The 288,358-nt window shown below is 45.4% G+C and overlaps 1 long non-coding RNA gene and 2 pseudogenes across 2 annotated transcripts; 2 read left to right on the top strand and 1 right to left on the bottom strand.

Moving 5' to 3' along the window:
* Positions 1-40,847: 40,847 nt before the first annotated feature.
* On the bottom strand, positions 40,848-41,417 carry LOC143793057 (vacuolar protein sorting-associated protein 29 pseudogene; annotated as a pseudogene).
* Positions 41,418-41,455: 38 nt separating this feature from the next.
* LOC143799950 (vacuolar protein sorting-associated protein 29 pseudogene) lies at positions 41,456-67,921 on the top strand (annotated as a pseudogene).
* A 53,094-nt stretch (positions 67,922-121,015) lies between these two features.
* On the top strand, positions 121,016-233,173 carry LOC143784606 (uncharacterized). 2 transcript variants are annotated; one of them, XR_013217858.1, is made up of 3 exons: positions 121,016-121,121; positions 230,931-231,046; positions 232,025-233,066. It is a non-coding gene; the product is annotated as an uncharacterized LOC143784606 (long non-coding RNA). The 2 variants fall into 2 exon arrangements; XR_013217850.1 differs by lacking the exon at positions 121,016-121,121 and adding an exon at positions 122,764-122,910 and having other exon boundaries at positions 232,025-233,173.
* The last annotated feature ends 55,185 nt before the right edge of the window (positions 233,174-288,358 follow it).

Raw genomic sequence — 288,358 nt, 5'->3', positions numbered from 1 at the left:
AAAGTATTTGATGCTCTGCTAATTTGAAAGTTTTCTTACCTAAAAAGATTGGAGAGGTCTGTCATTTTTTTAATAGGTACACTTCAACTATGAGAGACAGAATCTTAGAACAGAAAAAAATCTAATTGTTTGATTTTTACATAACATTGAGTTTCAGCTGCCTCCAAAGACTTTTCATCGGGTTCAGGTCTGGTGACTGGCCAGGCCACTCCAGGACTTTCAAATGTTTTTCACGGAGCCACTCGTTTTAATCCATGATGGTGTAGTGTGTTACTAACAGTAATGCTTGAGACTATGGTCCCAGCTCTTTTCAGTCTCCTGACCTGAATATCATTGAGCCACTCTGGGGAGATCTCAAGCGCATAGTTAATGATAGACAGCCCAGGAATTTACAGGAACTGGAGGCATTTTGATAAAGAGAGTGGGCAGCTTTACCATCTGAGAAAATAAAGAACCTCGTCCACAACTAACACAAAAGACTTTAAGCTGTCATTGATGTTAAAGGGTGCAAGACAAGGTATTAAGAAATGAGGTATGTACAGGTCCTTCTCAAAAAATTAGCATATAGTGTTAAATTTCATTATTTACCATAATGTAATGATTACAATTAAACTTTCATATATTATAGATTCATTATCCACCAACTGAAATTTGTCAGGTCTTTTATTGTTTTAATACTGATGATTTTGGCATACAACTCCTGATAACCCAAAAAACCTGTCTCAATAAATTAGCATATTTCACCCGTCCAATCAAATAAAAGTGTTTTTTAATAACAAACAAAAAAACCATCAAATAATAATGTTCAGTTATGCACTCAATACTTGGTCGGGAATCCTTTGGCAGAAATGACTGCTTCAATGCGGCGTGGCATGGAGGCAATCAGCCTGTGACACTGCTGAGATGTTATGGAGGCCCAGGATGCTTCAATAGCGGCCTTAAGCTCATCCAGAGTGTTGGGTCTTGCGTCTCTCAACTTTCTCTTCACAATATCCCACAGATTCTCTATGGGGTTCAGGTCAGGAGAGTTGGCAGGCCAATTGAGCACAGTAATACCATGGTCAGTAAACCATTTACCAGTGGTTTTGGCACTGTGAGCAGGTGCCAGGTCGTGCTGAAAAATGAAATCTTCATCTCCATAAAGCATTTCAGCCGATGGAAGCATGAAGTGCTCCAAAATCTCCTGATAGCTAGCTGCATTGACCCTGCCCTTGATGAAACACAGTGGACCAACACCAGCAGCTGACATGGCACCCCACACCATCACTGACTGTGGGTACTTGACACTGGACTTCAGGCATTTTGGCATTTCCTTCTCCCCAGTCTTCCTCCAGACTCTGGCACCTTGATTTCCGAATGACATGCAAAATTTGCTTTCATCAGAAAAAAGTACTTGGGACCACTTAGCAACAGTCCAGTGCTGCTTCTCTGTAGCCCAGGTCAGGCGCTTCTGCCGCTGTTTATGGTTCAAAAGTGGCTTTACCTGGGGAATGCGGCACCTGTAGCCTATTTCCTGCACACGCCTGTGCACGGTGGCTCTGGATGTTTCCACACCAGACTCAGTCCACTGCTTCCTCAGGTTCCCCAAGGTCTGGAATCGGTCCTTCTCCACAATCTTCCTCAGGGTCCGGTCACCTCTTCTCGTTGTACAGCGTTTTCTGCCACATTTTTGCCTTCCAACAGACTTACCATTGAGGTGCCTTGATACAGCACTCTGGGAACAGCCTATTTGTTGAGAAATTTCTTTCTGGGTCTTACCCTCTTGCTTGAGGGTGTCAATGATGGCCTTCTTGACATCTGTCAGGTCGCTAGTCTTACCCATGATGGGGGTTTTGAGTAATGAACCAGGCAGGGAGTTTTTAAAAGCCTCAGGTATCTTTTGCATATGTTTAGAGTTAATTAGTTGATTCAGAAGATTAGGGTAATAGGTTGTTTAGAGAACCTTTTCTTGATATGCTAATTTATTGAGACAGGTTTTTTGGGTTATCAGGAGTTGTATGCCAAAATCATCAGTATTAAAACAATAAAAGACCTGACAAATTTCAGTTGGTGGATAATGAATCTATAATATATGAAAGTTTAATTGTAATCATTACATTATGGTAAATAATGAAATTTAACACTATATGCTAATTTTTTGAGAAGGACCTGTATACATTTGATCAGGGTCATTTGGATGTTTTGGGTTGTCATTATGATTTAAAAAGAGAAAACACAGTAGTTTGACAAGAAATGGCTTCACCCAATCACTAACTATGAGTGGAGAAAAAGTTTTAGTGTTCTCATTCATAGTCTCTGCAAAAAGGCCAAGAAAGCAAAACTTCTGCCGGGGTATGTAAACTTTTGAGCGACAACAACTGTATGACTTATTAATATGGGCATACAAATGATAGAAATGTTACACTAGTCTTGTATGCCTCATATTAGCGGTCTTGTTGTTGAGGAATTTTATTTGTTGCTTGGAAGAAATCCCTTCCCCCTGTCTTCATTATAATACCACCCCCCCCCTCCCATGCACATCAGTTGTGGCGCCGGAATCCTGTGCCTGCACCCTGCACTCCCTCAACAATCCATACTTCATCCTCCCTTCTATGGGTGGAGTGTTCAGAGATCTTCTGAGAAGGCGCAAGCAACTCACAGTGACCTCTGGCTTCCGCGATAATAAGGTGTTCTCCCCACTTCCTCCCTGCATAGTCATTGCTAGGAACCATGTGTAGATAGTGATCGAAGAAAAAATAGGCGATCCAGCTCAACGAGGTAGTGAAAAAAAACATTACTTTATTTACTTCAAATCATGTTCAGTGGAGGATAAAACATCAGCAGCAACAAAGATAAAAAGCGATATCAACGCGTTTCTGGTGACCAAGCACCCTTGATTAAGGGTAGGGTTGAGCGAAACGGATCGTTCATTTTCATAAGTCGCCGACTTTTGGCAAAGTCGGCGTCTCATGAAACCCGACCCGATCCCTGTGTGGGGTCGGCCATGCGGTACGCGATCTTGGCGCCAAAGTCGCGTTTCGTATGACGCGTTTAGCGCCATTTTTTCAGCCAATGAAGGAGTGTGGGCAGAGTGATGACATAGGGGTTAGGGGCGTGCACGCCTATGATCATTTTAGCGCTTGTGCGCAGCAGGGATTTGCAATGTGTAAAATGAAATTTTCGGGGCTGGGACGGAGGGGGAGAGAGAGAGAGAGAGAGAGAGAGAGCGAGAGAGCGAGAGAGAGAGAGAGAGAGAGAAAGAGAGAGAGAGAGAGAGAGAGAAAAAATAAAAATAAAAAAATCCCCATTGACGTGCATAGGGTTTCGTGTTCCGGCCGATCCTCGACTTTTCGCAGTAATCGGCCGATTTCGCCCGACTCGACTTTTCAAAAAGTCGGGTTTCGCAAAACATGACTCGACCCTAAAAAGGTCAAGGTCGCTCAACCCTAATTAAGGGTGCTTGGTCACCAGAAACGCGTTGATATCGCTTTTTATCTTTGTTGCTGCTGATGTTTTATCCTCCACTGAACATGATTTGAAGTGAATAAAGTAACGTTTTTTTTCACTACCTCGTTGAGCTGGATCTCCTATTTTTTCTTCGATTTCTCCGCGCCCTGACACACACAGCGGTTCCGTGCTCCGAGTTTCTAAGGATGTCGACTATGGTGAGCTGGACTTTGTTTTATTTTGTAGATAGTGATGACTATGCGGGGAGGAAGTGGAGAGAGCATCTTATGGTCGTGGACGCCAGAGTTCACTGGAGTGAAAGTCACCAGCATCTGCGCAAAGATCCCTGAATGCAGAGCCCATAGAAAGGAGGGAAAGGTAAGTATTGTGGAGGGAATACAGGGCGCAGGCACAGGATTCCATAACCACAACTCACGTACATGGCAGTGAGAGGTATAATAATGAAGACAGGAGGCAGGGATTTCTTCCAGGCACAGTACACTCTGAAGCCTGGAAGAAATCATTAGCATAAGGAAAGAATATAAGATTTCTCAACAACAAGACCACTAATATGAGGCATACAGGATTCCCTTTAACCCCCTCAAATGCCTTAGCCAATAGTGACAGCAGCATCTAGGTGGTTAGACAGAAGGTGAGCACTTTCCCTTCATCCAATGGCTCCTCATCAATTTGATTGAAGGTGCTGATGGATTGCTGCTCTTTGTTCTTCGTAGTTCAAGATGAACATGACTTCAGGGTTTAGAGGAAGCTCAGTAGCTGTGGGTCCGGAGGCCCCTTGACTACCATATTACTTTATAATAATAATAATAATAATCTTTATTTATTTATATTACTGCCTCTATTCGACCCTGCCAGAGACCTAATAGCATAACTATCACTGTTATTCTGACTGCTTTCCAGTTAATAGTCATACCGCTGCTGTCCATCAGCTCTGACACTGCAGCTATATCCAATGTCATGGAGTGTAGAACCTTACAGTGTGAGCCGGCCAACATCATACACACTGGCTGGCACGAGTCATTTTCACACCCAAGCTATAGACCTTTAATTTATAAGATTATTAACCAAAAGCGCAACAAAACTCAGCATGATATGAACAAATACTGTATATGTATCAATATACTAGAACCACTAATATAGATATCTCATGCTGAATACGAAAAAGGACTAAGTGAAAGGACTAGTCGCTAATGAATCCAAAACCAAAGCACGGGTCACAAGGACCCAAAGAGAACGACCACAAAGTCCATATAGAATAATGTATCAAAAAACTTTATTAACTATTAAAACAGTATTAAAGACAATACAAAACAGGTGAGGTAGAATAACACATGGTGTATACCAACACCGCACCGATACATAAAATACCACAGGCGCACGGAGCCGAAGAAAGAAAACACATGCATATATAAGCAGCTTTACAAAAAAAGACTGAGCTTACAAAAACCAAAAATCTAATTGGCAAATATTCCATACAGATAGCGACGCCATCCCTAGCAGATGTATAAGTGCATAGTGCTGAGTATCATAATAAACCATGGCCCTACATACCACATGGCGGTCATGCTAGATGACCAGTACATCAATCTGTTTGTCAAGATCCTCAATTGTAGCACAGGTGGATCTCCGTACAAATAGCACGGAAGAGAAAATTCAACTTTTTGAACTAAATTTGGAGAAAGTATTGGATCAGACTCTGAAGAGAATACAAGATAACCAAACACATAAGTTTAACAGAGACACTAAAGATTATCAGCTCAAAACAGTATACCGGTGGGCCAAAACTACCCCACAACCTTATCCCAGAAATCGGATTAGCTCTTTTTCATCAATGTCATCAGCTGGTGAAATTTCAGATGCGTCTGGATCTTCTATGGTGACTCGATCTGGAATAGCCTAGAAGAAATCTCGTAAACGCAACTACCATCCATACAGACGCCATGATATTCGCTCACCAGATGATGGACAGAGCGGCAATAAGGTAATAAATCTTAGTGAACATCAACTAACATCTGCTGATCTGTCCTTATTGAACAGAGGTTTTTCTTTTTCCCCATCAGGTGGCCTCGACACGTTTTCACTTGTCAAGGATCTTCATCTTTTTGCCCGGTCGTTATTATTTAAAAGGTATTTTTTTGACGATAATCTGCATGTCCTTTTTCCCACAGAAGAAGAGCAAGCAGCCCTGAGGGCACTAGAGGAGTTGTCGGACGAACACAAGTCTACTGAGGGAGGTAGGATACCCCCATCTATAAGACCATGCTCCAGGAGGTTTCCCCCTCTTTCCAATTGTGGCGCAATTGATCTATTTGTGCAGGTGGTTACCAATGATTTTTTTAATATTCCACAGCACATTCGGGGGGACAATCTAACTGGGGAGGAACGGCAGCGTCTCCACCATCTGCAGCAGCTTCCTGATGTGGTGCTTAAACCGGCGGACAAGGGGGGTAACGTTGTTATTTGGCCTATAACTATGTATGAACATGAGGCATTCCACCAGTTGAAGAACCCGGTGTGTTATAAGAAACTCACGTTTAACCCCTTGTCCGCCTATAATACGCACCTGTCTACTATTATATCTGCTGCTGTGGATGGTGGAGTTATTACGAAGGACTTGGCCACCGCTTTGGTGGTCAAAGAACCTACTATTCCAACGTTTTACCTCCTCCCCAAAATACACAAGAACATCAACGTCCCCCCAGGACGCCCAATTGTTTCAGGTCGGGGAAACTTCCTGGAGAACATCAATAAATGGATTGATTCCATCTTACAACCGTTGGTGATGGGTCTGCCTTCCTTTTTAAAGGATACGACTCAGCTGCTCCGGATGGTTGATGGGCTCTCACTCGACCCCGATACCCTCCTGGTAACAGCTAATGTCGAATCCTTGTACACTAGTATTCGTCATAGTGACGGATTACGGGCTGTCAAGTTTTTCTTGGATTCGTCTGACTACTCCTCTGGCTTCAGAGCCTTGGTGCTTGAGATGTTAGAGTTTACTCTGACGCATAATTTTTTCACGTTTACGGGGTCCCTCTACCTGCAGCTCCAGGGCACCGCTAAGGGGGCGGCCTTTGCCCCCTCGTATGCAAATTTGTTCCTGGGGCTGTGGGAGAGGGACCTCTTCTTGTCGGATGGGCGGCCGTCGTCGATGGACTGCGTCCTCACCTGGACGCGGTACATCGACGACGTCTTCCTTATCTGGCAGGGTACCTCTTTGGCTCTGGATCAGTTCTTCGGGGTAGTTAACAATAATAATTTGAACATACGGCTTACTACTAAACATCACCCGGATGAAATTGAATTTTTAGATGTTGTTCTTCGGAGAGATGTGGGTGGTAGTATCTGTAGTAATATCTACCGTAAACCAACGTCCACCAACATGTTACTACATGCCTCCTCCTCACACCCGGCCCATATGATTCGCTCTGTGCCCGTGGGGCAATTTTTGCGGCTTCGGCGCATTTGCTCCACACAAGCTTTGTTTGAGGTGGAGGCTGATCAACTCAAGCAACGATTTATTGAGAGGGGCTATAGTCGCCGAGCCATAAAAAGGGCTTATCACAGAGTGAAATGGTCTGATAGGAACACATTATTATATCGGAATACGACTGGTACCAAGGATTCTGGAGTGGTGAGATTTGTCACCAACTTCAACACCTGCTCTGAGTTAATACGGACTACACTTGTGAAGGCATGGCCAATCCTTATGACTGATTCAACTATTGCCAAAATTCTACCTTCAAGTCCGGCCAGGGCCGCCATCAGGGCTTTACAGCCGTTACTGCTGTATGGGGCCCGGTCAGCAGCAGTACACAGAGGGGCCCGCAGATCCGGGGCCCCACTGTTATGCTTCTACTGATCGGGCCCCATCGTGCACTAAAATACTGTGCACTGCGGCGCACATGTCGGCGCTGGGGCCCGGGAGCCGTTTTGGAGCTGTGCACGTCCGTCTTACCTAGTCGGCTGCACAGCTCCTGCTCGGCTGTAGCTAGAATGTATGGGCTCCCTGCAGGTCGTGACTACAGCCCATACATTCTAGCAATCTCAGTAGTGAATGTGCTAGAATGTAGGGGCTCCTGTCAGGTCCTCTCAGCAGCCCATACATTCTAGCTTCTGCTCCACTGCTGGAAAGACTAGACGCCCTGGGAACGACTGAGGTAAGTATAAAAAAACAGTTTTGTTTTTTTAAATAGGTTAGGTGGGGGGAGTGAGACTGCAGATGATGATGTTTTAGGGAGTACTGCACATGATGAAATAATAGGGGGCTGCAAATGATCAATTGTATTTGAGGGGGTACTGCACATGAAATGATAGGGGGCTGATGAAGTAAGGGGGACTGCAGATGAAGTGAAGGGGGGATAGGGGACTGGAAATGATGATGTGGGGGTGATGGGGAACTGCAAATGATGTGGGGGTGATGGGGACTGCAAATGATATGGGGGACTGCAAATGATGTGAGGGTGATGGGGACTGCAAATGATATGGGGGACTGCAAATGATGTGAGGGTGATGGGGACTGCAAATGATATGGGGGGACTGCAAATGATGTGGGGGTGATGGGGACTGCAAATGATATGGGAGGACTGCAAATGATGTGGGAGGACTGCAAATGATGTGGGGGGACTGCAAATGATATGGGGGGACTGAAAATGATGTGGGGGTGATGGGGACTGCAAATGATGTGGGGGTGATGGGGACTGCAAATGATGTGGGGGTGATGGGGACTGCAAATGATGTGGGGGTGATGGGGACTGCAAATGATGTGGGGGTGATGGGGACTGCAAATGATGTGGGGGTGATGGGGACTGCAAATGATGTGGGGTGATGGGGACTGCAAATGATGTGGGGGTGATGGGGACTGCAAATGATGTGGGGGTGATGGGGACTGCAAATGATGTGGGGGTGATGGGGGCTGCAAATGATGTAGGGGTGATGGGGACTGCAAATGATGTAGGGGTGATGGGGACTGCAAATGATGATTGTGGGGGTGATGGGGACTGCAAATGATGATGTGGGGGTGATGGGGACCTCAAATGATGTGGGGGTGATGGGGACCACAAATGATGTGGGGGTGATGGGGACTGCAAATGATGTGGGGGTGATGGGGATTGCAAATGATGTGGGGGTGATGGGGACTGCAAATGATGATGTGGGGGTGATGGGGACTGCAAATGATGATGTGGGGGTGATGGGGACTGCAAATGATGTGGGTGGACTGCAAATGATGATGTGCGGGTGATGGGGACTGCAAATTATGATGTGGGGGTGATGGGGACTGCAAATGATGATGTGGGGGTGATGGGGACTGCAAATGATGTGGGGGTGATGGGGACTGCAACTGATGATGTGGGGGTGATGGGGACTGCAACTGATGATGTGGGGGTGATGGGGACAGGAAATGATGTGGGAGTGATAGGGACTACAGATGATGAAGTGTGTTTGAGGGGGTTCTGCACATGATGAAATGATAGGGGGCTGCAAATGATTATGTAAGGGGGACTGCAGATGAAGTGACGGGGGGATAGGGGACTAAATGATAGGGGACTAAATGATGAAGTGGGGGTGATGGGGACTGCACATGAAGTGAGTGTGAGGCACGTGGACAGCAATTGAATTGAAGGTGGGGGTGGGAAGAGCAAATGGTGTATTGAAGGTGGGGAGAGCAAATAATGAATTTTGAGGGTGGGGGAAGAGCAATTGATAATGAATAGAGGGTGGGAGAGAGAGAAGACATGACAATGAATTGAGGCAGAAGGGGCATGTAACTATAATGAATTGGGGTAAGGGTTAGAGCGGGAAGTACATAGTGGGGGTCGTTGAGGATAAAGTGACTGGTAATAAATTGGGAGAAAGAATACAGGTGCTAATTAATTTATAAATTACATGGGGAAAGTGGCTATATACAGATAGTGGGGGCACAGTGGCGAATTATAATTTATATTTGGAATGGTGGGTTGCATAATAACCAATTATATATTAATGGTGGGTGAACTTCTGTAGTCAGATGTGTAGTGTAGAAGAAAGGGAAAAAATGGGGAATGTGCTCTGGAAGCGGTGCTCTAGATAACTGTGTTATTTTATGCAGAGACGAGTCCTGGCTGAAAGAAGTGATGGCGGTCTGCGCTGGATTAAAAAGAAACGCAAAGATGAAGGACTTTAGCTAGAGACGTCACTGGTGAGTATGTTACCTGTACACTGACACCATACACTGTATACTGTATACAGAGCTCCTGTGTATAATGTTACTGGTGATCACTATATTATCTGTACACTATACACTATATACAGAGCTCCTGTGTATAATGTCACAAGTGATCGCTGTATTACATGTACACTGTACCCTATATACAGAGCTCCTGTGTATAATGTCACTGGTGATCCCTGTATTACCTGTACACTGACACTATATAAAGAGCTCCTGTGTATAATGGCATCGGTGACCACTGTATTACCTGTATACACACTGCATACTAAGTACAGATCTCCTGTGTATAATGGCACTTATGGTGATAGTATTTTTTTAAATTAATGATCAGTTTTGTACTATTCAGTCACAATGTGGTGGTAATATGTTGTCCGGCCATGGTGTAGCGGTATTTGTTCCTTGTATGTGCTATTATTCGGTCACTGTGTGGTGGTAATATGTGGTCTGGTCATGTTGTGTTGGTATTTGTTCCTTGTATGTAGTTGGTCACCATGTGATGTTAATATGTGGTCTGGACATGCTGCGGTGGTATTTGTCCCTTGTATGTGATATTGTTCAGTCACTGTGGTGGTAATATGTGGTCTGCACATGGTGTGGCGGTATTTGTTCCTTGTAGATAGTATTATAGGTCACTATGTGGTGATAATATGGTGTCTGGTCATGGTGTTGTGGTATTTGTCCCTTGTATGTGGTATTATTGGTCATTTGAAAAATTGAAAAATAAATAAAAATACACCTAAATTGTATTGCATATTTTAACAAATGTTTAATAGGTTAGAGTAGAGTAGGGCCCGGCCAAAAGAGTCTACCTTGTTGTCATCTCAGATTAAAGAAAACCTTTTGGCCAAAACAAAAGCTGCTGGCTATGTGTTTGATCTGGTGATGGGAACTGTTAATGTGTGATTTGTGAGAAGTGGAGTTTTGCCAAGAGACAGCGGTGGGACTGTGGACAGTTCGAGGGGTGGAGGCGGGGCTGGGGTGGAGCCTGGGCGGAGTCTTAAGGGGGCCCTGAAAATTTTGCCAGTATGGGGCCCTGAAATTCCTAGTGGCAGCCCTCAGTCCGGCTATCACTTTTAGGCGGTCTAAGAATTTACGCGACTGCTTGGTATGCAGTCACTATAATGGAGGTTCTAATAGGACATTTCTTGGTGATATACCCGTTAGAGGGGGCTGTAGGCCCTGCGGCCGCTGTGTCGCCTGTGTCAATATTGATCGTACTGATTCATTCTCGGATTCTTCTGGTCGTAAGAATTATAAGATTGAGAAATCAATAACGTGTACGACTACGAATGTGATCTACTATGCCACTTGTCCGTGCTCCCTGATCTATGTTGGCTTAACCACACGCCAACTTAAGATTAGGGTCAGGGAGCACGTACGGGGCATTCAGGCGGCCAGTGGCGAGGTGGATGTAGACCTTTTAAAAACGATACCCAGACACTTTAGGCTCTATCATAAGTGTAACAGCAAAGAATTGCGTGTTAGAGGTATCGATGCCATTGATTTGGGTATTCGCGGAGGAAATATCTCCCAACGAATGGCTCAGTTAGAGTCTCGTTGGATTTGGACCTTGGACATGGTTCATCCACGTGGATTGAACGAGAATTTAAGCTTCTCACCCTTCTTATGATCACCACCCGTTTCATAGTTGGTATTTCATATTCTAACGCCGCACCAGGGATATTGTTTTTAACTTTTTATTTTTATTGATTTTTTATTAAATAAATTTATTTGTGTTTTAGGTTTTGTAATTGATGTCTGTGTTATACGTAGTTCTATTTTGTCCTGATGGATATATGGAAGAAGCTGCCTTCTGAAATGTGTATGTGCAATCAAGCTGGCTGGCTGATGAGACGTCGGACTTACATCTGATAGCTATTGCCATCGAACCCTTTTTTCATCTTGGAGGATGTACCATCTGAATATACCTCATAATTAGTGTTGAGCATTCCGATACCGCAAGTATCGGGTATCGGCCGATACTTAGCGGTATCGGAATTCCGATACCGAGATCCGATACTTGCCGCGTATCGGATACCGGAATCGGAAGTTCCCAGGATTCAAACTGCACAAATTTGCACGAAATCAGCCAATGAGAATGATTCCAAGTGTGGGCACATCCTGTTCAGCATGGAGGGCATGAAACTACTGGCAAGGCTGTGATTGGCTGCTGAAATGATGTCATGATGCAGTTTAAAAGTCGCTGGCGCCATTTTTCGCTCACTCTGCTGTGAATTCAGTTAGTGACAGGACGCTGTTTGCTGACTGAGGGCCAGTTTAGAGATCGCGATTTGCTTCTTTGTGCTTTTCCAAGGCTAATTTAGCAACCGCTGTGTTCACCTACTAATCACCTTGCTTTTGCCTTGCAGCGCTGTTTTCACAGCGATCTGCAAGGTCTGTGTGTGTGTGTGTGTGAGTGCAGCCCACTCTCTAGTCTGTGTGCAGCCATAGGCCATCCATAGCTGGTTGTATTCAGTTCAGGGAGGGTGGTTCATTGCCTCATACTGTTCTTTTTTTTTTTTTTTTTTTCAAGTAGTGTAGTCTGCTGCTCATTTTTTGTAATAATTCCTATTAGTGACTTTCCACCCGTATCCAGCTAACTTGTGGAAAAACACTACATAGGATAAAGTAGAGGAGGTTTTTTGGGCCTTGCAGCGCCGTTTACGGCTGTCTGCACGGTCTCCGTGTGACTTCAGCTCGCCCTGTAGTCTGTGAGCAGCCATAGCCTGGTTGTATCCAGCTCAGGGTTCTTCACTGTGTCATACCGTAAAATCAATTTTCCTTTTGTTTTAAGTAGTGCAGGCTGCTGCACATTTTTTCAAAAATTTCCTATTAGTGTCTTTCCACCCGTATCCAGCTAACTTGTGGAAAAACACTACATAGGATAAAGTAGAAGAGGTTTTTTGGGCCTTGCAGCACCGTTTACGGCTGTCTGCACGGTCTCCGTGTGACTGCAGCTCGCCCTGTAGTCTGTGAGCAGCCATAGCCTGGTTGTATCCAGCTCAGGGTTCTTCACTGCGCCATACCGTAAAATCAATTTTCCTTTTGTTTTAAGTAGTGCAGGCTGCTGCACATTTTTTCAAAAATTTCCTATTAGTGTCTTTCCACCCGTATCCAGCTAACTTGTGGAAAAACACTACATAGGATAAAGTAGAGGAGGTTTTTTGGGCCTTGCAGCGCCGTTTACGGCTGTCTGCACGGTCTCCGTGTGACTGCAGCTCGCCCTGTAGTCTGTGAGCAGCCATAGCCTGGTTGTATCCAGCTCAGGGTTCTTCACTGCGTCATACCGTAAAATCAATTTTCCTTTTGTTTTAAGTAGTGCAGGCTGCTGCACATTTTTTCAAAAAATTCCTATTAGTGTCTTTCCACCCGTATCCAGCTAACTTGTGGAAAAACACTACATAGGATAAAGTAGAGGAGGTTTTTTGGGCCTTGCAGCGCCGTTTACAGCTGTCTGCACGGTCTCCGTGTGACTGCAGCTCTCTCTGTTGTCAGTTCAGCCCCCCAAAAATAAATAAATAATAAAGTTCACCAAACACACCACTTTACATTTGTGTAGGCCACATTAGCTCATATTAAAGTCTAGTCCACACTTTAGAAAATTAGTGTTTCCTATACCTGTTAGGACTCGGAGCTGTTCAGGAATAAGCACACAAAGCCGTTAGTACTTTTCTGCTTATCTTTATCAGTCAACCAAGATGAAGAAGGCAGGGAGTAAGGCACGTGGGCGTGGGCGCGGAGCAGGGAGAGGACGTGGGGATTCTGTGCCTGCTGCGGGCACCGGTGACTCCTCAGCACCCAGTTTCACCAGGGAACAGTCCTTCATGCGCAGCTTTGTCGCAGAGCGCCGTACACCGCTGCTGCGTGAAGACCAAATTGAAGCCGTTGTCGGATGGATGGCAGCTAACGCATCGACTTCAAATAGTGCCACATCCTCTCAGACACAGAGCACTGGAGAGCAGCCATCTGTCTCTTCACCACCTGCCAAATTGGCCAGGCAGACAGAGAGCCCAGGACAGGAGCCGTCTCTACTTCTGTTCTCTGAATCTCTTGGCTTGGAAACAGGGGGCCAGCCAAGCAGCATTGGAGAAATGGAAGAAGAGGCAGGGTGCAGTGATGCCCAACAGCTTTTTCTCTCTGAGTCTGAAGAGGCGGGTGGGCCAGTGCCTCCGGTCACCACATCGCAGGCCGCATCCGCTGATGATGACACTCAGGTGCCACTTTCTGGTGCGTGCTCTGCTGCTGAGACTACCCAGGAGGAGCAGTTGGTGGCAGAGGGTAGTGTAGATGATGAGGTCCTTGACCCATCGTGGCGTGAGGGACAGGAAGGTGGTGGCAGCAGCTCCGAGGAAAAGATTCCTAGAACGGGTCAAAGAGGTAGAGGGAGGGGGAAGACTGCGCAGCCTGTAGCCTCCACTTTGGCACCCATTAGGAGCATGTCTGTTCCAAAAGCCAAAAAGGGCGCTCCCAAGACTTGCAGTGTCTGGCCCTTTTTTGACACAGTTGCAGATGACATTTGCTATGTCAAATGCAAGGTGTGTCATCACAAAGTCAAGAGAGGTCGAAATGTCAGCAATCTCAATACCTCCAACATGTGGAAACATGTGCGCAACAGACACGCGGCGGAGTTAGAAAAACACACTGAAGAGCTAGGCCAACCAACAGCGGCAGCTACCACCTCTTCAGCTCGTGTTGCCTCTTCCTCCAGCTCACACGCAGCTGGTTCGGCTTCCTCCCAGGATCGCCGTGGAAGAACCTCTGGCCCTGTTGTCCAGAGACCCACTGTAATTCCACCCGCAGCACCACTTTCCTAGTCATCCACACACTCCCAGCCCAGTCTACAGCCATCGGTAGTACAGGCATGGGAGAAAAGGCGGCCTTTCTCGTCAAACCACCCACGAGCACAGGCTCTGACTGCAGGCATTGCCAAATTTCTGTCACTGGAAATGCTGTCATTCAGGGTGGTGGAGACTGACAGCTTCCGTGACTTGATGTCATTGGCAGTCCCACAGTACAATGTGCCCAGCCGCTTTTACTTCAGCAGGCAAGCTGTCCCTGCCCTGCACAAGCATGTGGAGGGACACATAAAACACGCGCTACTGAACGCCGTCAGTAGCAAGGTCCACCTCACCACCGATGCGTGGACCAGTCAACATGGACAGGGGCGATACCTTTCCCTCACTGCCCATTGGGTTAATGTCATTGAGCCGGGTACAGATCGTGCGAGTGGCGCAGGACGTGTCCTGCCCACTCCAAGGATTGCAGGAATCCATTCTGTATGCATTGACTCCTCCTCTTACACCAGTTCCTCAGAATCATCGCTGCAGGAGCCGTCACAGTCCACCTCCACATGGACCCGTGATGAACGTTTACCTGTTACGACCGACATGAGCACAGCCGTGGCCAAACGTCAACAGGCCGTCTTGAAATTAATTTCTTTGGGGAATCGAAGCCACACAGTGCAGGAGCTCTGGAATGCCATCAAGCAGGAGAGCAATGTGTGGTTTGTGGCAGCGAATCTCCAGCCAGGCATGGTAGTGTGTGATAATGGCCGAAATCTGGTGGCAGCTCTGGGCCTCGGCAACCTCACTCACATCCCATGTCTGGCACATGTGCTCAATTTGGTCATGCAGAGTTTTTTGAGGGACTATCCGGATCTTGATGCACTGCTGCACAAGGTCCGCCTAGAGTGTGCTCACTTGCGGCGTTCCAGCACGGCAAAATCGCGCATTGCGGCTCTGCAGCGCCGACACCGCCTGACGGAACATCGCATCATATGTGACCTACCTACCAGGTGGAATTCCACGTTACATATGTTGGAGCGGTTGTGTGAGCAGCAGCAAGCTGTAATGGAGTACCAGCTGCATCAGGCGCAAAGAAGTCGCACTCCGCGCCGTTCAGACTTCACAACCACAGAGTGGGCCACTATGAAGGACGTCTGCCAGGTTTTGCGTCCCTTCGATTATTCCACGCGGATGGCGAGTGTAGATGATGCACTAGTCAGCATGACTGTCTGTTATGATCCTAGTGGTAGAGGATCTCAGGAGTTCCAGCTAAGTCCGCAAACACAAAAACCAGCTCATAGGGAAGTGGTAACTTGGCTGACCGCATATCTGATCCTGGCACCACAACTAGAAGTAGCCGGGGAACGTACCTACGTTGATTCTAGACGTCTCGCACCAGCCGGAGAACTAACTAACCCTTTCAGAGAAAATAAGACCTCACTTGCCTCCAGAGAAAAGACCCCAAAGTTATTATACAAGCCCCCAACAAATAATAACGGTGAGGTAAGAAGAAAAGACAAACGTAAGAATGAACTAGATTTAGCAAAGAGAGGCCCACTAATTAATAGCAGAAAATAGGAAGAGGACTTATGCGGTCAGCAAAAAACCCTATAAAAATATCCACGCTGAAGATCCGAAAACCCCCGCACCGACTAACGGTGTGGGGGGAGAATATCAGCCCCCTAGAGCTTCCAGCAAAATCAGAAATCACATTTTGAACAAGCTGGAACAAAATAAGAGCAAATGCAAAAGGACAAAAATAAGAAAGCAGAACTTAGCTTATCTTGCAAAACTCAGGGACCAGGAGTCAGGAGGAAAACAGACATAGACTGATTACATCGATTCCAGGCACTAGACTGAGTTTCCAGGAAGTCTAAATAGGAACACCCAAGGCCTAACGAACTAGGTGGGAACCAACCTGGGGAAGGATAATCCAAGTGCCATACCGCTAGTGACCACAAGAGGGAGCCAACAAATATAGTTCACAACAGTACCCCCCCTTTAAGGAGGGGTCACCGAACCCTCACCAAGACCACCAGGGCGATCAGGATGAGCAGCGTGAAAGGCACGAACCAAATCGGCCGCATGAACATCAGAGGCGGCCACCCAGGAATTATCCTCCTGACCATAGCCCTTCCATTTGACCAGATATTGAAGCCTCCGTCTAGAGAGACGAGAATCTAAGATCTTCTCCACCACGTACTCCAACTCGCCCTCAACCAACACCGGAGCAGGAGGCTCAACAGCAGGAACCATAGGCACAACGTACCGCCGCAACAAAGACCTATGTGTTGTGAATTTGGTTTTTGGGCTCCCCCGGTGGTCGCTGGTGGTACTGGACTTGTGTGCTTCACTTTCTCTGTTCACCTGTTTCCATCAGGATGTGGGAGTATCCTATTTAGCCTTGCTGCTCAGTTATTCTAGTGCCGGCCATCAATGTAACCAGAGCCTTTCTGTTGCATGTTCCTGCTTCTAGACTACTATCAGCTAAGTTGGACTCTTAGTCCTAAGTTTGTTGCATTTTTGTTCCAGTTCACAGTTATGTTATGTTTCTGTAGCTGGAAGCTCTTGTGGGCCGAAATTACCACTCCGGTGTCATGAGTTGACACATGAGTCTTAAAGTAATTTCTGGATGGTATTTTTATAGGGTTTTCAGCTGACCGTGAAGTTCCCTATTGTATCTTCTTACTATCTAGTAAGCGGACCTCGCTTTGCTGAACCTACCTTCATACTGCGTATGTCTTTTCCTCTGAACTCACCGTCAATATATGTGGGGGGCTTCTGTCTCCTTTTTGGGGGAATTTCCCTAGAGGTAAGCCAGGTCTGTTTTTTCCTCTATTAGGGTTAGTTAGTTCTCCGGCTGGCGCTGGGCGTCTAGGGATAAAACGTAGGTACGCCACCCGGCCACTGTTAGTTGTGTGGTAGGTTTAGCTCACGGTCAGCTCGAGATTCCATCACCCAAGAGCTAGTCTGTTATTTAAGTTCTCTGACGTTCCCTTGCCATTGGGAACCATGACAGTATGGCCGGCCAAGGGTTAAAACCGTTGGCAGAAGAAAGGAGAGAAAAGGAAGTCTGCAGATTTTTTTTTTTTTTTTTTTCTTCTGAGCTTGCTTTATAGTTGACTCAGTTGCATTTCTGCTCTAATTGCGGCCTTTGCCTCTCTCTCTCCTTCTAATCCTTGAATGGCTCTGATCTCACCTGATTAAAATGGATCCTCAGAGTTTGGCTACAGGTTTGAATAATCTTGCTACGAAGGTTCAAAATTTACAGGATTTTGTTATTCATGCTCCTATATCTGAACCTAGAATTCCTATACCAGAATTTTTCTCCGGGGATAGATCTCGTTTCCTGAATTTCAAATATAATTGTAAATTATTTCTTTCCCTGAGATCTCGCTCCGCTGGAGATCCCGCACAGCAGGTTAGGATAGCAATTTCCTTGCTGCGGGGTGACCCTCAAGACTGGGCATTTGCATTGGCACCCGGGGATCCTGCGTTGCTCAATGTGGATGCGTTTTTTCTGGCTTTGGGGTTGCTTTATGAGGAACCTAATTTAGAGATTCAGGCTGAAAAAACCTTGATGGCCCTATCTCAAGGGCAAGATGAAGCTGAAATATACTGCCAAAAATTTCGTAAATGGTCTGTGCTTACTCAGTGGAATGAGTGCGCCCTGGCGGCGAATTTCAGAGAGGGTCTCTCTGATGCCATTAAAGATGTTATGGTGGGTGTCATGATCTCTGCAGGCAGAGATCATAGCAAGCCTATAGAGGGACAAGCTCTCGGAAGATGTAACTATACTGACCATGAACTAAGCCTGCCGCGCAACTAGCAATAGCCAGGTAGCATTTCCTATTTATCGCTAGATGCCCAGCTCTGGCCTAAGACCTAAATAGCTAGCAGAGGGAAATATAAGACCTGGCTCACCTCTAGAGAAATATTCCAAAGAAGACAGTAGCCCCCCACATATAATGACGGTGAGTTCAGATGAAACAACAAACGCAGCAGGAAAATAGTCTTAGCAAATTTGAGGTCCGCTTACTAGATAGCAGAAGACAGATAGTATACTTTCATGGTCAGCAGAAAAACACTAACAAAACATCATCCAGAGATTACCTTAAACTCTGGCATTAACTCATAACGCCAGAGTAGCAATCCCTGATCAACGAGAGCTTTCCAGACACAGTAACAAAACTTCAGCTGTGAACTGGAACAAATAGGCAAAACAAAACATGGACAAAAGTCCAACTTATCTAGTAGTAGTCTAGAAGCAGGAACAAGCACTGAGAGGCATCAGATAACATTGTTGACCGGCAAGAAACCACCAGAGAAATGAGCTTAAATAGCGACACCCACTACTGATGGAACCAGGTGAAACAGGAAAGAGGATGACAAGTCCAATTCCACAAGCGGCCACCGGGGGAGCCCAGAATCCAAATTCACAACAGTACCCCCCCCTCAAGGAGGGGGCACCGAACCCTCACCAGATCCACCAGGGCGACCAGGATGAGCCCTATGGAAGGCACGAACAAGATCAGAAGCATGAACATCAGATGCATTGACCCAAGAATTATCCTCCTGGCCGTAACCCTTCCAGTTGACCAGATACTGGAGTCTCCGTCTGGAAACACGAGAGTCCAAAATTTTCTCCACAACGTACTCCAACTCACCCTCAACCAACACCGGAGCAGGAGGCTCAACTGAAGGTACCACAGGTACCTCATACCTGCGCAATAACGACCGATGAAAAACGTTATGAATGGAAAAGGACGCAGGGAGGTCCAAACGGAAAGAAACAGGATTAAGAATCTCCAATATTCTATAAGGGCCGATGAACCGAGGTTTAAACTTAGGAGAAGAGACCCTCATAGGGACAAAACGAGAAGACAACCACACCAAATCTCCAACACAAAGCCGAGAACCAACACGACGATGACGGTTGGCAAAACGCTGAGTCTTCTCCTGGGACAACTTCAAATTGTCCATAACCTGCCCCCAGATGTGATGCAATCTCTCCACCACCGCATCCACTCCAGGACAATCCGAGGATTCCACCTGACCGGAGGAAAATCGAGGGTGAAACCCCGAATTACAGAAAAACGGGGACACCAAGGTGGAAGAGCTGGCCCGATTATTGAGGGCGAACTCTGCCAATGGCAAAAAAGCAACCCAATCATCCTGGTCAGCAGAGACAAAACACCTCAGATATGTCTCCAGGGTCTGATTAGTCCGCTCGGTCTGGCCATTAGTCTGAGGGTGAAAAGCAGATGAAAAAGACAAATCTATGCCCATCCTAGCACAGAATGCCCGCCAAAATCTAGACACAAATTGGGTACCTCTGTCAGAAACAATATTCTCAGGAATACCGTGCAATCGGACAACATTCTGAAAAAACAGAGGAACCAACTCAGAAGAAGAAGGCAACTTGGGCAGAGGAACCAAATGGACCATTTTAGAGAAACGGTCACAGACCACCCAGATGACAGACATCTTCTGGGAAACAGGCAGATCTGAAATAAAATCCATCGAGATGTGTGTCCAAGGCCTCTTAGGAATAGGCAAGGGCAACAGCAGTCCGCTAGCCCGAGAACTACAAGACTTGGCCCGAGCACAAACGTCACATGACTGCACAAAGACTCGCACATCTCGTGACAGGGAAGGCCACCAGAAGGATCTTGCCACCAAATCCCTGGTACCAAAAATTCCGGGATGACCTGCCAATGCAGAAGAATGTACCTCAGAGATGACTCTGCTGGTCCAATCATCCGGAACAAACAGTCTATCAGGCGGACAACGATCCGGTCTATCCGCCTGAAACTCTTGCAAGGACCGCCGCAGATCAGGAGAAACGGCCGACAAAATTACTCCCTCCCTAAGGATACCTGTGGGTTCAGAATTACCAGGAGAGTCCGGGTCAAAACTCCTAGAAAGGGCATCTGCCTTAACATTCTTAGAACCCGGTAGGTATGACACCACAAAATTAAAGCGAGAAAAAAAAAAAGACCAGCGCGCCTGTCTAGGATTCAGGCGTCTGGCAGTCTCAAGATAAATCAAATTTTTGTGGTCAGTCAATACCACCACCTGATGCCTAGCCCCCTCGAGCCAATGGCGCCACTCCTCAAACGCCCACTTCATGGCCAAAAGCTCCCGATTCCCAACATCATAATTCCGCTCTGCGGGCGAAAATTTGCGAGAAAAGAAGGCACAAGGCCTAATGACGGAGCAGTCGGAACCTTTCTGCGACAACACTGCCCCAGCTCCGATCTCCGAAGCGTCAACCTCAACCTGAAAAGGCAGATTCACATCAGGCTGACGCAACACAGGGGCAGAGGCAAAACGGCGCTTAAGCTCCTGAAAGGCCTCTACAGCATGAGGGGACCAATTAGCAACATCAGCGCCTTGTCTGGTCAAATCAGTCAGTGGTTTAACGACATCCGAAAAACCAGCAATAAATCGGCGGTAAAAGTTGGCAAAGCCCAAAAATCTCTGAAGACCCTTAAGAGAGGAGGGCTGAGTCCAGTCACAAATAGCTTGCACCTTGACGGGATCCATCTCAATGGAAGAGGGAGAAAAAATATACCCCAAAAAGGAAATTTTCTGGACCCCAAAAACGCACTTAGACCCCTTCACACATAAAGAATTAGACCGCAGAACCTGAAAAACTCTCCTGACCTGCTGGACATGAGAGTCCCAGTCATCAGAAAAAATCAGAATATCATCCAGATATATTATCATAAATTTATCCAGAAAATCGCGGAAAATATCATGCATAAAAGACTGGAAAACTGAAGGGGCATTAGAAAGACCAAAAGGCATGACCAAATACTCAAAGTGGCCCTCGGGCGTATTAAATGCGGTCTTCCACTCATCCCCCTGCCTGATCCGCACCAAATTATATGCCCCACGAAGATCAATTTTAGAGAACCACTTAGCACCCTCTATACGAGCAAACAAATCAGTAAGCAATGGCAATGGGTATTGATACTTAACAGTGATCTTATTCAGAAGCCGATAATCAATACATGGTCTCAAAGAGCCGTCTTTTTTTGAGACAAAGAAAAACCCAGCTCCCAAGGGAGAAGAAGATGGACGAATATGTCCCTTTTCCAAAGACTCCTTTATATATTCCCGCATAGCAGCATGTTCCGGCACAGACAGATTAAACAAACGACCCTTGGGATATTTACAACCCGGTATCAAATCTATGGCACAATCGCACTCACGGTGCGGAGGTAACGACCCAAGCTTGGGTTCGTCAAAGACATCTTGATAATCAGAGAGGAACTCAGGGACTTCAGAGGGAATGGACGACGAAATAGAAACCAAAGGTAAGTCCCCATGAATACCCTTACATCCCCAGCTCAACACAGACATTGCTCTCCAGTCCAAGACTGGGTTGTGAGACTGCAACCATGGCAATCCCAGTACCAAATCGTCATGTAAATTATACAGCACCAGGAAACGAATAATCTCCTGGTGATCCGGATTGATACGCATGGTTACTTGTGTCCAGTATTGTGGTTTATTATTAGCCAATGGGGTGGAGTCAATCCCCTTCAGAGGAATAAGAGTCTCCAAAGGCTCTAAATCAAAACCACAACGATTGGCAAAGGACCAATCCATAAGACTCAGAGCGGCGCCAGAGTCAACATAGGCGTCCGTGGCAATGGATGACAAAGAGCAAATCAGGGTTACAGACAAAATAAACTTAGACTGAATGGTGCCAATGGAAACAGACTTATCAAGCTTCTTTGTACGCCTAGAGCATGCTGATATAACATGAGTAGAATCCCCACAATAGAAACACAATCCATTCTTCCGTCTAAAATTCTGTCGCTCGCTCCTGGACAGAATTCTATCACACTGTATACTTTCTGGCGTCTTTTCCATAGACACCGCCAGATGGTGCACCGGTTTGCGCTCCCGCAGACGCCTATCAATCTGAATAGCCATTGTCATGGACTCATTCAGACCTGCAGGCACAGGGAACCCCACCATAACATCCTTAACGGCATCAGAGAGACCTTCTCTGAAAGTTGCCGCCAAGGCGCACTCATTCCACTGAGTAAGCACAGACCATTTACGGAATTTTTGGCAGAAAACTTCAGCTTCGTCTTGCCCCTGAGATAGTGCCATCAAAGTTTTTTCTGCCTGAAGTTCCAAATGAGGTTCCTCATAAAGCAAGCCCAAGGCCAGAAAAAACGCATCCACATCGCGTAACGCAGGATCCCCTGCTGGCAATGAGAAGGCCCAATCTTGAGGGTCACCCCTGAGCAAGGAAATCACAATCCTAACCTGCTGAGCAGGGTCTCCAGCTGAACGAGACTTCAGGGACAAATAAAGCTTACAATTATTTCGGAAATTCTGGAAGCTAGCTCTATTCCCTGTGAAGAACTCCGGCAAAGGAATTCTCGGCTCAGATACCGGAGCATGTACCACAAAATCTTGTAAATTTTGTACTTTCGTGATGAGATTATTCAAACCCGCAGTTACACTCTGGAGATCCATTATTGTCAGGTGCACACAGAGCCATACAGAGATTAGGAGGAGAGAGAGAAAAAAGACTGCAGCAAGGCAGACTGGAGGAAAAAAAAAAAAAAAAAATTCCAGCAGACTTCTTATAACTCTCCTTTCTCAACCTGGGTCTTTAACACTTTATTGGCCGGTCAAACTGTCATGATCTCTGCAGGCAGAGATCATAGCAAGCCTATAGAGGGACAAGCTCTCGGAAGATGTAACTATACTGACCATGAACTAAGCCTGCCGCGCAACTAGCAATAGCCAGGTAGCATTTCCTATTTATCGCTAGATGCCCAGCTCTGGCCTAAGACCTAAATAGCTAGCAGAGGGAAATATAAGACCTGGCTCACCTCTAGAGAAATATTCCAAAGAAGACAGTAGCCCCCCACATATAATGACGGTGAGTTCAGATGAAACAACAAACGCAGCAGGAAAATAGTCTTAGCAAATTTGAGGTCCGCTTACTAGATAGCAGAAGACAGATAGTATACTTTCATGGTCAGCAGAAAAACACTAACAAAACATCATCCAGAGATTACCTTAAACTCTGGCATTAACTCATAACGCCAGAGTAGCAATCCCTGATCAACGAGAGCTTTCCAGACACAGTAACAAAACTTCAGCTGTGAACTGGAACAAATAGGCAAAACAAAACATGGACAAAAGTCCAACTTATCTAGTAGTAGTCTAGAAGCAGGAACAAGCACTGAGAGGCATCAGATAACATTGTTGACCGGCAAGAAACCACCAGAGAAATGAGCTTAAATAGCGACACCCACTACTGATGGAACCAGGTGAAACAGGAAAGAGGATGACAAGTCCAATTCCACAAGCGGCCACCGGGGGAGCCCAGAATCCAAATTCACAACAGGTGGGGTTCCCTGCACCTACAGGTCTGAATGAGTCCATGACAATGGCTATTCAGATTGATCGGCGTTTGCGGGAGCGCAAACCTGTGCACCATTTGGCGGTGTCTTCTGAGAAGGCTCCAGAAAATATGCAATGTGATAGAATTCTGTCCAGAAGCGAACGGCAGAATTTTAGGCGAAAAAATGGGTTGTGCTTCTATTGTGGTGATTCAACTCATGTTATATCAGCATGCTCTAAACGTACAAAAAAGGTTGATAAGTCTATTTCAATTGGCACTTTACAGTCTAAGTTTATTTTGTCTGTGACCTTGATTTGTTCATTATCGTCAATTACCGCGGATGCCTATGTCGACTCTGGCGCCGCTTTGAGTCTCATGGATTGGTCCTTTGCCAGGCGCTGTGGGTTTGATCTAGAGCCTCTGGAAGTTCCTATACCTCTGAAGGGTATTGACTCTACACCATTGGCTAGTAATAAACCACAATACTGGACACAAGTGACTATGCGTATGAATCCAGACCATCAGGAGACGATTCGCTTCCTTGTGTTGTACAATCTACATGATGTTTTGGTGCTCGGATTGCCATGGTTACAATCTCATAACCCAGTTCTTGACTGGAAAGCAATGTCTGTGTTAAGCTGGGGATGTCAGGGGGCTCATGGGGACGTACCTTTGGTTTCCATTTCGTCATCTATTCCCTCTGAGATTCCGGAATTTTTATCTGATTATCGTGATGTTTTTGAGGAGCCTAAGCTTGGTTCACTACCTCCTCACAGAGATTGTGATTGTACCATAGATCTGATTCCGGGCAGTAAATTTCCAAAGGGTCGTTTATTTAATCTATCTGTACCTGAACATGCTGCTATGCGAGAATATATTAAGGAGTCCCTGGAAAAGGGACATATTCGTCCTTCTTCATCTCCCTTAGGAGCCTGTTTTTTTTTTGTATCTAAAAAAGATGGCTCTTTGAGGCCGTGTATTGATTATCGACTCTTGAATAAAATTACAGTCAGATATCAGTATCCTCTGCCACTGCTGACTGATTTGTTTGCTCGAATAAAAGGGGCTAAGTGGTTCTCTAAGATTGATCTCCGTGGGGCGTATAATTTGGTGCGAATTAAGCAGGGGGATGAGTGGAAAACCGCATTTAATACGCCCGAGGGCCATTTTGAGTATTTAGTAATGCCTTTTGGTCTTTCAAATGCCCCTTCAGTCTTTCAGTCCTTTATGCATGACATTTTCCGGGAATATTTGGATAAATTCATGATCGTGTATCTGGATGATGTTTTGATTTTTTCGGATGACTGGGATTCTCATGTCCAACAGGTCAGGAGGGTTTTTCAGGTTTTGCGGGCTAATTCCTTGTGTGTGAAGGGTTCTAAGTGTATTTTTGGGGTTCAAAAGATTTCTTTTTTGGGGTACATTTTTTCCCCCTCTTCCATTGAGATGGATCCTGTCAAGGTTCGGGCTATTTGTGATTGGACGCAACCTTCTTCGCTTAAGAGCCTTCAGAAATTTTTGGGCTTTGCTAATTTTTATCGTCGATTTATAACTGGTTTTTCTGATGTTGCTAAACCTTTGACTGATTTGACCAAAAAGGGTGCTGATGTTGCTGATTGGTCCCCTGCTGCTGTGGAGGCCTTTCGGGAGCTTAAGCGCCGCTTTTCTTCCGCCCCTGTGTTGCGTCAGCCTGATGTTACTCTTCCTTTTCAGGCTGAGGTCGATGCTTCCGAGATCGGAGCTGGGGCGGTCTTGTCGCAGAAAAGTTCCGATTGCTCCGTGATGAGACCTTGTGCGTTCTTTTCTCGAAAATTTTCGCCCGCCGAGCGAAATTATGATATTGGTAATCGGGAGCTTTTGGCTATGAAGTGAGCTTTTGAGGAGTGGCGTCATTGGCTTGAGGGGGCTAGACATCAGGTGGTGGTATTGACCGATCACAAGAATTTGATTTATCTTGAGTCTGCCAGGCGCCTGAATCCTAGACAGGCGCGCTGGTCGTTGTTTTTCTCTCGGTTTAATTTTGTGGTCTCATACTTACCAGGTTCTAAAAATGTGAAGGCGGATGCCCTTTCTAGGAGTTTTGAGCCTGATTTCCCTGGTGATTCTGAACCTACAGGTATCCTTAAGGATGGGGTGATATTATCTGCTGTTTCCCCAGACCTGCGACGGGCTTTGCAGGAGTTTCAGGCGGATAGACCTGATCGTTGCCCGCCTGGTAGACTGTTTGTTCCTGATGATTGGACCAGTAGAGTCATCTCGGAGGTTCATTCTTCTGCGTTGGCAGGTCATCCCGGGATCTTTGGTACCAGGGATTTGGTGGCTAGGTCCTTCTGGTGGCCTTCTCTGTCTCGAGATGTACGAGTTTTTGTGCAGTCTTGTGATGTTTGTGCTCGGGCCAAACCTTGTTGTTCTCGGGCCAGCGGATTGTTGTTATCTTTGCCTATTCCAAAGAGGCCTTGGACTCACATCTCTATGGATTTTATTTCTGATCTCCCTGTTTCTCAGAAAATGTCTGTCATCTGGGTGGTGTGTGACCGTTTTTCAAAGATGGTTCATTTGGTGCCCTTGCCTAAGTTGCCGTCCTCTTCCGAGTTGGTTCCTCTGTTTTTTCAAAATGTGGTTCGCTTGCATGGTATTCCGGAGAATATCGTTTCTGACAGGGGGACCCAGTTCGTGTCTAGATTTTGGCGGGTGTTCTGTGCTAGGATGGGCATTGATTTGTCTTTTTCGTCTGCGTTCCATCCTCAGACTAATGGCCAGACTGAGCGAACTAATCAGACCTTGGAGACTTATTTGAGGTGTTTTGTGTCTGCGGATCAGGATGACTGGGTTGCCTTTTTGCCGTTGGCGGAGTTTGCCCTCAATAATCGGGCTAGTTCTGCCACTTTGGTTTCTCCTTTCTTTTGCAATTCGGGGTTTCATCCTCGCTTTTCTTCTGGTCAGGTGGAGTCTTCGGATTGTCCTGGAGTGGATACTGTGGTGGATAGGTTGCATCGGATTTGGGGACAGGTGGTGGACAATTTGGAGTTGTCCCAGGAGAAGACTCGGCATTTTGCTAACCGCCGTCGTCGTGTTGGTCCTCGTCTTCGTGTTGGGGACTTGGTGTGGTTGTCTTCTCGTTTTGTCCCTATGAGGGTTTCTTCTCCTAAGTTTAAGCCTCGGTTCATCGGCCCGTATAAGATTTTGGAGATTCTTAACCCTGTGTCCTTTCGATTGGACCTTCCGGCATCTTTTTCTATCCATAATGTCTTCCATCGGTCATTATTGCGCAGGTATGAGGTACCGGTTGTGCCTTCCGTTGAGCCTCCCGCTCCGGTGTTGGTTGAGGGTGAATTGGAGTACGTTGTGGAGAAGATCTTGGACTCCCGTGTTTCCAGACGGAAACTTCAGTATCTGGTCAAGTGGAAGGGCTACGGTCAGGAGGATAATTCTTGGGTGACAGCCTCTGATGTTCCTTTCATAGGGCTCATCCTGATTGCCCTGGTGGTTCTTGTGAGGGTTCGGTGCCCCCTCCTTGAGGGGGGGTACTGTTGTGAATTTGGTTTTTGGGCTCCCCCGGTGGTCGCTGGTGGTACTGGACTTGTGTGCTTCACTTTCTCTGTTCACCTGTTTCCATCAGGATGTGGGAGTATCCTATTTAGCCTTGCTGCTCAGTTATTCTAGTGCCGGCCATCAATGTAACCAGAGCCTTTCTGTTGCATGTTCCTGCTTCTAGACTACTATCAGCTAAGTTGGACTCTTAGTCCTAAGTTTGTTGCATTTTTGTTCCAGTTCACAGTTATGTTATGTTTCTGTAGCTGGAAGCTCTTGTGGGCCGAAATTACCACTCCGGTGTCATGAGTTGACACATGAGTCTTAAAGTAATTTCTGGATGGTATTTTTATAGGGTTTTCAGCTGACCGTGAAGTTCCCTATTGTATCTTCTTACTATCTAGTAAGCGGACCTCGCTTTGCTGAACCTACCTTCATACTGCGTATGTCTTTTCCTCTGAACTCACCGTCAATATATGTGGGGGGCTTCTGTCTCCTTTTTGGGGGAATTTCCCTAGAGGTAAGCCAGGTCTGTTTTTTCCTCTATTAGGGTTAGTTAGTTCTCCGGCTGGCGCTGGGCGTCTAGGGATAAAACGTAGGTACGCCACCCGGCCACTGTTAGTTGTGTGGTAGGTTTAGCTCACGGTCAGCTCGAGATTCCATCACCCAAGAGCTAGTCTGTTATTTAAGTTCTCTGACGTTCCCTTGCCATTGGGAACCATGACACCCATGGAACACATTGTGAATGGCAAACGACACAGGAAGATCCAAACGAAAAGACACCGGATTAAGGACTTCCAAAATTTTATAAGGACCAATAAAGCGAGGCTTAAACTTAGGAGAGGAAACCTTCAGAGGGACAAACCGAGAAGACAACCAAACCAAATCCCCAACACGAAGTCGGGGACCCACACCGCGGCGGCGGTTGGCAAAACGCTGAGCCTTCTCCTGTGACAACTTTAAGTTGTCCACCACATGATTCCAAATCCGCTGCAACCTATCCACCACGGAATCCACCCCAGGACAGTCAGAAGGTTCAACATGACCCGAGGAAAAACGCGGATGAAAACCAGAGTTGCAGAAAAATGGCGAAACCAAAGTAGCGGAACTAGCCCGATTATTGAGGGCAAACTCAGCCAATGGCAAGAAGGTCACCCAATCATCCTGATCCGCAGAAACAAAACATCTCAAATAAGCCTCCAGCGTCTGATTAGTTCGCTCCGTTTGGCCATTAGTCTGAGGATGAAAGGCAGATGAAAATGACAAATCAATGCCCATCTTAGCACAAAAAGATCGCCAGAATCTGGACACAAACTGGGATCCTCTGTCAGACATGATATTCTCAGGAATGCCGTGCAAACGAACCACATTCTGAAAGAACAAAGGAACCAGATCGGAAGAGGAAGGCAACTTAGGCAAGGGCACCAAATGGACCATCTTGGAAAAACGATCACACACCACCCAGATGACAGACATTCCTTGAGACACCAGAAGATCTGAAATGAAATCCATGGAAATGTGCGTCCAAGGCCTCTTCGGGACGGGCAAGGGCAAAAGCAACCCGCTGGCACGAGAACAGCAAGGCTTAGCCCGAGCACAAATCCCACAGTACTGCACAAAAGAACGCACATCCCGCGACAGGGAAGGCCACCAAAAGGACCTAGCCACCAAATCTCTGGTACCAAAAATCCCAGGATGCCCTGCCAGCACCGAGGAATGAACCTCAGAGATAACTCTGCTGGTCCATTTATTAGGAACAAACAATCTATCAGGTGGGCAAGGGTCAGGTCTACCAGCCTGAAATCTCTGCAACACACGTCGCAAATCAGGAGAAATGGCCGACAAGATTACTCCCTCTTTAAGAATACCAGCTGGCTCTGAGACGCCGGGAGAGTCAGGCACAAAGCTCCTAGAAAGAGCATCAGCCTTCACATTCTTTGAACCAGGCAGGTACGAGACCACAAAGTCAAAACGGGAGAAAAACAACGACCAACGAGCCTGTCTAGGATTCAGGCGCTTAGCAGACTCGAGATACATCAGATTTTTGTGATCAGTCAAGACCACCACACGATGCTTAGCTCCCTCGAGCCAATGACGCCACTCCTCAAATGCCCACTTCATGGCCAATAACTCCCGATTACCAACATCATAGTTCCGCTCAGCAGGCGAAAATTTCCTAGAGAAAAAAGCACATGGTCTCATCACAGAGCAACCAGGGCCTTTCTGCGACAAAACAGCTCCGGCACCGATCTCAGAAGCATCCACTTCAACCTGAAAGGGAAGTGAGACATCAGGCTGGCATAAAACAGGCGCCGAAGTAAACCGGCGCTTCAGCTCCCGAAAAGCCTCCACGGCTGCAGGAGCCCAATTAGCAACATCAGAACCTTTCTTGGTCATATCCGTCAAAGGTTTAACAACGCTAGAAAAATTAGCAATAAAACGACGGTAGAAATTAGCAAAACCCAAGAACTTCTGAAGACTCTTAACAGACGTGGGTTGAGTCCAATCATGAATAGCTCGGACCTTGACTGGGTCCATCTCCACAGTAGAAGGGGAGAAAATAAAACCCAAGAAGGAAACCTTCTGCACTCCAAAGAGACACTTTGAGCCCTTCACAAACAAAGCATTATCACGCAAAACCTGAAACACCATCCTGACCTGCTTTACATGAGAATCCCAATCATCAGAAAAAAACTGAATATCATCCAGATAAACAATCATAAATTTATCTAGATACTTCCGGAAGATGTCATGCATAAAGGACTGAAACACTGAAGGAGCATTAGAGAGCCCAAAAGGCATCACTAAGTACTCAAAATGACCTTCGGGCGTATTGAAAGCAGTTTTCCATTCATCTCCCTGCTTAATGCGCACAAGGTTGTACGCACCACGAAGATCTATCTTGGTGAACCAACTGGCACCCTTAATCCGAGCAAACAAGTCCGACAATAGTGGCAAAGGATACTGAAATTTGACAGTGATATTATTCAGAAGACGATAGTCAATACAAGGTCTCAAAGACCCGTCTTTCTTGGCCACAAAAAAGAATCCCGCACCAAGAGGGGAAGAAGATGGACGAATATGTCCCTTCTCCAAAGACTCCTTTATATAAGAACGCATTGCGGCATGCTCAGGTACAGATAGATTAAATAATCGTCCCTTAGGAAATTTACTACCAGGAATCAAATCTATAGCGCAGTCACAGTCCCTATGAGGAGGAAGGGCACTGGACCTGGACTCACTGAATACATCCTGATAGTCCAATAAATACTCCGGAACTTCAGAAGGAGTAGAAGAGGCAATAGAAACCGGCAGGGAATCGCAATGAATTCCCTGACAACCCCAACTTGACACAGACATAGCCTTCCAATCCAAAACTGGATTATGGGTCTGTAACCATGGCAGACCCAAAACGACCAAATCATGCATTTTATGCAGAACAAGAAAACGAATCACCTCCCGATGTTCAGGAGTCATGCACATGGTCACTTGTGTCCAATACTGCGGTTTATTCTCCGCCAATGGCGTAGCATCAATTCCTCTAAGAGGAATAGGATTTTCCAAAGGCTCCAGGACAAAACCACAGCGCTTGGCAAACGACAAGTCCATAAGACTCAGGGCAGCACCAGAATCCACAAATGCCATAACAGGGTAGGAAGACAATGAGCAAATTAAAGTCACAGACAAAATAAACTTAGGCTGCAAATTACCAATGGCGACAGGACTAACAACCTTTGTTAGGCGTTTAGAGCATGCTGAGATAACATGTGTAGAGTCACCGCAGTAAAAACACAACCCATTCTGACGTCTATGATTTTGTCGTTCAGTTTTAGTCTGAATTCTATCACATTGCATTGAGTCAGGTGTCCGTTCAGACAATACTGCCAGAGAATTAGCAGATTTGCGCTCCCGCAAACGCCGATCAATCTGAATGGCAAGAGTCATAGAATCATTCAGACTTGTAGGGATGGGAAACCCCACCATCACATTCTTAATGGTCTCAGAAAGGCCATCTCTGAAATTTGCGGCCAGAGCACACTCATTCCATTGAGTAAGCACGGACCATTTCCGAAATTTTTGGCAATACACTTCAGCTTCATCCTGGCCCTGAGAGATAGCCAGCAACGCTTTTTCTGCCTGAATTTCAAGATTAGGCTCCTCATAAAGCAATCCGAGCGCCAGAAAAAACGCATCAATATTTGCCAATGCAGGATCTCCTGGCGCCAATGAGAAGGCCCAATCCTGAGGGTCGCCACGCAAGAAGGAGATAACAATTTTAACTTGCTGAGCTGAGTCTCCAGACGAACGAGGTCTCAAAGATAGAAACAATTTACAATTATTCCTAAAATTGCTAAATTTAAATTGATCTCCAGAGAACAGCTCAGGAATAGGTATCTTAGGCTCTGACATAGGACTACAAGTAACAAAATCCTGAATGCCCTGCACTCGTGCAGCAAGCTGATCCACACTAGTAATCAGAGTCTGAACATTCATGTCTGCAGCAGGGCTTCAAGCCACTCAGAGAAAAAGGGGAAGGAGAAAAAAAAACTCAGAACTTTTTTTTTCTTTTAATCCCGCTTCAGCAATGCATTAAATATTCTCTTTTTCGGCCTGGAATACTGTTATGATCCTAGTGGTAGAGGATCTCAGGAGTTCCAGCTAAGTCCGCAAACACAAAAACCAGCTCATAGGGAAGTGGTAACTTGGCTGACCGCATATCTGATCCTGGCACAACAACTAGAAGTAGCCGGGGAACGTACCTACGTTGATTCTAGACGTCTCGCACCAGCCGGAGAACTAACTAACCCTTTCAGAGAAAATAAGACCTCACTTGCCTCCAGAGAAAAGACCCCAAAGTTATTATACAAGCTCCCAACAAATAATAACGGTGAGGTAAGAAGAAAAGACAAACGTAAGAATGAACTAGATTTAGCAAAGAGAGGCCCACTAATTAATAGCAGAAAATAGGAAGAGGACTTATGCGGTCAGCAAAAAACCCTATAAAAATATCCACGCTGAAGATCCGAAAACCCCCGCATCGACTAACGGTGTGGGGGGAGAATATCAGCCCCCTAGAGCTTCCAGCAAAAGCAGAAATCACATTTTGAACAAGCTGGAACAAAATAAGAGCAAATGCAAAAGGACAAAAATAAGAAAGCAGAACTTAGCTTATCTTGCAAAACTCAGGGACCAGGAGTCAGGAGGAAAACAGACATAGACTGATTACATCGATTCCAGGCACTAGACTGAGTTTCCAGGAAGTCTAAATAGGAACACCCAAGGCCTAACGAACCAGGTGGGTACCAACCTGGGGAAAGATAATCCAAGTGCCATACTGCTAGTGACCACAAGAGGGAGCCAACAAATATAGTTCACAACAACTGTCCCCCTTATCTGCCTGCTTGAAAAATCACTGCAAGCGCTAAGGGATGATGTTGTGGAAGAGGTGGAGGATGAGGATTCACCATTTCCATCATATTCTGGACAGTCAGCGCCACGTGGTTCCTCACAAACGCGTAGGCAGGGGACACTTTGTGAGGAGGATGAGGAGGAGTCAATGGAGGAGGAAGACATCCGTCCAGAGGAGGGAGTTACACAATTATCCAGTACTCAGTGTGTACAGCGAGGGTGGGGTGATGACGAGCGGGCAGAGATCACGCCTCCAGCAGGGGACAGCATTTCTTGGGCAGTTGGCAGTCTGCAGCACATGGTGGATTACATGCTGCAGTGCCTGAGAAACGACCGCCGCATCGCCCACATTCTCAACATGTCTGATTATTGGGTGTTCACCCTCCTCGATCCTCGCTACCGGGACAACGTAGAAAGCCTCATCACACAGTTGAACCGGGAGCGAAAAATGCGGGAGTACCAAGAGACACTGGTGAATTCCATCTTCTCCATTCCAACTGAGAGAAGTGCTGCTAGTGCATTACAAAGCAGCTCAGTGCGTCCAGGCAGTGGAGGAGGCTCTGCACAAAGAGGGAGCAGAAGCAGTGCCTCTGCCCAAGGCAAGACCAGTATGGCCCAACTGTGGCACAGTTTTGTGTGCCCGCCACAAAAGTCTACACCATCACAGACGGCTCCAGTCAGCAGGAGGCAACGGTTCTGTCAGATGGTGACAGACTACATGTCTTGCCCTCTTGCTGTACTCCCAGACGGCTCTTCCCCTTTCAAGTTTTGGGTCTCAAAGCTGGATACATGGCCAGAGCTAAGCCAGTATGCATTGGAGGTGCTGGCTTGCCCTGCGGCTAGTGTGTTATCGGAACGCGTCTTTAGTGCTGCAGGTGGTGTACTAACTGACCGTCGCATGCGACTATCCTCCGATAACGTTGACCGGCTTACTTTCCTGAAAATGAACAAGGCCTGGATCTCGCAGGAATTTGCCACTCCTCTTCCTGATTAAATAATTAGGTGACTGTCTACAGTATCCAGGTCTCCTGTTGTGTTCATCTTTCTACCACCTGAACTTTAATTCCTGGGCTCCAGCACCGCCAGTTGAGGCTCAGAAGTGCCGTCTGCACAGTCAAAACATACGACCCAGTGTTCTTGGGTTTCAGTAACGTCAGCTGATCCCCAGCTGTGTAGCCGGCAATGTGTCCTGCGACCGCCACGCTGACACAACAACTGAAATGTAAGGGAACCTGTCCCCCCCCCAAGGCGTTTGTTACTGAAAGAGCCATCTTGTGCAGCAGTAATGCTGCACAAGGAAAAGGTAGCTATTTTTGTTTAGCTCCTTGCACACGCAGAACTTAACACTTATAAAATGTGTCCACTGATACCGTAAAACCGTCCCGGAGGTGGGACTTTCCTTCGTAATATGACGCAGCACAGCTGTCATTCCTACCCCCTTGGCGCCGTGCCCCGGCTCCTCAGCGTTGTTTGATTTCGTCCCGGAGCCTGCGCTATTATGTTATCCCTTGGCCAGGCACACTTAGCGCTGCCCCTCTTCTGACATCATTTGGTGTCAGGCTGACTGCTCCTGTGCGGCCGCGCTGGCCGAGAGCCCGCCTCGCTAAATCTTCTGATTTAATCCCACTGAGGGCCTGAGATCCATGGACATGCGCAGTGCATATCTGAACCTCCGCCTCACACTCATCTCCCTACGCCTTCTTCAGACTGTGCGCCGTCAGCTGATCCCTAATAGCATGCCACGGCCGTGACGCCGCACAGTCTGAAGAAGCCGTAGGGAGGGGAGTGAGAGGCGAGGATATGCACTGCGCATGGCCACGGATCCCAGGCCCGCGGTGGGATTACATTAGACGACACTGCGAGGTGGGCTCTCGGCCAGCGCGGCCGCACAGGCGCAGCCAGCCTGACACCAAATGATGTCAGAAGATGGGCAGCGCTAAGTGTGCCTGGCCAAGGGATAACATAACAGCGCAGGCTCCGGGACGGAATCAAACAACGCTGAGGAGCCGGGGCACGGCGCCAAGCGGGTAGGAATGACAGCTGTGCTGCGTCATATTACGAAGGAAAGTCCCACCTCCGGGACGGTCTCACGGTATCAGGGGACACATTTTATAAGTGTTTAGTTCTGTGTTTGCAAGGAGCATAATGAAAAGAGCCACCTTTTCCTTTTGCATCCTTTGTGCTGCACAAGCTGGCTCTTTCAGCTACAAACGCCTTGGGGGGGGGGGTTAAAGGTTCCCTTTCGACTTTCTCCAATCAGGCTTCGGCCTACACTGTGTTCCTCTGCTCCTCCTGCTGTCCCTGGGCTCCAACACCGCTAGTTGTTGCCTGGTAGTGCTGTACGCACAGTCAACAGTCGCTCCTCTGTTATTGGGGTTCAGTAACGTCAGCTGTTCCCCAGCTGTGTGTGTGGCAATCCCTCCTCTCTCCTGCACCTCCTCCTCCTCCTTCTGTCCCTGGGCTCCAACACCGCTAGTTGTTGTCCGGAAGTGCTGTCCGCACAGTCCACAGTCGCTCCTCTGTTTTTGGGGTTCAGTAACGTCAGCTGTTCCCCAGCTGTGTGTGTGGCAATCCCTCCTCTCTCCTCCACCTCCTCCTCCTGCTGTCCCTGGGCTCCAACACCGCTAGTTGTTGCCTGGTAGTGCTGTCCGCACAGTCAACAGTCGCTCCTCTGTTTTTGGGGTTCAGTAACGTCAGCTGTTCCCCAGCTGTGTGTGTGGCAATCCCTCCTCTCTCCTCCACCTCCTCCTCCTGCTGTCCCTGGGCTCCAACACCGCTAGTTGTTGCCTGGTAGTGCTGTCCGCACAGTCAACGGTCGCTCCTCTGTTTTTGGGGTTCAGTAACGTCAGCTGTTCCCCAGCTGTGTGTGTGGCAATCCCTCCTCTCTCCTCCACCTCCTCCTCCTCCTTCTGTCCCTGGGCTCCAACACCGCTAGTTGTTGTCCGGAAGTGCTGTCTGCACAGTCCACAGTCGCTCCTCTGTTATTGGGGTTCAGTAACGTCAGCTGTTCCCCAGCTGTGTTTGTGGCAATCCCTACTCTCTCCTCCACCTCCTCCTCCTTCTGTCCCTGGGCTCCAACACCGCTAGTTGTTGCCTGGTAGTGCTGTACGCACAGTCAACAGTCGCTCCTCTGTTATTGGGGTTCAGTAACGTCAGCTGTTCCCCAGCTGTGTGTGTGGCAATCCCTCCTCTCTCCTCCACCTCCTCCTCCTCCTTCTGTCCCTGGGCTCCAACACCGCTAGTTGTTGTCCAGAAGTGCTGTCCGCACAGAGCCAAACACCTCGCCAATGTGTTAGTGGGGTTCAGTAATGCCTGCTGTTCCCCTGCTGTGTATACGGCAACGTGTCATGCGACCGCCACGCAGGCACAGCAACTTAAATTTAAGGGAACCTGTCCCCCCCCCCCAAGGCGTTTGTTACTGAAAGAGCCACCTTGTTCAGCAGTAATAATGATGCAAAAGGAAAAAGTGGCTCTTTTTGTGGTGCTCCTTGCACACGCTGAACTTGCCACTTATGAAATGTGTCTCCTCACACCGTTAAACCTTCCGGTCGGAGGGACTTTCCTTTGTCATGTGACGCAGCACAGCTGTCATTCTTACCCCCTTGGCGCCGTGCGCCGCCTCCTCAGCGTTGTTTGAATCTGTCCCGGAGCCTGCGCTGTTATGTTAGCCCTTGTCCATGCACACATTTTGCGCTGCCCATCTTCTGACATCATTTGGTGTCAGGCTGGCTGCGCCTGTGCGGCCGCGCTGGACGAGATCCCGCCTCGTAGTGTCTTCTGATTTAATCCCACTGCGGGCCTGTGATCCATGGACATGCGCAGTCTAACACCAGATGTGCCTCGCTGCACAGAGAAAAACACCAACCAATGTGTCAGTGGGGTTCAGCAACACCAGCTGTACCCCTGCTGTGTAGCTGGCAACGTGTCCTGCAACAGCCACGCAGACACAACAGACCTAAAGCTGCCGCCAGTGCAGGCTTCGGCCTACACTCCGCTCCCTCTACTCCTCCTGCTGACCCTGGGCTCTAACACCACCAGTTGGGGCCCAGAAGTGCTGGCTGCACAGAGCCAAACACCTCGCCAATGTGTCAGTGGGGTTCAGCACCGCCAGCTGTTCCCCTGCTGTGTAGCCGGCATCGTGTCCTGCAACAGCCACGCAGACACAAGAACTGAAATTGAAGGGAACCTGTCCCCCCTCCCCCAGGTGTTTGTATGTTTTACAGCCACCTTGTACAGCAGTAATGCTGCATGTGTGCAAGGTGGCTCATAAACTTATTCTCCTTGCACACGTGGAACAGAACACGTCTAAAATGTGTCCTCTGTGACCATTAAACCGTCCCTGAGGTGTGACTTTCCTTTGTAATGACACGCAACAACCCCCTTGGTAGCACAGCCCTTCTTCTGACATCATTGTTTGGCTGGCTGCGCCTCTGCGGCCGCCCTGCCCGACACAACGCCCCTCGGTGTCTTATTTATTTTGACTGCGAGGGTGTGATTGGCGGGCATGAGCAGTGCATATCTTCGCCAGGCTGTCACTCAGCTCCTTCCGCCTTCTTCAGACTGTGCGGCTTCATGGCCGTGGCATGCGATAAGGGATCAGCTGACGCCGCACAGTCTGTAGCAGGTGTAAGGACACGAGCGAGAGGCGAACATATGTACTGCGCCAGGCCATGAATCCAAGCCCCGCAGTGTGAAACACTGTAAAGACACTGCGGGGCTGGGATTCATGGGCATCGCGAACCGCACCAGCCGACATGAAATTATGTCAGAAGACGGGCAGCGCATGGCCAAGGGATAACGCAACAACGCAGACTCCTGTACAGCAAAATGCGATGCTCAGGAGGCCGCGCCCAGCACCAAGGTGGTATTTTTGCCAGCTGTGCTGCGTCTCATTACAAAGGGAACTCCCGCCTCCAAGACAGATTGACTGTATAAGGGCCAAAATGTTGTACGTGTTTCATTCAGCTTGTGCAAGGAACAAAATTAAAAGAGCAACCTGTGACTTGTGCGGCACTACTGCTGCATAAGGCGTGGCTCTTCTAGTTTGTAACACCTGAGGGGGGGTTAAAGGTTACCTTTAAAATTGGTTCAATTAGGCTTCGGCCTACACTCTGCTCCCTCTCCTCCTGCTGACCCTGGGCTCTAACAACGCCAGTTGGGGCCCGGTACTGCTAGCTGCACAGAGAAAAACACCAGCCAATGTGTCAGTGGGGTTCAGCACCGCCAGCTGTTCCCCTGCTGTGTAGCCGGCATCATGTCCTGCAACAGCCACGCAGAAACAAAGCTGCCGCCAGTGCAGGCTTCGGCCTACACTCTGCTCCCTCTCCTCCTGCTGACCCTGGGCTCTAACACCACCAGTTGGGGCCCGGTACTGCTAGCTGCACAGAGAAAAACACCAGCCAATGTGTCAGTGGGGTTCAGCACCGCCAGCTGTTCCCCTGCTGTGTAGCCGGCAACGTGTCCTGCAACAGCCACGCAGACACAAGAACTGAAATTGAAGGGAACCTGTCCCCCCTCCCCCAGGTGTTTGTATGTTTTACAGCCACCTTGTACAGCAGTAATGCTGCATGTGTGCAAGGTGGCTCATAAACTTATTCTCCTTGCACACGTGGAACAGAACACATCTACAATGTGTCCCCTGAGACCATTAAAACGTCCCTGAGGTGTGACTTTCCTTTGTAATGACACGCAACAACCCCCTTGGTAGCACAGCCCTTCTTCTGACATCATTGTTTGGCTGGCTGCGCCTCTGCGGCCGCCCTGCCCGACACAACGCCCCTCGGTGTCTTATTTATTTTGACTGCGAGGGTGTGATTGACGGGCATGAGCAGTGCATATCTTCGCCAGGCTGTCACTCAGCTCCTTCCGCCTTCTTCAGACTGTGCTGCTTCATGACCGTGGCATGCGATAAGGGATCAGCTGACGCCGCACAGTCTGTAGCAGGTGTAAGGACACGAGCAAGAGGCGAACATATGTACTGCGCCAGGCCATGAATCCAAGCCCCGCAGTGTGAAACACTGTAAAGACACTGCGGGGCTGGGATTCATGGGCATCGCGAACCGCACCAGCCGACATGAAATGATGTCAGAAGACGGGCAACGCATGGCCAAGGGATAACGCAACAACGCAGACTCCTGTACAGCAAAATGCGATGCTCAGGAGGCCGCGCCCAGCACCAAGGTGGTATTTTTGCCAGCTGTGCTGCGTCTCATTACAAAGGGAACTCCCGCCTCCAAGACAGATTGACTGTATAAGGGCCAAAATGTTGTACGTGTTTCATTCAGCTTGTGCAAGGAACAAAATTAAAAGAGCAACCTGTGACTTGTGCGGCACTACTGCTGCATAAGGCGTGGCTCTTCTAGTTTGTAACACCTGAGGGGGGGTTAAAGGTTACCTTTAAAATTGGTTCAATTAGGCTTCGGCCTACACTCTGCTCCCTCTCCTCCTGCTGACCCTGGGCTCTAACAACGCCAGTTGGGGCCCGGTACTGCTAGCTGCACAGAGAAAAACACCAGCCAATGTGTCAGTGGGGTTCAGCACCGCCAGCTGTTCCCCTGCTGTGTAGCCGGCATCGTGTCCTGCAACAGCCACGCAGACACAAAGCTGCCGCCAGTGCAGGCTTCGGCCTACACTCTGCTCCCTCTCCTCCTGGTGACCCTGGGCTCTAACACCGCCAGTTGGGGCCCGGTACTGCTAGCTGCACAGAGAAAAACACCAGCCAATGTGTCAGTGGGGTTCAGCACCGCCAGCTGTTCCCCTGCTGTGTAGCCGGCAACGTGTCCTGCAACAGCCACGCAGACTCAAGAACTGAAATTGAAGGGAACCTGTCCCCCCTCCCCCAGGTGTTTGTATGTTTTACAGCCACCTTGTACAGCAGTAATGCTGCATGTGTGCAAGGTGGCTCATAAACTTATTCTCCTTGCACACGTGGAACAGAACACGTCTACAATGTGTCCCCTGAGACCATTAAAACGTCCCTGAGGTGTGACTTTCCTTTGTAATGACACGCAACAACCCCCTTGGTAGCACAGCCCTTCTTCTGACATCATTGTTTGGCTGGCTGCGCCTCTGCGGCCGCCCTGCCCGACACAACGCCCCTCGGTGTCTTATTTATTTTGACTGCGAGGGTGTGATTGACGGGCATGAGCAGTGCATATCTTCGCCAGGCTGTCACTCAGCTCCTTCCGCCTTCTTCAGACTGTGCAGCTTCATGGCCGTGGCATGCGATAAGGGATCAGCTGACGCCGCACAGTCTGTAGCAGGTGTAAGGACACGAGCGAGAGGCGAACATATGTACTGCGCCAGGCCATGAATCCCAGCCCCGCAGTGTGAAACACTGTAAAGACACTGCGGGGCTGGGATTCATGGGCATCGCGAACCGCACCAGCCGACATGAAATGATGTCAGAAGACGGGCAGCGCATGGCCAAGGGATAACGCAACAACGCAGACTCCTGTATAGCAAAATGCGATGCTCAGGAGGCCGCGCCCAGCACAAAAGGTGATATTTTTGCCAGCTGTGCTGCGTCTCATTACAAAGGGAACTCCCGCCTCCAAGACAGATTGACTGTATAAGGGCCAAAGTGTTGTACGTGTTTCATTCAGCTTGTGCAAGGAACAAAATTAAAAGAGCAACCTGTGACTTGTGCGGCACTACTGCTGCATAAGGCGTGGCTCTTCTAGTTTGTAACACCTGAGGGGGGGTTAAAGGTTACCTTTAAAATTGGTTCAATTAGGCTTCGGCCTACACTCTGCTCCCTCTCCTCCTGCTGACCCTGGGCTCTAACAATGCCAGTTGGGGCCCGGTACTGCTAGCTGCACAGAGAAAAACACCAGCCAATGTGTCAGTGGGGTTCAGCACCGCCAGCTGTTCCCCTGCTGTGTAGCCGGCTACGTGTCCTGCAACAGCCACGCAGACACAAAGCTGCCGCCAGTGCAGGCTTCGGCCTACACTCTGCTCCCTCTCCTCCTGCTGACCCTGGGCTCTAACACCACCAGTTGGGGCCCGGTACTGCTAGCTGCACAGAGAAAAACACCAGCCAATGTGTCAGTGGGGTTCAGCACCGCCAGCTGTTCCCCTGCTGTTAGACATAGGTGACAACGGTTGAAGCTTGGATATCCATGAGAACAAAAGAAGGAATGATGTTGTTTTCTAAAGCATTGTAGGCTCCTGTAGCAGACCTAGGATTAATATAAAACTTGTTTTCATGCTCAAATGCTTCAAATTTTTGTGTATGTCCCGAAATCATAATATCTACATCCAGTTGCCTCTGCAACAGAGCCAGGCTGGCCATATCACCCCAGGGAATCACTTGGTGACCATGGATTAACCCGATCTTAAACTGGCCAACAGTCACAACCTTTTGTTCTGGATAGTTTAAATTCTCATCAAAGTCTCCTCTGACGATGTGGACGTCCCCAGCCAGTGTCTTGAGGTAGTCATAGCTCTCCTTGGTGCAGAGATTCCCAGTGCACAGAATATGTTGTATCTTACCAGGGACGAGCAGTTTCTTGAATTTTGCTGGCAAGCTGTTACAGCGATGTGGGATGTGCAGATCTCCTAACACCAAGACCAACATCCTGCGAACCGGGGCCGACAGCCAGAATAGAAGTAGCGAGAAAGCGTCTCAGCCAATAGGAGAGCAACAACCAGTGCCAATCACAAGATGGCGTCAACAGCCAATCAATTGGCTGTTGACGCCATCTTGTGATTGGCACTGGTTGTTGCTCTCCTATTGGCTGAGACGCTTTCTCGCTACTTCCATTCTGGCTGTCGGCCCCGGTTCGCAGGATGTTGGTCTTGGTGTTAGGAGATCTGCACATCCCACATCGCTGTAACAGCTTGCCAGCAAAATTCAAGAAACTGCTCGTCCCTGGCAAGATACAACATATTCTGTGCACTGGGAATCTCTGCACCAAGGAGAGCTATGACTACCTCAAGACACTGGCTGGGGATGTCCACATCGTCAGAGGAGACTTTGATGAGAATTTAAACTATCCAGAACAAAAGGTTGTGACTGTTGGCCAGTTTAAGATCGGGTTAATCCATGGTCACCAAGTGATTCCCTGGGGTGATATGGCCAGCCTGGCTCTGTTGCAGAGGCAACTGGATGTAGATATTATGATTTCGGGACATACACAAAAATTTGAAGCGTTTGAGCATGAAAACAAGTTTTATATTAGTCCCGGGTCTGCTACAGGAGCCTACAATGCTTTAGAAAACAACATCATTCCTTCTTTTGTTCTCATGGATGTTCCCCTGCTGTGTAGCCGGCAACGTGTCCTGCAACAGCCATGCAGACACAACAGACCTACAAATGCCTCCAGTGCAGGCTTCGGCCTACACTCTGCTCCCCCTGCTGACCCTTTGCTCCAACACCGCTAGTTGGGGCTCTAGGAAGACAAGCTTGAATAGGTCCCCATCCTGGTTCCAGCACCGTTAGCAGGTTCCGGGCAGAGCCTTTGGCTTAGGTGCCTCCCTCTGGGTATCCGAGTTCCACCAACGTCAGGTGGTCCTTGGTAGTGCTTTCAGGCACGGGTACCTCCTGCTTAGTAACCGGGTTCCAGTAACGTCAGCTGGTCCTCGGTAGTTCCATTGGCTCTTGGACCTTCGGCTACCCATCCGGGTTCCAGTACCGTCAGCTGGTTCTCGGCAGTGTCTTTTGCTCTTGTACCTTCTGCTCCCCATCCTGGTTCCAGTACCGTCAGCTGGTTCCGGGTAGAGCCTTTGGCTTAGGTGCCTCCCTCTGGGTATCTGAGTTCCACCAATGTCAGGTGGTCCTTGGTAGTGCTTTCAGCACGGGTACCTCCTGCTTAGTAACCGGGTTCCAGTAACGTCAGCTGGTCCTCGGTAGTTCCATTGGCTCTTGGACCTTCGGCTACCCTTCCGGGTTCCAGTACCGTCAGCTGGTTCTCGGCAGTGTCTTTTGCTCTTGTACCTTCTGCTCCCCATCCTGGTTCCAGTACCGTCAGCTGGTTCCGGGCAGAGCCTTTGGCTTAGGTGCCTCCCTCTGGGTATCCGAGTTCCACCAACGTCAGGTGGTCCTTGGTAGTGCTTTCAGGCACGGGTACCTCCTGCTTAGTAACCGGGTTCCAGTAACGTCAGCTGGTCCTCGGTAGTTCCATTGGCTCTTGGACCTTCGGGTAGCCATCCGAGTTCCAGTTCCATCAGCTGTTTCTCGGCATTTTCTCAGCCTTCTTGTACCTTCTGCTACATTTCCAAGTTCAAGACCCTAAAGTCGACGACCTGGAAGACCACCCCTAAGATGACGACGACACCAGAGACGACAACCACTGAGATGACGACGACCCTGGAGACGATGACCCTGAAGACCACCCTGATGACGACGACCCCGGAGATGACGACCCTGGAGACGACGACGACCTGGAAGACCGAGAAGCAGAAGAACAAGAGGCTGCAGAACAAAGAGCAGAAGAACATTAAGCATAAGACTAAATATCAGAGCAAAAGATATTATCTAAATTATAAGCAGAAGAAGACTAAGCAGTGTATGGGGGTGAGTCCGTTCCTCCTCGTGGTGCCCCTGGATAAAGCCTGATGCTGCAGGCCAAACTGAACGCGGACAAATGTAACTGTTTTGTGACAGGCAGAACGGAAGGTGTAATCTTCAAACTTTTATAGATAACAACTACGGGAATGCCTGTCACAAATAAGAATATGATGAAGAAGTTGAATATGAAGAAGATAATTGTAAAATAAAAAGAATATGAACAATGTAACAAAAAAAATAATAGGTAGAAGATGAAGAAGAAGATGAATAAGGTAAAGAAGTTGATGTCAAAGAAGCTGATGATGAGGATAATGAAGAAGAAAGTGTGGGAGAAGTAAAAAAGAAGGTGAAGGGCGTGGAAGTAGTGAAACATCAATATCTGACAAAATAAAAAAAAAATTAACATAGTCAAAATCTTTCTACCGCCGAACGTCATAAAAAACAAAACAAAATCCTGCTATTCTATTAGATTGGGCTAAACCTCTGTGCCTTTAATGTCTCCGCCACCTCCCCCAATACATCCTACATTATTCTTAGTTGTTTTCCTTCATGTAGAATGAACCTACAAGTTAAGAAAGGGTTTATTTTAATTCCGATATTTTCGTCCCATTGACTTGCATTGGGATCGGGTATCGATATCGGATTAGATCCGATACTTTGACGGTATCGGCCGATACTTTCCGATACCGATACTTTCCGATATCGGAAGGTATCGCTCAACACTACTCATAATACAATATGACGTGGTGACAACTCTTTATGTACAGATTGTTCAAAAATGTTATATATTGTTTAAATTAGCATACAGGATTGAGTTAGCATAATGAGTTGTGTCAGCCATATGTGGTCTTTGTCTCCATATGAGTTCGTAGTGACATTGTTTAGATAATTCGATTAGTCATCCACACATTTTTGTTTATTTACTATTGAGATTTAATAATATGCAGTATCCATATGTCTATTAACAGTATTTTGTCTTTGGGTATTTATTTGTTTTTTTCTTACTTACCACTATTCTTTCTGGCTGCTCGTTTCTACTTCCCTGCTCCAATATGGCGGTTTTGGCCTCTAGATCTATTTTGCACATGCGCGTTTTTTTCTGCCCTGCTAGGCGCCTTTTCTGGCTGCGCGTCCGATGCTCGACTTCACAGGGCCCTGTGATTGTCGTGCGGTTGGCGTGTGCAGCGCAGGTGCTCACGGGCAGGATTATTTAATCGTCTGTATACACATCTTTCTATTGGTACTGCCGCTATGCTGGAATGGGGATTATTTATTTGTTTCTATGGTTACGGTAGTACATTTCCGGGTTGCCAGACACCATTTCTGGGACGGAATAATATAAAACTACACCTTCGGCATCTTCTCACCAAGCCCCCTGAGGAAGGTGTGCGACCGAAACGCGCGTCGGGGTGGACGCACGGACCCGGGGGAAGTTAAACACATTGCTCTCTATTAAGGAGGTAACGTATATTCCATACTTGATTTTTGTACTGGTCATCTAGCATGACCGCCATGTGGTATGTAGGGCCATGGTTTATTATGATACTCAGCACTATGCACTTATACATCTGCTAGGGATGGCGTCGCTATCTGTATGGAATATTTGCCAATTAGATTTTTGGTTTTTGTAAGCTCAGTCTTTTTTTGTAAAGCTGCTTATATATGCATGTGTTTTCTTTCCTCGGCTCCGTGCGCCTGTGGTATTTTATGTATCGGTGCGGTGTTGGTATACACCATGTGTTATTCTACCTCACCTGTTTTGTATTGTCTTTAATACTGTTTTAATAGTTAATAAAGTTTTTTGATACATTATTCTATATGGACTTTGTGGTCGTTCTCTTTGGGTCCTTGTGACCCGTGCTTTGGTCTTTAATTTATAAGGCAGCACGGTGGCTCAGTGGTTAGCACTGTTGCTTTAGAGAGGTGGGGTCCTTGGCTCAAATCCCACCAAGGACAGGAGTTTGTATGTTCTCTCCGTGCTTGTGTGGGTTTCCTCCGGTGCTCTGGTTTCCTCCCACACTCCAAAGACATACTGATAGGTTATTTCGATTTTGAGCCCCCATGGGGACAGTGATGACCATTGCTGTAAAGCACTACAGAATATGATGGTGCCATATAATTAAGCATACTAAAATAACAGACCTTAAGCTGCTAAATCAACTTGATAAATTAAAATCATTGCACGGGCCGCCACCAACGTTCTGCTGTTAATTGACCCAAGTGGTATCTATTTTAACAAAATATTAAGTGAAGGTATTGCCTGGAAGACTTGGGTGGAACATTGGGGAAGTTAAAAATAATTAATTGATCCGAATGTGGAAGGAAAATAGGGGAGAGATACTGGCTAACTTTGTATAGAGATTAAATAAGGAAGTGACCCCGGAGAACATGGTCAGGGTCGTGTTTTACAGTCCCCTGTGCAGCGATCGCCGTTATTCACTGAATATTTGTGTTCACAAAAAGAAGTCTGATTTACAATTAATCTTTTACTCCTCGGATATGATCCAACATATCAGAGAAAAGAGAAATGGGGTCACCCGAGCCCCCCGATACCTGCACCATTCCTGGGCCCTTCTGATCTGTCCCTTGGCCCTCCGCAAATCCCCATTTGTCACTCCTTAGATACAAATTATAATATATATATATGCTTTTTTCATTCTTTGCAGTTAGAGTTAGGCCGGCGTCACACTAGAGAGAAATACGGATTCCTTAAAAAATACGCCAATGAAAGTCTATGGGGGTGAGAAAAATACGGATTACACACGGACCACACGTCTGCCTTGCGAGAAATACGCACCGGTGTCCTATAGAAAAGCCGGCAATTCAGTGCGGTGTACAGTAAAATCACACTGACAGGTTAAAATAGAATAGATAAAATAAATGTCTACACATAGTATATGCAAATTGCCTCTTCTGAGAAAAAGAGGACTTAACTCTATAGCACCACCTGTTGGAAGTAGCGATCCTACAAGTCACAATCAACCCTTTAACGAGTCGTGCAATATGACTTAGGATAAAAGCCAAATCAGTATCTCAATTCGCAGACACGGTGTTTCGGGCTGTTGGCCCTCGTCAGTGCGAAGCATGAGAACTGATTTGGCTAGGTGAGAGGCTCTGGACTGGACTATACTGGACTATACTATACACATAGTATAGGTATATATATATGTGTATATATATATATATATATATATATATATATATATATATATATATATATATATATATATATATATACAGTACTGATCAAAAGTTTTGGACACACCTTCTCATTGATAGATTTTTCTATATTTTCAACTGTGAAAATTGTAAATTCACACTGAAGGCATCAAAACTATGAGTTAACACACGTGGAATTATATACTTAACAAAAAAGAGTGAAACAGCTGAAAATATGTCTTATATTCTAGGTTCTTCAAAGTAGCCACCCTTTGTTTTGATGACTGCTTTGCACACTCTTTGCCTTCAATTTTGAATAAATCCCCAACAGTGTCACCAGCAAAGCACCCCCACACCATCACATCTCCTCCTCCATGCTTCACGGTGGGAACCAGGCATGTAGAGTCCATCCGTTCACCTTTTCTGCGTCGCACAAAGACACGGTGGTTGGAACCAAAGATCTCAAATTTGGACTCATCAGACCAAAGCACAGATTTCCACTGGTCTAATGTCCTGTTATGATCCTAGTGGCAAGGATCGCAAGTTTCACTAGCTAAGTAACTAAACCGACGACCAGCTCTGGGGAAGTGGTATCTGGATTGACCGCAACCTGATCCTATCCGCAAACAACTATAGGCAGCCGTGGAACGTTACCTGAAAATCCTAGACGTCTCTTCACGGCCTGAGAAACTACCTATTCCTAGAGGGAAAGTAAAGTCCTTACTTGCCTCAGAGAAATGACCCCAAAGATATAGAAAAGCCCCCCACAAATATTAACGGTGAGTTAAGGGGAAAGCACAAACGCAGAGATGAAATAGATTTAGCAAATGAGGCCCGCTAACACTAGATAGCAGAAAATAGGAAGGGAGCTGTGCGGTCAATAGAAAACCCTAAGCAAAATATCCACGCAGAGATTGCTCGAGCCCCTGCACCAACTAACGGTCCGGGGGAAGCAACTCCGTACCCCAGAGCTTACCAGCAGCAAGAACTCACATATTAGCAAGCTGGATTAAACTCATCATACACTGAAATCATATTGCAGACTGATGAGCAAAAAATAATCAAACAGAAACTTAGCTTCTCCAGAAGAGACTGAAAACGAAGATAATCAGGGGAGATCAGAATAGCACTGAATACATCGACAGACGGCAACAAGTGGAGGTGAAGCAGAGCTAAATAGGAAACTCCCTAGTGCATAACGAGGCAGCTGATTCAGCCACAGATCCACAGGATAACAAACAAAGCCACCAGGGGGAGCCCAAAAACAAAAGTCACACAATACCACCTGTGACCACAAGAGGGAGCCCGAAAACAGAGTTCACAACAGTACCCCCCCCTTGAGGAGGGGTCACCGAACCCTCATCAAAAACCCCCAGGGCGATCAGGGTGAGCCACATGGAAGGCACGAACCAAATCAGCCGCATGAACATCAGAGGCGACAACCCAGGAATTATCCTCCTGACCATAGCCCTTCCACTTAACTAAATACTGAAGCCTCCGTCTAGAAATACGAGAATCCAAGATCTTCTCCACCACGTATTCCAATTCTCCCTCAACCAGCACAGGGGCAGGAGGCTCAACCGAAGGAACCACAGGCACAACATACCTCCGCAACAACGACCGATGGAACACATTATGAATAGCAAACGATGCTGGGAGGTCCAAACGAAATGACAGGGTTAAGGACTTCCAAAATCTTATAAGGACCGATAAACCGAGGCTTGAACTTGGGAGAGGAGACCTTCATAGGAACAAAGCGAGAAGACAACCACACCAAGTCCCCAACGCAAAGTCGGGGACCCACACAGTGACGGCGGTTGGCAAAGCGCTGAGCCTTCTCTTGTGACAGCTTCAAATTGTCCACCACATGATCCCAAATCTGATGCAACCTATCCACCACAAGATCCACTCCAGGACAGTCTGAAGGCTCCACCTGACCCGAGGAAAAACAAGGATGAAACCCCGAATTACAAAAAAAAGGCGAAACCAAAGTAGCAGAACTAGCCCGATTATTAAGGGCAAATTCGGCCAATGGCAAAAAAGCCACCCAGTCGTCCTGATCAGCAGAAACAAAACATCTTAAATAGGTTTCCAAGGTCTGATTAGTTCGCTCGGTCTGGCCATTCGTCTGAGGATGGAAGGCCGACGAAAAAGACAAATCAATGCCCATCTTAGAACAAAAGGTCCGCCAAAATCTAGACACAAACTGGGATCCTCTGTCGGAAACAATATTCTCAGGGATCCCGTGCAAACGAACCACATTTTGAAAAAACAGCGGAACCAACTCGGAGGAGGAAGGCAACTTAGGCAAGGGCACCAAATGAACCATCTTAGAAAAACGATCACACACCACCCAGATGACAGACATTCTCTGAGAGACAGGGAGATCTGAAATAAAATCCATGGAAATGTGCGTCCAAGGCCTCTTCGGGACAGGCAAAGGTAACAGCAAACCACTGGCACGAGAACAGCAAGGCTTAGCCCGAGCACAAATTCCACAAGACTGCACATAGGAACGCACATCCCGCGACAAGGAAGGCCACCAAAAGGACCTGGCCACCAAATCTCTGGTACCAAATATTCCAGGATGGCCTGTCAACACCGAAGAATGAACCTCGGAAATAACTCTGTTGGTCCATCTATCTGGGACAAAACAGTCTCTCCGGTGGACAACGGTCAGGTCTATCCGCCTGAAATTCCTGCAGCACTCGTCGCAAATCTGGGGAGATGGCAGACAAAATCACCCCTTCTCTGAGGATACCAGCCGGCTCAGAATCTCCAGGAGAGTCAGGCACAAAACTCCTAGAAAGAGCATCAGCCTTCACATTCTTCGAACCAGGCAGGTACGAGACCACGAAATCAAAACGAGAGAAAAAAAACGACCAACGAGCCTGTCTAGGATTCAGCCGCTTGGCCGACTCGAGATAAATCAGATTTTTGTGATCAGTCAAGACCACCACACGATGCTTAGCTCCCTCGAGCCAATGTCGCCACTCCTCAAATGCCCACTTCATAGCCAACAACTCCCGATTACCGACATCATAATTCCGCTCGGCAGGCGAAAACTTTCTTGAAAAGAAAGCACATGGCTTCATCACAGAGCCATCAGAGCTTCTCTGCGACAAAACAGCCCCCGCTCCAATCTCAGAAGCATCAACCTCGACCTGGAAAGGAAGAGAGATATCTGGCTGACATAAGACCGGAGCCGAGGAAAACTGGCGCTTCAGCTCCCGAAAGGCCTCCACAGCCGCAGGAGACCAATTAGTAACATCAGAACCCTTCTTGGTCAAATCCGTCAAAGGCTTAACAACACCAGAAAAATTAGCGATGAAGCGACGGTAAAAATTAGCAAAACCCAAGAACTTCTGAAGACTCTTAACAGATATAGGCTGAGTCCAGTCATGAATAGCCTGAACCTTAACTGGGTCCATCTCAATAGTAGAAGGGGAAAAAATGAAAACCAAAAAAGAAACCTTCTGGACTCCAAAAAGACATTTTGAGCCCTTCACAAATAAAGCATTGGCACGCAGGACCTGAAACACCATCCTGACCTGCTTAACATGGGACTCCCAATCATCAGAAAAAACCAGAATATCATCCAGATACACAATCATAAATTTATCCAGATACTCGCGGAAGATGTCGTGCATGAAGGACTGAAAGACAGAAGGAGCATTAGAAAGTCCAAAAGGCATCACCAAGTACTCGAAATGGCCTTCGGGCGTATTAAATGCAGTTTTCCATTCATCACCCTGCTTAATACGCACAAGGTTATACGCACCACGAAGATCTATCTTGGTGAACCAACTAGACCCCCTAATGCGAGCAAACAGATCAGATAACAATGGCAAAGGATACTGAAATTTGACCGTGATTTTATTCAGAAGGCGATAATCAATACAAGGTCTCAGGGAACCATCCTTCTTAGCCACAAAAAAGAATCCCGCACCCAGAGGGGAGGAGGAGGGGCGAATAAGTCCTTTCTCCAAAGACTCCTTTATATAACTCCGCATAACAGCATGCTCCGTCACTGACAAATTGAAAAGTCGTCCCTTAGGAAACTTACTACCAGGAATCAAATTTATAGCACAATCACAATCCCTATGAGGAGGTAGAGAACTGAGTTTGGGCTCATCAAATACATCCTGGTAGTCCGACAAAAACGCAGGGACTTCAGAAGGAGTGGATGAAGCAATTGACACCACAGGAGCGTCACCATGAATTCCCTGGCAACCCCAACTTGACACAGACATTGCTTTCCAATCCAGGACTGGATTATGAGTCGTCTGCAACCATGGCAGACCCAACACGACAACATCATGCAAATTATGCAGAACAAGAAAGCGAATCACCTCCTGATGAACAGGAGTCATGCACATGGTCACTTGCGTCCAGTACTGAGGTTTATTCATAGCCAATGGTGTAGCATCAATACCCCTTAGTGGAATAGGGAATTTTAAAGGCTCCAAAACAAAACCACAGCGCCGGGCAAATGACAAATCCATCAGGCTCAGGGCAGCACCTGAATCTACAAAAGCCATAACCGGGTAAGATGACAGGGAACAAATCAGGGTAACAGACAAAATGAACTTAGGCTGTAAAGTACCGATGGTGACAGATTTATCAATCTTTTTTGTGCGCTTAGAGCATGCTGAGATAACATGAGCTGAGTCACCACAATAAAAGCACAACCCATTTTGCCGTCTATAATTTTGCCGTTCACTTCTGGTCAGAATTCTATCACATTGCATAGACTCAGGTGTCTGTTCAGAAGACACCGCCAAATGGTGCGCAGGTTTGCGCTCCCGCAAACGCCGATCACTCTGAATGGCCAGAGTCATTGACTCATTCAGACCTGCAGGCGTAGGGAACCCCACCATGACATTCTTAATGGCTTCAGAAAGACCCTTTCTGAAATTTGCAGCCAGGGCACACTCATTCCATTGAGTAAGCACCGACCATTTCCGAAATTTCTGGCAATACACCTCTGCTTCATCTTGCCCCTGAGAGAGGGCCAACAAAGCTTTTTCAGCCTGGTTCTCAAGATTAGGTTCCTCATAGAGCAATCCAAGGGCCAGAAAAAACGCATCCACACTGAGCAATGCAGGATCCCCTGGCGCCAATGCGAAGGCCCAATCTTGAGGGTCGCCGCGCAAGAAAGAAATAATAATCTTAACTTGCTGAACGGAATCACCAGAGGAACGAGGTTTTAAAGAAAGAAACAATTTACAATTGTTCTTAAAATTAAGGAACCTAGATCTATCTCCAGAAAACAACTCCGGAATAGGTATTCTAGGCTCTGACATAGGACTGTGAACAACAAAACCCTGAATACTTTGTACCCTTGCAGCAAGATGATCTACACTGGAGGCCAAACTCTGGATATCTATGTCAGCAGCTGAACTCAGAGCCACACCAAGATTAAGAGGAGGAGAGAAGCTAGACACACAGCAGCTAGACACACGGCAGCAAAAAAAAAAAAAAAATCCTCAAGGCTTCTCTTCTCCTGCTTCTGCCATGCAATTAACACTTTATGGGCCGGCTGTACTGTTATGATCCTAGTGGCAAGGATCGCAAGTTTGACTAGCTAAGTAACTAAACCGACGACCAGCTCTGGGGAAGTGGTATCTGGATTGACCGCAACCTGATCCTATCCGCAAACAACTATAGGCAGCCGTGGAACGTTACCTGAAAATCCTAGACGTCTCTTCACGGCCTGAGAAACTACCTATTCCTAGAGGGAAAGTAAAGTCCTTACTTGCCTCAGAGAAATGACCCCAAAGATATAGAAAAGCCCCCCATAAATATTAACGGTGAGTTAAGGGGAAAGCACAAACGCAGAGATGAAATAGATTTAGCAAATGAGGCCCGCTAACACTAGATAGCAGAAAATAGGAAGGGAGCTGTGCGGTCAATAGAAAACCCTAAGCAAAATATCCACGCAGAGATTGCTCGAGCCCCCGCACCAACTAACGGTGCGGGGGAAGCAACTCCGTACCCCAGAGCTTTCCAGCAGCAAGAACTCACATATTAGCAAGCTGGATTAAACTCATCATACACTGAAATCATATTGCAGACTGATGAGCAAAAAATAATCAAACAGAAACTTAGCTTCTCCAGAAGAGACTGAAAACGAAGATAATCAGGGGAGATCAGAATAGCACTGAATACATCGACAGACGGCAACAAGTGGAGGTGAAGCAGAGCTAAATAGGAAACTCCCTAGTGCATAACGAGGCAGCTGATTCAGCCACAGATCCACAGGATAACAAACAAAGCCACCAGGGGGAGCTCAAAAACAAAAGTCACACAATACCACCTGTGACCACAAGAGGGAGCCCGAAAACAGAGTTCACAACAATGTCCATTCCTTGTGTTCTTTAGCCCAAACAAGTCTCTTCTGCTTGTTGCCTGTCCTTGCAGTGGTTTCCTAGCAGTTATTTTACCATGAAGGCCTTCTGCACAAAGTCTCCTCTTAACAGTTGTTGTAGAGATGTGTCTGCTGCTAGAACTCTGTGTGGCATTGACCTGGTCTCTAATCTGAGCTATTGTTAACCTGAGATTTCTGAGGCTGGTGATTCAGATAAACTTATCCTCAGAAGCAGAGGTAACTCTTGGTCTTCCTTTCCTGGGGCTGTCCTCCTGTGAGCCAGTTTCTTTGTAGCACTTGATGGTTTTTGCAACTGCACTTGGGGACACTTTCAAACTTTTCCCAATTTTTCGGACTGACTGACCTTCATTTCTTAAAGTAATGATGGCCACTCGTTTTTCTTTACTTAGCTGCTTTTTTCTTGCCATAATACAAATTCTAACAGTCTATTAAGTAGGACTATCAGCTGTGTATCCACCAGACTTCTGCACAACACAACTGATCGTCCCAACACCATTTTTAAGGCAAGAAATCCCACTTTTTAAACTTGACAGGTCACACCTGTGAAGTGAAAACCATACCTGGTGACTACCTCTTGAAGCTCATCAAGAGAATGCCAAGAGTGTGCAAAGCAGTCATCAAAGCAAAAGGTGGCTACTTTGAAGAACCTAGAATATAGGACATATTTTCAGTTGTCTCACACTTTTTTGTTAAGTATATAATTCCACATGTGTTAATTCATAGTTTTGATGCCTTCAGTGTGAATTTACAATTTTCATAGTCATGAAAATACGGAAAAATCTTTAAATGAGAATGTGTGTCCAATAGAGTGTGTCTAATAGAGACACATAAAGACAATAGGGGAGATAAACAATAGGGCAAGGAAGATGGTTACAACATGATTCAAAGTTGAGGTCAAGTACCTGTTGTCCAGACAGTGCGTGTGGTGTCCACCCCGAAGTGCAATTCGGTTTGAACCTTCGTCAGACTTCAAACTGGGTGGGTGCATTATATTGTGTATAGGAGAGCATCATACTTTGTAGAGGGGAGCAGTCCAGGGGGAGACTGGTAATTGATTGCCTTCAAATAAGTATTTTTTTTTTAAACTTTGTTATATTTCATCTTATTTTTTGTTGTTTTACATATTAGAAAATAAACATAAAACTCAGAAAGAATACAAACTCCAACTCATCTTAGAATTTTTCGTTGGTAACATACAAGGCAGAAAACATCTGTACTCTGTATCCCCACAACCTCTCCAGGGTAGAGAACACGTTTACTCTCCTGGAACTCATCTTAGCCCTGTCCCCTAATTATAGTAACCCAAGTCGAATTCTAGTTAAAGGGGTCGTCCAATCCAAATCGATCAGTCTGCAGTCACTGTGTTTTACTGCAGACTTATGAATCACCCCAGCACTCGCACTGGGAGTTTTGCCAGTTTTGGGGATTTGCTGGTTTCTGACTGGAGACCGAAGGGTATGTGTGTGTTACTAATGCTCCATACAGTATATGATGGTCCCCATATATTGCTCCATATATATAATGGGTCCCATGTGATGTGCCATACAGAATGGGCTCCATATAATGCTCCAGTATATGATGTGTACCATATATTGCTCCAAATGTAATGGGCCCCATATATTATTCTCCATACAGTATATGATGGGTGCCATACAATGCTTCATACATAATGGGCCCCATATAATACTCTATATAGAATGGGCTCCATCTATGGGCCCCATATATCGTTCCATATATAATGGATCCCATGTAATGCTCCAGTATATGATTGGCCCCATATAATGCTTCATACAGAATGGGCCTCATACATTGCTCCAATTCAGATGTGCCTTTATGTTCTTATTTCTCAGCAGTGGTTTTCGTCTTGAAACTCTGTCATGCAGGATATTTTTACCCAGTCTCTTCCTTATTGTGAAGTCATGAACACTGACCTTAAATGAGATAAGTGGGGCCTGCAGTTCTTTGGATGTTGTTGTGGGGTCTTTTGTGACCTCTTGGATGAGTAGTTGCTGCTCTCTTGGGGTAATTTTGGTTGGCCAGCCACTCCTGGGAAGGTTCACCACTGTTCCATGTTTTCGCCATTTGCAGATAATGGCTCTCACTGTGATTCGCTGGAGTCCCAAAGCTTTAGAAATGGCTTTATAATCTTTTCCAGACTGATAGATCTCAATTATTTTGTTTCTCATTTGCTCCAGAATTTCTTTGTATTGCAGCATGATGTCTAGATTTTGAGGAACTTTTGGTCTACTTCACTTTGTCAGGCAGGTCCTATTTAAGTGATTTCTTGATCAACAACAGGTGTGACAGTAATCAGGCCTGGGTGTGGCTAGGGAATTTGAACCCACCTTCCCAAGGATGTGATAAACTACAGTTAATTTATGTTTTAGGGGTGGGGGGGATTATCTTTGTCTAATATTTACCTTTGTTTGGAGATCTGAAACATTTAAATGTGACAAACATGCAAAAGAATAGAAAATCGAAAAGGTGCAAATTTTTTTTCACACAACTGTATATAGATACATGTATATCTATAGCTATATCTATTTATATATGAATATGCAGTGTAGATAGATATCTATCTTCCTCCCTTTTTTCTTTTCTCTCTCTCTATATATCTGTTTTGAATTATTTCTTTTTGTTAAAAAGAAAACCTTCTTTTCACACCGTCTTGTATTCCTATAGGTGATATGAACTTGAGCTATTTGATACAATTCCACATTATTGCAGTTTATAGTGAAAATGATTGTCTCCTATGAAATGATATATATACAATATAATTGTTTGTTTCCAAAATGTAAAAAGCAAACAACCCCCCCCCAGATATTTGGTTGTAGTGTGGAGGTAAAGGAGGAGCCTATCAGAATTTTTAGTTAACTATCTTGCAAAAGAGTTAAAGATGTTTAACTAAAAATTTACAAAAAGTGCACATACGGCATAAACCAGGTGACGCTCATCTTGTGGGGCTGTGAGAGCCTCGGCACTTAGAAAACTTTAAAAACGCTGATCATGCTGCTGCTCCGTTGGTAGGAGAAATTCATCGTAGATATATTTTAGAGAAGGAATGCGGGTATGCTGCGTTGCTGGCAAAGAATTCACTGGAGTCAAAGGCAAAAGGATCAATTGCAACTTACTCTTTATGCATTTCTAGGTCAAACCGACCTCTTCCTCAGGAGACCCACAATCCAAATGATTTACTGGATTTTTATGGCTCTGAACGCAGTGAATTCTTTGCCAGCATGCCCAGCACAACACACCTGCACTCCTTCTTTGAAGGATGTATAACTTATGAGATACATAGAATGTAGTGCTCGAGATTTGCGAGAGGAAACCATTGGACCATGAACCAGTAAGGATAATATATTTGGCAATGAACCATCGGATGAGTCACAACTCCAATAAATAGGCAGAGGAGGAATCAATTTTGGAAGCAAGGCAGGGTGTGATACTTGTGCATTAGAATATTAAGGGCACACATGGAGGATTTGTCTGCCCTTGCCTAGATCATCTGCCATTGTTGCATGGGCATGCAGTGACATGAGCACACCAGCTATTGAACCCATTCTACGTTTGGGCGGCGAGCATTTTTATTGTATCCAAAAATACTTTGGCACAGAAAAATAGCAAGTCAAATAAGTATATGAGATTTATTCCAAAAGATTCATGTGTTCACAGAAAAGCAAACAAGCCAACGTTTCGGCCAGTTGGGCCTTTATCAAGGTAAATCTGTGAATCGGGAAGTTAAGGATCCATATGAAAGACTCCTGTAACAGAAGGCGAATTGGTACATTTATTGGTACATTTATACAGTGTCTTCAATAAAAGGACGCCAGAGATTGTGGTGTGGCCAAGTGCTGACTCTGGTGACAATTTATTGAAGTAATGTACTACAACATCAATATAGCAGTGCGCACACACCGGCCATTGGGATAATGATGATGACCAGCGCATGTGTACTCCTATGTTGATGTTGTAGTAGAATTCTTTAATAAAATGGTGCCGGAGTCAAAACGTACACATTCCGCGATATCCGGTGCCATTTTGTTAAGACAATGTGTCTGCGAATTCACATACACAGTGTCTTCAATAAAATGGTGCCATAGTGCGGTATACGCACATCCTGACTACGACACTATGCGCATGTGCTGACTCCGGCGCCACACTGCACTGGCGCCACCCATCCCAACTTCAGACAGAAGGACGCGTCCACTGTTATATACAAGGTAAAAATGTTTACAACATTTTTTTACCATTGTCATGGTTACTGAGGATTTTGTATATATTTTAATAATAGTAATAGATTGTTCAGGACGTAAAGGCGGTCATTGTTCTCGGCAGCACGTCCTATTTACACAGGACCTTGTGCTGTCAGGAACTATGATTTTTGAGTCTGATTAAAAATAATTTCACATGACGAATGAGCATTTTGCTCTCTCATCGGGTGCTTGATTGGCATTCGGTTTGCATAGTTGGTAAATGTGTGCTCCTAGGAAGTCTCTATCACAATAATCAGCCAATATAAACTTATCTTAAGTGTTTCCATAAACTTCAAAGTGAATTGCCTAGAGAAACAATGAAAAAAGGGAATGTTCTTCACCATGCATCATCAGACACACTAAACAATTCTAGCACTGACTTTTATGTCTTCTAAGGCCATGTGCACACGTTCAGTATTTTTCGCGTTTTTTTCGCGTTTTTTCGCTATAAAAACGTGATAAAAACGCGAAAAAAACGCTTACATATGCCTCCTATTATTTTAAGTGTATTCCGCATTTTTTGTGCAAATGTAGCCTTTTTTTCCGCGAAAAAATCGCATCGCGGAAAAAAAAGCAACATGTTCATTAAAATGCGGAATTGCAGGGGATTCCGCACACCTAGGGGTCCATTGATCTGCTTACTTCCCGCACGGGGCTGTGCACACCATGCGGGAAGTAAGCAGATTATGTGCGGTTGGTACCCAGGGTGGAGGAGAGGAGACTCTCCTCCACGCACTGGGCACCATATAAGTGGTCAAAAAATAAGAATTAAAATAAAAAACAGTCCTATACTCACCCTCGATGTCTTCCCGCCTCCACTGCACGCTGCCGTTCGGTTCCTGTAGCTGGTGTGCGGCGAAAGACCTAGCCGATGATGTCACTGTCCTGTGATTGGTCGTGAGCGGTCATGTGACCGTGACGTCACGGAAGGTCCTGCGCGCACACACCAGCTATAGGAAGACGAACGGACGCCGCTGATGAGATGTCTGGGTGAGTATAACCATTTTTTTTATTTTTTTTATTATTTTTAAACATTCTATCTTTTACTATAGATGCTGCATAAGCTGCATCTATAGTAAAAAGTTGGTCACACTTGTCAAACAGTATGTTTGACAAGTGTGACCAACTTGTCAGTCAGTTTTCCAAGCGATGCTACAGATCGCTTGGAAAACTTTAGCATTCTGCAAGCTAATTACGCTTGCAGAATGCTAAAAAAACGCGAAAAAAACGGAAAAAAAACCGCAAAAAAAAAAATGCAGATTTCTTGCAGAAAATTTCCGGTTTTCTTCAGGAAATTTCTGCAAGAAATCCGCAACGTGTGCACATACCCTAAAAGATGGAAATCACACTGGTGATACAGGTGCAAATCAGTGACTATCTATTTTAAGGGATTGTCTGGGACTTTAATTTAATCGATGGCCTAATCTTAGGGTAGGTCATCAATATCTGATTGGTGAGGGTGGGACACCTGACACCCCTGCCGATCAGCTGCTCCTGGTGTCGGTGGCGGCTGTATGTGTTGACTTGCAGAGCTGCACAGCACAGCTCCATAAACGGAATAATGACAGGGGCCGGGTACTACACATCCCCCCTATTCAAATCAATATGGGGTGGATGTGCAGTATCAGGCCACGGCCACTATTACATTGCTAGGGGTCTGCAGTACAGCTCTGCAAATGAGAACATCCAGCTGCTGGCAGCACTGGGAGAAAATTCTGAACTCTAAAAAAAAAAAAAAAGATTTGGTTTGTGTCGACATTTTTAGGGGCCCATATTTTTCATTGGAACTGTGTGACAACTTGCTTTTTTTTATGAAAATCTGACATTTTTAGAACCAATTGAAGACACAGTTCCTTAGGAAGGTTCATATATAAACAACATTTTGACCCGGATGGTCGTTTTCAAGCTTGATCTTGAAAGAGACCATACTAGTCAAAACATTGCTGCTGTCAATATATGGAGGAATAAAGAACTTATACATGAAACTTCCTAAAGAGCGCTGTCATCAATTGGCTCTGTGGAATTTACATCGAGTGGATCCCTCCGGTATATTTTGACTAAGACGCTCCCTTATGCCTAACGTGTGTTGCAGACATTTTTATTGGTAGTATTTTGGAATAGATGCTGCTCTGATTGGTTTTATTGCATGTTTATGGGATATCTGCCACTTACTGGACAGCTTAAACAATTTACATTTTTTGTGTTATTTTTTTATTTATAACTAGGGATTTTTCTTCAGTCTCTAAAGAACTTGAAGTTCCTTTATTTTACTGTATAGTAAAAATCACGGTTTTATATGAATTCAGTATGTGGTTGGACTTCACAGGAAAACAAGCATGGCAGTGATGGGGCCTGCTGCTGCCATGATAACTAATGGCACCACAAAATCATGTCATGGGGGCCGTTGAGCGCCTGAATGTATACCTGTGCCAGATCACAGCAATTAAATGTCGCTAATATAATGTAACACAGTCAATATCTACTCTGTGTGGAGCAGGCCCAGCTCCTAAATCCGCTCCACAAACCCTCAGTTGCTCCATGACAAACATATCCATCATGGAGCATTTAGGGATTAATTACAATGTAGGATACAGTGGCATATGGTAACAGAGTGGTGACTGGTGTCCTCACACAGGGATAAAGAAGAAATACAGATGTTCAAAGAAGACAGCTCAGGAAAATGTTACTCATGAAGAGGCAATAAGCTTGATGGTCATGAAGTCTCTTAAAAGGCAACATGCTTGGTGGTTACACGAGTCAAGAATCTTGAATAGAGGTAGATAGCTGGAAGAAACATCACCAGTGGGCTTTCCACAAGTTGCTACCAGTCTCCCCAGAAGCTCCTCTCGCAGACTTGTGGGCCATTAATAACTCAACACCTACAATATTTCAGTTATTGTGTGTCACGGTCTCCGTTCCTGCAGCCGTGCCTGCCGCCTCCTTCTCTGCTCTCCGACATACTTACCAGCTCCGGCGAGCTCTTCCTGCAGGCTCGCGTCCTCCTTTCTCTCCTCTTCTTGACTCACTGCTGCTTCCGGGATCTCAGAGGGTGCGTGTGCACCTCTCACTCCAGCTCCCTCTGCACACCTCCTCTTTCTGATTTGCAGGCGCTCCGTACATCCACTCGGTGATCCTGGAGGATCCTGAACCGGAAGTCCTCCTGCACGCCGTGGATTTAAGGTGATTCCTTCCTCTACTCCTTGCCTGTCTGTCATTTGTACTCTTTTGACCCAGGTCCTCCTTTGTCTCTGCTCAGTCAGCCCTGTGTCTCTTTCAGCCCAGCCAAACGAGCTTTCCCACTGTTCCTAGCTATTCTTGCCTCGCCGTCCTGCTCAGTCCGTCTTGTTACCTCTCCATCCCTTCTCTGTCTAGTTTCGCCTTCCTACCCCGTTACCACTTTCCTCCCTGCTTCTCCTGTTTTTCTCGTGTCTCTACCATACCAATCCACCCTGCGTCCTGTAACCCCCAGTCTGTCCTACCCGTCACTCCTTTCTCTGGGATCTCCTACTGCTTGTCCCCAGGTGCCAGCTTCCGTGGCGATAGTCTCCCTCGGGCCTGCCCCTAACGCTCCCTATATAGGGGGTGGTCTATCTGGCTAGCTCACCCGGGGGAGGTTCGTTGCCGTGGATCTGGGGGTTCATTCTCGGAGTTCTAAGTATGCCACACTGTGTCCTGCTTAGAATACTTGGCAGGGAAATATACAATGCATAACAATAATATAAATTTTGTATACAATAGGGATCTCAACTGCAACAACCATGATTGGCTATAGCAACAGAAAAAGATATACAGTATCTTGACAGTCCAAAACATGGCTTACCTCCATCTTGTGGCCCTTCTTCCATAGCAAAAGATGATGAGGGACTTGGATGGTCCTCTAGTCTGATGAGTATTTATATTTTTCCATTTAGGATCCTGTATGTGCGCTTGCATTTTTTCTACGTCTCATTTGTGTATGAACTATACTCCAGCTGTCAGTCATTCTTAATATTTTTCAGGGATGAACCCTGATGAATATAAATAGGGTTTATACTAATTTGTCTCAAATGGGGATGCTTCAAAGTGTGGGGTAACCTTCTAGTCAAAGGGCAATCCCATCTTTCGGAAGGGGCTGTGGAAATGATATGGAATGGATAGGAATCATCTAATCCTCCTCAGAATAACTAAGAATAATTAAAAGTTCTAATTTCTTGGGAAAGTAGATTTTAATATCTGCCTGCTTGTTGCTAACCATTTGAGCAATAATTGAACTGCCACCAAATAACAAAGCACTTGAACAGGATCTGTTTATCCCGTCCTGACAGCCAAGTTTCTGTACACTACTTGGGAACGTTGCCAAAGCCTCTTGTGCTTGCATGTATAATTGCCGATCACTACTTGATAGCAATACTGACTGCCAAAGTTCCCATTAAAAAAATCTATGAAATTCAGAGTAAGCAGCCAAATGTATACTAGGCTACTTGTGAACCCAATGTGCGCTGTACTGCTGACATTTATGGGACCCCAGTGATTTCTGGCTAGTGGATAAGCATCATTTTTATGTCAGAGGAATTTATGTTTCAATGGAGAACTTATCAGATCAGCAATTCTGATTATTTATTGGAAATTTACTTCAGAGAGTTTTATCCTCTAAGAACTAACCGGAAATAAGTTCCATTTTCTATACATTGATTCCCGAGTAAGGGCTCGATAAACGTCCGTATGCAAAACTGAGAGCACAGGGACTGGACACTGAACAATGCAATTTAAAGTCGCAGCTCACATGAACATTTTTACACATGGAAGATGGTCTGCACGTAAAAACTATCACAGCATGTATTACTTTGATCAGTACTCTGGATCAGACTATCCCATTATTAGTGAATGGGTATGCAAAAATGGATGACTTACAAGTTACCATCGTTATGTCATGTATTTTTCACAGATACATTACAATTATAAAGATTGGAGACTTTTATTATTTATTAAAGGGAGCCTGTCAGGAACACACATTTAATATGCGGATTGCATATGGATGACAATACAGATGAAAAATTGTTGTTTTTATACTGGATGAAAAAGGGACGATTTAGCATACACTTATAGTAGGTAAAAAGTCATTAATACACTGCCGATTTTGCAAGTTTTCCCACCGACAAAGAAGGAATAAGTCTGTAATTTGTATTATTTTTTAAATAAATTAGTTAAAAAATGGTTTTTGAATAATTAAAATGCATTTTATTGCTTTAAATAAGTATTTGATCACCTACCACCCAGCAAGAATTCTGGCCCTCACAGACCTGCTAGTTTTTTTTAAGAGTCCCTCCTACTCTGCACTCATTACCTGTATTAATTGCACCTGTTTGAACTCGTTACTTGTATAAAAGACACCCATCCACACACTCAATCACACTCCAACCTCTCCACCATGGCCAAGACCAAAGAGCTGTCTAAGGATACCAGGGACAAAATTGTAGCCCTGCACCAGGCTGCAACAGGACAATAGGCAAGCAGCTTGGTGCGAAGGTAGAAACAGTTGGCACAATTATTATAAATTAAAAGAAACACAAGGTGACTGTCAATCTTCGGTCTGGAGCTCCATGCATGATCTCACCTTGTGGGGTAAGGATGATTTTGAGAAAGGTTATGAATCAGCAAAGAATGGGAGGACATGGTCAATGACCTGAAGTGAGCAGGGACCACAGTCTCAGACATATTACTGTTAGTAACATACTACACCATCATTGATATACACTCACCGGCCACTTTATTAGGTACACCATGCTAGTAATGGGTTGGACCCCCTTTTGCCTTCAGAACTGCCTCAATTCTTCGTGGCATAGATTCAACAAGGTGCTGGAAGCATTCCTCAGAGATTTTGGTCCATATTGACATGATGGCATCACACAGTTGCCGCAGATTTGTCGGCTGCACATCCCAAAGATGCTCCATACAAGGCAGGATGGATCCATGCTTTCATGTTGTTTACGCCAAATTCTGACCCTACCATCCGAATGTCGCAGCAGAAATCGAGACTCATCAGACCAAGCAACGTTTTTCCAATCTTCTACTGTCCAATTTCGATGAGCTTGTACAAATTGTAGCCTCAGTTTCCTGTTCTTAGCTGAAAGGAGTGGTACCCGGTGTGGTCTTCTGCTGCTGTAGCCCATCTGCCTCAAAGTTCGACGCACTGTGCGTTCAGAGATGCTCTTAGGCCTACCTTGGTTGTAACGGGTGGCGATTTGAGTCACTGTTGCCTTTCTATCAGCTCGAACCAGTCTGCCCATTCTCCTCTGACCTCTGGCATCAACAAGGCTTTTTCGCCCACAGAACTGCCGCTCACTGGATTTTTTCTCTTTTTCTGACCATTCTCTGTAAACCCTAGAGATGGTTGTGCGTGAAAATCCCAGTAGATCAGCAGTTTCTGAAATACTCAGACCAGCCCTTCTGGCACCAACAACCATGCCACGTTCAAAGGCACTCAAATCACCTTTCTTCCCCATACTGATGCTCGGTTTGAACTGCAGGAGATTGTCTTGACCATGTCTACATGCCTAAATGCACTGAGTTGCCGCCATGTGATTGGCTGATTAGAAATTAAGTGTTAACAAGAAGTTGGACAGGTGTACCTAATAAAGTGGCCGGTGAGTGTATATGGCAGCCCTCTCATATAGTATAATGCAGCTCCCCATAGAATATAATACAGCACCCCATAGAATGTAATACAGCCCACCTCCTCACAGAATATAATACAACCCCCGATGGAATGGAATGTAGCCCCCATAGAATGTAATACAGCCCCCCATAGAATGTAATATAGCACAGCCCCCATAGAATGTAATACAGCCCAGCCCCCATAGAATGTAATATAGTCCAGCCCTCATAGAATGTAATACAGCCAGCCCCCATAGAATGTAATGCAGCACAGCCCCCATAGAATGTAATACAGCTCAGCCCCCATATTATGTAATACAGCCAGCCCCCATAGAATGTAATGCAGCACAGCCCCCATAGAATGTAATACAGCTCAGCCCCCATAGAATGTAATGCAGCACAGCCCCCATAGAATGTAATGCAGCACAGCCGCCATAGAATGTAATACAGCCCCCATAGAATGTAATACAGCACAGCCGCCATATAATATAATACAGCCCCCCCAATTGCCCCACAATCCAGTTGTCACTCATTGCTATATTAAAAAAAGACAAAAAAACACTCTCCTCACCTCTCCTTGTGCCCCGCGCTGCTCCCGGTTCCGGTCTCAGCAGCTGCAGTCTGCCCGACCACACAGCAGATGCACGATGATATGACATCATTGCGCACCTGCAGTGTCAGAGAGAGGCAGAGCGGGGAATGATGGAGAGGGAGCGACAGTGGACGCTCTCTCCTCCATCATTGCATTCAACTGTACCGGCGTCATAGACGCCGTTATAGTTCAATGCGGAGCGGGCGGGCGAACGGTGGGGGGGGTGAGTCGGCGCTGACAGTAGGAGTTGGCACTGGCACAGCTGATAGCGGCAGCGGCCCACTCCTGGCACCAGCCCTTCTGGCATTTGCCAGAAGTGCCCGATGGCCAGTCCGGCCCTGATCCACTGTGTTTCCCTGGTCAAATCTGGAACTTACTTCCTCCTAGAATCTTATCAGATTAGTTTGCAGGACAGATTCCTCATGGGAATATGCTGATATTGGGAAATGAAGTTATTCTTATTGAGATACTCCAGTATAGCATCTCTTAGAAAACCCTCAAAGATGTTGTCCACAGTACAGATTAAACTTATCAGCCTGCAAATTCCAGGCTCAGATATTGTCCGCTTCTTTTTTTCAACAATAGATTTTTATGAAAGAATTATTCAAATAACCATCAGGTACATTGTAGTAATAAAAAGGAAAACAAACATTTAGTTGGGAGGAGCACAAGGGGAGGGGCTAGCATAACGTTCGGAAAGGAGTGGAGGGTAAAGGAGGGGGAAAAGGAGCGTGGAGGGTTAGTTGACTGTAAAATATGTGGCTTTTTTTTTAAGAGATGCAAAATACTGTATAGAATTAGAGTATCAGGCAGCAAAAAAAGGGGTCCACCGGCCTACAATGCACAAACTTGGAGCACACAGATATATGAGGGCTGTCACGGAAATACAACACTGGCAAATATGTGGCATTTTTATATTTTTTATGCTAAATAGTGCTGTATAGAATTAGAGTATCAGACAGCAAAAAAAAAAGGTACACTGGCCTACAATGCACAAACTTGGAGCACACAGATATATGAGGGCTGTCACGGAAATGCCACACTGGCAAAAATGTGGCCTTTTTGTAATTTTGGAAGCTAAATAGTGCTGTATAGAATTAGAGTCTCAGACAGCAAAAAAAGGAATCCACCGGCCTGCAATGCCCAAAGTTGGAGCACGCAGATATAAGAGGCCTTTTTCGGTGAATTTAAAACACAAAGAAAAAAAAAAGGGGGCACAAAGCTAGCACACACAACTATGCTACGTATGCCTGACAAACTAGGATTTTTCAACAGGCCTCAGTCTGACAAAACAGACTGTATATTTTTGGGGGGTTTGTGAATTTTTGGAAGGAAAAAAACGAAAGGTATATAGCAACGAGGCTACAGCAGCAGCAGCAGACAGTTATGAAGCTTTGGGAGGGATGCAGTGGGAGCAATGGACGCACATACAGTGCCTGCAGGTCTTGCACTGATGTGGTATGCTGTGCCCTGCCTACCTACCACTGCAATATCGGGACCCACGAATTAGCCCTAAAAAGGACTGTTGGTTTCTGAGGAGTTGTGGATGTAAGAGTTGCAGACCTACACTAACTCTAAAAACCACGATTCTGACCTTATCTCGGCACCAGCTCTCCCTACTCTCGCTGAAACAGGAACAGAATGTGGCGAGCATGGAGGCGCCAGGTCTCTTATACTCGGGGCGATGCTGTGCGGCCCAGCCAATCACTGCACGACCACAACAAAGATGGCTGCGGCATTTCATGACCTGGCAGACAATCCCTGTACCGTGATTGGGTCTCTAAAGTCTGCCAAAAACACTGGGTGGAGACACCAGTTACCGCCAAATAATCCCGGAAATGCTGGCTGCTTGCCGAGTACACCGAGCATAGCGATACTCGGGTGAGTAACGAGTAGTGGCGAGCATATTCGCTCATCACTAACTATATCACGTCTATAAATGCCAGGAGCAAAACCCTCTAAATCCACAAGCCTAAAAGAAAAACCATTAAGCAAATATATAAAACTCTCCATTCCTTTACTGACTCTTAGGAATTCTCTCTAGAAAAATAAATTAGACCCAGACCAGATCAATCTAGGAACGATCTCGGAGAAAACAAAACTGAGGGAACTCTAGCTTTAGATGAGAAAGATCCTTCCTTATTAAGGAAAAAGATCCAACGTTTTAATTTTTCCCAGTTCGTTCCCACCTAAATTAAAAACAATAAGATCAGGATGAGGAATACGAATAGCTAACTTATTGAGTTCCATAACTAAATTTATCCACTTCATTCCCCTGAAACTGTGCCAGAAAACTTGTAGAAAGGAAGAATTAAAGGACAGGTTCTCGGTATAAGACCTCTGGCTAAGCTCTCTTCTGTGCCCAGAATATAAAAGAATGTCTACCATTCCATACTACCAGGGGACCTGAAAGTGAATGTGACAATTAATAGTCAGAATGGCAGAGGATCCCCAAATCCAGGTGTGGAAAACTTGTGACATCATTCCCAAGAAGACTCATGGCTGTACTAGCTCAAACGGGCGCTTCTACTCAATACTGAGCAAAGGGTCTGAATACTTATGACCATGTGATATTTCAGTTTTTCTTTTATAGTAAATGTGTAAAAATGTCTATATTTCACGTTTTTTTTCTGTCAAGATGGGGTGCAGAGTGTACATTAATGATAAAAAATGAACTTTTTTGAATTTACCAAATGGCTGCAATGAAACAAAGAGTGAAAAATGTAAAGGGGTCTGAATACTTTCCGTGCCCACTGTATCTATCTCTATACCATATCTATCTATCTATCTATCTATCTATCTATCTATCTATCTATCTATCTATCTATCTATCTATCTATCTATCTATCGCTTTACCTTGATCAGTATCTGGTATTATTATTGAATCTGATACTTATATGTAGCAAATAATGAATAACATCTCCCATATTTTTCCATTAATCATTACTTCGCTAAATGCTCGCATGTAAAATGCCTATTTGGGTAATGATTTATAATAAAGATGGCTGACTGTATTACACTTTATATTGAGTAATAACAACATAAGCCAAAAAGTTTCAGAGAATCTAATAGTATCTCGGTGTCTGAATTATTATCGCTCAAGTATAAACTTTCAATGACTTTTCCTTTTCCTTCAAACTGCAGTTATCATGGGATCATTTATTGTCCATTTTTTTATCCAGGATGTTCGATCATTTTTAATTCTTGACTAGAAGGAGAAGGGCTCATATTCTTCACTCGTTTTGTTGTTAGCTTGACAAAGCAATTTAGAAAACAAACATGAGAGTGTGGAGCTTTGTCTTGTCTTCTAGAATGCATTGACTTTAGACTCTTCTATTAAATCTCATACACCTCAATAGACAGGCCGCCCATTTACTATATGCATCACTTGTCAAAATATCTCCGTTTAAGTGACTAAAATGTCAGTCGGCTCTTAAATGTAGAAATGCATTATATATGTACAAAGCGGTGGCATCTATAAAACATGACCACCGCCGTGCAACAAATATCATAAGTCATTTGACCTTCTTTCTTCTTGTTTCTTATTAGCAGAGACAGGCGGCAGACTGACAGCGTCTGCCTAGTCCCTGGTGCAGAGCAGAGAATTTCTTCCCTGTAAGGAATCATTTATCACCTAGTACCCAATTTGTGTGACAGAAAATGTCCTTTCCTGGGATGTTTCAGGAACATCTTTACAAATGTTCTTTCTGCCCTCTTGATTAATCTCTATTTTCTAGATCTGGAGCAAAGTTGCACTTTAGAAAAAAAAACTCCCAAAGTAATCAATATATTGAATTTCGCATTTTCCCACTAGCAGATCACATAAAATCAATACTTGTAGGAGGTAATTTCATAGAAGTGGAATTCTGTAAATTATTACCCAGATGCTGTTCTCTGCAAACAAGATATGTGGTCCCCAGAGGATGCGGAGAAAGCCTAATGGTATTAACGGATTGACAAGTATTGATACCGGACAGTAATCGCCACTAAGAAATGCTGGAATATTCAGATCCAATCCTTTGACCTCATTGTTGCCCAATGCCGAGGCTTTTATATTGTGTTTTCAGCTGTGTGCTATAGGCAGGGGGGACATGCTTGGATTAAAAATGAGCTCTCTCGCTGTGTTTGAAGTATTTTGTTCTCCGGAGGCAGATTCTCCAAGCCCAGGACTGGAAGAATGCAGCAAACAACAGTGAATCCAAATTAAGACGACGGTATGGAATGAAATCAGGTCCCATAATTTGCTGCCCATTAATTTACAAGTTAGTACCTCTTCTTGCCACCTTAATTCTGGAAAGTAAAAATTACTGACTTTAATTAGATTGCACGTAGATAGTACTTACCACATTAATGCGCTAGCAATATTTTTCACCCTATATTTTTTTTTTAAATGTTTTTTTGCTTTTGGAGCTAGATTTACTGTACATATCATAGATGAGTGCAGTGTTTGTGTTTCTTCACAAACGGAGATCAGAATTTACTGGATGATTGGGGCTCATTCATTCTTATGAGAAATTAATGCTCTTGAAAATGGGGAGTAATGCCAGAGCTTGATCCTGAACACAGTATTAGGACAATTGCAGATGACCGTAGTTTTCTCATCCAAGATAATCAGGATGTTGAGTGTCAGCATGGTGTGATCTGACTTTTTTGGATGAGGAAAAGATGGAGAAAAAAATTGTCCATCTTCTCCATTCTCTAAGTTTGCGGAAATATTAAATATGCAAATACATATATGAAAAAAAAGCTTCATGAGACAAAAAACACCCCTGGTGGTATATTCCTATATGAGATTGGAATTTAATGAAAAACTGTCTGCGCTACAAAGTATGAACATATGCGGTATTTATCCCTTGAGATACCATCCACACTAATCCCAAATAGATGTACAAATGCCTACTTACTGCAAATTGTAATTAAAATATTGATCACACATAGTAAGATGCAATAAAAGGTGTAGAATCAAAATAGTGTGCACATATAGTTATACATCATACGCCATACGATGAAAATTCATATCCAATAACCTTCATTAATAAAATGAATACCACAGTGGGCAAGCACAGTTCGTTAGTTTTCTCAAAACTGATGGTTATTGAAATTGTACATGGTAGAATTTTTGTTAAGCCTTTTGGCCAAGGGCAATTCTTAAAAGGTTATTTACCACAGCTGGCAGACACAGTTCACAGATGAAATTTTCACGTTGCCTTTGCCAAAGGGCCAACGCTATAAAGTTGCGTATGATCATATATCAATTCTATTCCTCAAGGGTTATAGCAATCATGTGTCAGTGAATTGCATTAATGATTACTGATAATTAAGTCCCAGATGAAAGTACAAAAAGTTGAACTAGTATCACTGATAGGTATCCATATGGCAAATACCTTACATCCAGATTATCATTAATGTAGGGAAGATACTTTCGCCATTCGGTAGAAAGAAGTCTCAGAGTTACGTTGCAGCACACCTCGAAACAGGGAGTCCCGGCCGGTGACTCACCCAATATATTTTGTGATGCAGTTGGCATCTGATGTCACTCATTGCTGGTGTACTGAGTCCCGAAGGGTCGTACTTTCCCTTACTGACATACTGCTGTCTCCTTCATCAGAGGGTATTGCAAGACTTACTTTCCCACCACTTTATATCCTGGATGTCTAATTTGACTAGGAGGTGGATGGCTTATTGAATATTTGCAGACAATTGTCAATGTGATTCATACTTTTAAACATCCTTTATATAAGTACATATATACAGTATGCACAATTAGTTTATATGTACAAAATCTCAAATACAAATATAATAGCATTTATATTATGCCAGATCTAAAAAGTGATATTTAATAACCATTGAAAAAATAAAAATATAAAAAATATTAATTTAATATACATTAATTTACCAAGAGAAAAAATATATATATATACACACACAAATAAAAACACCACTTTTTAAAATGCATATATCCCAAATAATTAACAAAAGCCAATTCTATATAAAAATTTAACCCACTGGGTAATAAGGTATTGAGAGTAAAAATTCATTTGTATTCACTCCTAGACATTGACATCATATATTTACCCTCTCTCCAATTCCTATGAATTTGCCCCAGACCCCAAAAAACAGTATTTGCTGTAGACTCTTCAAGTCCCTCTCTGCGCGATGTACCACAGCCTGCAGTACTGTCTGCAAAAATCAGAGAGGCCTCCCTAAGGCTTCTTTCACACTTCCGTCAGTACGGGGCAGTCACAAAGCGTCGGCACAACGTACCGACGGACAGTGGTGATTTTCTGCACAACATGGGCAGCGGACGCAGTGTTTCAATGCATCCGCTACCCATAGTAAACTCCCAGGGAGGAGGGGGTGGAGTTACGGCCGGGCATGCACAGTTTAAAATGCAGGACACGACGTACCAAAAAACTTTCCCTTGAACGTTTTTTCGCTGCGACGGTCCGCCAAATATCGACGCATTCAGTGCACGACAGACGCGACGTGTGGCCATACGTTGCGATCCGTCGGCAATACAAGTCTATGGGAAAAAACGCATCCTGCGGGCACATTTGCAGGATGCGTTTTTTTCCCAAAACTGACGGATTGTGACGGATCTAAAAAGACGGAAGTGTGAAAGAGGCCTAAGACGCTAATTGGACAGTAGCTTAGAAAGGATGTAGCTGCAGCGCCCCAGAGTCCTGGTCGTTGCAGTACTGTGGCTCCGCCACTATGGGGAGCTATGGTGCGTCTGATGGCACTGAAGGAGTTCATCTAATCAGGTATCACAGACACCAATTCTTTTCACCGCCGGGCCTTCAGGGGGAGCTAAGGGTTCTATTCATTAGGCCACTCCTCACAGACTGGTAAAACTGGGGGTCAGGCAGGAAGTTAGAGAGAAAGCTGACTGGGTTGGAACCAGGCAACACCTTGTGGCAGAGGGTGTTGTAGGGGAAGAGACAGTAGGGTCTCTGTTAGGGGTGGGATCCTGACAGAGGCTTGGCAACGAGAACGAACGTAACGGGACCGTGCCTGCTCCGGGTAGCGGCGGTGCCCAAGAAGGGATTAGAAGAGAGATAGATTGTGCTGAGTGAGAAACGAGATCAAAGCGATAGGAGAATACCAGTAGGAGTCGTGCTGTAAGACCGAGGCAACATTCTACTGAGGCGCACAACCGGTGGCCGGAACGCCGAGAGAGTATCATAATATCCAGCTTCAAGCAATACTCTAAACAGCGGCAGGACAGTCAGTCTCAGGCGGGCTGTCTAACTCAAATCACCTGTGAAGTCTTGGGGGGCAACTTGTGGAGAGGGGTGTCTCTAGGGTCCCGGAAGAGCTCCGAGCCTACCCGTCAAACGGGTGCCGTTCCTACCCGAACCTCAGGGAGGGACGGAGGATTAGCAGAACATCATCTAGTCGAGTTGTGAGGGAACTTAAGAAACAGACACAACAGTTGTGGGGACTTTCGGTAAGCACAGCAGGGAAGGACCACAACACATAGCGCAAGCAGGAAGGCACAGATCTCCACCTGTGAAGAGAACTCTGGAGGTGCCATTGGACCGGCCGGACTTGCGCAGCCTGGTAAACCGTATTCTGGACTGAGGACTCAGAGATCTTCAGTAAAGAGGTAAAGAGACTGCAACCTGGTGTCCTCGTTATTTACCGCGACCTGCACCTCACAATTGAACCGTTACACCACCACTTATTGCACCGGACGTCCCCCACTGACAGACAGGGCCACGGACCGGGTCTAGCCACCGTGACAACCCCAGAACTGAACAGAGACTCTCAGAGGCCCGGCTCCGGGTATCCCTCGGCCCTGCGGCGGTGTGGGGGCGCTCCAAACTTGGCGTCACGAACAGGATCTACTTAAGCCTGAAGAATCAGGTCATGTGTGCCTTGGAACTGTGATTTACTGTGCTTGGACTGTACTTTATTGCAAAGACTGCGTGTTGCCACTTGCCGCCAAAAGTTCCCGCCAAAAACCGCCGCCATTGCTGCGCCAAAGAAGGAGGAGGGCGTGCCATGGGGGGAGCCTATCAAAGTGGCGTCCAAAACGGCGACCGCCCCCTGCGTCTCTTGCTGCAAAGCGATGACCTGCCTCGAAGCAGAGAACCGCCCTCTGATTTGCAACGGCGGGAAGCAGGAGATGGAGAAGCTCGGCCCAGGAGAAATGGCGGAGTCCGATGCATGCATTGCCACCGATCAGCAGATCATGATGAAGAACAGCGAGTGTCGGAACGGGGAAGGAGCAATCCCGGTTTACCCTCGTTTATCGGAGGCGGACCCGTGTCCCCTGCAGCCGGAGGATCCGAAGCCCCTGGAACAGATAGCGGAGCTGAGTCCACCAATCCCGACCTCGGAGCCAGCAGAGGAGGAACCACAGCGAGCGGAGCCGCGTTCGGGGACCGCATTGGAGGAGCCGCGGTCCGAGCAGCAGCCGACTCCAGCGTTCTTGTCAGCGGACCGGATCGGCATCGGTGGAATCACATCAGGTGCAGGTACGGAAGACACCCCTGCCTCCACGCTCGATCCCGCTCCCGCGACCAATCCTCCCCGTAACAGTAATCCTTCGTTCACGATCGAGCGAGTGGTCCTCGCCCCCAGTGCAATGGGGAAGTTATTACCGCCACTACCAACCAAGTGGGGGGAGCCCATAGATGTGGGCCCGGACGGAGTGATGTTCCGGTGGGACACTCCCTGGGTTGAGCAGGATGGGGTCCCGGTGGATGGTCTCACCATCGCGATACTTACCTTGGACCAGTACAATCAATGCGTGCTCCAGCACTGGAAATGGCGAGATGAAGTTGAACAACGGGAGACGCAACGCAAGAAGTTTGTACATGGTGGGAAGGACGTGGTAAAGCGGGGAACTGTGTCGGCCTTCCACCCAAGGAAAGGATGGGGCTCCATACAGGAACCGGGTCTATCGGCTGACGTCTTTGTTGCTAGTTACGACGTGAAAACTCCCTGCTGTGACTGGGATGGCGAACCACTACGAGAGGGGGATCAGGTGACGTACACCCGTCACTGGAACGCACAAGGATGGCGTGCCCGGAATGTTCAGCGATGTGAGCCTGAGGGAGTGTCACCTGTGGCCCCAATCATGGTTGACCCAGGTTTGCCAGATCTCATTACTGTCACCACGGTACGCTTTGTAGTAGCTCCCGAACTTGCAAGTAAGGTCAGCCTCCAAATCCAAACACCAGGTGATCTGACGACCCCTGCGGGACCTGCCACCGGCACAGACGCTGCAGCCGCCGGGGGGTCAGGGGCCAAGGCCACCTGAGCAGGAATAAACCTCGGAAACCTGAAACTGTACATAGTTCTTAACTGTTTGTTGTTTCCTCTTTTACTGCTAAACCCGTCCAGGGTTAATTCTTCAATGGATCCCTTTGTTGACCCGGGATCCCTGTTTGTTTATTTTTCTTCGAGTTTGCACAAAAGTTGAAAGAACTGTTGTAATCATGGACCGTGCGTGATACAAACTCTTTTTTTGTAAATAGTTTGCACCTTCTTAAAGGCGCTTCCTACTGGTTTTACTTAAAGACTCTTTGCGAAGATACCGCACCGGAGCCTTTGCTGAGTAAAGACTGGTAGCCAGAGAAGAAATGTTACCCCTTAAAGACTTGGTCCCCTCCCTTAATGGAGACCTCCATGTTTTACATTCACAGAACTGTATTGCTTTAAGATTGATGGATAGCAATAATGTCTTGATGGACGAAAGTGATGACAATCTGTACATGTAAAAGTTATATGTATCTGATTAGTTAAGTTGAAAAAGAAAAGCAGATGATGTTTTCAGAAGGAAAGATGCAGTGGACCCGTAGGGGCAGACATAGTGTCCTGCATAGTTGTTAGCACAGAAGTTAAAATAGAAGGCTTAATGTTCAGTAGAAAATGTTTTGATAATGTTGATAAGGGAATGGGGATAGAAGGTAAACCCTGAGTCCTCCATAGGAAGTTAGTCATTTTAGGAAAAGAGTTAATAATGTGTTACAAAGGACAGAAAGTGAGCCCGTAGGGGTTAGTTAGTGAGTCCTTTTAGGAGTCATGTAGAGATGGCTCAGTGCTCTCAAATTGAAAGAATGTTAGGATCTATACTGTGTATAGAAGTCAAAAAGGCAGTAGGCCCTGGCTGAACGGGGCGGTCCTGTAACAGAAAGGAGAGGCAGTAGGTCTGGTGCCGATAGGACAGGCGGTCCTGCAGATTTAAAGAAGGAGAATGAAAAAGTTAATTTACCTTATAATGTGATTATAGGAAGGCCTTTAGTGGATACAGAGTGTATGTCCTTAAAGGCAACGTTAAAGTACTGTTCAACAATTTTTGCACTTAGTAGAATACCCGGTTGGGTAAGAAGAATTATTTATAGCATGTTGCTATGTTATTTAACCATGTTTGTAACGTTTAAGTGTCCTTAACTCCCATAAAGGGAAGCCTGTTCAAGTATACTTATTGTTATTGCACTCAAACAAAACTGTATGTCTTTTTGCTAACTTGTATTGTTGTTTTTCTTCCCAGTCCCGGAGTACTGTGTTTAACCAGGGGGGAGTGCAGCGCCCCAGAGTCCTGGTCGTTGCAGTACTGTGGCTCCGCCACTATGGGGAGCTATGGTGCGTCTGATGGCACTGAAGGAGTTCATCTAATCAGGTATCACAGACACCAATTCTTTTCACCGCCGGTGTCATGGTTTTCAATGGCAAGAGACCGTAGTAAAGCATACAAAAGGACTAGCTCTTGGAAGATGGGAACTCGAGCTGACTGTGAGCTAAACCTACCGCACAACTAACAGTGGCCGGGTAGCGTGCCTACGTTTTATCCCTAGACGCCCAGCGCCAGCCGGAGGACTGCCTGACCCTAGCAGAGGAAAATACAGACCTGGCTTACCTCTAGAGAAATTTTCCCCAAAAGGCAGACAGTAGCCCCCACATATATTGTCGGTGATTTTAGAGGAAATTGACATACGAAGTATGAAGATAGGTTTAGCAAATTGAGGTCCGCTTACTAGATAGTAGGAAGACAGAAAAGGGAACTTCACAGTCAGCTGAAAACCCTTTTCAAAACACCATCCTGAAATTACTTTAAGACTCTAATATCAACTCATGATACTAGAGTGGCAATTTCAGCTCACAAGAGCTTCCAGCCTCAGAAATATTCAAACACAGAGAACTGGAACAAAAATGCAAAACAAACTTAGGACTACAAGTCCAACTTAGCTGATAGTAGTCTAGGAGCAGGAACATGCAACAGAAAGGCTTCTGGTAACATTGTTGGTCGGCATAGAAATGACTGAGGAGCAAGGTTAAATAGAAAACTCCCACATCCTGATGGAAACAGGTGAACAGAGGAGATGAAGCACACAAGTTCAGTACCACCAGTGACCACCGGGGGAGCCCAGAAACCCAATTCACAACAGTACCCCCCCCTCAAGGAGGGGGCACCGAACCCTCACCAGAACCACCAGGGCGATCAGGATGAGCCCTATGAAAGGCACGGACCAAATCGGAGGCATGAACATCAGAGGCTGTCACCCAAGAATTATCCTCCTGACCGTAGCCCTTCCACTTGACCAGATACTGAAGTCTCCGTCTGGAAACACGGGAGTCCAAGATCTTCTCGACAACGTACTCCAACTCACCCTCAACCAACACCGGAGCAGGAGGCTCAACGGAAGGCACAACCGGTACCTCATACCTGCGCAACAATGACCGATGGAAGACATTATGAATAGAAAAAGATGCAGGGAGGTCCAAACGAAAGGACACAGGGTTAAGAATCTCCAATATCTTGTACGGGCCGATGAACCGAGGCTTAAACTTAGGAGAAGAAACCTTCATAGGGACAAAACGAGAAGACAACCACACCAAGTCCCCAACACAAAGACGAGGACCAACACGACGACGGCGGTTGGCAAACTGCTGAGTCTTCTCCTGGGACAACTTCAAATTGTCCACCACATGCCCCCAAATCTGATGCAACCTCTCCACCACAGCATCCACTCCAGGACAATCCGAAGACTCCACCTGACCGGAAGAGAAACGAGGATGAAACCCCGAATTACAGAAGAAAGGAGAAACCAAGGTGGCAGAACTAGCCCGATTATTGAGGGCAAACTCCGCCAAGGGCAAAAAGGCAACTCAATCATCCTGATCCGCAGACACAAAACACCTCAAATAAGTCTCCAAGGTCTGATTAGTTCGCTCGGTCTGGCCATTAGTCTGAGGATGGAAAGCAGACGAAAAAGACAAATCAATGCCCATCCTAGCACAGAATGCTCGCCAAAATCTAGACACGAATTGAGTTCCCCTGTCAGAAACGATATTCTCCGGAATACCATGCAAGCGAACCACATTTTGAAAAAACAGAGGAACCAGCTCGGATGAGGAAGGCAATTTAGGCAAGGGGACCAAATGGACCATCTTAGAGAAACGGTCACACACCACCCAGATGACAGACATCTTCTGAGAAACAGGGAGATCAGAAATAAAATCCATGGAGATGTGAGTCCAAGGCCTCTTCGGAACAGGCAAAGATAACAACAATCCACTAGCCCGAGAACAACAAAGCTTGGCCCGAGCACAAACATCACAAGACTGCACAAAACCTCGCACATCTCGCGACAGGGAAGGCCACCAGAAGGACCTAGCCACCAAATCCCTGGTACCAAAGATTCCAGGATGACCAGCTAACGCAGAAGAATGGACCTCCGAGATGACTCTACTGGTCCAATCATCCGGAACAAACAGTCTACCAGGCGGGCAACGATCAGGTCTATCCGCCTGAAACTCCTGCAAGACCCGTCGCAAGTCTGGGGAAACAGCAGATAATATCACCCCATCCTTAAGGATACCTGTAGGTTCAGAATTACCAGGGGAATCAGGCTCAAAACTCCTAGAAAGGGCATCCGCCTTCACATTTTTAGAACCCGGTAGGTAAGAAACCACAAAATTAAACCGAGAGAAAAATAACGACCAGCGCGCCTGTCTAGGATTCAGGCGCCTGGCAGACTCAAGATAAATCAAATTCTTGTGGCCGGCCAAACTGTCATGGTTCTCAATGGCAAGAGACCGTAGTAAAGCATACAAAAGGACTAGCTCTTGGAAGATGGGAACTCGAGCTGACTGTGAGCTAAACCTACCGCACAACTAACAGTGGCCGGGTAGCGTGCCTACGTTTTATCCCTAGACGCCCAGCGCCAGCCGGAGGACTGCCTGACCCTAGCAGAGGAAAATACAGACCTGGCTTACCTCTAGAGAAATTTTCCCCAAAAGGCAGACAGTAGCCCCCACATATATTGTCGGTGATTTTAGAGGAAATTGACATACGAAGTATGAAGATAGGTTTAGCAAATTGAGGTCCGCTTACTAGATAGTAGGAAGACAGAAAAGGGAACTTCACAGTCAGCTGAAAACCCTTTTCAAAACACCATCCTGAAATTACTTTAAGACTCTAATATCAACTCATGATACTAGAGTGGCAATTTCAGCTCACAAGAGCTTCCAGCCTCAGAAATATTCAAACACAGAGAACTGGAACAAAAATGCAAAACAAACTTAGGACTACAAGTCCAACTTAGCTGATAGTAGTCTAGGAGCAGGAACATGCAACAGAAAGGCTTCTGGTAACATTGTTGGCCGGCATAGAAATGACTGAGGAGCAAGGTTAAATAGAAAACTCCCACATCCTGATGGAAACAGGTGAACAGAGGAGATGAAGCACACAAGTTCAGTACCACCAGTGACCACCGGGGGAGCCCAGAAACCCAATTCACAACACGCCGGGCCTTCAGGGGGAGCTAAGGGTTCTATTCATTAGGCCACTCCTCACAGACTGGTAAAACTGGGGGTCAGGCAGGAAGTTAGAGAGAAAGCTGACTGGGTTGGAACCAGGCAACACCTTGTGGCAGAGGGTGTTGTAGGGGAAGAGACAGTAGGGTCTCTGTTAGGGGTGGGATCCTGACAGAGGCTTGGCAACGAGAACGAACGTAACGGGACCGTGCCTGCTCCGGGTAGCGGCGGTGCCCAAGAAGGGATTAGAAGAGAGATAGATTGTGCTGAGTGAGAAACGAGATCAAAGCGATAGGAGAATACCAGTAGGAGTCGTGCTGTAAGACCGAGGCAACATTCTACTGAGGCGCACAACCGGTGGCCGGAACGCCGAGAGAGTATCATAATATCCAGCTTCAAGCAATACTCTAAACAGCGGCAGGACAGTCAGTCTCAGGCGGGCTGTCTAACTCAAATCACCTATGAAGTCTTGGGGGGCAACTTGTGGAGAGGGGCGTCTCTAGGGTCCCGGAAGAGCTCCGAGCCTACCCGTCAAACGGGTGCCGTTCCTACCCGAACCTCAGGGAGGGACGGAGGATTAGCAGAACATCATCTAGTCGAGTTGTGAGGGAACTTAAGAAACAGACACAACAGTTGTGGGGACTTTCCGTAAGCACAGCAGGGAAGGACCACAACACATAGCGCAAGCAGGAAGGCACAGATCTCCACCTGTGAAGAGAACTCTGGAGGTGCCATTGGACCGGCCGGACTTGCGCAGCCTGGTAAACCGTATTCTGGACTGAGGACTCAGAGATCTTCAGTAAAGAGGTAAAGAGACTGCAACCTGGTGTCCTCGTTATTTACCGCGACCTGCACCTCACAATTGCACCGTTACACCACCACTTATTGCACCGGACGTCCCCCACTGACAGACAGGGCCACGGACCGGGTCTAGCCACCGTGACAACCCCAGAACTGAAGAGAGACTCTCAGAGGCCCGGCTCCGGGTATCCCTCGGCCCTGCGGCGGTGTGGGGGCGCTCCATAGCCCAATATAGAGACTACATGCTGGTGATCAATCACAAGGACAGGAGGGATGTCTTTTTCTTGACCACCATACATGGGGATGCACAATGTCACCAAACCAGACTGTGTCCTGGGGGGGGTACAACTAGAACATGGGGGGAGTTGATCTCTCTGATCAAGTCCTCCAGCCATAGAGTGCCATGAGAAAAGCCAAGGTGTAGTATAAGAAGCTGGTCCTGCACATTGTATTGACAGCAAAGTATAACACTTAAGTGCTGGTAAGTACTGGTAGTGATAAAGACCCTAATCTTTGGAATTCATTAAGTAGCAGGTTCCAATATTTCCAGCACTGAAGGTGCTCATACCATACCAGGCCAACATTTCCTCTGTGAGGTCCCTCAAAGCATACAGAAAGGAAGGTCACAAAAGAGGTGCTGAGTGTGTTACAGAAGGTGAAGTTATTAATGCGATATTTGCCCCGATAAACCTTGCCTATGTATGAAAAAATGTTTCAAACTGTACCACCCATCCATGGACTACTAAATTCATTTCTGGCATATACAACCCCGTACGCCAACCTGACGTATTCTACACGACTCACGTATGCATACTTGACGTACACTACACAACTTAAGTATGCCAAACTGACACACACTACACAACTCACTTATGCCAACCCCATGCACTCTACCGTACTGACAAATGCCAACCTGATACACTCTAGACACAACACACATATGCCAATGGGATGCACTCTACACAACTCACGTATGCAAACCTGATACATTCTACACTACCCATGTAAGCTAACGGGTTCAAGGTATTCAAGACACATATAGATAAGTTCCTTGAGGGGTCTAGTTTCCAAAATAGTGTCACTTGTGGGGGGTTTCCACTGTTTAGGCACATCAGGGGGTCTCCAAATGCAACATGGCATCCGCTCTCGATTCCAGCCAATTTTGCATTGAAAATGTCATACAGTGCTCCATTCCTTTCAAGCCCTGCTGTGCACCCAAGCAGTATTTTTCCCCACATATGGGGTATCAGCATGTGCAGGAGAAATTGACAACAAATTTTCATGTACATTTTCTCCTGTTCCCTTGTGAAAATAAAAAACTGTTGGTCTAAAATGAAATTTTTGTGAAAAAAGTTAAATGATAATTTTTTCCTTCCACATTGCTTCAGTGCCTGTGAAGCACCTGAAGGGTTAATAAACTTCTTGAATGTGATTTTAAGCAGCTTGAGGGGTGCAGTTTTTAGAATGGTGTCACATTTGGGTATTTACTGTCATATAAACCCCTCAAAGTCACTTCAAATGTCATGTAGTCCCTAAAAAACTGGTTTTGTAAATTTTGTTGGAACAAAAGAAAAGTCGCTTGTAGTGTTGAGCATTCCGATACTGCAAGTATCGGGTATCGGCCGATATTTGCTGTATCGGAATTTCCGATACCGAGATCCGATACTTTTGTGGTATCGGGTATCGGGTATCGCAACAACATTAATGTAATAATGTGTAAAAGAGAGAATTAAAATAAAAAATATTGCTATACTCACCTCTCCGACGCAGCCTGGACCTCAGCGAGGGAACCGGCAGCGTTGTTTGTTTAAATTTCGCGCTTTTACTTGGTTACGTGAAGTCCCGGCTTGTGATTGGTCAGGGCGGCCATGTTGCCGGGACGCGGACCAATCACAGCAAGCCGTGACAAAATTACGTCACGGCTTGCTGTGATTGGTCCGCGTCCCGGCAACATGGCCGCCATTAACCAATCACAAGCCGTGACGTCACGGGAGGCTGGACATGCGCGTATTTTAAAAAGCGCGCGTGTCCAGCCTCCAGTGACGTCCCGGCTTATGATTGGTCACGGCGCCATGTTGCCGGGACGCGGACCAATCACAGCAAGCCGTGACGAAATTACGTCACGGCTTGCTGTGATTGGTCCGCGTCCCGGCAACATGGCCGCCATTAACCAATCACAAGCCGTGACGTCACGGGAGGCTGGACATGCGCGTATTTTAAAAAGCGCGCGTGTCCAGCCTCCAGTGACGTCCCGGCTTATGATTGGTCACGGCGCCATGTTGCCGGGACGCGGACCAATCACAGCAAGCCGTGACGAAATTACGTCACGGCTTGCTGTGATTGGTCCGCGTCCCGGCAACATGGCCGCCATTAACCAATCACAAGCCGTGACGTCACGGGAGGCTGGACATGCGCGTATTTTAAAAAGCGCGCGTGTCCAGCCTCCCGTGACGTCACGGCTTGTGATTGGTTAATGGCGGCCATGTTGCCGGGACGCGGACCAATCACAGCAAGCCGTGACGTAATTTCGTCACGGCTTGCTGTGATTGGTCCGCGTCCCGGCAACATGGCCGCCCTGACCAATCACAAGCCGGGACTTCACGTAACCAAGTAAAAGCGCGAATTTTAAACAAACAACGCTGCCGGTTCCCTCGCTGAGGTCCAGGCTGCGTCGGACAGGTGAGTATAGCAATATTTTTTATTTTAATTCTTTATTTTACACATTTATATGGATCCCAGGGTCTGAAGGAGAGTTTCCTCTCCTTCAGACCCTGGGAACCATCAGGAATACCGTCCGATACTTGAGTCCCATTGACTTGTATTGGTATCGGGTATCGGTATCGGATTAGATCCGATACTTTGCCGGTATCGGCCGATACTTTCCGATACCGATACTTTCAAGTATCGGACGGTATCGCTCAACACTAGACTCGCTTGTAAACTTTTATTTTCATATTTTAACAAATAAAAGCAAGTTACAGTTAGGTCCATATATATTTGGACAGAGACAACATTTTTCTAATTTTGGTTACAGACATTACCACAATGAATTTTAAACAAAACAATTCAGATGCAGTTGAAGTTCAGACTTTCAGTTTTCATTTGAGGGTATCCACATTAAAATCGGATGAAGGGTTTAGGAGTTTCAACTCCTTAACATGTGCCACCCTGTTTTTAAAAGGACCAAAAGTAATTGGACAATTGACTCCAAGGCTATTTAATGGGCAGGTGTGGGCAATCCCTTCATTATGTAATTCTCAATTAAGCAGATAAAAGGCCTGGAGTTGATTTGAGGTGTGGTGCTTGCATTTGGAAGGTTTTGCTGTGAAGTAAACATACGGTCAAAGGAGTACTCCATGCAGGTGAAACAAGCCATCCTTAAGCTGCGAAAACAGAAAAAATCCATCCGAGAAATTGCTACAATATTAGGAGTGGCAAAATCTACAGTTTGGTACATCCTGAGAAAGAAAGAAAGCACTGGTGAACTCATCAATGCAAAAAGACTTGGGTGCCCACGGAAGACAACAGTGGTGGATGATCACAGAATAATCTCCATGGTGAAGAGAAACCCCTTCACAACAGCCAACCAAGTGACCAACACTCTCCAGGAGGTCGACGTATCAATATCCAAATCTACCATAAAGAGAAGACTGCATGAAAGTAAATACAGAGGGTTCACTGCACGGTGCAAGCCACTCATAAGCATCAAGAATAAAAAGGCTAGACTGGACTTTGCTAAAAAACATCTAAAAAAGCCAGCACAGTTCTGGAAGAACATTCTTTGGACAGATGAAACCAAGATCAACCTCTACCAGAATGATGGAAAGAGAAAAGTATGGCGAAGGCGTGGTACAGCTCATGACCCAAAGCATACCACATCATCTGTAAAACATGGTGGAGGCAGTGTGATGGCTTGGGCATGCATGGCTGCCAGTGGCACTGGGTCACTAGTGTTTATTGATGATGTGACACAGGACAGAAGCAGCCGAATGAATTCTGAGGTATTCAGAGCCATACTGTGTGCTCAGATCCAGCCAAATGCAGCCAACCTGATTGGTCGTCGTTTCATACTACAGATGGACAACGACTCAAAACATAAAGCCAAAGCAACCCAGGAGTTTATTAAATCAAAGAAGTGGAATATTCTTGAATGGCCAAGTCAGTCACCTGATCTCAACCCAATTGAGCATGCATTTCACTTGTTAAAGACTAAACTTCAGACAGAAAGGCCCACAAACAAACAGCAACTGAAAACCACTGCAGTGAAGGCCTGACAGAGCATCAAACAGGAGGAAACACAGAGTCTGGTGATGTCCATGAGTTCAAGACTTCAGGCAGTCATTGCCAACAAAGGGTTTTCAACCAAGTATTAAAAATGAACATTTCATTTAAAATTATTGAATCTGTCCAATTACTTTTGGTCCCTTTAAAAACAGGGTGGCACATGTTAAGGAGTTGAAACTCCTAAACCCTTCATCCAATTTTAATGTGGATACCCTCAAATGAAAGCTGAAAGTCTGAACTTCAACTGCATCTGAATTGTTTTGTTTAAAATTCATTGTGGTAATGTCTATAATCAAAATTGGAAAAATGTTGTCTCTGTCCAAATATATATGGACCTAACTGTATGTCGACCAAATGTTACCACTATCATGAAGTACAATATGTATTGAAAAAACAGTCTCAGAATCAATGGGATCCAATTAAATGTTTCAGAGTTATTATCACATTAAGTAACACTGGTCAGAATTGTAAATCTATCAACAGGTTTTTGCTGTTATCTGACTGAAAGCTGCATAATCTAGGGGCAGAGACCCTGATTACAGTAATTTGTCACTTACTAAGTTATGCTTTGCTGTTTCAATACAATCAGTGTTTTATCAGCAGGAGCATATCATTAGAGGAAAAACTGCCTCATGCCTCCTAGTCCAACCACAGTACACAGGAAGCTTCTAACCTGTAGTATGGAAGGGGTCATACAAAGGGCTCAACAACTGAACAAAACTGTGATTCCATCATAACTTCTGCACCGAGTAAACAAAGGGAAACATTGCTGGAATCAGGATATCTGTCCCTACATCTTGCTGCTGTCAGATTACATAGCAAAAACCTGCTGACAGATTCCCTTTGAAGGGTATGTACCAAGATTAGAAGTTATCCCTTTTCCAGAGGATAGAGAAAAACTTCATGATCACTCTCAGTTTTACCACTATCACCTCCATTAATTCTGAAAATGGAGCTCGGGAGAACCCCATGTGAATGGGCAGAGGTTGATTATGCGCACTTCCACTACATTTATTCTTAACGGGGGGTGTTGGAAACCAGGTCCTTCTCTTCCCCAAAATCACGTGTTGGGGGAGAATTGGTAGACCCCCATAGCCATAACATAGTCATCCAGTCTTGTTAAATTTGTCGGGTTGAGCTTGATTTATCCTAATGGGTGTTGGGACCTTAAAGGGGTGATCCGAAACTAACATTTATTTGCATCCTAAATGTCTGTCATCAGAATATAATCTCTTTTCTAATATACTTTTATTAAAAAGTCCCTATCATTCCCCCACTAGCTTCTTTTTTTTAACCTACTTCCTCTTTGATGACGCTTAATTTGAGAGCTTCCAGTGCATGCTGGGGTACTCAAATGAGTCTTCAACAGGGGCAGAGGTTGCAGTCACTGCCGAAGACTCTGCCCCCACCCGAAAATGAAGCGTCATCACTGACATCTGTTTCAGTGCCTGGGCTAGTCCCTGCTCTATTGTTAATTATTGTCAATTCTGACAGATGCGCAATATGCACAGTGACAGTGCGTTCTTTCGCTAGTTCTTATCACGAGTGGTAAGACGGCAAGAAAGCAAGCTGTCACTGTGCATTAAAAAGAACTTTGCACTGAGCAAACGTCGGAATTGACAATCAATGCATGCTCAGTAGAGTAGGAACTAGCCCAGCCCTCATTGATGACCCTTCATATCAGGGTAGAGACAGAGGCTGTAGCAGTGACCACAGCCTCTGCCCCATGGTGACGACTCGTTTGAGTATCCCAGCATGCACTAGGAATTCTCAAACGAAGTGTCATTAAACAGGAAATAGGTAAAAAAAAGCAGTTAGATAGAACAGTGAGATAACTCTAGGGACTTTTTAATTAACGACTATTAGAAATAAGATTATATTTTGATACTAAATATACTGACAGGAGTCAAATAAATATTCCTCTTTAATCCACACTCATGTAAGGATGATGGCAGTGTCACTCAGGTTCCCATCTGGGATGTGAGAATATTGAATAATGTGTGAGACGCAGTCGAATGATTGGTATTGCTAAATCAAGATCATTGTATTTATTCGGTACTTACAAGCAGCACTTTTGTTTAAACGACCAGAATATTAAGATGTAGGTTATCATAGTCTTAGATAAACTCTTGGATTCAATGCCAGGCATGCATTGTGGAGCAGAATCAATAAGGGAGTAATTGACACAGTGGTACTCAAAGCATTATTCAGCATACACAACAATTACATTATAAAGAAAAATGAGGCATTGATTTGTTTGTTATTGACAACGCTGCATTACAAAGGAGTGAAATAGTCTCGGAGAATTGCTGTTCTACATTGAATTGTAGACTACTGAGATAAGTTTTTACGCCATGCAATCAATTTATTTGTGGTTACATGCCTCTGCTTATTGATAAAGGCTGGCGCTTATGCTCGCTTTATATTCGTTATAAACACATTTATAATAACTAATGCATAGGATGAATTATAATTAGGCATACGGAGCCGATCATAAGCACTGGCTAAATATTTCATAGAAATTTGCTGTTGTAAGTAATATTCACCAATTTCTATAACAATGAGCCCAGTTTTGTAACACACAGATGGTCCAGAAGCCTTTTTCCTGTTCACCCGTTGCCAGTATTACTATAGTGGGTACTTATGGGCCAACATCTACTCTGTAGGAAACCAAAGCCATGACAGTCAGATTTCATTTTTTGTTTCCAAATGGTTAGTATCAAGAATAAAAGTTTGTTTGGAGCCATAACAGCTGAATTTACTCATCAACATACAAGGCACGTCATAAAATAAGAGCTTTGCCAAGGAGAAAATTAATTTGGATAATAATCAAACATGATTTCTTCAGGCTGTAAATTCTTGAGTATTAGGCAACGGGGAAAGGTGGGGTGGGGGAATGGCAGACATTGTGGTAAGAGATATACGGTGCCTTGCGAATGTATTCGGCCCCCTGGAACATTTCAACCTTTTCCCACATATCATGCTTCAAACATAAAGATACCAAATGTAAATTTTTGGTGAAGAATCAACAACAAGTGGAACACAATTGTGAAGTTGAACGAAATTTATTGGTTATTTAAAATTTTTGTGTAAATTCAAAAACTGAAGAGTGGGGCGTGCAATAGTATTTGGTTGAATCTGAGAGCTTGACCCTGTCAAATACGATGAGTTAGAGCGAGTAATGATGGAGGAGGGAGTGTAAGCGGACGCTCCCCCATCATTCTGCCTCGGAGTCTGAAGTGTCAGAGCAGCATGCGTGATGACGTCGTTAGTGCGCCTGCTGTTCTGACATTTGTGGCGCTTCACAGCACAGGTACAGCAGACCGAAGCATCAGGTGCAGGGAGGAGAGGTGAGTATTGTATTTATTTATTTAAATCAGTGACTGGTGGCCATAATAGAGTATGGAGGACTAGGGGGGTTCATTATATTTAATGGAGGACCATGGGGGCATTATATTGTGTGGCAGACCATGGGGGGTTCATTGTATTGTATGGAGGACCACGGGGGGCATTATATTGTGTGGAGGGCCATGCGGGGTTCATTATATTGTATGGAGGACCATGGGGTGCATTACATAGTATGGAGGACCATGGGGGTTGCCATATATTGTATATATGACCATTGGGGGTGCATTATATTGTATGGAGGACCATGGGGTGTATTATACTGCATGGAGGACCATGGGAAGTGCATTATATTGTGTGGAGGACGATGAGGGTGCATTATATTATATGGAGGACCATGGGGGCACATTATATTGTGTGGAGGACCATGGGGATTCATTATATTGTATGGAGGACCACGGGGCATTATATTGTGTGGCAAACCATAGGGGGTTCACTATATTGTATGGAGGACCATGGGGGGCATTATATTGTGTGGAGGACCATGCGGGGTTCATTATATTGTATGGAGGACCATGGGGTGCGTTATATAGTATGGAGGACCATGGGGGTTGCCATATATTGTATAGAGGACCATTGGGCGTGCATTATATTGAATGGAAGACCAAGGGGGTGCATTATATTGTGTGGAGGACAATGAGGGTGCATAATATTATATGGAGGAACATGGGGTGCATTATACTGTGTGGAGGACCATGGGCATGCATTAAATTGTATGGAGGACCATGGGGGGTGCATTATATTGTATGGAGCACCATGGGGGTGCATTATACTGTATGAAGGACCATGGGGAGAGTATAATATTCTATTTAGGACCACGGGAGAGTGCATTGTATTGTATGGAGGACCATGGGGGTGCATTATATTTTATTTAGGACCCTGGGGAGTGCATTATATTATATGGAGGCATATTATACTATATGGAGGATTATGGGGGCGCATTATACTATATGGTGGATTATGGGGAGCACATTATATTATGTGGAAGGTTATGTGGGGACATCACAACATTCAGAGGGCTATTTGGGGGGCATTATACTGTATGCAAGCAATTATATAGTATGAAGGTTTGTTTGGGGCCAATATACTATTTGGAGGGCAATTGTGGGCCATTATACAGTGTGGGGCTATTATACTGTATGTAGGCCCATTATACTCTATGGAGGGCTGTGTGGGGATCACAGTTAGGGTGTTGGGGCCACCCTACTTTGCCTTGGGAGTTAAAGTGGGGTACAGTAGGGTCATTATACTGTGCATGTTGAGGCTAATATGGAGGACTTCACCATGGGGGCATTATACTGTGTTTGGGGGGCACTTTTGTTGGCATCATACTTTTTAGGGGCAATAAAAGAGGAATCTGGGACTTCGGCAGGAGAAAAAATACTACGTAAAGGCTGGAGAGTTGTAAGGTGACCACATCAATTATTAATTTTTTTATTTTTATTTTTTTGGGGGGGCCCAATTAGAATATCTGGTGTGGGACTCCATGATTTCTATGTATGCCTTGCACACAAAATAGGAGAAACATAAGATGTAAAATATAATAGGCACAGGTGGAGATACAGTACAACAGTTTGACATTTGTACCCTCATAATACATAATTGCTGAGTGACAGAATATTGGAGCTTATTTATGAACATAGCACATAGCATCATTTCTAAAATTCATAATCCCTGGCTGTTTGGTGTCTAACTCACTTTTCCAAAAGGCTTCTCTAAGCAACAGCCTCTATCAAGACAATTAACCCTCTCACCTCCCAATAAAGTAAGATCTTTAATGTTTCCTTCATGCATTTCTAGAAAATGTTTCAAAACTCCTGAATATGTTCTGATTTTATTGTTTACATTCTGCCATCTTGTGACCACAACTTCTGATTGACCGTGAGTCAGAGGTAATGGTCACAAGCTCTCAGCGAAAGTCTATGAGATCCTTGTTCTGGACTCGCTCTGGCTCTCATAGACTTACATTGAGTTGTGACTTCTGGTCTGCCCAGCAAACACTTGACCGTGTATGGTCAATATGGCTCCCCCTAATATCCCAACCTCACCCACCATTTTTTGATAACCAATCAATAATTAAAATAAAAACGTAACACCAATTTCAATTTTGGATAATTATGGCCACAGCGGCCAGTTTATTAACAAACAACAAAAACATTTTATTAAACATTAGCATAATTTTATGCAAAATTAGAAGGGAGGGTTCTTGGAGCCCAACGGGAAAATTCTGGCTTAAAATATTTTTGGCAAAACCAAAAAACATAAGAACACCTCAATTTACCCCCAGCCGTACCACCAGCTCGAGGGCACCATAATTCCCGTTTTGGGAAGAAATTAACCACCACCAGCTCCCAGGGTAAACACCCCGTCCAGAGCCTGTAACCAAAAATGCCAGAACACCAAACCCGTTTAACTGTCCGGAATTTCCTTCAAATTCCTTAGCCGCTGAATCCGCATAAACTCCAAGAACCCCACCCCCCGCAACAGCCACTGTGACAAGAAAATTAACAACCTCAAAAAACTTGATCTACTAACGATCCCTGCTCTAACTGAAAATACCCTGCCAACCCCATCTACCCCTGACCCTGTAAACACTATAAAAAAGAGGGAGGGCGGGTGGGTCTCTTCTCAGGGGTTCCTAACTGGCAATGTGCCTACTTTTCCCGCACTTTTCCCTATATAGCCCCCACCCCCCCACACCCTACAAACCCCTCCCACCCCACAGGAACGACCAATCCCTGCAAAACAATTATTTTTAAAAGGGGAGCCCATGACCCAAGCACGGTCATGGGGGGCCTCCATTTATCTCTGCCTATTCCGGCCCCCTCCTTGACCGTGTATGGTCAATATGGCTCCCCCTAATATCCCAACCTCACCCACCATTTTTTGATAACCAATCAATAATTAAAAATAAAAACGTAACACCAATTTCAATTTTGGATAATTATGGCCACAGCGGCCAGTTTATTAACAAACAACAAAAACATTTTATTAAACATTAGCATAATTTTATGCAAAATTAGAAGGGAGGGTTCTTGGAGCCCAACGGGAAAATTCTGGCTTAAAATATTTTTGGCAAAACCAAAAAACATAAGAACACCTCAATTTACCCCCAGCCGTACCACCAGCTCGAGGGCACCATAATTCCCGTTTTGGGAAGAAATTAACCACCACCAGCTCCCAGGGTAAACACCCCGTCCAGAGCCTGTAACCAAAAATGCCAGAACACCAAACCCGTTTAACTGTCCGGAATTTCCTTCAAATTCCTTAGCCGCTGAATCCGCATAAACTCCAAGAACCCCACCCCCCGCCACAAACTCGCAGCCCTGAACACCTCAAGCCTGCGAGTGCCCCAAAGCCAACAATGCTTTCTCAATTCCTTCTTGAATAGACAAGGCCCATAAATCAATGCCAATCTCGTTCAGGTGTACCCCATCATCCCTCCAAAATTCACCAACACCTGACTCCAACTCGAAATGCCGAACACATATTCCTCCATTTCTGGATACAAACTTGGTAATAGCCCTATTTAGCTTCACTCGCGCCCTGTTGATCCCCTTGACGGAACGCGCACCCCTCCATTTCTTACGAGGGACAATATCCGACCACACCGTCATAACCTTGGGAAATGACATCCACAACCGTAGAAAATCGGAACGAATATCCCGTATCAAGTCCTTCACCGGTTTTGACCCCAAATCATTCCCACCCAAATGAAACACCACAATATCTGGTGCTCCATTCAAGCGGGCGGCACGAGAAAAATAATGAATCGCCCTACTCCAAGCCATACCCCGGAAACCAAGCCACCGAATTAACACTTCCTTACGGCAGAAACCCAATTGCCTACCGTCTGGCCTGGCGTCCGCCCGAAGCGCCCCCCAATAAACAAAGGAGTGTCCGAATATCCAGACCAAATAAGGATCATGACCTGCAATATATAATAACAGTAACCGTTAACAAAAAATGCCAATTACACAAACAATCCTTTAGTGCCGAATATAAGACCTATAACGGCTTGAACTCCAGCGACCAATACGTTTTATAACATCAGGCCCCAAACCTAAGCCATAAGCCTCCGACGCTGCCCCTATCCTGAAAGAATGCGATCCGAATTCGCCCCGCGAAAAACCCAAGGCCTTCAAACTTCTATGTAGAATCGCAATAAATTGAAAACGGGACAAGAAAAATCCGTCCTGATGGCACAACAGTGGGCCAGAACGACCGGACCATAAACTCCAATAATCCCGTAAACATTGTTCCGGGCACATGAATGACCCCGGAACTCTTCCTAACACCACCCGTTTTCCAACCCCCATTTGATCCGTCTTGGAACGCCGGATCCAAAATACAATGCCTCCCATCCAAAAATCCACATCTTGGGCCAATAAACCACCAGCAGTAACCCTGCTGCGTGACACCAACTCCCCAACTCGTAATGCCCCGAAAAAGGCCAGAGAAAAAGCCAACCGAAACAACACCGCTTCAAAATGAGAGCTGCACAAACCTGCCAAAACACCACCCAAACGTTCCAGGACCTGAAACGATATAGGCCTGCGCCCATCAACCGTTCTAATATCCCTACGATAACCTTTTAATGCTTGACGCACCAGAAAATTCTTCGTCACATCTACCGAGCCCTCCAGCTTAAAGCCAAACGCTAACCCAGTCACGAACTTATTAACCTTAGAAACCGACCAACCTGCCTCAGCCGCTCTTCCGACCAAGAACAAAACGGCTAACAACTTGTCCTCATCAGACTCCAAGTCCCACTGCTCCAAAACCGAACTCTGCCAAACCTGCCAGGAAGCTTCATATGCCGCCCAAGTCTGACTCGTAACCGAGGCCCGAATCAACCGTCCCGCTCCTCCATAGGAATCCGCCACAAGTGAGAAGGGCATACTGCTCCTGCCGCGTCCACCTCTGGTGCCAGCTCCCGGAAACGCTCCAACTGTAAACGAGATAATGCATCCGCTAACGAATTTTGAACGCCCGGAACATGCACCGCTGAAATCCACGTATTGATCCTCAAGCACCTTAAAACAAGTTCTCTTACCAATTTTATCACCGGCGGAGACGATGCCGACAGCGAATTGATCACCGACACCACACTCATGTTGTCACAATGGAATCTAATCCTGCGATTAGCAAAAGCGTCCCCCCAAATAAAGACTGCCACAACAATGGGAAACAACTCCAACAACGCCAGATTCTTTGTGAAACCACTCGCGCGCCAGGAGTCTGGCCACGCTCCAACACTCCACTGACCAGCGCAATAGGCCCCATAACCTACACTGCCTGCTGCATCCGTGTAAATTTCACTATCAAAATTGTTGACCACCTGCTGCTGCATCAAAGAGCGACCGTTATAATGCACCAAAAAATCGTGCCAAACCAACAAGTCGTCCTTATGCTCCCGACTCAGTCGAATGAAATGATGCGGAGCACGCACCCCCGCCGTTGCCCTGGACAACCTCCGACAAAATATGCGTCCCATGGGCATAATTCTACACGCAAAGTTCAGCCGACCAAGCAAAGACTGCAAATCTTTTAATGTGACCTTCTTGAGCCTGACCACGCGGCCAACCTCTTGCTTCAGAGCCAACAATTTATCATCAGGCAACCGGCATTCCATGTTTTCTGAGTCTATCAAAATCCCAAGAAAACTCAAGACCGTACAAGGGCCTTCGGTTTTTTCCTTCGCAAGGGGAACCCCAAAATGACCCGCCACCCACTCCATGGCCGCCAACAAATTCCTACACACATTCGAATCCGGAGGACCTATGAACAAAAAGTCATCCAAATAATGAATGACCGATGAAACACCAGCCACCTCTCTAACAACCCATTCCAGAAAGGTACTGAAAGTCTCAAACAAGGAACACGAAATAGCACAACCCATCGGTAGACATCTATCCACGTAGTAACCACCGTTCCAAAACATACCCAACAACGGTATACTGTCCGGATGAATAGGCAGCAAACGAAAAGCAGACTCCACGTCCGTCTTAGCCAACAGAGCTCCCATCCCGTAACAACGCACCCAATGAACTGCCATATCAAATGACGTATAAACAACTGAACATAACTCCTGCGAAATGCCATCATTCACAGACAACCCCTTCGGGTATGACAAGTGGTGAATCAGACGAAATTTATTCGGCTCTTTTTTGGGGACCACCCCCAACGGGGAAATGATCATCCCCTCAACCGGTAAACAAGGAAACGGCCCAGCAATTCGCCCTAACTCCACCTCTTTTTTTAACTTGTCATCCACCACACCTGCATGAACCACAGCCGACCTCAAATTTTTAATCCCAAACGGAACAACATGTTCAGGGGGAGGGATACGAAAACCGTCCGCAAAACCCTGAGTAATCACACTAGCCTTCTCCCGATCCGTATACCTACTTAGAAAGGGGGCCATCTTTTCCAGCCTCACCGGCGTCACCCCCTTGACCGGCACCCACTGCCGATTTGCCTCTTGCTTTTTTGAAGCACTTGGAAGCCCCGTGTGAAACTCCGTTGCAATGGGAACACACATGTTTAAATTTGCAGGTGTTGCCGAATTTACACTGGCCCTCATTAAATTGCCAGCATGTTCCCGTTTTCTCTTTAGATCCCTGTCCTCCCTGACCACTGCTGCTATGTCCTGCCTGCTGTCCGGCATTACTCCCGCTCCCATGAAAGGACTGCCCGTACCTGCTTGGAGCCATCAGTTTTAACCAGAGCCCTATGTCCTTTTGATCCCAACGTATCTCAGGCCGAACCGCCTTCCTCTGCCTGAACTGTTCGTCATAGCGCAACCATGCTTGTCCCCCATATGTACGTTGCGCCTCCCCAATCGCATCCAGATAACAAAATAAGCCTGAACAATTCTCAGGGGCCTTCTCACCTATCACACTTGCCAATATTGCAAACGCTTGTAACCAGTTAACAAACGTCTGCGGTATGAGCCGCCACCTCCTCTTCTCCTCTTCCTCTTTCTTACTATCATCCTTTTTCCCCTTATCAAGATTAAATTTCTCTAGCGGGAGTAAGGAAAAAATCTCCACATAATCATCGCGCCAGATCTTTTCTTTAACCTCCTTTTTTAAATGAGCCCCCAACGGCCCCTCAAAGCAAACGTACACCTCGCCTTTAGCTCTATCGTCCAACTTCACAGTGTCCCCTTTATTCTTCTCCGTTTGCACGGATACTGACACACCAGACGCCGATGGCGACTGCTCGCCCGTTAACAAACTTCCCGCATCAATTAAGGACGGGCCCACAACCCCAGACCCAGGGGTCCATGCCCTGGCCGGCGATACCCCCGTCTCTCTACCCGCCCCGCTCTGTAAACTGCTCAAAAGTTGCGAAACACTCGCCAATACATCCCTCAATGCAGGCTCCGACAAACCACCACTCCCCCTAATATCAGACGCGCGCCCACCTGCCGCCTGATCCGCTATAACCTCCCCACAAAAAACCCCTCCGGGCGACACATTAGACATAGGGTGATACTCACCGAGCTGCACAGGTGCTGTGTCCCTGCCAGCCGTGCGTCCTGCATCCCGCCGATCTTCCCCAACGTCCAGCTCACCATCGGAAAACGATTCTTCTGCACCATCGTGCTGCTCCCGGCCCGCGCCCCTGGCCTCCACGTCACCAGGGGGGACCGGAGCGTCAGCTGCACTTCCATCAACCGACCTTCGCCCAGACCTGGACCGTAGTTGCTCTGAAGGTCTCTGTTCCCTCTCTGGCACCCGACCACTCCTCCTGCCAGGCAGCGGAGCCCCACTGCCCGCCGCTCTTCCTGACCGAAGCTCGTCTGTCGCTGTCCTTAGCTCAGACGCCGCCTGCCCTGCGGCGTCCGCCGCCCGCCGACGTCCTGTGCGCCCACTGCACGGTGCTGCTCCTGCCGTCGAACGCCCACCGCTCACCGCATCTTCCTCCCTGGCGCCGGAGACTGCCACCTCAGAACCGCTCCCATCTTGCCTGGCCGCCCTGACGCTGCTCCTAGGTTCCGGTCTTGCCACCGCTGCTCTTCCGCTCCTCTGTGCCATGGACCGCACTGCCGGAGCCCTCACTTCTGGCGCAGCTCTTCCTCGCTGCGCACCACTCCTCGTAGCAGCGCCAGCCGGCCGGCAAGGAGGATTCCTGCCGGAGGGGGCACAGCGGGGGAACGCCGCACCGCTGCACCCAGCCCCCGCAGGGTCCCCGGAGGGGCTCCTAAGCCTGCGCCGACCGCGCGCGCTCACCTCTGGTGAGAGACGCTGTGGGGGCCTCGTGCGCCGGCCTCTCCTGCTGCTGGACTCCGGTGCTCCTGCTGTGCCGAGCAGCGCAGAGAGCTGCTCCTCTAACCACCCTCCTCTCCTGGACCTGGCTGCCTCCCTGAGTCGCCCCACCAGCGAATCCACCGACTCCATGACCACCGCTGCAGGACTGTGAGGTAGACACAATTTGCGGGTGGGGATGCGCTCTCTCTTCTCAGGGGTTCCTAACTGGCAATGTGCCTACTTTTCCCGCACTTTTCCCTATATAGCCCCCACCCCCCCACACCCTACAAACCCCTCCCACCCCACAGGAACGACCAATCCCTGCAAAACAATTATTTTTAAAAGGGGAGCCCATGACCCAAGCACGGTCATGGGGGGCCTCCATTTATCTCTGCCTATTCCGGCCCCCTCCTGGAGCAGTCCGGCAGGCCACAAACTGCTGGAGACCAACCGGACAGAAGAAGACATTGTGTGGCAAGTATGATACTAGGGGCAGGGAATTTAGATTAGTAGCACCATTCCAACGCTCAAATAAAGCAAAACACTGGAGTGATGGTTTAAGTAGGCCATCAGGGGATTTGATATTTCTACTATGATTAGAAATGTCTGGACTATATTTCTGATAAGGTTCATGTTATTTTAGTTACAAACAAGCAGTTTTTGTTTGAAAAGTAGAGCACTAAAGTATCCGATCAATGCCTTGTATACTGTGCTGCTTTCATTTCCGTAGTTGCACACGATAAAGGGCATTGTTTATGTGGCAGTAAAGGACTGCCAAGCTATGAGGTCTATGGCTCACAGCAGACTTTGGGAACTACAAAGTTGCATATAATGTGCCATTAATTCAGATACATGTCTCCAGCCAGTGGGAAACAGGTAATGACGGTTTCACGTCTGTGCCAGATTACTTGTGTTTCAGCCAAATTCGGCTAGATCGACAGACCACATGGGCATTTTAAAAACCGCGGAATGAGCACAATTAGACTTCTGAACTAACATAACAAGTATAATTAACAGGAGCTAACCTCTTTCAGATTATATCCTTTTACACCTCTCAGTGTGAAGTTTTCCTTTTATTCAGGGTCTATTTTGGGCTTTTTAAGTTGTAAAATCAGCAGGATGGAGATTTGTGCTGCTATGTTATATAAAAAGTGTAATGGTGCCGCTTATATGACCTGATTCCTGTGGAAAATAGCTCACATTATCTTTAAAGGGAACCTGTCAGGAGATTTGAGCCAGGATAAAACAGGGACAAGCTCCTTCATTACAAACAACCATGTTTCTCTCTGAATTGCAGTGTTTTTTTTTATTTTTAGAAAAGATGGTTTGAGGATGAGCCAGGAGCGGGGAGAAGAGTCAAGGTTGCAGCTCCCCGCTGTCTTCTTTCCACTCGGTTCAGTTGATCAACAGATTTTCTGCTTATACAAAAATAGGAAAAGACTTGTCAATCAAGGGTAACAGGGTGGTGAGAAAGCAGCGAGGACCTGATCAGATGAATAGGGTCTCCTCATTCCCAGCTCATGTTATCTGTGAAATGCTGTAAGGCATGGCTGCTTGTGTATTAAGGGGTCTGTGCCTGCTTAATGGTGTCAGTGATATGGGAAGCATGAATTATCTGACTTGATCCCTTTAACTGCTCAGATAAACACATGAAAGACTACTGCATATCAGTTCTAGTGTATTATGAATTCAGAAGATATATGTTTAAATAAATCCATAAAAACTAACTATCAGAGGCAGGCAGGGAGTGATCTGGAGATTAAAAATACTTTGCCAACCAATGTAGGCCTGATAGTAAAGATTGGTGCATTGAATTCTACTTGAATTTTACAAATATTGACATTCTGGAGAATATGGATCTTTTTGTAATTCGCTCCTCATAGATTCAGCATCTTATTGAACAATAAAGAGCTGACAAAAGGGAAAAAGACAAAACAAAAACAAACCCAAACAACATGCTCATCTTCCTGGCCATCCCCACTGCTCTCTGCCTGCTGTTCGCTCCTCTGCTCTTCTGTCGTGCTGCATTTCTGGCCTGGTGATCACTCTGGGCCGGTGCTCCATGTCTCGAACGTGCCCTGAAATTTACTGTGCTTGCTCTAAGGCCAATTCGTGGCCAGAAGTCCTCGTATTGAGTGAATACTGGGTTTGGACTTCCAGACGCAGGCCCCAAAATGCTGCAAGACAGAGGCACAGAGAACCAGACAGTGGGCATTGGGCAGTGTGGGTGGCTGGGAATGTGAGCAATGTGTTTTTTTTTTAGCCTTCGGCAGGCCACTCAACTCGCTGACCGCTATTCTCTTTCCACCGACTGGTCCTCTGCCGCATCTCCAGCTCACTGTGTAATCTAGGCTACGGCACCCAGACTTTGTTAGGCCCCAGAGTTCTTTGTGTATAAGCAGTTAAACCTGGGCCTGCTCAGAGCTGTAAGCCAGCCCTAGAGTGAACTCTAGGCCAGGCATGCAGTGCGACGGCGGCACAGATACTGGGCAGGGAGCAGCATGGGCAATTGGAGAGGTTAGCACGAGTTTTCTTTTTCTTTTTACTCGAGTGAGCACAGAGCATAATAGGAAAATTTCCATCTACTATATAATTGGTCACTTCCGTCTGTCTGTCTGTCACAGAAATCCCTCATCGCTGACCTGACGGCCACGACCAATCAGTGACGGGCACAGTCCGGCCGTGAATTGGCCCCTCCCTACTCCCCTGCAGTCAGTGCCCCCTCCATACTCCCCCCCAGTCAGCGCCCACATAGCGCTAAAAGGACTGCCTTACACTGTGGCATAACATGGTGTAAGGTAGTCCGTTAACGCTGCCATTAATTCTCTGTGTGACCAACTTTTTACTATTGATGCTGCCTATGCAGCATCAATAGTAAAAACTTATAATGTTCAAAATAATAAAAAAAATAAAAAAATCATTATATACTCACCCTCCGACGGCCCCCCGGATCCAGCCCAGGCCTTTCCTGCTCCTCGCGCACCACTCCAGTCCCCAGAATGCATTGTGGCAATGACCGGAGACCGCTACATCATCACGTGTTATTGGAGCTTGGGACCGCAGCGGCGCACGAGGAGCGGGAAAGGCCTGGGCTGGATCCGGGGCCATCAGAGGGTGAGTATATCATGATTTTATATTTTCATTACTTTTTTAACAGGGATATGGTGCCCACATTGCTATATACTGCGTGGGCTGTGTTATATACTACGTGGCCAGTGTTATATACTGCGTGGGCTGTGTTATATACTACGTCGGCTGTGCAATATAATATGTGGCTGTGCTATATACTATGTGGGCTGTGTAATATACTACGTGGCGGTGTAATATACTGCGTGGGCTGTGCTATATACTGCGGGGGCTGTGTTATATACTGCGTTGGCTCTGCAATTTACTGCGTCAGCTGTGCAATATACTATGTGGCTGTGCTATATACTACGTGGGGCTGTGCTATATACTACGTGGACTGTTCAATATACTACGTGGCTGTGCAATATACTATGTGGCTGTGCAATATACTATGTGGCTGTGCAATATACTTAGTAGCTGTGCAATATACTACTTAGCTATGCTATATACTATGTGGGACTACGTGGGCTGTGTTATATACTGCATGGGCTGTGTTATATACTACGTTGCTGTGCTATATACTACATCGGCTGTGCAATATACTACGTGGGCCGTGTAATATATTATGTTGCTGTAATATACTGTGTGGGCTGTGCTACATACTGCATGGGCTGTGTTATATACTGCATTGGCTGTGCAATATACTACATAGCTGTGCTATATACTATGTGGGCTGTGTAATATACTACATGGCTGTGTTATATACTATGTGGGCTGTGCAATATACTAAGTGGACTTTGCAATATACTACGTGGACTGTGCAATATACTACGTGGACTGTGCAGTATACTACATGGCTGTGCAATATACTACGTGGCTGTGCAATATACTACGTGGACTGTGCTATATACTACTTGGCTGTGCTATATACACTATGTGGGACTATGTGACTGTGTTATATACTGCATGGGCTGTGTTATATACTACGTCGCTGTGCTATATACTATGTGGGCTATGTAATATAATACGTGCCTGTGTAATATACTGCGTGGGCTGTGCAATATACTACGTGGCTGTGCTATATACTACGTGGCTGTGCAATATACTACGTGGGCTGTGCAATATACTATGTGGGCTGTGAAATATACTACTTGGCTGTGCTAAAATCTACGTGGGCTGTGCAATATACTACGTGGCTGTGCAATATACTACGTGGCTTTGCAATATACTACGTGGGCTGTGTTATATACTATGTGGGCTTTTATATACTACGTGGCTGTACTATATACTACGTGGCTGTGCTATATACTACGTGGCCGGCTGCATACAATCAGCGACAGGTGCACTCCGGCCATGAATTGGCGCAGGATTTAAACCACGCTTCGCTAATTGGTCCCACCCGGCCAGCCGAATTCTGTGTATTCATTGTATTATTGTAAAATCTTCATAAATAAACTACATACATATTCTAGAATACCCAATGTGTTAGAATTGGGCCAACATGTAGTTCATAGATAATAACTTTGCTGCAAATTGAATTTCCTGGTGAAATCTGCCAATTTGTGCAGTTCGAATTCTGTCAGATCATTTCTGCCTGATACAGTTGATGTAATTGAGAAGTGCTTAATGCATTCAGTTTTTTTTGTCTGCCCTGCACTTAACTAGTTCATGACCAGGGCTCCCACCCACCCCCCATCATGACCTGCCACATTTTCAGGTTTTAAACTGTACATGAGCTTTTATTGACTCACTTTTTTTCTCATTCGGGTATTGAAATAATTTTTTTAAACTTTTTTTGTGATATGTTGGGTTAATTTTAATGTCAGTTTGATATACTTTTTTTTGCTGATATCAGAGAAAATGTAAAGAAAAATAACACAATGTGTTCTTTATTTTTTACAATTACAGCGGACCACTAAAAAACTATTTAACATTTTTATGTATTGGACATATTGTTTTTTACGTGGCGGGGCTAGATACAGCGACTGAATTTGCCTTTTTTAAGTCTAGTTTTATGTAATTCATTTATTTAGTTTTACTTGCTTTTTAAAATTAATTTATTTCACACACTGTGCTCCCCTTAAGTTTTTAAAACACCTTTGGGAGGCATTTTAATATTCTTATATTAGCTCCAGCTACAGGGGAAATTCAGCCTCCTGTCTGCATAGCAGAGTTGAGTGGCTCTCCAAGGACCCAGCAGCTTCTGTTCCCTCACTACACCCAGTGATCACATGACAGCGGGGTCCAGGAGAGGAATCCCTCTTAGTGCTTCCTAATCTGAATACATAAGCACTGGTTCAGCTATTAAGAAGGCATCATAATAAAATATGCTTGCCTTCTTTGCTGTGAGTCTGGCTGTGTCTGACAGCTGACTTCCCTCCCTCCAACTGCCCAATCTAAAGCAAGCTGCTTGCTCTCAACTGATGTTTTAAAATGTACAAAAGAGGTTTTAAGGCCACATCATGTACATGGATCAGGTGCAGCTTGTTAGACTATGGTATTGCCCATGCTATATCGCTACAGCAGAACAAAGTGAAGGTTCTGGAGTGGCCATCTCAGTCTCCTGACCTCAATATCATTGAGCCACTCTGGGGATATCTCAAGCACGCAGTTCATGCTAGATAGCCCAGGAATTTACAGAAACTGGACGATTTTTGCCAAGAAGAGTGGGCAGCTTTACCATCTGAGAAAATAAAGAACCTCATCCACACCTACCACAAAAGACATCAAGCTGTCATTGATGCTTAAGGGAGCAATAGACGGTTTAAAGAAATGGGGTATGTGAACTTTTGATCAGGTTCATTTGGATGTTTTGGGTTGTCATTATGATTTAAAAAGAGAAAACACAGTAGTTTGACAATAAATGACTACACCTAACCACTATCCATGAGTGGAGAAATAGTTTTCGTGTTAGCATTCATATTCTCTGAAAAAAAAGGCCAAGAAGGCAAAAATTCTGTTGGATATGTAAACTTTTGAACACAACTGTACATATATACATATGATATGATATGCATATGATATAATATATACATATGATAGATAGATGTAATATAGTTATATAATCAGTGCAGTGTGTGTAGCTTACAGTGCATGTATTTTGCTAAAAAATAAAAGAAAAATTGGCATGGAGTCTCCCATATTATTCTTAACCAGCTGAGGGAAAGCTCACAGCTGGGGGCTGATGTTTATAATCTGGGAAGGGGGTTATAAACATGGAGCTTCCCAGGCTATTAATATTAGTTCATAGCTGTCTATTTAGCCTTTACTGATTATTAACAAGGGGTGATTCCCCCCAAAAAGACCTGGGGTCCCCCTATAATTAATAACCAGCAAAGGCTAGGCAGACAGCTGCAGGCTGATATTAATAGGAAGGGGCCATGGATATTGACCCCTTCCCAGACTAAGAACATCAGCCCTCAGGCGCCCCAGAAATGGCCCATTTTATGCACCAGTTCTAACGCTTAACCTCTACTCTTTCCACTTGCACTGGTGCGGTGGCAAGATGGGTAATAGTATTGGGGTTGATGTCAGCTTTGTAATGTCAGCTGATATCAAGCCCTGGGGTTAGGGGTTAGCAATGGAGAGACGTCTAAAAAACACTCCCATTACTAACACCATAGTCAAATGTAATAAAGACAAACGCAGAGCATTGTCCTTTAATTTTTATAAACAGACATAAACACAGTCCTTTATTTGAAATAAAAACTGTCCAACCCTCTTCATTAATATCCAAAGAAAAATAAAAAAACAAAGAAATCCTCACCTGCCCGCCAATAATATATTTGTCCCGCAATGAGCTTAAATCAGCTACATCTGGATGCTTTGCTGCGCGGTCACATTAAACGAGATCACTCAGCTCGGCATCCAGGAGACACTGAGCTGCTCATGTAAATGCATCTTCAGTGTTGAGCGCTGATGTCAGTAAGGTGACTGGAGTTCATAGATGAACTGACGTCACCGCTTGCTGTGTGAGAATTTTCGTCAGTGTGTCCGTTTTTATCCTCAGTGTGTCATCAGTGTGTTGTTAGCGTGTCTTCAGGGTGTCAGTGTCACGCTGTGACTTGTTCGTGATTGCAAAACGTGGCCCTGAACCATCCCTAGGACTGGGGCCCTAACTATCTCTGCTCCCAAAGGTACATCTAAAGGTGAGGAGGGCCAGGCCACCAGCCTTACTGTTCTTCTGTTATTCCCTAAGCTGTCCCCTCCCCCAGGAGGCCTGGGAGAGAAATGCTAGTGTATCAACATGTTAAACAGACAGGGATAACAGAAAGCAACAAACAAACAAAACACTCACTAAAGGTAGAGCATCATATAGGGAAGGATAGGAATGTGCAAACCAAATGGGAATAGGACAATGAGGTAAGCATACACCCAAAAACAGCATGCAAGAATCTCTTCTAGCAACAATGATCTCCTATTCAGCACAGTGTCTCCAAGGAGCTAAGAAGCAAAGCTCTTACTGGCAACGAAAAGAAGGTCTGACCAATTTTTATAGGGAGAGGAAATGACCAGGTCAGGAACAGCTCTGGGATAAAGCTGCAAGTTTCTAACGAGCATAGAAAGTGTCATTAACCTCTTCAGCACCAAAAGAAATAAAAGCCATTTAATATGATACACAGACGAACCGGCTAAATGGAAGATCTGCGCTTCACAATCCGTAGAGATTTTCTTACTCCAGATCTTCCAGGAGGATGTGACCAGCTCGTGACAGTCATCAGTGTGTTCATTTTTTACCCTCAGTGTCTCATTGGTGTATCATCAATGTGTCCTCAGTGTTTTTCACAGATAGGTAAAGAAATAAATGACAAAGCTTCTCCTATACTTTATATCAATATCAAACATGGACAGTACACGGATGAGATTTGTGTGCAGTACATGTTTTCACAGACCCCATAGACTTGTATTGGCCCTTGTCATCCATGCTGCTTGAAAAAATGGACAAGAATAGCATTATAGATTATAATAGGTACGTTCTGTATCCGAAAAAATTGATACAACACGTACATATGAATAATGCTTAATCAAAAGTAAAAAAAATAACTTGTATAATATGGGTGCTAATATGTGCATTAAGAAAACACTGATTATTAGAAACATATATAAATTTTAAAAAAATCGAAACTCAGAAGGAAATAATTGTATCGGACATGCTATTCACCAAACTAAACCCTAGAGATGTGCCCAGAGTTTTATATTCACTAATATGGCGGTAGTGGACATGTCTGTTTCACTGGGCAATGCAATGTAATCTTAATGAAGAGAGAAATTTAATGAAGTTGTCACATGTAAAATGTTATATTGTCGTAATTGTCATGGCTGTAAAGACATAAAGGCTGATGTAAACCATTAAATGGGGCACTTACTTGGGCATTACTAATTTTCTCTTCATACTATGCGCTAATATGAATATGCCCGTGAATTGATTAACTTCATCGGAATGGCCTATCCCACGTGTAAACAGCGTATAGTCATTTCCATATTTATGCTAATGTATTCTAGTAGCTGCATATATTTATTGGATCAAATGACAAGATGTGAAAGATTACTTTTTATGTAAATGAAAAAAAGATAAGCTGTGTATGCTGAAATGTAAAATTGTACTGGCGTATGTATGTCAGAGAAAGCGCCATAAACATGGAACTTTACTGCATTGTGTACTTGTACTATTGATATATACCTTATGATGCAATATTGTAGGTAAATACTTTTTGCACACTAAGCTAATTAACACTTACAATCTCCTATGTCAGATATGTCATAAATGTACCGTAACATTGGTGGGAGTACGTTGTCAGATATGACATGACTATGTGGTCACTATCCATTGATATAGCTGTGGAAATCCAGTAACAGAACTAAAGTTTCCATTATTTTCCTCCATTTACCATTAATTGTGGGATTTTGAAATGCTTGATGAAAATGATTTCATGTTTTTCTGATACTGAGTTATAAACTGAGTTACATCATCCCACATTCTTTTCTTGTTTAATACATTTTGAGTTGGTTCCACTAGCAATCAAGCAGAACTTTGAGTCCTGCTCTGGGATACAATACAGGCAGAATATTACCACATGTAGACTGTAACACAATAATGTAATATATTTTACAAGTAATTTTTATATGCAAAGATTATCTCCAGAATATACTTTTTTTTTTTGGATTATAGGACGCACTTTCATTTCCTCCAAATTTGGCGGGGGGGGGGGGGGGGGGTAGTGGTATGGGCGTGTATTTTACTACACTTCGAATAGTGAAAATAATACGGAAAAAAATCTTTATTACCGTGGGGTTGGCGGCAGCTGCGGAGCAGACTGGTAGAAGGCAGGGTCGCCAGTGGGGCAATGGAGCAGGCCTGGAGCTGGGGGTATCGGTGCCGTTATCAGCGGTGTTTGGCGGTATGCGGGCGGCGTAGTGCAGGCCGGTGCCATTGCACTTCTGGGATCAGGCTGTAAGTTTCCGGTTTAGAGAGCGAATATCCTATGTCTACCGCATAGGACTTCAAGAAAATGGCAGCCGTCAGGTGCATCTTATAAAGGGAAGAATACGGGTATATGAACTGTAAGCGCTATATATGAACAATAAACCCACACAGTTTTGAAGTAAATTTTTTTTTACATCAAAGGAGTTGTTTGGTCACACAATATACCTGATCCATGCTATGAGTTGTGCACCTTTTGGTGTTTTCACTATATGAACATGTACTAATCTTTGAAGGCGTGCAAATGAAGGTGTTTGATAGACTATCCATACCAGACTGGTAGGGGGACGACATCTATCACCTCCGCCCCCAGTAGTGTAGCTTAATAAGCTTAATGGGGGAGCAGATGGGGTGGTCGCTCCGGGCCCTTGTGTTCTGAGGGGTCCACCCAGAGCTACGCTACTGTAACTGTAGAAAACACCACAAAAAACAGGCAAAGGTGCTTACCTGTCTAGGCCTCAAGTCAAGTGCACTATCATGGTGCAGCAGGCCCACGTAAAGATGGCAACTGCACAGGTGTGGCAATACCAAATGAGACAGCCAGCCTACAATCAGAGATAGGTTGCTTGGCACACCAGTGCAAATAAATAATCTGCAGTAGTGTTCACACAGAGTATGCACAGCATCTGGATCATGGCCTATTAGTAACGCCCTGTGGTGGGCTGCCCAGTGCTAACTGTAATGCGTCCCGTGTGAACATAGGCCACAACTTACAAAAGCCATCAGGGCCCAACTGCACCTCAAAAAGTAAAAGTAAAAAAGTGCACAGGAACATATCAAAATATGTAAGGTATTAGTTAATATTATGGCCACAATACGTAAGCTGGCAACCCACGTCACGGGTCCTCACACTTGGCAGTCCTACTCTAAAAGCAAAAACCACAACAGGAAGAAAAAAAGGAGGAAAAAACCTCCACTTTTCTGGAGAAAACTCGACAAAAAAACAGGCGAAGGTGATTACCTGTCTAGGCCCCAAGTCAAGTGCACTATCATGGTGCTGCGGGTCCAAGTAAAGATGGCGACTACACAGATGCGGTAATACCATATGAGACAGCCAGCCTACAATCAGGGATTGGCTACAGGGCACACCAGTACAAATAAATAATCTGCAGCAGTGTTCGCACAGAGTATGCACAGCATCTGGATCATAGCCTATTAGTAAAGCCCTGTGGTGGGCTGCCCAGTGCTAAGTGTAATGCGTCCCGTGTGAAGAGATGTGACAACTTACAAAGCCATCAGGGCACAACTGCACCTCAAAAAGTAAAAGTTAAAAAAGTGCACAAGAACATATCAAAATATGTAAGGTATTAGTTAATATCACCCCCACCCAGTAGTGTAGCTTAATGAGCTTAATGGGGGAGCAGATGAGGTGGTCGCTCTGGGCTCTTGTGCTCTGAGGGGCCCACCCAGAGCTACACTACTCTAACTGTATTGGGGTGCACAGCATGCCCACGCAGTTACACTCTGTGGCAGAGTAGGGAGAATCGATCTCTGCACTACCACCCAGCCGTTATGGGGCCCCTGAGCAGGAGGGGGGCCCAGTGCCAGCAGTGGCCCCCCGTCATCGCAAGTTCAACTATATTGACTACATGCTGATACAGTTGACCACATTAATGAGAGTGGGAGCATCACGCTCCCTCTCCCATCATTCCCCTCTCAGCATCTGATGTCAGCGGGAGTGATGGCATCATTACATGGTGCCCACTGTCTGGATATGTGCGGGCGCTCGGAGCAGCAGGGAAACTAGGAGGAGAGGTGAGTATTGTATTTTTTTTAATATGGGGTGCATTATACAATATAGAGTCTGCCTATGGGGTGTGTATTATACTATAGAGTCTGCCTATGGGGGTGCATTATACTATAGAGTCTGCCTATGAGGGTGCATTATACTGTAGAGTCTGCCTATGGGAGTGTATTATACAAAATAGAGTCTGCCTATGGGGAGTGCATTATACTATGTACAGTCTGCCTATGGGGGTGCATTGTACAATATAGAGTCTGCCTATGGAAGGTGCATTATACTATATAGAGACTGCCTATGGGGATGTATTATTTACTATATAGAGTGTGCCTATGGGGGTGCATTATACTATTTAGAGTTTGCCTATGAGGGTGCATTATACTATATAGAGTCTGCCTATTGGGGATGCATTACACTATAGAGGGGAGCTGTGCAGGGGGAGACTCGGGACATTATTAAATGGGCACTTATTATTGTAGGGGAAGTCAGGTTACTGTGACTGTCAAAGGGGCACTACTTGAACAACCCCGTTTCACTCCCTATATTTCCTCCTTGTAAAATAACAACACTTATACTCACCTCCATTGTCGGCACCATTCGAGCAATGCAGGGATCACATGACATTGTTATGTAACACAATCCCTGCAGCCAATCAGTGCTAGCTTTGCTCTCCCCTCCTTTGGATGTATCACATACATCCATAAGAAGTGAGAGAGCAACAGCAATATGATGAACTGTAGAAAAAAGACATAGACCGCACATCAAAAAAATCATGCTTTGATCTAGGCAAATGCAGCGCCCCAGAGTCCTGGTCGTTGCAGTACTGTGGCTCCGCCACTATGGGGAGCTACGGTGCGTCCGATGGCACTGAAGGAGTTCATCTGATCAGGTATCACAGACACCAATACATTTCACAGCTGGGCCTCCGGGGGGAGCTAAGGGTGCTATTCATTAGGCCACTCCCCACCATAGTGGGTAAACTGGGGGTCAGGCAGGAAGTTAGATCAGAAAGCTGACTGGATTGGACGAAGCAACACCTGGTGGCAGAGGGTGTTGTGGAGGAAGAGACAGTAGGGTCTCTGTCAGGGGTGGGATCCTGACAGAGGCTTGGCAACTTGAAAGAACGTAACGGGTCCGCGCCAGCTCCGGGAAGCGGCGGGACCCAAGAAAGGACTAGAAGCGAGATAGATTGTGCTGAGTGAGAAACGAGATCAAGCGATAGGAGAATACCAGTAGGGGTCATGCTGTAAGACCGGAGCAACACCCTACTGAGGCGCACTACCGGTGGCCGGAACGCCGAGGGAGTATTATAACAATCAGCTTCAAGCAATACTCTAAACAGCGGCAGGACAGTCAGTTTAAGGCGGGCTGTCTAACACATATCACCTATGAAGTCTTGGGGGGCAACCTGTGGAGAGGGGCGACTCTAGGGTCCCGGAAGAGCTCCGAGCCTACCCGTCAAACGGGTGCTGTTCCATTGGAAGAACATCATTTAATCGAGTTGTGAGGGAACTTAAGAAACAGACACGACGGTTGTGGGGACTTTCCGTAAGCACAGCAGGGGAGGACCGCAACACATAGCGCTAGAAGGAAGGCACCGATTTCCACCTGTGAAGAGAACTCTGGAGGTGCCATTGGACCGGCTGGACTTGCGCAGCCTGGTGAACCGTATTCTGGACTGAGGACCCAGAGATCTTCAGTAAAGAGGTAAAGAGACTGCAACCTGGTGTCCTCGTTATTTACTGCACCGCACCACTATTACCATCATCCGTCATCCACACCTATCATTCACTGTGCGCCCCACGGCAGGGTCACGGAACCGGGGCCTAGCCGCCGTGACAACCCCAGAGCATAGACTTGTAGGCCCGGTACCGGGTACCCCTCGGCCCTGCGGCGGTGGGGGCGCTACACAAACAATTTACAAAACTGAACTGAACATGAGGTTTTTAGGTTAACATTCTGATCAAACTGTGTGAGGCCACTGCCACATCACAGCAAACCTCTCAGTGGGTCCCAAGTTCTCTGTTCCGGAGGTTTGGCAAGTTCACAGCTCTGACATCGCTGGCAGGCCTCCTCTACTGCAGTCTTCAGTCAGGAGTGATATACCAGCTTCTGCAGCCACTGGAAAGTCTTCTCCGGACCAAAATGGGCCCCTCTCTCATGGGCCTCTGTAGCCTCCATTTGGATCAACGTCTCTTGGAGTACCACTTGCTGGGTGACCCCAAACTCTCGCACTAACTGCACTCTTCTATACAGCAAGCCGTCTTGCAACTGGAGTCTTTCCCACTGTCTTAGAATCTGCAGAGTTTCTGGGGACAGAGCACAGGATGGGCAGTCGCTTCAGGGCCACCCACTGTCTCAACTGGAAATGTTCCTTATCTTCCTGCTGGAGTCGTACCAAGTCATCATGGGGTCGCCTCAGCACCTGCTCCCCAGACGCCTTTCCGATCTGTCCCTGCATTGCTGCAAACGACCTGGCGAGGTCCAGAAAGCCAGGAATCTCTTCTGTCTTCAACGTTTCATCTCGGTCCGGTCCAGGTCGTTTATGGGTCACTCTCGACAGAGCATCAGCATGCTTGTTCTCAGCTGTGGCTCGATATGCGATCTTGTACCGATACTTTGTCATGTGGGCCACCCATGTTGCTCCAAGGCCCCAAGTTTTGCATTTTTCAGGCGGGCCAGGGGTTTGTTATCAGTGCTCAGCAAGACTTCGGATCCTGACAGGTATTTGGTGAATTTTTCGGTCATCGCCCACACTAACGCCAGAAATTCCAACTTGAAGGAGCTGTAATTGTCCAGATTCCGTTCTGAGTCATGGAGGGACCGGCTCGCGTGGGCAATCACTCGTTCTTTCCCTTCCTGCATCTGCGACAGCACAGCCCCTCACGGCTGTGAGAAGTCCACATAGGCGAGTTTTGGGGCCTCATTAAAGGCCATCTTCAAAGCTCAGCAGGCTTCTTCCTGTCTGTCTCCCCACTGGATAATCTGATTCTTTGAACCAGACGGCACTCCCTTTACTAGTTCCAGTAGCGGGTTAGCGATAAGGGTGAAATTCTTCATGAACATCCGGTAGTACCCAGTCAGCCTCAGAAAGGCCCGAACATCCTTCACTGTCTTCGGGGTGGGCCAGTCCTGTACAGCCGCTATCTTCTCACGTGCAGGTCTCACCCCTTCAGCGGATACGGTGTGTCCCAGGTACTCAGTTTGCTTCCCGAAAAGGTGACATTTTTGGGCTTCACTTTCAGGCCATGCTTCTGTAGTCGACTCAACACTTGCTGCAGCTGCCAGAGGTGTTCTTCAAAGGTGGCTGCATAGACAATGATATCGTCTAGGTAGATAAGCGTTGCTTTGAAATTCAGATCCCTCAAGCACCTTTCCATCAAATGTTGAAACGTCCCAGGAGCGTTAGTCAGGACGAAGGGCATCTGATTAAATTCAAACAATCCGATGGGCAGTTTGAACCCATGGGCACCTGCCAGTATCCGCTGGCCAGATCCAGGGGCATGAGAAATACTTCTTCTTTCCCAAGGCAGATAGCGACTCCTCAATTCTTGGTAAGGCGTAAGAGTCCCGCACTGTACAGGCATTCAGTTGCCTATAGTCGACACAGAGAAGCAGGGTCTCATCTTTTTTCCGGACTAGGACAATAGGAGCTGCCCACGTATGACTCCACTCTGAAGCACGTGTGCCAACAATTGTTTCACCTTCTTGTACATCTGAGGCGGTATCTGCTTGTATCTCTCCCTGGTGCGGCAATTCCTGTGGGTATTTCATGGGTTATGGCTGTAGTGCACCCGAAGTCGTCTTCATGACATGCGAAGGCATCATGATAATGCTTCAGTACAGCTTCCACCTGTTGCACCTGCTGCGGTGAGAGGGGTCCCGAGGGTATCTGGTCCATTAAGGTTGGCTCTATCTGGACTTCCACTCCTTCGAGGGTGTGTACAAGCTCGGGCAACATGAGCACAGTCTGGCCAGGTGGAAGGATGATTTTAGCAGCTGCAGGGACTATCACTTTTCCTAGAACTTTCCCTTCACTCGATGTTTCCTGGGTCTGGGCGACCTGTATCAATTGTTGAAACACCTTCCTCTGGGGTTTTCATGGGCTCCATCGGTCCAGAAAAGCGTCTGGTGACTCGCTGATCAGGAATTCTTTCAGCACATTCATCCCCAGAGTCACTGGAGGGCCGTTGCTATTTTCTTCCGTGGTCAACACGACTACTTTCCAGCCCACATCTTTGCCGCACACTTACCACATCCAGACTACCCCTGCATCTGGGATGGGCAACTGATTGGTCGCCGTCAGCTTGATTACTGGGCTCCACTCCGGCCGTGTCACCTCAGAAAAATGATGTCTGAAATACGCTTCGGCATGTTGGTTACCTGTGAACTAGTATCTACTATGCAGTATTCGGCTCGACCATTCATTTCAGCCCATACGAGGGGACTCACAGAAATTAAACTTTCAGGACTGCCTTCTCTCATCCTCAGCAGCTCAGCCACAGAGCCCATTAGTTTAAAGGCTGCCGAGTAAGAGGCTACCCCCATTTCGCACAGCCTTGGGCATAGTGTCCAACGTCCCCACACTTGAAACAAGTCGGATGTTTCTCTGCTTGGCATTGTCCCATTTCCTGGTGAGGTACAATGGGCAAACAGGACTCGGGGTAATTCCTGTCTCTGGGTGGATTTGGAGCCACAGTGGGGACTCTTTTGAGGCCAGACCACTTTTCCCACATCTCCTGTATTTCTTTCCGGATCTCTCTGGCCCATCCTAGCTCGACCACGGGTGAGGCGGGTACCCCACTGCTCCCAATCATCCCTGCTGAGGCTGTAGTCCCCTGCTCATGCTCTCGCATGTGCACTTTAGCCCCGATCTCCAGGAAGGTCATGCTCAAATTGGTATGCAGGAGCTCTCGCAAAGCTTGTTTAAGCGAAGCGTTTCTTAGGCCCACTACAAATTGGTCTCTCAAGATCACATCAGGGGGTCCCACTCCCACATCATCCCTCTTGTAGCGCATTCATATATTGAGTCATGTATTCTCCCTCTCTCTGAACTTGGCTAAACAATCGCATCTGCAATTCCCCGACATCAGTGGGATCCCCATGCATCTCTTCTAAAATTTGCGACAGGTGTTCCGTTCATGTGGGGGCCAAAACATTACAGAACTTCTAGCCTCCCTGTCCAGGGTAATCACAGCAATCTCTGCTTGCACAGTGGGGGTCATAGGGTGCATCCTCAGCATGCCTTTAACCCGCTCAGTCCAGTCCCACAGAAGTAAATGCCTCCCTGTAAATTTTCAGAGATTGCAGAGCATGGCCCCCAGTGGTAAGCTGACCCTCGGGGCACCCATGACCGTTTGGTCTGCTGCCTCTGTGCTTGTAGACTGCATCCTACCGACTATGCCAAATGTAAGCAGGTGCTTAAATGTAGTACGCAGGGATTGCAGAGCAATATTATTTAATTTAACAGTAAAGATGAAGATAATCTCCTCGCAGGGAGTTTATAAACAATAAACAGGAATTACGGGAAGAATAAGAATTAATGCGAAAGTCTGAGGTGTAAACAACATTTTTCATGACTCCCGCTGATATACAGTCCTATGGGGGTTGTAGTACCAATAATGGCCGGCGTAGAGTCCTCAGATGGGGTCCTCTGTTAGCAGTCCAACTTCTGGCTGCAGTGGGTGGTCTCCGGTTTTACGCACTGAGCCCCTAGTCCATAAGCCTGTGCAGCCAAAGTGAAGGAAGCTGCAGGAGTCCCTGTACCAAGAGTGAGCTGATGCGCGCTAGCCAGCAGAGGGTACTGCCCCTCAGTGTCCTGTAGCCAGCACACTCATCTCTCTATGAGTGCTTCCCGACATATATCTGGGCGCACGGAGCTCTCTTCTGTCACTGTCCCACTGGAGCGTTCGGGTAAGCCTGGTCACAGCACGTCTCGGCTTTGCTGCGCTGGGTGCGGAACGCACTGCACACACTTCTGCACTCTCCCTGACGGCGGGAAACCGTGAGTCCCTTCGTGCGCGTTTTTCCTCACCACCTGGCTTAGCCACGCCCCCTCTCCCCGGGTCATGGATCCTGTCCGAGCAACATGGTACGCAGCATCAGCAGTTTCGGACCCGGCATGATGCAGGTACCCACCGCCTGGTCTTCCTCCTTGTACTGCAAGGCTGAATTCCTATGACTCCAAGCCACACTGCCCACAGGCACAATAACGAAACAACAATGGATGCTATGTAAGGAGATGGACAGGCTGCTGTGTTCCACCGAAAACATCAATGCTGATGTGGCATAGAGTATGGATAATGTTTTGATCCTGATATGTTTCCTTGTGATAGCAATTGTTAATTGCCTTGGAGGCTGCAACACTAACTCACTGTCACAAGATATCACTGTCTAGAATGTAGGTGAAAGGTGAAGTCTGCCAGCAACACAGCAGGCACAGAAACCATGTGAGAGTTAAGGTCAGCCCATTGTAGGAAGGAGGTATGGGAATCTCTGGTTAATGTGAGGAACAGGACGTAACGTCCAGTTGCAGAAAGTGTGGTGAAGTGACAGCAGTGGCAATAGGCTGCTATGGATAACGTGAGCCTGTTACTAAGGGCAGTGGATTGCCACAGAGCCCTTCTGTTGGCCTGGGAACCTCAAGATGGATGTCAGGGCCCTTGGGCGCACTAATGCTATGGAGCTGCAGGGAAAGATGGACTCAAACTTTTAGAGGCGGGAAGTGATGCAATCTGGGTGCACTGCTAGTGGTGGAAAAGAATTGTAATTAGTAAGAGGGATGCTCTACCCATATCGAGAACCAGGGCTGAAGTTATGTCCGGTACCTGTGGGAAAGAATGTAATCCATTGAGCCTTATCTTATGTCACGGTGCCGCTCAGCGCCGCCGCTCCTGCCGCCCCGCCTGCCGCTCCCCCCCTGCTCGCCGACATACTTACCCTCTCCGGCGCACTCCTCCTGCAGGCGCGCGTTCTTCCTTCTCCTCCAGCTTCCTGGCGTCCGTCGGGTGCGCATGCGCACTCCATCTCCCTCTGCGCACGCGCACTTCCTCTTTGATATACTGGCGCACTGCTTCTCCTCTCTGTGGCCTGGAGGACCCTGACCCGGAAGTCCTCCTGCACACCATGTATTTAAGGTACACCCTTCCTCTGCTCCTTGCCTGATTGTCATTTGTGCTTCTTATGACCCAGGTCCTCTCTTGTGTCTGCTCGGTCTGTCCTGTGTCCTTGCTCAGTGCAGCCTGTCCAGTTTCTTCGCCGTATTTAGTCTTCCCTGTTGCATCGTCCAGCCTGCCCTGTGTCCACCTCCGTACCTGTTCCACCACCTCTGTGCCTCCTGTTATGACCCCAATGGCAGAGGGTCTCAGAAATATATACTAAGTCTGCAAACACAAAAAAACAGCTCATAGGGCAGTGGTAACTGGGCTAACCGTATATCTAATCCTAGCACCACAAATAGCAGCAGCCGGGGAACATGCCTACGTTGGTTCTAGACGTCTCGCGCCAGCCGGAGAACTAACTAACCCTAGAAGGGAAAAGATAGACCTTTCTTGCCTCCAGAGAAAAGACCCCAAAAGTTGGATACAAGCCCCCAACAAATAATAACGGTGAGGTAAGAAGAAAAGACAAACGTAAGAATGAGCTAGGTATTTAGCAAAGAGAGGCCCACTGACTAATAGCAGAAAATAGTAAGATGACTTATACGGTCAGCAAAAACCCTATCAAAATTTCCACGCTGGATATTCAAGAACCCCCGAACCGTCTAACGGCCCGGGGGGAGAATACCAGCCCCCTAGAGCTTCCAGCTAAATCAGGAATCACATTTAGTACAAGCTGGACAGAAAATAAGAGCAATGCAAATAACCAAAAAACAAGGAAGCAGGACTTAGCTTAATTTTGCAAGAACCAGGACCAGCAGACTGGAGCAAACAGAAAGGACTGATTACAACGATGCCAGGCACTGGACTGAGAATCCAGGAAGTTTATATAGCAACACCCCTGGACTAACGACCCAGGTGGGTGCCAAACTGAGAAAAGACAATCCCAGAGTCATATCACTAGTGACCATAAGAGGGAGCCAAAAAAGTCTAATTCACAACAGTACCCCCCCTTTAAGGAGGGGTCACCGAACCCTCACTAAGACCACCAGGGCGATCAGGATGAGCAGCGTGAAAGGCACGAACTAAATCGGCCGCATGCACATCAGAGGCAACCACCCAGGAATTATCCTCCTGACCATAGCCCTTCCACTTGACCAGATACTGAAGCCTCCGCCTGGAGAGACGAGAATCCAAGATCTTCTCCACCACGTACTCCAACTCGCCCTCAACCAACACCGGAGCAAGAGGCTCAACAGAAGGAACCACAGGTACAACGTACCGCCGCAACAAAGACCTATGGAACACGTTGTGAATGGCAAACAACACCGGAAGATCCAAGCGAAAGGACACAGGATTAAGGATTTCCAATATCTTGTAAGGACCGATGAAGCGAGGCTTAAATTTAGGAGAGGAGACCTTCATAGGAACAAATCGAGAAGACAGCCATACCAAATCCCCAACACGAAGTCGGGGACCCACACCACGGCGGCGGTTGGCAAAACGCTGAGCCTTCTCCTGTGACAACTTTAAGTTGTCCACCACATGATTCCAGATCTGCTGCAACCTATCCACCACGGAATCTACCCCAGGACAGTCAGAAGACTCCACATGTCCCGAGGAAAAACGAGGATGGAAACCAGAGTTGCAAAAAAAAGGCGAAACCAAGGTAGCGGAACTAGCCCGATTATTAAGGGCAAACTCAGCCAACGGCAAGAAGGTCACCCAATCATCCTGATCTGCAGAAACAAAACACCTCAAATAAGCCTCCAGAGTCTGATTAGTTCGCTCCGTTTGTCCATTAGTTTGAGGATGGAAGGCAGACGAAAACGACAAATCAATGCCCATCTTAGCACAAAAGGATCGCCAGAACCTGGAAACAAACTGGGATCCTCTGTCAGACACGATATTCTCAGGAATGCCGTGTAAACGAACCACATTCTGAAAGAACAAGGGAACCAGATCGGAAGAGGAAGGCAGTTTAGGCAAAGATACCAAATGGACCATCTTGGAAAAGCGATCACATACCACCCAGATGACAGACATTCCTTGAGACACCGGAAGATCTGAAATGAAATCCATGGAAACGTGTGTCCAAGGCCTCTTCGGGACAGGCAAGGGCAAGAGCAAGCCGCTGGCACGAGAACAGCAAGGCTTAGCCCGAGCACAAGTCCCACAGGACTGCACAAATGACCGCACATCCCGTGACAAGGAAGGCCACCAACAGGACCTAGCCACCAGATCTCTGGTGCCAAAAATTCCCGGATGCCCTGCCAACACCGAGGAATGAACCTCGGAAATGACTCTGCTGGTCCACTTATCAGGAACAAACAGTCTGTCAGGTGGACAAGAGTCAGGTCTACCAGCCTGAAATCTTTGCAACACACGTCGCAAATCCGGAGAAATGGCTGACAAGATTACTCCCTCTTTAAGAATACCAACTGGTTCTGCGACTCCAGGAGAGTCAGGCACAAAGCTCCTTGAAAGAGCATCAGCCCTCACATTCTTCGAACCTGGTAAATACGAGACCACAAAGTCAAAACGGGAGAAAAACAATGACCAACGGGCCTGTCTAGGATTCAGGCGTTTAGCAGACTCGAGATACATCAGATTCTTGTGATCAGTCAAGACCACCACACGATGCTTAGCACCCTCGAGCCAATGACGCCACTCCTCAAATGCCCACTTCATGGCCAGCAACTCCCGATTGCCAACATCATAATTCCGCTCAGCAGGCGAAAACTTCCTAGAGAAGAAAGCACATGGTCTCATTACAGAGCAACCAGGGCCTCTCTGCGACAAAACGGCCCCTGCCCCAATCTCAGAAGCATCCACTTCAACCTGAAAGGGAAGTGAGACATCAGGCTGGCACAAAACAGGCGCCGAAGTAAACCGGCGCTTCAACTCATGGAAAGCCTCCACGGCCGCAGGAGCCCAGTTAGCAACATCAGAACCTTTCTTGGTCATATCCGTCAAAGTTTAACAACGCTAGAAAAATTAGCGATAAAACGACGGTAGAAGTTAGCAAAACCCAAGAACTTCTGAAGACTCTTAACTGACGTGGGTTGAGTCCAATCATGAATAGCTCGGACCTTGACTGGGTCCATCTCCACTACAGAAGGGGAAGAAATAAAACCCAAAAAGGGAACCTTCTGTACTCCAAAGAGACACTTTGAGCCCTTAACAAACAAAGCATTCTCACGCAAAACCTGAAACACCATCCTGACCTGCTCTACATGTGAGTCCCAATCATCAGAGAAAACCAGAATATCATCCAGATAAACAATCATAAATTTATCCAGATACTTCCGAAAAATATCATGCATAAAGGACTGAAACACTGAGGGAGCGTTAGAGAGCCCAAAAGGCATCACCAAGTACTCAAAATGACCTTCGGGCGTATTAAATGCAGTCTTCCATTCATCTCCTTGCTTAATGCGCACAAGGTTGTACGCACCACGAAGATCTATCTTGGTGAACCACTTGGCACCTTTAATCCGGGCAAACAAGTCCGACAACAGAGGCAAAGGATACTGAAATTTAACAGTGATTTTATTCAGAAGCCGATAGTCAATACAAGGTCTCAAAGATCCGTCCTTCTTGGCTACAAAAAAGAATCCCGCACAAAGAGGGGAAGAGGATGGACGGATATGCCCCTTCTCCAGAGACTCCTTGATATACGAACGCATTGCGGTATGCTCAGGTACAGACAGATTAAATAGTCTTCCCTTAGGAAATTTACTACCTGGAATCAAATCTATGGCGCAGTCACAGTCCCTATGAGGAGGCAGAGCATTGGACCTGGACTCGCTGAATACATCCTGATAATCAGATAAATACTCAGGAACTTCCGAAGGAGTAGAGGAAGCAATAGACACCGGCGGGGAATCACCATGAATTCCCTGACAGCCCCAACTTGACACAGACATTGCCTTCCAGTCCAAGACTGGATTATGGGTCTGTAACCATGGCAGACCCAAAACGACCAAATCATGCATTTTATGCAGAACAAGAAAACGAATCACCTCCCGATGTTCAGGAGTCATGCACATGGTTACCTGCGTCCAAAACTGCGTTTTATTTTCCGCCAATGGCGTAGCATCAATACCTCTAAGAGGGATAGGATTTACCAACGGTTCAAGAACAAAACCACAGCGCTTGGCAAATGACAGATCCATAAGACTCAGGGCAGCACCTGAATCCACAAACGCCATAACAGGGTAGGAAGACAATGAGCAAATTAAAGTCACAGACAATATAACTTTAGGTTGCAAATTACCAATGGCGACAGGACTAACAACCCTTGTTAGGCGTTTAGAGCATGCTGATATAACATGTGTAGAATCACCACAGTAAAAACACAACCCATTCTGACGTCTATGATTTTTCCGTTCATTTCTAGTCTGAATTCTACCACATTGCATTAAATCAGGTGTTTGTTCAGACAACACCACCAGAGGATTAGCAGCTTTGCGCTCCCGCAAACGCCGGTCAATTTGAATAGCCAGCGCCATGGAATCATTCAGACTGGTAGGAATGGAGAAACCCACCATCACATTCTTAATGGCTTCAGAAAGGCCATTTCTGAAATTTGCGGCCAGAGCACACTCATTCCACTGAGTAAGCACGGACCATTTCCGAAATTTTTGGCAATACACTTCAGCTTCATCCTGGCCCTGAGAAATAGCCAGCAAGGCTTTTTCTGCCTGAACTTCAAGATTGGGTTCCTCGTAAAGCAATCCGAGCGCCAGAAAAAACGCATCAATATTTGCCAATGCCGGATCTCCTGGCGCTAGCGAGAAGGCCCAATCCTGAGGGTCGCCCCGTAAAAAAGAGATAACAATTTTAACTTGCTGAGCTGAGTCTCCAGATGAACGGGGTCTCAGAGATAGAAACAATTTACAATTATTCCTGAAATTCCTAAACTTAAATCGATCTCCAGAGAACAGTTCAGGAATAGGTATTTTAGGTTCAGACATAGGACTACTGGTAACAAAATCTTGTATGCCCTGCACACGAGCAGCAAGCTGGTCCACACTTGTAATCAAGGTCTGGACATTCATGTCTGCAGCAAGCACAAGCCACTCAGAGGTAAAGGGGAGGAACAAAGAGAGGAAAAAAAAAAAAAAACTCAGAATTTCCTTTCTTATAATCCCGCTTCTGCAATGCATTAAACATTCAATGTTGGCCTGGCATACTGTTATAACCCCAATGGCAGAGGGTCTCAGAAATATATACTAAGTCTGCAAACACAAAAAACCAGCTCATAGGGCAGTGGTAACTGGGCTAACCGTATATCTAATCCTAGCACCACAAATAGCAGCAGCCGGGGAACGTGCCTACGTTGGTTCTAGACGTCTCGCGCCAGCTGGAGAACTAACTAACCCTAGAAGGGAAAAGATAGACCTTTCTTGCCTCCATAGAAAAGACCCCAAAAGTTGGATACAAGCCCCCATCAAATAATAACGGTGAGGTAAGAAGAAAAGACAAACGTAAGAATGAGCTAGGTATTTAGCAAAGAGAGGCCCACTGACTAATAGCAGAAAATAGTAAGATAACTTATACGGTCAGCAAAAACCCTATCAAAATTTCCACGCTGGATATTCAAGAACCCCCGAACCGTCTAACGGCCCGGGGGGAGAATACCAGCCCCTAGAGCTTCCAGCTAAATCAGGAATCACATTTAGTACAAGCTGGACAGAAAATAAGAGCAATGCAAATAACCAAAAAACAAGGAAGCAGGACTTAGCTTAATTTTGCAAGAACCAGGACCAGCAGACTGGAGCAAACAGAAAGGACTGATTACAACGATGCCAGGCACTGGACTGAGAATCCAGGAAGTTTATATAGCAACACCCCTGGACTAACGACCCAGGTGGGTGCCAAACTGAGAAAAGACAATCCCAGAGTCATATCACTAGTGACCACAAGAGGGAGCCAAAAAAGTCTAATTCACAACAGCCTCCATCATTCCCAGCTTTCCTTGTGTCTCGCTTGTGTCCAGTCCGTACCTGTCCGTTCTGCATCATCTTCCGTTCAGTCTAGTCCTACGCTCTCCCACTCTCTTTTGAATCTCCTATTCCCTGTCCCCAGGTGCCAGCTTCTGCGGCAATAGTCTCCCTCGGGCCTGCCCCTAATGCTCCCTGTATAGGGGGTGGTCTATCTGGCTAGCTCACCCTTGGGAGGCTCGTTGTCGTGGATCTGCGGGTTCACTCTAGGAGTTCCAAAAACCTCACATCTTATATGCCCAATTGTCAAGAAAGAAGCTGTCAAATAAAAATGTGATTGTTTTTACGAATTCCCTGTCCCCTGAATTGTTTTCTGCAGAGGCTCTGGAAGATGAAAGCCTGGAGCATGTGGAGGCCTATGGGCCACAAGTAAATGTGAGGCACCCCCACACAGCAGCACACCAGAACTGGGACATGTTTTGTCTGTAGGGTGCGAGAGCGAGCAGGAGCCTCAGTTTGCCCAAGACTACCTCGCTTGGGCAGCTACTCAGCACCAACACCAAGTGAAAGGAGCAAAAATACTCACATTCCACAACCTCTCTGACTGTGAACTGAGAGCAAAAATAGGAGGAACCCCTCACGCAGCTTCCTGCTAAGTAAAAAAGCCTGTGCCAAATGGGAGGAGTGCTGGGGACAGACCATGCTGCTTCTTTCAGTGTATGATGCCTCTGTGATGGTGGCTTGCACATGACACTGCACCTTTAAAGCTATGGACCCACTGACGTGGTAGTGTGCTTTATACAGTCTTATCAGAATGTTAAACTACGAACCATATGTTCAGTTTTGTAAATTTTACTTGGCGGCTTTATATCAACGTATGATTTTTGGATGTGTGGTCCATGTTTTTTCTACAGTTCTAGTGGCAGAATCAGCGTCATTCGATCCCCGAGAGAGCCAGTGATGACACCGCTGAAACGGCACCAGCACCGAAGGTGAGTACAAGCCCGAAGTAGTAGTGGAGGCACCTCTATTGTGTGAATGGTTTAGTGTGTGTGTGTGTGTGTGTGTGGGGTGGAAGTTATAGATTTTTCATTGGGGTCTAGAATCTTACTCCTAGCTCTATTATATATCAGTGCATTTCCTGTGGAAATATTTAATGTAGTGGAGAAAACCGTGATCTGGTTATTAGTCACTGTCCTTAATTGACATCGTCAGTGGGTTATTGAATAATGGAAGAGCTTTTCATGTAACTTCTGTAATTTTTATTTCTTCAGCCATAAGAATGCTATGCATCCAGTAAATATGATTATTCCGTAATGTCACAGAGGACATATAATGAAAACACAACTACTAACACTTTAATGACATAGAAGAGAAATCTTCCCTCTGGGATGCGCACAGCACATTATGCCCTAACGGCGTTTACTCATCTGAGTGCATTGATTAAGACAGGTCTAATGAAAGCGATGAAGACATTGTATAATGTACCAGAGCCTTGTAGTTTTCGACCTCGCCAGCTGATGCTGCTGTGATTCCACTGCTGACTTACTGACGGGCAATGATTTGAGGGAGACTTTTTTTTTCTATTTGACATACAGCTGTTCAGAAATCTTTTTCCCTCTTTGGCTGTGTCAGATGTAACTTATATTTGATACAGGTCATTAACCACAGAGGTTTACATTTTACCATGAGAAGAAAAGCAAAATGTGAAGGGCAAGGGTATAGCCGGATAAGCCCTGTTCTGGACCGAGCGCTGTGTAAATCCAATCCTTTTTATTGTCTTGCAAACAGATGTACAGAAAATGAAGCGCGAGTGGCTTTATCCAAATGAACACAATTCCTTTTGTTTGCAGGATTTTACAGTAAAATGAAAAATAAACACAATGCTTTCCTTGGAAAGAACGTAGTAGAGCTGGATGTGCACTTCCCACTTAAAACGTTGTAAATGTGAGAACGCGAATCTCTCTGGTGAGTAAAACAGACAGCGCTCAATGACTAATAGATTAATCAATCGCACTTACATTGACTGTTAGGTTTCCTACAGAAGCATGGCCATACAGTAGCATCAATGTTTAAAGAAACCATGATAACGTACGTTGCATTCAAGAGGATCTAGCACAAATTCAAGTCTACTCGTAAAACAAAAAAAGGAAAAATAGAAAAAAAATTAAAACAAACTTTGTTTTCTATTAAGGGCTCATTCAGATTTTTTTCACGTGTGAGAAAATCGGACCCATTATTCTGATCAGACTTGGGTCTGAATTTGGTCAGATTTTTGAGTATTAAAATCTAGATTTAATGTTTTTAATGTTTTTCAGTGTTTTCACAAGGCCTAAACTTATACATAGTGCTGCTGTGTCTTCTTTTTCTATAAGGGTATGTGTCCACGTTCAGGATTGCATCAGGATTTGGTCAGGATTTTTCATCAGTATTTGTAAGCCAAAACCAGGAGTGGAACAATTAGAGGAAAAGTATAAGGGTATGTTTCCACGTTCAGGATTGCATCAGGATTTGGTCAGGATTTTTCATCAGTTTTTGTAAGCCAAAACCAGGAGTGGAACAATTAGAGGAAAAGTATAATAGAAACATATGCTCCACTTCTGTATTTATCACCCACTCCTGGATTTGGCTTACAAATACTGATGAAAAATCCTGACCAAATCCTGATGCAATCCTGAACGTGGACACATACCCTTAGGGTATGGCTCCACGTTACGGCTTGCCGGCGGGTTCGCCGCAGCGGCGAAGCCGCTCGGCGCTAAGCCCCGCCCCTTTCTGGGACGCGATGGTGCCGGATGTGTACAGTACACATCCGGGATCATCGCACCCCTCGCCGTAGGGCCCTGTGATATGCCTTGCGGGAACGCTGCGTCCCCGCAAGGTGTACGGACATGCTGCGTTCTGAAAAGACGCGCAGCATGTCCGGAGTCGCAGGGCCGCCGCGTGCGGGTTTCCACGCATAGTGGAGACGGGATTTCATAAAATCCCCTCCACTATGCTGGAACATCTGGACGCTGCTTGTTTGACGCTGCAGCGTCAAACAAGCAGCGTTTACTGACCGTGGAAACATACCCTTAGGGTACGTGTCCACGTTCAGGATGGCCGGCGGTATCGTCAGAGCGACAAAGCCGCTCGGCGCTAAGCCCCGCCCCCTTCTGGGACGCGATGATGCCGTATGTGTTCATTGTACACATCCGGGATCATCGCACCCCTCGCATAGGGCCTTGTGTTATTCCTTGCGGCGACGCAGCGTCGCCGCAAGGAACATGGACATGCTGCGATATGAAAAGACGTGCAGCATGTCCGGAGTCGCAGGGCAGCCGCGTGGGTGTTTCCACGCATAGTGGACTCGGGATTTCAAAAAATCCCCTCCACTATGCTGGAACATCTGGACGCTGATGTTTGACGCTGCGGCCCCACGCAGCGTCAAACACGCAGCGTTTCCTGACCGTGGACACGTAGCCTTAGGAAGTGCTGGTAAGGTTTTTTCAGTATATTTAACTATTGGATGTTGGCTGCCTCCAGCCTGTTTCTGCACTCCTCCCATTGACCTGCAGATGGCTGTAATCAGTTCTACCTGCCCATAAATTGTAGGCTCCAAAGCCCAGGAGAGACATGTTTGCTCATTTAACTGTGGGTTAATAGCACGAGAGTGGCATGTACAGTAGAACAGGGACTCATCAGAGGGAGGTCACCTTGTTGTGGTTGATGGGCATACATGAATTGGACAATTTATGCGTTAAGAACATTCATTTTTGTAAGTACATTATTTTTGAGTATTAAAATTTAGATTTAATGTTTTTAATGACTATAAGTGTTTTCACATGGCCTAAACTTATACATAGCGCTGCTGTGCCTCCATTGACTGTAAGGTAACTTACAGAACCATGGCTATAGCATCAATGTTTAAAGAAACCATGAAAACGTTGAATTCAAGAGGATCTAGCACATATTTAAGTCTTCTAGTAGGACCAAAAAAAGGAAAAATAGAAAAACAATTAACCCCTTTCTGACCTCAGACAGGATAGTACATCTGAGGTCAGAACCCCCGCTTTGATGCGGGCTTCGGCGGTGAGCCCGGATCAAAGCCGGGACATGTGCCCGCATTAACTAGTTAAATGCTGTTGTCAAACGCTGACAGCGGCATTTAACTAGCGCTTCCAGCCATCAGGCCGGAAATGAGCGCATCGCTGACCCCTTCACGTGATCGGGGGGCAGCGATGCATTGGCATGACAACCAGAGGTCTATTGAAGATCTCTATGGTTGTTGATGCCGGATTGCTGTGAGCACCACCCTGTGGTCAGCACCAGGGCCGTATTTAGAGTTTCTGCCGCCCTAGGCACTTTAGTGCTGCCTCCCCCATTGGTGAGTATGACACTATCGACAAAATTTGGCAAAAATTACTGATGTGAAAGTAGCTATTTGCAGCAGATCCAGCAGTTTTTCCGCATCTGCCGCGTAGCGGATCACTTACGGCAACACTGCATTAGACCTCATTCATTCCCTATGGGACTTGCGGACACTTGCGGTTTTGCTGCGATCCGGCAAATGCGGTACATGCAGCAATGGGAAAAACCGCTGCCAGCAGTGTTTTTGTCTCACCGCAAGTGCAAAACCGCAAGTGCCGCACATGTCCACAAGTAGCCATCACTACTTGTACCTGCACCTTGCTAGCTCATCCCTAACCATCCCTCCTTGACCTAAAACTACACTATAAAGCTTTAGAAAAACAATTTATTAAAGGGAGTCTGTCACCCCAAAAATTGTATATGAGATAAGGCCACCGGCATCAGGGGCTTATCTACAGCATTCTGTAATGCTGTAGATAAGCCCCCGATGTATCCTGAAAGGTAAGAAAAACAGGTTATATTATACTCGGTTATAGGATGTTTCGCCCCCATCAGTTTGCCCCCAGCAGTTCGCCCCCAGCAGTTCGCCCCTGGGTACATTTCGCCCCCCGCACATTTCGTCCCCAGCATTTGGCCCCCAGGAAGTTTCGCCCCCGCACATTTCGCCCCCAGCAGTTCGCCCCTGGTTACATTTCGACCCCGCACATTTCGGCCCCAGAATTTGGCCCCCAGGATGTTTTGCACCTGCACATTTCGTCCCCAGCAGTTCGCCCATTTTGCCACTGGCAGTTCGCCCCCGGATGTTTTGCCCCCGGCAGTTTGCCCCCGGCAGTTCACCCCCAGATGTTTGTACCCTTGTGGTTCATGAATTCCCATCCGTCATCAATGTTTCGCTCCCAGCAGTTCGCCCCGGATGTTTCGCACCCGAATGTTTCTCCTACAGCATTTTGTCCCTGGATGTGTCGCGATCTGATGTTTCGCCCCTAACATTTTGACCCCAGATTTTTCACCCTCAACTTTTGGGGTCAGCATGCAGGGAGCAAACATCTAGGGCTGAACATACCTGGGGTAAAATATACAGGACCCCAATTGATGGGGATTCCTGTGGCTGCCTTTTCAGCAGCTCACCCAGTGTCTCTTCTGGCTGGCCTTAAAGGAGTATTATCATCCTAAAACAAAAAAAACCTGACATACTTACCTGTCGCAGCAGCAGATCCTTGGGTCACGGAGTGCAGTCTAGTGGTTCCCCGTTATGAAGACATCATGTTTCTGGCTGTCTTTTCATCTTGCCTGGATCACTGATCCATGAAGCATGATGACTGCAGTAGCAGTGAGGCCGAATGTCTCCAGGCCGCTCACTAACATGACATCACTCCTGCCCCATTCATCAGTCAATCCAGGGGGCAGGATGCCTCTCCTGTCACCAAGACACTGCTGCACATGCGCAGTGCCACGATGAGATGAGGCAGAAGAAGAGGAAGCTGAGAAGAAGGAGAAGACTCGTGGTGGCCTCCAGATCCATCATGGCGATCGCCAGCCAATACAGCCAGGAGAAGATCAGGCAAAGATGAGCAGAGGACCTCTAGGTAAGTACCAGGAGGGGAAGATCGGCAGCATGCCTACCGCAACATGATTGCTGAAAGCATGCTGTCTTATTTTGCTGTTCAGCATGAGAATACCCCTTTAATGCAGGCTATGTATGGAAGCAGGGGGATTGTTGGGTTAATACAGGGTTAATCCCACCAACCATCTCTGCAGAACTGAGATATTGGCTTTGCTGAACTAAAATGGTGGTTAACCAGCTTCTACAGAACCTCTTTATCAGGTCTTCAGAAGGGGGGGTTTGGGATTAGCCCTCACAGGACACTCTGCTAGTATACCAAAGAATGGAGCTGCAGATAAAAGTGGTATTCTCACTTCAGGATCCCTTTTTCTATAGATGCCCATTCCTCAGATTAGGCCAAGAATAGGGTCCAGTTGTATTCTGCATTGAACCAGCTGTTTATCAGCTACTTTCAGCACCAATGACAAGTGACTGGAAGCTGGAGCCATAGCTCTCCATGATTTCAGTGAGATCCAGGGAAGATGTGACAGCGCCTGGTAAAGAGCTGATCCACCGTGACATGCCTTATACAGGGGCATGCACTGGATGGGACTCGGTTGTGTGCATCCGATCTTTCAGTAACAAATGGCCCTTTGGGGACAACCATTAAATTGGTGTGGCCCTAGGTGAATATGAGTTTGACACCCCTGATCTAAGACAAGTGACCATCATTTTACTGTCATGTACTAGTGGTGTTACACTTAATGGCTTCTTTTTGTCATCCATTACATATCATACTGTATCTAGTGATGAGCAAACCCTATCTGGAAAGTTCAGGGTTCGTATCGAACATTGCCTGCTCGGGTTCAACCACATCAACCCCAAACAGGCAATGTTCGGAGTTTGCTCATGAGAAAATAAAAATCACTTCTCTCCCCTTTGCTGAGGTTCTGACCAGTATGGAGAGTCTTCCTGACCAAGGGAATCCCTAGCTAGGAATCCTGAAAGGGATTCCCTCGGGTACAATGACATATTCACACAATGTGAAAGTACATGGAAGAGGACTGAAGAGGACCCTCAGCAAAGGGGTAAGTAGTAGTGATGAGCGAATATACTCTTTACTCGAGATTTCTCGAGCATGCTCAGGGGTCCTCCGAGTATTTTTTAGTGCTCGGAGTTTTAGTTTTTCTTGCTGCAGCTGAATGATTTACATCTGTTAGCCAGCTTAAGTACATGTGGGGATTCCCTAGCAACCAGGCAACCCCCACATGTACTTATGCTGGCTAACAGATGTAAATCATTCAGCTGCGGCAAGAAAAACTAAAACTCCGAGCACTAAAAAATACTCGGAGGACCCCCGAGCATGCTCGAGAAATCTCGAGTAACGAGTATATTCGCTCATCATCACTAGTAAGTAGCAATATATATATTTTCTTTTTACTATCTGGTCAGTGATGAGGATGTGGTGGACAGATCCTCCACTCCTCTGAGTCTCCATACCCATTGAGTTAAATGGAGATGATAGTTTGGGGGTGCTGAATCCGAACCCGGATTTTTTTGTGCGTTTGGGATTGAACTGCCCAAACTGAACTTTGGCAGGTACACTTCTCACTAAGGCTGGTTTCACACTTGCGTTTTGATCTGCAGCGTTTAAAAAAAAAAACGCATGTGGTGAAAAAACGCATGAAAACGCATGCAAACGGTGCGTTTTTTAGACGCATGCGTTTTTGCGGCAAAAAAAAAAAATGCGGCAAAACGCGGCGTTTTCCCGCGTTTACATGCGTTTTTTCCCGCGTTTGCGTTTTTGAAACGCATGCTGAGAAGTGTGTGACAGCTGCCAATCATCAAAATCAACTAGAAAACACACTATTAATAGAATTAGCTAGGGTTAGGGTTAGGGTTAGGATCCCTAGGGTTAGGGTTAGGGGTAGCTTTTTATTAGAATGTCCTGGTCACCAGGTCACTGATAAGCCACCCCCCACCATCAAGGTGATAAAGGGATCCAAACCCTAACCCTAACCCTAACCCTACCCCTAACCCTAACCATAACCCTTGGGATCCTAACCCTAACCCTAACCCTAACCCTTGGGATCCTAACCCTAACCCTAACCCTACTCCTAACCCTAACCATAACCCTTGGGATCCTAACCCTAACCCTACCCCTAACCCTAACCCTAACCATAGGGATCCAAACCCTAACCCTACCCCTACCCCTAACCCTAACCATAACCCTAGGGATCCTAACCCTAACCCTAAGGGTTAGGATCCCTTGGGGTAGGGTTAGGGTTAGTATTCCTAGGGTTACTAGGGATCCTAACCCTAACCCTAACCGTTACCCTAGGGATCCTAACCCTAACCCTAAGGGTTAGGATCCTAACCCTAACCCTAAGGGTTAGGGTTAGGGTTAGGATCCCTAGGGTTAGGGTTAGGGTTAGGATCCCTAGGGTTACTAGGGATCCTAACCTTAGGGTTAGGGTTAGGGTTTGGATCCCTATGATTAGGGTTAGGGTTAGGGTTTTCTTGGTTTTTTTTGTGTTTTCTTGTGTTTTTCTATAAAAACGCATGCGTTTTTAACGCAAACGCATGTGCTTAAAAACGCATGCGTTTACATAGACAGCAATGCATTTTTTTGGTGCGAAAAAACGCATGCGTTTTTCCGCGGCAAAAAAACGCCGCTAGAAATTACTACAGGTTGCATTTCTGCAAATGAACGCACGCGTCAAAAAACGCATGCGTTGCCGAAAACACGTCAAAACGCATGCGTTTTTAATGTTAAGTATAGGAAAAAAAACGCATGCGTTTTTTTGCGTTTTTTAGCGCTAAAACGCAGCTTACAAAAACGCAAGTGTGAAACCAGCCTAATCGTATTTTGGGTCTGAGATGTATAAATGTGATCAAGTTACAGGTTTTCTTTTTAATTCGAAAACTTTGAGTTTTCTAGATAAGTAACTTTACAAACAGACAGATTTATTTAGTTTTGTGTGAAAAGTCCCATCCAAGTTACAGCAGCAGGCTCTATGTGCTGCAGGATTTCAGTAGTTACTAAGGAAGTCAGGCCCCCTTGGTAGCAGAAATTGTGGACGGATTCAGGCTTCCTGTGATACATCCAGGCCTGTTCAATCACAGCCCTCTGGAAAGTTCCCTTCCCCCTCTCCTCATGTGCTTCATCCTGGACAGCGCTCTATACAGTACTTTTGTGGCATGTGGATTGATGACGGACGGGAATTCAAGAACCACAAGGACAAACTGGGGAAACATCCAAACACAAAATTCTGAGGGCAAAACAGGGTACAAACATCCAGGGGCGAACTGCTGGGGGCAAAACATTGATGACGGATGGGAATTCATGAACCACAAGGGTACAAACATCCAGGGGCGAACTGCCGGGGCGAACTGCTGGGGGCAAAACATTGATGAGGGACAGGAATTCATGAACCACAAGGGTACAAATATCTGGGGGCGAACTGCCGGGGGCGAACTGCTGGGGGTGAAACATTGAAGAAGGACGGAAATTCATGAACCACAAGGGTACAAACATCCGGGGGCGAACTGCTGGGGGCAAACTGCCGGGGCAAACTGCTGGGGGCAAAACATTGATGACAGATGGGAATTCATGAACCACAAGGGTACAAATATCCGGGGGCGAACTCCCGAGAGCGAACTGTCGGGGGCAAACTTCCGGGTGCGAAACATCTGGGGGTGAACTGCCAGTTGCGAAACATCCGGGGGCGAACTGCCAGGGCAAAATGAGCGAACTGCTGGGGGCAAAATGTGCGGGCGTGAAATGTGCAGGGCGCAAAACATCCTGGGGGCAAAATGCTGGGGACAAAATGTGCGGGGGCGAAACGTACCCAGGGTGAACTGCTGGGGGCGAAATATTGATGATTGACGGAAATTCATGAACCACAAGGGTACAAACATCCAGGGACGAACTGCCGGGGGCGAACTGCTGGGGGTGAAACATTGATGATGGACGGAAATTCATGAACCACAAGGGTACAAACATCCTGGGACAAACTGCCGGGGGCGAACTGCTGGGGGCGAAACATTGATGACGGATAGGAATTCATGAGCCACAAGGGTACAAACATCCGGGGCAAACTGCCGGGGGCGAACTGCTGGGGGTGAAACATTGATGACGGACGGGAATTCATGAACCACAAAGGTACAAACATCTGGGGCGAACTGCCGGGGGCGAACTGTTGGGAGCGAACTTCCGGGGGTGAAACATCCGGGGGTGAACTGCCAGGGGCGAAACATCTGGGGGCGAACTGCTGGGGGCGAAATGTGCGAAGGTGAAATGTGCAGGGGGCGAAACATCCTGGGGGCCAAATGCTGGGGACTAAATGTGCGGGGGCAAAACGTACCCAGGGGCGAACTGCTGGGGGCGAAATGTGCGGGGGTAAAACATCCTGGAGGCCAAATGCTGGGGACGAAATGTGCGGGGGCAAAATGTACCCAGGGGCGAACTGCTGGGGGCGACTGCTGGGGGCGAACTGCTTGGGGCGAACTGCTGGGGGCGAAACATCCAAATCCCATTATACTCACCCAGGGGCGGTCCCACTGTGGTCCGGTTCTGGTCCGATGGTCATCGCGGTCCGGTGCCTCCTATCTTCATACGATCACATCCTCTTCTTGTCTTCCTGCCGCGGCTCCGGAGCAGGCTTACTTTGTCTGCCCTGTTGAGGGCAAAGCAAAGTACTGCAGTGCGCAGGTGCCGGGATAGGTCAGAGATGCCCGGCGCCTGCGCACTGTAACAATAAAAAAAATCAAACATACACATATTTGGTATCACTGCCTTCAGAATCGCCCGATCTATCAATAAAAAGGAAGGATTAACCTGATTGCTAAATGGCGTAGTGAGAAAAAAATTAAAACGCCAGAATTATGTTTTTTTGGTCACCACTACATTGCATTAAAATGTAATAATGAGCGATCAAAAGAGCATATCTGCACCAAAATGGTATCACTAAAAAAGTCAGCTCGGCACGCAAAAAATAAGTTCCCACCCAACCCCAGATCACAAAAAATGGAGACGCTACGGGTATTGGAAAATTGCGCAATTTAACCCCTTTCTGACATCTGACGTACTATCCCGTCGAGGTGGGGTGAGCCCGTATGACCACCGACGGGATAGTACGTCATATGCGATCGGCCGCGCTCACGGAGGGAGCGCGGCCGATCGCGGCCGGGTGTCAGCTGACTATCGCAGCTGACATCCGGCACTATGTGCCAGGAGCGGTCACGGACCGCCCCCGGCACATTAACCCCCGGCACACTGCGATCAAACATGATCGCAGTGTACCGGCGGTACAGGGAAGCATCGCGCAGGGAGGGGGCACCCTGCGGGCTTCCCTGAGACGATCGGTACAAGGCGATGTACTCACCTTGTACCGAGCGTCTCCTCCCTGAAGTCCCCGGATCCAAAATGGCCGCGGGGCTGCATCCGGGTCCTGCAGGGAGTACTTCCGGGTCCACAGCAGGCGCTGGTAAGCCTGCACGGCTGTATGTCAGATCGCTGATCTGACAGAGTGTTGTGCAAACTGTCAGATCAGCGATCTGTGATGTCCTCCCCTGGGGCAAAGTAAAAAAGTAAAAAAAAAAATTTCCACATGTGTAAAAAAAAAAAAATTCCTAAATAAAGAAAAAATAATATTATTCCCATAGATACATTTCTTTATCTAAAAAACCGAAAAAAACAATAAAAGTACACATATTTAGTATCGTGGCGTCCGTAGTGACCCAACCTATAAAACTGTCCCCTTCAGTGAACACCGTAAGAAAAAAACAAGCCAAAAAACAACGCTTTATTATCATACCGCCGAACAAAAAGTGGAATAACACGCGATCAAAAAGACAGATATAAATAACCATGGTACTACTGAAAACATCATCTTGTCCCGCAAAAAACGAGCTGCCATACACCATCATAAGCAAAAAAAAAAAAAAGTTATAGTCCTCAGAATAAAGCGATGCCAAAATAATTATTTTTTCTATAAAATAGCTTTTATCGTATAAAAGCTCCAAAACATAAAAAAAGATATAAATGAGATATCGCTGTAATCGTACTGACCCGAAGAATAAAACTGCTTTATCAATTTTACCAAACGTGGAACGATATAAACGCCTCCCCCAAAAGAAATTCATGAATAGCTGGTTTTTGGTCATTCTGCCTCACAAAAATCGGAATAAAAAGTGATCAAAAACTGTCACGTGTCCGAAAATGTTACCAATAAAAACGTCAACTCGTGCCGCAAAAAACAAAACCTCACATGACTCTGTGGACCAAAATATGGAAAAATTATAGGTCTCAAAATGTGGAGACGCAAAAAAACTTTTTTGCTATAAAAAGCGTCTTTTAGTGGGTGACAGCTGCCAATCATAAAAATCTGATATAAAAAATGCTATAACAGTAAATCAAACCCCCCTTCAGCACCCCCTTAGTTAGGGAAAAATAATAAAATTAAACAAATGTATTTATTTCCATTTTCCCATTAGGGCTAGTGTTAGGGTTATTACTAGGGTTAGGGCTAGGGTTAGGGTTAGAGCTAGGGTTAGGGTTAGGGCTAGGGTTAGGGTTAGGGCTAGGGTTAGGGTTAGGGCTAGGGTTAGGGTTAGGGATAGGGTTAGGGCTAGGGCTAGGGTTAGGGTTAGGGCTAGGGTTAGGGCTAGGGTTAGGGTTAGGGCTAGGGTTAGGGCTAGGGTTGGGGCTAGGGTTGGAGCTAAAGTTAGGGTTAGGGTTGGGGCTAAAGTTAGGGTTAGGGTTGGGGCTAAAGTTAGGGTTAAGGTTTGGATTACATTTACGGTTGGGATTAGGGTTGGGATTAGAGTTAGGGGTGTGTCAGGGTTAGGGGTGTGGTTAGGGTTACCGTTGGGATTAGGGTTAGGGGTGTGTTTGGATTAGGGTTTCAGGTAGAATTGGGGAGTTTCCACTGTTCAGGCACATCAGGGGCTCTCCAAACGCGACATGGCGTCCGATCTCAATTCCAGCTAATTCTGCGTTGAAAAAGTAAAACAGTGCTCCTTCCCTTCCGAGCTCTCCCGTGCACCCAAACAGGGGTTTACCCCAACATATGGGGTATCAGCGTACTCGGGACAAATTGGACAACAACTTTTGGGGTCCAAGTTCTCTTGTTATCCTTGTGAAAATATAAAACTGGGGGCTAAAAAATCATTTTTGTGAAAAAAAAAAGAATTTTTATTTTCACGGCTCTGCGTTATAAACTGTAGTGAAACACTTGGGGGTTCAAAGCTCTCAAAATGCGACATGGTGTCCCATCTCAATACCAGTCAATTTTGCATTGAAAAGTCAAACGGCGCTCCTTCCCTTCTGAGCTCTGCTATGCGCCCAAACAGTCGTTTACCCCCACATATGGGGTATCAGTGTGTTCAGGACAAATTGCACAACAACTTTTGGGGTCCAATTTCTTCTCTTACTCTTGGGAAAATAAAAAATTGGGGCGAAAAGATAATTTTTGTGAAAAAATATGATTTTTTATTTTTACGGCTCTGCATTATAAACTTCTGTGAAGCACTTGTTGGGTCAAAGTGCTCACCACACATCTAGATAAGTTCCTTAAGGGGTCTACTTTCCAAAATGGTGTCACTTGTGGGGGGTTTCAAAGTTTAGGCACATCAGGGGCTCTCCAAACGCAACATGGCGTCCCATCTTAATTCCAGTCAATTTTGCATTGAAAAGTAAAATGGCGCTCCTTCCCTTCCGAGCTCTTCTATGCACCCAAACAGTGGTTTACCCCCACATATGGGGTATCATCGTGCTCAGGACAAATTGCACAACAACTTTTGTGGTCTAATTTCTTCTCTTACCCTTGGAAAAATAAAAATTTTGGGGCGAAAAATCATTTTTGTGAAAAAATATGATTTTTTATTTTTACGGCTCTGCATTATAAACTTCTGTGAAGCACTTGATGGGTCAAAGTGCTCACCACACATCTAGATAAGTTCCTTAAGGGGTCTACTTTCCAAAATGGTGTCACTTGTGGGGGGTTTCAAAGTTTAGGCACATCAGGGGCTCTCCAAACGCAACATGGCGTCCCATCTTAATTCCAGTCAATTTTGCATTGAAAAGTAAAATGGCGCTCCTTCCCTTCCGAGCTCTTCTATGCACCCAAACAGTGGTTTACCCCCACATATGGGGTATCATCGTACTCAGGACAAATTGCACAACAACTTTTGTGGTCTAATTTCTTCTCTTACCCTTGGAAAAATAAAAAATTGGGGGCGAAAAATCATTTTTGTGAAAAAATATGATTTTTTATTTTTACGGCTCTGCATTATAAACTTCTGTGAAGCACTTGGTGGGTCAAAGTGCTCACCACACATCTAGATAAGTTCCTTAAGGGGTCTACTTTCCAAAATGGTGTCACTTGTGGGGGGTTTCAAAGTTTAGGCACATCAGGGGCTCTCCAAACGCAACATGGCGTCCCATCTTAATTCCAGTCAATTTTGCATTGAAAAGTAAAATGGCGCTCCTTCCCTTCCAAGCTCTGCCATGCTCCCAAAAAATTGTTTACACCCACATATGGGGTATCAGCGTACTCAGGACAAATTGTACAACAAGTTTTGGGGTCCATTTTCTCCTGTTACCCTTGGTAAAATAAAACAAATTGTAGCTGAAATAAATTTTGTGTGAAAAAAAGTTAAATGTTCATTTTTATTTAAACATTCCAAAAATTCCTGTGAAACACCTGAAGGGTTAATAAACTTCTTGAATGTGGTTTTGAGCACCTTGAGGGGTGCAGTTTTTAGAATGGTGTCACACTTGGGTATTTTCTATCATATAGACCCCTCAAAATGACTTCAAATGAGATGTGGTCCCTAAAAAAAAATGGTGTTGTAAAAATGAGAAATTTCTGGTCAACTTTTAACCCTTATAACTCCCTAACAAAAAAAAATTTTGGTTCCAAAATAGTGCTGATGTAAAGTAGACATGTGGGAAATGTTACTTATTAAGTATTTTGCGTGACATATCTCTGTGATTTAAGGGCATAAAAATTCAAAGTTGGAAAATTGCGAAATTTTCAACATTTTCGCCAAATTTCCATTTTTTTCACAAATAAACGCAAGTTATATCGAATAAATTTTACCACTACCATGAAGTACAATATCTCATGAGAAAACAATGTCAGAATCGCCAAGATCCGTTGAAGCGTTCCAGAGTTATAACCTCATAAAGGGACAGTGGTCAGAATTGTAAAAATTGGCCTTGTCATTAACGTGCAAACCACCCTTGGGGGTAAAGGGGTTAAATTTATTTTTTTTTTAGCAAAGTTTGGATTTTTTTTTACCACTTAGATAAAAAATAACCTAGACATGTTTGGTGTCTATGAACTCGTAATGACCTGTAGAATCATAATGGCAGGTCAGTTTTAGCATTTAGTGAGCCTAGCAAAAAAGCCGAAAAAAAAAACAAGTGTGGGATTGCACTTTTTCTTTGCAATTTCACAGCACTTGAAATTTGTTTCCTGTTTTCTAGTACATGACATGCAGAAACCAAAGATGTTGTTCAAAAGTACAATTTGTCGTGCAAAAAATAAGCCCTCACATGGAGGGGAGCGAAAAACTTAAAATGCAAAACCGAAAAAAGCTGGGGTCATGAAAGGGTTAAAACAAACTTTTTTTCCACTAATTCACATTTTTTATCGTGTGTGAGAAAATCAGACCCATTATTCTGATCAGAGTTGGGTCAGAATTTGATCAGAGCGCGTTATGAGTGTCATCCAATTTTCTCATATGTGGAGAAATAAAAAAACTAAAATCTCTCCATTGTGACAGTCCTTGGAAATCGGACCGCATTTGTATGACATCCAAGTGCACTTCGACTTATTTTCACAAGCCCATTGACATGCATTGCTGACTTTGATCTGACCCTCGGCGTCAAAATTGGACGTCTCCGATATTTTCCACAGTCCACTCGGTTCTGAGGAAAAAAAATCTGTTATGTGAATGGCCCCATACTGTCACAGGTACGTATGCTATCCGGGAAAAACACGAATAGCACTTGTACACGAAAATTGGACGTCTGGATGAACCCTAATTTTTTTTATTATTGACCCCTTCCCAACAGGTGCCGTATATATACTTCTCTGCGGGAGCTGTGTTTCCGTAAACAGCAGTAGATATACGGCGCTGCGATCGCGCCGCAGCGTTCGGGTGCCGGAGTCAGCTCTATGTGTGAGCTGACACCCTACAACAATGCCCTCGATTGATACTAGCGGGCGTTTAACCCCTCTGATGCCTCTGTGAATAGTGACAGCGACATCAAGGAGCATCGAGCAGGGAGGGTGCTCCCTGCGTGCTTCCATCAGGACAACGCGGTGCGATCGCCTTATTCTGATGATGGTCTCCATGGAGACCCCCGGACCCAAGATGGCTGTGAGGTCCTTCAGGGTCCTGCAGGGAAGGTGGTTTGTAAGCGTCTGCTGAGAGTTGTCGCTGACATGCCTCTTTCCCTGCCTGTCAGATGCTGATCTGATGCTCTGCAGTGCAGAAGCTTTGCAGATTATCAGATCAGTGATCTGATACTGTACAGTGATGTCCCATCCTGGGACAATGTGAAAAAGTAAAAAAAGTAATTAAAAAGTGCAAAAATATTTTTTTAAAAATCCCTCCCCAAATAAAGACCAAAAAAATAAACAAATATTGTTCCAATATATACATTTATTTATGTAAATTAAAAATATATAAAAAGTGCACATATTTGGTATCACAGTGTCCATATCGGTCCGCTCTATAAAACTGTGCTACTAGTTAACCCCTTCAGTGAACACCATAAAAGAAATAAATAAAAACTAGGCAAAAACAATGCTTTATCATCATACTGTGGAATAAAAAGCAATCAAAAAGATGAATGTAAAAATAAATAATACATGTTGCCCCGCAAAAAACAAGCCACCATATAGCTCCATCAGCAGAAAAATAAAAAGTTATAGCTGTCAGAATAAAGTGATGCAAAAATAATAATTTTTTCTATATAATAATTGTTATTGTGTACCCCAGTGTGCCTGTAGTTATGAGAGCCTGCCTAATATACGGGTGTGTGTCTCCAGAAACATGAGCTGGGATAATGTACTGGTCACTACGAGTGTGCTGGACCCTACAATGGCAGTTTACAATAGTCAATCAGCAACATCCACTGCCACTTGTTTCTGAAAAACAGCCATGGAATAAAAATCATCACTACACCTGTACATAAATTCCCAAAGGGGTATAATTTCCAAAAACGGGTCACTTGAGGGGTATTCTGCTTTTCTAGCACTTAGGGGCTCTGTATTTGTAGTCCACAAACTATTCTAGAAAAATCTGCACTCCAGGAAGCAAATAGCGCTCCGTCCCTCCTGAGTCTCTCCGTATGGCAAAGTAGTACTGTATGGCCACATATGGATATTTCTACATTCAACAGAAATTGTGGTACAAATTTTGGTGTCATTTTACCCATTTCCCAGTATGAAAATGTAATATTAGGGGCTAACACACAACTTTGGTGGTAAAGATATCATTATTTTTTCTTAACTGGCCAATGGTATAAAATTCTGTGATACACCTGCTGTGTAAATATGATCACTGCACCCCTAGATGAATTAGTTGAGAGGTTTAGTTTGAAAACTGGGGTCACATATGGGGGGTTCTACTGTTCTGGCACCTCAGGGGCTCTGCCAATGTGATGTGGCACCCTCAAAGAAGTGCAGCAAAACTTGCACTGCCATATGCACTGAGCTTTGCATTGTGCCTCAAAAGTAGTTTTCAACTACATATGGGGTATCGGTGAACTCAGGAGAAATTGTTCAACAAATTTTGGGGTCCATTTTCTCTCGTTACCCTTGTGAAAATAATAAATTTTGGGCTAAAGAACATTTTTGTGGGAAAATGTGATTTTTTAAAATTTTTCACGGCTCACCACACATACAGATAAGTACCCTGAGGGGTCTAGTTTCCAAAATGGTGTCACTTGTGTGTGGGGGGGGGGGGGGTTCCACTGTTTAGGCACATCAGGGGCTCTCCAAACGCGACATGACATCTACTAATTATTGCAGCAAATTTTACATTCAAAAAGTCAAATGGTGCTCCTTTGTTTTTGAGCCCTGCTGTGCGCCCAAACAATGCTTTTTCCCCACATATGGGGTATTTGGCATGCTCAGGATTTTTCCAGTTACCCTTATGAAAATTAAAAAAATTGGGACTAAAGGAAAATTTTTGTGAAACAAAAAGTGAAATGTCTATTTTTTCCTTCCACATTTCATTATTTCCTGTGAATCACCTGAAGGGTTAATAAACTTCTTGAATGTGGTTTTGAATACATTTAGGGGTACAGTTTTTAGAATGGTGTCACTTTTGGTTATTTTCTGTCATATAGCCCTCCCAAAGTCTCTTGAAATGTGAGGTGGTCCCTAAAAAAAATGGTTTTGTAAATTTTGTTGTAAAAATGAGAAATTGCTGGTCAAATTTTAACCCTTATAACTTCCTAGCAAAAAAAGAAATTATGTTTCAATAATTGTGCTGATGTGAAACAGACATTTGGGAAATGTTATTTTATTAACTATTTTGTGTGACATGACTCGTTGATTTAAGGGCATAAAAATTAAAAGGTTGAAAATTGCAAAATTTTCAATATTTTTGCCAAATCTCCGATTTTTTCACAAATAAATGCAAGTCATATCATATAAATGTTACCACTATTATTAAGTACCATATGTCACAAAAAAAAACAGTCTCAGAATCAGTGGGATCCATTGAAGCATTACAGAGTTATAACCTCATCAATTGATAGTGGTCAGAATTGAAAAATTAGCTTGGTCAGAAAAGTGAAAATAGGCTTGCCTAAAAACTTATTTTTTAGGCAACAATTTCCTCTAAATAGCAATGTAATAACAACACAACCCTAAATAGAATTGTTTAGGGAAAGGAGGATCCGTTGCAAAAATTATTCTAAAATCATTACATTTTAGTTCAGATTTTTTCTTTTTTTGTTTTGTAAAAATAGTACTAAAAATCCAAGCAGAAAGAACAACAAAGTGGCACGTTATTGCTGATGGCATGATGAGTATATCCTATTTAGGGTCAACATCACAAGCTGAAAAAATAATAACAAGGTGACCTAGAAATTCTGAGCCTTGCACTCCCCACTTAAAGACTTACACACAAATAAATCAGCAGCTTTGAATTGCAAATTGTAAATTGTAAATTGCATGTGCATGTATTAAAAAGCCTAATGGTCATTGTGTTGCTGAAGCAAAGGTTCACTTAGATATGTAGGCATACTTACAAAGTGCCAAAGTGCTTGTGAGGAAGATAGTAACGTGTCACCAGACTCACCACCCCGAAGACGCCTTTTCACCAGATGCTTTGTCAAAAAGGGATAGTACTATTTTTAAATTTCCTTTTATGCTAACTTCCAGTTAGTTCCAGCAAAGTTTTTCCACGGTTGGCAGCGAATTAATTCTTTGTTTTCCTCTTCCACTTTTGTCTATTTTTAAATCTCTATGGGTATCGAATTCCACAATTTATAGTCAAATTCACAACCCATTATTATACCCCTTTATGTCTGGTATGTAAATAGGACCACTATTACATAGTGCCTCAGTAACTACTTAGATTAAATAGGACCGCTGCCCTATAGGACATCAGTAGCTATTGTACAGTAGAGAGGACTACTATTCTTTACTGCATCAGTAGCCACTGTACAATGTATAGGACCACTAATCTATAGTATGTCAGTAGCCACTATACAGTAGATAGGACCACTACTCTATAGTGCATCAGTAGCCACTGTTCAACAGATAGGACCACTACTCTATAGTGCATCAGTAGCCACTGTACAGCAGATAGGACCACTACTCTATAGTGCATCAGTAGCCACTGTTCAACAGATAGGACCACTATTCTATAGTGCATCAGTAGCCAATGTACAATAGATAGGACCACTACTACAGTATATGTGTTTTTTTGTGTGTCTGATGTTCCTTATTGATTGGTATGTGTCCTTACATTGATTATTCATCAGCTGTTTCACAAATATCATTTCCTCTCCTGAGCAGGAAACCAAGTCAGGAGTTTCGTTTATTTACTCATTATGATTAAGACCCACTTATGGGTCAAAAGGCGTAAAGTTTTATTCTCATGTGGGACTAGCTATCCCATTCTGTCTTGATCTCCAACAATGTTTTAAAGAGGATTTGAATAAAGTAAGTTTTTTATTATCAAGGAGATGTGCTGCATCATTATGGATTAACTTTGCATGCGGGCTTGAATGCTTTTCCATGCACCTTCGTGGATAACTGCACCTACTGTGGACAATTCAAGGGTGAGCTGATGAGCTTTTTTCTCTCTACATACAGTATGAGCTGTCACATAGCCCCAGTGGCGGATCTAAGGGGGGCAGCCAGGGCATGTTCCCCGGGCGCAGCCAGCAGGGGGGCGCAGTCAGGCCGCCTAATTCGGCGGTCCGCAGTGTCTCCCCCGGCGGCTGCATTCTGCTGCCCCCGGTCTGGGGGTCAGCCGTTCTCTGTGCTGACTGTCAAGCTGACAGCCAGCACAGAGAAGCTGCAGAGCGCCGGCTCCCAACGTGTGTGGAGGTGGAGGGGGGTGTTGTGAATTCTGTTCTCGAACTCCCTCCTGTGGTCATGAATGGTACTTCGGCGAGTTCGGCCCATGGACTCCCTCTGGTGGCTGTGAGTGGAGCTGCTGGTTCTGAGGTTCCTTCCTCAGCTGACCTCATTTGGTCCCAGGCTGGCTGCTCTATTTAACTCCACTCAGATCGTTACTTGATGCCAGCTGTCAATGTTCTAGTACTGGTTCAGATCTCTCTTGGATCTTTCTGAGGACCTGTCTACTCCAGCAGAAGCTAAGTCCCTGCTAGTTTATTTGCTTGTCTTTGTTTTCTTGTCCAGCTTGCTATCATGATATTGCCTTGCTAGCTGGAAGCTCTGGGAGGCAGAGTGGCACCTCCGCACCGTGAGTCGGTGCGGGGGTCTTTTTGCACACTCTGCGTGGCTTTTTGTAGTGTTTTGTGCTGACCGCAAAGATACCTTTTCTATCCTCAGTCTGTTTAGTGAAGTCTGGCCTCCTTTGCTGAAACCTGTTTCATTCTTATGTTTGTGACTTTCATCTTAACTCACAGTCAATATTTGTGGGGGGCTGCCTTTTCCTTTGGGGAAATTTCTCTGAGGCAAGTTAGGCTTTATTTCCTATCTTTAGGGGTAGTTAGCTCTTAGGCTGTGAAGAGGCGTCTAGGCAGAGTTAGGTACGCTCCACGGCTATTTCTAGTGTTTGTGTGATAGGATTAGGCTTGCGGTCAGCAGAGCTCCCACTTCCCAGAGCTCGTCCTGTGTGATAGTTTAACCATCAGGTCATTCCGGGTGCTCCTAACCACCAGGTCCATAACAGTACAGCTTGCCACTAAAGTGTTAATGCATCTCAATAGAGGGATAAGAGAAGTTCTGAGACCATTTTTTTTCTGCAGTGTGTTTTGTCTTTCTTTTCCCCTTAATCTCTGGGTGGTTCAGGACACAGGTGTAGATATGGACATTCAAGGTCTGTCCTCTTGTATGGATCAACTCACTGCTAGGGTACAAAGCATTCAAGATTATGTAGTTCAGAATCCGATGTTAGAGCCTAGAATTCCAATTCCTGATTTGTTTTCTGGGGATAGATCTAAGTTCCTGAATTTCAAAAATAATTGTAGACTGTTTCTTGCTTTGAAACCCCGCTCCTCTGGTGACCCCATTCAGCAAGTAAAAATCATTATTTCTTTGTTACGTGGCGACCCTCAAGACTGGGCATTTTCCCTTGCGCCAGGAGATCCTGCATTGCGTAACGTGGATGCGTTTTTTCTGGCGCTTGGATTGCTTTATGATGAACCGAATTCAGTGGATCAGGCAGAGAAAATCTTGCTGGCTTTGTGTCAGGGTCAGGATGAAGCGGAGGTATATTGTCAAAAGTTTAGAAAGTGGTCTGTGCTTACTCAGTGGAATGAATGTGCCCTGGCGGCAACTTTCAGAAAGGGTCTTTCTGAAGCCCTTAAGGATGTTATGGTGGGATTTCCCACGCCTGCTGGTCTGAATGAGTCTATGTCCTTGGCCATTCAGATCGATCGACGCTTGCGTGAGCGCAAAGCTGTGCACCATTTGGCGGTATCTTCTGAGCAGAGGTCTGAGCCTATGCAATGTGATAGGACTTTGACCAGAGCTGAACGGCAAGAACACAGACGTCAGAATGGGCTGTGTTTTTACTGTGGTGACTCCACTCATGCTATCTCTGATTGTCCTAAGCGCACTAAGCGGTTCGCTAGGTCTGCCACCATTGGTACGGTACAGCCTAAATTTCTTTTGTCCGTCACTCTGATTTGCTCTTTGTCATCCTATTCTGTTATGGCATTTGTGGATTCAGGCGCTGCCCTGAATTTGATGGACTTGGAGTTTGCCAGGCGCTGTGGTTTTTTCTTGGAGCCCTTGCAGTATCCTATTCCATTGAGAGGAATTGATGCTACGCCTTTGGCCAAGAATAAGCCTCAGTACTGGACTCAATTGACCATGTGCATGGCTCCTGCACATCAGGAGGATATTCGCTTTTTGGTGTTGCATAATCTGCATGATGTGGTTGTTTTGGGTTTGCCATGGCTACAGGTCCATAATCCAGTATTGGATTGGAAAATAATGTCTGTGTCCAGTTGGGGTTGTCAAGGGGTACATGGAGATGTTCCATTGTTGTCAATTTCGTCTTCCACTCCTTCTGAAGTCCCTGAGTTTTTGTCGGATTACCGGGATGTATTTGATGAGCCCAAGTCCAGTGCCCTACCTCCTCATAGGGACTGTGATTGTGCTATTAATTTGATTCCTGGTAGTAAGTTTCCTAAGGGCCGACTGTTGTGAATTAGACTTTTTGGCTCCCTCTTGTGGTCACTAGTGATATGACTCTGGGATTGTCTTTCTTCAGTTTGGCACTCACCTGGGTCGTTAGTCCAGGGGTGTCGCTATATAAACTTCCTGGATCCTTAGTCCAGTGCCTGGCATCGTTGTAATCAGATCCTTCTGTTGCTCCGGTCTGCTGGTCCGGGCTCTTGCAAAATTAAGCTAAGTCCTGCTTCTTTGTTTTTTGAGTTACTTGCTTTGCTTCTATTTTTGTCCAGCTTGTACTAAATGTTATTTCTGACTTTGCTGGAAGCTCTAGGGGGCTGGTGTTCTCCCCCCGGCCGTTAGACGGTTCGGGGGTTCTTGAATATCCAGCGTGGATATTTTGATAGGGTTTTTGCTGACCATATAAGTCATCTTACTATATTCTGCTATTAGCTAGTGGGCCTCTCTTTGCTAAATACCTAGCTCATTCTTATGTTTGTCTTTTCCTCTTGCCTCACCGTTATTATTTGTTGGGGGCTTGTATCCAACTTTGGGGGTCTTTTCTCTGGAGGCAAGAAAGGTCTTTTCTTTTCCCTTCTAGGGTTAGTTAGTTCTCCGGCTGGCGCGAGACGTCTAGAACCAACGTAGGCACGTTCCCCGGCTACTTCTATTTGTGGTGCTAGGATTAGATATATGGTCAGCCCAGTTACCACTGCCCTATGAGCTGGTTTTTTATGTTTGCAGACTTGGTATTTATTCCTGAGACCCTCTGCCATTGGGGTCATAACAGTATGCCAGGCCTATATTGAATGTTTAATGCATTGCAGAAGTGGGATAATAAGAAAGGAAATTCTGAGTTTTTTTTTTTTTTTTTTTCCTCTCTTCCTCCCCTTTACCTCTGAGTGGCTTGAGCTTGCTGCAGACATGAATGTCCAGACCTTGATTACAAGTGTGGACCAGCTTGCAGCTCGTGTGCAAAGCATACAAGATTTTGTTACCAGTAGTTCTATGTCTGAACCTAAAATACCTATTCCTGAACTGTTTTCTGGAGACCGATTTAAGTTTAGGAATTTCAGGGATAATTGTAAATTGTTTCTATCTCTGAGACCCCGTTCATCTGGAGACTCAGCTCAGCAAGTTAAAATTGTTATCTCTTTTTTACGGGGCGACCCGCAGGATTGGGCTTTCTCGCTAGCGCCAGGAGATCCGGCATTGGCAAATATTGATGCGTTTTTTCTGGCACTCGGATTGCTGTACGAGGAACCCAATCTTGAGGTTCAGGCAGAAAAAGCCTTGCTGGCTATTTCTCAGGGCCAGGATGAAGCTGAAGTGTATTGCCAAAAATTTCGGAAATGGTCCGTGCTTACTCAGTGGAATGAGTGTGCTCTGGCCGCAAATTTCAGAAATGGCCTTTCTGAAGCCATTAAGAATGTGATGGTGGGTTTCTCCATTCCTACAAGTCTGAGTGATTCCATGGCGCTGGCTATTCAAATTGACCGGCGTTTGCGGGAGCGCAAAACCGCTAATCCTCTGGTAGTGTTGTCTAAACAAGCACCTGATTTGATGCAATGTGATAGAATTCAGACCAGAAATGAGCGGAAAAATCATAAACGTCAGAATGGGTTGTGTTTTTACTGTGGTAATTCTACACATGTTATATCAGCATGCTCTAAACGCCTAACAAGGGTTGTTAGTCCTGTCACCATTGGTAATTTGCAACCTAAATTTATTTTGTCTGTGACTTTAATTTGCTCATTATCCTCTTACCCTGTTATGGCGTTTGTGGATTCAGGTGCTGCCCTGAGTCTTATGGATCTGTCATTTGCCAAGCGCTGTGGTTTTGTTCTTGAGCCGTTGGTTAATCCTATCCCTCTGAGGGGTATTGATGCTACGCCATTGGCGGAAAATAAACCGCAGTTTTGGACACAGGTAACCATGTGCATGACTCCTGAACATCGGGAGGTGATTCGTTTTCTTGTTCTGCATAAGATGCATGATTTGGTCGTTTTGGGTTTGCCATGGTTACAGACTCATAATCCAGTCTTGGATTGGAAGGCAATGTCTGTGTCAAGTTGGGGCTGTCAGGGTATTCATGGTGATTCCCCGCCGGTGTCTATTGCTTCCTCTACTCCTTCGGAAGTTCCTGAGTATTTGTCTGATTATCAGGATGTGTTCAGCGAGTCCAGGTCCAGTGCTTTGCCTCCTCATAGGGACTGTGACTGTGCCATAGATTTGATTCCAGGTAGCAAATTTCCTAAGGGAAGACTATTTAATCTGTCTGTACCTGAGCATACCGCAATGCGTTCGTATATCAAGGAATCTCTGGAGAAGGGGCATATCCGTCCTTCCTCTTCCCCTCTTGGTGCGGGATTTTTTTTTGTGGCCAAGAAGGACGGATCTTTGAGACCTTGTATTGACTATCGGCTTTTGAATAAAATCACTGTTAAATTTCAGTATCCTTTGCCTCTGTTGTCAGACTTGTTTGCCCGAATTAAAGGTGCCAAGTGGTTCACCAAGATAGATCTTCGTGGTGCGTACAACCTTGTGCGCATTAAGCGAGGAGATGAATGGAAAACCGCATTTAATACGCCCGAAGGTCATTTTGAGTACTTGGTGATGCCTTTTGGGCTCTCTAATGCTCCTTCAGTGTTTCAGTCCTTTATGCATGATATTTTCCGGAAGTATCTGGATAAATTTATGATCGTTTATCTGGATGATATTCTGGTTTTTTCTGATGACTGGGACTCGCATGTAGAGCAGGTCAGGATGGTGTTTCAGGTTTTGCATGAGAATGCTTTATTTGTTAAGGGCTCAAAGTGTCTCTTTGGAGTACAGAAGGTTCCCTTTTTGGGGTTTATTTTTTCCCCTTCTGCGGTGGAGATGGACCCAGTCAAGGTCCGAGCTATTCATGATTGGACTCAACCCACGTCAGATAAGAGTCTTCAGAAGTTCTTGGGTTTTGCTAACTTCTACCGTCGTTTTATTGCTAATTTTTCTAGCATTGTTAAACCTTTGACGGATATGACCAAGAAAGGTTCTGATGTTGCTAACTGGGCTCCTGCAGCCGTGGAGGCTTTCCAGGAGTTGAAGCGCCGGTTTACTTCGGCGCCTGTTTTGTGCCAGCCTGATGTCTCACTTCCCTTTCAGGTTGAAGTGCATGCTTCTGAGATTGGGGCAGGGGCCGTTTTGTCGCAGAGAGGTCCTGTTTGCGCTGTGATGAGACCTTGTGCCTTTTTCTCGAGGAAGTTTTCGCCTGCTGTGCGGAATTATGATGTTGGCAATCGGGAGTTGTTGGCCATGAAGTGGGCATTTGAGGAGTGGCGTCATTGGCTCGAGGGTGCTAAGCATCGTGTGGTGGTCTTGACTGATCACAAAAATTTGATGTATCTCGAGTCTGCTAAACGCCTGAATCCTAGACAGGCCCGCTGGTCATTGTTTTTCTCCCGTTTTGACTTTGTGGTCTCGTATTTACCAGGTTCAAAGAATGTGAAGGCTGATGCTCTTTCAAGGAGCTTTGTGCCTGACTCTCCGGGAGTCACAGAACCGGTTGGTATTCTTAAAGAGGGAGTTATCTTGTCAGCCATTTCTCCGGATTTGCGACGTGTGTTGCAGAGATTTCAGGCTGGTAGACCTGACTCTTGTCCACCTGACAGACTGTTTGTTCCTGATAAGTGGACCAGCAGAGTCATTTCCGAGGTTCATTCCTCGGTGTTGGCAGGGCATCCGGGAATTTTTGGCACCAGAGATCTGGTGGCTAGGTCCTTTTGGTGGCCTTCCTTGTCACGGGATGTGCGGTCGTTTGTGCAGTCCTGTGGGACTTGTGCTCGAGCTAAGCCTTGCTGTTCTCGTGCCAGCGGGTTGCTCTTGCCCTTGCCTGTCCCGAAGAGGCCTTGGACACACATTTCCATGGATTTCATTTCAGATCTCCCGGTGTCTCAGGGCATGTCTGTCATCTGGGTGGTATGTGATCGCTTTTCTAAGATGGTCCATTTGGTGCCTTTGCCTAAGCTGCCTTCCTCTTCCGATTTGGTTCCTGTGTTCTTTCAGAATGTGGTTCGTTTACACGGCATTCCTGAGAATATTGTGTCTGACAGAGTATCCCAGTTTGTTTCCAGGTTCTGGCGATCCTTTTGTGCTAGGATGGGCATTGAGTTGTCGTTTTCGTCTGCCTTTCATCCTCAGACTAATGGACAAACGGAGCGAACTAATCAGACTCTGGAGGCTTATTTGAGGTGTTTTGTTTCTGCGGATCAGGATGATTGGGTGACCTTCTTGCCGTTGGCTGAGTTTGCCCTTAATAATCGGGCTAGTTCCGCTACATTGGTTTCGCCATTTTTCTGTAACTCTGGTTTCCATCCTCGTTTTTCCTCGGGACATGTGGAGCCTTCTGACTGTCCTGGGGTGGATTCTGTGGTGGATAGGTTGCAGCAGATCTGGAATCATGTGGTGGACAACTTAAAGTTGTCACAAGAGAAGGCTCAGCGTTTTGCCAACCGCCGCCGCGGTGTGGGTCCCCGACTTCGTGTTGGGGATTTGGTATGGCTGTCTTCTCGATTTGTTCCTATGAAGGTCTCCTCTCCTAAATTTAAGCCTCGCTTCATCGGTCCTTACAAGATATTGGAAATCCTTAATCCTGTGTCCTTTCGCTTGGATCTTCCGGTGTCGTTTGCCATTCACAACGTGTTCCATAGGTCTTTGTTGCGGCAGTACGTTGTACCTGTGGTTCCTTCTGTTGAGCCTCCTGCTCCGGTGTTGGTTGAGGGCGAGTTGGAGTACGTGGTGGAGAAGATCTTGGATTCTCGTCTCTCCAGGTGGAGGCTTCAGTATCCGGTCAAGTGGAAGGGCTATGGTCAGGAGGATAATTCCTGGGTGGTTGCCTCTGATGTGCATGCGGCCGATTTAGTTCGTGCCTTTCACGCTGCTCATCCTGATCGTCCTGGTGGTCTTGGTGAGGGTTCGGTGACCCCTCCTTAAGGGGGGGGTACTGTTGTGAATTAGACTTTTTGGCTCCCTCTTGTGGTCACTAGTGAAATGACTCTGGGATTGTCTTTCTTCAGTTTGGCACTCACCTGGGTCGTTAGTCCAGGGGTGTCGCTATATAAACTTCCTGGATCCTTAGTCCAGTGCCTGGCATCATTGTAATCAGATCCTTCTGTTGCTCCGGTCTGCTGGTCCGGGCTCTTGCAAAATTAAGCTAAGTCCTGCTTCTTTGTTTTTTGAGTTACTTGCTTTGCTTCTATTTTTGTCCAGCTTGTACTAAATGTTATTTCTGACTTTGCTGGAAGCTCTAGGGGGCTGGTGTTCTCCCCCCGGCCGTTAGACGGTTCGGGGGTTCTTGAATATCCAGCGTGGATATTTTGATAGGGTTTTTGCTGACCATATAAGTCATCTTACTATATTCTGCTATTAGCTAGTGGGCCTCTCTTTGCTAAATACCTAGCTCATTCTTATGTTTGTCTTTTCCTCTTGCCTCACCGTTATTATTTGTTGGGGGCTTGTATCCAACTTTGGGGGTCTTTTCTCTGGAGGCAAGAAAGGTCTTTTCTTTTCCCTTCTAGGGTTAGTTAGTTCTCCGGCTGGCGCGAGACGTCTAGAACCAACGTAGGCACGTTCCCCGGCTACTTCTATTTGTGGTGCTAGGATTAGATATATGGTCAGCCCAGTTACCACTGCCCTATGAGCTGGTTTTTTATGTTTGCAGACTTGGTATTTATTCCTGAGACCCTCTGCCATTGGGGTCATAACAGCCGACTGTTCAATTTGTCTGTGCCAGAGCATGCCGCTATGCGGAGTTATATAAAGGAGTCCTGGAGAAAGGGCATATTCGCCCGTCGTCGTCACCGTTGGGAGCAGGGTTCTTTTTTGTGGCCAAGAAGGATGGTTCTCTGAGACCTTGTATAGATTACCGCCTTCTTAATAAAATCACGGTCAAATTTCAGTACCCTTTGCTGCTACTGTCTGATTTGTTTGCTCGGATTAAGGGGGCTAGTTGGTTCACCACGATAGATCTTCGAGGCGCGTATAATCTTGTGCGTATTAAGCAGGGCGATGAATGGAAAACAGCATTTAATACGCCTGAGGGCCATTTTGAGTACCTGGTGATGCCATTCGGGCTTTCTAATGCTCCATCTGTGTTTCAGTCCTTTATGCATGACATCTTCCGAAAGTACCTGGATAGATTCATGATTGTATATTTGGATGATATTTTGGTCTTTTCCGATGATTGGGAGTCTCATGTGAAGCAGGTTAGGATGGTGTTCCAGGTTCTTCGTGCTAATTCCTTGTTTGTGAAAGGGTCTAAATGTCTCTTTGGAGTTCAGAAGGTTTCATTTTTGGGCTTCATTTTTTCCCCTTCTACTATCGAGATGGACCCTGTTAAAGTTCAGGCCATTTATGATTGGACTCAGCCTACTTCTGTGAAGAGCTTTCAGAAATTCCTGGGCTTTGCTAATTTTTACCGTCGCTTCATTGCTAATTTTTCTAGTGTTCTTAAACCATTGACTGATTTGACCAAGAAAGGTGCTGATGTGGTCAATTGGTCCTCTGCGGCCGTTGAGGCTTTTCAGGAGTTGAAGTGTTCTTTTTCTTCTGCCCCTGTGTTGTGTCAGCCAGATGTTTCGCTCCCGTTTCAGGTCAAGGTTGATGCTTCTGAGATTGGAGCAGGGGCTGTTTTATCTCAAAGAAGTTCTGATGGCTCGGTGATGAAACCATGTGCTTTCTTTTCTAGAAAGTTTTCGCCTGCTGAGCGCAATTATGATGTGGGCAATCGAGAGTTGTTGGCTATGAAGTGGGCATTTGAGGAGTGGCGACATTGGCTTGAAGAAGCCAAGCATCGCGTGGTGGTCTTAATGGATCACAAGAATCTGACTTATCTCGAGTCTGCCAAGCAGTTGAATCCTAGACAGGCTCGATGGTCGCTGTTTTTCTCCCGATTCGATTTTGTGGTTTCATACCTTCCGGGTTCTAAGAATGTGAAGGCTGATGCCCTTTCAAGGAGTTTCGTGCCTGATTCTCCGGGAGTTCCTGAGCCGGTTGGTATTCTCAAAGAGGGGGTAATTTTGTCTGCCATCTCTCCTGATTTGCGGCGGGGGCTGCAGGAGTTTCAGGCTGATAGACCTGACCGTTGTCCAGCGGAGAAACTGTTTGTCCCTGATAGATGGACTAGTAGAGTTATCTCTGAGGTTCATTGTTCGGTGTTGGCTGGTCATCCTGGAATCTTTGGTACCAGAGACTTGGTGGCTAGATCCTTTTGGTGGCCTTCCTTGTCACGGGATGTGCGTTCTTTTGTGCAGTCCTGTGGGACTTGTGCTCGGGCTAAGCCCTGCTGTTCTCGTGCCAGTGGGTTGCTTTTGCCCTTGCCGGTCCCGAAAAGGCCCTGGACGCATATTTCCATGGATTTTATTTCAGATCTCCCTGTCTCTCAAAGGATGTCGGTCATCTGGGTGGTTTGTGATCGCTTCTCTAAGATGGTCCGTTTGGTACCCTTGCCTAAATTGCCTTCCTCCTCTGATTTGGTTCCATTATTTTTCCAGCATGTGGTTCGTTTGCATGGCATTCCGGAGAACATTGTGTCGGACAGAGGTTCCCAGTTTGTTTCAAGGTTTTGGCGGTCCTTTTGTGCTAAGATGGGCATTGATTTGTCTTTTTCTTCAGCTTTCCATCCTCAGACAAATGGACAAGCCGAACAAACCAATCAGACTTTGGAGACATATCTGAGATGCTTTGTTTCTGCTGATCAGGATGATTGGGTGTCCTTCTTGCCTTTGGCTGAGTTCGCCCTCAATAATCGGGCCAGCTCGGCTACTTTGGTTTCGCCTTTTTTCTGTAATTCTGGTTTCCATCCTCGTTTTTCTTCAGGGCAGGTTGAGCCTTCAGACTGTCCTGGTGTAGATTCTGTGGTGGACAGGTTACAGCAAATTTGGACTCACGTAGTGGACAATTTGACATTGTCCCAGGAGAAGGCTCAACGTTTCGCTAACCGCCGTCTCTGTGTTGGTCCCCGACTTCGTGTTGGAGATTTGGTTTGGTTGTCGTCTCGTTATGTTCCTATGAAGGTTTCTTCTCCTAAGTTTAAGCCTCGTTTCATTGGTCCTTATAAGATTTCTGAAATTCTCAATCCTGTGTCATTTTGTTTGGCCCTTCCAGCTTCTTTTGCCATCCATAATGTGTTCCATAGGTCGTTGTTGCGGAGATATGTGGCGCCTATGGTTCCCTCCGTTGACCCTCCTGCCCCGGTGTTGGTTGAGGGGGAGTTGGAGTATGTGGTGGAGAAGATTTTAGATTCTCATATTTCGAGACGGAAACTTCAGTACCTGGTCAAGTGGAAGGGTTATGGTCAGGAAGATAATTCCTGGGTTGTTGCCTCTGATGTTCATGCTGCCGATCTAGTTCGTGCCTTTCATTTGGCTCCTCCTGATCGGCCTGGGGGCTCTGGTGAGGGTTCGGTGACCCCTCCTCAAGGGGGGGTACTGTTGTGAATTCTGTTCTCGAACTCCCTCCTGTGGTCATGAATGGTACTTCGGCGAGTTCGGCCCATGGACTCCCTCTGGTGGCTGTGAGTGGAGCTGCTGGTTCTGAGGTTCCTTCCTCAGCTGACCTCGTTTGGTCCCAGGCTGGCTGCTCTATTTAACTCCACTCAGATCGTTACTTGATGCCAGCTGTCAATGTTCTAGTACTGGTTCAGATCTCTCTTGGATCTTTCTGAGGACCTGTCTACTCCAGCAGAAGCTAAGTCCCTGCTAGTTTATTTGCTGATCTTTGTTTTCTTGTCCAGCTTGCTATCATGATATTGCCTTGCTAGCTGGAAGCTCTGGGAGGCAGAGTGGCACCTCCGCACCGTGAGTCGGTGCGGGGGTCTTTTTGCACACTCTGCGTGGCTTTTTGTAGTGTTTTGTGCTGACCGCAAAGATACCTTTTCTATCCTCAGTCTGTTTAGTGAAGTCTGGCCTCCTTTGCTGAAACCTGTTTCATTCTTATGTTTGTGACTTTCATCTTAACTCACAGTCAATATTTGTGGGGGGCTGCCTTTTCCTTTGGGGAAATTTCTCTGAGGCAAGTTAGGCTTTATTTCCTATCTTTAGGGGTAGTTAGCTTTTAGGCTGTGAAGAGGCGTCTAGGCAGAGTTAGGTACGCTCCACGGCTATTTCTAGTGTTTGTGTGATAGGATTAGGCTTGCGGTCAGCAGAGCTCTCACTTCCCAGAGCTCGTCCTGTGTGATAGTTTAACCATCAGGTCATTCCGGGTGCTCCTAACCACCAGGTCCATAACAGGGGGGCCCCTGCAGAGTGGCTGCGGCGGGCAGGGAGAAATCCCTGCAGCTCCACTGCCCAGCGATCTGTCTTCCTGCTTCCTCTCACACAGACGCGCCGCTGGATGACGTCATCATTCAGCATCCGGCTGTGTCAGAGGAAGGCGATGAGATGCTGTGGCAGAGCGCGAGGAGAGGTGAGAGGTGTGTGTATGTGAATGTGTATGTGAATGTGTGTGTGTGTATGTGAATGTGTGTATGTGTGTGTGAATGTGTGTATGTGTGTGTGAATGTGTGTGTATGTGAATGTGTGTGTGTATGTGAATGTGTGTGTGTATGTGAATGTGTGTATGTGTGTGGCTCAGTATTGGGTGTGTGTGTGTGTATGTGAATGTGTGTATGTGTGTGTGTGTGTGGCTCAGTATTGGGTGTGTGTGTATCGCACTGCAGGGGAATGTGCAGAGAAGTGAATGGTGTGTGTGTGGGGGGAGGAGAGGGCAATGATGGGGCTGACGGGGAGAGAGCAATGATGGGGATGGTGGAGGAGGAGAGGGCAATGATGGGGCTGATGGGGAGAGAGCAATGATGGGGATGGTGGAGGAGGAGAGGGCAATGATGGGGCTGACGTGGAGAGAGCAATGATGGGGATGGTGGGGGAGGAGAGGGCAATGATGGGGCTGACGGGGAGAAAGCAATGATGGGGATGGTGGAGGAGGAGAGGGCAATGATGGGACTGATGGGGAGAGGGCAATGATGGGGATGGAGGGGGAGGAGAGGGCAATGATGGGGCTGACGGGGGGCATATGTCCTTGGGGGGGCGCCAAAATGAATTCTTGCCCCGGGTGCCAGAAACCCTAGATACACCTCTGCATAGCCCCCTATATATAGTATAAGGCCCCACATAGACCCCTATATACAGTATTAGATCCACATAGCCTCTCTAGGTGCAGTGTGAGCCACCATGTAGCCCCCTGTATACAGTATGAGACCCACATAGCCTCTCGATATGCAGAGTGTATATACATACAATATGTGCTCTCACATAGCTCCCTATATACAGTATGAAACCCCAGTTAACCCCCTATATACAGTGTGAGCACCGACATAGCCTCTCTATATACAGTATTAAACCCCATAAAACACCCTATATATAGTATGAGCCCCATCATAGCCCTTATATACAGTTGCGCTAAAAAAGTTTGCAGAATTTTTGCTTTCTCGGCTTTTTTTTCAGAGAATATGAATGATAACATCAACACTTTTTTTAAATTTGAAAAATGAAAAATTGCTGCAATATTTGTAAACTTTATAACATCTTAGCAAAATACAAAAAAACATTTTACAAAAGGTGCTGAAGTAAAGCAGACACGAGGTAAATGTTATTTATTAACTTTTTTTATGTGGTATGACTATTTGGATTAAAGGGATAATCATTAAAAGTTTGAAAATTGCTATTTTATTTTATAAATTTCTTATAGTTTTATAAATAAAAACAAAACATATCGACCAAAATTTAGCATTACCATAGAGAATACTGTGTCATAAATAAAAAAAGCTAAATCACTGGGATTTGTTGAAACATTCCAGAGTTATTGCATTTGCCACATAAAGTGACAACTGTCAGATTTGAAAAATTTGGCCTGGTCGCTAAGGGTGCTTTCACACTGCGTTTTTCTCCAGGTTGCCTGGTCCCGACGGGACTTGTGTCCATGATCTTACATAGGACTGCAAGTATATCTACTACATTATCTGTCCTCTGCGATTTATCATTGTGTATTATGTGTGTTGTTACATTATTTCTTTCGGGGGATATATTCTGACCCTAGAAACTCCACTAATTATTATACTAAAAATTATTTTGTCATATATACTGTATTTTAAGCAGGATGGACATCTTCACTTTAAAATTAGATTGATTGGTAAATATTAATTCTTTCATCAGAAAGTGTAAAAGTGCTGATCTATTATCTGATATTATTAATATCAACTATGATTTGCTAAGTGTGAAATCTTGGGATAATTGAAGAAATTATCTGTTCTTGCAAGTATGGTTTTCTGCAGGAACTTTCTAATTTTTAGTTCTTGAACGAAAAAAATGACTTGTATGGCTGTACAAATCCTCTAGATATCTTTTTATGATTTCTTGTTTAACTGGCCTTAGGCTAACAGAATGCTCAGTTGTAGGTATATTTGACTATTCACACAGGTAATCAAGGAAGCAAGGCAGGAGTGAAACTTTGGGATCAAATCTAATGATCAAATTATATTTTGTGGTACAAATATAAAACAAATATTTAATATTGATTTAACTTTATCTTGATTTAATTTACTTGGTAAAGTGTGATGTGATATAAAACAGTGGTGAGAATGTGAACGGCTGCTATTTTACCTATTGAACAATAGAGAAAATATAAAGGGTCTTCCAAAGCAAAACAGACCTGCACCAAGCATCCAAATGTTACATATCGATGTACTGCGACTAAGCAAATTTTCTAAAACTAAATGCAAGGTTCTTAGTTAACATTTTGATCAGAATGTGTAAGCCCACTGCTATGTCATAGCGAATCTCTTAGGGGTAGTGCTTTGTGGCTACCACCTTTGCCGCAACACAGCGCTAGCAAGGTAAGCAACACAGATGCCTCACATCATCCATGGTGCCAGGCAAAGCCTTATGGCTGTTCGCCACACCAACCCACAGACACAACACCACAGCAACAATGTCCGCCAAACAGAACCAACACCAAGTAACATGATCTAAAAATCTCATTTTCCATGTGATCTCAGACAAAAGGCTGTGAACAAAATAGGTGGGGTGATTACTAATTTAAAAACATATGGCATGAGTACTAGTATAAAGGAAAACAAAAAGAGGGAACAGACTATACAATATACCAGAACTGTAAAAAAAGACGAGGGTTTTACATAAAGTATGGTGTAAAGTAAAAAAAAAAGTGTTGCTTACCCCTTCAAGCCTCCACTTCTCTAGTGCTGTTGCTACTATGGTCTTTTTCAGGAGGACCAGAATTGACTGCTTAGAACAATGACCACTAGATACAGTGGCATGTAAATGTGGCACCCCAGGAGTTCGGGTACCACAGTAGTGCTGTCTTCCTCACGGGGAGGATAGTGCTATGTCTGGAGACAAGTGAGGTTTCCTTTGGTAGGTTTACACACACACAACACCTTCCACTTCCAGGCCAGGAGGGGGAGCTCCAAGCCCTCTTTTAGGGCAGCTTCCCTCAACAAACATCCTGGTTTGGAGGCAGAGACAGCTCAGTTTGCAGCAGAAGTCTGTGTGCGAGGACAGACAGTAGTGGAGGAGAGAGGAAAGAGAGAGCTCCAGGAGGCCATGAGCAGGCCTCTGAAGAGTATCAGTGCAAGAATCCGGGTACCGGGAGCCCGAGGCTTTTGGGGATTATAAAACACAGAGCAGAACTGGAGGGTATTGTTCTACAAGGACTTTGCCCATAATTACCTGTAGCACAGCAGCACCTAGGAGCCTGGAGTCACCGAGAACAGACCCCAGTTCACACGGTCCAAGCTGCCTGCCATACAGGTACCTGTCCTAGGACAGCAGAACGATTAAAGACCTTGTTGAGACACTTAGTGGCAGCAGGGACATAGAGACAGAAAGCGCCCCCACCTGACTTACCCAGGGGAACTTGCTTGTCTCTGGACTGCCCGGACTTCTCTGCCTGCCCTGTGGCCTGGTGCCCTGGACTGTGGTAAAGAGTCTTCAGTAAAGGTAAAGAGACTGCAACCTTGTGTCCTCGTTCTCTGCACCTCTCACTATACCACCATCTACACACCGGGAGCCCTGGGGTAAGATATACCATCTAGCTACCATAACATCACCCCAGCGGACTCCTTAAAGCAGCGTCGGTCCCCACTGACCGAATACCACAGGTGGCGTCACAAACATAAACTTTATCCCCTTATAGACCTTTCCCCTTTTATATGGGTGCCCAGGGTCACAGCCACCATGACATCCCCCTGTGAACACTGGACCCGGTACCGAGTACCCCTAGCCCGCGGGGCGACTCATAAAAGTTTGGGCACACCAGGTCAAAATTACAATTACAGTATGTGAACAGTTAAGCAAGATGAAGGTGAAATTATGTCTAAAAGGCCTAAAGTTAAAGATGACACATTTCCTTTGTATATTAGACAAATGATAATATCTAATATATAATTGCCTAGAATACTACTTCCTGCAATTTGTGCCAACTTCCGTGGCTTTGTCCGGAGCTAATGTCCGTAGCTAATGTCCGTAGCTAATGTCCGTAGCTAATGTCCGTAGCTAATGTCCGGAGATAAGTGACGTCACCAGTGTCCTACACCCAGGCAGAGCACAGTGGCCCCAGGCAGAGCACAGGGGCCCCAGGCAGAACATGGGGCCCCAGGCAGAGCACAGGGGCCCCAGGCGGAGCACAGGGGCCCCAGGCAGCATATGGGGCCCCAGGCAGAGCACAGGGGCCCCAGGCAGCATATGGGGCCCCAGGCAGAGCACAGTGGCCCCAGGCAGAGCACACACCAAATCGGAGGCCGAGGGGCCCCGCCAACCAAATCGGAGGCCGAGGAGCCCCACCCACCAAATCGAAGGCCGAGCGGCCCCGCCCACCAAAGTGGAGGCCGAGGGGCCCCGACCACCACATCGGAGGCCGAGGGGCCCCGCCCACCAAATCGGAGGCCGAGGGTCCCCGCCCACCAAATCGGAGGCCGAGGGTCCCCGCCCACCAAATCGGAGGCCGAGGGTCCCCGCCCACCAAATCGGAGGCCGAGGGTCCCCGCCCACCAAATCGGAGGCCGAGGGTCCCCGCCCACCAAATCGGAGGCCGAGGGTCCCCGCCCACCAAATCGGAGGCCGGGGGTCCCCGCCCTCCAAATCGGAGGCCGAGGGGCCCCGCCCACCACATCGGAGGCCGAGGGTCCCCGCCCACCAAATCGGAGGCCGAGGGTCCCCGCCCACCAAATCGGAGGCCGAGGGTCCCCGCCCACCAAATCGGAGGCCGAGGGTCCACACCATCCAAATCAGAGGCCGAGGGGCCCCGTCCACCAAATCGGAGGCCGACGGGCCCCACCCACCAAAGCGGAGGCCGAGGGTCCCCGCCCACCAAATCGGAGGCCGAGGGTCCCCGCCCACCAAATCGGAGGCCGAGGGTCCCCGCCCACCAAATTGGAGGCCGAGGGGCCCCACCAACCAAATCGGAGGCTGAGGAGCCCCGCCCACCAAATCGAAGGTCGAGGGGCCCCGCCCACGAAAGCGGAGGCCGAGGGTCCCCGCACACCAAATCGGAGGCCGAGGGACCCCGCCCACCAAATCGGAGGCCGAGGGGCCCCGCCAACCAAATCGGAGGCCGAGGAGCCCCGCCCAACAAATCGAAGGCCGAGCGGCCCCGCCCACCAAAGCAGAGGCTGAGGGGCCCGGCCCCGCCCACCAAAGCGGAGGCCGAGGGGCCCCAACCACCACATCGGAGGCCGAGGGGCCCCGCCCACCAAATCGGAGGCCGAGGGGCCCCGCCCACCAAATCGGAGGCCGAGGGTCCCCACCCACCAAATCGGAGGCCGAGGGTCCCCGCCCACCAAATCGGAGGCCGAGGGTCCCCTCCCACCAAATCGGAGGCCGAGGGGCCCCGCCTACCAAATCGGAGGTCGAGGGTCCCCGCCCACCAAATCGGAGGCCGAGGGTCCCCGCCCACCAAATCGGAGGCCGAGGGGCCCCGCCCACCAAATCGGAGGCCGGGGGTCCCCGCCCACCAAATCGGAGGCCGAGGGGCCCCACCCACCACATCGGAGGCCGAGGGGCCCCGCCCACCAAATCGGAGGCCGAGGGTCCCCGCCCACCAAATCGGAGGCCGAGGGTCCCCGCCCACCAAATCGGAGGCCGAGGGTCCCCGCCCACCAAATCGGAGGCCGAGGGTCCACACCAACCAAATCGGAGGCCGAGGAGCCCCGCCCACCAAATCGAAGGCCGAGGGGCCCCGCCAACCAAAGCGGAGGCCGAGGGTCCCCGCACACCAAATCGAAGGCAGAGGGACCCCGCCCACCAAATCAGAGGCCGAGGGGCCCCGACCACCAAAGCAGAGGCCGAGGGTCCCCGACCACCAAATCGGAGGCCGAGGTTCCCTGCCCACCAAATCAGAGGCCGAGGTTCCCCGCCCACCAAATCGGAGGCCGAGGGTCCCCACCCACCAAATCGGAGGCCGAGAGTCCCCGCCCACCAAATCGGAGGCCGAGGGGCCCCGCCAACCAAATCAGAGGCCGAGGGGCCCCGCCAACCAAATCGGAGGCCGAGGAGCCCCGCCCACCAAATCGAAGGCCGAGCGGCCCCGCCCACCAAAGCGCAGGCCGAGGGGCCTGGCCCCACCCACCAAAGCGGAGGCCGAGGGGCCCCGCCCACCACATCGGAGGCCGAGGGGCCCCGCCCACCAAATCGGAGGCCGAGGGTCCCCACCCACCAAATCGGAGGCCGAGGGTCCCCGCCCACCAAATCGGAGGCCGAGGGTCCCCGCCCACCAAATCGGAGGCCGAGGGTCCCCGCCCACCAAATCGGAGGCCGAGGGTCCCCGCCCACCAAATCGGAGGCCGAGGGGCCCCACCAACCAAATTGGAGGCCGAGGGGCCCCACCCACCAAATTGGAGGCCGAGGGTCCCTGCCCACCAAATCGGAGGCCGAGGGGCCCCGCCAACCAAATCGGAGGCCGAGGGGCCCCGCCCACCAAATCGGAGGCCGAGGGGCCCCGCCCACCAAATCGGAGGCCGAGGGTCCCCGCCCACCAAATCGGAGGCCGAGGGGCCCCGCCCACCAAATCGGAGGCCGAGGGTCCCCGCCCACCAAATCGGAGGATAAGGGGCCCCGCCCACCAAATCGGAGGCCGAGGGGCCCCACCAACCAAATCGGAGGCCGAGGAGCCCCGCCCACCAAATTGAAGGCCGAGCGGCCCCGCCCACCAAAGCGGAGGCAGAGGGACCCCGCCCACCAAATCGGAGGCCGTGGGGCCCCGCCAACCAAAGCGGAGGCCGAGGGTCCCCACCCACCAAATCGGAGGCAGAGGGACCCCGCCCACCAAAGCAGAGGCTGAGGGTCCCCGCCCACCAAATCGGAGGTCGAGGGTCCCCGCCCACCAAATCGGAGGCCGAGGGTCCCCGCCCACCAAATCGGAGGCCGGTCCCTGCCCACCAAATCGGAGGCCGAGGGTCCCCACCCACCAAATCGGAGGACGAGGGGCCCCACCAACCAAATCGGAGGCCGAGGAGCCCCGCCACCAAAAGTAAGTGCGGCCCCAAAAGTAAGTGCGCCCCCGGGTGCAAAAGTAAGTACGCCCCCGGGTGCAAAAGTAAGTGCGCCCCCGGGTGCAAAAGTAAGTGCGCCCCCGGGTGCAAAAGTAAGTGCGCCCCCGGGTGCAAAAGTAAGTGCGCCCCCGGGTGCAAAAGTAAGTGCGCCCCCGGGTGCAAAAGTAAGTGCGCCTCCGGGTGCAAAAGTAAGTGCGCCCTCGGGTGCAAAAGTAAGCGCGCCCCCGGCCCCGGGTGCAAAAGTAAGCGCGCCCCCCAGTCCCGTGTGTGAAAAGTGCTGCTGTAAAGCTGGTAGCGCTGTTCAAGCACCATGTATTTCCTTCAGGAGATACCCATCTAATATATAATTGCCTAGAATACTACTTCCTGCAATTTGTGCCAACTTCCGTGGCTTTGTCCGGAGCTAATGTCCGGAGATAATGTCCGGAGCTAATGTCCGGAGATAATGTCCGGAGCTAATGTCCGGAGCTAATGTCCGGAGATAAGTGACGTCACCAGTGTCCTACACCCAGGCAGAGCACAGGGGCCCCAGGCAGCATATGGGGCCCCAGGGAGAGCACAGTGGCCCCAGGCAGAGCACAGGGGCCCCAGGCAGCATATGGGGCCCCAGGCAGAGCACAGTGGTCCCAGGCAGAGCACAGGGGCCCCAGGCAGCCTATGGGGCCCCAGGCAGAGCACAGTGGCCCCAGGCAGAGCACAGGGGCCCCAGGCAGCATATGGGGCCCCAGGCAGAGCACAGGGGCCCCAAGCAGCATATGGGGCCCCAGGCAGAGCACAGTGGCCCCAGGCAGAGCACAGGGGCCCCAGGCAGAACATGGGGCCCCAGGCAGAGCACAGGGGCCCCAGGCAGAGCACAGGGGCCCCAGGCAGCATATGGGGCCCCAGGCAGAGCACAGGGGCCCCAGGCAGAGCACAGGGGCCCCAGGCAGCATATGGGGCCCCAGGCAGAGCACAGGGGCCCCAGGCAGCATATGGGGCCCCAGGCAGAGCACAGTGGCCCCAGGCAGAGCACAGGGGCCCCAGGCAGAACATGGGGGCCCAGGCAGAGCACAGGGGCCCCAGGCAGAGCACAGGGGCCCCAGGCAGCATATGGGGCCCCAGGCAGAGCACAGGGGCCCCAGGCAGCATATGGGGCCCCAGGCAGAGCACAGTGGCCCCAGGCAGCATATGGGGCCCCAGGCAGAGCACAATGGCCCCAGGCAGCATATGGGGCCCCAGGCAGAGCACAGTGGTCCCAGGCAGAGCACAGGGGCCCCAGGCAGCTTATGGGGCCCCAGGCAGAGCACAGTGGCCCCAGGCAGAACATGGGGCCCCAGGCAGAGCACAGTGGCCCCAGGCAGAGCACAGGGGCCCCAGGCAGAACATGGGGCCCCAGGCAGAGCACAGGGGCCCCAGGCAGAGCACAGGGGCCCCAGGCAGCATATGGGGCCCCAGGCAGAGCACAGGGGCCCCAGTCAGCATATGGGGCCCCAGGCAGAGCACAGTGGCCCCAGGCAGAGCACAGGGGCCCCAGGCAGCATATGGGGCCCCAGGCAGAGCACAGTGGTCCCAGGCAGAGCACAGGGGCCCCAGGCAGCCTATGGAGCCCCAGGCAGAACACAGTGGCCCCAGGCAGAACATGGGGCCCCAGGCAGAGCACAGGGGCCCCAGGCAGAGCACAGGGGCCCCAGGCAGCCTATGGGGCCCCAGGCAGAGCAGAGGGGCCCCAGGCAGCATATGGGGCCCCAGGCAGAGCACAGGGGCCCCAGGCAGCATATGGGGCCCCAGGCAGAGCACAGGGGCCCCAGGCAGAGCACAGGGGCCCCAGGCAGAACATGGGGCCCCAGGCAGAGCACAGGGGCCCCAGGCAGAGCACAGGGGCCCCAGGCAGCATATGGGGCCCCAGGCAGAGCACAGGGGCCCCAGGCAGCATATGGGGCCCCAGGCAGAGCACAGCGATATTTTGGACCACTGTGCGGTGTTTCAGACCCCCTGTGTGATGTCTGGGGCCCTGTTCTTAAGTATATTAAAGATTAAAGTAACGTATATTAAAGTATATTATAGATCAAATTTGACACGTTTATGAGCACCATTGAGTGATATACTCAAGAATGACATAATTTTTCAACATTTTATGGTTTCAAACTGTAAACACTCAGAGTTTTTTTTACTTCAACCAGAAAACCTTAACGGTTCATAAAAAACTTGACTGTTCAGGATATGATAAAAGTCATAGTATTCTGAATCTTTAACTTATAAAAATACCTTTACATGGGGTGATTATTGGTTCCAGAGAGGCTTTCGGCCGATAATCGTACACATGGCTGGTGACAGGACAATACAATATAAACGTTCAAAGGTAAACACTGATAACATTAAAATCTAATATATAATTGCCTAGAATACTACTTCCGGCAATTTGTGCCAACTTCCGTGGCTTTGTCCGGAGATAATGTCCAGAGATAAGTGACGTCACCAGCGTCCTACACCCGCTCAGGGTGGACAAAGATATATGCCTTCGTGGTGCGCGGCACTTTTATGATTGGTTGCCGCCTGCCGCGAGCGACCAATCAGAAATGTGCCGTACTGTCAAGAATTGTCAAGAGCTGGTGAGTGCAGCCATTTTTTGTTCTTTCTTACTATTATTTATTAATTGTATTATTCTTACATTTGAATAAATAAAGTATATATGGATTCTAGACTCCCGATTCTTTAGAATCGGGCTGCCATCTAGTTATATATATTCATCTTTTACATTTTAAAAATTACAAAAAGGAAAATGGGCTGATGCAAAAGTTTGGGCACCCTGCATGGTTAGTATAATATCACCTAATATCACCCCCTTTTGAAAGTATCACTGCTTGTAAACGCTTATTTAGCGAGACAAGAGTCTTTCAATTATTTTTTGAGGGATTTTCACAATAACAGTAATTTTGACCATGGGTGCCCAAACGTTTACATGGCACTGTAGTTTTAGGCTGCAAAGAATGGCATTGTGGGCCACATGTGGCCTCTGGCCTTAGACAATAAACACGACTCTAACAAGAGGAATAAAACTGTGCTCCTTTTATTTTTATTTGGTAGGTGCATGCAAAGGTGAGGTGTCCACACTTCAAGTAACATATGGATGGAGTTTAAATTTCATTTAGAGTTTTTTTCATTTCATTTCTGCTGCAACTCAGATAAACCTTAACAGTAATTAGATGTTGATAGTCTAATAAATATGCAATTTTTTAGTATAATATTGCCCTAAAACATGGAATAACCAGCTGCTAAACATCTACAACTCTTATGATTTTCTAAGCAACCTGCATAAATTGGCAGCTTAAAAAATAGAATATTTAGGAAACCAAATAAGTGGAATGAAGCTTCATACATAATTAAATTAATGTTTTCTTGTGACTGTGCTGAGACGGTTTTAAAATAGGCCCTTTTCATAGCACTAAGATTTCCAGAATATATTTTCTGCCATGCTGTTATTGCTACATTTTGGAAGCTGTATGATTTGGTGACCTGTCATTTAATGTTGGCAGAGTAGCATCCTGTTTTTCTACTTAACCTTACACAGAATGTGCCAGGCCAATGCAGCTTTCAGCCATCATCCAGAGCCTGTTCTGATTATGCGTTGTGCATATTTATATGTGCTCAACATTCCTGGCAAATTATAGCGTGAAGTTTAATTACTTCCTTCAACAAAGCCCAGAAGGGAATCAACATGGCAGAGAGTGCCCGTCGTACAAGGTTTCTTCCTATCTTACAGACAGCCATGAATTCTTCAGCAGCTTCTGGAGATACAGTGATACATTTGGGCCTTTAAATTTTACATAATTTTACTTAATGATTATTGTTGTTTATGCAGCATAAATATTTACTATGTAACGCTACAGTATATGCATCATTTACAACCTAGGCACAGATTATTCAAACGTTCACTGAAACCTGTCATACTTGCTTAGAGTAGAATTTCTTGTACTGCACTGTGCCATTGCTTTCGTGTAACTAAAGCAGAGAAAACATAAAAACAGAAATTAAGATGTGGTTGTGTCAAAAAATATAATTTGATTCTCCTTTTTCTGAAAACAGATAACCTCCCACAAAAAATGAGACAAGTTATTTTATAGATTTTTTCTATTATTAAATCTTGTATTGCATCTAAGTGGAAATCTATGGATATTCCCTCTATTTCTGACATAATTGATATTTTATTGATATTTTGTTCTACCATAATTCCTTTGACGTCTCCTTAGCTTTAACTCTCTACCTAAATATAATTTCAAATGCTCCTGTTGGAGAGCAATTTTTCCTCCAAGCAAGAAAAGCCTCTGTGGAGACACGGGGGGTTAGTGGGTGCTGTCATCTGCCTGCCCGAGACCGCATGGACCAGGTTCGTCCCACTGAATGTCCACTCTCCTTTTATCATGGGCGGAATACTACTTTGACAACACAGAGTGTGGGTAAAACAGTCTGACAATACTATATTGAACGACAAAAAAGACAACAACAAATAGAACAGTCCCAGCAAAATAACCAAGATGGTGCTGACTCATAAGGATTAGACCAACTGCGACTCCAGGACTTCCGGGGCCAACTACCCTCACCAGTGGCTCCCCACTTTTGGCGGGCACCCACAGAGAGGAGGCAATGACAAGCTTAGGAAGCTTGTAGAAAAGCCTCGGAGACACCATCACGTGTTTCTCAACACAAGCAATGAATAGCCAGGTCTTTCACCGGGAAGGAACAACCACGGGAAGGGCAGCATCCAATAAAGGAAAACCACCTATGCCAAAACATGGTATCCATCCACAGACAGCTGTTTCGGGGTATTTGCCCCTCATCAGTGTGGAGTAGGAAACTGGCTATTAGGAGCAGTGCCTAGTGAAAAGACTATAAACATAAGGATGAATGACCTCGGGGAGATCAAAACATCCAACACTGCGGAGACACCATCATGTGTTTCTCGACGCAGTGATCCAGAACACTGCCCCCATCCCTAAAGGGAAATATGCAAATGCGTGTAGAAAAGCCGCGGAGACACCATCACGTGTTTCTCAATGCAAGCAATAAATAGCCAGGTCTTTCACCGGGAAGGAACAACCCCGAAACAGCTGTCTGTGGATGGATACCATGTTTTGGCATAGGTGGTTTTCCTTTATTGGATGCTGCCCTTCCCGTGGTCCCAAGCCCCAAATGAGCCCTACTACGGACACCCCCAACAGGAATAGAAAATACAGACGCCTCCCTTAGGAGTTATTGCTGGGGCACGACAGGGGTTTAGGGAAAAGGTCCCCATATCCTCTACCCCACCCTGCTACTGTGGACCCTCCCTGGACCCTGCATAACCAATGTGGGGACCCTTTCATCCATAATTGGTGAGATCAAACCAGTTTTTTATTAGAGCACAGTTTTCGTCATGAGCACTTGTTTTGGTATTGTATGTGTTTAGTTTGTCTATTTTAAATTTAACTAGTAAAGGTTATGTTTTAATAATTGGGAAAAACTCTTCTAGCTGCTATTTACTGTTTACCCTGAGAGTTGTGCAACAGTTTGGTTATTCTAAGCTGAGGCTGATTATCTTCTGCACTGAATGCAAGGCCTGGCCTGCCCCAAAGTTACATACACCCCAATAACCGTTTCAGCAGACGCACTTGAAGGCCTCAGGCTAAAATTGTTCCCATTAGAAGAAAGTGTGTCTGCCATACTGTTTGCTTATGCACTGAATGCAATGCCTGGCCTGCAGCAATGTTAGAACAACTCCAATAACCCTTTGAAACCATGTACTGGATGGCCACATGAAACAAAAGTTTCCATTATTCTTTTTTTTTTTTTTTATTGCCATAAAGTTTGTCCATGAAGTGAATGCAAGGCCTGGCCCTAATTTGCACGCACCACAACCCCCCTTGGAAGAACGAGGAGTATTTCATAAAATGTTTTTCACATTACAAAGCTGCGGTTCACCTGTACTTGGAATGCCCATACACTAAGTGTATGGGCTGACAAACATTTCCCCTGGGGGTACACATCAACAAAGTGTGTACATTTTTTTTTAGGGGCATCATAAACACCTTGGAAAACAGTAATGTGGTTTCCTACACAGTTGCGGCTGGGAAGATGCAGGTTTTAATTAAAAATATGGCGGACAAATCATTGAATGAAATGATCAAGAAAAGGGGCATGGTGATGGCAGGAATGGTAATGTACAGGATTAATAACAGCAGTGGCTATGGGAGGTATGAGATCCAGGATCCAGCCTACAATGATTAGTCATTTAGCTGGCCCACCACCAATTACCAGAATGTGTTTCATGCCCTTCAGAAGATCCATGTAACATATGCGCGTGTGAAGCTTGGCATAAAAAATGCCCGTGAAAAAATATGTTGCCAAAGACGCACGTGTCAGTATAAAGGGCAAAGTGCAACATGTTCGTCAGATGCTGAATTAGAGAAAGCAGATCAGTGTTGGAGGAAAACCAAACAAAGTGATGGATGCTCGTGAAAAACTAAGTTTAAGTTTAAGAGGAGTGCACCGTCCGTAACTATCAACACAACCGTGGCACAAGGTTCATAATCATCGTCACCCGTACATATTACCAATAATACCCATATGTCGCAGCCGAACATTATTTGTTCAACTGTTAAAGGAATGCCACTAAGCGTAGATAACCACGACCCTGGAAAACACCAGATTTCCTCTTTACAAGATATGGATGATGATGGTATTGATGACGATTTTGAACTTTACCACATCCCCACCAAGAAGATGAAGATCACAGCTGCAAACAGTGTTCAAAAAAGGCAGTGAATGTTTGGAAATTAATTTTCTCTTGGGCAAACTTTCCCTCTTACTAAAGTGGTACCGAATGATGCATATACAGCTCTCCTGTCTACTCAGCTTGAGATGGTTGAAATATGATGTATTCCATTTTGTCCATGTCCACTTTTTGAAAGTGAGCAGAAAAGAAGGATGAAACAGCGGGAAGACGTGTGATTTTGGTCAGTAAGGAGGTGATGTCAGGTACAGATAGGTAGATCTTTGTGTCATCGGCGTACTGATGATATTGCAAACCGTGCAATTACATGGGCTGTCCCAGGCTGAAGGTGTAGATGGAGAAGAGTAGGGATCCTAGAACTTAGCCTTGGGGAACACCCAAAGACAGGGGTCGAGGTGAGGAGGTGGTGTGGGAGATGAAGACACTGAATGCCTATAACCCCAAAAAGGCCATTTGCACCAACGGCCATGTCTGTATCAATAGGGGTAGCAAAACTGCCAGCCTAACCACCACCAGCATGATCAGGCACATGGCAGGAAAGCACCCGACTTTGTTGGCCGAACACCAGGCTCAATGAACAGTGTCTGCGGGTGATACCACTGCTTCTTCTGCTGTTGCAAGCCAATCCTCTGTCCATGGTGCATGCAAAGATTCCTCCTGCCCTGCATCTGTAGTTGCACACAAACTCAACTAGCACCATCAAGAAGCACGTCCACGTCCTTGTCCCAGTGTAGCATTCAGTTGTCCATACCCCAGTCCTTGGAACGCAAGCGGAAATACAATGCCAAAGCCACACAGGCCGCAGTGCTAAATTCACACATTTCTCATCTGCTTGCACTTGAAATGTTGCATTTTAGGCTCGTGGGAGACAGAAACTTTCCGCAACCTGATGGCGGCAACCGTCACAAGGTACTAGGTCCCCAGCCGCCACAATTTCTCCCGGTCTGCCGCACGGCATTACACAAGCAAGCATGTGTCCTACAACAGTACCTTAACAATGCTGTTACTGGGAAAGTGCACCTAACCACGTGGACAAGTGCTTGTGGACAGAGATGGTACATCTTGCTGACAGCACAGTGGGTTAGCGTAGAGGAAGCCATGACCCAGTCAGACATTGGGAGACCATGCCACAGATGTATGGAGGAGACAGGTTGTGGAAAGCTTTGTATGTGATAGTTAGGGTTTTGAACTGTAGACTTTGGGTAATAGAAAGGCAGTGAAGGGCCTGGCAGAGAGGAGAGGCTGGGGAATAATTGAGGTTGGATCACTCAGGCAGCAGAGTTTAGGATAGATTGGAGTGGTGCAAGACTGCTAGAGGGTAGACCAGAGAGTAGAAGGTTGCAATAGTCGAGGTGGGAGATGATGAGGGTGTGCACAAACATTTTTGCAGTTTCTTGGAATGTACAGATGCCGGGAGATGTTTGAGTTGTATTGGTCAGGAGGAAGCAAGGGTTTGGATATGTAGCTTGAAAGAGAAGGCAGAGTCGAGGATAACCCCGAGGCCCCGAACATGCGGGACTATTAGTACTGGTGTGCCATCCTGGCATTACACAGGCACGTGTCCCACAACATTACCTTTGCCCTCCACAATGCTGTTACTGGGAAAGTCCACCTAACCATAGACACGTGGACATGTGCTTGTGGGCAGGGATGTTACATCTCGCTGATAGCATACTGGGTGGAAGCCGGGACCCAGTCCGACCTTGGGATGGTGCACATCCTCCCAACCATGAGTATTGTGGGCCCTACATCAGTCTGGGTTGCCCCCATAGTCTACAGCTCCTGCACCTCTTCAGCCTCCATCTCCAAAAGCAGCACATCAGTCACAAGCTGGAAGCACTGCAGCACTGCCTTATCCAAGCGGCAAAAGGTTGTGCTGAAGCTAATATGCTTAGGTGACAAACCGCACAATGCTGAAGAGTTGTGGACAGCTCTGAAAGAGCAGTCAGATCTGTGACTGACACTGTTGAACCTACAGCCAGGCATGGTCATGTGTGACAATGGCCAGAACCTGGTGGCCACTCTGAGGCAAGGCGAGCTCATACACGTGCCATGCCTGGCCCATGTGCTTAACTTTATTGTTCAACGGTTTATGAAAAGCAACACGGAGCTGCCGGATCTGCTAGGGAAAGTACGACGCCCTGCGTTCCCATTTTAGAAAGTCATCTAGAGCTTCATCCGCCCTTGCCATGTTTCAGCAGCGTTTGCAGCTTCTGGGTCACCGACTGGTGTGTGATGTCCCCACGTATTGGAACTCTACACTGCAGATGTGGGAAAGGATTTGTGAGCAGAAGAGGGCAGTTGGTGACTACCATCATCAACAAGGTTGTCGGTATTCAGTTGTGACTTCACACATAAGATCTCTAGTGGACATGGATGTCAGACATATGTACCATCCTCTAAAACTTTGAGGAATCCAGCAAGATAATGAGCGGCAATGATGCCATAATTAATGTCTCCATCCTGCTTCTCTGTGTTCTGATAATAGTTATATTTATTTATATTTATATAGCGCCAACATATTTACAGTTTAACAATTTCAAACACAACAGTCCTAAGTAACAGCGATAATAATAATACAATAACTAAACTAAAATAAAATGACCCTGCTCGTGACAGCTTACAATCTACACTAAGTAACAATGATAACAAGAATTAAACAAAAAAATTGATCCTGCTCCTGACAACTTACAATCTACAATGAGGTGGGGAAGATAAAAACTACATTTACAATGATGTATTTACAATGATGTATTTACAATGATAGTACTGAGGTTAGTCGAAAGTTGTGGAGGCCTGAGGACAAGGAGAAGGAGGAGAGCATGGTCACTCGTCCTTTTGGTAAGGATACAAAAGTATTGACTGTTACCAGTCTTGCATGCATGGCTGAGTTTATGTTACGGTGCCTTTCCCGTCACTCTTGCGTTCTCAAAATTTTGGGTGACAGGCAATACTGATTGGTGACACTTCTAGACCCACGCTACAAAGAAAACTTTATATCTCTTTTTCCAGAGGCAGACAGGTGTACTAAAATGTTGGAGGACCAGAGGGTCTTTCTTGCGGAATTATTAAAAAAATTCCAATCTGAAAATGCTGGTAGCAGAGGTCACAGACACAGTTCGTTGGCAAAGCAAGGAGTACAGGTGAGAGAGACACAACTCCAATCCAGCAGAGGCAATGGAACACTGGCAAACTTCTGGGAGAGTTTTCTCAGACCCTCCCATCTCCCTGACACTGAGGCATGGGGGACTCTCACAAGTAGTGCAAAGTTTTGGAAGATGCTGAGGGAGCACCTTGCTGATTGTACCAACATCCTCTGTCATTCCTCTGTGCCTTACAATTATTGGTTAGCAAAGCTGAACACGTAGCATAAACTAGCTCTCTCTACTGCGCACGTGCGCTGTACTCACGATCATGGAGTGCGCGGCACCTTGATCTCTGCAGTCGTGCCTGCTTTCTCTTAAGCTGGCCCCCCTGCCTCTAGGGTCACCGGGTCTGTCTGCTGCAGATTGTCGCAGCGCCGGCACTTCGGGTGCGTAGTGCACTGCCTCCCTTGCTGCTCACACGCTGACAGCTGGGGACTCACTCTTGCTTTACATGTTTTTTCTCTCAGCTTCTGGCAAGGTTCCAAATTCCAAGTGCGGTGAAATTGCAAAAAAAGTGCAATCCCATGCGTGTTTTTTGTTTGGCTTTTTTGCTAGGTTCACTATATGCTAAAACTGACCTGCCATTATGATTCTCCAGGTCATTACGAGTTCATAGACACCAAACATGTCTAGGTTTTTTTTATATCTAAGTGGTGAAAAAAAATTCCAAACTTTGCTAAAAAAAAAAAAAAAAAATTGCGCCATTTTCCGATACCCGTAGCGTCTCTATTTTTCATGATCTGGGGTTGGGTGAGGGCTTATTTTTTGTGTGCCAAGTTGACGTTTTCAGTGATACTATTTTGGTGCAGATACGTTCTTTTGATCGCCCGTTATTGCATTTTAATGCAATGTCGCAGTGACCAAAAAAACATAATTTTGGTGTTTAAAATTTCTTTCTCTCTACGCCATTTAGCGATCAGGTTAATTCTTTTTTATTGATAGATCAGGCGATTCTGAATGTGGCGATACCAAATATGTGCATATTTTATTTTATTTTTATTGTTTTATTTTGAATGGGGCGAAAGAGGGGTGATTTAAACTTTTATAATTTTTTTATTTCTTTCATATTTTTTTAAACATTTTTTTTTTACTTTTGCCATGCTTTAATAGCCTCCATGGGAGGCTAGAAGCTGGCATAACTGGATCGGTTCAGCTACATAGCAGCGATCATCAGATTACTCCTATGTAGCTTAATTACAGGCTTGCTATGAGCGCCGCCCGCAGGGTGGCGCTCACAGCAATCCGGCATCAGTAACCATAGAGGTCTCAAGGACCTCTATGGTTACTATCCTGAAGCATCGCTGACCCCCGATCATGTGACGGGGGTCGGCGATGCGTGCATTTCCGGCCGCGCAGCCGGAAGCGGTAGTTAAATGCCGCTGTCAGCATTTGACAGCGGCATTTAACTAGTTAATAGCGACGGGTGGATCGCGATTCCACTCGCCGCTATTGCTCGCACATGTCAACTGTTCAAAACAGCTGACATGTCGCGGCTTTGATGTGGGCTCACCGCCGGAGCCCACATCAAAGGGGTTAATGCAAGCATCATAGAAGGTGTGTTTTAATTTTCAAGAGCAAATTGTACATTACATCCAGAACAGTTTCACTTTGAAGGATTTGTGGCTCATATCAATCCAGAAGATTATACTAGTCTCATACTTAAAAATTTTGGTGGTAAATCAATTCCCCACAGATAGGTTGTGTATGTTCTGACTTCTGTAACATCATGTGGGTGACAATTATTCATACCTATTTGCTTCACAATATATTCATCTTCTTCAAGGCTTCAGAATATAATGTTGTAAAAGTGAAAGCAAGTTGGTGAAGTGTGTGCTAACTGAAATAAGAAAGTAATTGTCATCTTTACTATTTCTCCATTGTGTGTGCGGCTAACCACTTCATTGATCTTATTTTGTTTCTTTGGCAAGAAAACAGCCCCATCAATACCATATGATTTTCCTATTAATTCATCATACTGGTAAAGTAGAGGTGAGATTACAGATCTACATAACATCTGTGGACTGGTCAACATGACACTGTAACAAGACCCACTGGGGTCTAGCTACCAATTTGACATAGTTAGTGCACAGCTGAACAGAGTTGAGAAAAAAAAAGATTTTGATTCAATAACATGTTGGATGGATTGTCTAGTGGAAACACCCATAGAGTCGAAATCACATCTACGACCACTACGCCCTCAAATTAACACCTCTTGAAATACAGCCGAAATGTCAAAATCTCTAGCTTCTTTTCTAGAAACTGCAGGGGCTCCTTTTTTATGTCCTCGTCCAACAAGTGCAGAATTAGTAGGTGATAGATTGTCAGAATCCGGCCCAGGAACACAAAGCTTCAGTAGTTGTGAGTCCTGACCCAGTGCTCTTCAACATGCCCTTGCTCTGGCTCTTATACAGTCATGATTTAATCTAGAAGATTTTGCCTTCATAATCCAGAGACAGAGTACAACACTGCCCAAGCAGTCACCCTCTGCTCCTCAGACTTTCTATCTGCACAGTGACTGTCTCACTGTATAGAAATAGGGTCACAGACAGCAAATACAGTGGAATGTAGCCCTGAAATGACACAATTTGTAAGCCACAGATACATCTGGCGTTTGACTGAGATACCAGACATTTCAATATCGTCCCTGTATTTTTAAAATTTGTATCCCAAAATAGTGTACAGAACTAGGGTAACAGACAACAAATATAGTGGAATGTGGGCCTGAATTGCCGCAATTTGTAGGCCACAAATAGCTCAGCTGTCTGACAATGATACCAGACTGTTCAATATGTGGCCTGAATTTTTTAATTTATTACCCGAAAAAAGTGTTTTGAGCTAGGGTAACACAGCAAAAAAAGGTGAATGGAAGCCTCAAAAGCACACTTTGTAGCCCACAGATAGATGAGGCGAGTCACAGAGATACCCGACTGTTCAATATGTGGCCGGTATTGTTTTATTTTTTACCACAAAATAGTGTATACTAGACCTAGGGTAGAAGACAGCAAAAAAAGTGGAATGTAGGCCTGAAAAGCAAGTATTCGTAGAGCACAGATAGACCAGGAATCTGACAGAGATATCACACTGTTCAATATGTGGCCTGTATTTTTTATTTTATACCCCAAAATAGTGTACAGAACTAGGGTAACAGACAGCAAATACAGTGGAATGTAGGCCTGAAAAGCAACTATTTGTAGAGCACAGATAGACCAGGAGTCTGATGAAGATACCAGACTGTTCAATACGTGGCCTGTATTTTTTACCCCAAAATAGTGTCTAGACCTAGGGTAGCAGACAGCCAAAAAAGTAGAATGTAGGCCTGAAAAGCAACTATTTGTAGTGCACAGATAGACCAGGAGTCTGACAAAGATAACAGACTGTTCAATACGTGGCCTGTATTTTTTTATTTTTTACCCCAAAATAGTGTATAGACCTAGGGTAACAGACAGCCAAAAAAGTGGAATGTAGGCCTGAAAAGCAACTATTTGTAGTGCACAGATAGACCAGGAGTCTGATGGAGATAACAGACTGTTCAATACGTGGCCTGCATTTTTTTTTATTTTTTACCCCAAAATAGTGTATAGACCTAGGGCAGCAGATAGCCAAAAAAGTGGAATGTAGGCCTGAAAAGCAACTATTTGTAGAGCACAGATAGACCAGGAGTCTGACGGAGATATCACACTCTTCAATATGCGGCCCGGAGTTTTTTAAAACATTTTTTACCCCAAAATATTATATAGACCTAGGGTAGCGGACAATCAAAAAAGTGGAATGTAGGCCTGAAAAGCAACTATTTGGAGAGCACAGATAGACCAGGCATCTGACGGAGATATTCCACTCTTCAATATGTGGCCTGGAGTTTTTTAAACATTTTTTACCCCACAATACTGTATAGACCTAGGTTAGCAGACAGCCAAAAAAGTGAAATGTGGGCCTGAAAAGCAACTATTTGTAGAGCACAGATAGACCAGGAGTCTGACGGAGATAACAGACTGTTCAATATTTGGCATTTTCTTTTACTTTTTACCCAAAATAGTGTATAGACCTAGGGCAGCAGACAGCCAAAAAAGTGGAATGTAGGCCTGAAAAGCAACTATTTGGAGAGCACAGATAGACCAGGAGTCTGATGGAGGTATCACACTCTTCAATATGCGGCCTGGAGTTTTTTAAAACATTTTTTACCCCAAAATACTATATAGACCTAGGGTAGCGGACAACCAAAAAAGTGGAATGTAGGCCTGAAAAGCAACCATTTGGAGAGCACAGATAGACCAAGCATCTGACGGAGATATCCCACTTTTCAATATGTGGCTTGGAGTTTTTTAAACCTTTTTTTTTTACCCCCAAATACTGTATAGACCTAGGTTAGCAGACAACCAAAAAAGTGAAATGTAGGCCTGAAAAGCAACTATTTGTAGAACACAGATAGACCAGGAGTCTGACGGAGATAACAGACTGTTCAATACGTGGCCTTTATTTTTCTATTTTTTACCCTAAAATAGTGTATAGACCTTTGGTAGCAGACAGCCAAAAAAGTGGAATGTAGGCCTGAAAAGCAGCTATTTGTAGAGCACAGATAGACCAGGAGTCTGACGGAGATATCACACTTCAATATGTGGCCTGGAGTTTTTTTAAATTTTTTTTTACCCCAAAATATTGTATAGACTTAGGGTAGCGGACAGCCAAAAAAGTGGAATGTAGGCCTGAAAAGCAACTATTTGTAGAACACAGATAAATCTGACATCAGACAGAAATAGAACACTGTTAAATATGTGGCCTGTATTTTTTTGGGCCCACCAAAATTGTGTCAATAAGTGGGCTATGACACTAAAAAAAAATGTTGGCGTACTAAAATTGCAAAATATTTAGCGCAATGATATACGATGCACATGGCTTACAAAATGCAGTGATAAATATAAGAACTGCAGCTTAGTATTTCTTGGCCAAATAAAGATTTTTTTGGTTAGCAAAATGGTGCCCAAAAATGTTGTAAGGCACTCCAAAAAATACTACAGTACAAAAAAAGGCCAGAATTTGATGTGCACTCACATCTGATGCCTGGGACAATAAAAAGCAGTTTTAAATTGCTAGATTTTCATGCTGTTGTATTAAAATTAACTGGCTGTAGTTTGCAGTGTGACCAAGCAAATAAATGTAGATAAAAAAGGGGGCTCTGGATTGCTTTGTAATAAAATTAGCAGAATTCAGGTGCCAAATTACCTATTCTAGTAAAATTATCTTCTTAGGTCAGCTTTGGTAGCTCTGCGCAGTATATTTACATGTCCTTAGAATTATCGTGTGCAAGGATATTACAAGAATTTTAGCCAATTGCCTACCATTGGAAAAGATGGTGACATCTAAATCTTTGAATTCGAACATCAACCTAATGTAAGAAGGTGAACTTAGAAGAGTCTTGCCCGAACATACAATATCTTTCTGTGATATTTTACACTTTACACTGTGCGATAAAGGCTATCTATCTATCTATCTATCTATCTATCTATCTATCTATCTATCTGTCTGTCTGTCTGTCTGTCTGTCTGTCTGTCTATCTATCTATCTATCTATCTATCTATCTATCTATCTATCTATCTATCTCTATATACCGGTCTATTGGCTCATCCTATTCAATTTGGTCCAAGATCAAACGATCATGCATGAACTGGCCAGGAATCTCCCAACCCAAGTGCGCCAGCTTCTTATATTTTTCCAGAAGCATATAACACATCACAATAATGACTTTTTTGATTTAACAAATCTCTCATCTATAAACTCACAATGTGTTATGGCAGTACAGACTAAAGGCTTAACTATTTTAAGTTACACAACAAGTAACCATGAATAAGAGTTATGAGAATCTGTATTCTCTTGCTTTAAATAAATTGATTTATCTTCAGAAGATGTATATATTTGTCACTGTGGAGAAATGAGCAGCCCTGTAACTAAGTTATATTGCCATTTGCCATTATACTGTCATTTCTTAATTTGCCGGTGTTTGTTTTAGCTTATTTTGCATACGATAATAAATGACCTGACACCAATAAAGATGCAGTAGTTTTATTGCATTTGTCCACCTTACATTAGGTATTTACCGGATGGTAGATTTATTTCATATTTTGGAATGGTATCAGTATAATTGGGAAGAGACACAAAGGTATATGAGTCAAAAGTAATGTGCAAACTGCAGGAGCTATGGAAAGAGAATACATTGGAAATGGAAATGTAGTGCTGTAGTTTCTATGTTAATTTAAACTTACTGTGTATGCTTCACAAAGCAGAGCCTGGCGCCAGAGAACCTTATAATAGAAATCGCAAATATCCTCAGCCTAGGGAACATTGGGAAAAAAATATGATTTAAGTTACACTACATGCAAAGGATCAATCTGTGAGATGAGATTGTTGGAAGATTGATGAAATTTTCCAAAATGAGTAAATTCTATAAATATATATATATATATATATATATATATATATATATATATATATATATATATATATATATATATATATATATATATATATATACTGTATATACAGTGGGGCAAAAAAGTATTTAGTCATTCAGCAATAGTGCAAGTTCCACCACTTAAAAAGATGAGAGGCGTCTGTAATTTACATCATAGGTAGACCTCAACTATGGGAGACAAACTGAAAAATAAAAATCCAGAAAATCACATTGTCTGTTTTTTTATCATTTTATTTGCATATTATGGTGGAAAATAAGTATTTGATCAGAAACAAACAATCAAGATTTCTGGCTCTCACAGACCTGTAACTTCTTCTTTAAGAGTCTCCTCTTTCCTCCACTCATTACCTGTAGTAATGGCACCTGTTTAAACTTGTTATCAGTATAAAAAGACACCTGTGCACACCCTCAAACAGTCTGACTCCAAACTCCACTATGGTGAAGACCAAAGAGCTGTCAAAGGACACCAGAAACAAAATTGTAGCCCTGCACCAGGCTGGGAAGACTGAATCTGCAATAGCCAACCAGCTTGGAGTGAAGAAATCAACAGTGGGAGCAATAATTAGAAAATGGAAGACATTCAAGACCACTGATAATCTCCCTCGATCTGGGGCTCCACGCAAAATCCCACCCCGTGGGGTCAGAATGATCACAAGAACGGTGAGCAAAAATCCCAGAACCACGCGGGGGGACCTAGTGAATGAACTGCAGAGAGCTGGGACCAATGTAACAAGGCCTACCATAAGTAACACACTACGCCACCATGGACTCAGATCCTGCAGTGCCAGACGTGTCCCACTGCTTAAGCCAGTACATGTCCGGGCCCGTCTGAAGTTTGCTAGAGAGCATTTGGATGATCCAGAGGAGTTTTGGGAGAATGTCCTATGGTCTGATGAAACCAAACTGGAACTGTTTGGTAGAAACACAACTTGTCGTGTTTGGAGGAAAAAGAATACTGAGTTGCATCCATCAAACACCATACCTACTGTAAAGCATGGTGGTGGAAACATCATGCTTTGGGGCTGTTTCTCTGCAAAGGGGCCAGGACGACTGATTCGGGTACATGAAAGAATGAATAGGGCCATGTATCGTGAGATTTTGAGTGAAAACCTCCTTCCATCAACAAGGGCATTGAAGATGAAACGTGGCTGGGTCTTTCAACATGACAATGATCCAAAGCACACCGCCAGGGCAACGAAGGAGTGGCTTCATAAGAAGCATTTCAAGGTCCTGGAGTGGCCTAGCCAGTCTCCAGATCTCAACCCTATAGAAAACCTTTGGAGGGAGTTGAAAGTCCGTGTGGCCAAGCGAAAAGCCAAAAACATCACTGCTCTAGAGGAGATCTGCATGGAGGAATGGGCCAACATACCAACAACAGTGTGTGGCAACCTTGTGAAGACTTACAGAAAACGTTTGACCTCTGTCATTGCCAACAAAGGATATATTACAAAGTATTGAGATGAAATTTTGTTTCTGACCAAATACTTATTTTCCACCATAATATGCAAATAAAATGATAAAAAAACAGACAATGTGATTTTCTGGTTTTTTTTTCTCAGTTTGTCTCCCATAGTTGAGGTCTACCTATGATGTAAATTACAGACGCCTCTCATCTTTTTAAGTGGTGGAACTTGCACTATTGCTGAATGACTAAATACTTTTTTGCCCCACTGTATATACTAGATTGTGGCCCGATTCTAACACATCGGGTATTCTAGAATATGCATGTTCCCGTAGTATATGGACAATGATGATTCCAGAATTCGCGGCAGACTGTGCCCGTCGCTGATTGGTTGAGGCAACCTTTATGACATCATCGTCGCCATGGCAACCATTATGACATCTACGTCGATACTGTGCCCGTCGGTGATTGGTCGAGGCGAATTCGCGGCAGACTGTGCCTGTCGCTGATTGGTCGAGGCGAATTTGCGGCAGACTGTGCCCGTCGCTGATTGGTTGAGGCAACCTTTATGACATCATCGTCGCCATGGCAACCATTATGACATCTACGTCAATACTGTGCCCGTCGGTGATTGGTCGAGGCGAATTCGCGGCAGACTGTGCCCGTCGCTGATTGGTCGAGGCAACCTTTATGACATCATCGTCGCCATGCTGTGCCCGTCGCTGATTGGTCGAGGCCTGGCGGCCTCGACCAATCAGAGATGCGGGATTTCCAGGACAGACAGACAGACAGACAGAAAAACCCTTAGACAATTATATATATAGATAATTTCAAAAAAAGAGGCAGCACTCCATTGTTCAGTGTAAAAACGTGCAGGGTTTAATTTACCCTCATGTTCAGGCAACGTTTCAGCTCACAATGAGCTTTTCTCAAGCAGTGAGTGTACCCATGTGCTTCATATTTATACATTCCTTAATCATCCTTAATTGTGTTAAACCACATAAAATTAGTACAATATTTTTTAAATTATAAAGTGCATACGTGCAATACATTATGTGCAGATTAAAAACATATCTCCCTTATCATCTCAGATTCGTATAGTGCCTTTTATCTTAGATATGTTACTTTACCATATGGACGCATGGTCTGTGTGGAGGACGCCATTGGTTTTCTTCGGCGTCTCATTGCGCCTATTGCGCATGTCTCATTATGTCATCATTACGGAATGGTTGGCCAGCCAATCTCATAGGTTGTGTGGCACCTCTCAAACTGCGCATGCGCGCGTCATCTCCTCGGCGCCATATTTGTAGAGGCTTGTTTTATAGTTTAAGTGAAGTGGGTACTTATTTCTTATATTACGATCCATAAGGACTATCTTTAGGTGCAATATCCCACCCTGACGCACCGGACGGCACCTTACTCAGGCTGTCTCCGGGAATCAAGTGTTATGCAGGTACGGCACTTAACCCTTTCAGGCCAAATTACCGCAACCATAAACACAAAGGTGGCTGCACCCCAGTCCTAAATATTTCTTATATCCATGGTACCACATTCATCTTAAGCACTCTAATTGTTTTTTTTTTAAAAAAACAAGCTGTTATCTTTTTTTCTTTTTGTCATTTTTTCTTTTTCTCTTTTCTCTATAGATCAACTAGCCATCCATTCACATATGGTAAATTAAAAAATGATAAACGCATATATTTTACTTTATTAATATCATAATGCTTTTCAATAAACTAAAACAAAGTAAAATATATGCGTTTATCATTTTTTAATTTACCATATGTGAATGGATGGCTAGTTGATCTATAGAGAAAAGAGAAAAAGAAAAAATGACAAAAAGAAAAAAAGATAACAGCTTGTTTTTTAAAAAAAAAAAACAATTAGAGTGCTTAATAAGATGAATGTGTTACCATGGATATAAGAAATATTTAGGACTGGGGTGCAGCCACCTTTGTGTTTATGGTTGCGGTAATTTGGCCTGAAAGGGTTAAGTGCCGTACCTGCATAACAATTGATTCCCGGAGACAGCCTGAGTAAGGTGCCGTCCGGTGCGTCAGGGTGGGATATTGCACCTAAAGATAGTCCTTATGGATCGTAATATAAGAAATAAGTACCCACTTCACTTAAACTATAAAACAAGCCTCTACAAATATGGCGCCGAGGAGATGACGCGCGCATGCGCAGTTTGAGAGGTGCCACACAACCTATGAGATTGGCTGGCCAACCATTCCGTAATGATGACGTAATGAGACATGCGCAGTAGGCGCAATGAGACGCCGAAGAAAACCAATGGCGTCCTCCACACAGAACATGCGTCCATATGGTAAAGTAACATATCTAATATATAATTGCCTAGAATACTACTTCCTGCAATTTGTGCCAACTTCCGTGGCTTTGTCCGGAGCTAATGTCCGGAGCTAATGTCCGGAGCTAATGTCCGGAGATAAGTGACTTCACCAGTGTCCTACACCCAGGCAGAGCACAGGGGCCCCAGGCAGCATATGGGGCCCCAGGCAGAGCACAGTGGCCCCAGGCAGAGCACAGGGGCCCCAGGCAGCATATGGGGCCCCAGGCAGAGCACAGTGGTCCCAGGCAGAGCACAGGGGCCCCAGGCAGCCTATGGGGCCCCAGGCAGAGCACAGTGGCCCCAGGCAGAGCACAGGGGCCCCAGGCAGCATATGGGGCCCCAGGCAGAGCACAGGGGCCCCAGGCAGCATATGGGGCCCCAGGCAGAGCACAGTGGCCCCAGGCAGAGCACAGGGGCCCCAGGCAGAACATGGGGCCCCAGGCAGAGCACAGTGGCCCCAGGCAGAGCACAGGGGCCCCAGGCAGCATATGGGGCCCCAGGCAGAGCACAGGGGCCCCAGGCAGCATATGGGGCCCCAGGCAGAGCACAGTGGCCCCAGGCAGAGCACAGGGGCCCCAGGCAGAACATGGGGCCCCAGGCAGAGCACAGGGGCCCCAGGCAGAGCACAGGGGCCCCAGGCAGCATATGGGGCCCCAGGCAGAGCACAGGGGCCGCAGGCAGCATATGGGGCCCCAGGCAGAGCACAGTGGCCCCAGGCAGAGCACAGGGGCCCCAGGCAGAACATGGGGCCCCAGGCAGAGCACAGGGGCCCCAGGCAGCATATGGGGCCCCAGGCAGAGCACAGGGGCCCCAGGCAGCATATGGGGCCCCAGGCAGAGCACAGTGGCCCCAGGCAGCATATGGGGCCCCAGGCAGAGCACAGTGGCCCCAGGCAGAGCACAGGGGCCCCAGGCAGCATATGGGGCCCCAGGCAGAGCACAGTGGTCCCAGGCAGAGCACAGGGGCCCCAGGCAGCTTATGGGGCCCCAGGCAGAGCACAGTGGCCCCAGGCAGAACATGGGGCCCCAGGCAGAGCACAGTGGCCCCAGGCATAGCACAGGGGCCCCAGGCAGAACATGGGGCCCCAGGCAGAGCACAGGGGCCCCAGGCAGAGCACAGGGGCCCCAGGCAGCATATGGGGCCTCAGGCAGAGCACAGGGGCCCCAGGCAGCATATGGGGCCCCAGGCAGAGCACAGTGGCCCCAGGCAGAGCACACACCAAATCGGAGGCCGAGGGGCCCCGCACACCAAATCGGAGGCCGAGGGGCCCCGCCAACCAAATCGGAGGCCGAGGAGCCCCGCCCACCAAATCGGAGGCCGAGGGTCCCCGCCCACCAAATCGGAGGCCGAGGGACCCCGCCCACCAAATTGGAGGCCGAGGGGCCCCGCCCACCAAAGCGGAGGCCGAGGGTCCCCGACCACCAAATCGGAGGCCGAGGGGCCCCGCCAACCAAATCGGAGGCCGAGGGTCCCCGCCCACCAAATCGGAGGCTGAGGGTCCCCGCCCACCAAATCGGAGGCAGAGAGTACCCGCCCACCAAATCGGAGGCCGAGGGGCCCCGCCAACCAAATCGGAGGCCGAGGAGCCCCGCCCACCAAATCGAAGGCCGAGTGGCCCCGCCCACCAAAGCGGAGGCCGAGGGGCCCGGCCCCGCCCACCAAAGCGGAGGCCGAGGGGCCCCGACCACCAAATCGGAGGCCGAGGGTCCCCGCCCACCAAATTGGGAGGGTCCCCGCCCACCAAATCGGAGACCGAGGGGCCCCGCCTACCAAATAGGAGGCCGAGGGTCCCCGCCCACCAAATCGGAGGCCGAGGGTCACCGCCCACCAAATCGGAGGCCGAGGGGCCCCGCCCACCAAATCGGAGGCCGGGGGTCCCCGCCCACCATATCGGAGTCCGAGGGTCCCCGCCCACCACATCGGAGGCCGAGGGTCCCCGCCCACCAAATCGGAGGCCGAGGGTCCCCGCCCACCAAATCGGAGGCCGAGGTCCCCGCCCACCAAATCGGAGGCCGATGGTCCCCGCCCACCAAATCAGAGGCCGAGGGTCCACACCAACCAAATCGGAGGCCGAGGGGCCCCGCCCACCAAATCGAAGGCCGAGGGGCCCCGCCCACCAAAGCGGAGGCCGATGGTCCTCGCACACCAAATCGGAGGCAGAGGGACCCCGCCCACCAAATCGGAGGCCGAGGGGCCCGGCCCACCAAAGAGGAGGCCGAGGGTCCCCGACCACCAAATCGGAGGCCGAGGGTCCCCGCCCACCAAATCGGAGGCCGAGGGACCCCGCCCACCAAATCGGAGGCCGAGGGGCCCCGCCCACCAAAGCGGAGGCCGAGGGTCCCCGACCACCAAATCGGAGGCCGAGGGGCCCCGCCAACCAAATCGGAGGCCGAGGGTTCCCGCCCACCAAATCGGAGGCCGAGGGTCCCCGCCCACCAAATCGGAGGCTGAGAGTACCCGCCCACCAAATCGGAGGCCGAGGGGCCCCGCCAACCAAATCGGAGGCGGAGGAGCCCCGCCCACCAAATAGAAGGCCGAGCGGCCCCGCCCACCAAAGCGGAGGCCGAGGGGCCTGGCCCCACCCACCAAAGCGGAGGCCGAGGGGCCCCGCCCACCACATCGGAGGCCGAGGGGCCCCGCCCACCACATCGGAGGCCGAGGGGCCCCGCCCACCAAATCGGAGGCCGAGGGTCCCCGCCCACCAAATCGGAGGCCGAGGGTCCCCGCCCACCAAATCGGAGGCCGAGGGTCCCCGCCCACCAAATCGGAGGCCGAGGGTCCCCGCCCACCAAATCGGAGGCCGAGGGGCCCCACCAACCAAATCGGAGGCCGAGGGGCCCCGCCCACCAAATCGGAGGCTGAGGGTCCCTGCCCACCAAATCGGAGGCCGAGGGGCCCCGCCAACCAAATCGGAGGCCGAGGGGCCCCGCCCACCAAATCGGAGGCCGAGGGGCCCCGCCCACCAAATCGGAGGATAAGGGGCCCCGCCCACCAAATCGGAGGCCGAGGGGCCCCACCAACCAAATCGGAGGCCGAGGAGCCCCGCCCACTAAATCGAAGGCCGAGCGGCCCTGCCCACCAAAGCAGAGGCAGAGGGACCCCGCCCACCAAATCGGAGGCCGTGGGGCCCCGCCAACCAAATCGGAGGCCGAGGGTCCCCGCCCACCAAATTATTCTTACATTTGAATAAATAAAGTATATATGGATTCTAGACTCCCGATTCTTTAGAATCGGGCTGCCATCTAGTCTAAGATAAAAGGCACTATACGAATCTGAGATGATAAGGGAGATATGTTTTTAATCTGCACATAATGTATTGCACGTATGCACTTTATAATTTAAAAAATATTGTACTAATTTTATGTGGTTTAACACAATTAAGGATGATTAAGGAATGTATAAATATGAAGCACATGGGTACACTCACTGCTTGAGAAAAGCTCATTGTGAGCTGAAACGTTGCCTGAACATGTGGGTAAATTAAACCCTGCACGTTTTTACACTGAACAATGGAGTGCTGCCTCTTTTTTTGAAATTATATGGACACTTGGATGATCGTTGGACTGATTATCTGGGGGCTTTGCACCCGAAGATAAGTATTTCTGTGCTGTTCCCTTTTCTCTTTTTGTATATATATATATATATATATATATATATATATATATATATATATATATATATACAAACAAAAGAATACAGCAACACTCTGCAAGAATATTGAATATGTGAAATTTGGAATGCTAGAATGCATTACTGCTATAGAATATACTGAAAAAATTAAGGCACTGAGCTCATAAATTTGCCAATTAATGAGAACCCATCAGCTGCAACAAGGCATGCCTTTTTTGATGGAACCTTAACCTAATATTTATAGTTTCATCAAAGAAAGGTATGCCTTGTTGAGGCTGTTGGGCTTTCATGAATTGGTCACTTATCCTCTAAGCACCTTAATTTTAAATGTATATGCTATGCTAGATGGTGGCCCAATTCTAACGCATCGGGTATTCTAGAATATATATGTAGTTTATTTATGAAGATTTCAGAATAATGCAAGGAATACACAGGATTCGGCAGGCCGCGACCAATTAGCGAAGCGTGGTTCAAATCCCACGCCAATTCGTGGCCGGACTGCGTCTGTCGCTGATTGTTCGCGGCTGGCTGGGCGTGACCAATCAGTGAAGCCAGGGCCGGCTCCAGGTTTTTGAGGGCCCCGGGCGAAAGAGTCTCACAGCCCATGTAGCATATAACACAGCCCATGTAGTATATAGCACAGCCACGTAGTATGTAGCACAGCCACGTAGTATATAGCACAGCCACGTAGTATATAACACAGCCACATAGTATATTACACAGCCATGTAGTATATTGCACAGCCACGTAGTATATAGCACAGTCACGTAGTATACAGCACAACCCACGTAGTACATTGCACAGCCACATAGTATATTGCACAGCCATGTAGTATATTGCACAGCCACATAGTATATAGCACAGCCCACATAGTATATAGCACAGCCCATGCAGTATATAACACAGCCCATGTAGTATATAGCACTGCCCATGCAGTATATAACACAGCCCACATAGTACAGGTCCTTCTCAAAAAATTAGCATATAGTGTTAAATTTCATTATTTACCATAATGTAATGATTACAATTAAACTTTCATATATTATAGATTCATTATCCACCAACTGAAATTTGTCAGGTCTTTTATTGTTTTAATACTGATGATTTTGGCATACAACTCCTGATAACCCAAAAAACCTGTCTCAATAAATTAGCATATCAAGAAAAGGTTCTCTAAATGACCTATTACCCTAATCTTCTGAATCAACTAATTAACTCTAAACACATGCAAAAGATACCTGAGGCTTTTAAAAACTCCCTGCCTGGTTCATTACTCAAAACCCCCATCATGGGTAAGACTAGCGACCTGACAGATGTCAAGAAGGCCATCATTGACACCCTCAAGCAAGAGGGTAAGACCCAGAAAGAAATTTCTCAACAAATAGGCTGTTCCCAGAGTGCTGTATCAAGGCACCTCAATGGTAAGTCTGTTGGAAGGAAACAATGTGGCAGAAAACGCTGTACAACGAGAAGAGGTGACCGGACCCTGAGGAAGATTGTGGAGAAGGACCGATTCCAGACCTTGGGGAACCTGAGGAAGCAGTGGACTGAGTCTGGTGTGGAAACATCCAGAGCCACCGTGCACAGGCGTGTGCAGGAAATGGGCTACAGAGAAGCAGCACTGGACTGTTGCTAAGTGGTCCCAAGTACTTTTTTCTGATGAAAGCAAATTTTGCATGTCATTCGGAAATCAAGGTGCCAGAGTCTGGAGGAAGACTGGGGAGAAGGAAATGCCAAAATGCCTGAAGTCCAGTGTCAAGTACCCACAGTCAGTGATGGTGTGGGGTGCCATGTCAGCTGCTGGTGTTGGTCCACTGTGTTTCATCAAGGGCAGGGTCAATGCAGCTAGCTATCAGGAGATTTACGAGCACTTCATGCTTCCATCGGCTGAAATGCTTTATGGAGATGAAGATTTCATTTTTCAGCACGACCTGGCACCTGCTCACAGTGCCAAAACCACTGGTAAATGGTTTACTGACCATGGTATTACTGTGCTCAATTGGCCTGCCAACTCTCCTGACCTGAACCCCATAGAGAATCTGTGGGATATTGTGAAGAGAAAGTTGAGAGACGCAAGACCCAACACTCTGGATGAGCTTAAGGCCGCTATTGAAGCATCCTGGGCCTCCATAACATCTCAGCAGTGTCACAGGCTGATTGCCTCCATGCCACGCCGCATTGAAGCAGTCATTTCTGCCAAAGGATTCCCGACCAAGTATTGAGTGCATAACTGAACATTATTATTTGATGGTTTTTTGGTTTGTTATTAAAAAACACTTTTATTTGATTGGACGGGTGAAATATGCTAATTTATTGAGACAGGTTTTTTTGGGTTATCAGGAGTTGTATGCCAAAATCATCAGTATTAAAACAATAAAAGACCTGACAAATTTCAGTTGGTGGATAATGAATCTATAATATATGAAAGTTTAATTGTAATCATTACATTATGGTAAATAATGAAATTTAACACTATATGCTAATTTTTTGAGAAGGACCTGTATATAGCACAGCCATGTAGTATATAGCACAGCCCACATAGTATATAGCACAGCGACTTAGTATATAACACAGCCCACGCAGTATATAACACAGCCCACGCAGTATATAACACAGCCCACGCAGTATATAACACAGCCCACGCAGTATATAACACAGCCCACGCAGTATATAACACAGGCCACATAGTATATAACACAGCCCACATATTATATAGCAATGTGGGCACCATATCCCTGTTAAAAAAAGAATTAAAATAAAAAATAGTTATATACTCACCTTCCGGCGGCCCCTGGATCCATCCCAGGCCTTTAGCGATGCTCCTCGCGATGCTTCGTTCCCAGTAATGCCTTGCGGCAATAACACGTGATGATGTAGCAGTCTTGCGAGACCGCTATGTCATCTGGAGTCATTGCCGCAATGCATTCTTGGGACCGGAGCGTCGCAAGGAGCGGGAAAGGCTGCCGCGGATGCCGGAAGGTGAGAATATAATGATTTTTTTTAAATTATTTTTAACATTATATGTTTTATCTATTGATGCTGCATAGGCAGCATCAATAGTAAAAATTTGGTCACATTTAGGAGTAATGGCAGCGTTAACGGAATGCGTTACACCGCGTTATGCCGTGGTGTAACACAGTCCATTTAACGGACTGCTAACGCTATGTGGGCACTGACTGTAGGGGAGTATGGAGGGGGCACAGACTGGAGGGGAGTAGGGAGGGGCCAATTCGCGGCCGGACTGCCTGTTGCTGACTGACGCGCGATTTCCGTGACAGACAGACAGACAAACAGACAGAAGTGGACCTTAGACAATTATATATAGATAGTACTGCAGTCAAGTATTCATATCTTCAATCTTTGCATACATATTAGCGCTAGAGTGCTGCTTTATTCTTCGGTTTGTATATTATCCAGCCATAGTAGCTTTCACCTATTCATACTTGTTTTATTCTATGTGCAAAAAGAAAAAAAAGAGCATGAACCGCACATCCCAAAATCATATGTTGATCTAAAGCCGCTAGGCAAAAATTTATATACTGAACATGAGGTTTTCAGTTTAACATTCTGATCAGACTGTATGAAGCCCACTGCCCCTTCACGGCAAACCTCGTAGTGGGCCCTAACGGAGCGGAGCCGTGCGGCGACCACCGCCGCAGCGGCCATGCACCAGCAGGGCGGACGGCCTGTTGCCCCACAGCACCCATGTTGCGAGACTGAGTCCCCAAGACTCCAGACCGCGCCGCCCCACCAGCACAAAGCCACAGCAACAATGGCCGCCACACAGCACCAGCACCAAAATGAAGGGAGCATTTAAACTCACCTTCCTCCAGCTCTTCAGTGAGAGCCAAAATGGGCTAGACCCCTTACTTTGCAGTCTCCTGCTAATTAAAATCACCTGAGCCAAATGGGAGGAGTGCTGGTCCAAAAAAAGAGACAAGTACATGCTATGTGCAAAAAGAAAAAAAAGAGCATGAACCGCACATCCCAAAATCATATGTTGATCTAAAGCCGCTAGGCAAAAATTTAAATACTGAACATGAGGTTTTCAGTTTAACACTCCTCCCATTTGGCTCAGGTGATTTTAAGGCTTTAGATCAACATATGATTTTGGGATGTGCGGTTCATGCTCTTTTTTTTCTTTTTGCACATAGCTTGTTTTATTCTGTTCGCAGATGCTGGTCAACTTTTTTGCAATATATTTTTAGATGTATGTATGTATGTACAATTGAAACCAGAAGTTTACATACACTATATAAAAAGACACCGATGCATATTTTCTCAATATCTGACATGAAATCAGAATAAACCTTTCTCGTTTTAGGTGAATTAGGATTACCATAATTATGTATATTTGCCAAATGCCAGAATAATGAAAGAGAGAGAATGTTTAAAGGCATTTTTATTACTTACTGCAAGTGTTTTTATTGTGCATATTTCTTTACAATTAGTATTTTGTCATTAATTAATTAGTATTAATTACTATTTACATTTTACTATTCCAGTTTTGCTATTGGGCAGTTTTGGATCATCTCCCTCGTTGTGTGTACTTTTGAGAAGTGAAATAATGACATGGATTTTATATGTAAAGATTTTTTTTGCCGATACTGTACAAAAAAAGTATGATAAACAAGGGGAATTAAGCCAGCTCACCAGTAATCACCGCAGGTGCTCGGAACTCCGTTGCCGACAAACGTGGAAGCCATGAGAAAAAGTAAGCGGTTCCAGCTCCTTAAAATTCTTCTTTTTTGCATCAATAAAAATATACACATGGTGTGCATGCTCCCCCTAAACATATGCCAAACATGGACAGAGTCAACGCGTTTCGATCAGAACGATCTTTGTCAAAGCCTGGCTTTGACAAAGCACACCATGTGTATATTTTTAGTGATGCAATAAAGAAGAATTTTAAGGAGCTGGAACCACTTACTTTTTCACAAAAAAAGTATTCAGCACACTATAGGAATATGAAAAAGTGAACAAACTTTTAATTTGCCATTTGTGCAAAAAAAAAGCTTAATTTTTCACTGTAAATTCTCTTTGCTTTAGTCCAAAGCAGCAGCTGGACAAAGGACAGATGATAGCAATTAGTTTAAATTGTCTTCTATCTATATATAGCAACTAGTCCCCCTCTTTCCCTCCTGTAGTTATCAAATATAATCAAGAGACCTTAGACCCAGAAAAACCACAACTTTATTGGGAGGGAAAGTCCATGCTGCTGCTTCAGACTAAATTAAAGAAATGTACGGTAATAAATAACACTTTCCTTGTCATGATACAGCAGCAGCAGCAGGAATGAGGATATAACAATTAACTATCCTTTGGGTGGGTATTCTTAAAGGGAACCTGTCTCCAGAATATAAAACTATTAACGTGCAGACATGGGGTTAATCTGCAGGTAAATAGCGTTGTTAACCTGTCCAACACCCAACCTTGCTGAATGCTGAAAGTAGAGAATTAACTTTATTTCCCCCGGCAGCATTCTAGTTTCAGTCACTGGCGGTGCCAGGGCAGTTTCAGTCACCACTTTAAGCATAGAGAGCGGCGGCTGTAGCCGCTGGTAAGTGTCTTGGTGATAAGTGTTGATTTTCCGTTAGGCTGCAGTACTATCACTGTCTAGGATGTAGGTAAAAGGTGAAGTCTGCTTAGCAACACATCAGACACAGAGAGTAAGGCCAGCCCAGATTGGGGAGTGGGAATGGAGAGTTAGTGCCAAGTTCAGTCAGTGTCAGGCAGTTGAGGGACAGTAGTGTGAAGTGGCAGCAGCAGTATTGAAATGTGGGTACACTGCTAGTGGTGGAGAAGAATTCCTAGTGCTAGACAAGATAGAAACAGGGCCACTCTACCCATACTGATAACCAGGGCTCCTCTCAGACGTTTCTATGGCAGCTTGTTGTGAGGAGAATAATCACTTAACTTTCAGATACACACATTGGCCAGTAGATGGCAGCAAAGCACATTTATGAATCGTCATTATACAATGCTATGTATTACATCCCCCAACTCACAGTGCCCAAGCTAATTCTGACACACGGAACAAATCTACTGCCACACAACAACTGTCTCATTATCAGCAGTGAAGCGGGTACCAGGATACCCCCAACTCCCCCCCAGTTGGAGGGTGAAACCTTGTACAAATGACAAAATTAGAGATACAGAGGAAAAAATGCTATACACACATGCATGGCAAAATGGAATAATTACTAATAAAACCAACGCAGGATGTGAACATGAGAAATATTCAGAACATTGTTGGGATAGAGTCTCTAGGCATTTGATGTAAATGTCCATACCTAAAAAAAAATGCAATAGTAGATAAGCATAAGCATAAACAGCATTCTTAGTAATAACTATAATACTGTTTCATGTAAATTTGGTGAATGAAGTTGAAGATTTCTTGGCTTTGTGAGCCAGGTACAGTCTTTGACCTGTTATATTAACTACAAAACAAACACATATTAATCTGGTAAATCTGAATATGTAACTTCCAAGAGGGCATATCATTCAAGAAGGATTTATGGTGAGATAGTCCCTGTATCAAGCAGATATTTTGTACTCTGCCCAGAGCATCTCAAAGGTACTGTCCATTGACTAGAGATACTAGAGATCAGTCCAGGTTCTGTGGTCTCTTCAGGTGGAAGAAAAGTATTCTCTGTTGAGGAAGGAATTAACTGATGATAGCCAGGAAACACAAATTGCAGAGCAAAGATAAGTTCAGCAAGGCTTCGCAGTCTTTTGGATGAATCTGGAGGATATTGTTTTCCAATCAAAGCTGACTTGGGTAGTAGTGACTCCCTCAGGAGTTGTTCCTTGAGACACATATTTAGGCTGTTTTTGTGTGCCATCTGGTGTTTTCAACCAATTTTGGATATCTCGTACACATCAGATGATGGAAAGGGTATATGTTGTGAATTTGGTTTTTGGGCTCCCCCGGGGGTCACTGGTGGTACTGGACTTGTGTGCTTCACTTTCTCTGTTCACCTGTTTCCATCAGGATATGGGTGTATCCTATTTAGCCTTGCTGCTCAGTTATTCTAGTGCCGGCCATCAATGTAACCAGAGCCTTTCTGTTGCATGTTCCTGCTTCTAGACTACTATCAGCTAAGTTGGACTCTTAGTCCTAAGTTTGTTTTGCATGTTTGTTCCAGTTCACAGTTATGTTATTTTTCTGTAGCTGGAAGCTCTTGTGGGCCGAAATTGCCACTCCGGTGTCATGAGTTGACACATGAGTCTTAAAGTAATTTCGGGATGGTATTTTAATAGGGTTTTCAGCTGACCGTGAAGTTCCCTATTGTATCTTCTTGCTATCTAGTAAGCGGACCTCGCTTTGCTGAACCTACCTTCATACTACGTATGTCTTTTCCTCTGAACTCACCGTCAATATATGTGGGGGGCTTCTGTCTCCTTTTTGGGGGAATTTCCCTAGAGGTAAGCCAGGTCTGTCTTTTCCTCTATTAGGGTTCGTTAGTCCTCCGGCTGGCGCTAGGCGTCTAGGGATAAAACGTAGGTACGCCACCCGGCCACTGTTAGTTGTGTGGTAGGTTTAGCTCACGGTCAGCTCGAGATTCCATCACCCAGGAGCTAGTCTGTAGTTTAAGTTCTCTGACGTTTCCTTGCCATTGGGAACCATGACAGTATGGCCGGCCGAGGGTTAAAACCGTTGGCAGAAGAAAGGAGAGAAAAAGAAGTCTGCAGATTTTTTTTTTTTTTTCTTCTGAGCTTGCTTTTTAGTTGACCCAGTTGCATTTCTGCTCTAATTGCAGCCTTTGTCTCTCTCTCTCCTTCTAATCCTTGAATGGCTCTGATCTCACCTGATTAAAATGGATCCTCAGAGTTTGGCTACAGGTTTGAATAATCTTGCTATGAAGGTTCAAAATTTACAGGATTTTGTTATTCATGCTCCTATATCTGAACCTAGAATTCCTATACCAGAATTTTTCTCCGGGGATAGATCTCGTTTCCTGAATTTCAAAAATAATTGTAAATAATTTCTTTCCCTGAGATCTCGCTCCGCTGGAGATCCCGCACAGCAGGTTAAGATAGTAATTTCCTTGCTGCGGGGTGACCCTCAAAACTGGGCATTTGCATTGGCACCCGGGGATCCTGCATTGCTCAATGTGGATGCGTTTTTTCTGGCTTTGGGGTTGCTTTATGAGGAACCTAACTTAGAGATTCAGGCTGAAAAAGCCTTGATGGCCCTATCTCAAGGGCAAGATGAAGCTGAAATATACTGCCAAAAATTTCGTAAATGGTCTGTGCTTACTCAGTGGAATGAGTGCGCCCTGGCGGCGAATTTCAGAGAGGGTCTCTCTGATGCCATTAAAGATGTTATGGTGGGGTTCCCTGCACCTACAGGTCTGAATGAGTCCATGACAATGGCTATTCGGATTGATCGGCGTTTGCGGGAGCGCAAACCTGTGCACCATTTGGCGGTGTCTTCTGAGAAGGCTCCAGAAAATATGCAATGTGATAGAATTCTGTCCAGAAGCGAACGGCAGAATTTTAGGCGAAAGAATGGGTTGTGCTTCTATTGTGGTGATTCAACTCATGTTATATCAGCATGCTCTAAACGTACAAAAAAGGTTGATAAGTCTATTTCAATTTGCACTTTACAGTCTAAGTTTATTCTGTCTGTGACCTTGATTTGTTCATTATCGTCAATTACCGCGGATGCCTATGGCGCCGCTTTGAGTCTAATGGATTTGTCCTTTGCCAGGCGCTGTGGGTTTGATCTAGAGCCTCTGGAAGTTCCTATACCTCTGAAGGGTATTGACTCTACACCATTGGCTAGTAATAAACCACAATACTGGACACAAGTGACTATGCGTATGAATCCAGACCATCAGGAGATGATTCGCTTCCTTGTGTTGTACAATCTACATGACGTTTTGGTGCTCGGATTACCATGGTTACAATCTCATAACCCAGTCCTTGACTGGAAAGCTATGTCTGTGTTAAGCTGGGGATGTCAGGGGGCTCATGGGGACGTACCTTTGGTTTCCATTTCGTCATCTATTCCCTCTGAGATTCCGGAATTTTTGTCTGATTATCGTGATGTTTTTGAGGAGCCTAAGCTTGGTTCACTACCTCCTCACAGAGATTGCGATTGTACCATAGATCTGATTCCGGGCAGTAAATTTCCAAAGGGTCGTTTATTTAATCTATCTGTACCTGAACATGCTGCTATGCGAGAATATATTAAGGAGTCCCTGGAAAAGGGACATATTCGTCCTTCTTCATCTCCCTTAGGAGCCGGTTTTTTCTTTGTATCTAAAAAAGATGGCTCTTTGAGGCCGTGTATTGATTATCGACTCTTGAATAAAATTACAGTCAAATATCAGTATCCTCTGCCACTGCTGACTGATTTGTTTGCTCGAATAAAGGGGGCTAAGTGGTTCTCTAAGATTGATCTCCGTGGGGCGTATAATTTGGTGCGAATTAAGCAGGGGGATGAGTGGAAAACCGCATTTAATACGCCCAAGGGCCATTTTGAGTATTTAGTAATGCCTTTTGGTCTTTCAAATGCCCCTTCAGTCTTTCAGTCCTTTATGCATGACATTTTCCGTGAATATTTGGATAAATTTATGATCGTGTATCTGGATGATATTTTGATTTTTTCGGATGACTGGGATTCTCATGTCCAACAGGTCAGGAGGGTTTTTCAGGTTTTGCGGGCTAATTCCTTGTGTGTGAAGGGTTCTAAGTGTATTTTTGGGGTTCAAAAGATTTCTTTTTTGGGGTACATTTTTTCCCCCTCTTCCATTGAGATGGATCCTGTCAAGGTTCGGGCTATTTGTGATTGGACGCAACCTTCTTCTATTAAGAGCCTTCAGAAATTTTTGGGCTTTGCTAATTTTTATCGTCGATTTATAACTGGTTTTTCTGATGTTGCTAAACCTTTGACTGATTTGACCAAAAAGGGTGCTGATGTTGCTGATTGGTCCCCTGCTGCTGTGGAGGCTTTTCGGGAGCTTAAGCGCCGCTTTTCTTCCGCCACTGTGTTGCGTCAGCCTGATGTTACTCTTCCTTTTCAGGTTGAGGTCGACGCTTCTGAAATCGGAGCTGGGGCGGTTTTGTCGCAGAGAAGTTCCGATTGCTCCGTGATGAGACCTTGTGCTTTTTTCTCGCGTAAATTTTCGCCCGCCGAGCGGAATTATGATGTTGGGAATCGGGAGCTTTTGGCCATGAAGTGGGCTTTTGAGGAGTGGCGTCATTGGCTTGAGGGGGCTAGACATCAGGTGGTGGTATTGACTGACCACAAAAATCTAATTTATCTTGAGTCCGCCAGACGCCTGAATCCTAGACAGGCGCGCTGGTCGTTGTTTATCTCTCGGTTTAATTTTGTGGTGTCCTACCTGCCGGGTTCTAAGAATGTTAAGGCGGATGCCCTTTCTAGGAGTTTTGAGCCTGACTCCCCTGGTAATTCTGAACCTACAGGTATCCTTAAGGATGGAGTGATATTGTCTGCCGTTTCTCCAGACCTGCGGCGGGCCTTGCAGGAGTTTCAGGTGGATAGACCTGATCGTTGCCCACCTGGTAGACTGTTTGTTCCTGATGATTGGACCAGTAAAGTCATTTCTGAGGTTCATTCTTCTGCGTTGGCAGGTCATCCTGGAATCTTTGGTACCAGGGATTTGGTGGCAAGGTCCTTCTGGTGGCCTTCCCTGTCTCGAGATGTGCGAGGCTTCGTGCAGTCTTGTGACGTTTGTGCTCGGGCCAAGCCTTGTTGTTCTCGGGCTAGTGGATTGTTGTTGCCCTTGCCTATCCCGAAGAGACCCTGGACGCACATCTCGATGGATTTTATTTCGGATCTTCCTGTTTCTCAGAAGATGTCTGTCATCTGGGTGGTGTGTGATCGTTTCTCTAAGATGGTCCATTTGGTTCCCCTGCCTAGGTTGCCTTCTTCTTCCGAGTTGGTTCCTCTGTTTTTTCAAAATGTGGTCCGTTTGCATGGTATTCCGGAGAATATCGTTTCTGACAGAGGTACCCAATTCGTGTCTAGATTTTGGCGAGCATTCTGTGCTAGGATGGGCATTGATTTGTCTTTCTCGTCTGCTTTCCATCCTCAGACTAATGGCCAGACCGAGAGGACGAATCAGACCTTGGAGACATATTTGAGGTGTTTTGTGTCTGCAGGTCAGGATGATTGGGTTGCTTTTTTGCCTTTAGCGGAGTTTGCCCTCAATAATCGGGCCAGCTCTGCCACCTTGGTGTCTCCCTTTTTCTGTAATTCGGGGTTTCATCCTCGATTTTCTTCTGGTCAGGTGGAATCTTCGGATTGTCCTGGAGTGGATGCTGTGGTGGAGAGGTTGCATCAGATTTGGGGGCAGGTAGTGGACAATTTGAAGTTGTCCCAGGAGAAGACTCAGCTTTTTGCCAACCGCCGGCGTCGGGTTGGTCCTCGGCTTTGTGTTGGGGACTTGGTGTGGTTGTCTTCTCGTTTTGTCCCTATGAGGGTTTCTTCTCCCAAGTTTAAGCCTCGGTTCATCGGCCCGTACAAGATATTGGAGATTCTTAACCCTGTGTCCTTCCGTTTGGACCTCCCTGCATCTTTTTCTATTCATAATGTTTTTCATCGGTCATTATTGCGCAGGTATGAGGTACCGGTTGTGCCTTCCGTTGAGCCTCCTGCTCCGGTGTTGGTTGAGGGCGAGTTGGAGTACGTTGTGGAAAAAATCTTGGACTCCCGTGTTTCCAGACGGAAACTCCAGTATCTGGTCAAATGGAAGGGATACGGTCAGGAGGATAATTCTTGGGTGACTGCCTCTGATGTTCATGCCTCCGATTTGGTCCGTGCCTTTCATAGGGCTCATCCTGATCGCCCTGGTGGTTCTGGTGAGGGTTCGGTGCCCCCTCCTTGAGGGGGGGGTACTGTTGTGAAATTGGATTTTGGGCTCCCCCGGTGGCCACTGGTGGAATTGAACTGGTGTGCATCATCCTCTCTGTTCACCTGTTTCCATCAGGATGTGGGAGTCGCTATTTAGCCTTGCTCCTCTGTCACTTCCATGCCGGTCAACATTGTAATCAGAAGCCTTTCTGTGCATGTTCCTGCTGCTAGACAACTCCCAGCTAAGTTGGACTTTAGTCCTTGTTTGTTTTTTGCATTTTGTTCCAGTTCACAGCTGTAGTTTCGTTTCTGTGTCTGGAAAGCTCTTGTGATCTGAAATTGCCACTCTGATGTTATGAGTTAATACTAGAGTCTTAAAGTAATTTCAGGATGGTGTTTTGATAGGGTTTTCAGCTGACCATGAAAGTGCCCTTTCTGTCTTCCTGCTATCTAGTAAGCGGACCTCAATTTTGCTAAACCTATTTTCATACTACGTTTGTCATTTCATCTAAAATCACCGCCAATATTTGTGGGGGCCTCTGTCTGCCTTTCAGGGAAATTTCTCTAGAGGTGAGCCAGGACTATATTTTCCTCTGCCAGGATTAGTTAGTCCTCCGGCCGGCGCTGGGCGTCTAGGGATAAAACGCAGGCTACGCTACCTGTCATGATTCTCAATGGCGAGAGAACATAGCCCAGCATATATGAGAACTAGCTCTTGGAAGATGGAAACTATACTGACCATGAACTAAACCTGCCGCACAACTAGAAGTGGCCGGGTAGCATGCCTACGTTTTTTAACCCTAGATGCCCAGCGCCAGCCGGAGAACTACCTAATCCTAGCAGAGGAAAAGACAGTCCTGGCTCACCTCTAGAGAAATTTTCCCAAAAGGCAGACAGAGGCCCCCACATATATTGGCGGTGATTTTAGATGAAATGACAAACGTAGTATGAAAATAGGTTTAGCAAAATCGAGGTCCGCTTTCTAGATAGCAGGAAGACAGAAAGGACACTTTCATGGTCAGCAGAAAACCCTATCAAAACACCATCCAGAAATTCCTTTAAGACTCTAGCATTAACTCATAACACCAGAGTGGCAATTTCCGATCACAAGAGCTTTCCAGACACAGTAACGAAACAGCAGCTGTGAACAGGAACAAAATGCAAAAACACACAAGGACAAAAGTCCAACTTAGCTGGGAGTTGTCTAGTAGCAGGAACAAGCACAGAAGGCTTCTGATTACATTGTTGACCGGCAAGAAACTGACAGAGGAGCAAGGTTATATAGCGACTCCCACATCCTGATAGGAGCAGGTGAACAGAGGGGATGATGCACACAAGTTCAATTCCACAAGTGGCCACCGGGGGAGCCCAGAATCCAATTTCACAACAGTACCCCCCCCTCAAGGAGGGGGCACCGAACCCTCACCAGAACCACCAGGGCGATCAGGATGAGCCCTATGAAAGGCACGGACAAGATCGGAGGCATGAACATCAGAGGCAGTGACCCAAGAATTATCCTCCTGACCGTATCCCTTCCATTTGACCAGATACTGGAGTCTCCGTCTGGAAACACGAGAGTCTAAGATCTTTTCCACAACGTACTCCAACTCACCCTCAACCAACACCGGAGCAGGAGGCTCAACGGAAGGCACAACCGGTACCTCATACCTGCGCAACAATGACCGATGAAAAACATTATGAATCGAAAAGGATGCAGGGAGGTCCAAACGGAAGGACACAGGGTTAAGAATCTCCAATATCTGGTACGGGCCGATGAACCGAGGCTTAAACTTAGGAGAAGAAACCCTCATAGGGACAAAACGAGAAGACAACCACACCAAGTCCCCAACACAAAGCCGAGGACCAACACGACGACGGCGGTTGGCAAAAAGCTGAGTCTTCTCCTGGGACAACTTCAAATTGTCCACCACCTGCCCCCAAATCTGATGCAACCTCTCCACCACAGCATCCACTCCAGGACAATCCGAAGATTCCACTTGACCGGAGGAAAATCGAGGATGAAACCCCAAATTACAGAAAAACGGGGACACCAAGGTGGCAGAGCTGGCCCGATTATTGAGGGCGAACTCCGCCAAAGGCAAAAAAGCAACCCAATCTTCCTGATCCGCAGACACAAAACACCTCAAATATGTCTCCAAGGTCTGATTAGTCCGCTCGGTCTGGCCATTAGTCTGAGGATGGAAAGCAGACGAAAAAGACAAATCTATGCCCATCCTAGCACAGAATGCCCGCCAAAATCTAGACACGAATTGGGTCCCTCTGTCAGAAACGATATTCTCAGGAATACCATGCAAACGAACAACATTTTGAAAAAACAGAGGAACCAACTCGGAAGAAGAAGGCAACTTAGGCAAGGGAACCAGATGGACCATCTTAGAGAAACGGTCACACACCACCCAGATGACAGACATCCTCTGAGAAACAGGCAGATCCGAAATAAAATCCATCGAGATGTGCGTCCAAGGCCTCTTCGGGATAGGCAAGGGCAACAACAATCCACTAGCCCGAGAACAACAAGGCTTGGCCCGAGCACAAACGTCACAAGACTGCACAAAGCCTCGCACATCTCGTGACAGGGAAGGCCACCAGAAGGACCTTGCCACCAAATCCCTGGTACCAAAGATTCCAGGATGACCTGCCAACGCAGAAGAATGAACCTCAGAGATGACTCTACTGGTCCAATCATCAGGAACAAACAGTCTACCAGGTGGGCAACGATCAGGTCTATCCGCCTGAAACTCCTGCAAGGCCCGCCGCAGGTCTGGAGAAACGGCAGACAATATCACTCCATCTTTAAGGATACCTGTGGGCTCAGAATTACCAGGGGAGTCAGGCTCAAAACTCCTAGAAAGGGCATCCGCCTTAACATTCTTAGAACCCGGTAGGTACGACACCACAAAATTAAACCGAGAGAAAAACAACGACCAGCGCGCCTGTCTAGGATTCAGGCGCCTGGCAGACTCAAGGTAAATTAAACTTTTGTGGTCAGTCAATACCACCACCTGATGTCTGGCCCCCTCAAGCCAGTGACGCCACTCCTCAAAAGCCCACTTCATGGCCAAAAGCTCCCGATTCCCAATATCATAATTCCGCTCGGCGGGCGAAAATTTACGGGAAAAAAAAGCACAAGGTCTCATCACGGAGCAGTCGGAACTTCTCTGCGACAACACCGCCCCAGCTCCGATTTCAGAAGCGTCGACCTCAACCTGAAAAGGAAGAGCAACATCAGGCTGACGCAACACTGGGGCGGAAGAAAAGCGGCGCTTGAGCTCCCGAAAGGCCTCCACAGCATCAGGGGACCAATCAGCAACATCAGCACCCTTCTTAGTCAAATGAGTCAATGGTTTTACAACATCAGAAAAACCAGCAATAAATCGACGATAAAAGTTAGCAAAGCCCAAAAATTTCTGAAGACTCTTAAGAGAAGAGGGTTGCGTCCAATCACCAATAGCCTGAACCTTGACAGGATCCATCTCGATGGAAGAGGGGGAAAAAATGTATCCCAAGAAAGAAATCTTTTGAACCCCAAAAACACACTTAGAACCCTTCACACACAAGGAATTAGACCGCAAAACCTGAAAAACCCTCCTGACCTGCTGGACATGAGAGTCCCAGTCATCCGAAAAAATCAGAATATCATCCAGATACACAATCATAAATTTATCCAAATAATCGCGGAAAATGTCATGCATAAAGGACTGGAAGACTGAAGGGGCATTTGAAAGACCAAAAGGCATCACCAAATACTCAAAATGGCCCTCGGGTGTATTAAATGCGGTTTTCCACTCATCCCCCTGCTTGATTCGCACCAAATTATACGCCCCACGGAGATCAATCTTAGAGAACCACTTGGCCCCCTTTATACGAGCAAACAAATCAGTAAGCAGTGGTAACGGATATTGATATTTAACCGTGATTTTATTCAAAAGTCGATAATCAATACACGGCCTCAAAGAGCCGTCTTTCTTAGACACAAAGAAAAAACCGGCTCCTAAGGGAGATGACGAAGGACGAATATGTCCCTTTTCCAAGGACTCCTTTATATATTCTCGCATAGCAGCGTGTTCAGGCACAGACAGATTAAATAAACGACCCTTAGGGTATTTACTACCCGGAATCAAGTCTATGGCACAATCGCACTCCCGGTGCGGAGGTAGTGAACCAACCTTGGGTTCTTCAAAAACGTCACGAAAGTCAGACAAGAATTCAGGAATCTCAGAGGGAATAGATGATGAAATGGAAACCAAAGGTACGTCCCCATGAGTTCCTTTACATCCCCAGCTTAACACAGACATAGCTCTCCAGTCGAGGACTGGGTTATGAGATTGCAGCCATGGCAATCCCAGCACCAAAACATCATGTAGATTATACAGCACCAGAAAGCGAATAACCTCCTGGTGATCCGGATTAACACGCATAGTCACTTGTGTCCAGTATTGTGGTTTATTACTAGCCAATGGGGTGGAGTCAATCCCTTTCAGAGGTATCGGAGCCTCCAGTGGCTCCAAATCATACCCACAGCGTTTGGCAAAGGACCAATCCATAAGACTCAAAGCAGCGCCAGAGTCGACATAGGCGTCCGCGGTAATAGATGACAAAGAACAAATCAGGGTCACAGATAGAATAAACTTAGACTGTAAAGTGCTAATTGAAACAGACTTGTCAGGCTTCTTAGTACGCTTAAAGCATGCTGATATAACATGAGTTGAATCACCACAATAGAAGCACAACCCATTTTTTCGTCTAAAATTCTGCCGCTCGCTTCTGGACAGAATTCTATCACATTGCATATTTCCTGGCGTTTTCTCAGTAGACACCGCCAAATGGTGCACAGGTTTGCGCTCCCGCAGACGCCTATCGATCTGAATAGCCATCGTCATGGACTCATTCAGACTCGCAGGCACAGGGAACCCCACCATAACATCCTTAATGGCATCAGAGAGACCTTCTCTGAAAATCGCCGCCAGGGCGCACTCATTCCACTGAGTAAGCACAGACCATTTGCGGAATTTTTGGCAGTATATTTCAGCTTCATCTTGCCCCTGAGAAAAGGACATCAAGGCCTTTTCCGCCTGAAGCTCTAAATGAGGTTCCTCATAAAGCAACCCCAAGGCCAGAAAAAACGCATCCACATTGAGCAACGCAGGATCCCCTGGTGCCAATGCAAAAGCCCAGTCTTGAGGGTCGCCCCGGAGCAAGGAAATTACAATCCTGACCTGCTGTGCAGGGTCTCCGGCAGAGCGAGACTTCAGGGACAAAAACAATTTGCAATTATTTTTAAAATTTTGAAAGTGAGATCTATTCCCCGAGAAGAATTCAGGCAAAGGAATTCTAGGCTCAGACATAGGTGCATGAACAACAAAATCTTGCAAATTTTGTACCTTTGTGGCGAGATTATTCAAACCTGTAGCTACACTCTGAAGATCCATTTGAAACAGGTGAACACAGAGCCATTCAAGGATTAGAAGGAGAGAAAGAGAGGAAGGCTGCAGTATAGGCAGACTAGCAAGTGATTCAATTAAGAGCACACTCAGAACTAGAGGAAAAAAAAAAAAAAAAAATTGTAGCAGACTTCTTTTTTCTCTCCTTTCTCAGCCAGTAATTTAACCCTTTTTTTTTGGCCGGTCAAACTGTCATGATTCTCAATGGCGAGAGAACATAGCCCAGCATATATGAGAACTAGCTCTTGGAAGATGGAAACTATACTGACCATGAACTAAACCTGCCGCACAACTAGAAGTGGCCGGGTAGCATGCCTACGTTTTTTAACCCTAGATGCCCAGCGCCAGCCGGAGAACTACCTAATCCTAGAAGAGGAAAAGACAGTCCTGGCTCACCTCTAGAGAAATTTTCCCAAAAGGCAGACAGAGGCCCCCACATATATTGGCGGTGATTTTAGATGAAATGACAAACGTAGTATGAAAATAGGTTTAGCAAAATCGAGGTCCGCTTTCTAGATAGCAGGAAGACAGAAAGGACACTTTCATGGTCAGCAGAAAACCCTATCAAAACACCATCCAGAAATTCCTTTAAGACTCTAGCATTAACTCATAACACCAGAGTGGCAATTTCCGATCACAAGAGCTTTCCAGACACAGTAACGAAACAGCAGCTGTGAACAGGAACAAAATGCAAAAACACACAAGGACAAAAGTCCAACTTAGCTGGGAGTTGTCTAGTAGCAGGAACAAGCACAGAAGGCTTCTGATTACATTGTTGACCGGCAAGAAACTGACAGAGGAGCAAGGTTATATAGCGACTCCCACATCCTGATAGGAGCAGGTGAACAGAGGGGATGATGCACACAAGTTCAATTCCACAAGTGGCCACCGGGGGAGCCCAGAATCCAATTTCACAACAGCTACCCGGCTACTGTTAGTTGTGCGGCAGGTTTAGTTCATGGTCAGTTTAGTTTCCATCCTTCCGAGAGCTAGTTCTTATGTTTGCTGGGCTATGTTCTCTTGCCATTGAGAACCATAACACTTCATACTACGTATGTCTTTTCCTCTGAACTCACCGTCAATATATGTGGGGGGCTTCTGTCTCCTTTTTGGGGGAATTTCCCTAGAGGTAAGCCAGGTCTGTCTTTTCCTCTATTAGGGTTAGTTAGTCCTCCGGCTGGCGCTAGGCGTCTAGGGATAAAACGTAGGTACGCCACCCGGCCACTGTTAGTTGTGTGGTAGGTTTAGCTCACGGTCAGCTCGAGATTCCATCACCCAGGAGCTAGTCTGTAGTTTAAGTTCTCTGACGTTTCCTTGCCATTGGGAACCATGACAGGTATATGAGTTATTGTGTACGGTTCAACATCCCAAAGTGGATCCAATTTTCCAGTCCAATGGTTGTTTCAGAGCCAGACTTTCAGAGTCATACCGATGATGACTAGGGTTGAGCGACCTTTACTTTTTTAAGATCAAAAGTCGAGTCGAGTGAAATCGGCCGATTATCGCGCAAAGTCGGGGATCGACCGAAACACGAAACCCAATGCAAGTCAATAGGGAAGCAAAGTCGGCAGTGAGTGGAGGACAGGAAAACACCTTCAGTGCCCATTTTAATGTCAAAAACATCAATTCGTGTCACTTAAGCTTGTGAATCTTAATTTACCTTATAATAATAGTTAGGCATTGAAAATTGGGGGTCATTTGGCTAAAGTTGTGGGGGGGGTAGGGCTGGCTCAAGTTTTTCATGGGCCCAGGAAATGCGGAATACTGTTGTGAATCTGCTTTTGGGCTCCTTCTGGTGGTGGCTAGTGGTACTGGTGACTCGGGTGTGTTTTCTTTCTCAGTTCACCTGTTTTCATCAGTAGTGGGGAGTTCCTATTTATTCCTGCTCTTCAGTCATTGCCTCGCCGGCCATCAATGTAACCAGAGCCTTTCTGTTGCATGTTCCTGCTCCTAGACTACTGATCAGCTAAGTTGGACTCTTAGTCCTAAGTTTGTTTGCATTTTTGTTCCAGTTTACAGTTAAGTCTTTCTCTGTAGCTGGAAGCTCTTGTGGGCTGAAATTACCACTCCGGTGTCATGAGTTGACACATGAGTTTTAAAGTAATTTCAGGATGGTATTTTAAAAGGGTTTTCAGCTGACCGTGCAGTTCCCTTTTGTATCTTTCTTCTATCTAGTAAGCGGACCTCGCTTTGCTGAACCTACCTTCATACTGTGTATGTCTTTTCCTCTGAACTCACCGTCAATATATGTGGGGGGCTTCTGTCTCCTTTTTGGGGGAATTTCCCTAGAGGTAAGCCAGGTCTGTTTTTTCCTCTACTAGGGTAAGTTAGTTCTCCGGCTGGCAAGAGACGTCTAGGGATAAAACGTAGGCACGCCCCCCGGCCACTATTAGTTGTGTGGTAGGTTTAGCTCACGGCCAGCCCAAGATTCCATCACCCAAGAGCTAGTCCGTTATTTATGTGTCCTGACGTTCCCCTGCCATTGGGAACCATGACAGTATGGCCGGCCAAGTGTTAAAACTGTTGGCAGAAGAAAGGAGAGAAAAAGAAGTCTGCAAATTTTTTTTTTTTTCCCCTTGGTGCTTGCTCTATAGTTGAATCAGTTGTATTTCAGCTCTAATTGCAGTCTTTGTCTCCCTCTCCTTCTAACCCTTGAATGGCTCTGATCTCACCTGCTTAAAATGGATCCTCAGAGTTTGGCTACAGGTTTGAATAATCTTGCCACTAAAGTTCAAAATTTACAGGATTTTGTTATACATGCTCCTATATCTGAACCTAGAATTCCTATACCAGAATTTTTCTCCGGAGATAGATCTCGTTTTTTGAATTTCAAATATAATTGTAAATTATTTATTTCTCTGAGACCTCGCTGCGCTGGAGATCCCGCACAGCAGGTTAAGATTGTAATTTCCTTGCTGCGAGGTGACCCTCAAGATTGGGCATTTGCATTGGCACCAGGGGATCCTGCATTGCTCAATGTGGATGCGTTTTTTCTGGCTTTGGGGTTGCTTTATGAGGAACCTAATTTAGAGATTCAGGCTGAAAAAGCCTTGATGGCCCTGTCTCAAGGGCAAGATGAAGCTGAAATATACTGCCAAAAATTTCGTAAATGGTCTGTGCTTACTCAGTGGAATGAGTGCGCTTTGGCGGCGAATTTCAGAGAGGGTCTCTCTGATGCCATTAAGGATGTTATGGTGGGGTTCCCTGCGCCTACAGGTCTGAATGAGTCCATGACAATGGCTATTCAGATTGATCGGCGTTTGCGGGAGTGTAAACCTGTGCACCATTTGGCGGTGTCTTCTGAGAAGGCGCCAGAGAATATGCAATGTGATAGAATTCTGTCCAGAAGCGAACGGCAGAATTTTAGGCGAAAAAATGGGTTGTGCTTCTATTGTGGTGATTCAACTCATGTTATATCAGCATGCTCTAGACGCACAAAGAAGGTTGATAAGTCTGTTTCAATTGGCACTTTACAGTCTAAGTTTATTCTATCTGTGACCTTGATTTGTTCATTATCGTCAATTACCGCGGACGCCTATGTCGACTCTGGCGCCGCTTTGAGTCTTATGGATTGGTCCTTTGCCAGGCGCTGTGGGTTTAATCTAGAGCCTCTGGAAGTCCCTATACCTCTGAAGGGTATTGATTCTACACCATTGGCTAGTAATAAACCACAATACTGGACACAAGTGACTATGCGTATGACTCCAGACCATCAGGAGGTGATTCGCTTCCTTGTGTTGTACAATCTACATGATGTTTTGGTGCTCGGATTGCCATGGTTACAATCTCATAATCCAGTCCTTGACTGGAAAGCAATGTCTGTGTTAAGCTGGGGATGTCAGGGGGCTCATGGGGACGTACCTTTGGTTTCCATTTCATCATCTATTCCCTCTGAGATTCCGGCATTTTTGTCTGATTATCGTGATGTTTTTGAGGAGCCTAAGCTTGGTTCACTCCCTCCTCACAGAGATTGCGATTGTACCATAGATCTGATTCCAGGCAGTAAATTTCCAAAGGGTCGTTTGTTTAATTTATCCGTACCTGAACATGTTGCTATGCGAGAGTATATTAAGGAGTCCCTGGAAAAGGGACATATTCGTCCTTCTTCATCTCCCTTAGGAGCCGGTTTTTTCTTTGTGTCTAAAAAAGATGGTTCTTTGAGGCCGTGTATTGATTATCGACTCTTGAATAAAATTACAGTCAAATATCAGTATCCTTTGCCACTGCTGACTGATTTGTTTGCTCGAATAGAGGGGGCTAAGTGGTTCTCTAAGATTGATCTTCGTGGGGCGTATAATTTGGTGCGAATTAAGCAGGGGGATGAGTGGAAAACCGCATTTAATATGCCCGAGGGCCATTTTGAGTATTTAGTAATGCCTTTTGGTCTTTCAAATGCCCCTTCAGTCTTTCAGGCCTTTATGCATAACATTTTCCGTGAATATTTGGATAAAATTATGATTGTGTATCTGGATGATATTTTGATTTTTTCGGATAACTGGAACTCTCATGTCCAACAAGTCAGGAGGGTTTTTCAGGTTTTGCGGGCTAATTCCTTGTGTGTGAAGGATTCTAAGTGTATTTTTGGGGTTCAAAAGATTTCTTTTTTGGGGTACATTTTTTCCCCTTCTTCCATTGAGATGGATCCTGTCAAGGTTCGGGCTATTTGTGATTGGACGCAACCTACTTCTCTTAAGAGCCTTCAGAAATTCTTGGGCTTTGCTAATTTTTATCGTCGATTTATAACTGGTTTTTCGGATGTTGCTAAACCTTTGACTGATTTGACTAAAAAGGGTGCTGATGTTGCTGATTGGTCCCCTGCTGCTGTGGAGGCCTTTCGGGAGCTTAAGCGCTGCTTCTCTTCTGCCCCTGTGTTGCGTCAGCCTGATGTTGCTCTTCCTTTTCAGGTTGAGGTCGACGCTTCCGAGATCGGAGCTGGGGCGGTTTTGTCGCAGAAAAGTTCCGACTGCTCCGTGATGAGACCTTGTGCGTTCTTTTCTCGAAAATTTTCGCCCGCCGAGCGAAACTATGATATTGGTAATCGGGAGGTTTTGGCTATGAAGTGGGCTTTTGAGGAGTGGCGTCATTGGCTTGAGGGGGCTAGACATCAGGTGGTGGTATTGACCGATCACAAGAATCTGATTTATCTTGAGTCTGCCAAGCGCCTGAATCCTAGACAGGCGCGCTGGTCGTTGTTTTTCTCTCGGTTTAATTTTGTGGTCTCATACCTACCAGGTTCTAAAAATGTGAAGGCAGATGCCCTTTCTAGGAGTTTTGAGCCTGATTCCCCTGGTGATTCTGAACCTACAGGTATAGAAAAGTATAACCAACAGCACCAGAGTGTTAGGATGCACGCTCCAAAGTTCAAGGATCCCAATTGAACAGTACTCACAATTGTAGAAAAAGGAAGCAGCATCCATTCCAGGTGAAAGAAGTTGTATCAAAAAAAGTCTTTATTCTGCCATAGAAACATACAACGTTTCGGCCATATTGGCCTTTATCAAGTACAACATATACAACACCTGACTGCCTTAAATAGTGTGGAGCTACAACTAGCACCAATCACAGATAGGGGGCAGCCCTTATAAAATTATATAAATACATACAAAAAATACATGTGTAACCTCAATCCACACCACATCGTAAACAGTGTATTGTGTAATTCGCATAAAATATACAAAAATCTCTGCATACAAAAGGGACCAGTCCGCTGTGAGCATCACAGTCCAATCACAGCGTTGTTGCTTAAGTAGTCATGGTAACCAAGCGCCGATCATTCTAATCCCAACAAAGGGGTGTATAACATCCGATCACCGTTGTCTCGATGCTGAACACGCCACCTGCAAGGTAACACAGACCCTCATATCATACATAACTAACATATCACCTCAGGATCCGCCGATCGGTGCCGCCGGAGACAGCGCAAGGGCTCATCACGTGCACGTGGTCACATGACCACAGCACCGACACGCCTCCCAACGCATGCGCCGGCCGCATCTAAACCAGCTACACTCCCAGCGATGTAGGAGCCCACACGTGATCGCAGCAGAGGGAGGAGGGGGCGGAAAAACCGTCCTACTCCAAACCTCTGAGCGACGTAGTGCCACTCCCACATAGCACGGGAGATATAGATCCAGCCAACTCCATGGCACTCTAAACAATTGGCGGATTGCCATATGGACAAAGGGGAGGGAAAAAAAACATAAAAAATAAAAAACAGCAGGCAGCATGTGAATAGATCGGGCAACTATATAACCCCACCAATGAAAACAGAAATACCGTATAGAGGGCCCATAAAGGGCACAGTGGACACAATATAAAACACATACTAAAAACAAAGGAATTACTTCCTCTTTGGGGATGATTTCTATCTCCAGCTGAGGGGTACCGCCATGGGGTCCAATGTGGCCCCCACATATGCTAACATCTACATGGCGGTACTAGAGGACCAATTTGTGTACAATTCCACCTACTGGCGCCACGTCCGATCCTGGTGGCGCTACATCGACGACATCTTCTGTATCTGGGAGGGGCCACAGAATGATCTTTTCGAGTTCCTCTCGGAACTGAACAATGTGCATCCACAATTGAAATTTACTATCTCATATTCAATGGATAAAATTCAGTTCCTTGATACCATGGTGTATAAACATGATGATAAGCTTTGCACCGATTTGTTTGTAAAGGCAACAGACAGAAATAGCCTTCTTGAGTATGACAGTCATCACCCAAGGAGGATGATGGACTCACTTCCTTGGAGTCAATTGCTGCGGGTCCGCCGTATTGTCTCTGATGATGACATATGCGATGTTAGGTTGGACGAGATGTGTGATAAGTTTATACGTAGGGGTTACCCCAAAAAGAAAGTGATGTCTCAAAAAAATAGGGTGACGGAATTGACGGTTAGTGATTTACAAACACAAAGAAATAGGAAAATGCAGAAACGGATCCCCTTTGTGTCGACTTATAGTCCAGCGAGTGGGGGGATCTCTAGTATTCTAAACAAACATTGGGGTCTTTTGAATAGAGGGCTACCACAGATTGAGGAATTTCATGCAAGACCGATTCTTTCTTATAGGCGGGGACGCAATTTAAAGGATAAACTGGTAAGGTCTGATGTTGGGACCAGGAAGGTTGCCCTCCAAAGGACTCTATGTCCACCCAGGATGGGCAATTTTCCTTGCCTCAACTGTGCTTGCTGTGGGAATATGTTGAAGGGTGACAGTTTTTTCCACCCTCAAACTGGAAAAAAATTTTTGATTAAAGATAGATATACGTGCTCTTCAAGCTATGTTATTTATACAATAGTGTGTCCTTGTGGACTGATATACGTGGGGGAGACCACGATGGAGATTCGAGCACGTATAAGCAAGCACAAAAGCACGATAAGAACTAAGCTACTTGAATTACCAGTTCCCAAACATTTTAATGAATGTCGACACTCAGTTAACCAACTTAGATTCAGAGTGATCGATGGGGTTCCTGCACTAAGAAGGGGTGGGAATAGGGTAAAATTGTTAAAACAGAAAGAACTGAGGTGGATCTCCGTTTTGGAGTCTCTACAACCAAAAGGGCTCAATATTGAATACAATTTGCAAATATGTATTTCCTAAATCCCCTTCCTCTTTTAGGTGGTGTCCTCTATCTGTATATTTGTTTTTAGTATGTGTTTTATATTGTGTCCACTGTGCCCTTTATGGGCCCTCTATACGGTATTTCTGTTTTCATTGGTGGGGTTATATAGTTGCCCGATCTATTCACATGCTGCCTGCTGTTTTTTATTTTTTATGTTTTTTTTCCCTCCCCTTTGTCCATATGGCAATCCGCCAATTGTTTAGAGTGCCATGGAGTTGGCTGGATCTATATCTCCCGTGCTATGTGGGAGTGGCACTACGTCGCTCAGAGGTTTGGAGTAGGACGGTTTTTCCGCCCCCTCCTCCCTCTGCTGCGATCACGTGTGGGCTCCTACATCGCTGGGAGTGTAGCTGGTTTAGATGCGGCCGGCGCATGCGTTGGGAGGCGTGTCGGTGCTGTGGTCATGTGACCACGTGCACGTGATGAGCCCTTGCGCTGTCTCCGGCGGCACCGATCGGCGGATCCTGAGGTGATATGTTAGTTATGTATGATATGAGGGTCTGTGTTACCTTGCAGGTGGCGTGTTCAGCATCGAGACAACGGTGATCGGATGTTATACACCCCTTTGTTGGGATTAGAATGATCGGCGCTTGGTTACCATGACTACTTAAGCAACAACGCTGTGATTGGACTGTGATGCTCACAGCGGACTGGTCCCTTTTGTATGCAGAGATTTTTGTATATTTTATGCGAATTACACAATACACTGTTTACGATGTGGTGTGGATTGAGGTTACACATGTATTTTTTGTATGTATTTATATAATTTTATAAGGGCTGCCCCCTATCTGTGATTGGTGCTAGTTGTAGCTCCACACTATTTAAGGCAGTCAGGTGTTGTATATGTTGTACTTGATAAAGGCCAATATGGCCGAAACGTTGTATGTTTCTATGGCAGAATAAAGACTTTTTTTGATACAACTTCTTTCACCTGGAATGGATGCTGCTTCCTTTTTCTACAATTCTGAACCTACAGGTATCCTTAAGGATGGGGTGATATTATCTGCTGTTTCCCCAGACCTGCTACGGGCTTTGCAGGAGTTTCAGGCGGATAGACCTGATCGTTGCCCGCCTGGTAGACTGTTTGTTCCTGATGATTGGACCAGTAGAGTCATCTCGGAGGTTCATTCTTCTGCGTTGGCAGGTCATCCTGGAATCTTTGGTACTAGGGATTTGGTGGCTAGGTCCTTCTGGTGGCCTTCCCTGTCTCGAGACGTACGAGTTTTTGTGCAGTCTTGTGATGTTTGTGCTCGGGCCAAGCCTTGTTGTTCTCGGGCTAGCGGATTGTTGTTATCTTTGCCTATTCCGAAGAGGCCTTGGACTCACATCTCTATGGATTTTATTTCTGATCTCCCTGCTTCTCAGAAAATGTCTGTCATCTGGGTGGTGTGTGACCGTTTTTCAAAGATGGTTCATTTGGTACCTTTGCCTAAGTTGCCTTCCTCATCCGAATTGGTTCCTCTGTTTTTTCAAAATGTGGTTCGCTTGCATGGTATTCCGGAAAATATCGTTTCTGACAGGGGGACCCAGTTCGTGTCTAGATTTTGGCGGGCATTCTGTGCTAGGATGGGCATTGATTTGTCTTTTTCGTCTGCGTTCCATCCTCAGACTAATGGCCAGACGGAGCGAACTAATCAGACCTTGGAGACTTATTTGAGGTGTTTTGTGTCTGCGGATCAGGATGACTGGGTTGCCTTTTTGCCGTTGGCAGAGTTTGCCCTCAATAATCGGGCTAGTTCTGCCACTTTGGTTTCTCCTTTCTTTTGCAGTTCGGGGTTTCACCCTCGTTTTTCTTCCGGTCAGGTGGAGTCTTCGGATTGTCCTGGAGTGGATACTATGGTGGATAGGTTGCATCGGATTTGGGGACAGGTGGTGGACAATTTGAAGTTGTCCCAGGAGAAGACTCAGCATTTTGCCAACCGCCGTCGTCGTGTTGGGCCTCGTCTTCGTGTTGGGGACTTGGTGTGGTTGTCTTCCCGTTTTGTCCATATGAGGGTTTCTTCTCCTAAGTTTAAGCCTCGGTTCATCGGTCCTTATAGGATTTTGGAGATTCTTAACCCTGTATCCTTTCGTTTAGACCTTCCGGCATCTTTCGCTATCCATAATGTCTTCCATCGGTCGTTGTTGCGGAGGTATGAGGTGCCGGTTGTTCCTTCTACCGAGCCTCCTGCTCCTGTGCTGGTTGAGGGTGAATTGGAGTATGTTGTGGAGAAAATTTTGGACTCCCGTATTTCCAGACGGAGACTACAATATCTGGTTAAGTGGAAGGGTTATGGTCAAGAAGATAATTCTTGGGTAACTGCTTCTGATGTTCACGCCTCTGATTTGGTTCGTGCCTTTCATAGGGCTCATCCGGATCGCCCTGGTGGTTCTTGTGAGGGTTCGGTGCCCCCTCCTTGAGGGGGGGGTACTGTTGTGAATCTGCTTTTGGGCTCCTTCTGGTGGTGGCTAGTGGTACTGGTGACTCGGGTGTGTTTTCTTTCTCAGTTCACCTGTTTTCATCAGTAGTGGGGAGTTCCTATTTATTCCTGCTCTTCAGTCATTGCCTCGCCGGCCATCAATGTAACCAGAGCCTTTCTGTTGCATGTTCCTGCTCCTAGACTACTGATCAGCTAAGTTGGACTCTTAGTCCTAAGTTTGTTTGCATTTTTGTTCCAGTTTACAGTTAAGTCTTTCTCTGTAGCTGGAAGCTCTTGTGGGCTGAAATTACCACTCCGGTGTCATGAGTTGACACATGAGTTTTAAAGTAATTTCAGGATGGTATTTTAAAAGGGTTTTCAGCTGACCGTGCAGTTCCCTTTTGTATCTTTCTTCTATCTAGTAAGCGGACCTCGCTTTGCTGAACCTACCTTCATACTGCGTATGTCTTTTCCTCTGAACTCACCGTCAATATATGTGGGGGGCTTCTGTCTCCTTTTTGGGGGAATTTCCCTAGAGGTAAGCCAGGTCTGTTTTTTCCTCTACTAGGGTAAGTTAGTTCTCCGGCTGGCGAGAGACGTCTAGGGATAAAACGTAGGCACGCCCCCCGGCCACTATTAGTTGTGTGGTAGGTTTAGCTCACGGTCAGCCCGAGATTCCATCACCCAAGAGCTAGTCCGTTATTTATGTGTCCTGACGTTCCCCTGCCATTGGGAACCATGACAGAATACGTCATGGCGGTGGAGCAGGGAGAGGTCAGTATTTCAACTTTGCAAGTGCTGTGATCCTGAGCAAGCAGGGGGGCCCACTCGTTCGCACTGGCACTGGCACAGGGCCCCTCAAAGTACGATGTTGTGTTTGACGATGGGGGCGCCTCCCACCGGCAGAGACACTTTTGCGTACTATGAGGGGCCCTGTGACAATGACGTCGCCAACGAGTATGCCCTCCCCACCTGATGAAGGAACCTGCACTTTCATCTGCGCCCTCCTCTTTGTCTCCGTGTAAGGTGGTATAGTATGTGGGAAGGGGAACCTGGCTTTCAGCAGGGTCAGATTCTGGCTGTGTAGAGTGCAAGGGGAATGTAGTGGTCTGGGTCAATGTACCAGCAGACTCATCTAGCAATGGCTGGGCAATGGGCAGGATGAGGAGGAAACACAGATATAGGCCCAAATAATAAAGTGGGCTAAATGCAGTTCAAAATTGGTAACAGGACTAACCAGGCGGCATTGCTTTGTTCAGTGGAGGACAACTGTAATGAGAGGCAGACACAGTTAGTAGGCCCAAATAATAAAGTGGGCCAAATAAAGTTCAAAATTGGTAACAGGAGTAAACAGGTGGCACTGCTTTGTTCAGTGGAGGAGAACATCAAAGAGCGGCAGACACCGTTAGTAGGGCCCAACCAAACTAGTCGGCCAAATGCAGTTAAAAATCTGATATAGGCCGAAAGCCTGAAGATTGAAGCTCAGCTTTTTTCCTTGGAGGACAACATCAACGAGTGGCAGACACCGTTAGTAGGGCCCAACCAAACTAGTAGGCCAAATGCAGTTTCATATTAAAAATATAGGCTGAAAGCCTGAAGATTGAAGCTCAGCTTTTTTCCGTGGAGGACAACACCAAGCAGCGCCAGACACCGTTAGTAGGCACAACCAAACAAGAAGGCCAAATGCAGTTTAATATCTGATATAGGCCGAAAGCCTGAAGATTGAAGCTCAGCTTTTTTCCTTGTAGGACAACACCAAGGAGCGGCAGACACCGTTAGTAGGGCCCAATCAAACTAGTAGGCCAAATGCAGTTTAATATCTGATATAGGCCGAAAGCCTGAAGATTGAAGCTCAGCTTTTTTCCTTGGAGGACAACACCAAGGAGCGGCAGACACCATTAGTAGGGCCCAACCAAACTAGTAGGCCAAATGCAGTTTCATATTAAAAATATAAGCCGAAAGCCTGAAGATTGAAGCTCAGCTTTTTTCCTTGGAGGACAACACCAAGGAACGGCAGACACCGTTAGTAGGCACAACCAAACTAGTAGCCTAAATGCAGTTTAATATTCTAATTACAGGCCTAAAGCCTGAAGATAGAAGCTCAGGATAAAAAACAGGAGAACATCAAGGAGCGGCAGACACCACTTTGCACTGATCATTCGGATCTTGGTTAAAAAATTGCCAGACTGCACTCTTCCTACTATCGAAAACCTTTTTAGGCATTGCACACTGTGCTACTTTAACCAGATGGCCACGCTGTCCTACAACTGTTTTTGGTTTTGACACACGTTTTTGGCCAGATACGGGCCTGCCAGATGAAAGCTGTTGCGATGTTGATGCCTGCTGCGGGTCCTCCTCCTCCGCTTCAGAGCTACTGCCAGCGGCACCCTGTTCCCCCAATGGCTGCCAATCTGGGTCAACAACTGGGTCATATATCACCTCCTCTTCTATGTCCTGTGCACCTTCCTCTGTGTCACCGTGTAAGCCGATGCTATAGCGTTCGGGACGGGGCACCATAGTCTCATCAGGGTCAGATTGTGGCTCAGTACACTGCAAGGCCAATGTTGTGATCTGAGTCAATGGAACAGCATAATAATGTAGCTGTGGCTGTGCATCTGTGCACTCCATGTCCGATTCATCTTGTAATGGGCATGGCCTGTTAACAATTTCTCTTTCTAACCGTTATATGGTACTGTAAAACCAGGTAGAATGTGTACGTAAACTTGTTGTGAATTTAAATCACCCTTTATAGGTGTGGGAGACTGCTGGGAAAATCAGGCCCACTGTATTACACTACACAGTTTCAGTGTCAGAAAGTGGCTGACAGATATGCCACAAACAGGACTGACGCAGATGCACTTAGTGGCAATAGAAATTTCCCTTTATAGGTGTGGGAGACTGCTGGGAAAATCAGGCCCACTGTATTACACTACACAGTTTCAGTGTCAGAAAGTGGCTGACAGATATGCCACAAACAGGACTGACGCAGATGCACTTAGTGGCAATAGAAATTTCCCTTTATAGGTGTGGGAGACTGCTGGGAAAATCAGGCCCACTGTATTACACTACACAGTTTCAGTGTCAGAAAGTGGCTGACAGATATGCCACAAACAGGACTGACGCAGATGCCCTTAGTGGCAATAGAAATTTCCCTTTATAGGTGTGGGTGGGGAGCTCCTGGGAAAATCAGGCCCGCTGTATTACACTACACAGTTTCAGTGTCAGAAAGTGGCTGACAGATATGCCACAAACAGGACTGACGCAGATGCACTTAGTGGCAATAGAAATTTCCCTTTATAGGTGTGGGAGACTGCTGGGAAAATCAGGCCCACTGTATTACACTACACAGTTTCAGTGGCAGACAGTGGCTAGCAGATATATATATATATATATAAAAAAGGGACTGTGCTACAATAACAATCTCCTACAATGATCTCAGGACAAGTATGGCAGCCAGCAGTAAAAAGGACTGCTGCACACAAAAGTGTGGACAAACAAAGAAACAAGAGAACTGTGCAGAAAGAAGCAACAGGATTTTTGCTTTGAAAAAAGCAGTTGGTTTGCACAGCGGTGTACAAACAGCAATGCAGCTATCAGGGAGCCTTATAAGCTACAGAGCTGATGCACAGAAATCTGGCCTCCACTGTCCCTGCAAAGAAAAGGTGGTGTTGGACAGTGGAAATCGCTACAGCACAAGCGGTTTGGGGGTTTATATTTCCTCCCTAACAATATCCCTGCTTCTGACGAAGCTGCAGCAACCTCTTCCTATGCTACGATCGGCAGAAGTAAGATGGCGGTCGGTGTGCACGCCCCTTTATAGCCCCTGTGATGCTGCTGAAAGCAAGCCAATCACTGTAATGCCCTTCTCTAAGATGGTAGGGACCGAGACCTATGTCATCACGGTGCCCACACTCTGCGTCCACCTTCATTGGCTGAGAAATGGCGCTGAACGCGTCATATGAAATGCGACTTTGGCACGAAGATCGCCGACCGCATGGCCGATCCCACACTGAGATCGGCTCGGGTTTCACGAAACCCGACTTTGCCGAAAGATGGCGATTTATGAAATTGACCGATTCGTTTCGCTCAACCCTAATGTTGACTTGAAACACTCTTTCACATAGTGCATTACATTGTGGATGGTAAGTGGTGGTATGCAGTTTTTTGCAATCTCTGTACTTGCACAGCTTGTGGAAAAGTTAAGATTCAAAGGCAGGTACGTGATCAGTAAGGATGTGGTCTGGATACCCATAGTGTTGGATGAACTCGGTATAGAAGACTTCAGTTGCAGTTTTGGCTGTAAGATCCTTGACAGGAGCAATAGCGGCAAGCTGTGTGTAGTGGTCCATCATTGTGAGGGCTGTTATGATCTGGTGGCCTAAGAGCAGCATGAGACGTACTCTGGAGAAGGTGGTACCTGTACTGACCGCAGACCCTGAACTTAACACCGCAACTAGAAGTAGCCGTGGAATGTACCTATCACTCCCTAGACATCTCGACACAGCCGGAGGACTAATTACTCCTAGAGATAGAAAAGGGAAAACTATCTTGCCTCAGAGAAAATTCCCAAAGGATAGCCAGCCCTCCACAAATATTGACTGTGAGAGAAGAGGGAAAAAACATACACAGACTGAAATCAGAATTTAGCAAAGGAGGCCACTTCTAGCTAAATAGAAAGGATAGGACAGAGTACTATGTGGTCAGTAATAAAACACTAGAAAATATCCACCACAGAAAATACGAAAGGAAGGCTGCCGGAAAGAAGCAGGGCGCGTACGAGGGTGAGTATATACCTAATAGGAATATACTCACCCTCGGCTTCTTTCCGGCAGCCTTCCTTCTTAAGAATGAACGCGTGAAGGACCTTCCGATGACGTCACGGCTTTGTGATTGGTCGCGGCGGCCCACGTGACCGCTCAGCGACCAATCACAAGCCGTGAAGTAATTCTCATGTACCTGAGAACCAGAACAGGACCTGAGAATTACGTCACGGCTTGTTGTGATTGGTCGCTCAGCGGTCACGTGGGCCGCCGTGACCAATCGCAAGCCGTGAAGCATTCGAAAGGTCTTTCAAGTGCCATTTTTAGGAACGGAAGATGCCCGTTACTACCAGGGTGCGTCAGAGGGTGAGTATATCAATTTTTTTTATTTTAATTCTTTATTTTACACGTAAATATGGATCCCAGGGCCTGAAGGAGAGTTTCCTCTCCTTCAGACCCTGGGAACCATAGTATCCAATTGCACTGCATTGGGTTTCGCGTTTCGGCCGACCCCGACGCCGACTTTTTTATAGGATCGGCCGATTTCACTCGACCCAACTTTTGAGAAAGTCGGGTTTCGTGAAACCCGACCCGATCCTATAAAAATAAAAGTCGCTCAACCCTACTGTCCAGGACTTGGGACAAAACAGCTCTAGCCCTTGGAGGATACCATCTGTATACATAAGGAATGGCTGAGTATAACCAGGATAGGGCAGGATAGTTGGTTGGGTAAGAAGGGTCTTCAGTGTTTGGAATGCTTGTTCTTGATGATTTGTCCAGTCTACTGGAAGCCTTTGGTTGTAGTTTTCCTTGGGACATCCCCGTAGCAACTCAGTAAGTGGTTCAGACACTTGAGCAAAGTGAGGAATAAAGTGGCAATTGTAGCCTGCAAAGCCCCAAAAACTTTGAACTTCTTTGACGGTAGTTGGCGTTCTCCAGTTTTGAACTGCAGCAATTTTGTTGGGGTCAGGTTGTACCCCTTCCGTGCTTACCACATGTCCAAGATAGTTGACTCATGATTTTAGCAAGTGGCATTTGGAGGGCTTGATTTAGAGGCCATCTTGGCTTTGTGTCTTGAAGACTTCAGACAAATAATAAATATGGTCTTCATATGTCTGTGAATAGACAATGACATCATCAAGGTAAAGGATGACACTGGAAATTTTCGTGGCCAAGACATCTCTCCATTAGCCATTGGAATGTAGCAGGAGCATTGCAAAGCACGAAATGCATAAAGTTAAATTTTAAAAGCCCCATTGATGTGGTAAAGGCAGTCTTCTCTCTGTCCTCTGGCACCATGGAAACTTGCCTGTATCCGCAGGTTAAGTCAAGTGTAGAGAAGTAGGATGCAGATCCGAGAGCAGACAGGGACTCTTCAATTCGTGGCAAGGGGTAGGCATCCTTGTGTGTGATGTTGTACAATTTGCGGTAATCCATGCAGAGATGGATGGAGCCATCTTTTTTTTTTTCACAAGGACCAGCGGTGCAGGCCAAGGGCTTTGACTTTCCCATATGACATCAGCCTCTTTCATGTCTTGAAGCATTTTCTTGACAGGCTGATACTTCGCAGGTGGTATAGGAGGATGTCGCTCCTTGATGAGAGGATTATCACCTGTGACGATTCGATGCTGAATCAGAGTAGTTTTACCGAAATCCAACTGGTGCTTACTGAATGCTTGATGATGACGCTTGGCAAAGTTCAGTGGAACACCCGTCAGGGCCATGGAGTACTCGGTACTGGGTCCGGTACGTAAAGGGATGTGTCACAGCGGCAGCGACTCGGTCCGTGGCCCTGGGCACCCAAGTAAAAGGGAATGTATTTAAAGGGATTTTGTGAATAAAGTTTGTTCGTGACGCCACCTGTGGTATTCGGTCAGGGATGACCAACGCTGCTTAAAGGGGTCCACTGGTTTGATGTTGTGGCAGCAGGGATGGCTTCCCACAGGTGAAGCTGGGTCCCCAGGGCTCCTGATGTAGTAGGGACAGGTGATAGGTGGTATAGAAAGAAACAGAGGATGCAGGTTTGCAGTCTCTTTACCTCTTTACTTAGGGGTTCAGGCATACACAGTCCAGGGTACCGGATCACAGGTGCTGGGATGGTCCAGCCGGCATGGAACCAAATCCGGAATCCCCCTTACCAGGGGGGTTGGAAGCCTTCCTACTAGCATTGTGATGTTGTAGTCCATTGCTGCCTTAGGCCTCTCTGTCCCCCTTCAGGTAAGACAATACCTGTATGACAGGTAACTTTTTGCAGGATCTCTATCATGACCCGGGCTCTATGTGTTACTGTGTCTTCAGGTGTATGGTGGACAGGTAACTTGCAATTTGCTGTCCCGCTGGTTTCTGCTGTGAGATGTAGAATACTGCACAACCTTGGTCTTCCAGCTACCGGTATCTGCGCTCAGCATGGAGGAAGCCCAGTCGCATCTTCAATCCAGATCTTAACTACGCCTTTACTTCTTTCTTCCTTCACACTCTCTAGAATCAGTTATGCTTTCCTTTCTCTCTTTCCAGGAGCTGCTGCACTTCTCGTGGCTGCACGACCCCTCACTTGATCTCTCCTCTGTCTCTCTGACAGACTGACTAACTTTCTCTCCAGATCAGAATATATATAGGGGATCCACTCACAAGCTGGATCAGAGCTCCCCCTTCTGGCCTGGAGTATGAACATGTTGCATGCTTGTGATTACCTGATAAAAGAGATCCTTCCTCACTTCCAAGCGTGACATCACTCCCCCCGTGAGGAAAGCAATGCCACTGTAACAACCAGGAACCTGGGGTGTTACACTCCCCACGTTAAATCCACTACTCCCAGACTGGGAAAAGAAAAACAACAATAACAGGTTAGATAAGGACATACAAACATTTTGAAAATGCATGTAACAGGTTAAACACATATAAAACTTTGACTTCCCTTTATGGGAGGTTATTATGCTTTAAACGTTACATAACTTTATTATAGGTTAGAAAATAACATTCTATGACATTAAATATGAAATATTAACTATTAAATAATTATTACCCCTTACGGGAATACTACCTTTGGTAACACTGCTTCCAATACTGTGCAAAAACATTAGCACTATCATTTGTGCATACATTAACTAGCATATAAAATACAATACCGGCTCACTTCTCTAACATTATCAAACACTATCACTTTAATAAAGTGCAACAAAATCAACATTTTACTATATTGAGGTAGAAAATTTAAAGGTGCAAATAATATTCAAGTCATTTAATAACATTGAAACAGCAGCAACGATGCAGGGGGATCCATCATAAACCCACAATATAGGCTTTGGGCATGCTACAAGGCATAACATCCGGACCTGGTCTTCAGCCACGCCAGACGGTTTTTCTTCAGGTCACTTTAAGACAAATAACTTCAAGGCAAAACGAATAGTATTTTCTTTGGTCATACGTAAAACCAGTAGAAAGCACCTAAAGAGGTGCCAACTATGTACAGAGAAAGTTTGTGGAACATTCACTGTCCATCGCCTCAGTGTCTTTAAACAAATGAACCTTTTAAACGGAAACCTGGCCAGGTTAAACGAATTTTCAAACTTGAACAACTTTAACATTCAGCAAACATTAGAACATTTAGGAACTGTCTATTTTCTTTACCAGGGTTGCTCTGAACGGCTGCTACTCCCTGACCAGGAAAATTCAAGATCATATCTTTCCACTGCTACGGCATACCAGGGCCGACTGGCTGGTTCCAATACTGGTGTCTGGGTGGACTGGTGGCATTTAGTAACTGGCCTGGCCTGGCCTGCTGCTGCTCCTACTGGGACTCCTGCTGGGTGTGTCATTTAATAACATTAAAACAGCAGCAACGATGCGGGGGACCCGTCAGAAACCCCCAACGTAGGGTTTGGGCGGGCTACAAGGCATAACATCCAGACCTGGTCTTCAGCCATGCCAGACGGTTTTTCTTCAGGTCACTTTAAGACAAATAACTTTAAGGCAAAACAAACAGTATTTTCTTTGGTCATATATAAAACCAGTAGAAAACACCTAAAGAGGTGCCAACTGTCATGGTTCCCAATGGCAAGGGAACGAAAGAAACATATAAATAACGAACGAGCTCTCGGGTGATGGAAACTCGAGTTGACCGTGAGCTAAATCTACCACACAACTAATAGTAGCCAGGGAGCATACATACGGCTTCCTAAATGCCACGCGCCAGCCGGAGGACTAACTAAGCCTGGTAGAGGAAGAAACAGACCTGGCTTACCTCTAGGGAAATACCCCAAAAGATGATAGCAGCCCCCCACATGTAATAACGGTGAAATAAGAGGAAAAGACATACACAGTATGAAAGTAGATTTAGCAAAGAGAGGTCCACTTACTAGATAGCAGAAGGATACAAAAGAGGACTTCACGGTCAACTGAAAACCCTTTCAAAAAACCATCCTGAAATTACTTTAAGACTCCTGTGTCAACTCATGACACAGGAGTGGCAATTTCAGCCCGCAAGAGCTTCCAGCTACAGAGAATTACAAAAACTGCAAACTGGACTAAAGATACAAAACAAAAGGACAAAGTCCACTTAGCTGATCAGCAGACTAGTAGCAGGAACATGCAACCGAAGGCTCTGGTTACAATGATGACCGGCAAGGAAATGACTGGAGAGCAAGGCTAAATAGGAAACTCCCAAACGCTGATGGAAGCAGGTGAACAGAAGCAGCAAAGTGCAAACAAGTCACCAGTACCACCAGCAACCACCAGGGGAGCCCAAAAAGCGGATACACAACAGCCAACTATGTACAGAGAAAGTTTGTGGACCATTCACTGTCCATGGCTTCAGTGTCTTTAACAAATGAACCTTTTCAAACTTGAACAACTTTAACATTCAGCAAACATTAGAACATTTAGGAACTGTCTATTTTCTTTTCCAGGGTTGCTCTGAACAGCTGCTACTCCCTGACCAGGAAAATTCAAGATCATATCTTTCCACTGCTACGGCATACCAGGGCCCACTGGCGGGTTCCACCACTGGTGTCTGGGTGGACTGGTGGCATTTAGTAACTGGCCTGGCCTGCTGCTGCTCCTGCTGGGACTGTCATTACAGCCTGGCCTGGGTGCTTTGACTGCTGTTGCACTGGTTCGCATTTTCTGCAGTCCAGAGCGTACCACCCTTTGTCGCTGATATGGCGGATATATGACACTCTGTCATCGGGGTTCAGATCCCTGTCAGAGTGTCCTTCCATAAGGTGTGATTCAATGCCCCTTACCTTCTCTTCCAGAGCACCGGATCTTCTTTCCTGCTCTGGACCGGATAAGGTTGCTGGCGGTCGCCCGTTATGGCTCCCAATGACGGCCTCCTTCCACCCGGCCACAGCCTCCAGCTGCTTCCGCACGAGCTCCTGGTGAATTCTTCTACTTCTCTCCACAGGAGGTCCGGATCCAGCTTCAGTGAGGGGTACGGTTCTTGCAGACCCTGGCTGGCGGAGTCCTCCTGCTCCACCCCACGCTCCGGTGCTCGCTCACCTCCCTCCACCATGTTGCTTTCTGGCACTTCCTCCTCGGTCCGTTTTCCCGCAGTTTCACTCCACCACGCCTGTCTTCGTGGGTGGTTCCTTCTCTTCTTCCCGCCATCCCAGACCTGGAGGCAGACTTCTCTAGTTGATGGGCATACTTCTTGGACATAGTACTATTGGTGAGGGGCGGCCATAGCTCTCGCGCCATTTCTCCAGGCTTCACCCATGACAACACGCCCTTCTCCTCCTGCACGCCACATGGTTCTGTAATGGCGGCAATTTTGGTGGCAATTTACAGTTCAATGATGACACTTTTAAGCACAGTCTCTTAGGCGCACAAGACCCATTTCAATGGGTTGGTCCATCCTGTTTGTGACACCAAGTTGGAACACCCGCCAGGGCTATGGGGTGCTCGTTACAGGGTCCGGTACTTAAAGGGGATGTGTCATGGTGGCGGCGACCCAGTCCGTGGCCCTGGGTGCTCAAGTAAAAGGGAATGTCTTTAAAGGGATTTTGTGAATAAAGGAATAAAGTTTGTTCGTGACGCCACCTCTGGTATTCGGTCAGGGATGACCGACGCTGCTTAAAGGGGTCCACTGGGGTGATGTTGTGGCAGCAAGGATGGTATGACTTCTCACAGGTGAAGCTGGGTCCCCATGGCTCCCGGTGTAGTAGGGACAGATGGTAGGTGGTATAGATAGAAACAGAGGACACAGGGTTGCAGTCTCTTTACCTCTTTACTGAAGTGTTCAGGCATACCAGATCACAGGTGCTGGTATGGTCCAGCTGGCTTGGAAGCAAATCTGGAATCCCCCTTACCAGGGGGTTTGGAAGCCTTCCTACTAGCGCTGTGATGTTGTAGTCCATTGCTGCCTAAGGCCTCACACAAGGTCCTCACGTTATCTCTCTGTCCCCCTTTAGGTAGGACAGTAACTGTATGACAAGTAAGTCGAGCCTTTTTACAGGATGTCTATCACGACCCGGACTCTACGCGTTACTGTGTCTTCAGGTGTATGGTGGACAGGTAACTTGCAATCTGCTGACCCAACAGTTTCTGCTGTGAGATGTAGAATACTGCACAACCTCAGTCTTCCAGCTACTGGTATCTGCACTCAGCATGGAGGAAGCCCAGTCGCAGCTTCTCTCTCCAGCTCTAAACTACGCCTTTACTTCTTTCTTCCTTCACGCTCTCTAGAATCAGTTCTGCTTTCCTTTCTCTCTTTCCAGGAGCTGCTGCACTTCTTGTGGCTGCACGACCCCTCACTTGATCTCTCCTCTGTCTCTCTGACAGACTGACTAACTTTCCCTCCAGATCAGAGTATATATAGGGGAGCCACCCACAAGCTGGATCAGAGCTCCCCCTTGTGGCCTGGAGTATGAACATGTTGCATGCTTGTGATTACCTGATAAAAGAGATCCTTCTTCGCTTCCAAGCATGACCTCACTCACTCCGTGAGGAAAGCAATGCCACTGTAACAACCAGGAACCTGGGGTGTTACACTCCCCACGTTAAATCCACTACTCCCAGACTGGGAAAAGAAAAACAACAATAACAGGTTAGATAAGGACATACAAACATTTTGAAAATGCATGTAACAGGTTAAACACATATAAAACTTTGACTTCCCTTTATGGGAGGTTATTATGCTTTAAACGTTACATAACTTTATTATAGGTTAGAAAATAACATTCTATGACATTAAATATGAAATATTAACTATTAAATCAGAAGATGTAGCTCTAGGGAGAGAGACATGCAATGCAGACAACACTTCTGGAAAACAACTCCTAAGAACATTCATGCCTAGAACCATTACAGCAAAACTCTCATCCTCTACATCAGTTACAATGACACCCTGCCTTTGGAGCTAAATGTCCACAAACCAAATAGTGGGCTCCCAGTAACCCTGGTGAGGTATGGGTTGACCATTACTAGCTATAATGTTCATCCAGATATCTGGAGATTTCAGTCACTAAAGTCCCAATGTTCAAGATATGCTCGCTTCTGCAAAGTAGTTACCTGTGAGGCGGTGTCAACGAGAGCTTCCAGAGGAACACCGTGTACCATTACAGTTATGTTCGGGCAGGGTGAGATGAAGCAGGACACCCACATAGATGCTTCCTCTGGACCTTTTCTTCTTCCTCCCAAGGGGTAGTCCTCATCCTTGAGGGTGGCCCATTTAAGGGATAGCTTTAGGCCTCGGTGTGTCCATATCTGTGACAGTGCTGACAGAAAGGTCTCTTATGGTGAGCAGCTTTGTCTGGAGGTAGACTTCTGAGTGGAGGCTCAGGGTAGAGAGTACTGTCCTTTGTTTGCTCCCCGGAGAGTGAAGGTGGAATAATCATGTCTTTGATCTGCTGAGAGACTCGCTCGAGTCCTCTGGCAGTGTCATCTACACGGACTTCCAGGGATGCCTTGGAGTCCACAGTGGGAGTCTGCACAGCTTGATTAGCTTGCATGGTACCTAGTGATGTAATCTGGAAAGATGGAGGGGTAGCAGGAATAGACCCAGCTAGAGGAGCAAGGGTGACAGAGTTTCCCTGTGTATATTCATTGCCGAGGACATGGATGGCTTGGGTCTTGAAGTCTGCAAAGGTGAAGCTGGGATGTTGTGCAGCAAGCATGCGGAGTTGGCTCTGCGACAGTTCAGAACCCGCAACCTCTATGAAGCGGTCTATCAGGATTTTGTCCACACTTTCATGGGGGCCAATTTGTAGAACAGCGAAGAAAGCCTCTTGGAGGGATAGAGTAGTCCCATAGGGTCTCACCTGACTGTTGCCGTCTTGCAAAGAATCTCATCTTGACCTCAGAGATGGATGTAGCTTCAAAGGCATCCTTCAGTTTCACAGAGATTTACTCAGGCGTTCTCTTCTCTGATGGGGGCCAGGATCAAATTTCCCTGGAAGCAGCACCCTCAAGCTGACCCAGAAGGATCTGAACTTGCTGTTCTGGAGAGAGGGGGTAAAACAGAAAGAGAGCCGGCAACTTGTCATGGAAGTCCCTGAAGGTGTGTGGCTCCCCCTTGTAGCTTGGCAACCAGGGTGCCCCAGGACAAAATGAGACCGAGAATGGCATGTTTCACGTGATGGGCAAGGAAGGACTGCTAGCACCAGATTGGCTGTTGTCGCTGGGTTAACTTATGACGTTGATGCTAAGGTGACTGCTCACAATTGGACAGAGTCTCTGATATAGGCACACAGATTAATCCTGTTTGTGACACCAAAAATTGTGGTGGGCTACTGGGTAGGCTCCAGATCTTGCAGAAGGGCCAGCTGGGGCATGTAGTCCCACTGCAGCAGATAATGATGTCACGGTAGCTGAAATGGGTCGCTGGACCCCTCAACACTTCCCTCATTTCTACAACAATTGTCAATAGCGGGAGGTGGTACTTGTGGATGGTATAGAACCCCCCGGGGGCACTCCTGTAGCGGTGGTGTCTGGGTGCAAGTTTTGGAGCGCCCATGGTGTTTGTGCAATCTCAAGCAGCTAGACACACAGGTGAACTTGTAGACATAACAATTTTACTGAAAGAGGTTACGGGATACAGTCTCTCTTAAAGGCAAAGTTCACAGTATATTGTGCATATGAAAGTAATGGTTCTCTCCTCATGAGACAAGGGAGGTTTTGGCCTATCAGGGCGGCTGGAGCAGAGTTCTCTTCACTTACTATTAGAGGAAGTGCTATGCAAAGTCTGAGAAATATTACACTGATGGAGGGACCTTCACAGATTTGCTCCCTGTGGAAGCACACTAAAATGTGGAAGTGCTCACAGTTTTGAGCCTACCGTTCCCTTTTTCAGGAGGTACATTAAACAAAGTTGGCAGCCATGTGGATCTGGTCCTGGCTAGAAGCAAACAGGATAACCAGCATGCAGGAGAGCACATGTGCAGCTTTATCTCTCCTGTCTGTATGAGGCTTCACTCGTTTGTGGAGGAGATTATGTGGACAAAGATGTTCGCCCAACTTAGACTGGCATGAAAAATATCCTGAGAGCAGTAGTGTCTGCTTCTTCTGCCATCCTTAGGCAGCTTGAACTGCCCAGAACTGGACGTTACCTCAGGAAGTGTGCGAGTCCTGAGTTCGGAGGATCCTCCTTTCTATGGCAGCTTTGTTATGAGGAGAATAATCACTTAGCTTTCATATACACACATTGGCCAGTAGATTGCAGCAAAGCACATTTATGAATTGTCATTATACAATGCAATGTATTACATCTCCTCACTCACAGTGCCCAAACTAATTCTGACACACTTAAACAAATCTACTGCCACATGACAACTGCCTCAATCAGCAGCAGTAGAACGGGTACTGGGATACCACACTATGATCCCAATTTATCAAGACTGGCAGTTTGCACATCGCCTTGTTGAATAATGAACTGGAGTCCAATGCACCAAATTCATTAAGAGATGTGCACCCCTTAATGACTTTGGCACATCTTTCAACTGGCATGGGGCACTGCCTGAAATTTGCCCAATCAGAGGCTGGTGTACATCTCTGTTGTAATTTACACCTATTTTGTGGCATAAATTATGAAGAATTTGTCGGCCGTGCTTGGCCATGCCTAGTCCTAGTCTATACCTCGCAGAAAACTACCTTTTTTTTTTTTTTTTTAAATGGTGCTGGTGGGGTTGGGCTGGCATATAAACGCTATTAAATGCAAATTTTATCAACTTTCATGCCATTTTATACCAGAAAACTGGCAAAAACTTTTAGATGAATAGTGGCCTATGACCTGTATATTCTGGTCATTGTAGCTGCACATTATGTTATAAATTTATAGCAGTTTAGGGATTGTTTAATAAAATGGCAAAATATCAATTTATGTAACATTAACCCTTCACCTATGCGCTGTGACAATGTCACGTTGATCCTCTATGATGACAGCAGACAGCTCCTATCATTGAAAAGCCTTTTCCAATAATTCAATTTTCTGACACGTCAATCAGACCTGTCATGAGGGTCACTTTGGTCAAGGTCTAGAATCCTTACTACTAGTGGCAAAAAACAATTGCCTGATGTGATCTGAATGTGGAGATGGCATTAGCTGCATGAAAATCCATGGGTGCTATGGGCTCACAGTGCCAGTTAAAGGGGTTGCCCAGCCACTTTAAGGGGATTGTCTGTGACTGAAGAAAATAAATAAGTTATTCAATCACAAGTGTCTTTCCCAGGAAGGTAATCACACTTGTTCATGAAATTGTTAGGCCGGGGTCACACTTCTGAGTGCAATGCGAGAAACTCATGCATCAATACCCGACACTGCCGCCGGCGGTTCAGACCGGAGCATTCGGCTGCATAGAAATACATGCAGCCGCACATTCCAGTCCTGAGTGCCAGGAATTGATGTAAGAGACTCATGCGAGTTTCTCGCATTGCACTCGCAAGTGTGAGACCGACCTTACACTGACAATATATTAGGTCAACACATCTGTGGCCAATCATTGAACAGTGATATTTGCTTTGAGTTAGGGTATGTTTCCACGTTCAGGAAACGCTGAGTGATTGACGCTGCGCAGAGCCGCAGCGTCAAACACACAGCGTCCAGATGTTCCAGCATAGTGGAGGGGATTTTATGAAATCCCGTCTCCACTATGCGTGGTAACACGCATCCAGAGGCCCTGCAATTCCGGACATGCGGCTCGTCTTTTTGATCACAGCATGTCCGTTTACCTTGTGGCGATGCTGCGCCGCCGCAAGGTAAAACACAGGGCCCTATGTGTAGGGTGCGATGATTCCAGATGTGTGCAATGAACACATCCGGCGTAATCGCGTCTCCAGAAGGGGGCGGAGCTTTGGGCGGAGCGAGTTTGCCGCTCCGTCCAAACCGCCGGCCATCCTGAACGTGGACACGTACCCTAAGCTGCTGATCTCAGTGAGTGGCTGCAGTAATGTTGATATGACATCACCAGTGCAGCTAATCAACAAAGACCTGGGAAGCAGGTCCGTCGCGCTGTGTGGAGTAGTCCCGGGGGACCGGACGTCTATGAGCGCCATATGCAGCGGCGGATACACGCCCTCCTTCTCCCTTCAAGGATCTGTGAGACGCTCCAGGTGCGCTTTCCATCCCGGGTTGCCTAGGCTCATATACCCCATTGTCCTATGCTTCCAGTTTTGTTAAAGATATTTCTGATGAAGGTCTTGTGATTTGACCGAAAACGTTTAAATAATCTTTGAACTGGATGCACAAATAAATGGGATGTTCACCTTTTTCATCTGAAAGAAACCATTTGAGTGCCAAGTGATTTATTACTATTGGATTGACGGGCTGGAAACCTGACTTGGGCACCACACAGGATCCTTGAGTGCCGTGTGTTTTGTCTTTATCATAATCATTTAGAAACAACAATACTAATGTTTTAACTCAGGAATAGTTCAGAAATCAATATTTTGTGGAATAACCATGATTTTTAATCACAGCTTTCATGTGTCTTGCCATTCTTTCCACCAGTCTTTCAGACTGCTTCTGGCACAAAAATGTAAGCAGTTCTTCTATGTTTGATGGCTTTTGACTATCCATCATCCTCTTGATTACATTTCAGAGGTTTTCAATGGGGTTCAGGTCTAGAGATTGGGCTGCCCATGACAGGGTTTTGATACAGTGGTTTCTTAATTTTTGCCAGAGCTGTATATGATTTGTTAATTCAAGGTAGTTATGGACTTACTCATAATGTTGTTTTCTTTTTCTTTCTTTCTTTCTTTCTTTCTTTCTTTCTTTCTTTCTTTCTTTCTTTCTTTCTTTCTTTCTTTCTTTCTTTCTTTCTTTCTTTCCTTATAAACTCAACTTAGAAATTCTCCACCACTCAAACTTTTAGTTGACAATGTTTTCCAGGGAATGGAGAAGCCCTTTAAACAGGAGCCTTGATCATGATTTTCTTGTTGAACTGGGCACACTATCTAATAGTGGCTGCAGAATGCAATAAAACATTTTTTTTAATTTTTTCTCAGTTGCAATCAAAATATTTAGCATCTAATGAAATATCTTTTTCTAAGTCATGTATGTCAAGCATGCACCAACACTCAAAATAAACAAGAACATGCCCCAACATTAGAGACTGTTTCTCAATATGTGAGATGTAATTGTGGCGCCCCAGGGTCTTGGTCGACACAGTACCATTGCTTTCCTCACAGGGAGAGTGATGTTATGTTTGGAAAGGAGATTTTTTATCAGGTAACCACAATGCATACAACATGTTCACACTCCAGACCAGAAGGCGGAGCTCTAAGCCTAGTTTAGGGTGAACTCCCCTATAAAAACATCCTGATCTGGAGGGAAAGAGTTCAGTTTCAGTTTCAGTTCAGAAAGTGAGAGACACAGAAGAGAGCAGACCGACATAGAGTGTCAGAAGGTCTGAAGGGGCCTGTAGTCTGAAGTACTGCAGCCCCTGGAGGAAGAGACATACAGAAAGCCGAACATTGTTCAGTGAGTGTGCAGGAGAGTGAAGCACAGGAGAGAAACACCAGTTGGAGACCAGCCACGAGCAGGCTGCCTCCTTCTGAGGCGCAGAGACCGGTAGCCGGAACACCGAGGTTGTAAGGGCCTCTACAACTTACATCAGAGACCGTCAGGACAGCTGAACTTCAAGTTACCTGTCCGCCTTAATATTCAGGAGACACAGTGACACCTTTAGAGCCCGGGGCGTGCTAGAATCCCTATAAACAGACTCAAGTCACCAGTCATACGGGTTATTGTCCTATCCTATACGGGGGACAGAGAGAGAACATCTGTGAGGACCTTATCTGAAGCCATAGGCAGTAAAGGACTACAACACCACAGCACTAGAGGAAGGCTTTTAACTCCACTTGGTAAAGGGGTCTCTGGATTTGCTTCCAAGCCGGCCGGACCCTGCCTGCCCTGTGATCTGGTGTCCTGGACTGTGGCTGCCGAAGTCTTCAGTAAACAAGGTAAAGTGACTGCAAACCTGTGCCCCCTTCTTTACTGCGCCATTCACCATCTTCCATCTACACACTGGGAGCCCTGGGAAAATACTTTGCTGTGGGAAGTTATACCATCTAGCTGCCATAACATCGCACCAGAGGACCCCTTAAAGCAACGTCGGTCCCCACTGACCGAATACCACAGGTGGCATCACGAACATAAACTTTATTCCCTTTAAAGACCTTCCCCTTTTACATGGGCGCCCAGGGCCATGGACCGGGTCACCACCGTGACATCCCCTGTGAACCGAGAACCCCACTGCCCAGGCGGGGCGACTCATAATGATACAGCTCTGATATCCTGGTCTAGCCTTCTGCATGATTGGAAATCACAAATGACTAACACCTTTCAGATAAAATCCCTGTGGGGAGAGGGACACAGCTGAGTTTATCTGTGTCACATTACAAACCCTTCTATCAGATTTCCTCTCCTAGCACTGTCACATCTGCTGTACTGCTCTCCTAGCACTGTCACATCTGCTGTACTGCTCCATCCAAAAGCTCAAAGTCTCAGTAATCACACTTATGTTTGTTGTCCTCAACTTGTAATCACTCTACAGTGAGACAGGAGCAGGATCTCATTACATTTCACACAGGATTAGTACAGGACAGCTGTGTAATGACAACCCTTATCTAACGGTAGAGCAATTACAAGTTGCTTGAGCAACAGCAGACATAATTATTGACAAATTCAGTAATCATGAGAACTTATAGAATGGTTTGTAATGTGAACCCACTAAATTCAGCTGCACTGTCATGCCCCAGCACTGACAAATGCAGGAATTTAGACCAGGAGACCAGGACTGTCTTTCATTTGTGTCGTACACTGAGAAACCTGCTCTAAGCTATGGTGGGGGTGTGTTCTTCTTTCCTTTGAGTGTTATATCTATCTTATGATTGTTCAACATCATGAACAATTTGGTGACAGGTCCTCTTAAAAATGCAGTGGTGCCTTCCCAGACATTCCTTGTTTTGCTAATGGCCTGGATTGTTGTTATGTAGAAAAAATAGTGAAATAATCTATGTCAATGATCAAGGTTTGGTGTTCAAATGTCACATTGGTTAAAGATCAAATTATGTATTACTAGATGGTGGCCCTATTCTAACGCATCGGGTATTCTAGAATATGTATGCGTAGTGTATAGCACAGCCCACGTAGTATATTGCACAGCCACACAGTACATTGCGCAGCCCACGCAGTACATTGCACAGCCCACGCAGTACATTGCGCAGCCAACGCAGTACATTGCGCAGCCCACGCAGTACATTGCGCAGCCAACGCAGTACATTGCGCAGCCAACGCAGTACATTGCGCAGCCCCAGTAGTACATTGCGCAGCCCACGTAGTACATTGCGCAGCCCACGTAGTATATTGCGCAGCCAACGCAGTACATTGCACAGCCCATGTTGTATATTGCACAGCCAACGCAGTACATTGCGCAGCCCACGCAGTACATTGCGCAGCCCGCGCAGTACATTGCGCAGCCTACGTAGTACATTGCGCAGCCCACGTAGTATATCGTGCAGCCCATGTTGTATATTGCGCAGCCCATGTTGTATATTGCGCAGCCCACGTAGTACATTGCGCAGCCCACGTAGTACATTGCGCAGCCCACGTTGTACATTGCGCAGCCCACGTTGTACATTGCGCAGCCCACGTAGTATATTGCGCAGCCCACATAGTATATTGCGCAGCCCACGTAGTATATTGCGCAGCCCACGTAGTGTATTGCGCAGCCCGCACTGTATATTGCGCAGCCCACGTTGTATATTGCGCAGGCCACGTTGTATATTTATCAGCCCACGTTGTATATTGTGCAGCCCACGTACTATATTGCGCAGTCCACGTAGTATATTGCACAGCCCACGTTGTATAGTCACGTAGTATATTGCCCAGCCACGTAGTATATAGCACAGCCCATGTAATGTATTGCCAGCCCATGTAGTATATTGACCAGCTACGTAGTATACAGCACAGCCCATGTAGTATATTGCCCAGCCACGTAGTATATTGCCCAGCCCATGTAGTATATTGCCCAGCCCATGTAGTATATTGCCCAGCCACGTAGTATATAACACAGCCCACGTAGTATATTGCGCAGTCCACGTAGTATATTGCGCAGCCCACGTTGTATAGTCACGTAGTATATTGCCCAGCCACGTAGTATATAGCACAGCCCATGTAGTATATTGCCCAGGCACGTAGTATATAGCGCAGCCCATGTAGTATATTGCCCAGCCCATGTAGTATGTTGCCCAGCCACGTAGTATATTGCACAGATCATGTAGTATATTGCCCAGCCACGTAGTATATTGCCCAGACCATGTAGCATATTGCCCAGCCCACGTAGTATATAGCAATGTGGGCATCATATCACTGTTAAAAAAAAGAAATAAAATAAAAAATAGTTATATACTCACCTTCCGGAGCCCCCGGATCCAAGCGAAGCGGTTACCTACGCTGCTCGTGCGCTCCGGTCTCAAGAGTGCATTGCGGTCTTGCGAGATTATGAAGTAGCCGTCTCGCGAGACTGCTACGTCCTCATCTCGCGAGATCGCAGCATGGACCGGTTACCGGAGCGTCGCGAGAGGGAAAGGCCTGTTGTCGATCCGGGGCCGACGGACGGTGAGTATATAACGATTTTTTTTTTTTTTTAAATTATTTTTAACATTAGATCGTTTTACTATTCATGCTGCATAGGCAGCATGAATAGTAAAAAGTTGGTTACACAGGGTTAATAGCAGCGGTAATGGAGTGCGTTACCCGCAGCATAACGCGGTCCATTACCGCTGCCATTAACCCTGTGTGAGGGCAGACTGGAGGGGAGTACGGAGCGGGCACTGACTAAGGGGAGGAAGAGGCGGCCATTTTTCCGCCGGACTGTGGCCGTCGCTGATTGGTCGTGGCTGTTTTGCCATGACCAATCAGCGACTTGGATTCCATGACAGACAAAGGCCGCGACCAATGAATATCCGTCACAGACAGACAGACAGAAGGACAGACAGAAAGACGGAAGTGACCCTTAGACAATTATATAGTAGATTTATGGGAGAACCAGTAATAGTATTATAATATCATAATGTGTACAAGCCCTTTGTAGCAAGCTTTTGTATCTATTACTGACACTCAGAAATTGTATTTGACATGACAGCCAAAAAAGGATTATTTTTCCACTAACATTTTGCTTTATCTAATTCTTTTAATTTTCTTGTCTTTGATTCTTGTTATGTTTGTTTTTTTAATTACTTTCAGCAAAACAAAAGCTATAAAAAGGAAGGAAGAAAAACAATTTACTTGGTCTGATTACCGGTACATTTTAGCATTATTGCAAGACTCCTGTGATGTTTTCACTGCAGCAGACCTACAAGGTAATATGAAAATATGCTTTCAAGATATTTCTCTATAGAGTCTTTGTTCAAACATCTGTTCTTTTGTCCATTTTTGTGCCATGTTCTCCTGTGTCTCAGAAAAGCAAAGAAATCAATGTTGACAGAATAACAGTTTGTTGGTGCCTTTTTTGTGTGCATACACTCCACATAAAGAAGCGTAATCATATAAAATACATAGCAATAGCATTTACTTAATCTTTAGATTGCATTATAGTGTCTATATCCATATCAGAGTGTAATTCCTAATATTTCAAAACTATTCATTACATTTTTATTTATGTATTTTACATTTTAATTTACAGATGAAAGATTATATGATACATTTTATGGAACTATTTCTAAAACCTGTATATCTCACTATGAGTAGTAACCAGTGGGATTTTGGCTTTGGTCTAACTTCAAGTTACAGTTGACGGCTAGAATCTTGCAGTCTCCTATGGGGCAAATTTCTGTCAATAAATTTTCCAATAAATGTCTGTTAACATGAAATAAACACAATTGTTCACTGAAATAAATTAAAATGAAATTTTAACCCCTCCCTCTACATATTTTATGGGCATTTATGACCAAAGCAAATTTAGCAATTTTGCTGATCCTTTATTATTGGTGGAAATTGTGTATATCCCTATGAATTATTATTATTTTTCTTTCAGGAAAATCAGGACTTTATTCAATTTTATACTATAAGTTTTCTCTTTTTTTCTTGTACATTTTACAAAAGGCCTAAAAATGTGGAAAAAAACTATTTTTATATTATTATTTTTAAATAAATACAATTTCCACTTTTGTATGTCCTGATTACACTGATACCTGATATGCTGGTGTATTTTATTTTTTTAGACTGGTAAATGATCTCAAGACCCTTTTGTACTATTTTAAGTTTTTAAAAGGAATTCAATATTCAGATTCCATATCAAACTACATAAAACATTATTTTATAATTTTTTTTTCTTAAAGGGGACTTGGAACGGATTCTTGAAATAGAACTTCTTACTGTTAGACCCGCTATGAAGGCTCTTAATAAGATGACGATGTGATGTGATAAGCCTATTACAACCTTCCTCCAAGTTTCTACTGTAAGTTATCAGCTAAGACATGGATATTTCACCACTACTTGCAGTGCTATCCCTTTTATGGCATCCTTGTAGAATAAGGCCCGTTAATGACCAACGTAGCGTGCTTCGAGGCTACGGTGCAAGCGCTCACCATCTCAATTCCCCACATGGGTAATCAGTTTTTATAGTACCTTATTCATGTATAGGGACCATGGACTACAACCCATACACAAATAGAATGTATGTACCTGATATGATTGTACTTCTGGACAAATATTGTGCGAACACTGTGTTGACACTGTAATCAATATGCGAATATTGTCATTATTTTAAAAAATATTTTTTGCCTCATGTCATGATTAGACACTGATGACTCTGGGCAGCACTATATGCACCACCTGAAAACTCACTTGTGGGGGGGTTTCCACTGTTTAGGCGCATCAGGGGCTACAAAACGTGACATGGCGTCCAATATCTATTCCAGTCAATTTTGTGCTCCAAAACTCATGCCTTGCTCCTTCCCTTCCAAGCCCTGTTGTGTGCCCAAACGGTAGTCTTTCACCAAATGTGGGTATCGGCATACTCATAAGAAATTGCCCAACACATGGTATAGTCCATTTTTTCCTGTTACACTCGTGAAAATGAAAAATTTTGAGCAAAACCAACATTTTTTGAGGGAAAACAGCTCAACATTATAGCATTCTGTGAAGCATCTGTGGGTTTAAGATGCTCACCACACCTCTATTTAAGCTTCTTGAGAGGTGTAGTTTCCAAAATGTTTTTTTTCTTCACTTTTTAGGCACATCAAGGGCTCTGTGTCCACTATCTGTTCCAGCTAATAAAGTTTTTGAATGTGGTTTTGAGGACTTTGAGGAGTGCAGTTTTTATAATGGTGTCATATTTGGGTATTTTCTATCATATAGGTACCTCAAAGTCACTTCAAATGTGATATGGTCCATACGAATATTGGTTTTGCAAATTTTGTTGAAGAATTGAGAAATTGCTGATCAAGTTTTAACCCTTCTAACTTTCTATCAATAAAAAAATGTTTAAAAAATTATGCTGATGTAAAGTAGACATGTTGTAAATGTTATTAATTTACTTTTTTGTGTTATATAACTATATGGTTTAAGGGCATACGGTAAATAAATTAAAGTTTGAAAATTGAGAAATTTTCACAAAATTCAGATATTTTCACAAATAAATGCAAAAAATATTGGACTAAAGTTAGCACTAATATGAAGTACAATATGTCATCACATACAATCTCAGAATCAGTTAGATCTGTTGAGCGTTCCAGAGTTATTACATCATAAAGTGACACTGGCCAGAATTGAAAAAGTTGGCCTGGTCAGGAAGGTGAAAACAGGCTGGATTAAGTGGTTAAAACTGCCCCGATTTGGTCTAAGTGCATGGTTCATTCCATGTGTCAAAATGTACCAGGAGATGACCACTAATGTTTCAATTCAAAGAAAGCAAGTAGTGATATTGTTAACAGTGAAGAATTGGAACACCAAGCGTATTGTAATGTTATCAGAAACCATATTGCACTTCCAGACCTGTCTAGCTATTGCTACCAGCGCATGCCCTCCATACATTGTCAGCTTTCAGTGACTGATAAGTGACGTTTCATGTAATCTACGTGTTCTTCTTTTTTTCTCTTGTGGGTACCTATGCCAAATATGTTATAATTCAATATAAAGTGGACCAAAGCAAGATGCCATACAGGTATTAAATAAAAGTAATCTGCCAGAAAGTGTTTGCTATATAATCTTAGAGTATAATATACTGCAAGAAATCCTGATTCCAACGATGTATCACTTACTGGGCTGTCGGCTGTTGTTTTGATAGAATCCTTGTAAGGCTAAGTCCACATTTGCGTCTCTGTGCAGACCCCCTTTTATACAGCAGGGACTTTGCAGGTGGTGAAATCATTTCCTGGACGTGATTAGTGTGAAGAACGCATGCGCATCGAACGCATGCGTACTAATGTGTTCCCATAGACGGTAATGCGTTGTTTTGACGCACTCATCCGCAGGCGTATGTCTGCGCTAAATTGACGCCTCAAAAAAATGCAACATGTTACGTTTGCGGCACACCGCAAATCGACAAATGCGTATGCATCCGCATGCAAATTCATGCTAATGCATGTCCCTGCATACACAATGTTAAATATATGTATGCAAGACGCATGCGGATCGGTACGCAGGTACACGCTGCGCGCACATACCCTAATGTGAACCCGGCCTTAGTCTGGTTTAGATGTAGCAGAGCTAAGACTTCTGGGATATATATAACTCCTCCCACACCCCTGATTTGCAGCTTCCCGTGTACACTGTGAATTGTCAGCAATATGCCGATCGGTGGTGGAGGCTGGTTTACGCAGATTAGCTGGACTGCCTGGCATGTGAGATGTAGTGTTAATATCCTGCTGATAAAACACTGATTGTATTGACACTACAACATACAGCCTAATAAGTGACACATCCCTGGAATCACACTCTTATGCCCTATATTATGCTCTTTTCAGATTATATATCAAAAATTTGCTGATATGTAGCCCTAACCTTAACCCCTTTCTGACCTCGGACGGGATAGTACGGCCGAGATCAGATACCGCACTTTGATGCAGGGCTCCGGCGGTGAGCCCGCATCAAACCCGGGACATGTCAGCTGTTTTGAACAGCTGACATGTGCCCCCAATAGCGGCGGGTGAAATTGCGATTCACCCGCCGCTATTAACTAGTTAAATGCTGCTGTCAAACGCAGACAGCGGCATTTAACCGGTGCTTCCAGCCGGAAATGAGCGCATCGCCGACCCCCGTTATATGATCGGGGGTCAGCGATGCTTCTGCAGAGTAACCATAGAGGTCCTTGAGACCTCTATGGTTACTGATCGCCGGTAGCTGTGAGTACCACCCTGTGGTCGGCGCTCACAGCACACCCGCATTTCTGCTGCATAGCAGCGATCTGATGATCGCTGCTATGTAGCAGAGGCGATCGAGTTGTGCCAGCTTCTAGCCTCCCATGGAGGCTATTGAAGCATGGCAAAAGTAAAAAAAAAGTTAAAAAAAGTGAAAAAAATAAAAAAATATGAAAGTTTAAATCACCCCTCTTTCGCCCCAATCAAAATAAATCAATAATAAAAAAAAATCAAACCTACACATATTTGGTATCGCCGCGATCAGAATCGCCTGATCTATCAATAAAAAAAGCATTAACCTGATCGCTAAACGGCATAGCGAGAAAAAAATTCGAAACACCAGAATTACGTTTTTTTGGTTGCCACGACATTGCATTAAAATGCAATAACGGGCGATCAAAAGAACGTATGTGCACCAAAATAGTATCATTAAAAACGCCAGCTCGGCATGCAAAAAATAAGCCATCAACCGACCCCAGATCATGAAAAATGGAGACGCTACGAGTATCGGAAAATGGCGCATTTTTTTTTTTTTTAGCAAAGTTTGAAATTTTTTTTCACCACTTAGATAAAAAATAACCTAGTCATGTTAGGTGTCTATGAACTCGTACTGACCTGGAGAATCATAATGGCAGGTCAGTTTTAGCATGTAGTGAACCTAGTAAAAAAGCCAAACAAAAAACAAGTGTGGGAATGCACTTTTTTTGCAATTTCACCGCACTTGGAATTTTTTCCCGTTTTCTAGTACACGACATGGTAAAACAAATGATGTCGTTCAAAACTACAAATTGTCCCACAAAAAAATAAGCCCTCACATGGCCATATTAACAGAAAAATAAAAAAGTTATGGCTCTGGGAAGGAGGGGAGCGAAAAACGAACAAGGAAAAATGGAAAATCCCAAGGTCATGAAGGGGTTAAAGGCAATCTAACAACTGGGCTTGTAAGTAAAATTATGACATTATGGCAAAGCGACTTAAAGAAGCACTCCCATCAAAGTTTATATCCTCTTAATATATTGCAGTCATCATATTATATATCACTGTGTACTTACAATTGCTCATTTTGCCTTTCGACCAAGTTACTTCTGCTCTTTTCTCTGCTCTATGTAGAAACAGGAAGTCTCTTTTCCTTGCATGATTCATTTACCTCTTTAACTCCAGACTCCTTTGCTCCCTCTTCCCCCAGCCAGGGACTTTGCAGTGATGACTCATGCAGGGAAAAGAGACTTCCTGTTCCTACATAGAGCTAAAAGGGTCCAGCTAGTCAGTTTTTAATCAGATGATGTCATAGACCTAATGGAAAAGAGACAAATTAACAGTGTGCAAATGCAAAATGAGCTAAGTACATGGCTGCAATATACTAAGAACATACAAATTTTAATGGGAGTGCCTAACAAAAAATTAGGCATACTTCCAACCACTGCAAAAAAAATGACAAATTTGGATTTTTGGCAATAATTAGAAGGTCCTCTGGATCCTTGCTTCCCACAGGGTTATAAGGCTACTTTCACACTAGCGTCGCAATGCATCGTTTTGGAGAAAAAACGCATCCTGCAAAATTGCCTGCAGGATGCGTTTTTTCTCCATAGACTTGCATTACTGACGCATTGCGACGGATTGCCACAGGTTGCATCCGTCGTGCGACGATTGTGTCGTGTTGCATCGGACCGTCGGCACAAAAAAACGTTACATGTAACGTTTTTTGTGCGTCGTGTCCGCCATTTCCGACCGCGCATGCGCGGCCAGAACTCCGCCCCCGCCTCCCCGGACATCACAATGGGGCAGCGGATGTGTTGAAAAACTGCATCTGCTGCCCCCGTTGTGTTTTTTTTCCACTGCATTGCGATGTGCATCGTACGAAGCTAGTGTGAAAGTAGCCTTAGGCGGTTGTAATTTTTACTATGGCACGTTGGTTATGAAAACTCAGTGAAGAAGGTCAAGCCCAGAAAATTTTGGACAAAACAGCAAACAAATCACACATACAACAACAAGAAAGAATCATTTCAAAGGAAAATATGAACAAAATATCCCTGAGAAACCTAACAAAGCAAAAATCCGGGAACACTTCTTTGGACATGGAAGCCAAAAGCGAGGCCTATGAGTAGCACATTTGATTTTGAGTAATATAAACCCTCAAAAGTATACTCTACAATATTCCCTACATTAACTCTAGAGAATACTGAGCAATCAGATAAAAGCACTGTCTTCTGCTTTGTAAAAGAAAAAAGAAAAAGCCTTGGTAGAGACAGACAGCAGTGCTACCTGGCTCATCATAAATCGCTGCTGGAGGTTTCATAATCTATGTAAATGTGGCGTAGTTGAAAGACCCTTTCATGGTATTATACTTTAAACAACTGAAAGAATGCAAATTTATGGTATACAATACAAACAAATGCAAATAGCCTTGCCCATTAATTCATCTATTTTTCTTTTTAAAAAAGTGGCCATTTACCTTTTCAAATTCATCAGATACATAGAAGTTATATCAGTGATGGCACATTTCCTCGAAGAATAAAAATAGATATTCATAATGCACAGACAGATGGAAACTCATTAACAAACCTTGAAGCTATGCATGTCACAACCACAGAAATAAAAACAGAACATCCGGTGTATCTGGAGTGAAGTGTTATGTGTCTGTCCATGTTGTGCTTGTTGGGGTAGTCATTAAGCCTCTTAGCCATTACACACAACGCTCAATATTTATTCATATATAATTTATAGGAATGCAAGACAGGAATGTGCAACATACAAAGCAGCATTATGTAAGCTTCAGTAAGCACCTGGATCAATGTAGCTGACTACATTTCATGAATTGCAAGGACTGGCATTAACGTAGATTAGTATTCGAGGCAGGAGCATTGCTAGGGTCAGAAAAGATCAGGGACTCAAGCCCCAAGGCATATTTTGTGACCTCTTTGGTATTAAAAACAAATTAACGGCACAGATAACACAGCGATAATTCTCAGCACAGATAATGTAGTAGATATTACTTGCAGTCCTATGTAACATCACATAACACCCCCAGGCATTGTACAGTAGGGTGGTCATACAGGCACATGGAGGCCACACACAGTGTGAGCATCTTTTCCTTGTCATGAGGAATTTCCACTGAAGTTGGATCAGCCTGTAATTTGATTTTCCTCTTTGATTTTGAGCATCATTCCAAATCAAGACCTCCATGGGATATTCACTTTGATTTACATTGATAATTGTAATGTTTTATTGTTCTGAACACATTCCACTATGCAATGAATAAAAATTTGCAATTGGAATATTTCATTCAGAGATAACTAGGATGTGGTATTTTAGTGTTCCCTTTATTTTTTTGAGCAGTATATATCTTTTCATTCTCACAGTTCAACATTGTAAAATTGTGTGAAGCACCTGGAGGTTCAAGGTGCTCATCACACTTCTAAATAAATTAGGGATCTAGTTTCCAAAATGGGGTCACTCGTGGGGGATTTCCACTGTTTAGGCACATCAAACGCTCTCCAAATTCGATATGACACTCACAGACCATTCCATTAAAAGCTGCATCCCAAAACGTAAATCCTTCCTTTCAGTAGTTTTCCACCATATATGAGGTATTTGCATACTCAGGAGAAATTTCACAGCAAATTTTGAGTTCAATTTTATCCTGTTACCCTAGTGAAAATAAAAAAAATTGGTCTAAAATAACATTTTTGTGGGAAAAATTTATTTTTTTCTTTTCATAGCTCAACATTGTAATCTTTTGTGAAGTGTCTTGGGGTTCAAAGTGCTCACCACATATTCCTTGAGGGGTTTAGTTTCCAAAATGGCATCACTTGTGGGGGTCGCCACTGTCTAGGCACAAAAAGGGCTCTCCAAACACGATATGGCATCCACTAATGATTCCAGCCATTTTAACTTTTAAAAAGTCAAATTTGAGCCCTGCCGTGCTCCCAAACAGTCGTTTTCCACCACATATGGGGTATCGTCATACTCAGGAAAAATTGCACAACCATTTTTAGCGTCGATTTTCTCCTGCTACTTTTGTGAAAATTAAAAAATGAGGCTAAAATAACATTTCTGTGGTAAAAATATGATTTTTTGTTTTCACGGCTCAACATTATAATTTTATGTGAAGCACATGGGGGTTCAAGATGTTCGCGACACATCTATATAATTTCCTTTAGGGGTGTGGTTTTGAAAATTGGGTCACTTGTGGGGGGTTTCCACTGTTTAGGCACATTAAGGGTTCTCCAAACTTGTCATGACGTCTTTTCTCGATTCCAGCCAATTTTGTGTTAAAAAAGTCAAACGATGGCTTTAATAGAATGGGCATTAGATGAGTTTAACTGTGTTTGTTATTTTAAAATAAAAAAGTAAAACAGTGTTTTTTTTATTTCAAATAAAGTACTTTATATTAGCTGTGTGTTTATTTTCAATATAACTTTAGGATTAGTAATGGATAGGTGTCTTGTAGGCATCTTTCTATTAGCTGCTGAAATGTCCTGAAGGCATTGATTAGGCCAAAGAGCATCTGGTTAAATTCAGACAGTCACATAGAGTGGATGACTGCAGTCGATCTGTAGCAGTTATAGGAACCTGCCAGTAGCCACTGGCTAAATCTAGAGAAGAGAAGAGAAGTACCTCGGCTTTCCCAGAATGGACAGGGACTCTTCAATCATGGGCAAGGGGTAGAAGTACTGTACAATAAAGGCATTCAGTCATCGGTAGTTGATTCAGAACCTCAAGGTTCCCTCTTTCTTCCAGACCAGTAAAATGGGTGCGACCCTGGGGCTCTGGCTTTCCCAAATGACTGCGTATCACAGCATATGTGAAAATAACTCCTTAACCTCTTGGTACATCTGCTGGGGAATCTGACAGTAACTTTCTCTAATAGGACAAGTGGTTCCCGTGGGGACATCGTACTGAATGGCCTCAGTGCATCCGAAGTCATCCTCATGAAGAGCAAACAATCTTTAGTAGCACTGCAGCAATTCTTCTATGTGCCCCACTTGTTCGGGAGAGCATTCAGTGAGATCAGCCTCGATTTGTTCCAGGATTCGGTCAACCCGTTTTTCCACTTTGTTTTCTTTTACAGTGAGGGAGACTGACAGAGTTCAAGAATCTCAGTTCACTGGGGTCAACTCGATGGCAGCATGCTTGGTGAGGTCTTCCGGCATTACATACAACTAAACAATCTCTTTTTGGAGTGTTAACTGTAAGTTCGTTCTGCTCAAGTTGATGCAGCATACAGGCACATGCCCCTACCTTACTGTAACCAGTGTGTGGGCAGCTAAGAGTCCAGGAATTGTCTCATCTCCTCCTATGGGATCAGTCTGTACCTCTACCCTTTCTATTGGCACACAGGCCTACACCGGTATGGTGAGTACAGTTTGTCCGACAGGCAAGGTTAACATATCTTCTGACGGTATGACTACTTTGCCAAGGAGCTGGGAGGTGTAACATAATTTCTTGGTTAGATAGCCGTGTGCACAACCGAATATGGTGCACGGGTAGGTTCCCAAACCGTAATCAATTAAAATACAAAACCCGGCACTCAACTTAATGGTGTGAAGAAATAACAGATTTATTGCGTCCCAAATCCAACAAAAACGTTTCAGTCTCACAACGGGACCTTCATCAGTAACGTAATTTGGGATAATGTCAAGGGAAGGTGACTATATGACCTGTCAGGAAGATGAGTCGATATAGTACGGACTCCCCAATAGTGAGAGAAAGGTATTTAGCCTGTGTATGGGCTTGTCATCGCGGCGTCCACCGCTGTATGTGGATACAGCGGTGGACGCCGCGATGACAAGCCCATACACAGGCTAAATACCTTTCTCTCACTATTGGGGAGTCCGTACTATATCGACTCATCTTCCTGACAGGTCATATAGTCACCTTCCCCTGACATTATCCCAAATTACGTTACTGATGAAGGTCCCGTTGTGAGACCGAAACGTTTTTGTTGGATTTGGGACGCAATAAATCTGTTGTTTCTTCACACCATTAAGTTGAGTGCCGGGTTTTGTATTTTAACATAATTTCTTGACCTGACTTACCCAGATAAGCTGTTGGAACACTCTTCAACTGGCATGGTGTCTGGTCACAAGATTCCAGTCACTCCCTTGCCATCCGTCAGCCAGAAACTACCCTACCTCCTTGAGGATGTTCATCCCCCGGGTCACCATGGGCACAGGGCCTGTGGAGCTTTTAACCAACACGATCCCTTTCCTTCCCAACTCTCTTCTGCACATATGAATGGTCATCCACACTACCTTGGCCATTGAGATGGCCAACTGATCAGCCGCCACCAGTCCTCTTCCAATACCATCTGGCATTAGAAAAGTGAGTTCTAAAGTACTCTTTTGGTATCGTGGTCACCTGGGAACCCGTGTCAATCAAGCAGCGGATGTGTTCCCTATAAAACTCTGCCCAGGTGATAGGCCATTCAGAAACAATATCTTTGGAATTTGCCTCCCCTTCGTCTAGGATAGTGAATTCTACAGTGCGCTCCTCAACCATGGGGAGTATTAGTATAGTGCTTGGGCAGTCCTGGGATAGGTGTCCCCTGCTGGCGCAGGTCCAACACTCCTTTTTACATTCTCCCAATAGGCAATGAACTTGAAACGATGGGCCAGGTGGGGGTAGGATATTCCCTTTCATCTCTCCCTCTGTATCGAATGGGGGGTGTGTCTTCTCCGAAGGCTGCCAGAGGCTCCATTTATACAGTGCAATTTCTCTCAGAAGTTCCTGATCTCCTGATGTAATTCTTGGGGCCCAGTAGGGTTCCCTGCTTGCTGCTTACAAAAGTGCAGCCACCTTGTGCCACTGGACCAAACTCTGTTAGGGTGGAAGCCTCTTTTTCTTGGACTTCTAAGCCCTAACCACCAGGAAACTCATGTTGGGATTAGATCATAGCTGCTCTTTCAAGGTCTGTCTCAAATAGGGGTCCCTCAGGCTGGCAACTAATTGGTCCTGCAGCACTTCATCTAAAGGCCTCAGCCCCCAGTGTTCTTCCTGAGTCTTCTTGGGGATATGGGTCGTCACTCCCTGCAGGGCATTGACGTACTGCGCTATAGTGTCGCCCTCCCGTCGAAATAGGAGCATCCTTAAATTGCCAAGGTCAGTAGTGTCACCATACATGTCCTCCTAAGATTTTAATCACCTCTACAATTACACGGCCCTTTGGCTGTCGGTACAAAATGGTCTGTTGTGCCTCTCCATCAAGGGAGATTAAAGTCAGCTCTGCCTGTACACAGGGTGTCATGGGATACATATCCAACATGCTCCGCAGTCTCTCCACCCAATCCCACAACAAGTGGTGTCTCCATTTAGGTACAGTATGTTACCATTGTATACAAGTCTCCTATGAAGTCTACACTTGTACTAATGGCTGTGATGTCATGCTCCCTGCTGGCTTGATTTACCGACACCCATCCACTTGGTATTTATAGAGGGTATATATTAATCTAATATTATGAATACTAGTTGGCTTATGTAGACAGCCACTGGGCCACTATCTATCCATATATATAAATTATATTTCAGCTCTCCCTCAATGTGTCCCATGCACTTTTGTACCACACATACACGTTTTTGCTCCTCTTGCCTGTATAAGCATGTCTTAAAGGGACTCTGTCACCTGAATTTTGAGGGAACAATTTTCAGTCATATGGGCGGGGTTTTCGGGTGTTTGATTTGATTCACCCTTTCCTTACCTGCTGGCTGCATGCTGGCTGCAATATTGGATTGAAGTTCATTCTCTGTCCTCCATAGTACACACCTGCATAAGGCAAGATTGCCTTGTGCAGGCGTGTACTACGGAGGACAGAGAATGAACTTCAATCCAATATTGCAGCCAGCATGCAGCCAGCGGGTAAGGAAAGGGTGAATCAAACACCCGAAAACCCCGCCCATATGACTGAAAATTGTTCCCTCCAAATTCAGGTGACAGAGTCCCTTTATTTAATTTTTTGTATTATACTCTGGACTTCGTATCATTCTTTTTTCATTTTCATGGTTTCCATTATGACGATCTGTCCATTCTAGTCCGTATTTTAGGTAGCAGTATGGATATACCCTAATAACCTAATTTCATAATATTTACTGACAATGCTACCAACACTGTTGTTGAGCAATCTTTACCAATCCCACAACTGCAAATTATTCCATGTGAAGTACCACTTGACTGTTGCATCCTGCCGACTATGCCAAAACTGAGCATTTGACTAAATGCAACAGCGGAGGCATTAGATAGAAACAGCAATTTATTTATTGGATTAACAATATGAAATAGAAATAGAGATACTGAAAATGACAAATCAAAAAAGGACATTATTTACAGACTACCATAAGTCTGTGATGGAAATGACAGCCTGTCTCACACATCTGTTTCAATCACTGGCCGAGGCTGCAGTCTCTGGCCGGGTTTTCTTAAAGCCCCTATGGTGCTTGACTACCATCGAATATCTCCTCTGTCCATATCGGTGGGCACTCTTCTTCGACTGTTGACCGGTGTTGTCTAGGTCAAGAACCTTGACTGGTGTCGTTAAAGTCTTCAGTGCTTGACTGTCGACGAGTGCAGTCTGGACCTTGACTAGTGTAGCTCTGGATTTCAATGCTTGACCATCTTCATGATCCAGGCCTGACTGGTATCTGCAGCTGCAGCCAGCTATCTTGGCTGCTGAAGCTGCAGGAAAAGCATCTGCCACCTCTCTTGACGCTAAACCTTTTCCCGTTTTGGCTTGCTGACCTTTTATATTGAGGCTGGTTTTGTCACTGTCACCTGATCCAGGGCGCCACCTGATTCTGTCCCTTCTGCAACTCTTCTCCTTGTGAATAGTTCCACAGGGTTTTCTTCAAGTATGGAGGCCACACGGCTTTGCAATACTTTGTCTCCTATGCTTCGTTCTCCTACAACTGGTTAATGACTTGTATAGGTAGTGCAGTGCCAGCACAATACATTTCAACTGAAAAAGTCACTTGTGTCAGCGGTCTCTCCTTCCTCCACAGGCCTACCAATGCACTGATCATTATGCTATGCTGGTCACAGAATGTAGCCACAGAGGCGACATGTGACAAGTGTGTTTGAGATTCCTGCTTTAAATTGAATACAATGCCCCAACGTTTTACACACTGTGGGGGATTTTTCAAAGTCAGTTCAAAGCAAAAGTGATTTAGTTACCTGGACCAAAAATATCAGTATATAGCTATAAAAAAGAAGTACAGTATATACAATACATACAGTGAGGGAAATAAGTACTTGATCCCTTGCTGACTTTGTAAGTTTGCCCACTGACAAAGACATGAACAGTCTATAATTTTAAGGGTAGGTTAATTATAACATTGAGAGATAGAATATCAAAAATAAAATCCAGAAAATCACATTGTATAACTTATTTAAATTTATTTGCATTTTACAGTGAGAAATAAGTATTTGATCCCTCTGGCAAACAAGACTTATTACTTGGTGGCAAAAACCTTGGTGGCAAGCACAGCAGTCAGACGTTTTTTGTAGTTGATAATGAGGTTTGCGCACATGTCAGGAGGAATCTTGGTCCACTCCTCTTTGCAGATCATCTCCACATCATTAAGATTTTCAGGCTGTCGCTTAGCAACTTGGAGTTTCAACTCCCTCCATAAGTTTTCTGTGGTATTAAGGTCTGGAGACTGGCTAGGCCACTCCATGACCTTAATGTGCTTCTTTTTGAGCCGCTCCTTTGTTGACTTGGTTGTATGTTTTGGGTCATTGTCTTGCTGGAAGACCCAGACATGACCCATTTGTAATGTCCTGGCGGAGGGAAGGAGGTTGTCACTCAGGATTTTACGGTACATGGCTTCATCCATTCTCCCATTGTTGTGGTGAAGTAGTCCTGTGCCCTTAGCAGAGAATCACCCCCAAAACATAATGTTTCCGACCCCATGCTTGACAGTGTTGACAGTGTTCTTTGGGTCATAGGCAGTATTTCTCTTCCTCCAAACATGGTGAGTTGAGTTAATGCCAAAGAGCTCAATTTTAGTCTCATCTGATCACAGTACCTTCTCCCTATCACTCACGGAATCATCCAGGTGTTTATTGGCAAACTTCAGAAGGGCCTGCATATGGGCCTTCTTGAGCAGGGGAACCTTGCGGGCACTGCAGTTTTTTAAACCTTTACTTTGTAATGTGTTACGAATGGTTTTCTTGGTGACTGTGGTGCCAGCTGCCCTGAGATCATTAACAAGTTCCCCCATGTAATTTTAGGCTGATCTCTCACCTTCTTCATGATCAGTGATACTCCAGGAGGTGAGATTTTTCATGATGCCCCAGATCAGTGTCGATTGACAGTCATTTTGTATTTATTCCATTTTCTTACTATTGCACCAACAGTTGTCTCCTTCTCACCCAGCGTCTTACGTAGGGTTTTGTAGCCCATGCCAGCTTTGTGCAGGTCTAAGATTTTGTCTCTGACATCCTTAGAAAGCTCTTTGATCTTGCCTATGTTGTAGAGTTTCAAGTCTGACTGATTAACTAAGTCTATGGACAGGAGTCTTTTATAAAGGTGACTATGTAAGACAGCTGTCATTAATGCAGGTAACGAGTTGATTAGGAGCGTCTAACTGGTCTGTAGGAGCCAGAACTGTTAATGGTTGGTAGGGGACCAAATAACTTATATAATTTAAACAATGTGGGATTCTGGATTTTATTTTTGACATTCTATCTCTCTGCAAAATGAGCAAGGGATCAAATACTTATTTCCCACACTGAACCTACTGTATATCATTAAACACAAAGAGTAGATAGTTATATGTACAGTACAACCCCAGTAGGAGGAGCTAAACAGGCAAGGAGAAATGCAGTCATAGAGATGAGGAACAATGCATTTATGATTGAGGCCATGGCCCCAAATCAAAGTGCCTATCAACGCTCCTGATTCAAGGTAACTCATAAATGTTCATCTAGTGTTTCCAGAGTCTTGCAGAAAATGGTTGTTATTGTGTATGTTTTACCCTGTTAAGTCCTTTAGGAAGCAGGTAATATTTTTCTTCTTTTCTTCCATGAGGTGTACCACAACTCTTTTTTTTATCTTTCTGTCTACATATCTGTATGAGTTATTGATTTCTGTGGAACACTTAATAGTTTTTAATGACACTATTCACTTTACCATATACTGTATTGAATAATGGAAAAAAAATTCTAAGTTAGTTGAAATGGTAAAAAAAATACAAGTTTGCCATGTTTTTATAGGTTTTGTTTTTACAGCATTGATTTTGCAGTAAAAAATACTTGGCAACATGATTCTCCAGTAGAGATGAATAAACCCGAACAGTAAAGTTTGGCTTCCTTACCAAACACCTACTATTCGGGCATGGACACCAAACACGGACTTCACCAGGATGTCTGTGTTACTGTTCGGGTTCCGTCCCCCAAACACCGTGTGCTTGTGGCACTGTCATATGCATGACAGCTTGGCAAACACCGCTTCTGATCAGTGGTAAAATCATCACCAAAATAATTTTAAAAAATGGCGCGGGATCCCCCCATTTTTGACAACCAGCTGTAACAACTCTTCTGGCAACACGGCATGGCCACTCATCTCTCACACTATCTTACCCACTGCTCCTGGTCATGTTGTGGTTTCTGTTTCTTGCCAGCTCCATATTCTGTGCCTCTGCTCTCTGCATGCTTCCTGGCTGTGTGCATAGGGGGGCGGCGCCTGAACTCTCTGGTTCTTATAGGAATCAGGTGCACCTGTCTAATCTGTTCCTGACCAATTACCAAGAGGCCTCCAGTATTTAGTGCAGCTCCACCCAGTGGACTGGGCCTGTGCAATGTGTTAACTCAGTTTGTGATTTGCTTCTGAGGTGCCAGGCCTTGCTCTGTGTCTTGCCCTCTCTGATGGCTGTTATCCTTGCTTTGCCTTGTATCTTGTTTGTCTACCCTCCAGGAGGCTGTATATCCTGGTCCCTGTGTCTTTGTTCTTATATTTTGTCTTGTTCCATTACCTTGTCTGAACTTTGTCCTACCTCTGTCTCCTTGTCTGTGGTTTCTTTCCCTGGAGTGCCTCTCTGCTCTGCTCTCGGCTCCGCACTCTGCGACCTTGCTTTGCTTCTTACTCTGCACTCTGTGCCTTTGCTCTTGGCTCTCCACTCTGTGCCTTCACTCTGCTCTTGGCTCTGCACTCTGCCTTCACTCTGCTCTTGACTCTGCACTTTGTGGTTCTACCCTTGTTTCTCTGCGGCTTTGCCTCTGCTCCACACTCCTGCGGTTATGCTCCGTTCTACTCTGCTACGCTCCTGCTGCTGCATAAATCTCTTGCTGCAGCTCCTCTCCGCATTCCTTGTGGTTCCGCACTGCTTAGCTTCTGCAGTAATCTCTCACTGCAGCTCCTCTCCGCATTCCTTGCGGTTCCGCTCTGCTTAGCTTTTGTTGCTGCGCTATCTCTTGCTGCTCTACTTGTTCCTTCATTCTCCTTTCCTTCTGGCTTGTTTCCGTACCTGCATCTCCTGTGTGAACAGGTCCCAACCTGTTCCTTCATACTTCATTCCTTCCTGCTTGTTTCCTTACCTGCACCTCCTGTGTGAACAGGTCCCTACCTGTTCCTTCATACTACATATCCGTACCCGCACCTCCTGTGTGAACAGGTCCCTACCTGTTCCTTCATACTACATATCTGTACCTGCACCTCCTGTGTGAACAAGTCCCTACCTGTTCCTTCACACACCACACCAACCTGCCCTGTGTATCTGCCGTTCCTGCCTGCCCTGTGTCTCTGCCGTTCCTGCCAGCCCTGTGTCTCTGCAATGCCTGCCAGCCCTGTGTCTCTGCCATGTCTGCCAGCCCTGTGTCTCTGCTGTGCCTGCCAGCCCTGTATCTCTGCCATTCCTACCAGTCCTGTGTCTTTGCCAGCCTTGTGTCTCAGCCGTGCCAGCCTACTCATCTGAGTTTCATCTGTGCTCATCTGCTAGTCCTGCCTGATGCCCACACCTGTCCTAGTGTTCCTGTTCTCCAAGTGGGATCAGCAGCCACAGCCAGACACCACCCTGGAGTAGCACCTGGCAGCTGCCTGCCCCACAAGCCTGACCTCACCATCAGAGGCTCCAGTGAAAACCATGTCATAGTCACGCCCCTTCCAGGGTAGTCTAGTTTGTGGCACAGTGGGGCCACAAAAGCCCCTGAGCTCATGCCCACCAGTCAGGGCGTGAGTGTGACACCAGCCTTGCTAAAGCAGACAGCTGGGGGCTGGTATTCTCAGGCCGGTACGGGGCCATGGATATTGATTCCCCCAGCCTAAAAATAGCAGCCCGCAGCCACCCAGAAAAGGTACATGTATTCTGGTCCTTTGCCTGATGCTTCCCACTTGCCCTGTAGTGGTGGCAAGTTTTGTTCATGTTGGTGGGGTTGATGTCACCTTTGGATTGTCAGGTGACATCAAGCCCACGGCTTAGTAATGGAGACGCATCTATAACACATCTATCCATTACTAATCCTATAGTTGTATTGCAAATAAACATGCAGCCAGAATAAAGTCTTTTATTTGAAATAAAACAAAACACACTTTTCCATTTTTATTTAAAAATAACAAACACAGTTATACTCACCTAATGCCCAATTCCTCTACTCCTGTAATAAAACAAAAATTAAAAACAAAAATCTCCCTAACCTGTCCGTCGTTCTGTCCCATGCAATAATCAATGTCTGGGGAATAAACAGTTTTCAACCTGGACGTTGCCAAGATGCGAACCGTCCAGGCTGAGAACCACTGATGAATGAGCTGCTGTTAGCTCAGCCTCAGTGACTAGCGGTGACATCATCAAGGTTACCGCAGGTCACTGAGGCTGCATTCCCTGCCTGGCCCCTGAACTGTGAAGCTGGGTCAGTATGGAGGAGCGGCGGAGCGTGAAACTGAAGCTTGTCTCATTTCTGATGAGGTGTAGCATTCCCTATGCTAGAAATCTCACTCCAGTACCTGACTTGTGCCACTCATTAACCGCTCCAGAGAAAATCCGGTCTTGATGAATCTGGACCTGATTGTGCTGAAATTACACCAATATGCTGAGCAAGTGACATTTCCATGGAATCAGGCTCTCTGCCCGTACATTATGATGCTGTCAGATTACATAGCAAAAACCTGCTGACAAATTCCTTTTACACTCTCTTTGGTAAATGTAGTGTATTTACCAATGCAAATGGATCTGGTCCTGAATGTCTGGTGTGGGGTGCAGTGATAGTGTAATATAGCAGCTGTTTTTTTCCCTGAACTACAAAAAGTAGCGCTTCATAAGTTAATTTGCATTAATGGTATTGGTGTATCTTTGCTGGTGGGAATTGAACATGTGTTTGCTCAGTGCTTTTTAAAATGTTTGCCCGTATTGTTCTCTTTTTCCTTACATTTGCTTTAGACCTCTAGACAATATTTGTTATAATTAGACAGAGATTCTGTCTCACAGGTACTTTTCCTTCCAACATTAGCAGCTGTTCCAGAGCACACAAAAGAGCTCGCTCATCCTGTGGATTCCATCTTTGTAATGCCTGGCTAATTTATTTCCTAGTTATTGTTTGTGAACGGTGATACAGAGCATTATTTCTATAACAACACCCTGGGTATATCTTCTTTATGCCAAGTGAATACTTTATGTGATTGATTGGAAAAATAAATGTTTTTATTTTATATACTTTATACCTTTTCTGTACAATAACATTAGGAAGTACCAATAACATAAAATACCTTGTAAGTAAATTCTGCTTTACAGCAAAAATCTCAGAAGTAAGGAAAAAGTTCAGACGATAATTTTTCATTGCGTACACAAATAATAGAGGTTCTTCTGGACTTCACATAATCTTGTTCCTATGTAAGGGTGTGACAAAGACTATTGTATACCTGCCCCTGGAGACAATTGTAGAGTGAATATTGACTTGGATTTTAGTTTTTTTTTATTGCGGAATGTGAAATGTGTAAAATGTAATGTAAAATGCATAGAGTGTTATAGGTACTGATGTTGCTGTGTGGGTACTCTATTGGTAATGTCTAAGGTAACCTGGTACACTCAGCTCATGGGTAGGGAGAGTTTAGAATATAGTTTAATACTTAATGATAGATAAGAATATTAGGGTAGATAGGCAGTGGTGGGCTTTATTTTAGTATAGGAATAGTGTAGAATACAGTTAAATGTTTGAGACCAGCCCAGTATGGGAGAGGAAATGGTGAAGTAAAAAGAGAAAACACTTCCAGGTTTGGTTAGTTAGAGACAGATAAGAGAAAACACTTCCAGGTTTGGTTAGTTAGAGACAGATAAAGTGTGACGTTCATGTGGAGTTCAGGTTCAAGTTGTAGTGGGCTGGAGGCATGTTGAATACATATCATTATAACAGCATGAGGTCATACCAGATTTCCTGCATATACCTGTAGTGTCTGGTGCCTAAGGCCTGAACTAGGCACCGAGGAGTGTGCCTTAGTCCCTTCCATGCAGAGGAGGTCAGAAGAGGAAATGCATGAGGGAAATGTGACAGATATCGGGAGTGCTGTGGTGCCAGATGGGAAGTCAATGGGGCTGATGGAAGGATCAAGTGTGGGGATGGTCTGAGCTGAACGTAAGCAAGAGCTTGACTTTGTTTATGGAGCTGGAACTGGAGGGTGATTAACTTTGTATAATTTCATTGTCTAATAATTGTAGATGCATCTCTGAATTTTAACTTTAGATATAATCAAATATACGTAAGAGTCAATATATATATTGTGTGGCGCATGAGCAGATGGAGATCTTGGCATCGAGATCTCGGGAGATGAGATTTCAGCGCTGAAATCTCATCCCCCGAGATCTCGGTGCCGAGAACTCTATATGCGTATGCGCTGCTCCCCCTGTGGCCATTTTCTCGGAGTCCACCGCACAGGAAATCATGGGACTGCCGGGGCTCTAGCCTTTCACAAAATGTCGGCAGAGCCCCGACAGCACCGGAGCCTGTTGCAGCAGCACCGGGCAGCACCGTCCGAGCACCCGCAGCACCGGAGACACCAGCAGAGCACCGGGCAGCAGCACCAGACACCCACAGCAGGACAGCCGGACACTCCCAAAGCGCCGCTGGGCACTGGAGACACCCGCAGAGCACCAGCAGCAGCACCAGACACTAGAAGCACTGCTGGACACCCCTTCATCCCAGCCTGTGGCCTGCAGCATCACCCCACTCATGCCTCCTCCAGTAGTGACCCTGTGTCCCCGCTTCACCGCAGCTACCACCCCCGGTAATCAATAAGATGCATGGATTGTAAGAAGCACCACCATTTTAGTAAAAAGAAAAGAGAGCGTCAGCGGCAGGCCCGGGGGAGACTATTGCCGCGGAAGCTGATACCTGGGGACAGGAGGTAGGCGTCACAGGAAAAGGCAGACGAGGAAGCGGGTAGCGGAGAGTGGAGACTAGGATAGGGCTACTAATAGTCTGAGAGGGGATATAGGTAGCAGGACACGGAGGGGACGCGAAACAGAAAAGAGACAAACGGAGATGACGCAAGGTGCGTACATCAGGAGGTAACGGGGTGAGTTAGCACAGGAAACAGGGCAAGACAAAATACAGGACTGACAGGCAGTTAGACAGAGAAATACTGGAAAGTGAGGGACCTGAATCAAGCACGAGGCACAATTGACAATCAGGCAAGGAGCAGGGGGAGAGGCTACCTGATTTATAGCAGGAGTACTGTAGAACTTCCCGGTCAGGATCCTTCAGGATCAAGTGAAGGAGGAACGGAGTGACCGGGAACCAATCCGTGGAGATGCGCGTGCGCCGCAGAAGTCAGGATGTGAAGCGCGCATGCGCACCCGACTGGAGCCAGGAGAGGGTGAAGAGACCAGAAGCGAGGAGGATGATGGATGCGCACGCAGGCCGTGCGTGAGCGAAGAGGAATGCCAGGAGCCAGAGGAGGACCCGGAAGACGTGGCAGCAGCAGCAGCAGGAACGCGCAAGGCCAGGTAAGTGTGTAAGCGGTTAGGAGGGGAAGTGGCAGGTGTGACATGGGCAATATGAAAATCACACCTGAAACCAAATTAAAAGGGGAAAAGTTGACTTAGTATTTGCATTGCGTGTCTGTGTGTGCCACACTAAGCTTGGAGAACAGAAAGAGATGAAAAGAGGACTTAAGTACCAAAATTGTTGAAAAATATGAACAATGGCAAGATTACAAGTCCATTTCCAGAGAGCTTGAAGTTTCTTTGTCCATGGTGTGCAACATAATTAAAAAGTTTATAACTCATGGTATCTCCCTGGACATGGATGGCAGAAAGAAACTGATGAAAGATTGCAACGCAGGCTAATCCGGATGGTGGATAAGCAGCCGTAATCAAGTTCCAAAAAATGATTTAAGAGTATGAAATAAAGGATTTTTAAAGAATGGTGAGTGCCACCTATTTTCTTTCTTTTGGACTTTGATGTTTGGACTTTTTTTTCTGGTGAGCACCCGGATTTCCATAATATCGGTGCTAATCCTCTGGATATAGAGGCAAAATTATACTAGCAGACAATGATTTTGGTGCCGTTTTTTTCGTCATACTTCAAGAAATATTCAGAAATGTATGGAAGCAAAGTACTGGAGAGTTTTGAAGTGGGCGGCAATGTGTCCGGATCTAAATCTCATAGAACACATGTGGAGGGATCTTAAAGTTGCTGTTGGGAGGAGGCACCCTTCAAACATGATAGACTTGGAGCAGCTTGCAAAAGAAGTTACCTAAAATTCCAGTTGAGAGATGTTAGAAGCTTGCTGATGGTTATAGGAAGCGATTGATTGCCCTTATTTATTCTAAAGGTGGTGCAATCAAATATTAAGTTGAGGGTGTCAACAATTTTGTCCAGTCCATTTTTGGGGTTTTCTTTGAAATGATGTCCAATTTTCCTTTTTTTCAGTTTTTTTGTGTTGTTCCAATACACACAAAGTAAATAAACATGTATAATATTATGTAATTGCAATGAAGTTCTAAAGTCCTGTTCTGGGTTTTAGCAGTCATTCTGTGCTGACAGAGTTCCTCTAACATAAATAGAATCAACTTACTTTCTTTTACTTTCTTGTACAGATATGACATACACATGCCAAGAGAACTTGACAATGAACAGGGTAAGTATAACATACTGTATGTGATGAGCTGTTGGTTGTGACTCTTTTTTTTCTAAGAAATACGTTTTTCAACAGTTTGTGCTACAACAGTTCTGTGCTCCCTACATGCATAAACGATCTTTGTGTGCATGTGACCTTGTGGTCAGTTCATTTGTTATATTTTCTTGGATCACTTTTAAGCCCCCTTCACACATCCTGATATTTCTGGTACTGGAAAAACCAGGAGCGGTGCTATCAGTGTCCATGTGTATAATCCGTGTGCCATCGTTGTGACAAGTACTGGAATAAAATGCAGAATAGAAATTACAGATGTTTTGGTGTTAGATGGGCAAAGATACTGTAGATCGATAGATAGATAGATATCTGTGAGATATATAATTTGTGCTGTGCATGTGTAGCTTATTTGCTAATAATAAATTAAAAAAATGATGTGGGTTCATCCTTATTCTTCATAACCAGCCAAGGTTATGCAGACAGCTGCTGGCTTATATTTTTAGGCTGATTATTGGGTCCTTCCCAGACTAAAAATACCAGCCCGCACATGCCCCAGAATTGATGCATCAATTAGATGCGCCAACTCTGTGGCTTTGCCTGACTCTTCCCGATTGCCCTGGGGTAATGGCAGTTTTTGATTGGTGACAGCTGTGATTTGTCAAAAAAATTGATTATCTAACACCCGATTAGTAACCTGTTAAAAACACACACACACAAAAAAGACTTCCCTCACTATCCCTCATTCTCCAATTTATTAAAAATCCCATGTAGGTACATGTAAAATATTAATATATCAATAATAAAAAAATATAAAAGATTATTTTGAGGACTTTGCTAGATACATCTGTTCTCTGTATGTCATAACTATAGGACTCTTGTCAGAACTGTCAATATGTGGCTATTTGTAGATAGTAAATGTTTTTTTAAGGGTCACACGAGCTATATGCTTAAGCATTTCAAAAGGAGGTAATGTACAGAACTAATATGCATATTCTGAAAGTTGGTAGTTTTCTTCTAATATGGTAGAAGCTATGAACATAACGGTAGATAACCATATGTGGAGGAACTCTATGGGTCAAAATAGTATATAAAGTAGACCCGACTCCTATTCAGTCGGATCTCTCATTACTTTGGGAATCTCCAACACACGGACCACAACGTCTCAAGACCATATGTAAGACCAATGAATGCTTGGTTTCTCTTCTATAATCTAATACTTAATTTTGTGTGCTATGAACTTATGAACTTACTTTTCTTCATTTTTGCAATAACTTTTTGAATGAACATGAAACAAGATTTGTTTTATCCCCACAATTCAATATTGCTTTCCTTTCTATCCTCACTGTGCTCTTACTTGAAAAAGTAAGGAAGTGTTATTTTTTCTATCAGTACACCATAATCCAACGAATCTGAAGAAGTCCAGAAGTGAATACCTGAAACACATGAAACGAAAGACAATAGACAGTTTCTCATTCACCAATTTATTACCCAAAATGTTCCCACGAAGCTCCGCCATGGTCCACGCTCCTCGAATCTTACTCTGGCGAGGATAAATGGCAGTAAAGTGACTGGGTAGCGACGATAATAATCATCCTCATTACTATTTGAAATGCATTTAAAGAAGACATTTCACCAGTTTGAGCATGCTAAACTGGCCACATCGATTTGTTGAGACAGGTGTTTTTCATGCTGGTCTTGATGACGGGCAAGATGTAGTGCAAGACTCCTGATTAATTTGGAAGCACACACCTCTCAATGGATCAAGTGAGGCACAACGTGGTAAGCGCTTTTGTGTATGCCTTGCTGCAAACTTACTCCAGTCCTTGAGATTTGAGATTTAGTGAATGTCACTGCTCATAATGAATTTGTGCCGCCCTTGCTCCACACCTTTTGCTGGGGCTGGGCAACACCCGAAAATCACAACATGTTTGTGAAACTTCACGTTGCGCAAAAAGTTGCAACTTTCCAAAGCTTTTTTTTTGCCAGAATTCTTATGTGGAAGCTTTGATGAGCCAGTGGCAAAGTTTTCATTTTTTTATTTCTCTTCTTTATTTCAAATATATTGGCTTGTAAAGTTTCAATTTATAATTTGTTAGAATTCAAAACAGATATTTGTCTCTGTGGGTGTGTACTTCTTCTTCCCCTGTCTGACATTGCCCAGTCACAAGCAGGCTACATCACTAAGGAGAGAAAGAACACAGTACTCCTCTCCTCACTGATCTCTGCAGCTGCTGTGTAGAAATACAACAGAGCTGAATTATGTATCATTACAAACACTTCCAGATCTCATCACACAGTGCTATCAGCTTGTACCCTCGCCCCACACTGACTGCCGTGAGATGGGATATGCAGGTGTTTGTAGTAATACATAACTCCATTCTGCTGTATCTCTACACAGTATATCCAAAAAAGAGGGAAGTTACAAAAACCCAAGTAAAATAAAAAAATCCTTATTGTAATCACATATATGTATCTATACCTACCTGTGATGTACACTGTGTATTTATGATTGTTGCTTGCTCAGGCTTCACTCTGCTCTTGTTCAATTTTACCCTTATTACCATGTCTACTATTTTTTATGATTACAATAAAGATTTTTTATTTTACTTGGCTTTTTGTAACTTCCCTCTTTTTAGATACACTGTACGATTTTGGAAGTCTCCCTATTTATGCTTTCTTGGTTGCAATTTGAGTATTTTATCTCTACACAGTAGTTGCAGGGATCACTGAGAAGAAGAGTGTGTTCTTTTCTCCCCTATGTGTTGCTGCCTGCTTATGTTTGGTCAGCCTTATACAGGAAAAGAACTACACACTCACGAGAACAATCTCTGTAAACATCCAAAAAGAGTTATCATGAAATATAAACTAAAGGTTACAAGCTAATATCTCCGCAACCGGGAGGAGGAAATAAAAAATAAAAACAACTCCTTAGGCTACTTTCACACTAGCGTTTTTCGGCGGACGTCGCAATGCGTCCTTTAGGAGAAAAAAATGCATCCTGCAAAGTTGTCTGCAGGATGCGTTATTTCCCCATAGACTTACATTACCGAAGCATTGCGAAGTATCGCCACACGTCGCAACCATCGTGCGACGGTTGCGTCGTGTTTTGGCGCACCGCCGCCACAAAAAAACGTTACATGTAACTTTTTTTGTGCGTCTAGTCCGCCATTTTCGACCGCGCATGCGCGGCTGAAACTCCGCCCCCTCCTCCCCGAACCTTACAATGGGGCAGCGGAAGCATCATAAGACTGCTTCCGCTGCCCCCATTGTGCTTTTCTTTCACAGCATGCGTCGGTACGTCGACCTGATGCACTGAGACGGGCCCGTACTGACGCTAGTGTAAAAGCAGCCTTACTCAGCTCTGCAGTCACTATTCCATTATGTGGGCAGATTATCATTCTCCAACTTGTGAAAGGTACTTTTTTAATAATTGGCACTGTGGGCAGCATGGTGGCTTAGTGGTTAGCACTGCAGCCTTGCAGTGCTGGAGTCATGGGTTCAAATCCCACGAAGGACAACATCTGCAAAGAGTTTGTATGTTCTCTCCGTGTTTGCGTGGGTTTTCTCCGGGCACTCTGGTTTCCTCCCGCATTCCGAAGACATACTGATAGGGAATTTAGATTGTGAGCCCCATTGGGGACAGTGTTATGATCCTAGTGGCAAGGATCGCAGGTCGGACTAGCTAAGTAACTGAACAGACTACTAGCTCTGGGGAAGTGGTAACTAGATTGACCGCAACCTGATCCTATCCGCAAACAACTATAGGCAGCCGTGGAACGTTACCTAAAAATCCTAGACGTCTCGTCACGGCCTGAGAAACTGACTATTCCTGGAGGGAAAGTAAGTCCTCACTTGCCTCAGTGGAATGCCCTCAAAGATATAGAATAGCCCCCCACAAATATTAACAGTGAGTTAAGGGGAAAGCACAAACGCAGAGATTAAGTCAGATTTAGCAAATGAGGCCCGCTAATACTAGATAGCAGAAAATAGGAAGGAAACTGTGCGGTCAATAAAAAACCCTATTCAAAATATCCACGCAGAGATTGCTCGAGCCCCCGCACCAACTAACGGTGCGGGGGAAGCAACTCCGTACCCCAGAGCTTACCAGCAAAAAGAAATCACATGTTAGCAAGCTGGACTAGACTCATCATACACAGAAATCATATTGCAGGCAGATGAGCAAAAAATATTCAAACAGAACTTAGCTTATCCTGAAGAGGCAGAAAACGAGATAATCAGGAGTAATCAGAATAGCACTGAATACATTGACAGCCGGCAACAAGTGGAAGTGAAGCAGAGCTAAATAGGAGCCTCCCTGGTGAATAACGAGGCAGCTGATCCAGCAGACCCGCAGGATAATAAACCAAACCACCAGGGGGAGCCAAAAAACCAAAGTCACACAATACCATCTGTGACCACAAGAGGGAGCCTGAAAATGGAGTTCACAACAGTACTCCCCCCTTGAGGAGGGGTCACCGAACCCTCATCAAAACCCCCAGGGCGATCAGGGTGAGCCACATGGAAGGCACGAACCAAATCAGCCGCATGAACATCAGAGGCGACAACCCAGGAATTATCCTCCTGACCATAGCCTTTCCACTTAACCAAATACTGAAGCCTCCGTCTAGAAATACGAGAATCCAAGATCTTCTCCACCACGTATTCCAATTCTCCCTCAACCAGCACAGGGGCAGGAGGCTCAACCGAAGGAACCACAGGCACCACATACCTCCGCAACAACGACCGATGGAACACATTATGAATAGCAAACGATGCCGGGAGGTCCAAACAAAATGACACAGGGTTAAGGACTTCCAAAATCTTATAAGGACCGATAAACCGAGGCTTAAACTTAGGAGAGGAGACCTTCATAGGAACAAAGCGAGAAGACAACCACACCAAATCCCCAACGCGAAGTCGGGGACCCACACAGCGACGGCGGTTGGCAAAGCGCTGAGCCTTCTCTTGTGACAGCTTCAAATTGTCCACCACCTGATTCCAAATCTGATGCAACCTATCCACCACAACATCCACTCCAGGACAGTCAGAAGACTCCACCTGACCCGAGGAAAAACGAGGATGAAACCCCGAATTACAAAAAAAAAGGCGAAACCAAAGTAGCAGAACTAGCCCGATTATTAAGGGCAAACTCGGCCAATGGCAAAAAAGTCACCCAGTAGTCCTGATCAGCAGAAACAAAACATCTCAAATAGGTTTCCAAAGTCTGATTAGTGCGCTCGGTTTGGCCATTCGTCTGAGGATGGAAGGCCGACGAAAAAGACAAATTAATGCCCATCTTAGCACAAAAGGTCCGCCAAAATCTAGACACAAACTGGGATCCTCTGTCGGAAACAATATTTTCAGGGATCCCGTGCAAACGAACCACATTTTGAAAAAACAGAGGAACCAACTCGGAGGAGGAAGGCAACTTAGGCAAGGGCACCAAATGGACCATTTTAGACAAACGATCACACACCACCCAAATGACCGACATTCTCTGAGAGACAGGGAGATCTGAAATAAAATCCATGGAAATGTGCGTCCAAGGCTCTTCAGGCAAAGGCAACAACAAGCCACTGGCACGAGAACAGCAAGGCTTAGCACGAGCACAAATTCCACAAGACTGCACAAAGGAACGCACATCCCGCGACAAGGAAGGCCACCAGAAGGACCTAGCCACCAAATCTCTGGTACCAAAAATCCCAGGATGGCCTGCCAACACCGAAGAATGAACCTCGGAAATAACTCTGCTGGTCCATCTATCCGGGACAAACAGTCTCTCCGGTCGACAACGGTCAGGTCTATCCGCCTGAAACTCCTGCAGCACTCGTCGCAAATCTGGGGAGATGGCAGACAAAATCACCCCTTCTCTGAGGATACCAGCTGGCTCTGAATCACCAGGAGAGTCAGGCACAAAACTCCTAGAAAGAGCATCAGCCTTCACATTCTTCGAACCAGGCAGGTATGAGACCACGAAATCAAAACGAGAGAAAAACAACGACCAACGAGCCTGTCTAGGATTCAGCCGCTTGGCCGACTCGAGATAAATCAAATTCTTGTGATCAGTTAAGACCACCACACGATGCTTAGCTCCCTCGAGCCAATGTCGCCACTCCTCAAATGCCCACTTCATAGCCAACAACTCCCGATTACTAACATCATAATTCCGCTCGGCAGGCGAAAACTTTCTTGAAAAGAAAGCACATGGCTTCATCACAGAGCCATCAGAGCTTCTCTGCGACAAAACAGCCCCCGCTCCAAACTCAGAAGCATCAACCTCGACCTGGAAAGGAAGGGAGACGTCTGGCTGACATAAGACCGGAGCCGAAGAATACCGGCGCTTCAGCTCCCGAAAGGCCTCCACAGCCGCAGGAGACCAATTAGTAACATCAGAACCCTTCTTGGTCAAATCCGTCAATGGCTTAACAACACCAGAAAAATTAGCGATGAAGCGACGGTAAAAATTAGCAAAACCCAAGAACTTCTTAAGACTCTTAACAGATGTAGGCTGAGTCCAGTCATGAATAGCCTGAACCTTGACTGGGTCCATCTCAATAGCAGAAGGAGAAAAAATGAAACCCAAAAAAGAGACCTTCTGGACTCCAAAAAGACATTTTGAGCCCTTCACAAATAAAGCATTGGCACGCAGGACCTGAAACACCATCCTGACCTGCTTAACATGGGACTCCCAATCATCCGAAAAAACCAGAATATCATCCAGATACACAATCATAAATTTATCCAGATATTCGCGGAAGATGTCGTGCATAAAGGACTGAAAGACAGAAGGAGCGTTAGAAAGTCCAAAAGGCATCACCAAGTACTCAAAATGGCCTTCGGGGGTATTAAATGCAGTTTTCCATTCATCACCCTGCTTAATACGCACAAGGTTATACGCACCACGAAGATCTATCTTGGTGAACCAACTAGACCCCCTAATGTGAGCAAACAGATCAGATAACAATGGCAAAGGATACTGAAATTTGACCATGATTTTGTTTAGAAGGCGATAATCAATACAAGGTCTCAAGGAACCATCCTTCTTAGCCACAAAAAAGAACCCAGCACCAAGAGGGGAGGAGGAGGGGCGAATAAGTCCTTTCTCCAAAGACTCCTTTATATAACTCCGCATAGCAGCATGCTCCGGCACTAACAAATTGAAAAGTCGTCCCTTAGGAAACTTACTACCAGGAATCAAATTTATAGCACAATCACAATCCCTATGAGGAGGTAGAGAACTGAGTTTGGGCTCATCAAATACATTCTGGTAATCTGACAAAAACGCAGGGACCTCAGAAGGAGTGGATGAAGCAATTGACACCACAGGAGCGTCGCCATGAATTCCCTGACAACCCCAACTTGACACAGACATTGCTTTCCAATCCAGGACTGGATTATGAGTCTGCAACCATGGCAGGCCCAACACGACAACATCATGCAAATTATGCAATACAAGAAAGCGAATCACCTCCTGATGAACAGGAGTCATGCACATGGTCACTTGTGTCCAGTACTGAGGTTTATTCATAGCCAATGGTGTAGCATCAATTCCCCTTAGTGGAATAGGGAATTTTAAAGGCTCCAAAACAAAACCACAGCGCCTGGCAAATGACAAATCCATCAGACTTAGGGCAGCACCTGAATCCACAAAAGCCATAACCGGGTAAGATGACAGAGAACAAATCAGGGTAACAGACAAAATAAACTTAGGCTGTAAAGTACCGATGGTGACAGATTTATCAATCTTTTTTGTGCGCTTAGAGCATGCTGAGATAACATGAGCTGAGTCACCACAGTAAAAGCACAACCCATTTTGCCGTCTATAATTTTGCCGTTCACTTCTGGTCAGAATTCTATCACATTGCATAGACTCAGGTGTCTGTTCAGAAGACACCGCCAAATGGTGCGCAGGTTTGCGCTCCCGCAAACGCCGATCAATCTGAATGGCCAGAGTCATTGACTCATTCAGACCTGCAGGTGTAGGGAACCCCACCATGACATTCTTAATGGCTTCAGAAAGACCTTTTCTGAAATTTGCAGCCAGGGCACACTCATTCCATTAAGTAAGCACCGACCATTTCCGAAATTTCTGGCAGTACACCTCTGCATCATCTTGCCCCTGAGAGAGGGCCAACAACGCTTTTTCAGCCTGGTTCTCAAGATTAGGTTCCTCATGGAGCAATCCAAGGGCCAGAAAAAACGCATCCACACTGAGCAATGCAGGATCCCCTGGAGCCAATGCGAAAGCCCAATCTTGAGGATCGCTACGCAAGAAAGAAATAATAATCTTAACTTGCTGAACAGAATCCCCAGAGGAACGAGGTTTCAAAGAAAGAAACAACTTGCAATTGTTCTTAAAATTCAGGAACCTAGATCTATCTCCAGAAAACAACTCCGGAATAGGTATTCTAGGTTCTGACATAGGACTGTGCACAACAAAATCCTGAATACTTTGTACCCTTGCAGCAAGATGATCTACACTGGAGGCTAAACTCTGGATATCCATATCAGCAGCTGAACTCAGAGCCACACCAAGATTAAGAGGAGGAGAGAAGCCAGACACACAGCAGCTAGACACACGGCAGCAAAAAAAAAAAAATATCTCCAAGCTTCTTTTCTCCTGCTTCTGCCAAGCAATTAACACTTTATAGGCCGGCTGTACTGTTATGATCCTAGTGGCAAGGATCGCAGGTCGGACTAGCTAAGTAACTGAACAGACTACTAGCTCTGGGGAAGTGGTAACTAGATTGACCGCAACCTGATCCTGTCCGCAAACAACTATAGGCAGCCGTGGAACGTTACCTAAAAATCCTAGACGTCTCATCACGGCCTGAGAAACTGACTATTCCTGGAGGGAAAGTAAGTCCTCACTTGCCTCAGTGGAATGCCCCCAAAGATATAGAATAGCCCCCCACAAATATTAACGGTGAGTTAAGGGGAAAGCACAAACGCAGAGATGAAATCAGATTTAGCAAATGAGGCCCGCTAATACTAGATAGCAGAAAATAGGAAGGAAACTGTGCGGTCAATAAAAAACCCTATTCAAAATATCCACGCAGAGATTGCTCGAGCCCCCGCACCAACTAACGGTGCGGGGGAAGCAACTCCGTACCCCAGAGCAAACCAGCAGAAGAAATCACATATTAGCAAGCTGGACTAGACTCATCATACACAGAAATCATATTGCAGGCAGATGAGCAAAAAATATTCAAACAGAACTTAGCTTATCCTGAAGAGGCAGAAAACGAGATAATCAGGAGTAATCAGAATAGCACTGAATACATTGACAGCCGGCAACAAGTGGAAGTGAAGCAGAGCTAAATAGGAGCCTCCCTGGTGAATAACGAGGCAGCTGATCCAGCAGACCCGCAGGATAATAAACCAAACCACCAGGGGGAGCCAAAAAACCAAAGTCACACAATACCATCTGTGACCACAAGAGGGAGCCTGAAAACGGAGTTCAAAACAGGACAGCAAATGATAATGTCTGTAAAGCGCTGCAGAATATGTTAGCGCTATATAAAATAAAGATTATTATTATTATAATAATTCCCTATTGACTTACATCCAACATCATTATAGAATTTCAAATTAAATAAAAGTGGTAAATAACATAAGTCTACAGGCAACTAAAATTGGATGAAACAAGAGGGAAAAAAGGAACTAAACAGTGCACTTTGCATCAATGGTATATGTTAGTAAGGCCCAAGTTGCGCTTTACCGGTTGCATGGTATACGAGGGAGCATGAAGCCAAGTCTTCATTACTGTTCCAGGATTAATGAGAAATAAATAGACAGTATAAATTAAATTTTTGCTGTGTAATAGAATCTTTCATCAGTAAAAAGAGTTGTAAAGTTGTTTATTATATTTAAAAAACAGGATTAAATCAATGTATATTCTGGGACACATAGTCGCCAGAAACACAATCCAAGTAACCCACCCTGGGTTTCACTTGTGCAGGCAAAACTTGTAAAACTAGTATTTATGTGTACTTTTCTCAATGGATGATATGGGTTTTGTGTAAAATATATTACCTAAATGGCATTCACTTATATTTTATATGGTACAATACTTTGAAATCTGATTTTGAGGTCCATATGGGTATTATTTTCAGGTGCTACAATTATATATATTTTACTAGCAAGAATAAAAACTGCCGTGATATTCCATGAATTTGAGTGAATAAGAGTCTACCTATAATCTTGGCAATTTCAAATTACATAGTTCTTGTTCTGCGACTAGAAAAGTAAAGATTTGAAGTGTAAAGTGGGAAATCTAAGCACTTAAACTGATCATTTAATGAAGCTTAATACGCACGTAGGACTCTATTAAGTGATGGTTTGTTGGCCTTCTTGGGTAATCAATGTTCTAAAGGCTTGCAAAGCTATAATTTGTGGATTTTATATGGCTAAAGCCGTATTGCCTCTGTGAATAAATGTTTCATGCAGCAGATCGATGTTTAGTACATGAATTGATAGCTGTCTTTAAAGACAATAGTACTCTTCAGTATACAGTGAACCATAGTCTCAGCTTGCTGCCGCTTTTGTTTTTCAAGTTGAGGAATAACACAGAAATTCTGCATCAAGGTATAATATAGTTCAAATCATACATTTTTTTACTTTCATGTCTGCATTTTATGCTATTATAATATGCTTAGCTAGATTGTAATATTGAAATGAACAGGACCAAAATTTAGTTGAAGCATGGCAAGAAGATAAAACGCCAAGTGGCCAATGTCCTTTGACGTTATATTTCTGCCACTATTGTGCCTTGCGGGATAGTATACCCAGGAAGGGAAACTGTCGGAAGTATCATAGTGGGATATGCCAGCGCATGGATCAAGGCAAGTATTTCATGTTCCCTAACATGTGAACTGTTAGCACTCCCTGAGTCTCTTCCAGCAGAGCAGTATTGAACTCTTTATCCTTTAAGCACATGCATAGTAATTTAAGGAAAATAATGGTGTAATTATGGTTTGTATTTTTACTTCCTAGTTTTTTGCCTTTTCTCTGAAATTAGACATAAAATGAAAAGAAAAAAATAATTTGTTATATTTGTGAGCAACAATTTTATTACTTTATCCCTACCCCTAATCATAACTATATCACTAACTCTAATCCTACCCCAATCCTAAATCCTAGCCTTAAGTCTGTTCAGGTATCCTAAATCCTAGCCTTAAGTCTTTTCAGGTATAAGTCCAACTTTTGTCTTGGATGCAATTATAGCCAAAAAATTTTGGCTGGAGGCAACATAATCATCTTCATGAAGAAGCTATCACAAGAGAATGTCATACCAGTCCATATCCCAGGATTATGATGTGGGGTGGCATAATATATGGTAGATATATGGCAGCACGGTGGCTGATAATGTGTGCAAACTGTAAAGCACTGAGGAATATGTTAGCGCTATATAAAAATAAAGATTATTATTATAAAGATTATTAGATGGCTCCTCTAATCTTCATTCTAGGTACGCTTGGTGTTACTTTGATTTGTTCATGAAACCAGTAGTAGGGCCATTTTTCAGCATGACATTGCCTGTCCACATGTTGCTTGTTCTACTGTGAGCAGATTGTGTGGCCTAAACGTGCTGCGATGGCTTGCGGTGTCTTCAGACTTGTCTCCTATTGAGCACATCTGGGATGTCATTGGTCATCATCTGCAAAGAGTTGCCAGAATCAGATTTTGATGATTTCATTGCACAAGTGCATTCAGCATGGCAGAATATTCTTCTTTAATAACCTAACTGACAGTAGACAAGGCGTGTAAGTGTGTGTATTTCTGCATATGGCACTCACACTTGATACTGAATAAATCGAAATTTTTTGAAAATTTTGTTTCCATTTTTCAGAATTTGTATATCATTCATCCTCCATGATTTTTTTGTCATGGTGTTGCAATTTCAGTGTTGAGGAGTATAGAATAGAAGATGGAGAACATATAAGCACAGTATTTGACTTGTATTGACATAAGAGCTAATGAAGACTATAGCACCATTGATACTCATTGACCTCACATCCAGCCCATAATACAAGAAGGAACTCTCACAAAAATCTAAAACTTGGATCAGGCTGAAAATGACTTAATTGGGGATCTGAATATGCATGGAGGAATTTAGATTGCAGACTCAAACTTAGCGCAATTTATTTAACTTAAGGTTGCTACAAACATGTATAAATTGATTTTTTTGTACGTCAAATGTGTCCATAGTCTTTAAGGTATTTTTTTAATATTACAAACATATAGGAGTATATTTGCACAGTACGCAGTAAATTTGGTTCCATATGAAGAAAAAATGTTCTCATTTAAAATATTAAATAGAGCTGTAACTAGAAAATCAGTAAGTTCTTGACGCTTCCCTGCAAATAGTGAAGCATTACTAGAAAAGGCACAAGATGTACGATTTCATATTTAGAATATCTGCAACTAAGGAGTTAATGGCTCCGTATAAGTTAGATGATTGCTTTTCTGTTTCTTCTAAAATATTGGTTGAAAAGACATTTTGTTAGCGCTTGGGGAATTACTAAAGCAGCAGAACCCAGTGCAGAGGATCATTAGCAGGAAGATAATCATCGGTAAAGGCAATAAAGTGCCTGAAGCACAGCCAAGAATGCTTATCCTTCAAGGGCTTTAGCTCACCTATAGATGTTACTATTGTTCTACATCACTTTCCTCATCTTAGCTGTGTGTTTCTGCGAAATAAGGTCCTTCAAGGGTAATTGAAATGACAGTGCTATGTGACTTTTCCAAAATCCGATGCACTTTTCTTTACATGTTATTACTAATATTTGGTTATAAACATAATAAAGTTTTCCTTTTAATATTAACAGGTTACTAAATTGTAGATATCTACTTTTTCTAATAGAAGTATTCCGAATTTTATTTCTAAAAGAATAGGTTCTTTGGTGATATTAAATATACCATGTAATAGGAACACATGCTGTAATAAAAGATAAGGTTTTCATTCGGGTGGAACGACACCTGAAAATATTACTCTGTGCTTTCTGACTCAGTGCCTGTGGGTTCTGAGAGAATATCTAAAGTTCTAGAAATTTCCTCCTGAATAAGTAATGTCAATGAAACATTGCATCTTATTAGTCTCTACATGGTCACACTTTAGAAGTGTTATACAGCAGTGCGGATAATGATTATGTGAACTCCCATTTGTGAAGCTATAACTGCAGATCACTTGTACTGGCAAATAGATAAGGAGTACATGGAAGATGTTTTGGCTGAGGACTAAACTCTCCCCCAAAACACATAAAACACATCAAGCTAAAAGTACAACGGAATTGGCAAGATGGAATAGAAGCTCTCGGACTCGTCCAGTGTTCCTTATTTTAATGGAAGTCAATACTAGCATAGTAGGTAAAATCAAAGGTTTTCTACTCATACGTTGAATAAGCTTAACAAAAGTAAGCCTCCATAGTGGTCACTGTAGTTGCTGATATTCAGGTAGCTACTTTAGGCATAATGCATTTTCCTATAGAAGGTAAAAATATTTTGTTATTACAAAGTGCTCTTTCAAAGTTATGTTTTGCCATGCAAATCATAGATACACACAAGAACAGTTGTAATGCTTCTGACAATGTAAAGCCCTATTAGGGGACCAGGGAAGGAATGGGACTGAAATTGAGTCCTGGCATTTGAAAGCTCTGTTACAACTATTACCCTGCTTGGAGGAAATCAAGATTTACTACAAGACCAATATTACCAATAATATTGCCATATAATAATACAGCAATAATAATATTGCAATATAAAAGACAAATAAACTAGAAATGAAGCACTAAAATGCTCAGATGCTAATTACTCGAACCTCGCAATGAGTATAATGGGAGTCAATGAGAAATCTGAGCATTTTTCTGGCAGACCCTACAAGGAGGATGTGAAAATGTTGAAATGGATGGAAAACGTGCCGAATGGAAGGAAAAAAGCATGGGGAAGACCTCTGGAAGCATCTCTGACTCACAGATCGCTGCTGAGAACAATAGTGTCACAGTTTTTCTCCACTTTAAGGACTGACCATAACACAGGGTGGGCCATTTAAATGGATACACCTAAATAAAATGGGAATGGTTGGTGATATCAACTTCCTGTTTGTGGCACATTACTATATTGGAGGGGGAAAATTTTTCAAGATGGGTGGTGACCATGGCAGCCATTTTGAAGTTGGCCATTTTGGATCCAACTTTATTTTTTCGTATGGGAAGAGGGTCATATGACACATCAAACTTATTGAGAATTTCACAAGAAAATAGTGGCTTTTGGCTTTTATCCTAAGTCATATTGTACGACTCGTTAAAGGGTTGATTGTGACTTGTAGGATCGCTACTTCCAATAGGTGGCGCTGTAGAGTTTAAGTCCTCTTTTTCTCAGAAGAGGCAATTTGCATACAAGAAAATAGTGAAATTTGTGTGCTTCTTTTAACATAAACTTGTAAAAAACTCATGAAAGAATAAAGTTATGACCACTTATAACGTGTTCAAAGTGCTGCCCATTGTGTTGGATTGTCAATGCAACCCTCTTCTCCCACTCTTGACACACTGATAGCAACACTGCAGAAGAAATGCTAGCACTGGCTTCCAGTATCCGTTGTTCCAGATATTGCACATCCCTTATCTTCACAGCATAGACAATTGCCTTCAGATGACCCCAAAGATAAAAGTCTAAGGGGGTCAGATTGGGAGACCTTGGTGGTCATTCAACTGGCCCACGATGACCAATCCACTTTCCAGGTAACTGTTCATGTAGAAATGCTCGGACCTGACACCCATATTATGGTGGTGCAATTTAGCAAATAATGTGTACCTAGAAGCCACATTAAGGTGTTTCTCGTTTCCAGGACCTATCAATGCCATTCCTCTCTTAGAATAAAGTCTTCATCGGAATGGGAACCTTGTATGAGTCTTCTCTTAGACTAAAATCTATCTCTCTGTGGAAGGGTAGTAGTCCTGCTGTGATTAAAAACACCTGAATTGGCCAATTTATGTGCCAAGCTTTCTCAGTTTTTCATATTTCTAGTGCAGCAATGAAATTCATTTTTCATATTTTATATTTGCATTTTTAATCACAGCAGGACCACTACCCCTTCACAAAGAGATAGATTTTAGTCTAAGAGAGGACTCATATTAGGTTCCCATTCAGATGAAGACTTTATTCTAAGAGAGAAATGGCATTGGTAGGTCTTGGAAACGAGAAACACCTTAATGTGTCTTCCATGTACACATGAATTGGCCAATTTATGTGCTAAGCTTTCTCAAATTTTCATATTTCTAGTGCAGTAATGCAATTGCTTTTTCATATTTCATATTTGCATGCTATGGCGCCACAGAGTGCTGCCTTTTTTGTTTGAGTGTATATGAGTTGGTGACTCTAGGTTAGCACCTGTTCACAATTAGTTTATGTTTGGATGTGAAGGTCAGTTTTTTTAAATTTAAGCAGTTAATACAGACTTCTGGAGGATGTCTGCAGGACATTCACTGGAACAAGATCAGACTGTGTAGATAGGACGGCCACTTGGGACAGAATCAGACTATGCCTACACGATGGGCACATGGATAGGTTAGACACAACTCTACATAAACCATATTGTTCATAAACAGTATCATACACAGTAACAATACTTCCTCTATGCCTTTATAGTAATAGTACCCTCCTTTTGTGCCTTCACACAATAACAGTGCCCCTCAGTACCCCTACATAGTAGGAATGTTCCCACTGTACTTCCTCATGATCCCATTTGCCTCCTTAAAGTTATACATTACGGTATAGAAATAATGTCCATTGTGCCTACTTTAAAGCACCATTAATTCCATGGGACTGTACACATGAAAATTATTAAATACATATAACATCAATAAAATTAAACAAATTGACAGACTAATACCGAAGGGTGAGACTGGGCTCATGGGCTTACAATCTATAGTGTAATGGGGAAGGAGACAGTAGAGCTGTAGACTTTTTAAAAATAAATTTTCAGGTTCCAAATGAGGAAGAAGGTTTCAAATGTGGGAGACAATCAGATTTGTTGAGGCAATGAATTCCAGCGGATGGAGGATGTTCGTGAAGCTTGAGGGCGATTGGGTGAAGAGCGTATGGGAGTATAGGGATAGAAGAGGTCTCATGGGGCCCAGAGATTATGTGTGGGAAAGTATTAGGAGTTTAGATTGAGGATATACTGTATAGAGGAAAAAGATTATTAGTTGTAAGTCATAATTAATTATTTAAACTGGATTTGCTGTGGAGTTTAAGCCTGTGAAGAGATTGGCAGAAGGAAGAGGCAGAGGAGTAGCAAGGGTAGAGGTGCTCTAATTATGAAGCAGAGTTAAGGACAGACTGAAGAGGTGCAAGAGCAGGGCCCCCATCAGGGCATTACTGCCCTGACTGGCATATGGGGCCCAATCAGCAGAGGGGGTCCACATTCGGTCCCATCTCTACTGCTGATCGAGCCCCAGCAGCAGGATTCTGGCGGTGCGGTAACTGAACCTGTATCCGAGATGCAGGTTCAGTTACTCTATTGCCATGCTGGCTCGCACGGTAATAGTTAAAGCCGCCAGCCAATCGGAGGCTGGCAGCTGACATCAGCGCGCACGTCACCGGCGTATGATGTCAGTGTCATTGGCTGGCGAGTGAGCGCTTGAAATGCCTGGAGGGATCATCGCCGCATGAGAGCGGCCAAGTAAGGAGAAAGGTGTTTTTTTTTTTTTTTTATTGAAAGCTGCAAGCCGCAATATGTTTCACAGGCAGGATGGAGACACATGGACCATGTGTCTCCATCCTGCCTGGGGCAGAATGGAGACACGGGGGCAGGATGGGAGACATGGGGCAGGATGGGAGACACTTGGGCAAGATTGCAAACAGGGCAGAATAGCGACAAGGGGTAGAAAGGAGACGGGGCAGAATAGAGACAGGTAGCAGGATTGGAAACACGGGGTCAGGTTGGGAGACATGGGGCAGGATGGAAGGCACTGGGGCAGGATTGGAAACATGGGGCAGAATAGAGACAAAGGGCAGAATGGAGACGGGGCAGGATTGGAAACATGGGACAGGATGGGAGACACAGGGCAGGATGGAGACATGATGCAGGATGTAGACAGATGGGGCAGGATGGAGACAGATGATGCAGGATCATGGGGCAGGATGGAGACAGATGGGGCAGGATGGAGACAGATGGGGCTGCATCATGGAACAGATGGGGCAGGATCATGGGACAGATGGGGCAGGATCATGGGACAGATGGGGCAGGATGGGGAGATCATATGGGGCAGGATGGGATATCACAAGGAGGCAGGATGGGAGAACATATAGCTGGAGCCAGGAATGAGGCACATGGGGGCTAGGATGGGGGATATTATTACTGACATTATGTATTTATTTTATTTTTTGGGGATACTGTTTTAAATGGGGGAGGCGGTCCTGTTACTGTGCAGAGCAACACTGTCGCCTTTTTTTCTTCATCTGGTGTTGTTTAGAATTTGGGAAAAAAATTAGTAATGTGTACTGCAAGCGGTGCTCTAGATAACTGTGTTATTTTCTGTAGAGATGAGCCCTGGCTGGAAGAAGTGACGGTGGTCTGTGCTGGTGAAGATGAAAAGCGAAGATGAAGGACTTCATCAAGAGACGTCACTGGTGAGTCAGTGTGTTACCTGTACACTGACACTATACACTGTATACTATATACAATGGTCCTGTGTACAATGTCACCAGTGATCACTGTATTACCTTTATACTATACACTATATACAGAGCTCCTGTGTATAATGTCACCAGTGGTCACTGTATTATCTGTACACAAACACTGCATACTAAGTACAGATCTCCTATGTATAATGGCACTTATAGTGATATTAGGGTGGGTTTTTTTTACTGATTAGTATTTTAGTATTCAGTCACTATGTGGTGGTAATATGTTGTCCGGACAAGGTGTGGCAGTATTTGTTCCTTGTATGTGATATTATTAGGTCACTATGTGGTGGTAATATGTGGTCTAGTCATGGTGTGGTGGTATTTGTTCCTTGTATGTGGTGTTATTGGTCATCATGTGGTGGTAATATGTGGTCTGGACATGGTGTGGTAGCATTTGTCCCTTGTATGTGATATTATTCGGTCACTGTGGTGGTAATATGTGGTCTGGACATGCTGTGGCGGTATTTGTTCCTTGTATGTGGTATTATAAGTCACTATGTGGTGGTAATATGGTGTCTGGTAATGGTCCGATGGCATTTGTCCCCTGTATTGGATATTATTGGTCATTTAAAAAATTGAAAAATAAATAAAAATATACCAAAATTGTATTGGATATTTTGACAAATGTTTAATAGGTTAGAGTAGAGTAGAGCTCGGTCAAAAGAGTCTACCTTGTCATGTGGCAGCTTAAAAAATCCTTTGACTGTGAACAGTTCGAGGGGTGGAGGCGGGACTGGGGTGAAGTCTCAAGGGGGCCCGGAAAATTTTGACAGTATGGGCCCGAATTTCCTAGTGGCAGCCCTGTGCAAGAGTGTTAGGAGGCCACAGAGGAGGATATTGCAATAGTTAGCGCAGGAGGCTATGAGAGCGTGTGCTGGCATTTTAGTTGATTTAAGATGGAGGAAAAGATTTATTTTGTAAATATTTTTAGCTGGAGGCCACAGAAAGTTGTAAGGGCTTGGATGTGCAGTTTGAAGTACAGGTGGAGTCAAGGGTTACACCAAGGCAGCACACAATATGATGACCACATCCTCCTATACAGTATTGTCTCCACAACCCACCACACAGTATGATGTTGATCACAGCCCCTTACACAGTAATATGTCCACCCTAGACCCTCACACATTATAATGTCCACCACAACTCCTTATAAATTTTGATGATTCCCATATAACCCAGACAGTATGAAGGCCCCACACTCCCCCATACTGTCACAGGTGTGTCAGATGCTACAGACAGTCGCTCTGCATCTGCACACGCCTTCTTTATCCTTCTGACTACTGGACCCCATGGCAACCTCTCTATAGCTCTAATTGACACACCTGGACCTGGGTGTTTATAGACACCCAGTCTGCTTCTAGGAACCACAGGTGAAATTCACATTTTCCCCTTGTGAAGGCTTTGAGCTAAAGCAGTCAGCTTTGCTGCTGGAGGATGTTTGATGTTACCTCTCTGAGTCTGCTCAAGATACGTTGCTTCCCCTTGTTTGTCTCCCTTCTCTTTAGTGTTCAGTGGGGACTGAACAGTGCTCATCTACCCCTTTCCTATTCAGGGTCTAGCTCTAGGGATATACAGGGCTTAGGTTCCTGCTTGGCGATTGGTGTGGAACCAATATAGCGACAGTAGGGGAGGCAGGGTGCTATTAGATCTGCATAGGGGTGTTGCTAGGGAAATGGGGCTTTCCCCAGTGTTTGGGCTTTCTTCCCCTTTTCCCCTTGTGTTGCACTTAGTCATCCCACACTGTGCATGACACATAAAGTATGATTGCCACAGCCCACCACGCAGTATGGTCACTAAAAACCCCTGCAGAGTATGATCCAACACAGCCAACACACAGTATGATTACCACCACAGACCCTCACACAGTATTATGTCCATCACAGCTCCTCCATACACAGTATGATGGCCCCATATACTTTCACACAGATTAATAGGCACCATAGCCCGCATACAGTATGATGGCCCCATGCTTCCCCTATATACAGTATGATGGCTACTACAGTCCACTTCATAGAGTGTGATGTCATCACAAACCCCCCACTCAATATGATGTTCACCTCAACCCCTCATGCAGTATGATAACCATCACAATCCCTCAATCAGTATTAGGTCAGCATGGTACCTCACATAGTATGATGAACCCTACAACTCCCAACACATTATGGTGACTCCCACAGCCTTACATACAGTATGATGGATCAGTATAATGATTTCAATAGATCACTACACAGTATGATCCTCCCCACACTGTTTTATGGCTACCACAATCCTCCACACGATATGATAGACTCCATAGCCTTCAAGACAGTATGATAGACTCCACAGCCCCTATGAACTGTGTAATGCCTTTCTAGCTCCCTTTACAAAGTATTATGTCCAACATCTCTATTTATACATTATGATGTCCCCCACAATCAACCCATACATAGTATGATGGCCATCACAATCTTCTATATACATTATAATGGCCCCCCACAGTTCGCTTATATATATTATGATGGCCCCTCATAGTCCTCCTATATATAGAATGATGCCCCAAAGTCTATATGATAGCGCTCACAGCCTTTTTATATACAATATGATGACTCCACAGTTTGTTATACACACTATGATGGCCTTCAGCCCCTCAAAACAGTATAAAGCCCTCTCATCTTCACGTACACAGTACAATGTCTCTCATTGCATCCTGTATACAATATGTGTACTCCATAGCCTGCACACAGTATGATGGCAATCACATCTTCTTTTATGTAGTATGATGTCCACCACAGCTCCCCATAAACAATATGAGAACCCTCACAGCTCCGTAAACACATTATCATGCCCCACAGCCAACAATACACAATATAAAGGCCCACACAGTCTCCTACATACAGTATAATGGCCCTTGCAATCCCACTATATTCAGTATGATGACCCCAGAGCCCTCCTATATACAAGTGCTTCTGATTAAATTAGAATATCATTAAAAAGTTAATTTATTTCAGTTATTCAATACAAAAAGTGAAACACATATATTATATAGAGCCATTACAAACAGAGTGATCTATTTCAAGTGTTTATTTCTGTTAATGTTAATGATTATGGCTTACAGCCAATGAAAAACCGAAAAGCTATTTTATCAGTAAATTAGTATACTTTATAACACCAGCTTGAAAAATGATTTTAAAATCTGAAATGTTGGCCTACTGAAATGTATGCCCAGTAAATGCACTCAATACTTGGTCGGGGCTCCTTTTGCATCAATTACTGCACTAATGCTGCGTGGAAAGAGGCGATCAGCCTGTGGCACTGCTGAGATGTTATGGAAGCCCAGGTTGCTTTGATAGTAGCCTTCAGCACGTCTGCATTGTTGGGTTTGGTGTCTCTCATCTTCCTCTTGACAATACCCCATAGATTCTCCCTAAGGTTAAGGTCAGGCGAGTTTGCTGGCCAAACAAGCACAATGATACTGTTGTTTTTAAACCAGGTATTGGTATTTTTGGCAGTGTGGATAGGTTCCAAGTCCTGCTGGAAAATTAAATTTCCATCTCCCAAAAGCTTGTCGACAGAGGGAAGCATGAAGTGCTCTAAAATTCCTGATAGACGGCTGCACTCACTTTGGTCTTGATAAAACACAGTGGACCTACACCAGCAGATGACATGGTTCCCCAAACCATCACTGATTGTGGAAACTTCATAATACACCTCAAGCAGTTCGGATTGTGGTCTCTCCACTCTTCCTCCAGACTCTTGATTTCCAAATTAAATGCAAAATTTACTTTCATCTGAAAACAACACCTTGCCTCAGGTCAGACGCTTCTGGCATTGTCTATTGGTCATGAGTGTCTTAACATAAGGAATGCGGCACTTGTAGTCCATGTCCTGGATACGTCTGTGTGTGGTGACTCTTAACGCAATGACTCCAGCAGCAGTCCACTCCTTGTGAATCTCCCTCAAATTTTTGAATGGCCTTTTTTTTAACAATCCTTTCAAGTCTGCAGATATACAGGTTGAGTGTGCGCCTTTTTCTCCCACACTTTTTCCTTCCACTCAACTTCAGTTTGCTTGGATACAGCACTCTGTGAACAGCCATCTTCTTTAACAATGATCTTTTTTGGCTTACCACCCTTGTGGAGTGTGTTAATGACTGCCTTCTGGACATCTGTCAAGTCAGCAGGCTTCCCCATGATTGTGGAGCCTACTGAAATAGACTAAGGGACCTTTATAAACGCTTAGGAAGCCTTTGCAGGTGTTTTTCTATTATTTTTATTTTTTTATTTTTTTACTGTTCTAATTTACTGAGATAATGACTTTTGGGTTTTCATTGCCTGTAAGCCATAATCCACAACATTATCGGAACTAAACACTTGAAATAGATCACTTTGTTTGTAATGACTCTATATAATATATGAGTTTCACTTTTTGTATTGAAGAACTGAAATAAATTAACTTTTTGATAATATTCTATTTTAATGAGAAGCACTTGTATAGTATGATGCCCCCACAGCCCCTATACATACTATAATGTCCCCCGCAACACCTTTGATAAATCATTATGCCATATACACAGTATGATAGACCCCATGGCTCCTCACACAGTAAGATGAACTCCAAAACCCCTATTTACAGTATAACACCCTCTCATCTTCCAATACACTATATTATGAACCCCATAGCCCAACTATATACAGTATAATGCCCACATATCCTTCAATACACTGTATTATGGACCCACAAGCTCCCTATATGTATTATGATGTGCACCACAGCCTGCTGATAGTGTTAACAATGTCGCAATCAATAAGTCTCAATCGGCCAATCCGGCATTTGCCAGAATTGCCTGATGTTCTGTCTGGTCCTGCAGGGGTCTCATGTCTATGATGTTCACATACCAATGATGCTCATATACCAAATTCATTAAGGCTTATGGAAATAGACATTACATAGTTTTCCAAAACTCTTCATCCAGATCTAGAGCAACCACCTATATAAATAGGATACTCCTCAAAAATCTGAGTTTACCCATAATGACCTCCATTTTTGTCTAAGGTTGCTAAGGAAAGTATGACGCCAGAACTGGAGCATAGTCTGCTTCATACCAAGCATTCACTGTGTTACATAGCCAGCATCTACCTGTAACTACAGCAACTGGAGCTTGTTCTGGTTACTGCGGGTTAGCCATTTAAATGTTGCTCCCATTGATCCACATTACTGCCATCTTAAAGGGACTCTGTCACCTGAATTTGGCGGGCTATGTAAATGCCCTGTGTCCAGGCCGATGGGCGGTGTTTCTTCTTTTTTCCTCCTCCCCATCCTTCCCCACTGTCCGCAATATTTTCTGGAATTGGAGTCGGTGTCCTCCATAGTTCACGCGTGCACAATGCAATCTTGTCTCGCGCACACGCAGTATGCTTTGACCATCTGCGGGCAAAAAAAAAACAATACTGCTCATGCATCGGCGCACTATGTTCCAAAACACAGAGAAATACTTCCGGAACATAGTGCGCTGGTGCATGCGCAGTAATGCTTTTTGGCGGGGAAGGATGGGGTGGAGGAAAAAAGAAGAAACACTGCCCATCGGACCAGACACACAGCATTTACATAGCCCGCCAAATTCAGGTGACAGAGTCCCTTTAATCCTATATTGAAGCTCAGTCACAGACTGGTCTTTGTAGTAGAAGTGCAATTTCACTGTATATTGTATATTGTATATTGTTCACAGGTTCAAGTCCCCGAGGGGGACTAAATATATAAAGTAAAAAAAAGTTTATGAATTTTTTTTTATATTTATAAAAACATATTTAAACTGTATGTTAAATGCCAAAAAGAAAAAAAATCTAGCCACAGAATTGCCATTTTTGGATTGCCACACTTTCTTAAAGAATACAATAAAAAACAAAAACACTCAAAAATGTCAAATGTATCCCAAAATCGTAGCAATAACCAATGTCAGTTTAGCTAAAAAAAAAAAAAAGTTACTCAGCTTCTTTAAGGCGTAGTGTATATATTTTATATAGTGAAATAGATAAAACTGTCATATAATGGCCTTGTGATATTTTATTCATCCTAGCTACATTCCTATATATGCACATTGATCACATGACATTGCTTACTCCTCTAATATGTGATACTTGCTAGAGTGATCTCATTAGTTTGTGACCCCATACATTCTATACAGTACAACTTTACTAGTGTTATTACTTAGTTGCCCTTGTATCTATTTTTATATACAGAAAATAATAGAAATAGTACAAAATGCATAGGTTTAAGCAGTGAACAGATCAATAGTGTTATACAGTGCCTGGATCAATAATGCTGTTCTGCCAGTGGAAATAAATATGGCAGTTTCTAACAACGATCTGCTTTATGTTGGAACATTTGTATGCAGCAATTTATGATGAAATCACAACGGAACACATCATAAATTAAAAAAATGGTAAAGTATTTATAGGCTGAACTCTATTATTAAGCCAAAATTATGAGTATATCATAAATAAAGCAATCAAAAGATGCACACACAAGAGAGTGATTCATAAATAAATAAGTCAAGTATATGTCTTTAAGGGTTTATACCAAGATGAGAAGACATTCTGCAGCGCCCCAGAGTCCTGGTCGTTGCAGTACTGTCGCTCCGCCACTAAGGGGAGTGATGGTACGTCTGATGGAACTTACGGAGTTCACCTGACCAGGTATCACAGTCACACATTACACTTCACACTCTGGCCATCAGTCGGTGATGCTGTCCACAGCTGATGTCACAGCTAAGAGGGTAGCTACCCTGACTGACTTGCGTCGGAGACCCGGTAGCGGACGTGTTGACAAAGAGTCAGTCCAGACAGGTTGTGTGGGTGCAAGGGGACTGCGACGCCAGATTGACCATGTTGCCCAAATCCGACTGAGACGAGATGACAAGGGGTCGTCTTTATCAAAGGGTGTGATGGAAATGGTTGACAAATGCCGACGAAAGGGTTCAGTAACAGGCCCTGACTTTGACAGACGGTTTGACTGTCAGGGACGACAGAGAAGGATCTCTGGTCGGGTAATAGAAAGTGCCAAGCCCCACGGCTTTAGGCAGAGGGGGGGAATATGTGGCATAGCGACTGGTCATGTGATTGATGGACGGTAGGTATCGCAGAGGTGGGGGGCCCTGTGATGGAAGCCTGGGTATGTTTTGCTCAAGCAGATCTTCTGCTGAGGGATTTGTTTACGTTGGGAGGCTTCCAGGTGATTGGAGAGATGGGTGGGTTCAGTCACCTACAAACCCACCAAAAGAGGCATGTCTAAAAACGTAAGATGGTTTTGTGTGTAAGGACCTGTGGTGATGTCACGCTCACCTGACTAGCTATGTGACAGGTACCTGGGTGTGGTTACACCTATGTAAAGAGGTGTGTGTAGCACATGGAAGGAGGGTGTGTGGGTGTGTGACAGGGTGGACACACTTCCAGGTGTCCTGGCTGGACACTGCAGAGTGGCCTGTGTGTTGGACGGTTCCACGAGGGGACAGACGTCCTGAACAACACACAGAGACAATTTTTAGGCTGGAGAGCCTACGTGCTGGACATAGCACGGTCTGTGTGCCCACAGACGTGAGAGAGCGGAGCTCTACTATGGACATTGGGGAATCACCTGTTTGACGTAAGACTGTTTACCTGTTGTTCCTGTTGCAATGTGGTTTATGGAGCAATAAATCTGTGAACTTTTAAGGAAACGTGTCTCCTGAGTGTCATCCGCCGCACCTAAGTGAGTGTCCCCTAGACCCGTAGAAGGTGAAATGCTACAGTATGTAGTATGTATATAGTATGTTGTATGTATGTTGTATGTATATAGTATGCATGTAGTATGCATGTTGTATGTATGTAGTATGTATGTTGTATGTTTTATGTATGTAGTATGTATGTAGTTTGCATGTAGTATGTTATATGTATGTAGTATGTATGTTGTATGTATGCAGTATGTTGTATGTATGTAGTATGTATGCAGTATGCATGTAGTATGTTGTATGTATGTAGTATGTATGTTGTATGTATGTATGTAATATGTATGTAGTATGTATGTAGTATGTATGTAGTATGTTGTATGTATGTGGTATGTTGTATGTATGTTGTATGTATGTAGTATGTTGTATGTATGTATGTAGTATGTATGTAGTATGTTGTATGTACAGTATGTATGTAGTATGTATGTAGTATATAGTATGTTGTATGTATGTAGTATGTACAGTATGTATGTGGTATTTATGTATGTAGTATGTATGTAGTATGCTGTATGTATGTATGTATGTAGTATATAGTATGTTGCATGTATGTTGTATATATGTGGTATGTTGTATGTATGTTGTATGTATGTATTATTTATGTATGTAGTATGTATGTAGTATATAGTATGTTGTATGTATGTAATATGTATGTATGTAGTATGTTGCATGTAGTATGTATGTTTGTGTTTGATGGGACTACTACTTTCCCATCATTGGCTAATGTGTCAATCACTGTCATTGTAGCAGGCATAGCCCGATGGGACTTGTAGTCCCATCAGACGATGCTTGCACACCCGCACAGACCCCCGAGAGGCTCACAAGACCCCCCAGCAGGCCCGCACAGACCCCCGGCAGGCTTGCACAGACCCCCGGCAGGCCCGCACAGACCACCGACAGGCTTGCACAGACCCCCGGCAGGCCTGCATAGACCCCCGGCAGGCCACACAGACCTCCAGCAGGCCCGCACAGACTCCCAGCAGGCCTGCATAGACCCCCCAGCAGCCCGCACAGACCCCCAACTGTCCCGCACAGACCCCGCTCGCACACACAGACAAACAGTCTCCACCCACACGCCACCCACACTCCATTATAGTGCATCATTGCACTATGGGAACTTCCAATTCTGGTATTCGATACTCTAAAAGTATCGGAACTCAGTATCGGAATTCCGATACCGCGAATATTGGCCGATACCCGATATTGCAGTATCGGAATGCTCAACACTACTCCTTAATCATTCCCATCCCTAGTGTTGTTGAAAGTACTTGGGTGATTGACCTACCTAGCTCCAGACTGTGCCATCCAGCACTAGGCACAAGCTACAGCATCTATTAGCAGTCACCGCCAGTGCGGCACCATGCGCAATCAGTGCGCTTTCCTGACCCTAGTTAGGGTGGTTAGTGGCGTCTGCCAGAGCTGCGCTGTACGCACTCAGTGCGGTAAATGTTTTAGTTAGTCCTGTCCTGACAACCTGTCAGTGTAGGGTGGGAATTCCCGCTTGGACTCAGCATCTGACTCAGTGCGTCCTCAGGAGCAAAAGTATGATAGAAACACCTCACCACTTCTGCACTTTTTACCCACTCCTGGTTTTGGCTTACAAATACTGATGTAAAATACTGAATGTGTGAACGTGGCCTTAAGAGGATAAAAATTTTGATGTGAGTACTTCGTTAAAAACAATCATACATATCCGTATCCCTTTATCTATAATGGGATCTGTTTAGATTCCATTAGGGCATCAGCCAAATGATGGAAACTTTATTAAAATTAAACAGAGCCCACTATAGTTAAGTCAAAATAGTTTCAAATGGGGAAGAGTGAAAATTCATTTCTCTTTAGCAGCGGGGACAGGCTTTGGCAGCAGAAGCCGGCTCCTGCCTCCTGTCACCGGCTACTGCTCATATATACTATCGATGGACAGCACTTGACACATTACTATGGGTATAAGGTGCTAGTGAAAGGGGACCACAGGCCCCATAGATAAAAGTTCAATATGGAATCACTGCACTCATACAATGGGAAAAGTATGCTTCAGGTGAATGTTTATTAATGGTGATGAGAGAAGCGACAGCTAGACGTGTTGACAGGTAAAACGGCCTTTATCATATGGTCGCCTTTTGAGTAAAGTGTCACCGAGTAGGTAGTATTACTGCTATGTAGTATTTCATATAGTGCAATGTCCAGTACAGTTGGCTGTCCAATATGCGCGTTAAACTCCCAGGAAGTAGTTGTTCTGGTGGTTTGCCAAGGGGTAATTGGTGGCAGGGTGTGGGTAGCAGACACACTGCTTGGACACCGCTGTGTCTGCTACCCACACCACGCCACCAATGACCCCTTGGCAAACCACCAGGACAACTGCTTCCTGGGAGTTTAACGCGCATATTGGACAGCCAAATATACTGGACATTGCGCTATATAAAATACTACATAGCAGTGATACTACCTACTCGGTGACACTTTACTCAAAAGGCGACCATATGATAAAGGCCGTTTTACCTGTCGAAACGTCTAGCTGTCGCTTCTCTCATCACCGTTAATAAACATTTACCTGAAGCATACTTTTCCCATTATATGAGTGCATTGATTCCATATTGAACCGGCTGCTGCTCCACTGGCACTGGGGGCAACCATAGCAGATGCGTGGTGTGAAGCTAATAGTGACACGCCACTAGCTGGGTGCCCCTGGAGCAACGGGGGGCCATAGGCAGCTGCTGACCCTGTATGACAGCAGGTGTCAGTGCCTGGGCCCACAGGAGAATCCTTTAGTTCTCGGGTGGGCCAGTCCGACCTTGCATCTGGTAGAGAAGAACTTGTGTGGAGGCTTGAGAATTCGGTGTCTGTTTGCACATAAAAGTGTCATGGTCATGATTGGGTCCTTAATGGTTAGCTTGTGGCTGTCCTGAAAGCTTATATAAGGTAGAACTATCTGGTATATTATCAGATAGCACTAGGCCCAATGTTCTACCATGGGGCAGTGCAGATCTGCTGTTTTTTTCTCATACTAATTCGGCATGAGAAAAAAAATTGCAGCAATGCCAAATGGCCACCTTCTGATGGGCACCATCAAGAATGTTCGTGAAGTGACCACATAAAGTCCATAATCATCCTTCCCCTTGGTTCAGCTGGACGTGGCTCTTCTTTAGCACATCATGTCCACAAAGGAGTCACAAAAGCATTTTTTTAACTAAGCAGATATTCTATTTCTTGTTCAAATTGTTTTTATTGAAAATGTTCTATTATTTTACAAAATGGAGTTAAACAATATGAAGGAAAAGAAAAGGAAAAATATGGAGAAACAAAGGAAAATAAAGGATAATGGGAAAAGGATCTATCGCAGAACAATAACAGTTATTCTATCTCTGATACTTGTACCAAAAGATATTAAGATCAAGGGTAAGACAATGGAATTATCCTTTCTTGCACAGTATCGCACCATTTTGATAATGAAACTATCAGATATTATGTAAGCTAGCTATGTTCCTGATCAGGGCTGCCAAAAGGAATTTCAGGGCCCATACTGGCAACATTTTCGGGCTCCCTTGAGACTCTGTCCAGGCTCCACCCCAGTTCTGCCTCCACCCAGGACCTGCCTACACCCCTCGAAGTTTCCACAGTCTCACCACCCACTCTTGGAAAAACTCTTCTGCCCCGTCTTCACCAATCACATAGTAACAGTTCCCATGGATCCATATCACATACATAACCATCAGCTTTTGTTTTGACCAACAGATTTGTTAAGCCTGCCACCACGACAAGGTAGACTCTTTTGGCAGGGCCCTACTCTACTCTATCCTATTAAGCATTTCTTAAAATATCCAATAATCTTTTTAGGTATATTTTTTATTTATTTTTCTTTAAGAGAATGTGTCACATACATTAAACTAATTGATATCCTAATGTTATAATCTTTTGCATAATCTGTATTTCTGATTGCAGATTGTTGTATTCTGTTTCCTGAACATTTATGGAAGCTGCTCTCCCGCCTGTTTGGAGATACGGACATTAGACATCTATGTATCATAAGACATTATAGGGGACTCTATTTCCTTTGGAGAGTTTTCTATTCATGTTCTTGTGTTTAGTTACATGTAGATGTCATTGTGCAGAAAGGGGAAGAGGTGAGCAGTGACACTACCTACTGTGAATGGTGGATTCTGTTATCTCTGCTTGTCATGATAATGAGGTGACTGCTAATAATGGATCTCTTCTGGACATTCCAGTCTATTAGACAAGTCGTTTCTGTTTATTATTTTATTATATAAGGGGGGACATTATTTTATGATATAAGGGGTGACATACTTTAAAGTAAATTCTTGCAAAACTTTAACCCCTTAATCCCCGGAACTTTTTTCGGTTTTGCGTCTTCGTTTTTTGCTCCCCTCCTTCCCTGAGCCATAACTTTTTAAATTTTCCATTAATATGGACATGAAGAGCTTATTTTTTCGGGACGAGTTGTAATTTTGAATGTCACCATTGGCTTTGCCAAGTCATGTACTAGAAAACGGGAAAAAAATTCCAAGTGCGGTAAAATTGCAAAAAAAGTACAATCCCACACTTGTTTTTTGTTTGGCTTTTTGCTAGGTTCACTAAATGCTAAAACTGACCTGCCATTATGATTCTCCAGGTCATTACGAGTTCATAGACACCTAACATATCTAGGCTCTTTTTTTACCTAAGTGGTGGAAAAAAATTCCAAAGTTTGCTGAAGAAAATAATTGTGCAATTTTCCGATACCCGTAGCGTCTCCATCTTTTGTCATCTGGGGTTGGGTGAGGGCTTATTTTTTGTGTGCCGAGCTGATGTTTCTGATGATTCTACTTTGCTGCAGATACATTCTTTTGATCGCCTGTTATTGCATTTTAATGCAATGTTGTGGCGAACAAAAAAGCGTAATTCTGGCTTTTTGACTTTTTTTATCGCTACGCCCTCTAGCAATCAGGTTAATCCTTTTTTATTATTGTGAGATCTGTTGAGTTTTAACGTGGCAATACCAAGTATGTGTAGGTTTTATTTTTTTTTATTGTTTTATTTTGAATGGGGGGTGACTTTCATATTTTTTTTATTTTTTCATATTTTTAAAAACATTTTTTTTGCCATGCTTCAATAGCGTTCATGGGCCTTCAGAAGCTGCCACAACTTTATCAGCTCTGCTACATAGAGGCGATGCTCAGATCGCCTCTATGTATCAGAATTACAGACTTGCTATAAGCGCTGACCATAGAGTTGCGCTCACAGCAATCTGGCATCAACAACCATAGAGGAGACCCTCTGGTTGTCATGCCAATGCACCGATGACCCCTGATCATGTGACGGGGGTCACTGTTGTGCGCATTTCCGGCCAGATGGCTAGAAGCACTTGTTAAATATCGCTGTCAGAGTTTGACAGCAGCATTTAACTAGTTATTAGGCACGGGTGGATAGCGATTCCACCCGTGCCTATTGCGAGCACATGACAGCTGTTCAAAACAGCTGACATTTCCCGGCTTTGAGGGGGGCTCACCGCCGAGGCCCACATCAATGCGTGGGATACTGCCATTGGCGTAATAGTATGTCCGATGGCAGAAAGGGGTTAAACTATGATTAAAAGGATTGGCCATGTTCTGGTTATTGTTGACGAATGTGTTTGAGATGATAGGGCTCTTACTAATATGACCTTTCTGGAATTTCAGCACTAAATATGAAATATGGGAAATAGAAATATGGGTGACGCAGAATTTCTGCACAAAATGTTTTTTAATCATCTCACATACACATTGGATAACCATAACCAGAGAGTGGTCAATGCCCAAAGCATAAAAGCTTCATAATAACACATTCCCACTAAATATTTTGCAAAGAAAATCTATTTTCACAAGAGTCATTTACACTGTGTTCCAAATTATTATGCAAATTGGATTTAAGTGTCATAAAGATTTAATTGTTTTGTTTTTCAAATAAACTCGTGGATGGTATTGTGTCTCAGGGCTCAATGAATCACTGAAATCAATCTTAAAAACATGTGATAATTAGTTTTCCAGGTGATTCTAATTAAAGGAAAACTACTCAAAAATGATGTTCCACATTATTATGCCGGTCACAGGTTTCAAGCAATATGGGAAATAAAAAGGATCTCTCTGCTGCTGAAAAGCGTTAAATAGTGCAATGCCTTGGTGAAAGTATGAAAAAATTAGATATTTCACGAGAACTTAAGAGTGATCATCTAACTCTGATGAGATTTGTGACTGAAACAGAGCATAGACAGAGTTCATGCAAATAAAGGCATAATGAGGAAGTTTTCTGCCAGACAAATTCATTGGATTAAGAGAGCAGCTCCAAAATACCATTACAAAGCAGCAAACAGTTATTTGAAGCTGCTGGTGCGTCTGGAGTCCCTCGAACCTCAAGGTGTAGGATCCTTCAAAGGCATGCTGTGGTGCATAAATCTACTATTCGGCCACTCCTAAACAGTGTTCACAAGCAGAAACAGTTGCAGTGGGCCCAGACATACATGAAGACTAATTTTCAAACAGTCTTGTTTACTGATGAGTGTCGAGCAACCCTGGAGGGTCCAGATGGATGGAGTAGTGGATGGTTGGTGGATGGCCACCATGTCCCAACAAGGCTGCGACGTCAGCAAGGAGGTGGAGGAGTCATGTTTTGGGCTGGAATCATGGGGAACCAGCTGGTAGAGCCCTTTAAGGTTCCTGAAGATGTGAAAATGACCTCAGCAAAGTAAATAGAGTTTCTGACTGACAACTTTCTTCCATGGTCTAAAAAGCAGAAACGTGCCTTCAGGAACAAAATCATCTTCATGCATGACAATGAATACCTCTGAGTAATTGGCTGCTATGGGCATAAAAGGAGATAAACTCATGGTGTGGCCACCATCTTCCCCTGACCTCAACCCTATAGAGAACCTTTGGAGTATCATCAAACAAAAGATCTATGAGGGTGGGAGGCAGTTCACATCAAAACAGCAGCTCTGGGAGGCTATTCTGACTTAATGCAAAGAAATACAAGCAGAAACTCTCCATAAACTCACAAGTTCAATGGATGCAAGAATTGTGAAGGTGATATCAATGAAGGGCTCCTATGTTAACATGTAACTTGGCCTGTTAGGATGTTTTGGAGTTAAATAGCTTTTTTGTTCAATGAATATGACCTCCTAATGCTGCAAATTCCACAAATGAGCATTTTCAGTTCTTTAAAACATATCAAATGTTTAGAAATACTACTGTGCCTAATAATTTGGAACAGTGCATTTTGAGTTTTTATTCATTTTGGAGATTATACTGTTATCATTGGGAGGTTTCTTCAATAAAATTCGATGTATACTCTAACGGGTGATAAATTTTATTAGACTGACTGTCATTTACACCAACCATCTAGGAAAATCCGAGAAAAATGTCATTTGCATAATAATTTGGAACATAGTGTAGTTAAATCCTTTGGTCAATTACATAAAGTGCAAAATTACAGTGCTAATAACAGAAGAGAAAACAAACACACGAAACAAAAACAACACATAATCAATCAATACAATGAAAATAGGGTCATTTTGTGAGATCAGAGAAGCATAATATAAAAACAACAAAAGCATTGCGCATGATCTAAGGAACTGAACCATGTCCAACCCCCCTGGAAGAAATCATTAACATAAAGACAGAATATAACACTTCTCCACAATAAGACCATTAATATGAGGCATACAGGTAGGACTAGCTTAACATTTCTGTTACCTGTATGCCCATATTAATAGGTCATATACGTCTCCGGGGGTGACAGATTCCCTTTAAAGCATTAACACACATATATTAATTCTTATCTATCTACTAGGATGATGACAGCTGTCCAAACCTGCATCCCACCACAAGAACCACACTAGAGTAATCCCTGGAGAATGCTATCATCCTCAGTGAGACAGAGAGGGGCTATGGCCCCGTTCTGCTCTCAGGCTATTTAATCGTCTTTGAGTAATGCTCAAACTGTTGTGGTGCAGCTGTGGGACCCTATTTTCAGAGATGATGTCCTCCACCCAAGTCTCAAAAAGCTGAAAGGTTCTTCAGAAGAGGTGGGTAGTTGAGCTAGGCTATCAGACTGTCACCTCTGTAGCTGTAGTGTCATCCTTCTTATGGTTACATTCAGGGGTAGAAAAGGGTTGGACATGTTGTTGGTGCAACTTGTGCAACTGCACACGCGCCTAGAGGTAAGGGGACCCATTTCCACCTTAAAAGCAGATTAAATTTAGCATTACAACGAGTTATTGGGCTGAGCATTAGCATAAAGACAGAATATAAAATTTCTCCACAACAAGACCATTAATATGAGACTTTCAGATAGGACTAGCTTAACATTTCTATTACCTGTATGCCCATATTAATAGGTCATACAAGTCTCGGGAGGTGACAGATTTCCTTTAAAGCATAAAGACACATATATTAATTCTTATCTTTCTAATAGGATGACGACAGCTGTCCAGACCTGCATCTCACCACAAGAACCACTCTAGAGTAATCTTTGGAGAATTATATCATCCTCACTGACACAGTGAGGGGTTACGCACCCCCTTCTGCTCTCAGGCTATTTACTCATCTTTGAGTGATGCTCAAACTGTTGGGGTGCAGCTGTGGAACCCTATTTTCAGAGATGATGTCCTCCACCCAAGTCTCAAAAAGCTGAAAGGGTCTTCAGGAGAGGTGGGTAGTCGAGCTAGGCTATCAGACGGTCACCTCTGTAGCTGTAGTTTCATCTTTCCTATGGTTACATTCAGGGGTGGACAGGGACGGACATGTGATTGGTGCAACTTGTGCAACTGCACACGGGCCAAGAGGAAAGGGGACCCATTTCTACCTTCAAAGCAGATGAAATTGTGCATCATGACGAGCTATTGGGCTCATCATTAGCATAATAACCGAATATAAAATTTATTCACAACAAGACCATTAATATGAGGCATACAGATAGGACTAGCTTAACATTTCTATTACCTGTATGCCCATCTTAATAGGTCATATAAGTCGCGGGAGGTGACAGAATCTCTTTAAAACATAAACACATATATATTAATTCTTATCTTTCTAATAGGATGACGACAGCTGTCCAGACCTGCATCCCACCACAAGAACCACTCTAGAGTAATCTTTGGAGAATGATATCATCCTCACTGACACAGTGAGGGGTTACGCACCCCCTTCTGCTCTCAGGCTATTTACTCATCTTTGAGTGATGCTCAAACTGTTGGGGTGCAGCTGTGGGACCCTATTTTCAGAGATGATGTCCTCCACCCAAGTCTCAAAAAGCTGAAAGGGTCTTCAGTAGTGTTGAGCATTCCGATACCGCAAGTATCGAGTATCGGCCGATACTTGCGGGTATCAGAATTCCGATACCGAGATCCGATACTTTTGTGGTATCGGGTATGGGTATCGAAACAACATTAATGTGTAAAATTAAGAATTAAAATAAAAAATATTGCTATACTCACCTCTCCGACGCAGCCTGGACCTCACCGAGGGAACCGGCAGCGTTCTTTGCTTAAAATGTGCGCTTTTACATCCTTCCGTGACGTCACGGCTTGTGATTGGTCGCGTGCCGCCCATGTGGCCGCGACGCGACCAATCACAGCAAGCCGTGACGTAATTTTCAGGTCCTCAATGCCTAATTCTAGGCATTCAGGAATTTAAAATTACGTTCCGGCTTGTGATTGGTCGCGTCGCGGTCACATGGGCGACGCGACCAATCACAAGCCGTGACGTCACGGGAGGCAGGAGACGCGCGCATTTTTAAAATAACGTCACGGCTTGTGATTGGTTGCGTGCCGCCCATGTGACCGCGACGCGACCAATCACAGCAAGCCGTGAC

The sequence above is a fragment of the Ranitomeya variabilis genome, chromosome 1 (genome assembly GCF_051348905.1).
Source record: "Ranitomeya variabilis isolate aRanVar5 chromosome 1, aRanVar5.hap1, whole genome shotgun sequence".
In the NCBI taxonomy this organism is placed as follows: domain Eukaryota; kingdom Metazoa; phylum Chordata; class Amphibia; order Anura; family Dendrobatidae; genus Ranitomeya; species Ranitomeya variabilis.
The sequence above is the reverse complement of the archived record's forward strand: the minus strand, read 5'-3'. Positions and strand labels throughout refer to the sequence as shown.